This window comes from Pelophylax lessonae, assembly GCF_965119305.1.
Source record: "Pelophylax lessonae genome assembly, chromosome: 9".
Lineage (NCBI taxonomy): Eukaryota > Metazoa > Chordata > Amphibia > Anura > Ranidae > Pelophylax > Pelophylax lessonae.
Genome location: NC_138776.1, coordinates 232,807,937 through 233,096,294, shown reverse-complemented (window position 1 = coordinate 233,096,294; position 288,358 = coordinate 232,807,937). Strand labels below are relative to the sequence as shown.

General features: G+C 44.2%; 4 protein-coding genes across 7 annotated transcripts in view; 1 reads left to right on the top strand and 3 right to left on the bottom strand.

The window, feature by feature from the left end:
• TMEM134 (transmembrane protein 134) overlaps window positions 1-34,286 on the bottom strand; it is a 105,138-nt gene extending 70,852 nt beyond the window's left edge. For both annotated transcript variants that reach the window (XM_082268225.1, XM_082268226.1), the window contains exon 1: window positions 34,177-34,286. The gene's annotated coding sequence lies outside the window, so the exon portion shown is untranslated. The remainder of the gene's footprint in view (window positions 1-34,176) is intronic.
• A 439-nt stretch (window positions 34,287-34,725) lies between these two features.
• AIP (AHR interacting HSP90 co-chaperone) lies at window positions 34,726-90,552 on the top strand. Its single transcript, XM_082269556.1, has 6 exons — window positions 34,726-34,833; window positions 55,401-55,580; window positions 63,378-63,566; window positions 72,065-72,241; window positions 79,373-79,514; window positions 90,092-90,552. Exons 1-6 carry the CDS (start codon window positions 34,735-34,737, stop codon window positions 90,292-90,294), a joined length of 990 nt encoding a protein of 329 aa, XP_082125682.1. The 5' UTR covers window positions 34,726-34,734; the 3' UTR covers window positions 90,295-90,552.
• A 96-nt stretch (window positions 90,553-90,648) lies between these two features.
• Window positions 90,649-100,860, bottom strand: CDK2AP2 (cyclin dependent kinase 2 associated protein 2). The gene is made up of 4 exons (XM_082269557.1): window positions 100,753-100,860; window positions 92,232-92,323; window positions 90,890-91,025; window positions 90,649-90,806 (listed from the first exon to the last, which is right to left on the bottom strand). Exons 1-4 carry the CDS (start codon window positions 100,823-100,825, stop codon window positions 90,739-90,741), a joined length of 369 nt encoding a protein of 122 aa, XP_082125683.1. The 5' UTR covers window positions 100,826-100,860; the 3' UTR covers window positions 90,649-90,738.
• Window positions 100,861-150,641: 49,781 nt separating this feature from the next.
• Window positions 150,642-275,187, bottom strand: CABP2 (calcium binding protein 2; the record flags this gene model as incomplete). 3 transcript variants are annotated; one of them, XM_082268352.1, is made up of 7 exons in its annotated part: window positions 150,642-150,747; window positions 154,773-154,920; window positions 173,986-174,095; window positions 184,985-185,119; window positions 190,762-190,792; window positions 210,614-210,778; window positions 274,930-275,187. In XM_082268352.1, 7 exons carry the CDS (start codon window positions 275,185-275,187, stop codon window positions 150,722-150,724), a joined length of 873 nt encoding a protein of 290 aa, XP_082124478.1. In that variant the 3' UTR covers window positions 150,642-150,721. The 3 variants fall into 3 exon arrangements, with proteins under 3 accessions (XP_082124478.1, XP_082124479.1, XP_082124480.1); XM_082268353.1 differs by lacking the exon at window positions 274,930-275,187 and adding an exon at window positions 219,482-219,649; XM_082268354.1 differs by lacking the exon at window positions 274,930-275,187 and adding an exon at window positions 219,482-219,649 and having other exon boundaries at window positions 173,986-174,092.
• Between the last annotated feature and the right edge of the window lie 13,171 nt (window positions 275,188-288,358).

Genomic DNA, 288,358 nt, shown 5'->3' with positions numbered 1-288,358 from the left:
TTACCAGAGTTTAGGAGCAGCAGCATTTAGAGGTAGTAAAGGAGTTTTGGCAGAAAAACCCTTGATGCAGCAAAAACTAAAACACTTCTAAACGCACGTTTAGCACTTGAGCATTCATTTTAAATCACCAGAATAAATTATTATTCTGGCCAATTTAATTAATGAACACCGCTTAACATGGGTAAATGTGGTATACACGTGTACCAGTGTTCTGCTGCTGTCTAGGGAGCATCCAGTCTGCAAGAACCCCGATACTATATTGGGGTTAGCATTAGCCAAGATAAGCAAAAGATAATGCAGTCAAATACTTTCCTGTTGAATGGCTGGGCTGAGTTTGTGAAGAAAACCAAACTTATGGCAAGTCAAAAATTACAGTATGAGGAAGCAATTCCAATCTGTATTAATATTCATTCTTCTGAAGGTGAAGAGGGTAAGGTCTCCAATCTTCTCCTAGGGTTAAAGGTTAAGCACCTTTTTAGAACGTTACACCTGTATTTGCAACATGCTCCTAAGCACCCCCTCCCCCTTGACAGCATGCATGGGTTCCTTTCCCCTGCAGCCGCTGTCACATTTTAAAACTGGATTTTTGTCTTACCATAAAATCCTTTTCTCTGATGTTCATTGACGGACACAGCTTCAGATCTTCTTGACCGATGGGTTTATGCTGCCAACTACAGGAGTAGGACACTATGCAGAAAAAGATTTGAGTATGCCTATAGGGCAGTTCCAGGGGGTATATTCCCACTTCCTGCTATAGGACATCAATTTTGTAACAAGTAGTGTCAGAAGAACATAAAACCCAACTCAATTAGAGGGGCAGGGGCTGTGTCCGTCAATGAACATCACAGAAAAGGATTTCACAAAAATCCAGTTCTCTTTCATTCGTTGACTGACACAGCTCCAGATCTTCTTGACCGATGGGACGTCCCAAAGAGGTGTCAATATGAGGGGTGGGAAGAACACAGCAAGAAAAAACAAACGCTCTCCCCAAAGGCTAAACATAGCCAACCAGGCAAAACAGGAGCTCGATCAGGAACAACTGGAGCTCACCTGCAATACAACCTCAAAGAGGACTAACCTCTCCAACAGCGGCCTGCAAAACCTTGCAGCCAAAAGAAGCATCCGTAGATGCCAACACATCCACCTCATAAAATTTTGGGAAAGTATGTACGGACAACCAGGTGGCCGCCTTGCAAACCTGTACTACCGACGCCTGATGATGGAAGGCCCAGGAGGCACTAAGCGTCCTCATAGAATGCGCCTTAACAGTGAAAGGAGGATCCTGACCCTTAATGGAGTAGGCCTGCACCACGGCCTGCCTGATCCATCTGGAAATGGTCGCAGCAGACACGGCCATTTCCTTACGGGGTCCATCTGTAAGGATAGCGAACCCGATTTTCGCCAGGTACACCCTGATTGCCCAAACCACATCCAAAGAATGTAAGGCAATCTCTTTAGGATGCTTAGGCTTAGAACACAAAGAAGGCAACACAATGTCTTCATTTAAATGGAAACCAGAGATGACCTTAGGAAGGAACGACTGGCAGATACGAAGCACCCACTTTGTCTCTGTGAACCACCAGGTAGGGTGAGCGACAGCCTGCTCCGACACCCTGCACACAGAAGTAATAACACAAAATGTTTTCAAAAGGGGGTTTCTGAAGAACCGACAACACCAAATTGAGGTCCCACTGAGGCACAGGGGAGCCAGGACAAAGGTGGGAACCAAGGAATTTGTGACCAACAGGCAAAGAAAGAAAAATCGCCTGGGGCGGATATCTGGCAATTGATGGCAACCAACGCTAAAACACTCATCTACAATTCTTTGGAGAAACTCCAAGAGACACTGAGAAGGAGCGGGGAGAACCCCCCCCCCCGGGAGAACCCCCCCCTTCCTAGAAGTCCATTTTCTAGCTTTTAACAGTGTAGGAATCACTGATTCAGACACCCCTTTATCCTTCAGCAACTGGCTTTCAATAGCCAAGCTGCTCAAGCCAGCAACTAAAGCAGGATGGAAGAACGGTCCTTGAGTTTACAGATCTTCCCTGAGAGGGAGTCTACAAGGGACATCGGTGACCAGCCGTACAGGGTCTGCATACCAGGACCTGCAATGCCAGTCTGGGGCCACTAGGATGACCAGAATCCCTTCTGCCTCAATTCTGCGCAGAAGTTTTGGCTGAAGAGTTAGCGGAGGAAAAGCATACATCAGACGATACTGACCCCAAGGAGTCACCAGAGCATCTGTGGCTTCGGCCAGAGGATCCCGAGACCTTGCAACAAACCATCACCTTCCTGCTGAGATGAGAGGCCAACAGGTCCACATCAGGAGTCCCCCACCGGAGACACAATTGATAAAACACCTCATGGTGGAGAGACTATTCTCTCTGATCCAAGTAGTCCGCCTGCCAATTTTTCACCCCTGGAATATGTATGGCAGAGATGGCTGGAACAAAGAGTTCTGCCCACCTTAGAATGCCGGCTACTTCCCGGGCCACTAGAGCACTTTTGTTGCCCCCTTAATGATTGACACATGCCACAGCCGTGGCATTGCTGATTGAATCCTTACCGGGCACCCCTGCAGGGCGATCCGTCCAATGGGTTGGGCAAAGCCTGGATGCCCGAATTTCCAGGATATTGATTGACAGATTGGACTCCTTCAGAGTCCAAAACCCCTGAGCTTGATCCATGCCCAAGACACCTCTCCACCAGGCTGGCATCCGTGGTGACCACTGTCCAGTACAGGGGGGGGAAAAGGATTTTCTCTGTCGAAACGCCGGAGAGCGGAGCCACCAGACCAGAGACCCTCTCGTACCCCGGCTCAACAGGATCAGATTGTCCAGAGACTGTGGATTCTTGTTACATTTGACAAGAATCTCCTTTAGTAGAGACCTGGTATGTAACTGACCAAATGGAACTGCCTCGAAGGTGGAAACCATCAGGCCCAGCACTTGCATGCAATTGTCGGTCGGACAACAGGAGCCGCACCACATTCTGCAACTTCTGGAGGTGCACCACCAGAAGAAACATCCTGGCTGAGGTTGTGTCCAGGGTCAGGCCCAGACAGTCCAGTTTGGTGGATAGGACCAGAACAGATTTTTTGGAAATTCAGTTTCCATCCGAAATCTTGCAAGGTTCACACTGAAATGTCCAGAAATGTCCACAGATTCGGAAAGAAGCAAAGGACGTCCCCCAACCCCAGATTCGGGTGAGTGCGCTCCTGCAGGCAGAAGTCGGCTTGTCTGCGGTCCCTCCTCTGCCCTGCTCTTGACTTACCACCCCAGGGCCTCTTGGAACCCGCTGCAGGGCAAAAGGTGGATTTTGATCCCTGGTCCTTAGATCCAGAGGGACGAAAGTACGGCTTATGGGCCAAGAAGTAAGGGCACGATTGCGACGAGCCTCTTTACTCCTGGCAGTCTGTGGAAGCAGAGTACTCTTACCTCCAGTAAGACCATTAATGATCTCCTCCATGGAAGTCCTGAACGAGCGGTCTCCTAAAAAAAAACGGAGATCCGTCAATACCTTCTTAGAAGTCTGGTCTGCAGACCAGTATTTCAACCATATCATGGTTGAAAGAGTCACCGCTGTCAGACACCCTGCAGGCTAGGGGGGCCGCATCCAGAGGCATCACAGATGTACTGCAACCCCTGGACCAACTGGTCCTCCAGCGCCGCCAGGTCAGGAGAAGGTTGTCCCCCTCCAAATCATGGCGCAAGAGCTTAGTCTATTCCATCAAAGTCTGGGAAACCAAGGTTATGGCGAAAATCAGGCTCAAGAATGGAACCAGCCATGGTAAATAAAAAAAAAAAAAAAAAAAAAAGGTATCGGACCAGAGATTCCGCTCGCTTGTCAAAAGGGTCCTTAAAAGGACGGAGAGTCCTCCACCGGAAGAAGGGTGGCTTTATTTGACCTGAAAACCTGAAAGTCCACCACAGGTGGTACTGTCAGTTTCTTTAGCAGGGAGTCTGCAAAAGGATACCTTCTAGCAAAAAGCTTAGGGACCCCCGATTTTGTGTTTGGGGGAACTCCACTAACTTGCGACAATATTGTCGGGAAAAGGGAATACATTTGCCGCCTTGGAGGTTATGCGGGTACCGAATTGCACTGTCGCAGCTGAAACAGCAGTAGCTGCTTCCTCCAATTTTAACGTTTCCCGCACTGATACAATCAAAGCATCAACCAGCAATTTTTCATGTGTGACTGTAGTGGAAGAGGATTCAGCTAGGCATAGGTGAATCAGGGATGGTCCGAAGAGGGACCCCGATAGTGAGGGGGAGCGTATATGGGAAGAAAAAATAGGTATAAAAGAGATGGGATATCTGCGCTCAGACAATTGGACTCACAAATAAATCAAATTAGTCACATAAATATATAAATACATATATGTGAATAAAAAAGTGTAGGCAGCCAACTAAAAAGTAGATAAAAAACTTTGATAGGCATATAAAGAAATGTAGTAGCGCCAGACACTATATACAAATATAAACATCCATAAAAGTCCAAATAGAGTCCATGAAGGGAAAAAAGGCAAGATCCCAGATCCAGATAGTGCAGGTAAAGGAAAGCCAGCACCCAATTGTGATGTGCACTCTTATGCGCTTACCAGAGATCAATAAAAATCAGAGCGATGTATGAATCCAAGAGGAGCAAGATGGACCACCAAATTGTTTCAGGGATTCTGACTCAAATTGATCTGATATGCTGACACCAGTAGGGTATAGATAGCCTGATATGGGAAGTATCACCTGGGCTTGCTGCAAGTTGATCCCAACTCCAGTACCTCAACACAAAGGGGAGGACAATAGTGCAGACTGTACAGGAGAACATTTATTTACATAAAGAATGGTACTCACACATAACGAAATGTGAAGGAGCATGTAACATAACAAGATTCCGCGGTGTAGGGTGGCGTGCTAATCGTTCCCGGGTCGCCTGACGCGTGTCGTCAAAGAAAATGACATCATCAGAGGCAGTATATGGGAAGGAAGGGCACTCGGGGGCCCGACCAACCCAGGGAGGGGCCCACGCCCACCCTGAGAAACCACCAGAGGGGAGGGGGACACTACTCATCACACCTTGGGACCGGGCGGGCATCACTCCAAGCAGACCACCGCACCATCTTGGAACAGGGGGTTCTGTGGGCCAGAGGTACGCTGCAACTCAGGCTGTGACCAGGACTATGTGTCCTTGCGAGACTTCACTCTCGGGTCAGCCCCCATCCAGTGGGGCCATGTCGTGGCCAACCCCGCATGGAGCTAAGGTCGGGTTGCGCTCGCTGGCCGGACTGGGAAGACCGTAAGGATCTATAATATCAAGTCCGTTGCCCAGTCTGGCAGTTGAATGTAGTTCTCACGGGACCAGAAAATAATAAAAGAAAAGAAAAAAAGATTCAGTTTAAAAAGGAAAAAATACAAGGACCCAAGATCCCAGCAAGGAACTAGGTCCTTACTCCTGCCTAGGCAGAAAAAAACTGAAGTCATATAGCAGGCAGTGGGAGTATACCCCCTGGGACTGCCCTATAGGCGTAGTCAAATCTTTTTCCGCCTAGTGTCCTACTTCTGTAAGGGGCAGCATAAACCCATCGGCAAAATCTGGAGCTGTGTCTGTCAATAAACGAAAGAGAAATCAGCACAGTCGTGGGGGGCTCTGCCCCCACAGCTGAATCATTCATTCACAAAGGGCTGTGAAAGAATAAATAACAAGTCCTGTCTGCCACTGCGGCAGACAGCTTGGAGTTCTCAATGGACTACGAGTGTGCTGATCAGCTGATAATTCACTAAGGGCGTTCCTGCAGAAGCCTGACATTCCAACTGCGGGTCAATGCTTCACAGGCTCCTTTGGGAAAAAATAAAGAGCACATTTTATTTTCCTACAAAAATGTATTATTTTTTCCTTAAAGGCGAGTTTAGGCTTTAAAGTGGGAGTAAACTCCCTTGGTTGTTTCTTACCTGTATAATAAGGCTTACCTAAAAAGGTACAGTAAATATCCCTTAAATCTGCACGTCACTGGCCCATGTGCTCTGAAGGAACCTGCATACCCGTGCCATTCCTTCTGAGCCCTGTGCCTTAAACGGTAACTTGCACACGCATGTGGAGCATACTAGCACATTATGACTTAGACTGCACGGCACCCAATTTTTATCATCTGGTGCAGTTTACTACCGCTTTAGGAACTTTAAAGGCCAAGTTTAGCTAAACCTTAAAGAAGAAGTTCACTGTTTTTAGGGTGGACCATGCATTATGTTCCCAATGTTGCAGCCGATGCCCGCTACCCTCCCTCCCTATGGCAGCAGTACGGGAAGAAGCCACCCATACCATTCATTCACACAGCTTTGTGTGTGAATGAGCTACAAGCCCCAACATCCTTTGTGGCTGATGGCTTGTAGTTCTCAATGAACTACCACGACGCTGGTAGTTCATCAATTTCTTCCCGTTAGTGTATCTGCCCATAAGGGATATACGGGTACACAGATATGCTGACACATCTGAAGGAGACCTGCAATGCTTTACAGGTTTTAAAAGAAAAAATAAAAACGCACTTTTTTTTTATCTGCAAAACAATGTGTATTTATTTTTTCTAAAAAGTAAAAAAACTTATCCTTTAGGCCCCGTTCACACTGGGGCGACGCTACTTCCCGGGGCGACCTCACAGGTCGCGGCGCGCTGCTCGCACCGCGACCTCGGGGCGGCCAAAACATTGAAGTCTATGCAGGTCGCTCCGGGTCGCCCCAAAGAAGCTCCGGACCCTTTTTCTAAGTCGGAGCGACTTGTGTCGCTCCTATAAGAACGGGTCCACAGCTTCTCTATGGAAGGCGACCTACGGCGCCCTGTCAGGCGACCAGGTCGCCCCAGTGTGAACGGGAGCTTAGTGTCCATTCACACTAATACAACTTGTCAGGCGACTTGGTCAGCACCGTCGTGGTCCATTTTGTAGTACAGGAACGGTTCTAATAGGAGCGACACAAGTCGCTCCGACTTAGAAAAAGGGTCCTGTACTACTTTGGGGCGACCTGGAGCGACTTGCATAGACATTTATTTTATGAAGTGTGTGCAAGTCGTGCCGAAGTCGCGCTGCACGCGACTTCACAGGTCCCCCCCCGAAGTCGTGCCGCTTCAGTGTGAATGCGGTCTTAAAAAACAGAAAAATCAGCACAAGGGACATAATTTACAGTTAATACAGTTTACAGTTAATACAATATTTGCATATAAAACAAAAAAAAATGTAAAGGTGCAATAACCATCATAACTGGGAGTTTGTATATGATGGAGTAATGGAGAGTACAACTCTGGGAAAGGAACTGTACTTCAGTCTCCTTGTGCAAGTTTTGATAGCTATGCATCTTTTACTTGACAGAAGAGGAACATACTGTTATTCTGAAGAAGCTGGATATTTGCTGATGCCGTTACCCTTTTCTTTAATCTGCCAACATACACAGTGTCCAGGTTTGGAAATTCAGTATCTATAATCCGCTGTGCTGCTGGCACGACACGAGACCTATTTTTTCTGTCCTCTACTGTGCACTAAGATACCACACTGTAATAGAAAATGGTCTCTATGGTGCAGTGACAAACAAACATTCACAAACAACTCCAAGTCCCCATTCACACCAGTGCAATTTACCAGTTCCAATTTGCATGACAAGTCGCACCCTATTGCCAGTAATGGAACCATTCATACAGTCCGGTCCATAAATATTGGGACATCGAAACAATTCTAATATTTTGGCTCTATACACCACCACAATGGATTTGAAATGAAACAAACAAGATGTGCTTTAACTGCAGATTTTCAGCTTTAATTTGAGGGTATTTACATCCGAATAAGGTGAACGGTGTAGGAATTACAACAGTTTGTATATGTGCCTCCCACTTTTTAATGGACCAAAAGTAATGGGACAGATAAACAATCATAAATCAAACTTTCACTTTTTAATACTTGGTTGCAAATCCTTTGCAGTCAATTACAACCTCAAGTCTGGAATGCATAGACATCACCAGACGCTGGGTTTCATCCCTGGTGATGCTCTGCCAGGCCTCTACTGCAATTGTCTTCAGTTCCTGCTTGTTCTTGGGGTATTTTCCCTTCAGTTTTGTCTTCAGCAAGTGAAATGCATGCTCAACCGGATTCAGGTCAGGTGATTGACTTGGCCATTGCATAACATTCCACTTCTTTCCCTTAAAAAACTCTTTGGTTGCTTTTGCAGTATGCTTCGGGTCATTGTCCATCTGCACTGTGAAGCGCCGTCCAATAAGTCCTGAAGCATTTGGCTGAATATGAGCAGATAATATTGCCCGAAACACTTCAGAATTCATCCTGCTGCTTTTGTCAGCAGTCACATCATCAATAAATACAAGAGAACCAATTCCATTGGCAGCCATACATGCCCACGCCATGACACTGCCACCACCATGCTTCACTGATGAGGTGGTATGCTTTGGATCATGAGCAGTTCCTTTCCTTCTCCATACTCTTCTCTTCCCATCACTCTGGTACAAGTTGATCTTGGTCTCATCTGTCCATAGGATGTTCCAGAACTGTGAAGACTTTTTTAGATGTTGTTTGGCAAACTCTAATCTGGCCTTCCTGTTTTTGAGGCTCACCAATGGTTTACATCTTGTGGTGAACCCTCTGTATTCACTCTGGTGAAGTCTTCTCTTGATTGTTGACTTTGACACACATACACCTACCTCCTGGAGAGTGTTCTTGATCTGGCCAACTGTTGTGAAGGGTGTTTACTTCACCAGGGAAAGAATTCTTCGGTCATCCACCACAATTGTTTTCCGTGGTCTTCCGGGACTTTTGGTGTTGCTGAGCTCACCGGTGCGTTCTTTCTTTTTAAGGATGTTCCACACAGTTGATTTGGCCACACAATGTTTTTGCTATCTTTCTGATGGGTTTGTTTTGTTTTTTCAGCCGAATGATGGCTTGCTTCACTGATAGCGACAGCTCTTTGGATCTCATATTAGAGTTGACAGCAACAGATTCCAAATGGAAATAGCACACTTGAAATGAACTCTGGACCTTTTATCTGCTCCTTGCAAATGGGATAATGAGGGAATAACACACACCTGGCCATGGAACAGCTGAGCAGCCAATTGTCCCATTACTTTTGGTCCTTTAACCACTTTACCACCGGAGGATTTTGCTGTCTTACGTCCAGGCCACTTTTTGAGATTCGGCACTGTGCAACTTTAACGGACAATTGCGCGGTTGTGCAATGCCGTACCCAAACGAAATTTATGTCCTTTTTTTTCCCACAAACAGAGCTTTCTTTTGGTGGTATTTGATCACCTGTGCAATTTTTACTTTTTGCGCTATAAACAAAAAAAGAGCATAAATTTTGAAAAAATAACAATATTTTTCACATTTTTTTATATGAAATTCCCCCCCAAAAAAATGTAAAAATCAAAATTTTTTTTTAAATTTTTGGCCAATTTTTTTTCTGCTACCTATGTTTGGTAAAAAAAAAAAATCACAATAAGTGTATTTTGACTGGTTTGCACAAAAGTTATTGCGTTTACTAAGGGAAAGATTTCTGTCATTTTTGGTGTTTTTTTTTTAACGAGTAATGGCGGCGATCTGCGATTTTTTTTGCGGTACTGCGACATTGGGGCGGACCGATCGGACCCTTGACTGACATTTTTGACACTTTTGGGGGTATCAGTGACATTACTACAGTAATCAGTGCTATAAAAATGACACTGGCAGGGAAGGGGTTAATTTTATTGGAGTGGGAGGGGTTAATGTATGCCTTGTGCTTACTAACATGTGTGGGGGGAGGTGACTGAGTGACACAAGGACAGATCGCATGTTCAGCTATGCTGAACCCTGCAATCTGTCACTGTCTGTCACTTAGGAGATCCGCCCGCTTTGTTTACAGAAGCGGGCGGATCTCCACACTCGATCCCCCGACGATCGGGGAAGAGCAGCGGCGGTCGCCGCCGCTCCTCCCCTGGCCCGACTCCCGCTGTGAATGAATACAGCGGGAGCGAGCCTCCGGCGGCGCGCGAGCGCCGCCCATAAGGGGAGGAGTCCAGCGACGTAGGTCTATGTCCCTGGACGATAACGATCCACTTTGCCGCAGTAGAGCTCGAGTGAGCGGTCGGCAAGTGGTTAAAAAGTGTGAGGCACATTTAAAAACTGTTGTAATTCCTACACCTTTCACCTGATTTGGATGTAAATACCCTCAAATTAAAGCTGAAAGTCTGCAGTTAAAGCACATCATGTTTGTTTCATTTCAAATCCATTGTGGTGGTGTAGAGCAGGCCTCGACAAAACCCGGGCGCCAGGTCGCATTTGCGACTAGAATTAGCGACCTGGCGCCTGGGGTGCCCTGCAGAAGGTGTCCTGTCATTTTTGCACGGACTTCCGCGCACGGAATGCACGGACTTCCGGGCCGTCCGAAAATTGAGGCCCCGGCTTTTCGGCCTACTTGAGATGAGAGGATTCCAATGGGGAACTGGCGCCCTCTTGTGGTGGCCGGGAGTAATGACTGTTGTAATTACTGTTTCCACTGCCTGTTTGTTCACAATGCCATCTCCCTGTCCAGTTAGTTACCTTTGACAGGGAGTGTGGTTATTTATTAATTTAATTTATTTTTTTAAATGTAAAAAACTAAATAATATTTTTTTCTTTTTTATTAATTATTAAAAAAAATATATTTTTTTTCCAATTATTATTAAAAAATAATAATTATATATATATATATATATATATATATATAAATATATAAATAATCTTTTTTTTTCCTCATCGCCATGCCACAGCCGAAGGCCCCTTTCACACGGGCTGTCTGATCAGGTCCGCCTGTCAGTTTTTCCGGCAGACCTGATCGGACCCTTCATTCTCCTCTATGGAGCAGTAATCTGCCGCCATCTGATCCTGTCCGCCAAAAGCAGACTGATGGTGGTTCTATTTTCTATCCATCCCGTGGATCGGATCAGATGGCATCGGATGGAAAGAGACAGACAGTCTGTTTTCATTCAATTGCGCTATAGAGGAGAGTGGGGTTCTAGTCGTATTTATGTGTAAATTTAGTATCCGTTTTCTTAAATAAAGCTTGGTTGTTAGTTTAAAAAAAAAAAAAAACTGGCTCCTAACTTTTTTAACTGGCTCCTAGATTTCAGGAAAATTTGTCAAGCCCTGGTGTAGAGAGCCAAAAAGATTAGAATTGTGTCAATGTCCCAATATTTATCGACCTGACTGTATCCCTGCAACTCATGCCGCAGCGATTATAAAAAAAAAAAAAAAAAAAAAAAAAAGATTCCTTCGCCATTTTTGGCGATTTCATGTGCAACTTGCATTGACATCTCTGCATGAGAGCACACAGATGTCAGCAAGCCGAACATGAAATCGCTCTGCAGTAGTGCGATTTCAAAGCCGCATTCAGTGTGAATGGGGGGATAAAAGGGTCTATTCACACCAGCCGTTGTGTTTTAACAGTGGCTGGTGTGCGGTGTGATGCAGCGAGATGACAGAAGCGCCAATCATAGCACATCGCATGGTTTGTTTTATAATTTTTTAATGGAACTTAATGAAGTGTCACACAACAACATTTCATTAACTTCTATCGGTCACCGGGCAGTGTGAGGTGGTGGATCGCCTCGCAAAATACAAAAAAATTAATTTAAAAACATAAAAAAAAAAAAAAAACCCCACACAAAAACAAAAAAAACAAATACAGCCTGCTTTACTCGTTTTCAGCGCACACCACCGCAACATGGTGGTGTGAACCGGCCACACAGGAGACAAGACGTGTTTTTTTGTCTTGCAGTGGGACTGCGCTGGAATAGCCGACCAACGTAGTCCCACTGCACCTGGTGTGAATGGGTCCTAAAGGCAGTCTGGCCAATTTAAGTCTCCTAAGAAAGACAACGCTCTGTTGTGCATTCTTCATCAGAATAGAAAAAAGTGTTGAGGGACCATGGCAATTTCTCGGTTACATAAACTCTCTGGAATTTGATTGATTGCATCCAACTCCTCTCCATTTGTATGCAGAGGGGAATGCATGGACTTCCAGGATATCCTGTAGTCCATTATTTTCTTTTTTCTTTTTTTTTAAAGCCCGTAGCATGTGAAACACACTCAAAAGACTTCACCCGGTGCATAAAAAAGTGCACACACACACAAAACGTGAGGAACACAAAAAGTGCACAGGGTGTGCGAATACAAATGGTCTTCCCTCCAAAGAGGTAGGACCCGAACCTCGATCCCCCGGGGCGCAAGACTCCTGACAGGGATTTAAGGTACTCATGGTCTGTCTGGCCGAAACCAGACCGACCCCGTTCTTCAGGGGGACTGCCGAAACAGCCCCCACCGAGTACTAAGTGGGGCTCCCCCGAAGGGAGACCCCATGAGAGAGGGCGAACTAAGCCAAAAGGCCATATCCACCCCCTCCCAAGACTCAAGGCAGGGCCCGAGGACCCACACCCTACAAGTCGTGCAAGTGAAAAAAAGGTGATAGAAAGTGACAAACTACAAAGAAAAAGCACACACAAACAAAAAGGTGGGGGAGGGGAAGTGGAGAGGTGAATTAGTGCCCTTGTAAAAATACAAGGGCAGGCCTTCCGGCCGGAATAGAAATTCCTCTGGTCGAAGCCAAAAGGCCTTGCCCAAGAGGCAGGTGCTTAAAAAAGTGTGCGTAGGTGCAGTGACCATGGTGCCGAAAAACTCAAGGCGAGCTGCCCCTCACCAGTGAGAATTAAGGCACCCCTGGGCTGCCACCCCAGGGGCACATACACTACGGGCTTTTTCTACCCCGGCCCAAAGGCCAGACCATGTGTAGCCCTATCCTACCAGGAGGCATCAGAACTTTAGACAGCTTAGGGTGAGCCTGCCTTCAACTGGGGACAAGCCTTTTGCAAGGCCAGATTCAACCCAGGAGGAAAGGCCCTCCCACCGCCATCCGCCGTTCCTTACCAATCACATCCAGGAGCAGTACTAACCAGTCGGACAAGCTGGTTTTCTCGCTCCCTTCAAACTGGTAGGGGCGGACCCATTCAAATCAGGAAGGCATTGGAACCCTCCGGCTTTCTCTGGTTTGGCCTACTCCGGTCCTCCAGTTACGCCCAGAGCGCCCCGGTTAACTTCGGCCACCACCGATACTAACCTTCAGGTTCCATTCCAACACTGATAAGAACAGATACTACACTTGATCTTAGCCAAAAGGCCGAGAAGCGATTATTACCTCATTTCAACATCAGTGTTTGGGTGCTCAAAAACGGGTCAAGGATGCATGCTTGATTAATGTTGATCATCCTCGAGATAGATTTCACTTATGGCTGTAGTAAAAAGTGCCTGCTCTTCCACAAGTGCTTTAGTGAGGGTTACATCTCTGAAGTTCCAATCATTAAAATGGGCAACAAAAAATGTTTTAAAAGGTGAAAAATGTTGCGCTCAACATGTGATAAAGTGCTTGTGCAAATAAATTAGCATAGGTTAAAATTCATGACATAAAAAGTGGAGATTTTCAATCAAAACTCAATAAAAACAATGTAAAGTCCATATGCAGCAACAGAAACCAAAGTCCTTATAGCATTGGTAACACTATGTAAAGAGAAAGACTTGATAGTGGTGTAGAAAAGCCTTCACCTCCACAATTCCACCCAGTGCTCAAGCAAGGTACTCCTTACCGGAGATATATGACCCCTTGATTATAGGGGGTCACATAGACAATATTATCCGCTCAGTATATGATCCTCAACTCCTCAGCTCCAAGGTGTAATATTCCTAAGGTAAGCTCTCAGAATCAACCCGGATCTCGTAGTGTACATAGATAGAGCAAAAGGAAACTCTCATGGTGCAGTAAGTTTAAACATGACAATTTATTCTTACAGAGTTGCACTTACTAGAATTTCCATGAATCAATCGCTCGACACAGATGATAAACAGCGGGACGATGAGCACTGCCGAACGCCAGCGCTCCTCCAACCCGGAAGTCGCTACGGTCTCACGTTCCCGACGTACGTTTCGTCAGTACGAGCTGACGTCATCAGGGGATCAGAAAATGTTTAGGGTAAACAGGGTAGCCGACCTGTGAGCAATAGTTTTAAGACCCTGTTCACACTGGGGCGACTTGTCAGGCGACCTGGTCGCCTGACAAGTCACCGTGGGTCGCCTGCCATAGAGTAGCACAGGACCCGTTCTAATAGGAGCGACACAAGTCGCTCCGACTTAGAAAAAAGGTCCTGAGCTTCTTTGGGGCGACCCGGAGCGACCTGCATTGACTTCAATGATATGAAGTCCGTGCCGGCCGCTCCGAGGTCCCGGTGCGAGCTGCTCACCGCGATTTCACAGGTCGCCCCGGCAAGTCGGGTCGCGCCTGTGTGAACCGGCTGTAAAACCTAAATGAAAAATGAAAATGTTGTTAAGCTGGGTGTTGCTGACAGGGATAACCACAGAATAAATTCTTGCCAATTCAGTATAAAAATTGGATACAATTCAGTTTATGTACGGCCAGGATAACTGTTCCTTAAAGGAGAACATTTTTTAAAAAAAATAAATAACGAATGCACTTTTTTTTGCAGGGAAAAAAAAAAAAAAAAACCTGCATTCATTATTTTTTGTTGCAGGAGCCTGGAAAGCATTGCACCAGCGATCAACAGATTACTGTTGACATGCAGATTTCCTGCAAACTATCAGTGCATTGGCTTACCGGTACACCTCGCAGGGGAGGCAGTGGGCGACCGCTGCAGCACTGGGGGAAGTCACATGTTCCCAAAGCTGAACCTATCCTTTAAAGAATAAGTTCACCTTTGGGAACATGTTTGCTCTGTTTTTAGGGTGCAACATGTGACATGTTCCTGCAGCTGTGAGAGAGGTAAAGAAGAACCCAAAGATCACTGTCGCTGAGCTCCAGAGATGCAGTCAGGAGATGGGAGAAAGTTGTAGAAAGTCAACCATCACTGCAGCCCTCCACCAGTCGGGGCTTTATGGCAGAGTGGCCCGACGGAAGCCTCTCCTCAGTGTAAGACACATGAAAGCCCGCATGGAGTTTGCTAAAAAAACACCTGAATGACTCCAAGATGGTGAGAAATAAGATTCTCTGGTCTGATGAGACCAAAATAGAACTTTTTGGCCTTAATTCTAAGCGGTATGTGTGGAGAAAACCAGGCACTGCTCATCACCTGTCCAATACAGTCCCAACAGTGAAGCATGGTGGTGGCAGCATCATGCTGTGGGGGTGTTTTTCAGCTGCAGGGACAGGACGACTGGTTGCATTCGAGGGAAAGATGAATTCGGCCAAGTACAGGGATATCCTGGACAAAAACCTTCTCCAGAGTGCTCTGGACCTCAGACTGGGCCGAAGGTTTACCTTCCAACAAGACAATGACCCTAAGCAAACAGCTAAAATAACGGAGTGGCTTCACAACAACTCCGTGACTGTTCTTGAATGGCCCAGCCAGAGCCCTGACTTAAACCCAATTGAGCATCTCTGGAGAGACCTAAAAATGGCTGTCCACCAACGTTTACCATCCAACCTGACAGAACTGGAGAGGATCTGCAAGGAGGAATGGCAGAGGATCCCCAAATCCAGGTGTGAAAGACTTGTTGCATCTTTCCCAAAAAGACTCCTGGCTGTATTAGATCAAAAGGGGGCTTCTACTAAATACTGAGCAAAGGGTCTGAATATTTAGGACCATGTGATATTTCAGTTTTTCTTTTTTAATAAATCTGCAACAATGTCAACAATTCTGTGTTTTTCTGTCAGTATGGGGTGCTATGTGTACATTCATGAGGAAGAAGAATGAACTTAAATGTTTTTAGTAAATGGCTGCAATATAACAGAGTGAAAAATTTAAGGGGGTCTGAATACTTTCCGTACCCACTGTATGTGTATATATATATATATTTTTTTTTAATATTAATAAAAAAAATAAAAATTTAATTAAAAAAAAAAGAGCTGTATTTTAAATATGTAGTTCACATCAAATGCATTAAATTGGTACTCCAAAATCTGGGTCTGTGTATAGCACTCTGTTAGGACAGCCCTGCTTTAAAACAAAGTTAAACACAGAAACTTGGAAAGCACCCTATAATTAGGAATACTTTGGTTTTGTGACCTGGCATGTCACTAGGAGAATGCTTTGTAATGGCTGCAACTTTTCATACAGTTAAAACCGCACACAAGCATACATTTTCTTTGAAGAATTTAGCACAAGCCTACATGTACCTAATTATATGGTTTTCCTGCCTATTAAGTTAATAGTTGTATACGGATCAGCTCCTCTTCAGTCCCTTAAACAGAATCCATGTATGTGCAGCATCCTAGCTACATTATTGTGTTGCTTGTAGCAGAACCAGATAATAATGTGCGACCAGTTTAAATTTTGCAGATACAGTGCCTTGAAAAAGTATTCATACCCCTTGAAATTTTCCACAAGCACATATTTGTGAAGTGGAAGGAAAATGGTTTTCAATTTTTTTTACAAATATCTGAAAAACATGGCATCCACTTGTATTTAGCCCCCCTGAGTCAATACTTTGTAGAACCACCTGCAATTACAGATGCAACTATTTTTGGGTATGTCTCTCCCAGCTTTACACATCTAGGGAGTGAAATTTTTCCTCATTCTGCTTCGTAAAATAGCTCAAGCTCTGTCAGACTTGATGGCGAGAGTCTGGACAGCAATTTTCAAGTCTTGCTACAGATTCTCAATTGGATTTAGGTCTGGACTTTGGGCTATTCTAACACATGAATAAGCTTTGATCTAAACCATTCCATTGTATCTCTGGCTTTAGGTTTAGGGTCATTGTCCGGATGGCAGGTAAACCTCCGCCCCAGTCGCAAGTATTTTGCAGACTAACAGGTTTTCTTTTAAGATTGCCCTGTACAGTGGGGAAAATAACTATTTGATCCCCTCCAGATTGTGTCAGTTTGCTCACTTACAAAGAAATAAAGGGTCTAATCAGGTTTATCATAGGTGTATTTTAAATAAGAGACAGAATATCAACCAAAAATACAGAAAAAAAAAAACACATGATACAAATTAGAGCTGCACGATTCTGGATAAAATGAAAATCCCAATTTGTTTGCTTAGAGTCAAGATCTTGATTCTCTCACGATTCTTGGCATAACATCTTTCACACTATACAAAAAAATTGGGCTAACCTTACGGTTTAGTTTTTTGTTTTTTTAATTCATTAAAGTGTATTTTTCCCCAAAAAAGACAGATGTGCAAATACAGTGTGACTAAATATTGCAACAACCGCCATTTTATTCTCTAGGGCAGGGGTGTCCAACTAAATTTATCGCAGGCCACATCAGGAGTAGAGTTGCCCTCAAAGGGCCGGTTTTATCTGGGGTGTGCTATGTAAAGAGTGCTGGGTTCAGAAGTGCATTTTGTACAGAGTGCAGGACTCATTATTATGCTATGTACAGAGTTCATATCTCAGGAGTGCACTGTGTACAGAATGCAGGGTTCAGCAGTGCGCTGTGCACTAAGTGCAGGGTTCAGGAGTGTGCTGTGTACAGAGTGCAGGTTTAGGGGTGCTATGCATGGTGTGCAACCCAAACCCCCCCCCTGTGTAGGAAGCTCTGCCTCTCTTTGCAGGTAGCAGGAGCAGAGGGGTGAGAGCTGGATGTGGTGGAATGGAGTTCATAACTGGGTGCGAGGGCCACATGACAAGGCTTAGGGGGCTGGATTTGACATGTGTGCTCTAGAGTCTCTGCTAAAAATATATACATGATGTTTGGGGGTTCCAAGTAATTTTCTAGCAAAAAATACTGATTTTAACTTGTAAGCAACATATGTCCGAAAAAGACCTAGTTTTTAAGTGGTTAAACTGCCCTCATTTACAGACCGAAGTTCATCCCTAAAAGAACCAAATGATACTTTGCTTATAGTTATTAAACATTTGTGGAGGCGATTTTTTATTTATTTTTTGACAGCTGTGAGGGAGCAGAGAACGGCTCTGCACTGTATAAATTGTGTAAATGCCGGATGAAGATCGTGAGGGGGGGTTGAATCGTAATTTTTAAGCGATTAACTGCGCAGCTCTAATACAAATGTTAAAAAATTAGTTGCGGTTCAGTGAATACAAAAAGTATTTGATCCCCAAGCAAAATATGACTTCGTACTTGGTGGTGAAACCCTTGTTAGCAAGCACAGGGTTAAGGCTGCATTCACACTTGAGCATAGCGTTTTTTTACCGCGATTTTTACCGCGTTTTTCAGGCGTTTTTGGAGGCAGGCATTGAAATCTAACAAAAACGCTGGTAATCAGCCCAAAAAGAAGCTCCTGTACTTTTTTCAGCTATAGGCGTTTTGCTTCAGGCATTAAAACGCTCAGATGTGAACAGGGGCCATTTAAATTAATGGGGTTTTACTTGTTGGGCGTTTTGGAACGTTTTTTTTTAGCTTTTTTGTAGCTGAAAAACGCTCAAAAACGCCCAGGTGTGAATGGAGCCTAAGACGAGTCTTATAGTTAGTGACCAGGTTTGCACACATCTCAGGAGAGATTTTGGTCTACTCTTCTTTACAGATCCTCTCTAAATCCTTAAGGTTTTTTGGTCGTCGCTTGGCAACTCGAAATTTCAGCTCCCTCCATTAATTTTCTGTAGGATTAGGGTTTGTAGACTGACTAGGCCACTCCATGACCTTAATGTGCTGCTTCTCGGGCCACTCTTTTGTTACCTTGGCGGTATCTTTTGGGTTATTTTCATGCTGGAAGACCCCTCCATGACCCATTTTCAGTATTCTGGCTGAGGAAAAAAGGTCAAAGATTTTACAATACATGGCCCCATTCGACACACAACGTGGCAAAGTCGGCCTATACTTTTAGCGGAGCCAAAGCATAATGTTTCTACCTCCGTGCCTAACTGTAGGGATGGTGTTCTTAGGGTCATAGTCAGCATTTTTCTTCCTTCAAACATGGTGCATCCCCCTCCTCGAGAAGGCACATGTACCGTCATGCCTATGAACATCTAAATGAGTCAGAGAAGAATTGGGAGAAAGTGCTGTGGTCATAGGAGACCAAAATTTAGCTCTTTGGCATTAACTTGACTCACCGTGTTTGGAGAATAAAAAATGCTGACTATGACCCTGAGAACACCATCCCTACAGTTAAGCACGGAGGTGGAAACATTGCGCTTTGGGGTCGTTTCTCTGCTAAAAAGGTACAGGCCGACTTTGCTGCATTGAGGGGCCAATGGACAGGGCCATGTATTGTAAAATCTTGGATGAGAACCTTCTTCCCCCAGCCAGAACACTAAGGATGGGTCTTGGATGGGTCTTCTAGCATGACAATGACCCGAAACATACCACCAAAGCAACAAAGGAGTGGCTCAAGAAGCGCAGAAGGTCATGGAGTGGCCTAGTAAGTCCCCAGACCTTAATCCTATAGAAAATGAATGGAGGGAGCTGAAACTTCGAGTTGCCAAGCGACAGTCAAGAAACCTTAAGAAATTAGAGAAGATCTGTAAACAAGCATGAATTAAAATACCTCCTGAGAGGTGTGCAGACCTGGTCATCAACTACAAGAAACGTCCTACCTCTGTGCTTGCCAACAAGGGTTTCTCCACCAAGTACTAAGTCATGACAAAAAATGTGGGATATCCCACGCTACATTATAGGTAATGATAAAAGGCTTGTCTTGTGATGGATGGCTGCATACAACCTAATTATGTTCCCACAATGTGAATCAAATAATGAGAGCGTATGTTGTTGCGTCTAAAGCCCTTAATGGTGTCAGTAAAAGAATTGGGTTTAAATATAAAGTGCAATAGTCTAAAAAGTGCAAAAGTATAAAACCTTCATGTCCTTGGTAAATAGTATTGGTTAATACACAAATATAAGTGGATCATATATAAAAATCGATATCATAAAATCAAAAACTGGTTCCTAGAGACTCTAATAAGTAGGGATGCACCTAAATTTCGGCCACCGAAATTTTCGGCCGAAAATTGGTTAAAATGCCGAAATTAATGGCCGCTTGAGGAAGGAGGAGGGCGCAGCGCAGGTTTGAAAAGACGCGCCTCTGGCCGCCCGCCCGCCTCCCTGTGATGTCCCTACTACTGCGATCTCTGCATTAATGAACTAACAGACCGGGTGGGAGGGCGGGGGGAGCGGCCGCTAAAAGATATAACTATGTGAGCCTTCACTTCACTTCCCTGTCAGCAGCACAATGTCCATGAATGAACTGACACTCCGGGCGGGAGGGCGGGGGGAGCGGCCGCTAATAACTATGTGAGCCTTCACTTCCCTGTCAGAGGAGATACATGCCTGACAGGAAAGTGAAGGCTCACATAGTTATAGTTATTAGCGGCCGCTCCCCCCGCCCGGAGTGTCAGTTCATTCATGGACATAGTGCCGCTGACAGTGAAGTGAAGGCTCACATAGTTATATCTATTAGCGGCCGCTAGCCCGCCCTCCCGCCCGGTGTGTCACTTCATTCATGGACAGATCGTAGTAGTAGTGACATCACCGGGAGGCGGGCGGCCGGCCAGAGGCGCGTCTTTTGAATAATGGACACCGGTGGAGCTGAGTGAGTAGGAGAGGGATGCTGAGGATGATGCGGGGGGAGGGGGTGATAGCTGAGGCAGCTTACCATTGGTATTAGTATTATGCAGCATGAAGGGGTTAATATATTGTCACTGCTGCATTAGTGACTGACCAGTGGCAGTTAATTAACCCCTTTGTGCTGCATTAGTGCAACCAGTATCAGTGTTAATTAACACTGGTTGCACTGACACTGGTTGCACTAATGCAGCACAAAGGGGTTAATTAACTGCCACTGGTCGGTCACTAATGCATCAGTGACCAGCAGTGACAATACATTAACCCCCTCATGCTGCATAATACAAATACCAGCAGCGCTAATGCATAAACATAACATAAATCAATAATCATAAATCGATACACCCTGTATTCACAGAGCTGGTGTCAAACATGTGGCGTTTAAGAGTCCATAAAGTACAAACAGTCCATCACCAGGTGACCTTTCAGTGCAGATATGGAAAGGGAACAGCAAACACCAACATCAATGCAAAGCTGCTAGGGATATGCCTCCACCTCACCACGTGCAACCCCAATGGTAATGCTCTTACCAGGACTCGTTGTACATTGGGCATGTAGATAAATGGTAAATCTCCCAAAGATCTTCCACAGACTCTGTCTTTACTCAGACCGCTTCACAGTCAAAGTGCTCTCAGCCATCAAAGCGTATGGGGGAGTAAAAACAGATGCACAATAGGGCAGTATTGTTTGATAAAAATGCACCTTTATTCATAAAACCCTCTCCCATTACACTCACATCGGCAAAGAAATCAATCACATGTCATAATTCAGCATAAGGTTACCGTCCAACCGCTTGTCTCCCGCTCGCTAGATGGCGTCCCGGAAGCTCCTCGAGACTAGACGGCGTCCTGTTGCTTGGGTGACCGCGCAAGTCACCGCCCTGACGTACGTTTCGTCAGCAGACTTCAACGGAGGGCGTGATATGGACCTTATTTTTATTTTGTTTATTATGAGGCAGCAGCTTTTATAGTTTTAACCAGTTTTAACGATTTGTATCTTATGGTCTATGTGCGCATGAGATATATCCATCTACCAAAGCGCTGGGTGATTGGGTTGCCAGGTTTCTGAACACTCAGTCTCTTTTTACATAATAGAAATACCATTGGTAATTAAATTAACCTATTGCCAACCCGTTACAGTACATATACTGTGACAGGGTGGCAGCGACAGGTGTATGTCGCTGCCTGTTTTTGGTGTATGCCCCTCTTCTAGCTATTTTAAAATTATTTGGGGGGAAAGGTCATTTTCGGTTTCGGTTTTTGCCCAAGGGCATCCTGCATTTTCGGTGCATCCCTACTAATAAGTAATTCTAAAATGTACATGATATGCACTGTGGGAAAAAAAAAAAGAAAATTGCAACTGAATGGCGTAATCGCAAAATCACATAATAATCACATACACTGAAAAAGTATTGTTATTATCATCATTATTTGAAGTACCAAGTCTAGTTTTGCTGGGGGATCAAATACTTATTTTACTCACTGAACTACAACTTAATTTATAGCATTTGCTTTAGGTGTTTTTTCTGGATTTTTGTTGATATTCTGTCTCTATCATTTAAAATACACCCATGAAAAAAAATTATAAACCCTTCATTTCTTGTATGTGGCTAAACTTATAAAATCTGCAGGGGATCAAATAATTATTTCCCGCACTGTATTTGGCTCCATCCATCTCTGACCAGCTTCCCTGTCCCTGCTGAAGAAAAGCATCCCCACAACATGAGGTTGCCACCACCATGTTTTATGTGTTCAGGGTGGTGTGCAGGGTTAGTTTTCTGCCACACATAGTGTTTTGATTTCAGCCCATAAAATGGGATTTTTCTCTTACCATGAAATCCATTTCTCTGATGTTCATTGAAGGACGCAGCTCCTGATCTTCTTAACCATTTGGTTATACTGCCCTCTACAGGAGTAGGACAGCAGGACGAAAAAAAGACTACGCCTATGGGCAGTCCCAGTGGGTATAATCCCCCTCTCTGCTATAGGTACTCAGTTTTGTTACAAGCAGTATTAGAAGAATTACAATTCCACAGAGGTGTGGGTGCTGTGTCCGTCAATGAACATCAGAGAAATGGATTTTACTGTAAGACAAAAATCGCAATCTCTTTCATTCATTGACGGACACAGCTCCTCATCTTCTTAACCATTGGGATGTCCCAAAGCAGTGTCAAACATGAGGGGTGGGAAAAGCAAGAAAAAATTCCCAGGGCTAAACCGTAGCCAACCAGGTAACAGGAGCTCAACCAAAAAACAACTGGAGCCCACCTGAAACAAATTACACCCTCAAAGAGGACCAGGTCCTTTAAACAGCAGTCTGCAAAACCTTGCGGCCAAAAGATGCATCCGCAGATACCAACTCAAACACACTACCCAAAGGCTAAACAAAGCCAACCAGGCAAAATAGGAGCTCACCTGCAATACACACTCAAAGAGGACTAACCTCACCAACAGTGGCCTGCAAAACCTTGCAGCCAAAAGCATTGTGCACAGATGACCAGGTGGCTGCCTTGCAAATCTGTGTCATTGACACCTGATGACGAAGGCCCAAGAAGCACTGAGTGCCCATGTAGTGTGTGCCTTGACAGAGGAGGAACCGGACCCTTGATAGAATAGGCCTGAGTCCCCATCTGTCTGATCTATCTTGAAATGGTTGCAAAAGGAAGCAGCCAGTCCTTTTCGATGCCCATCCGTGAGCACAAATAGCAAGTCTGCCTTCCTAAAAAAGACTCCATAGCTGCCAGGTACACCCAAATTGCCCGAACCACATCCAGGGCACGCAAAGCAATTTCCTTAGGATGTTTTGGCCTGGGACACAATGTGTTCGTTCAAATGGAAATCAGAGACAACCTTTGGAAGAAACGATGGACACCACCTTATCTCTGTGAACCACAGAGTAAGGTGACTGACAGGATAACGCCACCCAATTCAGACAACCTGCATGCATAGGTGATCGCCACCAAAAAGGCCACCTTCTGGAACAACATAAGCAGAGGAATCTCCAGAAGGTTTTCAAAGGGAGGCTTCTGGAGAACTGAGAGCACCAAGTTGAGGTCCCAAAGGAGGTAACAGAGACCGCACTGGAGGAGCCAAGTGTCGAACCCCTTGAAGAAAGGTACGCACCAGAAGTGCGTGGCCAAAAGGTAGATAAAAGAAAAAAAAAAAAAAAAAGAAGGAAGAGCTCCAAGGCCGACACCTGACCCTTGATGGGACTCCAATTCCGGCTCAACCCTCCATTGAAGGAAGGTCAAGACCTGAGCTACCAAGAAAGAGCAAGTGTCAACCCCAAGAGACTCACACCAATAAATGTACACTTTCCACGTACAATGATAAATCTTCCTAGGAGGTAGACTTTCTGGCCTTCAGCAGCATTGAAATCACTGAGGCAGACAAACCCCCTATCCTTCAGCCCCTGGCTTTTAACAGCCAAGCCGTCAAAGCCAGCGACTGTAAAGCAGGATGGAAGATGGGACCTTGGGACAGCAGATCCTCCCTGAGAGGTAGTCGCCAAGGGACATCGGCAACCAGTCGCACCAGGTCGGCGTACCAAGACTGGCGAGGCCAGTGCAGTGCACTAAAATTACCGGAATCCCTTCTGCCTGGATCCTGCGCAGAATTAGGCGATACTGGCCCCACTGGGCCACCAGTGCATCTGTGGCGTCTGCCACAGGATTCCGTGACCGTGCCACAAACCTCTGCACCTTTCTGTTGAGCCGAGATGCCAACAGATCCACCTCGGGGGTGCCCCATCAGAGACACAGCTGATGAAACCCCTCCGGATGAAGAAACCATTCCCCTTGATCCAATGCCTGCAGACAGATAGTCGGCCTGCCATTTTTCTACTTTAGGAATGTGAACGGCAGAGAGGGCTGGAACGAAACATTCTGCCCACTGTAGAATGCCGGCTACCTCCAGGAGCCGTCAAGACACTTCTTGTGCCCCCCTGGTGATCGACATAAGCCACGGCCATGGCCTTGTCCAATTGAATTAGCACTGGACACCCCTAAAGACGATCCCTCCAATGATCCAGACACAGTCTGATTGCTCGGAGTTCTAAGACATTGACCGATAGTCTGAACTCTTTCAACGTCAAGAACCCCTGAGCAGAGTCCTGGCCTAGGACACCTCCCCACTGGCTGGCATTCGTGGTGACCACCGTCCAATACAAGGGGAGAAAAGATTTGCCCTGTCGAAGCACCGGAGAACGAAACCACCAGATCAGGGACCCTCTCGTTCCCCGGCTCAGCCGGATCCGATTGTCCAGAGACTGGACACTTGTCCCATTTGGCCAGAATCTCCCTTTGCAGGGACCTCGTATGCAACTGTGCAAACGGAACTGACTTGAAGGTAGAGACCATCAGGCCCAATACATGCAAGTCCCATGGGAAGACCACCAGGAGATAAAATTGCAGCATGAAATTTCTGGAGTTTGTCCAGAGGAAGGAACACTCTGGCTACAGCAGAGTCCAGAGTCAGACCCAGACAGTCCAACTTTGTAGAAGGAATCAGAGCAGACTTCTGATAATTCAGGAAAAGGAAACCCCTTAACCGCTCTGGACGGCTTGTAAGTGCCAAAGAGAACCGGTGCCTCCGTCACAGCCTCCATCTTTAAAGTCTCCCGCAGACACAAAATGAGCACCAGCACCTTTTCGTGTGCAGCTACAGGTGTAGAGGAATCATTCTCACTATCTGAGAAGTCACAGACCCAGCCAGGTAAGCCACGTCCGTGGTGGCTGAATCAGATTCAGGATTTGAGGTGACAGATGAGGCAGGGAAAGGTGGGGGGGGGGGGCACTTTTTGCTAGCCCGCCACATAAAAACCACCTCTACCCAGGACACAAAGGACTCTAGAATGTGGCGTACTTAGAATATGGGACACCCGGGGCTGCTTTACACAAAGTTATTTTCTTAAAACTGTCTTTTTATAAGAAAGAAAAAAGAAAGACAGAGAAGAAAGAGAAGAAAGACAGAGAAGAAAGAAAGAAAGAAAGACAGAGAAGAAAGAAAGAAAGAAAGACAGAGAAGAAAGAAAGAAAGAAAGACAGAGAAGAAAGAAAGAAAGAGAGAAGAAAGAAAGAAAGACAGAGAAGAAAGAAAGAAAGACAGAGAAGAAAGAAAGAAAGACAGAGAAGAAAGAAAGAAAGACAGAGAAGAAAGAAAGAAAGACAGAGAAGAAAGAAAGAAAGACGAGAAAGAGAAAGAAAGAAAGAGAAAGAAAGAAAGAGAAAGAAAGAAAGAGAAAGAAAGAAAGAAAGAAAGAAAGAGAAAGAAAGAAAGAGAAAGAAAGAAAGAGAAAGAAAGAAAGAAAGAGAAAGAAAGAAGAGAAAGAAAGAAGAGAAAGAAAGAAGAGAAAGAAAGATTGTATTACACTCAGGAACTAAATGGTTTTGCAATGCTTCCCAAACAAAGAGGAAAGAGCAGATTCCCAGGTGACTGTTAGGCCCCGTTCACATTGCAGCGACCCGACTTTGCCGGGCGACCTCATAGGTCGCGGCGCGCTGCTCGCCCCGCGACCTCGGAGTGGCCGGCACGGACTTCATAACATTGAAGTCTATGCAGGTCGCTCCGGGTTGCCCCAAAGAAGCTCCGGACCCTTTTTTTAAGTCGGAGCGACTTGTGTCGCTCCTATTAGAACGGGTCCGCAGCTTCTCTATGGAAGGCGACCTACGGTCCTAATGTCCAGAAAGTAAAAACAATGATACTTGTTCCCTCTCAGTAGCGTGGAGAAATGCCCAATACATTTAGGGTCAGTAGAAAAGTGCTCCCTTACATCAATAGTTATTCTAGCGTTTCCTTAAATTGGTGGTCAGAGGAGAAGGGTGCTTTAGACCGGGGGGGGGGGGGGGGGGGTCAGTGAGAAATTTCTTATTACATGGGTTGTCAGTGGAAATAATGACCCCGTACATTGTTGGTCAGGGGGCAGAATGCCCTTTAGGCTCCTTTCAGAAAATGGACAGCAATTCATTTCTATGGACAAACAGATGTAAACGGATGAGAATCCATTTACATCAGCATCTGTTCAATTCTGTTACATCAAAATTGATGAAGTCCATTCCGTTAAGATTCATTTTCCTAGCTAAAAGTTTTTTTCATATACTTTCATCCAGCATGAAAAACAGTATCTATGTGAACAGAATCAAACGGATGTAGACTGATGTATACTGAACTGAAGACACCGGATCCAAAAACGTTAAAAAAAAAAAAAAATTGTAGCTGAATGCATGACGCCAATGTAAAAGGGGCCTTACAATGGCGGTCAGTGATAATTGCTCAAGAACCCCCAGCAAGCTCTGGGGGAACCCTTGTTGAGAAAGGCTGCTCCATTTTTAGTTTTTGCCTGTAGAGCAGGGATCCTCAAACTACGGCCCATTAGCTGTTGCGGAACTACACAACCCATGAGGTATTGGAAAACTCTGAAATTCACAGACATGACTAGACATGATGGGAATTGTAGTTCCTGAACAACTGGAGGGCCACAGTTTGAAGACCCCTGCTGTAGAGGTTTAGAATTCTCAGCAAAACCAACAATTAACCCATTTATGCAACCTCCCTGAGTCTGAGCGGCTTCCCAATCATGTGATTGTTGTGATTGCCTTTCACAGTGGTCATGTGATCAGGAGGCTGTCTCTATTGCTCCCAATTAGAAGCCATAACTGAGGGCTGTTGAAAACAGCTTGGTCAACGTGCTGGGAGCACAAAACCTCAGACCACTGTGGATGCATACTTGTGGTGGCTGGGCATTAAAGTGATTGTAAAGTCTTTTTTTTTCTCACAAACATATTATACTTCCCTCCTCTGCAGTGGTTTTGCACAGGGCAGCCTGGACCCTACTCTTCTCGGTTCCCTGGCGGGAGCTCCCACCCCCCCCCCCCCCCCCCTCTGTTGAGTGCCCCCTTAGCAAGCAACTTACCATAGGGGCATCCAAGCTGAGCTGCAGCTCCGTGTATCCATTCAGACATGGAGCTGCCGATTGGCCCCACTCCTCTCTCTTCTGGTTGGTTAACGGAGTTTGATTTACAGGGGCCAATGGTGCCACTGCTGTGTCTCAGCCAATCAAGAGAGAGTCCTGGATGACTTTGACGCCCACTTTTCCTGCCGCCATGCAGTCAGGAAGAGGTTGAATATCTAGTCATTTTTTATGAAATCCCCCCCCCCCCCCCAAAAAAAAATGTAAAAATCAAAATGTTTTAACATTTTAGGCCAATTTGTTTTCTGCTACATATGTTTGGTAAAAAAAAAAAAAAAAAAAAATAGCAAAAAGCGTATTTTGATTGGTTTGCACAAAAGTTATTGCGTTTACTAACTAAGGGAAAGATTTATAATTTTTGTTGTTTTTTTTAACGAGTAATGGCGGCGATCTGCGATTTTTTTTGCGGGACTGCGACATTGCGGCGGACAGATCGGACCCTTGACTGACATTTTTGACACTTTTGGGGGTACCAGTGACATTACTGCAGTAATCCGTGCTATACATATGCACTGTTACTGTAAAAATGACACTGGCAGGGAAGGGGTTAACTTTATTAGAGATGCAGTGACTATGTGTGTCCCTAGGGGCGTGCTTCTAACTGTGCAGGGATGTGGCTGTGTGTGTAACAGCAGAGATCTACGATCCTACATAGCAGGACCGTATAATCTGTGCTGTTACACAAGGGAGAGTGACAGGCGGCTTTGTTTACACTAGCCGCCTGCCTTTCTCCCTCTGTAACTGACGATCGCGAGTGACCGGCGGACATCGAGTCCGCATGTCACATGCGAGGGGAGCAGAGTGAGCGAGCGGGTGCGGGAGCGCGCCTCCGGCGGCGTGCACTCGCCCCCTATTGGCTCGCAGGCGAGTGACGTACCCATACGCCACTTTGCCTGGCCGGGGCTGACCGCCGCAGTATATGTCCTTTGTTCAAATAATTATTTCCCGCACTGTATTTGGCTCCATCCATCTTCCATAAACTCTGACCAGCTTCCCTGTCCCTGCTGAAGAAAAGCATCCCCACAACATGAGGTTGCCACCACCATGTTTTATGTGTTCAGGGTGATGTGCAGTGTTCGTTTTCTGCCACACATACTGTTTTGCTTTCAGGCCATAAAATGGGATTTTTCTCTTACCATTAACCACTTAAGCCCCGGAAGATTTTACCCCCTTCCTGACCAGGGCCTATTTTGCGATTCGGCACTGCGTGACAATTGCGCGGTCGTGCGACGCTGTTCCCAAACAAAAATTGATGTCCTTTGTTTCCCACAAACAGAGCTTTCTTTTGGTGGTATTTGATCACCTGTGCGATTTTTATTTTTTGCGCTATAAACAAAAAATAGCGACAATTTTGAAAAAACAACAATATTTTTCACATTTTTTTATATGAAATTCTCAAAAAAAAAAAAAAATGTAAAAATCAACATTTAACATTTTAGGCCAATTTGTTTTCTGCTAAATATTTTTGGTAAAAAAAAAAAAAAAATTGCAATAAGCGTAATTTGATTGGTTTGCGCAAAAGTTATTGCGTTTACCAACTACGGAAAAGATTTAGGTAATTTTTATTGTTTTTTTTTTTTTTTACTAGTAATGGCGGCCATCTGTGATTTTTTTTTGCGGGACTGCGACATTGCGGCAGACAGATCGGACCCCTAACTGACATTTTAGACACTTTTGGGGGTACCAGTGACATTACTACAGTAATCAGTGCTAAAAATAGTGTAAATACTGTAAAAATGACACTGGCAGGGAAGGGGTTAACTGTACTGGTGATCAAGGGGTTAGAATCACGCCCCTAGGGATACATTTAATTGTGGAGGGGCGTGGCTTGTGAAGTAATCACAGAGACATGCAATCCTATATAGCAGGATCACATAGCCTCTGTGATTACTTCAGTGAGAATGACAGATGGCTGTGTTTACATCAGTCGTCTGTCCTTCTCTCTCAGCTGCGGGAGATTGTGAGTGGCCGGCGGCCATCAGAGCCGCCGGTCACATGCGCTGGCTCCCCAGGTAATGAGCGGGGGCGGGAGCGCGCTGCCGGCGGCACGCGCTCGCCCCCTACAGTCTCCTGAGTGAGCGACGTAGGGCTACGTTGCTTTGCCCAAAAACGGCAGAGTGCCGCAGTAAATGTACGGTGTGTGGGGCGGCGCAAGTGGCTAAGGGGGCAAATCCTTACGGTCCAGAAGTGGTTAAAAAGAGTGCTGTGCGTCTTTAGGCTCTGAATCCGGTGTGAATTCAGGCATAAATTTGGACCAGATTTGCACCTGATCGGTGTACAGGGAATGCACCGGACCCCCTGATGGGAGCTGCAGCTATCGTGTACCGAGCCTAAACTAGTAACCCGTAAAGGCTTTTAAAGTGTCGCCTATAGACAATGTTAAGGTACTGTTTGTCGCCGTTCCACAGATGTTTAAATCTTGACCTGCCTGGTATATTTACTGGACGCATCATCTTTCATATTTTACCAATAAAATTAGTATTCTAATTGCGTTTATGTGCAATAAAATTCATTTTACCGTATTTTTTTTTTCTTTAACGTTTGGGTTTCATAAACGGCTGCACAAACGTGTGATGTCAAAAAGATTGAACACCCAACGTTTTGTTCTCCAGGACCTCTGGTTGCAGAAAATATAGAATTTGTGGGGGGTTAAAAGTACTGGTGATCGACCGGTATCGTTTTTTTATTGCCTATACCGATATTTTGGTCATCGCATATCGGTATCAGCTGATATTTTCGTACATTAAAAAAAAAAAAAAAAAAATTATATATATATATACATACACAGTGGGTACGGAAAGTATTCAGACCCCCTTAAATTTTTCACTCTTTGCTATATTGCAGCCATTTGCTAAAATCATTTAAGTTCATTCTTCTTCCTCATGAATGTACACATAGCACCCCATACTGACAGAAAAACACAGAATTGTTGACATTGTTGCAGATTTATTAAAAAAGAAAAACTGAAATATCACATGGTCCTAAGTATTCAGACCCTTTGCTCAGTATTTAGTAGAAGCCCCCTTTTGATCTAATACAGCCAGGAGTCTTTTTGGGAAAGATGCAACAAGTCTTTCACACCTGGATTTGGGGATCCTCTGCCATTCCTCCTTGCAGATCCTCTCCAGTTCTGTCAGGTTGGATGGTAAACGTTGGTGGACAGCCATTTTTAGGTCTCTCCAGAGATGCTCAATTGGGTTTAAGTCAGGGCTCTGGCTGGGCCATTCAAGAACAGTCACGGAGTTATTGTGAAGCCACTCCTTCGTTATTTTAGCTGTGTGCTTAGGGTCATTGTCTTGTTGGAAGGTAAACCTTCGGCCCAGTCTGAGGTCCAGAGCACTCTGGAGAAGGTTTTTTTCCAGGATATCCCTGTACTTGGCCGCATTCATCTTTCCCTCGATTGCAACCAGTCGTCCTGTCCCTGCAGCTGAAAAACACCCCCACAGCATGATGCTGCCACCACCATGCTTCACTGTTGGGACTGTATTGGACAGGTGATGAGCAGTGCCTGGTTTTCTCCACACATACCGCTTAGAATTAAGGCCAAAAAGTTCTATTTTGGTCTCATCAGACCAGAGAATCTTATTTCTCACCATCTTGGAGTCCTTCAGGTGTTTTTTAGCAAACTCCATGCGGGCTTTCATGTGTCTTACACTGAGGAGAGGCTTCCGTCAGGCCACTCTGCCATAAAGCCCCGACTGGTGGAGGGCTGCAGTGATGGTTGACTTTCTACAACTATCTCCCATCTCCTGACTGCATCTCTGGAGCTCAGCCACAGTGATCTTTGGGTTCTTCTTTACCTCTCTCACCAAGGCTCTTCTCCCCCGATAGCTCAGTTTGGCCGGACGGCCAGCTCTAGGAAGGGTTCTGGTTGTCCCAAACGTCTTCCATTTGAGGATTATGGAGGCCACTGTGCTCTTAGGAACCTTAAGTGCAGCAGAAATCTTTTTGTAACCTTGGCCAGATCTGTGCCTTGCCACAATTCTGTCTCTGAGCTCTTCAGGCAGTTCCTTTGACCTCATGATTCTCATTTGCTCTGACATGCATTGTGATCTGGAAGGTCTTATATAGACAGGTGTGTGGCTTTCCTAATCAAGTCCAATCAGTATAATCAAACACAGCTGGACTCAAATGAAGGTGTAGAACCATCTCAAGGATGATCAGAAGAAATGGAAAGCACCTGAGTTAAATATATGAGTGTCACAGCAAAGGGTCTGAATACTTAGGACCATGTGATATTTCAGTTTTTCTTTTTTAATAAATCTGCAACAATGTCAACAATTCTGTGTTTTTCTGTCAGTATGCAGTGCTATGTGTACATTCATGAGGAAGAAGAATGAACCTAAATGATTTTAGCAAATGGCTGCAATATAACAAAGAGTGAAAAATTTAAGGGGGTCTGAATACTTTCCGTACCCACTATATATATATAGATAAGAGATAGAGATATATATATATATATCTCTATTGTTTTTTTTATATGCACTTAAAAGCATTCAAAACGCCAAGTTTGGCTGTCATTTTTTTGAATTTGGCGCCGAGTACCCAGAAGTGATGCCATGACATCACTTCCGGGTTTTTACATTGAGACCCGATTAGAGGTGAATGCGGCTTTGATCGGGTCCTCTCTTCGGCGGCCTGCAGGCTGGTTGCCCAGGAGACCCGGGCGAGCCGCGGGAGGCGACGCCCCCTTCCACTTCTTGTAATGACAGCCGACCGTCGGCTATGGACGCCGGTACCAGAGTGATGCCTCTAGCTGCAGGCATCATTCCGGTACAATCACTTTCCCGAAATATCGGCAATATCGGTGACCTCCAGTGGCCAATTCCGATATATATCGGGGAAAGTGCAGATCGGCTTTGCATCGATCCCTTGGTAGAAGTAATTTTCTAGTAAAAAAAAAATAAAAACTAAAAAATATCAAAGTTGCTACAGACAGCAAGTGGTTAACTAATCTCTATAGAGTTCAGGAAACTTGCAACATTGTTTGACTTGTCCTCCTTGGAAGTATCCACTGCAGTCCAGCCATCAGACAGTTCCAAATTAGTGGTCATGCTATCAGACAAGTTTTTTTTGTGTTGGAAATTGTAGATGGAAACATTATTTGACACAATACACCGCAGATTGTAACCTACAAAATATTTATTACACAAATGTGTCACCCCCCCCCCCCCCCTCTACCATATCTTACAATACGGGGGGATTTTACTGTGGAAATTTAAAGATACAGACACCCAAATATCACCCCTTAGGCTACAAACTCACATTTTCACAATATTTCAAAATGGATCAGACATGAAATCTCCCATTGGACCAATACGTTTACAATGCAGATGTGTCATACACACCCCCCTCTACCATATCTTACAATACGGGGGGATTTTACTGTGGAAATTTAAAGATACAGAGCCCCAAATATCACCCCTTAGGCTACAAATTGACATTTTTTCAAAAATGTTAAATGGGAGAAAAATAAAATCTCCCATTGGACCAATACGTTTACAATGCTGATGTGTCATACACACCCCCCCTCTACCATATCTTACAATACGGGGGTGTTTTACTGTGGAAATTTAAAGATACAGACACCCAAATATCACCCCTTAGTCTAAGTCTTAGTCTTTTTTTTTTGAAAAAAATGTAAATTTGTAGCCTAAGGGGTGATATTTGGGGCTCTGTATCTTTAAATATCCACAGTAAAATCCCACCGTATTGTAAGATATGGTAGAGGGGGGGGGGGTGTATGGAACATCTGCATTGTAAACGTATTGGTCCGATGGGAGATTTCATGTCTGATCCATTTTGAAATATTGCGAAAAAGTGAGTTTGTAGCCTAAGGGGTGATATTTGGGTGTCTGTATCTTTAAATTTCCACAGTAAAATCCCACCGTATTGTAAGATATGGTAGAGGGGGGGGGGGGGGGTGTATGGAACATCTGCATTGTAAACGTATTGGTCCGATGGGAGATTTCATGTCTGATCCATTTTGAAATATTGCGAAAAAGTGAGTTTGTAGCCTAAGGGGTGATATTTGGGGCTCTGTATCTTTAAATTTCCACAGTAAAATCCCCCCGTATTGTAAGATATGGTAGAGGGGGGGGGGGGGGTGTATGACACATCTGCATTGTAAACGTATTGGTCCGATGGGAGATTTCATGTCTGATCCATTTTGAAATATTGCGAAAAAGTGAGTTTGTAGCCTAAGGGGTGATATTTGGGGCTCTGTATCTTTAAATTTCCACAGTAAAATCCCCCCGTATTGTAAGATATGGTAGAGGGGGGGGGGGGGGGTGACACATTTGTGTAATAAATATTTTGTAGGTTACAATCTGCGGTGTATTGTGTCAAATAATGTTTCCGTCTACAATTTCCAACACAAAAAAAACTTGTCTGATAGCATGACCACTAATTTGGAACTGTCTGATGGCTGGACTGCAGTGAAGTATCCATAGCAATCCAATGATAGCAGGGTAGAGGATTATGTCTGGACACCCCCCCTTCCTCCATCACTGGTCACAGGAAAGTATTTGATGTCATCAGAGTAGTTTGATTAATGAAACAACCAACATGCAGTTATATAAACAAGCAGAGGAAATAACTGAACTGTCTGCACACAAACAATACAAGCCCCCCCCCCCCCGGATCCTACATAGATACATCCCCCCCTATGAAGCATAGGTAAGTACTGATCACCTACCTGTATAATCCCCTATAGTCAGGACATAAGCCCTGTGTTCTGCTTGTTCTCCCTCACTTCCAGCCTTCCATTACACAGTGATCCCAGCTCCTTCCTCTCATCTCCTCCCCCTCACTTCTCTCCTCCCCCCCAACAACAGCAAAACTTCACAAAAGAAACTTCTCTGCCTGTCACGTGACACACCCCCTCTCACTGCCCCGCCCCTCCAGTCTGGCCACCGCCCCGCCTCAGTCGCTCAGAGTGCACCTTTATATAATAACATGAGAGAGTTCTGCTTCCTTTATTACCGGCGGGGATATTTATTCCAGAGAAGTGTGATTTATTGGGTCCTGATAATAAGTGCGGAGAGGAAGCTCCCTGCAGTGCTCACATATCAGGTGTCCGAAATCTCCAACCCGCGTCACTTCCGGTCAGAGATCTCCCGCTACTGCGCATGCACCGGCGACCTGCGCTGTGTTCCGATGGGCAGATTGCGCATGCGCAGAGGCGCTGGGCACCGCTGGTGATTTGTACATGCGCAGTGGGGGTTGCTCGGGGTCTCGCTGTGACGTCAGTCGGATGAAGATGGCGGGGGTTGTGGCTCTGGGAGAGGGGATCAGAAAACGAATGATCACCCCGAGTAAGGCCGAGCTGTCACAGTATCGGGATGGCACTAAGGTGGGTGAGAGGCCGGTCTGTGCCAGTCTTCATCTCTGACTGCCGCAATCCTACCCTGACTGTTACATTGTTGTCATACGGTCCTGAGTGTCAGTGTTACATTGTTGTGATAACATCCTGAGAGGGTTGGGTTTGGGCGTTAGGTTGTTGTCATAGGAGCCTTAGTGTCAGTGTTACATTGTTGTCATAGGAGCCTTAATGTCAGTGTTACATTGTTGTCATAGGAGCCTTAGTGTCAGTGTTACATTGTTGTCATAGGAGCCTTAATGTCAGTGTTACATTGTTGTCATAGGAGCATTCGTGTCAGTGTTACATTGTTGTCATAGGAGCCTTAGTGTCAGTGTTACATTGTTGTCATAGGAGATTTTGTGTCGGTGTTACATTGTTGTCATAGGAGCCTTAGTGTCGGTGTTACATTGTTGTCATAGGAGCCTTAGTGTCAGTGTTACATTGTTGTCATAGGAGCCTTAGTGTCAGTGTTACATTGTTGTCATAGGAGATTTAGTGTCGGTGTTACATTGTTGTCATAGGAGCCTTAGTGTCAGTGTTACATTGTTGTCATAGGAGCATTAATGTCAGTGTTACATTGTTGTCATAGGAGCATTAATGTCAGTGTTACATTGTTGTCATAGGAGCCTTAATGTCAGTGTTACATTGTTGTCATAGGAGCCTTAGTGTCAGTGTTACATTGTTGTCATAGGAGCATTAGTGTCAGTGTTACATTGTTGTCATAGGAGCCTTAGTGTCAGTGTTACATTGTTGTCATAGGAGATTTTGTGTCAGTGTTACATTGTTGTCATAGGAGCCTTAGTGTCAGTGTTACATTGTTGTCATAGGAGCATTAATGTCAGTGTTACATTGTTGTCATAGGAGCCTTAATGTCAGTGTTACATTGTTGTCATAGGAGCCTTAGTGTCAGTGTTACATTGTTGTCATAGGAGCATTAGTGTCAGTGTTACATTGTTGTCATAGGAGCCTTAGTGTCAGTGTTACATTGTTGTCATAGGAGATTTTGTGTCGGTGTTACATTGTTGTCATAGGAGCCTTAGTGTCAGTGTTACATTGTTGTCATAGGAGCATTAATGTCAGTGTTACATTGTTGTCATAGGAGCATTAATGTCAGTGTTACATTGTTGTCATAGGAGCCTTAGTGTCAGTGTTACATTGTTGTCATAGGAGCCTTAGTGTCAGTGTTACATTGTTGTCATAGGAGATTTAGTGTCGGTGTTACATTGTTGTCATAGGAGCCTTAGTGTCGGTGTTACATTGTTGTCATAGGAGCATTAATGTCAGTGTTACATTGTTGTCATAGGAGCATTAATGTCAGTGTTACATTGTTGTCATAGGAGCCTTAATGTCAGTGTTACATTGTTGTCATAGGAGCCTTAGTGTCAGTGTTACATTGTTGTCATAGGAGCATTAGTGTCAGTGTTACATTGTTGTCATAGGAGCCTTAGTGTCAGTGTTACATTGTTGTCATAGGAGATTTTGTGTCGGTGTTACATTGTTGTCATAGGAGCCTTAGTGTCAGTGTTACATTGTTGTCATAGGAGCATTAATGTCAGTGTTACATTGTTGTCATAGGAGCCTTAATGTCAGTGTTACATTGTTGTCATAGGAGCCTTAGTGTCAGTGTTACATTGTTGTCATAGGAGCATTAGTGTCAGTGTTACATTGTTGTCATAGGAGCCTTAGTGTCAGTGTTACATTGTTGTCATAGGAGATTTTGTGTCGGTGTTACATTGTTGTCATAGGAGCCTTAGTGTCAGTGTTACATTGTTGTCATAGGAGCATTAATGTCAGTGTTACATTGTTGTCATAGGAGCATTAATGTCAGTGTTACATTGTTGTCATAGGAGCCTTAGTGTCAGTGTTACATTGTTGTCATAGGAGCCTAATGCCCCATACACACTATCAGATTATCTGAAGACTTACCAAAACCATATAATATGAGGTCATACCTATACACTTTCAATTTGTATGCAATCCGGCAGGCCCTTGCACTACATAGAAAAGGTGAATCTGCAGACAAAAGTCGGCAGATAATCTGCACGTGTGTATGGGGCATTAGTGTCGGTGTTACATTGTTGTCATAGGAGCCTTAGTGTCAGTGTTGCATTGTTGTCATAGGAGCCTTAGTGTCAGTGTTACATTGTTTAGGGATGCACCGAAATGAAATTCTTGGCCGAAGCCGAATAATGAAATGCTTGGCCGAAGGCCGAATACCGAACGCGGTGTTTCGCATTTTTTCCATTTATTTTGCCAATTTTTAGGGGGCACTCTGATGGGCAAAACAAAACATTTAAATCAGCGTTGCTCTTAACATAAAATATGCCCATCAGAGTGCCCCCTAACATAAAATATGCCCATCAGCATGTCCCTTAGCATAAAATAAGGGGCACGCTGATGGCCACATTTTATGTCAAGGGAGCACTCTGTTGGGCACATTTTTTTTCTTTTTTTTTTTTTAAGGGGCACTTTATAGGGCACTCTAATGTAATGAGCATGGCAAGTGGCAACAACATATGGCAGTCTGCACACTAATGCTTGTGCAGCTGCCAGCTACCGTATTCTCCCCCAAATGTGCTCAGCTCCACATCACATACCTGAACTGCAGCCAGAGCCAAAAGCCGCGAACAGGGGGGGCGGGGCGTGGACCTAGTGTGAAGGAGCCGCAGTCAGGAGCAGGGGGTGGGACACGCGCGTGACGTCACACTCCCTACTCGTGGCCGGACAGGACACCGGTGGCGTGTGAGAAGGGAGCCGCGAGCCGCAATGAGGAAGGTGAGCGGTCAGGGCGGAAGCTGACATTGTTCGGCTCCAAATTATTCGGCTTGACTTATTCGGCCGAACGCCGAAAGTGCTATTTTCTCTATTTTCGGCCGAATAATGTTCGGCCGCCGAATATTCGGTGCATCCCTAACATTGTTGTCATAGGAGCCTTAGTGTCAGTGTTACATTGTTGTCATAGGAGCCTTAGTGTCGGTGTTACATTGTTGTCATAGGAGCCTTAGTGTCGGTGTTACATTGTTGTCATAGGAGACAGTGTCTGTGTTACATTGTTGTCATAGGAGACAGTGTCCGTGTTACATTGTTGTCATACGGTCCTGAGTGTCAGTGTTACATTGTTGTTCTATGGTCCTGAGTGTCGGTGTTACATTGTTGTGATCAGATCCTGCGTGCCGGCGTTGGGTTATTGCCATACAGTCCTGAGTGTCAGTGTTACATTGTTGTGATGGGACCCTGAGTGTCAGCATCTTGTTGTCATATGGTCCTGAGTGTCGGCATTACATTGTTGTCATACGGCCCTGAGTGTCGGTGTTACATTGTGGTCATACGGTCCTGAGTGTCGGGGTTACATTGTTGTCATACGGCCCTGAGTGTCGGTGTTACATTGTGGTCATACGGCCCTGAGTGTCGGTGTTACATTGTGGTCATACGGTCCTGAGTGTCGGGGTTACATTGTGGTCATACGGCCCTGAGTGTCGGTGTTACATTGTGGTCATACGGTCCTGAGTGTCGGGGTTACATTGTTGTCATACGGCCCTGAGTGTCCGGGTTACATTGCTGTCATACAGTCCTGAGTGTCGGGGGTTACATTGTGGTCATACGGCCCTGAGTGTCGGTGTTACATTGTGGTCATACGGTCCTGAGTGTCGGGGTTACATTGTTGTCATACGGCCCTGAGTGTCGGTGTTACATTGTGGTCATACGGCCCTGAGTGTCGGTGTTACATTGTGGTCATACGGTCCTGAGTGTCGGGGTTACATTGTGGTCATACGGCCCTGAGTGTCGGTGTTACATTGTGGTCATACGGTCCTGAGTGTCGGGGTTACATTGTTGTCATACGGCCCTGAGTGTCCGGGTTACATTGCTGTCATACAGTCCTGAGTGTCGGGGGTTACATTGTGGTCATACGGCCCTAAGTGTCGGTGTTACATTGTGGTCATACGGCCCTGAGTGTCGGTGTTATATTGTGGTCATACGGCCCTGAGTGTCCGGGTTACATTGCTGTCATACGGCCCTGAGTGTCGGTGTTACATTGCTGTCATACAGTCCTGAGTGTCGGGGGTTACATTGTGGTCATACGGTCCTGAGTGTCGGAGTTACATTGTGGTCATATGGTCCTGAGTGTCGGTGTTACATTGTGGTCATACGGCCCTGAGTGTCGGTGTTACATTGTGGTCATACGGTCCTGAGTGTCGGGGTTACATTGTTGTCATACGGCCCTGAGTGTCCGGGTTACATTGCTGTCATACAGTCCTGAGTGTCGGGGGTTACATTGTGGTCATACGGTCCTGAGTGTCGGAGTTACATTGTGGTCATATGGTCCTGAGTGTCGGGGTTACATTGTGGTCATACGGTCCTGAGTGTCGGGGTTACATTGTGGTCATACGGTCCTGAGTGTCGGGGTTACATTGTGGTCATACGGTCCTGAGTGTCGGGGTTACATTGTGGTCATACAGTCCTGAGTGTCGGGGGTTACATTGTGGTCATACGGTCCTGAGTGTCGGAGTTACATTGTGGTCATACGGTCCTGAGTGTCGGGGTTACATTGTGGTCATACGGTCCTGAGTGTCGGGGTTACATTGTGGTCATACGGTCCTGAGTGTCGGGGTTACATTGTGGTCATACGGTCCTGAGTGTCGGGGTTACATTGTGGTCATACAGTCCTGAGTGTCGGGGGTTACATTGTGGTCATACGGTCCTGAGTGTCGGAGTTACATTGTGGTCATATGGTCCTGAGTGTCGGTGTTACATTGTGGTCATACGGCCCTGAGTGTCGGTGTTACATTGTGGTCATACGGTCCTGAGTGTCGGGGTTACATTGTGGTCATACGGTCCTGAGTGTCGGGGTTACATTGTGGTCATATGGTCCTGAGTGTCGGTGTTACATTGTGGTCATACGGCCCTGAGTGTCGGTGTTACATTGTGGTCATACGGTCCTGAGTGTCGGGGTTACATTGTGGTCATACGGTCCTGAGTGTCGGGGTTACATTGTGGTCATACGGTCCTGAGTGTCGGGGTTACATTGTGGTAAGATCCTGTGTGCTGGCGTTGGGTTGTTGTCATAGGAGCCCCATTACCTCTACAGCAGATCCCTCATAGATCCCTCACCAGTGTTGGGGGCCTCGTGGGCCACAGCCCAATGATGGCTACAGTGCGGTCGGCTTATACTGGGAGGGAGTTCAATGACCTCCTACCAGAATCGCACTTCCAGCACGCCCCCTGGGGTGCACACGAGGAAGTGTCTGTGGACCCGGCGCATCGCAGATCGTTCCGTCCAATGACAGCGTTCCTTTACCATGTGATCCTTCTGTCCAATGATGGAGCAATCAGTTGTCAACAAACCATCGCATGTCCAGTTCAGTTCTCTCCTCGGTACAATGTGCGAGGAGAGGAGGGAGACCCCAGCACTGCTCACCCCTCCTTATTCATACCTCAATCATGCCAATCTGTGCCACATCAATGCCACATCAGTGTTCATCCATGCCTCATTTGTGCCCACCCATGCCACATCAGTGTTCATCTGTGGCTCATCCATGCCTCATCTGTGCCCACCCATGCCACATCAGTGTTCATCCGTGGCTCATAAATGCCACAGTGCTCATCCATGCCTCATCTGTGCCCACCCATGCCACATCAGTGTTCATCTGTGGCTCATCCATGCCACGTCCGTGCTCATCCATGCCACGTCCGTGCTCATCCATGCCACATCAGTGCTCATCCATGCCACGTCCGTGCTCATCCATGCCACGTCCGTGCTCATCCATGCCACATCAGTGCTCATCCATGCCACATCAGTGCTCATCCATGCCACATCAGAGCTCATCCTTGCCACATCCATGCCACTACAGTGCTTATCAGTGCTCTACAGTGCCTCACAAAAGTGTAATGGGTAGTCATGAAATTTGATTTATAATTTTATGTCCCTGGAGCACCTGACGTGTTCCCTCAATGTTGGGCTTCTGTATGTGTAAAAGTGTCACACATGTGGTATCGCCAGACTCAGGAGGAGTAGCAGAATGTAGTTTGGGGTGTAGTTGCAAGTATGCCTATACAGTGTGTAAGAAATAACTTTGTAATATGACAATTTTGTGGAAAAAAAAAACTCCCCTCTTAATAAATACCTTAGAATGTCTACTTTCCAAAAAGGGGGTATTTGTACTTTCCTGGCTTGTTAGGGTCTCAAGAAATGAGATAGGCCTTCAGTACATGAGGTGCGATCAGGTGTGATCAGATTTCAATGATTGGCACCATAGCTTGTAGACTCTATAACCTTCACAAAGACCAAATAATATACACTTATTTGGGTTATTTTTACCAAAAATAAGTAGCAGTATAACTTTTGGCCAAAATTTATGAAGAAAAATTACTAAATTTGCAAAACCGAAACAAAGAAAAATGCATTTTTTTTTTAAACAACATTTTTGGTCTTTTTTCATTTATAGCTCAAAAAAATGTAAAAACCTAGTGAAGATTAAATACCACCAAAAGAAAGTTCTATTTGTGTGAAAAAAGCTGGACAAAAATTGTCATATCGTTACAGTGTTGCATTACTGTGTAGTTATTCAAAATGTGAGAGCCCTGAAATCTGAAAATTGGTCTGGTTAGGAAGGGAGTTTAACCACTTAAGCCCCGGAGGATTTGGCTGCTAAAGGACCAGGGGTTTTTTTGCGATTTTTTACTGCGTGACTTTAACGGACAATTGCGCGGTCGTGCGACGCTGTACCTAAACGAATTTGACGTCCTTTTTTTCCCACAAACAGAGCTTTCTTTTGGTGGTATTTGATCACCTGTGCGATTTTTTGATCACGCGCTATAAACAAAAAAAGAGCGTAAATTTTGCAAAAATAACAATATTTTTCACATTTTTTTATATGAAATTCCCCAAAAAAAAAAGTAAAAATCAAAATTTTTTAACATTTTTCGGCCAATTTGTTTTATGCTACCTATGTTTGGTAAAAAAAATCGCAAAAAGCGTATTTTGATTGGTTTGCGCAAAAGTTATCGCGTTTACTAACAAAGAGAAAGATTTTTGTCATTTTTGGTGTTTTTTTTTTTAACGCGTAATGGCGGCGATCTGCGATTTTTTTTTCGGTACTGCGACATTGCGGCGGACAGATCGGACCCTTGACTGACATTTTTGACACTTTTGGGGTTACCAGTGACATTACTGCAGTAATCAGTGCTATACATATGCACTGTTACTGCAAAAATGACACTGGCAGGGAAGGGGTTAACTTTATTGGGAAGGGAGGGGTTAAGTGTGTCCTAGGGGCGTGCTTTCTACTGTGTAGGGACATTGCTATTGGTGTAAAAGCAAAGATCAACCGTTCTACATAGTAGAACGGTCAGATCTTTACTTTTACACAGGGAGAACTGACAGGCAGCTTGTTTACACAAGCTGCTCTGTCTTTCTCCCTTCACAGGAGCGATCGTAGTGTGGCCGGCGGACATCGAGTCCGCCGGTCACACGCACTGACTTGCCTGTGAACGAGCCGCGGCGGGCGCGCGCCTCGGCGGGCGCGCGCCCGCTCGCTATAGGCTCGCAAGTCAGTGACAGGCGAGTGACGTACCGATACGTCACTCTGCCTGGCCGGGGCTGACCGCCGCAGTATATAGTCGTGCGGCGGTCGGCAACCGGTTAAAGTGGTTGTAAACCCACCTTTAGAACTTTTGCATATAGGTAAGTCTTTAACCACTTTACCACCGGAGGATTTTGCTGTCTTACGTCCAGGCCACTTTTTGCAATTCGGCACTGTGCGAATTTAACCGACAATTGCCCGGTCATGCAACGCCGTACCCAAACGAAATTTAAGCCCTTTTTTTTCCCACAAACAGAGCTTTCTTTTGGTGGTATTTGATCACCTGTGCGATTTTTACTTTTTGCGCTATAAACAAAAAAAGAGCGTAAATTTAGAAAAAATAACAATATTTTTCACATTTTTTTTTTATATGAAATCCCCCCCCCCCCCAAAAAAAAATGTAAAAATCAAAATTTGGCCAATTTGTTTTCTGCTACCTATGTTTGGTAAAAAAAAAAAAATCGTAATAAGCGTATTTTGATTGGTTTGCGCAAAAGTTATTGCGTTTACTAACTAAGGGAAAGATTTCTGTCATTTTTGGTGTTTTTTTTTAACGAGTAATGGCGGCGATCTGCAATTTTTTTTTTTTTTTTGCGGGACTGCGACATTGCGGCGGACAGATCGGACCCTTGACTGACATTTTTGACACTTTTGGGGGTACCAGTGACATTACTACAGTAATCAGTGCTATAACTATGCACTGTTACTGTAAAAATGACACTGGCAGGGAAGGGGTTAATTTTTATTGGTGATCAAGGGGTTAATGTATGCCTGGTGCTTACTAACGTGTGTGGGGGGAGGTGACTGAGTGACACAAGGACAGATCGCATGTTCAGCTATGATGAACCCTGCAATCTGACCCTGCCTGTCACTTAGGAGATCCGCCCGCTTTGTTTACATAAGCAGGCGGATCTCTACACTCGATTCCCAGACGATCGGGGAAGAGCAGCGGTGATCGCCGCCGCTCCTCCCCTGGCCTGACTCCCGCTGTGACTGAAAACAGCGGGAGCGAGAGAGGGGAATGTCTGGCGACGTAGGTCTACGTCGCCAGACGTTATCGAGCCACTTTTGCCGCAGTAGAGCTCTAGTGAGCAGTGCGGAAGTGGTTAATAAGGCTTACCTATAGGTACTGTAAATATCTCCTAAACTTGCAACGTTTAGGAGATATTTACATTGCATGCAGCCAAAGACGTCTGCGACGCATGCGTTCTGAGGAAACGGCTGCCCGTGCCATTCCTTTAGAGCCCTGTGCAGTGACCGGCAGCTCCTGCGCGCATGCATGGGAGTGACGTCAGGCGGCTCCAGCCAGTAATACAGCCGGAGACCGCAGACCCGCGAGGAAGCTGGGCGAAGATGGATGCGGCTGCCAGCGGGGACAACACGAGCTTCGTTTGCAGGTATGTATGGGGTGGGGGGGCGTCTTTGCTTCTTTCTAGATCAGTGGATCTCCTTGATTCAAGACGAATGTGTTCACGAGTTGATTCTGTCAGGTTACAAGATTGAGTTTCGGTCCTTGTCTCCGGCAAGGTTCTTCCCTGCCAACCTGCGCTTGTCCCCAGATCGCCTACGAGGTCTTCTTGGGGCGGTACAGGATCTGCTCTCACATGGGGTCATAGTACCGGTTCCAGAATCGAAACACTTTCAAGGGTTTTATTCAAACCTATTTACTGTTCCCAGGAATGAAGGCAAGGTCCGTCCAATCCTGGACCTCAAGGCCTTGAACTGCTTTGTGCGGGTTTAGAGGTTTCAGATTGATTCTATTCGCATGGTAGTGGCACCCCTTCATCAAGGGGATTTTCTGGCTTCTATGGACATTGATGCTTACCTTCATATCCCAATATATGTCAGGCATAAGCTTTCCTTCACTTTGCTCTGGGCAAGGAGCACTACCAATTAGTGGCGTTACCCTTTGGTCTCGCCTCGGCTCCTCAGGTGTTCACAAACATTTTTGCCCTGGTGTAAGCACTGGCAGAAAGGGATTGCAGTACTGGGGTACCTGGCTGACCTTCTGCGAGCAGAGTCTCCAAATGCCTTAAAGCGGAGTTCTGGCCACAGAATCTTTTTTTTTTTTTTTTTAATGTCCCCCAAACAGTGACCCTCCGACCTTTATACATCCGCTAATCCTGTTTTAGAGAGTGAAATTAATAGTTAGGCAAGCATAAAATCTTACTTTATAAAATTTCTCCTGAGCGCCGCCATCTTTGTCCGGGTTAGCCTAGTCTGCTGTGGGGAAATGTCTGCCCTGCTTCCTGATTCTGGTGGAAGAAGGCCGGTGAATCCAGCGTGAAATCTCGCGCATGCTCAGTACTATGCAATCGGCATAGTATTTGTTTCCATAGGGATGGACTGTGCTCTGCCTAACATCGCGTCATTTCCTGTTTGGAAATAACGCGATGAGAGGAGCGGCCGGCCGCCTACGTCACTGCCCATTGCATCCTGGGAGCGACGAGTAAGAGCTCCCAGGACGTATTGCGGGACAGGAAGTGACGGCGCAGGCCGCGGCCGAGGAAGGAGGAAGTGGATGTAAAGGTGAGTATATTATCCTCTGTAATAAGGTAAGTAAAAAAAAAAAAAAAAGCCGGGAATATCCAATTCTTGCTCAGGTAACGCTAAGGAAGCGGATGCCATAAAATCTAGAGGCATGATTTTGTGGACGGAACTCCGCTTTAAAAGACAATTTGGACATTTCAGTGCGAACTTTGCAGGAGTTGGTTGGATACTGAATTTCCAAAAATCAGCTCTGGTCCTGTCCACCAAGCTGGACTACCTGGGCCTGTCCCTGGACTCTGACTCAGCCTGGGTGTTTCTTCCAGAGGGGAAACGCCAGAAGCTGCAGGATGCGATTCGGCTCCTGTTGTCCAACCAGTGGTTCTCTCTCAGGACTTGCATGCAAGTGCTGGGCCTGATGGTCTCCACCTTCGAGGCGGTTCTGTTTGCTCAGTTCCATACCAGATCTCTGCAAAAGGAGATTTTCGCCAAATTGGACGGTGGTCGCCACGGATGCCAGGTGGGGAAGGTGTCTTTGGCACGGATTGTGCTCAGGGGGTTTGGACTCTGAAGGAGTCCAGCCTGCCGATCAATATCCTGGAAATTTGGGCGATCAGGCTTTGCCTGACCCAATGGACAGATTGTCTGCAGAGGCGCTCGGTGAGCATTCAATCAGGCAATGCCACGGCCGTGGCATAAGTCAATCATCAAGGGGGCACAAAAAGTGTCCTAGCGGCCCGGGAAGTAGCTGCCATTCTAAGGTGGGCAAAATGCTTTCTTCCAGACATCTCTGCTGTGCATATTCCAGGGGTGGGAAATTGGCAGGCGTACTACCTCAGTCGGCAGACGTTAGATCAGGGAGAATGGTCTCTCCACCAGGAGGTGTTTCATCAATTGTGTCTCCGGTGGGGGACTCCCGATGTGGACCTGTTGGCCTCCCGTCTCAACAGGAAGATGCAGAGTTTTGTAGCAAGGTCTTTGGATCCTTTGGCCGACGCCACAGACGCTCTGGTGGCGCCTTGGGGCTGGTATCGTCTGATATACACATTTCCTCTGATAACTCTTCTGCCGAGACTCCTGCGAAGAATCTTGGCAGAAGGGATTCTGGTCATCTGGTACGCAGACCTGGTACGGCTGGTCGCCATTGTCCCAATGACTCCCTCTCACAAAAGATCTTTTAGCTCAAGGGCTGATCTTCCATCCTGCTTTATGGTCGCTGGCTTTAACGGCTTGGCTATTGAAATCCAGGTGCTGAAGGATAGAGGGGTGTCTGAATCGGGGAATCCTACACTGTTAAAAGCTAGAAAATCTACTTCTAGGAAGATTTATCATTGAGTCTGGAGGGCGTACATTGCTTGGTGTGCGTCTTGGGTGGGGGTTTCCCCCTATTCCCTTTCACTGTCTTGTGTCTTGGAGTTTCTCCAAAGAGGTGTAGATCAGTGTTTGGCCTTGGGTACCATCAAAGGCCAGATTTCGGCCCTGGCAATTTTTCTTTCAGCGCTCGTTGGCCATGAATTCCTTGGTTCAGACCCTTGTTTTGCCACCTGGCTCCTCCGGTGGGGTCTCCGTTACCTTTGTGGGACCTCAATTTGGTGCTGTCGGTTCTGCAGAAACCGCCATTTGAAACCAATCGTGAGCTTCCTATGCTCACTTTGTCACAGAAGGTTGCTTTCTTGGTGGCTATTACTTCTGCGCGCAGGATGTCGGAGTTGGCTGCGTTGTCTTGTCGTTCACCTTACCTGGTGGTCCATGCCAGCCGTTCCTTCCAAAAGTCGTCTCTGGTTTCCATTTGGATGAATATATTGTGTTGCCTTCCTTGTGTCCTAAGCCTAAGCACCCTAAAGAGATTGCCCAAACCACTTCCAAAGAATGCAAGGCAATCAGGGTGTACCTGACGTTCTGAAAATCAAATTCCCTATTTGTCCTCGCGAATGGACCCCATAAGGGGATGGCCGCGTCTGCTGCGACCATTTCCAGATGGACCAGACAGACGGTGGTACAGGCCTACTCCATTAACCACTTGCCGACCGCCGCAAGTACATATACTGCGACGGTCAGCCCCTCACAGGCAAAGTGACGTATATATACGTCACTAGCCTGTGAGGCTCTGGGGAGTGAGCGTGCGTCCCCGCGCGGTCACGGACACCCCCCCCCCCGCGCGCGCGTGTGACCGGCGGACATCCGGCGATCACTGGCGATCGTCGGTGGAGAGGGAGAAAGGCAGGCTGATGTAAACAAGCCGCCTGTCATTCTCCCCTGTGTAGAAACAGTGATCATACGGTTCTACTATGTAGGACCGTTGATCGTTGTTCCTACAGCTCAAGCCACAGCCAATCACAATTAGAATCACGCCCCTAGGGACACACACAGCCCCTCCCTCTCAAATAAAGTTAACCCCTTCACTGCTGGTGTAATTTTACAGTAACAGTGCATATGTATAGCACTGATTACTGTAGAAATGTCACTGGTAACCCCAAAAGTGTCAAAAATGTCAGTCAAGGGTCCGATCTGTCCGCCGCAATGTCGCAGTACCGCAAAAAAATCGCAGATCGCCGCCATTACGCCTTAAAAAAAACAACAACAAAAATGACAAAAATCTTTCCCTTTGTTAGTAAATGCGATAACTTTTGCGCAAACCAATCAAAATACGCTTTTTGCGATTTTTTTTTTTTTTTTTTTACCAAACCTATGTAGCATAAAACAAATTGGCCGAAAAAAATTTGATTTTTACATTTTTTTGGGGGAATTTCATATAAAAAAATGTGAAAAATATTGTTATTTTTGCAAAATTGACGCTCTTTTTTTGTTTATAGCGCATGAACAAAAAATCGCACAGGTGATCAAATACCACCAAAAGAAAGCTCTGTTTGTGGGAAAAAAAGGACGTCGAATTCATTTAGGTACAGCGTTGCACGACCGCGCAATTGTCCGTTAAAGTCACGCAGTGCCGAATCGCAAAATAGGCCCTGGTCAGGAAGGGGGTAAAATCTTCCGGGGCTTAAGTGGTTAAGGGTCAGGATCCTCCTATCCCTGTTATGCCCTGTACACACTATCAGATTATCTGAAGACTTTTGTCTTCAGATTTACCTTTTCTATGTAGTGCAAGGGCCTGCCGCATTGCATACAAATTGAAAGTGTTTAGGTTTGACCTCATATTATATGGTTTTGGTAAGTCTACAGACAAAAGTCTTCAGATAATCTGATAGTGTGTACAGGGCATTAGGGCACATTCTATGAGGGCACTTAGTGCCTCATGGGCTTTCCGTCATCAGGCGTCAGTGGTGCAGGTTTCCAAGGAGGCCACCCGGTTGTCCGTGCACACTTTCACTAAATTTTATAAGGTGGATGTGTTGGCATCTCCAGATGCTGCTTTTAGCTGCAAGGTTTTGCAGGTAGGAGAGGTTTAGTCCTCTTTGAGGGTGAATGTTTTTGTCAGGTGAGCTCCAGTTGTTCCTGGTTGAGCTCCTGTTTTACCTGGTTGGCTACGTTTAGACTTTTGGGAAGTGTGTTTATTGCTGTTTTCTTCCCACCCCTCATGTTGACACTGCTTTGGGACGTCCCAAGGGTCAAGAAGATATGGAGCTGTGTCCGTCAATAAACGAAAGAGAAACTGGATTTTTGTCTTACCGTAAAATCATTTTCTCTGATGTTGGACAATGCACCCGCCCCGCTATTGAGTTGGGTTTTATGTTCTTCTGACACTGCTTGTTACAAAACTGAAGTCCTCTAGCGGGAAGTGGGAGTATACCTCCTGGGACTGCCCTATAGGTGTAGTCAAACATTTTTCCACCTAGTGTTCTACTACTGTAGGGGGCAGCATACACCCAAGGGTCAAGAAGATATGGAGCTGTGTCCGTGAAAGAACATCAAAGAAAAGGATTTTACAGTAAGACAAAAATCCATTTTTTTCATCAATTTAGGCCAATATGTATTCTGCCACATATTTTTGTTTAAAAAAAAATCCCAATAAGTGTATATTGATTGGTTTGCGCAAAAGTTATTGCGTCTACAAACTAGGGGGCGTTATATATAATATGGCGTTTTTTATTTATTTTTTACTAGTAATGGCGGCGATCAGCAATTTTTAGTGGGACTGCAACATTGCGGCGGACAGATCGGACACCTAACTGACACTTTTGAGGGGACCAGTGACATTACTACAGTAAGCACTGTTACTGTACTAATGACACAGGCAGGGAAGAGGCGATCAGAGGGTTAAATGTGTCCCTAAGGGATGCTTTCTAACTGTGTGGGGGATGGACTCACTAGATGAACATGGAGATGTGTGTCCCTAAATACCAGGAACACAAAATCCCTGTGTTTACATAGGCAGACCGCAGTTCTGTGTCTCTGGGGAGTGATTGCGGGTGGCCGGCGGACAGCGCGTCCGCCAGACCTGCTGATTGGCTCCCCCTCTGGCCAATCGGCATGCAACCCCACTGTCTATTGCATGAAATGACAAACAGTTACATAGTTTCACGCAATAGCTCCAACCTTCCGCAGTATATGTGCGGCGGCTGGTCGGCAAGTGGTTAAAGCGTTGTTTGTCGCTGTTGCATGGGCTTGCTCAGTTTTAAAGCATTATATGTTTGATATCTATTTTACTCAGCGTAACTTCATCTTTTATATTTTGCAAAAAAATTGGGTTATGCATTTAGTTTTTTTTTTTTTTTTTTTTTTTAAATAAAATTAAAAAAAATGTATTTTTCTCCCAAAAAAATTTGATTTTTTTTTTTCTAGGGCCTCTTGCTTAAAAAATATATATGTAATGTTTGGGGGTCCTAAATATATTTCTAGCAAAAAAAAAAACAACCTAATTGTTACATGTGAACAAAAAGTGACAGAAAAGGCCCGAACTGGAAAACAGGGGGGAGGGGGGAGGGGAGGGGGGGGCGGAGTTGTAGTGTGGTTAGGTCAAGAGGAGTATCTAGAAATAACACTGCAGTAGGAACTTGCCTTGCAGCTGGTTAGTTGGTAGTTTGATTAGGGATTAGTCATCTGTTTTGTGCTATGTGCTTCTTGAGTTATAGAACACTGTACACAAAAGGCTGTACAACAGACAGCTAAGGCCTCATATTGAAGCCGTTCTACTGGGATAATGATTTATACCAGGGCTTCCCAAACTTTTTTGGGCCGAGACCCACTTCTGAATACAGTTATTTTTTGGGACCCACTTGCTTGTAATTGAATATTGTAAAGCGGTACAGAATTTGTTGGTGCTATATAAATGCAAATAATAATAATGCATATTTTAAAGGGAAGGGGATGTTAAATTAAAAATATGAATTTACTACTTTTCAATTTATTATTGAATACATATGTCAGATGTTCTAAGTGAGGGGTCGGAAACCTGTGGCATGTGTGGCATTTAAGCAGAGTTGTAAGTAATCAGCACCCTCATAGACAGTATAAGGCAGGCAGAGGACAGAAATCAACACCCCAGGGCAGTGATCAGCAGCCTATATGGCACTCACCCTCCTTCCTCTCCCAGTGGTCCACAGTGAAGGTGAAGCCCCTGTTTGCCCTCTCCAGGGCCCAGCACACCTCACCCAGAGTCTCCATGATGAGGAGCTCTATGCTGGTCTTGGTGTCCTGACTCTTCTCCTTCAGATCCTCTACTGGGGTCACAGAAGCCGCCACAAACTCCCGACACTGCCGGACTACCTGGTCCTCTTATGACACAGAGGCTGCCGTCTCTGCCCGCTATAGCTGAGAGAATCCTGCCGCCAGTCTAGCCACCACTGCTGCCACCAGCAGGACCGAGGAGCTGGCTCTGCACCCCATGAACATATCCTACATACCAGCCCACATATGTACTCACTGATAAAAGTATCCTCCTCATGGGAAATGCAGATCATCCTCCGTAAACTGTGTGGGCGGGGTCCTGAGTCCATCGTGATTTGACTGCTCTGGCTCTCTGTAATTTGTGCGGGCTCGCACAGCACAATTTAAGCAGTGATTTCCGGCTCACCGCGACCCACTCAAACGCAGTTCGCGACCCACCAGTGGGTCCCGACCCACAGTTTGGGAACTCCTGATTTAGGCTACACTCATAATCCTGGTATCATTATTTTACAGTAAGTCCTTCTCTACACAGTAAAAGTAATTCTAGTAGCTATACAGCCGCTGGATTTTTTTTTTTACAGGCCTCGGAAGGGGGTCCCACCCCTCTCCCACTGCTTCCTTTACTGGGCTCTCGGCAGAAGGGAGTCCCACCCCTCTCCCACCACTGCCTTTACTGGATACCGGACTCTTGGCAGAAGAGGGTCCCTCCCCTCTCCCACCTCTGCCTTTACCGGACTCTTTGCAGAAGAGGATCCCATCCCCTCTCCCACCTCTTCCTTTACCAGACTCTTGGCAGAAGAGGGTCCCACCCCGCTCCCACTGCTGCCTTTACAGGACTCTTGGCAGAAGAGGGTCCCACCCCGCTCCCACTGCTGCCTTTACAGGACTCTTGGCAGAAGAGGGTCCCACCCCGCTCCCACTGCTGCCTTTATAGGACTCTTGGCAGAAGAGGGTCCCACTCCTCTCCCACCGCTGCCTTTACCGGACTCTTGGCAGAAGAGGGTCCCACCCCTCTCCCACCGCTGCCTTTTCTGGGCTCTTGGTGGAAGGAGGTCCCACCCCTCTCCCACTGCTGCCTTTTCTGGGCTCTTGGCGGAAGGGGGTCCCACCCCTCTCCCACTGTTGCCTTTTATGGGCTCTTGGTGGAAGGAGGTCCCACCCCTCTCCCACTGCTGCTTTTTCTGGGCTCTAGGCGGAAGGGGGTCCCACCCCTCTCCCACCGTTGCCTTTTATGGACTCTTGGTGGAAGGGGGTCCCACCCCTCTTCCACCGCTGCCTTTTCTGGGCTCTTGGCGGAAGGTGGTCCCACCCCCTCTCCCACCGCTGCCTTTACCAGACTCTTGGCAGAAGAGGGTCCCACCCCTCTCCCACCGCTGCCTTTACCGGACTCTTGGCAGAAGAGGGTCCCACCCCGCTCCCACTGCTGCCTTTACAGGACTCTTGGCAGAAGAGGGTCCCACCCCGCTCCCACTGCTGCCTTTACAGGACTTTTGGCAGAAGAGGGTCCCACCCCCCTCCCACCGCTGCCTTTACCGGACTCTTGGCAGAAGAGGGTCCCTCCCCTCTCCCACCGCTGCCTTTACCGGACTTTTGGCAGAAGAGGGTCCCACTCCTCTCCCACCGCTGCCTTTACTGGACTCTTGGCGGAAGGAGGTCCCACCCCTCTCCCACTGCTGCCTTTTCTGGGCTCTTGGCGGAAGGGGGTCCCACCCCTCTCCCACTGCTGCCTTTTCTGGGCTCTTGGCGGAAGGGGGTCCCACCCCTCTCCCACCGTTGCCTTTGATGGGCTTTTGGTGGAAGGAGGTCCCACCCCTCTCCCACTGCTGCTTTTTCTGGGCTCTTGGCGGAAGGGGGTCCCACCCCTCTCCCACCGTTGCCTTTTATGGGCTCTTGGTGGAAGGGGGTCCCACCCCTCTCCCACCGCTGCCTTTACTGGGCTCTTGGCGGAAGGTGGTCCCACCCCTCTCCCACCACTGCATTTACTGGGCTCTCTCGAGCAATCGAGGAGTCCGGTAAGGATGCGACTGGCGGCATTGGGTTCCCCTAACATAAAACTGATGCTGTTCCTCCCAGCAGGTGACGTCAGAAACCAGAAGCGATGAGGATTTCGGCACTTCTGGTTTCAGTTTGTTTAGAAGCTGTTGCTGACTTGTGAAGCGGCAGATCAGCCCAGACCTCTCCATAAAGAGGACGTGTCATGGCCTTAAAAGAGGGGAGGTTGTGTCAAGCTCTATGGAGGAGAGTGCCATGTACAGGTTTACATGGATAAAAAAAACAGTAAGTCAATAGTTGTGGGATCAATAGACATTAAATATAACAACAATAACAAGTGCATATAATTATAGGGGAAAGGCAGTTCAATGTATAGAGTCCATATGCACTAGATGGAGCAGTTTGGTAGGGTGGCAGCATGCTTTCAGATATAGAAGCGACTCTGTGGATAAGGAAGAGAGAGACAAGCGGCCCCACTCCCAAGTGCAGTATGCAGGTAGTCATACATGTATTTATTCGAATACACTCGCGTGTTAAAAGGAGAAAAAGGCTGTTGGTAACAAGTCCAGGCTGTCTGCCAGGGTCTTGGGGGTTCGGGACCCCTGCTTCAGCAGGCAAATCAGTTTCTATGCAGTGTATGTATTGCAGCTGTGCATTTAGCTGTGTGTTTGGAGTTACATAGTTACATAGTAGGTGAGGTTGAATAAAGACAATAGTCCATCTAGTTCAACCTGTGTAGGTATGTGTGGCTGTAATCATCTCACATACCCCTGAATGTTCTGATCCTTGAGATGTAAGTCTAAGAGTCTTTTGAAAGCCACCATACTACCCGCAGAAACCACCTCTTGTGGTAGAGAATTCCACAATCTTGTTGCCCTAACAGTAAAGAACCCCCCGCGTTGCCTGAGGTTAAAACGCTTCTCCTCTAATCGCATTGTATGTCCTCGAGTCCTCATGCAATCCCTTCGAATGAACAGCTTTTTTTCTAAGCTGGGATCCCCATTAAGATATTTATAAATTGCTATCATGTCCCCCCTCAGGCGTCTCTTCTCCAGGGAGAATAAATTGAGCGATTGTAGACGCTCTTCATAGTCAAGGTCCTCCAATCCCCTAATTAGTTTAGTTGCCCTTCTCTGGACTCTCTCCAGCTCCAACACATCCCTCCTGAGGACTGGCGACCAGAACTGGACGGAATACTCCAGATGCGGTCGGACCAGAGTTTTATAAAGTGGAAGGATTATAGTCTTATTTCTGGAATGCATCCCTTTCTTTATGCATGCTAATATTCTGTTGGCTTTGGAAGCTGCCGCTTGACATTGCATGCTGTTTCCTAATCTATCATCAACTAAGACTCCCAGATCTTTCTCCATTTTTGATTCCCCCAAGGGTTCCCCTCCTAACGTGTATTGTGCTTTTATGTTTTTAGTCCCCAAGTGCAAAACCTTACACTTCTCCACGTTAAACCTCATTTGCCATGTCGTTGCCCACTCTGTTATTTTGTCCAGGTCATTCTGTAGGATATCTGCTTCATGCTGTGCAGTTATTGCCCTGCCCAATTTTGTGTCATCTGCAAAAACTGATAACGAACTACTGATCCCGACCTCAATGTTGTTTATGAATAAATTGAACAAGGTTGGTCCCAAGACTGAGCCTTGGGGCACCCCGCTTACTACCTCAGACCAGTCTGAGTACGCGCTGTTTATTACTACCCTTTGGACACGCCTTTTTAGCCAGTTCCGTATCCAAGAGCAAACCCTGCTATCGATACCTGCAGACCTTATTTTATAAATGAAGCGCTTGTGGGGAACTGTATCAAACTCCTTAGCGAAATCCAAGTACACCACATCCACTGGTCTCCCCCTATCTAGCTCAATAGTTCTGCTATTAAAAGAAAAAAAATAAGACTAAAAGCCATTACATTTTCTTTTTAAAGTGTTCCTAAACCCACAACAGTAAAAGCAGCCTGTATTTGCAGTAAAGCATGCTTGCTATACTCACTGTGGAACCTAAGAGGTTAATCATGCGCATTGTGTAAGAAGGCTGTTTGATCCTGTCTTCCCTGATCCTCTCCTTGTCTTACTGTCCTCAATCCATCTGCTGATAGAACGGAGCCTTGGGGGCACTCTGCACATGCTCAGTTTGGTGTGTATTGCTAGAGTTTTTTTCTTTTTTGGGGCGGTCAGCACAGGGCCAATGAGCACTGTCCAGACAGGGGGTCAGGGGTCATGCTGTGGCAGTACTTGGAAAGCTTCTAAAACAGCAGATAAATAGCCTTTTAAGACAAAATGGTGGATTCTGTGGTACTACAGAGACAATGACAGTCAAGCTGCGCATTTGGGGACCCCACCTTCTCCCTCCAAATTTTCCTCGCTAGCCTCCCAAGAACTAGCGAGAATACAGATAAGAGTGAAGGCCAGGGATGTAATTGGTACACACAGATGTATGGGAATCATCGGTAGGGGGAGGATACGTATTGTATTGCTGCCAAGCTAGTTCGGGAAATATGTATTTGTGACGTAACTGCTGTTTCATCTATGTGATGCACACGCTTTTTTTGCTCACTTAGCAAGTGGGCATGAGCAGGGCTAAGCCATTTTCACTAGCGAATAAAAAGGGTTGATTCCGAAGCCTGAGTCCAAGAAACTCATTCTGGGTTTCAATTTATTTGCTGCAACAATGCCGCCTCATAGGACAGTCAGAGGAGAATGAAAACTCCTCCTACAAGCTTTAACCAATGCTTAGCCAGACACAAGACTGCTATATACTGCTGATGAGAAAAGGTATTTAGCAGTTTATACTTACTAAAATAATTGCAGTCGTGTTCTGTGTATTGTGGGAGACCAGATATAGTGAATGCAGGCTCCTGGGTTTAGTAACACTTTAAGGATGCATGAGATCTCCGCAATTTCCTGACACTTTTTTTTATGTTTACAGGCCACCTTCCACTATAAGACCTTGCTGTGTGATGAGCAGCGTACAGTGGTTGATGACAGCTCCAACAGAGACAAGCCAATGGAGCTGATTATAGGCAAGAAGTTCAAGCTGCCTGTGTGGGAAACCATCATTCAAAGCATGGGGGAAGGAGAAGTTTCTGAATTCCTGTGTGACATGACGGTATGGAGTAGATTAAATTCTAATAGTTAATGTCTAGAAAGAGTAGTGTTTGTCTGTGTGACCATAATCTTCCAGTGCTGTGGGGGTTAATACAAGTACTGTGCCTGTCAGAGGCACTTGTCAAGAAGCTATAGTACTATATGGATGGAGGAGTGGGGCGAAAAGGGCAGGTATAGTCTGCACCCTTGACGTGTACCTATGACATGTCCAGCACTTAGAATTCACCTGCACAGCACCAGAGGATTACAGCTGCAGGGGTATGGAGAGCAGAGGGCTTCAGGTTTCAACTAGCATTAATTAAACGAACATATTGCGCAAGCAATACAGCAGCAAAGTAAGGGCGCAACAGGGTAAGGGAACAATGTGCCACATCCTAATAGATATTGAACATTCGGAAAAAATTAAATGGACTTTATAGGCACAATTAGGAATGAAGTAAAAAACTTTTTTATTGATCGACATATAAAAACAAGGGAAAAAAAAATCCCTACCACAGGGTAATAATTAATAGACATACATGAAATACATAGAAAACACCAAAATGTACCTTAACAATAAGGCATAAAAATACAAATGGTATACAATTAATTGCATAACACATGAAATATGGTGGTGTAGGGAAACTATACATTACATCCTACATAACTCGAAGACGATGCCAGAAACAACGTTAACGTCCTCTAGAGTGTGGTTGGTATAGCCCTAAACGTGAGGGATGGTTCATGTAGCCAGATGCCCTACATGTTTCGCCTGAGAAATCAAGCTTCTTCTGGAGCTACTGGTGTACAGACTCCCTGTAAAGGCGAGTAGTTAAACACAATGGCCAGTATATTAGACAGTAAAGGGATAGACAAATCGTAAATCAACACGGGGGGGTAATCTGCTGAAGTGAGTCTGTCAACTGATGCCACTGTAGACAGGATAAGCAAGATGCATATCTTAGTTACATAGTTACATAGTAGGTGAGGTTGAATAAAGACAATAGTCCATCCAGTTCAACCTGTGTAGCTGTGTGTGGCTGTACTCATCTCACATACCCCTGAATGTTCTGATCCTTGAGATGTAAGTCTAAGAGTCTTTTGAAAGCCACCATACTACCCGCAGAAACCACCTCTTGTGGTAGAGAATTCCACAATCTTGTAGCCCTAACAGTAAAGAACCCCCCACATTGCCTGTGGTTAAAACGCTTCTCCTCTAATCGCATTGTATGCCCTCGAGTCCTCATGCAATCCCTTCGAATGAACAGCTTTTTTTCTAAGCTGGGATCCCCATTAAGATATTTATAAATTGCTATCATGTCCCCCCTCAGACGTCTCTTCTCCAGGGAGAATAAATCGAGCGATTGTAGACGCTCTTCATAGTCAAGGTCCTCCAATCCCCTAATTAGTTTAGTTGCCCTTCTCTGGACTCTCTCCAGCTCCAACACATCCCTCCTGAGGACTGGCGACCAGAACTGGACAGAATACTCCAGATGCGGTCGGACCAGAGTTTTATAAAGTGGAAGGATTATAGTCTTATCTCTGGAATACATCCCTTTCTTTATGCATGCTAATATTCTGCTGGCTTTGGCAGCTGCCGCTAGACATTGCATGCTGTTGCCTAATCTATCATCAACCAAGACTCCCAGATCCTTCTCCATTTTTGATTCCCCCAAGGGTTCCCCTCCTAACGTGTATTGTGTTTTTATGTTTTTAGTCCCCAAGTGCAAAACCTTACACTTCTCCACGTTAAACCTCATTTGCCATGTCGTTGCCCACTCTGTAATTTTGTCCAGGTCATTCTGTAGGATATCTGCTTCATGCTCTGCAGTTATTGCCCTGGCCAATTTTGTGTCATCTGCAAAAACTGATAACGCACTACTGATCCCGTCCTCAATGCTGTTTATGAATAAATTGAACAAGGTTGGTCCCAGGACTGAGCCCTGGGGCACCCCGCTTACAACCTCAGACCAGTCTGAGTATGCGCTGTTTATTACCACCCTTTGGACACGCCCTTTAAGCCAATTCCGTATCCAAGAGCAAACTCTGCTGTCGATACCTGCAGACCTTATTTTATAAATTAAGCGCTTGTGGGGAACTGTATCAAACGCCTTAGCGAAATCCAAGTACACCACATCCACTGGTCTCCCCCTATCTAGCTCACAGCTTACCTCCTCGTAGAATGCTAAGAGAATGGTTTGACAAGAACGCCCATTTGTAAACCCGTGCTGATTACTGCTGATGATGTTGTTGTCTTTAGCAAACTCTACGATATAGTCCCTTATCATCCCCTCCAGAAGTTTACATACTATTGATGTCAAACTGACAGGCCTATAATTTCCCGGGATATGCCTCTGGCCCTTTTTGAATATCGGAATCACGTTAGCTTTCTTCCAATCCCCTGGTACATCTCCTGTCCTAATACTGTCAGCAAAGATCAGGAACAGTGGTCTGGATATAACCTTACTGAGTTCCTTGAGTACTCTCGGATGTACGCCATCCGGGCCTGGTGAGACAGTTGAGACAGAAATCAGAGGCGATAACCAATTAAGGACAGAAAGCCACATAGATATGGCCCAAAGTATGTCCAAAATACAAAAGGTCCCTCATAAAGAAGGCATCAGGACAACAGGCTCAGAGGACAGCAGATCGATTCCCCCGGATGGGGATAAACCAACTAGCATTGCCGGCCTTAGCACAAAAACCCTTCCCATGAAATGTAAGTGCCACCCTTTGTGCTTTTTTTTTTTTTACCTACACTTAGGTTTTTAAAGCTACAACAGCTACAAAAGGTTTTGTTTGTGTTCAAACTAGTGATCGACCGATATCGTTTTTTAAATGCCGATACCGATATTTTGGTCATCAGATATCGGTATCGGCCAATGTTTCTGGACATGTAAAAAATGTATTTATTTTATTTTTTATTTTTATTTTCACAGGTACTCCTTGTGGAGGGATCTGGGGGTCTAAAAGACCTTAAACCCCTCCTCGGCACTGAAAAGCATTCAAGCATGTTTTGAATGCTGTCAGTTTTTTGAATTAGGCGCGAGTACCCTGAAGTGATGTCATGACATCACTTCCGGGTTTTTTACATGGCTTTGATCGGGTCTTCGGCGGCCGTGCAGGTAGGATGCCCGGGTCTCCCAGTGGGACGGGAGGCCCGGGTAAGCCGTGGAAGGTGGCAGGAGGAGGGGGGACGTCCCCTCCCGCACCTTGTAATGGCAGCCGAGTGGCTTCTCGGCCGCATCGGTTGTCATTACAAGACAGCCGACCGTCGGCTATGGACGCTGGTACTGGGGTAATGCCTCTAGCTGCAGGCATCGCTCCGGTACATCGCTTTCCCGAAATATCGGCAATATCGGTAACCTCAGGGGCCAATTCTGATTATATCGGGGAAAGTGCATATCGGCCCCCGATAATCGGTCGATCCCTAGTTCAAACATGAGGCATGGCACTGCACAGATTCTTGCATGACCTCTGTCTGCAGTCTAAGAACTGGCACTTCCTGTGAAGAAACCAAATATCTCACAATCCCTGGGTCTCTCAGTCTAGTGTTCTAGGTAAACTACGAATTAGATTTGAAACCGGCACAAACAAGAAGAGCAATGAAGGGAAGAGATGTGTTTTCATCACATTAGCACTCCTACATTTGTGATGCAACATAGAGGAAAAGCTTGCCTGTAGGTACAATGAATGTATCTTAAACGTGCACCGTTGAGGAGATAATTCTCATTGGCAATAACTGATGAAGGCAACCAAGAAGGAAGATTGGGTGAGGATGGAAGCACCTGCATTGGTGACAGCATGGCGCTGGAGGTTTTTGTTTGAAAGGCAAGTCTGTCTTTATGTGCTAGTATGCGGTACATACCAACACATTTATGGCATTAACCTGCAGGGGATCGGATTTTTTTTTTTTTAACCAAGACTTTACTACCAATTTTAGTGTAAAACATATATATATATATATATATATATATATATATATATATATATATATATATATATTTAGGTCCATATATATTTGAACACAGGCACAATTTTTTTTTACAAATACATTTTCCTTTTTATTAACATATAAACAAGACAAACCGTTACAAATAAGGTACATCACCCTACACAGAAGTTATCAGTACATACAAAAAAAAAAAAAAAAAAAAGGAGTACATTATATCTTGCTCCTGTCATCATGAGACAGGAGACATTGGCACACCTATTGCATCAATCCAGGCCGACCAAACTTTATCAAATTTCTTAGGACAGTTCCTACTATCGTACATGAAGCGATAGAATGGAAGCGTCTTAGTAACAGCGACTATCCAGGTTGTCCGGGTGGGAGGCTCAGTTAACTTTCACCGCAGAAGGATTTCTCTCCTAGCATAAAATAAAGCATAGGTGATACACAATTTAGCATGTTTATCCCCAAACACTTCTGTAAGATTGTTCAATAAAGTTACCCTTGGGTCCAATGGGACCGTGGTATCAAAAATTTCCCCTAGAGTGTCCGTCACCGCTTTCCAAAAGGATGCAAGCTCAGGACACGACCAAACAACGTGAAAAAAGGTGCCAATATCACGCCCACATCGGGTACAAGAGAGGTCAGTCATAGGGTATATTCTGGCAAGGCGTTGAGGCGTATAATATGCTCTATGTAAAAATTTAAGTTGTATAAATCTGTCCCTAGCCGATATCATTGAGGGGATGTAGTTACTAACCGAGTCCTCCCATTCCTCTACAGTCAAATCCGAAATATCCCCCTTCCATTTATTATAAATTTTCTCAAGAGACTGACTATAGTCCATCGATAACAGCAAGTATATAGAAGAAAGGGGCTTACCTATGACCTTAAAGGTCAGCATTCGACAGGCACAATGTTAGTTTTTTTTTTTTTTCTTCTCAGGTATTTGCCAAAATGTATTCAAGCTATAGTTCTATAATGGATATGGGCTGAAAGTGCACGCTCTCAAGTTTTTTTTTTTTTGAGGTTATGTTCATCCAAATTGGAGGAAGGGTTTAGGAATTACAGGTCTTAAGAAAAGCCAACCCCCCCTTTTCTTTAAGGGACCAAAAGTAATTGGACAATTGAATCAAAAGCTGTTTCATGGCTAGGTGTGGGCTACTCCTTCATTATTTCTTCATCAATTAAGCTGGTAAAAGATCTGGAGTTGATTCTAAGTGCAATTCTCTTTTGCTGTGAACCTACATTGTGCGTTCAAGGGAGCTGTCAATGCAAGTGTAACAGACCATTGTAAGGCTTCAAAAAGGAAACAAATCCATCAGAGATAGGGCAGCAACATTAGGCGTTGCCAAATCAACAGTTTGGTACATTCTGAGGAAATAAGAACGCACTGGTGAGCTAAGCAACATAAAAAGGCCTGGATGGCCATGGAAGACAACAGTGGTGGATGATCGCAGGATCCTCTCTATGGTAAAGAAAAACCCATTCACAACATCCAGACAAGTGAAGGACACTCTCCGGGAGGTGGGTGTATTATTTTCAAAGTCTACAATTGTGAAGACTTCACAAGAGCAAATCAGAGGGTTCACAACAAGATGCAAACCCCATCCATAAGCCTGAAGAATAGAAAAGCCAGCTAAGACTTTGCCAAAAAAAAAAACATCTAAAAAACCAGGCCAGTTCTGGAAAAGCATTCTTTGGATGGATAAAACTAAGATTAATCTGTACCAGAATGACAGGAAGAAAAAGTGTGGAGAAGGCTTGGAACAGCTCATGTACCAAAGCACACAACTTCATCTGTAAAACATGGTGGAGGCAGTCTAATGGCATGGGCATGCATGGCTTCCAGTGGTACTGGGTCATTGGTGTTTATTGATGATGTAACCTAAGCAGCTAAATGAATTCTGCAGTGTATAGAGATACTGTATATTGTCATCAAGGTTGATTGGATGGCGCTTCACAGTACAGATAAACAATGATCCAAAACACACTGCAAAAGCAACCCAGGAGCTTTTTAAGGAAAAGAAGTGTAATATTCTGCAATGGCACAAACACCTGGTTTCAACCCAATTGAGCATGCATTTAATTTGCTGAAGGCAAAACTAAAGGCAGAAAGACCACAAAAAAAAAAAACAACGACTGAAGACTGCTGCAGTAAGAGCCTGGCAAAGCATCAGAAAGAAGGAAACCCAGTCCTTGGTAATGTCCATGGGTTCCAGACTTCAGGCAGTCATTGCCAGTAAGGTCCCTTTCACACGGGCTTTCCGATCATGTCCGTCTGTCAGTTTTTCAGGCTGGTCTGATTGGACGCTCCATGCACCCCTATGGGGCAGCAGATGTCAGCGGTGACCTATGCGCTGATACCCGCTGCTATCCGATCCTGTCTGTGAAATCCAGACGGCTGGTAACCCTATTTTCCATCCGTCTGGAGGATCAGGTGGAAACGGACAGGAGAGGAGAGCGGGGCTCTGACAGGTCCGTCTCAGCACAGTTAACGGAGATGGACCTTTCATCCGCCTGCTCAGCAAGCATCAGCGGATCAAGCAAAGCTGAGTTCGCTGGATGGAAAGCCCGTGTGAAAGGACCCTAATGGATTCTCAACTAAATAATAAAAATGAACATTTTATTTATGATTTTTTTCATTTATCCAATTACATTTGAGCCCCTAAAAATGGGGGGCTGCGTGAAAAAATGGTTGCAATTCCTAAAATTTTACATGATATTTATGTTCAACCATTTGAATTAAAGCTGAAAGTCTTGCACTTCAAATTAATTTGGATTGTTTCATTTAAATTTTATTCTGGTGGCATACAGAGCCAAAAGTATGAAGATTGTGCCTAGGTCCCACTTATATGTGGACCTAATGCCTCGTTTCCACTGAGCAGAACGGTTCGGGTCGGTACAGTTTGGAAGGGTTAGAATGGTCCGGTCTATTCAGGTGAGCGTTTCCACTGCAAGTCGGACCGCCAGGGGCCATGCGGGGTTTACACCAAATGTGGTGTTTGTTTTGCGCTTTCGTTTGACGTGAGTATGGAAGTTTTCCTGTCCGCCAATTCGTGGAATTTATCGTGTGACGCCAGTAGCTCCGCCCTAACCATGCCGTACCATTTCCTATGGCCCTACATCTGAAGGAGGACCAGGAATGGTGCGGTTTGGTTCGGTTGTGGGCCACTTTCTTAATGGAAACACTCAAAATAGCGTACCGTACCGAAACCGACCCGAACCAATCTGCTCAGTGGAAACTAGGCATTACTGTATTTATATATGTGTTTGTGTTCAGCGATTTTAGATGTGTTCTGATCTAAAGAAGGGCGTGAGCTTGTAAGCCCGAAACTGTAATTATGGAATACTTTTGATATGTATGACATTTCGTTCAATAAATTTTATCTGCAGCAGTCATCCTTTTGATATATATATATCTATATATATATATATATATATATATATATATATATCTATATATATATATATATCTTAATAACTATATATGAGTGTGTATATGTGTATTTGGTGGGCTGTTAATTTTTTTTTATTAGAGCAATAATTTGTCAGGTGGGTAGGTACATAAAGAGCATCACACACCCAGTTCGCTACTAGAAAATCATTAGCTGAAGAGCTAACTACTAAATATCAAATACTGAATCCCTTGAAAGAAAGCTTAGGTTGGTTGCTATAATTGAATGCCAGAATTTCAACTCTTGGTCTATGTTGGATCCTTTAATTCATCACCAATCTTTTACAGCTTTCTGTAAGCAGGTGCTTGTTATTGTATTTATGCTGTAGTAGTTAATAAGTAGCACATACAAATGAGTTAGGATGGTTTTAATGCTTTCATACATCTGATAAATGTCTTTTGTCGTTCAGCTTGTACTAGATTACCCACAAGTGTCCCGTAGTCTGCGTCGAATCGCAGAAGGACAGGATCCTCGTGAAGGTCAGAGACATTGCTGCGGAGGGATAGCGCAACTTCATGACCATTCCCTTGGATACATGGATTTGGACACATTGCAGAAAGAGCCTCAGCCCTTAATATTTGTCATCACAATGTTAAAGGTAGGACAGTTTCCTTAACTTCAAGAAATCTTTTAGTAATCGTATACAAAAGTTACCACATGGTCATGTACCACATAAGAATGTACACTTACATAAATATAGTAAAACCTTGGATTGCAAGTGACTTGTCCTGCAAGTGTTTTACAAGAGGTCTTGCTATATGAGTAGCGTCACGTCACAAGAGGTCTTGCAATACGAGTATAAAACAGAAGAGAAATTTCCTTTGAGCTCCGTTAAGCATAAGCATTTTTTTTTCACTAACCCTCCTTAAAGTCGATGGGCACAAGTTGGATAGAAGTCCCCTTGAAGTGGTACAGTAAAATTTTCTAAAGTCGGAGCGACTTCAGTAGTGTGAATTATGTTTAGCACCCTCCTAGATAGGTGCTAGAGAGTGAGTATAGGTTTTGGCTCTGTCTGCCTATCAGAGGAGCAGCGGGTAAATTCTATATTGCACTCTGCTTAACAGGGAGCAGGATCTGTGAGTTAGGTCTGCTCAATGTGCACAGTGTGCGATTCATGTGGTCTGAGGGAGTATCCCCACTGATCCAATAGGGAGGCACACTGACCAGTGAAGGAAACCTGACCAATGGACAAACAGGCTTTGATACAGCCCCAGTGATTGGCACAGACTGCGGTCTCTGTGCATTGTGGGGTGTAGTATAAAAAGTGTGCTCAAGGTCTTTGGCTGGTGTGCAGATCACGTGACCTTCCAACTTCTCCCACACTCCAGAAAAATAGGACACCTTAACAAGTGTATCAAATATGTTTAACCGGTTCCTGACCAGCCGCCGCAGTATATACTGCGGCAGGCTGGCTTCTACAGGCAAATTGCCGTACGTGTACGGCGCTCGCCTGAAGGCCACTAGGCCTTCATTTAGCAGAATGTGAAAAATATTGTGTTTTTTTTTCAAAATTGTCGCTTTTTTTTGTTTATCGCACAGGTGATCAAATACCACCAAAAGAAAGCTCTATTTGTGGGGAAAAAAGGACGTAAATTTTGTTTAGGTACAGCGTTGCACGACCGCGCAATCGTCAGTTAAAGTAACACAGTGCGGAATCACAAAATAGGGCCTGGTCAGGAAGGGGGCAAAGTGGTTAAAAGCCCCCAGAGCTGAATGTGCTCACTGCTCAAAATGTATTTCAGTGCTGGTCCAAAAGTAGCTCAAATTACTCATAACTCAAACAGAGGGTAATATTGGAGAGGCAAACAAAGAGAAAGGAAACTTTCCATAGTGAAATACCATTTCACTATTACCAGCTGCTCCCTCTCTGTTCCCTTTCCTATTTTAGCAATTAACCGTAATTAGCTAACCTCACCATTTTTTTTTTGGACCAGGTACATAATTTTTACAGATGTAATAAAAAGTACTAAATTCGGGATAAAATGTGTACGTTGTGTCCACAGCAACAGTGGTTGTAAAAAAAAAAGTTAATTGACGGACACAGCTTCTTATCTTCTTGACCATTGGGTCATACTGCCCCCTACAAGAGTAGGACACTAGGCAGGAAAAAGCTTGACTATTCCTATGGAGCAGTCCCAGGGGGTATACTCCCACTCTCAGCTATAGGCATTCATTTTTATTACAAGCAATATCAGAAGAAAACCAACTTCACAGAGGGGTGGATGCTTTGTCCATCAACGAAAAAATGGATTTTACGGTAAGTAAAAAAAAAATATATATATTTTAGTCAATGAGAGCTTTCTTATGTAGCCCTGCCCCCTTGAGGGTGGCTGGATTTCCCACCTTTTCGAGTCCCCTGGGTTACCGATAGCAACTGCAGGCAGAATCTTAACACTTTACTTTCTGGCTCAGTCAATGAACAGTCTAGGGGTTGTTGTTTTATTTTATATGGGGATGGGAGAAGGGAAGAGTGGGATACTCCCAACACTTGAACTATTCACAATGCTGAGGACTTCTATCTGAGTATGCTGCAAGGCCGCAGCTTCATCCTGCCACTAGATGAATCCGAGGTAATATTCTTTAGCACTTATCTTCAGGGCATTCGCCTAGTACCCCTTTTCTACTCACCAGCTGACATCCGTCCTCTGACTACTCTACTCCGGAGTGGCCCCCTTCCTGGTCAGGCCCTTAGACACGATCCCCGGTACTCACGATACTGCTTTCCAGGTTCTCCAGTGCCTCAACTCCTCTTAGTCAGCTCTCCTGGACCTCTGGGTTCAGCTCCACACTTCTGGCTCACCAGGCTGACTGCCTGTGACCATACACCAACCACTGCAGAGGAGGAGGCAGCCGCCACCCTTCTTCCGGGACTCTGCTCACCAGTCAAAGACCTTAAGCACATGTGCTCCTGGCTTTTTATACTACACCCCACAATGCACCGAGACAGCAGTCTGTGCCAATTACTGGGGCTGTATCAAAGCCTGTTTGGTCAGGTTTCCTTCACTGTTCAATGTGCCTCCCTATTGGATCAGTGGGGACACTCCCTCACACACGGAGCACATTGAGCAGACCTAACTCGCAAATCCTGCTCCCTGTTAAGCAGAGTGCAATATAGAATTTACCCGCGGCTCCTCTGATAGGCAGACAGAGCCAAAACCATTACTCACTCTCTAGCACCTATCTAGGAGGGTGCTACACATAATTCACACTACTGAAGTCGCTCCAACTTTAGAAAAGTTTACTGTACCACTTCAAGGGGACTTCTATCCAACTTGTGCCCATAGACTTTAAGGAGGGTTTGTGAAAAAAAAAATGCTTATGCTCAACTGAGCTCAAAGAAGCTCAATAAAAATGTGCACAAGAGCACAATAAAGAAAAAGCTTCTTAAAGCTGAGATAAACATTACAGGAAGATTACCCAGGCATTCCCTGAAGTTGTCTCGAATTTACATTGCTATAATCTTTTGGACTGAAGGACTTATAATGGTTGTGGAACTAATTATCCGAGTTTTCATTATTTCTTATGGGAAAATTTGCTTTGATATACGAGTGCTTTGTATTACAAGCATGTTTCCGGAACAAATTATACTTGCAATCCAAGGTTTTACTGTACTATGATTGTCTTACCTGTTTTGTTGTAACTGTTAAAGCAGTTGCCTGCGTCCCACCCAGCACGTCTTCTGTATATCTATTTTGAAAATTTCAATAAAATATTTCTCTTTCGTTCATTGATGGACACAGCTCCTGGTCTTCTTAACCATTGGGTTATACTGCCCCCTACAGGAGTAGGAGACTAGGCAGAAAAAAAATTCTGGCTATGCCTATGGGCTGTCCCATGGGGTATACTCCCTCTCTCTGCTATAGATACTCAGTGTTTTTCTGCCTAGTCAGGAGTAAGGACCTACTTCCTTGCCAGGATCTCTGGTCCCTGCAATTTTTTTCTTTTTAGATAGATTTTTTTCCTGTGAGATCTACAATCAACTGCCGGACTGGGCGACAGGCTGGATAATCTAGATCCAGTGTTCACCCCCAGTCTGTCCAGCCAGTGCGTGCAGACCTCAGCTCCGCGATAGGTCATCTGCAACTTAGCCCCACCAGACAGGGGCTGGTCTGCAAGTTAAAAGCGTTGTGAGGTAGCATACATCCGGGTCTCGGCCCGAGTCACAGCATTCCTCCTGGCTGACAGCCTCCCCATTTCGATGGAGAGGAGGTTTTGTCTGGAGCAGTGGCCGTCTGGTTCCTGGTATGGTAAGTAACTGTACCCCCTTTTCCCCATGGAGGGTTTTGGGGTGGTCATGGTTCCCCTCCTTGGGACGGTTGGACCCAACCCCAGGGTTCCCCTCGATCCCATTAGGCACCCCCCTCATTGGCCTGGTGGTCCCTGTGGGCCATCTCACCCCCCTCCCCCCATCCTTCACTTGTGCTGGGGCTGTGGGGTGGCCTGGTCTACCTCCTGGGGTGGGTGCAGGGTGCTGTGCTGGCTATGGGGGCGAGTGGTGCCGTCAGCGACCGGGTGTGGGGGGTTGTACTTGGTGGGGGCTCCTGCCAGAGGCCCCCCTCCCAGCCTGTCCCATTTTCTGAGGCCTGGGGCTCTGGGAGCCGCGTGGTGCCGCCATTTTGCTGTAGTCTGTGCTCAATGTATAGCGGCCATGTTTGTGTAGTCCGGTGGCCATTTTGCAGTGGTTTGCCATTGAAAAGTGGAGCCCCAATGGGTGGCAATTTCGGTGATGGGAGTCCCTCCTCATCCCCCGGTGCTGACTTCTGGATATTTTCACTTCCTGATCACAGCACATGGAGTGCAGATTATCCTGGTGGCTGCAGGTGCCTGTTTCTGCTGGCTGGGGAGTCTGGTGGGGTCCTCTCCCTCTCTACTTACTGAGGATCGATTAGGCGCTCTGTTACTGGCAACCGTGTGGTGCTGCCAGAGCGGTGGGAGTGTCCCTTTAGCAGTGTTTTTTACACCTTTTTTGTGGTGTCCCCCCCCCCCCCCATTGACTCATGGAGTCTTTTGAGCACATTTCCCACCTGATCCCCTCTGAGGCTGCGGGGTCCTCCGGGTCCAAACAATCCATTGATGCGCTGTAGGTGGTCCTGGAGTTCTTTGTGTCTCCGGTGGAGGTGATTTTTGGGCGACAGGCTAGCAAAAAGCACCACATCCCCCCCCCCCCCCGCCTTCCCCTGCCTCATCTGTCTCCTCAGATCCTGAATCTGATTCGGCCACCGCAGGTGTGGATCACTCTGCTGGGTCTGCAACCAGGCGCTCTAAGTTCTCAGATAGTGAGGATGATTCCTCCACTCCTGTAGCCGCTGGTGGATGCACTGATTGAATCTGTGCCAGAGCAGCAAAGGTGTTTCCTTTCCCCACCTATTTTGACAGAATTGTCGCTAAAGAGTGGGAACAGCTAAAACATCCCCTTGTGGTCCCTAAGCGATTTTGCTATGTGGTACCCCTATGAGGTGTCCCTTCTTAAAAAGTGGACTATTCCACCGGTGGTGGACCCTCCAGTCTCTAGGTTGAACAAGACAACCATGATTCCGGTTAAAGAGTCCCCGGCTTTTAAGAACCTGGCTCACAGGAAGGAGGAGACTGTGGCCCGCAATATATACACTGTGCCTGGTTCGGGACTGAGGCCGGTATTTACCATTGCACTGGTGTCGCAAACTCTGACCGAGTGGACTAAACTTTTACGCAGTGACCTGAAGGGGGAGCAGCTCCCCCCTGCCTTTGCTGAGCTGGCAGCCCAGTTGGTCCATAGGGCTGCAGTTTATCTGTGATGCCTCTTTGGACGCGGCTCCCCTAGTCGCTAGGCTGTCTATTTCAGCAGTTTTTTGGCTTAAATGCTGGTCTGTGGACCAGACTTCTAAAAAGGCCTTGACTGATCTTCCTTTTCAAGGAGATTACCTGTTTGGAGCTACCCTGGATGACATCATTAAGAGTCTCACAGGGGGGAAAAGTACCTTTCTCCTGCATGCTAGTAAGGGCAGGGACCCTTGTCGTAGACGTGGGCGATCCTTCTTTGCTCATAAGAAGTTTTTTTGTCCCTCAGAGGCGACTGACAAGGGATCAAAGCCTTTCTGGGCCTCCTCTTGTGGATCAAAGCAAACGTGGTCTGGCAAGTCGAGAGCAGGCTTCTCCAGACCTGCCGAAAATGCTCCTTTGAAGGTGCACCCCTTACCCGTATCAGGGGTGGGGGGACGTCTTCACTGGTAAGAAGATAAGGAGCTGTGTCCGTCAATGAACGAAAGTGAAAATGCGATTTTTTTTTTTTTTTTTTTTTTTTTTTTCTTACCGTAAAATCCATTTCTCATTGATGGACAAAGCATCCACCCCTCTGTGGAGTTGGTTTTCTTCTGATACTGCTTGTAATAAAAATGAATGCCTATAGCTGAGAGTGGGAGTATACCCCCTGGGACTGCTCCATAGGAATAGTCAAGCTTTTTCCTGCCTAGTGTCCTACTCTTGTAGGGGGCAGTATGACCCAATGGTCAAGAAGATAAGAAGCTGTGTCCGTCAATGAACTTTTTTTTTTTACAACCACTGTTGCTGTGGACACAACGTACACATTTTATCCCTAATTTAGTACTTTTTATTACATCTGTTAACCGGTTGCCGACCGCCGCACGACTATATACTGCGGCGGTCAGCCCCGGCCAGGCAGAGTGACGTATCGGTACGTCACTCGCCTGTCACTGACTTGCGAGCCTATCGCGGGCGGGCGCGCGCCCGCCGCGGCTCGTTCACAGACAAGTCAGTGCGTGTGACCGGCGGACTCGATGTCCGCCAGTCACACTGCGATCGCTCCTGTGAAGGGAGAAAGACAGAGCGGCTTGTGTAAACAAGCTGCCTGTCAGTTCTCCCTGTGTAAAAGTGAAGATCTGTTCGTTCTACTATGTAGAACGGTTGATCTTTGCTTTTACACCAATAGGAATGTCCCTGCACAGTTAGAATCACGCCCCTAGGACACACTTAACCCCTCCCTGTCCAATAAAGTTAACCCCTTCCCTGCCAGTGTCATTTTTGCAGTAACAGTGCATATGTATAGCACTGATTACTGCAGTAATGTCACTGGTACCCCCAAAAGTGTCAAAAATGTCAGTCAAGGGTCCGATCTGTCTGCCGCAATGTCGCAGTACCGAAAAAAAAATCGCAGATCGCCGCCATTACGCGTTAAAAAAAAAAACACCAAAAATGACAAAAATCTTTCCCTTTGTTAGTAAACGCGATAACTTTTGCGCAAACCAATCAAAATACGCTTTTTGCGATTTTTTTTTTTTTTTTTTACCAAACATATGTAGCATAAAACAAATTGGCCGAAAAATGTTAAAAAATTTTGATTTTTACTTTTTTTTTTTTGGGGAATTTCATATAAAAAAATGTGAAAAATATTGTTATTTTTTCAAAATTTACGCTCTTTTTTTGTTTATAGCGCGTGATCAAAAAATCGCACAGGTGATCAAATACCACCAAAAGAAAGCTCTGTTTGTGGGAAAAAAAGGACGTCAAATTCGTTTGGGTACAGCGTCGCACGACCGCGCAATTGTCCGTTAAAGTCACACAGTAAAAAATCGCAAAAAAAACCCTGGTCCTTTAGCAGCCAAATCCTCTGGGGCTTAAGTGGTTAAAATTATGTACCTGGTCCAAAAAAAAAATGGTGAGGGTAGCTAATTACGGTTAATTGCTAAAATAGGAAAGGGAACAGAGAGGGAGCAGCTGGTAATAGTGAAATGGTATTTCACTATGGAAAGTTTCCTTTCTCTTTGTTTGCCTCTCCAATATTACCCTCTGTTTGAGTTATGAGTAATTTGAGCTACTTTTGGACCAGCACTGAAATACATTCTGAGCAGTGAGCACATTCAGCTCTGGGGGCTTTTAACCACTTTGCCCCCTTCCTGACCAGGCCCTATTTTGTGATTCCGTACTGTGTTACTTCAACGGACGATTGCGCGGTCGTGCGACGCTGTACCTAAACAAAATTTACGTCCTTTTTTCCCCACAAATAGAGCTTTCTTTTGGTGGTATTTGATCACCTGTGCGATTTTTTTATTTTTTGTGCTATAAACAAAAAAAAAGCGACAATTTTGAAAAAAAACACAATATTTTTCACATTCTGCTAAATGAAGGCCTAGTGGCCTTCAGGCGAGCGCCGTACACGTACGCCAATTTGCCTGTAGAAGCCAGCCTGCCGCAGTATACACTGTGGCGGCTGGTCAGGAACCGGTTAAACATATTTGATACACTTGTTAAGGTGTCCTATTTTTCTGGAGTGTGGGAGAAGTTGGAAGGTCACGTGATCTGCACACTTTGAAGCACGAATATAGAATATATTACACAGAATTTTAATTCGTAGTAGGGACACAATTGGAACAGCACTGAGCACTCATTGTTGGACTTTTATGAGCAATCAGAATGCCTCATATTTTTCTCCATTAATGCAATGTGTTCTGTGATTGGAAGTCCTGTAGATCATGGAATTACCACCTACCTATCCACCTCATCAATCAAATAACGACTTGTAATGAATGCAAGGCGTTCTGTGTTTGGACAGGGTGCTTATGTTACCGGCCCAATTCACTACCTCACCCAATCAGAGAATGTTTTGCAATTATTTAGAAAATGCAAAGTGTTCTGTTAAATGGTGCCTACACCAAATAAGTGACCCCCCTGTGTTTACTATGCAGCAGGGCAGCCATTCAGGACAGGCTACAGAAGATAGTAAGGATCACTGTGGTAGTGGAGGCTACTACAGTGATTCTCCACTTCCATGGGTATTAGGCAAGTATGTAGGATGGATACTTGCATTGGTCCAGCTTGGACCAACGTAAGTATGCATCTTCCAAACCTGACTAAATATAATAATAAAAAAAAACATACCTGGAATTCAGCATTAAAAATTAGTTTGCTGTGTGTGCATTTTTTTTCTTCTGCAGTGGATAACACAGATTGACCTTAGACTTTTAGACTTTTCAGAGGAAGGGACTGATGTGAATAATATGGGGCTGTGTTCTGTAACAAGCACTGTAGCAAAGTGTCAGTGCTCTGTAAATTAGTGAAATAAATAACTCTTCATTTTTTGTTTGAAATGTTTTTGTCTTCCAGGTCGAGGAGCCAGGTACCTACAGGCAGGATGCTTGGGCTATGTCGGACGATGAAAAACTGCAAGTGGTACCCATCCTTCACCAAGAAGGCAACCAGCTGTACAAAGAGGGGAAAACAGCTGAAGCAGCTGCCAAATATTATGAAGCTATTGCATGCCTTAAATCCTTACAGATGAAGGTACATTGCACACTATTTTCTAATTTGCTATATTTAGCTGCATGTTCTTATGAAAGAAGGTAACATACAATGAACAACGTGCTGTATACTGTATGTAGCCTCAGCTCAGTTTATACAGGGTGCCCAGTGGGCACACATGGTAGTGTAGGAAATAGAAACTATTTAAAGTGAAAGTAACTGGAGATCAGCTTTAATGCGGAGTTCCGCCCCCCCCCCCCCCCCCTCCAAAAATTAAAATTCAGCGGCGGGGGCCAAACTTCCGAGGGAGGGCGCCATCTCCCAGAAGTGGGAAAGGGTACCTGTCAAAAACAGGTACCTGTCCCCCCCCCCCCCCCTCCCTCCTGAAAGGTGCCAAATGTGGCACCATAGGGGAAAGGAAGCAAATGAGCGGAAGTTCCACTTTTGGGTGGAACTCCGCTTTAAGCATAGATGATGTTTCTCTGTGTTTATTCGGAGACACAGCAAACCACTGGATATGCCACTACCTGCCTCTAGCAGTAGGACACTGAGTAAGCAGTAGCTACCGTCTCTCTGTGGGCTATACATTCCTGCACAGCCAACATGCATAAGTATAGCTTAGTATCCTGAAGAAGTAGGACTCCTCTCCCAGGTTTGCTGCTAGTTCAAGATTGAAGATTTAATTGCAGTGCTGTTGGTAGTGCCATACCAGGCTAACAAGTCTTGGAGAATACTGCCTTGGCCACCTTGTACAGTGCTTGCGAAAGTATTCAGCCCCCTTGAACTTTGCGACCTTTTGCCACATTTCAGGCAAACATAAAGATATAAAACTGTAATTGTTTGTGAAGAATCAACAACAAGTGGGACACAATCATGAAGTGGAACGAAATTTATTGGATATTTCAAACTTTTTTAACAAATAAAAAAACTGAAAAATTGGGCATGCAAAATTATTCAGCCCCTTTACTTTCAGTGCAGCAAACTCTCTCCAGAAGTTCAGTGAGAATCTCTGAATGATCCAATGTTGACCTAAATGACTAATGATGATAAATAGAATCCACCTGTGTGTAATCAAGTCTCCATATAAATGCACCTGCACTGTGATAGTCTCAGAGGTCCGTTTAAAGAGCAGAGGGCATCATGAAGAACAAGGAACACACCAGGCAGGTCCGAGATACTGTTGTGGAGAAGTTTAAATCCGGATTTGGATACAAAAAGATTTCCCAAGCTTTAAACATCCCAAGGAGCACTGTGCAAGCGATAATATTGAAATGGAAGGAGTATCAGACCACTGCAAATCTACGAAGACCTGGCCGTCCCTCTAAACTTTCAGCTCATACAAGGAGAAGATTGATCAGAGATGCAGCCAAGAGGCCCATGATCACTCTGGATGAACTGCAGAGATCTAGAGCTGAGGTGGGAGACTCTGTCCATAGGACAACAATTAGTCGTATACTGCACAAATCTGGCCTTTATGGAAGAGTGGCAAGAAGAAAGCCATTTGATGTCCATAAAAAGTGTCGTTTAAAGTTTGCCACAAGTCACCTGGGAGACACACCAAACACGTGGAAGAAGGTGCTCTGGTCACATGAAACCAAAATCGAACTTTTTGGCAACAATGCAAAACATTATGTTTGGCGTAAAAGCAACACAGCTCATCACCCTGAACACACCATCCCCACTGTCAAACATGGTGGTGGCAGCATCATGGTTTGGGCCTGCTTTTCTTCAGCAGGGACAGGGAAGATGGTTAAAATTGATGGGAAGATGGATGGAGCCAAATACAGGACCATTCTGGAAGAAAACCTGATGGAGTCTGCAAAAGACCTGAGACTGGGACGGAGATTTGTCTTCCAACAAGACAATGATCCAAAACATAAAGCAAAATCTACAATGGAATGGTTCACAAATAAACATATCCAGGTGTTAGAATGGCCAAGTCAAAGTCCAGACCTGAATCCAATCGAGAATCTGTGGAAATAACTGAAAACTGCTGTTCACAAACGCTCTCCGTCCAACCTCACTGAGCTCGAGCTGTTTTGCAAGGAGGAATGGGCAAAAATTTCAGTCTCTCGATGTGCAAAACTGATAGAGACATACCCCAAGCGACGTAATCGCAGAAAAAGGTGGCGCTACAAAGTATTAACTTAAGGGGGCTGAATAATTTTGCACGCCCAATTTTTCAGTTTTTTATTTGTTAAAAATGTTTGAAATATCCAATAAATTTCGTTCCACTTCATGATTGTGTCCCACTTGTTATTGATTCTTCAAAAAAAATTACAGTTTTTATATCTTTGTTTGAAGCCTGAAATGTGGCAAAAGGTCGAAAAGTTCAAGGGGGCCAAATACTTCGCAATGCACTGTATATGTATGTGTATTTACAATGGATATAAAAAGTCTACACACCCCTTTAAAACACTTTAAAACACACTGTTAAAATGTCAGGTTTCTGTGATGTAAATAAAATTGACAAAGATAAATCATTTCAGAACTTTTTATACCTTTAATGTGACCTACAAACTGTACAACTTAATTAAAAAAAAAAAAATAATTTTTTGGGGGGTGGGGTTTAAAAATAAAAAAATAAAATAATGTGGTTGCATAAGTGTGCACACCATCTTATAACTGGGAATGTAGCTGCGTTCAGATTTAAGCAATCACATTCAAACCGATGTAAAATAGGAGTCAGTACACACCTGCCATCATTTAAAACTGCCTCTGATTAACCCATAAAAAAGTTCAGCTGTTCTAGTAGGTCTTTCCTGACATTTTCTTAGTCGCATCCTACAGCAAAAGCCATGGTCTGCAGAGAGCTTTCAGAGCATCAGAGGGATCTCATTGTTAAAAGGTATCAGTCAGAAGAAGGGTACAAAAGAATTTCCAAGGCATTAGATATACCATGGAACACAGTGAAGACAGTCATCAAGTGGAGAAAATATGGCACAAAAGTGACAATACAGAACTGGACGTCACCCCAAAATTGATGAAAAGTCGAGAAGAAAACTGGTCAGGGAGGCTGTCATGAGGTCTACAGCAACATTAAAGGAGCTGCAGGAATATCTGGCGAGTACTGGTTGTGTGGTACATGTGACAACAATCTCCCGTATTCTTCATACATCTGGGCTATGGGGTAGAGTGGCAAGATGGAAGCCTTTTCTTACCAAGAAAAAAATCCAAGCCAGGCTAAATTTTGGAAAAAGATATCTGAAGTCTCCCAAAAGCATGTGGGGAAAAAGTGTTATAGTCTGATGAAACCAAGGTTGAACTTTTTGGCCATAATTCAAAAAGATATGTTTGGCGCAAAAACAACACTGCACATCACCAAAACACCATACCCACAGTGAAGCATGGTGGTGGAAGTATCATGCTTTGGGGCTGTTTTTCTTCAGCTGGAACAGGGGTCTTTAGTCAAGGTAGAGGGAATTATGAACAGTTCCAAATACCAGTCAATATCGGCACAAAACCTTCAGGCTTCTGCTAGAAAACTGAACATTAAACGGAACTTCATCTTTCAGCATGCCAACGACCCAAAGCATACATCCAAATTAACAAAGGAATGGCTTCACCAGAAGATTACTTTTTTGGAATTGCCCAGACCTGAATCCGAGTTTGAAAATCTGTGGGGTAATCTGAAGAGGGCTGTACACAGGAAATGCCCTCGCAATCTGACAGATTTGGAGTGTTTTTTCAAAAAAGAGTGGGCAAATCTTGCCAAGCCAAGATGCGCCATGCTGATAGACTCATACCCAAAAAGACTGAGCGCTGTAATAAAATCAAAAGGTGCTTCAACAAAGTATTAGTTTAAGGGTGTGCACATTTATGCAACCATATTTTAGTTTATTATTTTTACTTCCCTCCACCTAAAAGATTTCAGTTTGTTGTTCAACTGAGCTGCACAGTTTAGGAAACATTAGGTGGAAAAAGTTCTGAAATGATTTAGCTTTGTCTCACATTTTACATCACAGAAACCTAACATTTTAACAGGGGTGTGTAGACTTTTTATATCCACTGTGTGTGTGTTTATATATGTATGTGATCGACCCGTTTATCGTTTCCGATACCGATGTTTGGGCCAATGCATATCGGTATCGGCCGATATTTTCGTACATTTATTCTTGACAGGTACTTTTGTGGAGGGATCTTGGGGTCTAAAAGACCCCAAACTCCTCCTCTGCACTTAAAAGCATTCAAAACGCCAAGTTTGGCTGTTTTGAATGCTGTCATTTTTTTAAATCTGGGGACGAGTACCCGGAAGTGATGTCACTTGTCAAAGCCGAATGCGGCTTTGATCGGGTCTTCGGCTGCTGTGCAGGCTGGTTGCCCGGGTCTCCCGGTGGGACAGGAGCCGTGGAGGGGGGAACATCCCCTCCCGCTCCTTGTAATGACAGCCGAGCGGCTTCTCAGCCACATCGGTTGTCATTACAAGACAGCCGAGCCTCAGCTATGGACGCTTGTACCGGGGTGATGCCTCTAGCTGTAGGCATCACTCCGGTACAAGCACTTTCCCAAAATATCGGCAACCTCAGGGACCGATTCCGATATATCAGGGAGCGTGCATATTGGCCCTCTATATATCGGCTTTGCTGATAATCGGTCAATCCCTAATATATATATATATACACACAATGTGTTTCAAGCCTGTATTCTTATCTCAAAAAGTACCTTATGTTGCTGTCGGCCTCCTCCAAATCTCCATATTCATTTTTTTTTTTTGCTGGCTTCCTGTTAGCATGCACCTAAATTTTGTTTTCCATGGTTCCACCCTCTCTTGCTCGATCCTGGGGTGTACTAGGGACTATGGGAAATCATAGTATGGTTTTAGAGAATAGGGATATTGTTTAGTGTCACTTTAAACCCCCCTCCCTCCACGCCCACGTAACGTGCGCGCGCGCGCCCGGCCGTTCTTCCAATTCCGGGTCACTGGATTGCTGTGATAGCCTGATTGGCTGTCACTGTGAAGCCGGCCCCTGTGGGTTTTTTTTTTTTTTTTTTCTATGAAGTAAAGATACAATGTATGGGTAAAAAAAAAAAAAAAACACAAATACCATACACATATGTGGTATCATTGCGATTGCCAGGAACAGGATACTTTATTTTGGGGGGTTCTTTGGTGGTAGGTTATGGTAGTAACAAGAAATATACAGCTAAGTTTTTTAAAAAAAATAATCTTTTTTTTTTTTTTTTTTTCTTATACTATTTTGGGCCAGCTTTCCTTTGATGATAAAAAAAAATCAGGAGATACCATAACAATTTACTACCAAATGAAAGCCCACTTTGCCCTGGATAAAAAAAAACAAGGTATAATCCACATGGATGGACAAAGTATTGTGATGATATATACAGTTTTACTAACACGTGAAAATTGTGCTTAGGCATTTAGATTTGAATTACCCTTAGGCGTGAAGGGGTTAAAGCCCCTCTGACTTTTGTTTGGAGTTGTTTGTAAGGCCCCTTTCACACTGTCTTTCTGATCCAGTCCACCTGTCAGTTTTTCAGGCGGACCTGATCGGATGCTCCATGCATCTCTGCTGATACCCGCTGCTATACCCTATTTTCCATCCGTCTGGAGGATTGGATGAAAACGGACAGGCGGTCCGTTGTCATCCGATCTCCCATTGAGCAGTGGTCCTCAGGGCCCACTAACATGCCAGGTTTGCAAGATAACTGAAATAATCCCAGGTGATATAATTTGCTGCTCAGTGATTGCAGTACTCTAGTCTACATCTCCCCAAGGTAATACTTAAAACCTGGCCTGTTAGTGGGCCCTGAGCAGTGGCGGCTGGTGCTCAAAATTTTTGGGGGGGGGCGCAAAAAGAAAAATGTAATAGATATTGCTTCGCGGCAAAAAACGCGGTAAAAAAATTGCGTGACTTTGAGGTCATGGTACAGGCATGGCACAGGTGATGGTATAGGCGGCATGGTACAGGTGATGGTATAGGCGGCATGGTACAGGTGAGGGCACAGGTCGGCTTCAATCACTTACCTGCTCTCCTCCTGGGCTGCCTGCGAGACGTCCACAGCGCTGCTCGTCTCGTCCTCTTCAGTCTTCTGGTCTTCCGATCGGTCCGGGCGGCGGGAAGGAGATCGGGCGGTGACGGTGCTTGACTGACACACGCACCGGCACCGCCCCCATTGCGACGTCAGCGGGGTCAGCAATCGGATGTCCTGGATGATGATTGGTCCAGATTGGAGACTGGACCAATCACAGCCAGGATATCACGAAAGTGGGGGTGTCCTAGCGCTATGACCTGCGCCCAGGTTACGCCCCCAGAAGGCAGCCAATTGGCGCCTCTTCTGGGTCGTACCCCCCCCCCCCCCCCCCATAGCCACCACATAGGCCGGCGAAGGCGATTTTTTTTTTTTTTTTTTACTTTATTGTTCTTTTTGTAATTTTTTTTTCCTTTTTTTTTAGGGGGGGGGGGGCGGCGCCCTGGTGCCCCCTATGCACAGGCCGCCACTGGCCCTGGGGACCGGAGTTGAGGACCACTGCCATAGAGGAGAGCAGGGATCTGACAGCTCCGTCTCTGCAAAGTAAGGGGAGACAGAGCTGTCATCCGCCTGCTCAGCGGGGATCGGTGGATCGATCCCCGCTGAGCAAAACTGAGTCTGTCGGGCGCACCGCCCGCACTAAAGGAGGCTTATAAAGGCCAAGTCCTTTACATGTAGATATTGCTGTAGGATAAGCATCAAATGTATTTTTTTATTTACTAAAAGGCAGCAGTCACTTTCTCTAGGGGTGCACCGATCCAGCTTTTCTAGTCCCGATACCGATGCCTGGCTTTGCGTATCTGTCGATACAGATACCGATCCGGTACTATTGTTTTGTTATAACAATTGTGAATTCAAAATCTAAAATATTATGTAATCAAAGTCAAACTCCAAATTAAAAAGAATAAAATGTAGCCACAAGAAAAAAGTTTTTTGCTTGAACATACAATAGTAATTAAACAGTAAAGTGTAAAAAATATGCAAAATCCTACAAACAGGAATTAAAAATACAACATACAACTGAACATAGCAGCACCGGATCAGCCCGTGGATCTGTTCATTTTACCGATCCCAGATCCAGCTATTTTGCCGGTATCGAAGCCGATATCCGATCCCAATATTGGATCGGTGCATCCCTAATTTTCTCTGTAATAATTATGATTTTTTTTTTCTTTGTCTGATTAGGAGCAGCCTGGATCTCCTGACTGGATTAGTCTGGATTTGAAGATCACTCCATTGCTTCTGAATTTTTGTCAGTGTAAGCTTTTGGAGGGAGAATATTACCAAGTTTTAGAGCATTGCTCGTCCATCTTAAACAAGTATTCAGGTGTGTAAAGAATCTTTTCCTATATACTTTATTCATGTCTGCTTCTGCTCACCTACTGCGCTTCACTTTTTTTCCACATTTTGTTATGTTACAGCTTTATTCCAAAATGGATTAAATTCATTATATTCCTCAAAATTCTACAAACAATACCCCATAATGACAAACGTGAAAGAAGTTTGTTTGAAATCTTTGCAAATTTATTAAAAAAATAAAAAATCACATGTACATAAGGATTCACAGCTTTTGCCCTGACACTCAAAATTGAGTTTAGGTACATCCTGTCTCCACTGATCATCCTTGAGATATTTCTTCAACTTGATTGGAGTCCACCTGTGGAAATTCAGTTGATTGGACATGATTTGGAAAGGAACACACTTGTCCATATAAGGCCCCACAGTAACCCGGGCATGTCAGAGCACAAACCAAGCCATAAATTCCAAGGAATTGTCTGTAGACCTCACGACAGGATTGTATGGAGGCACAGATCTGGGGCAGGGCACAGAAAAATGTCTGCAGCATTAAAGGTCCCAATGTGCACAGTGGCTTCCATCATCTGTAAATAGAAGAAGTTTGCAACCACCAGGATTCTTCCTAGAGTGGGCTGCCTGGCCAAACTGAGCGATCAGAAGGGCCTTAGTCAGGGAGGTGACCAAGAACCCGTTGGTCACTCTGACAGAGCTACAGCTTTTGTGGCGAGCCTTCCAGAAGAACAACCATCTCTGCAACCTTCCAGAAGAACAACCATCTCTGCAACCTTCCAGAAGAACAACCATCTCTGCAACCTTCCAGAAGAACAACCATCTCTGCAACACTCCACCAGTCAGACCTGCATGGTAGAGTGGCCAGACAGAAGCCACAATACAAGTTTATTGTTGATATTTCGCTTTTAAAGGTAAAGAAGAGATTTTCCCGTCCAACCTCCGCATATCTAAAGATCGGTTAACGGACTTGCAAGAGGTGGTGCAAGATCTGCTGTCACAGGGAGTGATTGTGTCGGTTCTTCTCAGGAACGTTTTCAGGGGTTTTATTCAAATCTGTTCACTGTGCCCAGGAAGGGTGGCAAGGTGTGTCCAATTCTGGATCTTAAAGCTCTAAACAATTTTGTGCGGGTACAGAATTTTCGAAAGGAGTATGTTCGCACAGTGGTGGTGTCCCTACATCAGGGAGACCTGTTGGCCTCTATCAAGGACGCATATTTACACATCCCTATCAACGCTGGACAACAGCTTATTCTTCGCTTTGCTGTGGTAGAGGAGCACTTTCAATTTGTGGAGTTACCCTTTGGTCTCGCCTCTGCTCCCAGGGTCTTCACAAATGTGTTGGCTCAGATATTGGCACTTTTACGTCAAAGGGGTATTGCGGTCCTGGGGTACCTGGAAGATCTCCTGTTAAGAGCAGATTCTCATTCAGCTCTGTCAGAGGATTTGGCAATCACTGTAAGGACTTTGCAAGAGTTCGGCTGGACCATGAATTTCGCAAAATCGGTCCTGGTACTATCCTCAAGACTGGTCTACCTGGGTCTGACTCTGGATTTTGCTTTGGCAAAGGTTTTTCTTCCCCTAGACAAGCTGCAGAAGTTGCAGGGGGCGATTCGTTTGTTGTTGTCCAGCAATCTGTCCTCTCTGCAGACTTGCATGAGAGTGCTAGGCCTGATAGTGTCGACCTTCGAGGCGGTCCCATTGTCTCAGTTCCACACCAGGTCATTACAGAGGGAAATTCTGGTCAAACGAAACAAAGCTACAAAGTCGTTGGATTCTATGATTCGATTGAGTCACAACACAAAGACTGCTCTTCTATGGTGGCTTCGCTCGTTGGCATTGGGCCAGGGCAAGTCTTTCCTTCCATTGTATTGGACCGTGGCCACCACGGACGCCAGCCTGTATGGCTGGAGATGTGTGCCCAGGGGGTCTTGGATAGTGGAAGAGTCCAGACTACAGATCAACGTTCTGGAACTCAGGGCAATAAAGCTTTGCCTTTGTCACTGGACAAATCGTCTACAAGGTTGTCTAGTCTGGGTTCAATCAGACAATGCCACTGCCGTGGCTTACATCAATCACCAATGCGGAACCAAGAGTGTCTTAGCGGCCCGGGAGGTGGCTGAGATTTTGAAATTTTGTTCCGGCTCTCTCCGCGGTACACATTTCAGGTGTGGAAAACTGGCAGGCAGACAACCTGAGCCATCAGGTGTTGGATCAGGGGGAATGGTCACTACACCCGATGGGGGACACCTGATTTCGCCCTGTTGGCCTTTCGGCTCAACAAGAAGGTTCAAAGGTTTGTAGCCAGGTCACGGGATCCCCTAGCCGACGCCATAGATGCACTGGTGGCTTCTTGGGGTCATTATCGGCTGATCTATGCGTTTCCACAGCTGAAACTCCCGCCGAGACTTCTGCGCAGAATAGAGGCGGAGGGGATTTCAGTCACTCTGGTGGCTCCAGACTGGCCTAACCGGTCTTGGTACGCAGATCTAGTAAGACCTTGTCTCAGAAGGTTGTCTTTTTTGGTGGCTATTACCTCTGCTCGCAGAGTATCAGAATTGGCGTCGCTTTCCTGCCGTTCGCCTTATTTGGTGGTCCACAAAGATAAAGTGGTACTTCGACCTAGTCAGTGGTTTCTGATTTCCATCCGAAATTCTAAATGAAGACATTTGTGCTGCCTTCTTTATGTCCTAATGCCCCGTACACACGTGCAGATTATCTGAAGACTTTTGTCTTCAGATTTACCTTTTCTATGTAGTGCAAGGGCCTGCCGGATTGCATACAAATTGAAAGTGTTTAGGTTTGACCTCATTATATGGTTTTGGTAAGTCTACAGACAAAAGTCTTCAGATAATCTGCACGTGTGTACGGGGCATAAGCCCAAGCATCCTTAGGAAATTGCTTTGCATTCTTTGGATGTGGTTTCCTGCAATTAGGGTTTACCTGGTGGCTACTGAATCTTTCAGGAAATCAGATTCTTTTTGTCCTTACGGAAGGACCTAGAAAGGGATTGGCTGCGTCTGCTTCAACCATTTCTAGGTGAATCAGGCAGACAGTGGTTCAGGCTTATTCCCTGAAGGGTCAGGTTCCACCTTTCCCCGTGAAGGCGCATTCTACTAGGGCGCTGTGTGCTTCTTGGGCTTTTTGCCATCAGTCTTCAGTGATACAAGTTTGCAAGGAGGCAACTCAGTCGTCTGTGCACACATTCAAAAAAATTGTATAAAGTAGATGTGTTTGCATCGACGGAAGGTTTTGCAAGCTGCTGTTTGAAAAAGACTTTGACTCTTTGAAGGTGTTTGTCTAGGCGAGCTCCTGTTCCTGGTTGAGCTCTATATTCTGTGGTTGGCTTAAGTTTTAACCTTGTTGGGAATTACATTTTTCTGCATTGTTTTCCCACCCCTCATGCAAATACTGCTTTGGGACTTCCCAATGGTCAAGAATTATATGGAGCTGCGTTTGTCAATGAACGATAAAGAAAACTGGATTTTTATCTTACCGTGAAATACTTTTCTCTGAAGTTCATTGACAGTTACAGCACCCGCCCCGTGAGTGGGTCGGGGTTTTTCCTTGCTTGCAACGAAACTGAAGCCTATAGCAGTGTGAGTGGGTGTATGCCTGCAGGGACAGCCCCATAGGCGTGGTAAAGCTTTTTCCTGCCTAGTGTTCTACTCCTGTAGAGGGCAGCAAAACCCAATGGTCAAGAATTATATGGAGCCGTGTCTGTCAATGAACTTCAGAGAAAAGGATTTTACGGTAAGACAAAAATCCAGTTTGAAAAACCACTGTACAAATAACATAGTGTCATAAAAAATTTGCAACGATCGCCATTTTATTCCCTCGGGGGCTCTGCTAACAATAAAAATTATAATGTTTGGGGGTTCTAAATTTTCTAGCAAAAAATTACTGATGTAAACAAAAAGTGCCACAAAAAGCTTGGTCGGCAAATGGTTAAAGCATGTTATTAGTTTTTTTTTTTTACAACTGTCCATGACTAGGGATACTTGTTCCTTATTTTATCATCAGGTATAAAAAAAAATTGGCAATGTCTGGAACTTAGCACCACTTTTGTGTTTATATGAAAAGAAAATTAAGTAGGCAAAGATGACAAAATGAGGCATCTACTAGCAAAATTGATTCATTCTTTGGTTAAAAAAAAAAAAAAAAAAACAGATGATGTTCCTCAGGAAGATGCTTCCTGTTGAGATCAGTGATGAATCAGTGACAGAAGATGTAGATCTTGAAACTGAGTCAGATGTTGAAATTGAGCTACCAACTGGAGAAAATACATGGGAACCTCTGCCTGCCAAAATGACAGTGTGGAAAAATCACCTTTAAAAAGAAGACTACTTTCTCTTTTCCCAAGACTTGCATAAAGCAGGAATTACCTTTTGAAACTTCCATCCTCACCAGCCCACAGAAAACATACCATTTAATGGTAATGTTGTTTATTACTGAAAAGGCATACAAGGGTCCAGCGTTCAAAGAAAATGGGTCACTCTTAATGAGGAAAAAAAGTGTGCATTGTTCCATCTGCTTATATTATGGGCAGGAAAAGTACAAGCAGACTTCGGTAATACAAGGTTGCAACGACTGGAGACATCACAACAAGATTAATGTAACATGAAAACTCTCAATGCCATAAATTTGTGATGCCTATTTTGTTAATGTGAGTGGCAAATCTTTTAAGCACAAATTAAGTAGTCCGATGTCTCTAAGAAATTCTATTTATTGTAAGCCACAAAATCTATATTGTTTTTTTTCATTGGTGTTCAAGCACTGCCATTCAGAAGCAGTTATTTAGAGTCTGTGGCAGATGTGTTTGACGAGGACCATCTCGAAAATCTAGGTCATTTTTTGGAGATTGTGAAACTTCTTACTGACTACAGTCCAGTCTTAAAATAAAAAGAACCTAATGTTGTTGTAGGGAAAGCAAAGAGCTGTGATCCATAGGAGAGGGAAGTTTGTAACTTTCCTAAGAATCTACTATAACAAAGTTATTTGTGATTATTGGTAACATGATAAAGGAGGAAATAGTAAAAGAAGAGAATTCTGGCCTATTTTCAGTTCAGATGAACTCCACCCAAGATCAGTATGCTATTGTTCGGTATGCTAGTGGTGATAAAGTTAAGGAAAGATTATTACGTCTTGTTACTATTGAAGATTCCAGCAGTAAAAACCTACATTGCCTTACTGAATTCACTCTCTACTTTAGGACTTAATCTGAAAAGTGCATAGGTGATTCTTTTGATGGAGCAGCTAATATGAGTGGAACTTACTCAGGCTTGCAAGCGTTAATGAAGGAAATTACACATGGGATTACGCATATGTACTTAAAGTGGAGTTCCACCCATTTTCGTAACTTTAGATGTATGTAATCCCCTTTAAAATGACTTTTACCAATGGAAACTTTTTTTTTTTTGCTAGTAAATACCTTATTTTCTTGTTTATTCCTCCCCTCCTCACTTCTGGGTCCGATTGGCGATGATGTCATTTGGCGATTCGCAGTGTGTGCTGGGATGTATTCCATGCCAGAAATCTCGCAGTATTACCCAGGAGCTGAACTGTGTGTATTCAGGCAGTGACCTGCCCCGCCTCCTCTCAGTGAGTTGTACTGTATGCATTGTATTCAGGACGTGCTCTGTCCCGCCTCCTCTCAGTGAGGATATAATGCTTTCAGTCCTCGCTCACAGAGGAGGCGGGGCAGAGAACAGCCTGAATACAATGCATACAGTACAACTCACTGAGAGGAGGCAGGGCATGGAATGGCCTCAATACACACAGTACAGCTAAGCTCCTGGGTAATACTGTGAGATTTCTGGCATGGAATACATCCCAGCACACACTGCGAATCGCCGATCGGACCCGGAAGTGAGGAGAGGAGGAATAAACAAGAAAATAAGGTATTTACTCGCAAAAAAAAAAAAGTTTCCATTGGTAAAAGTCATTTTAAAGGGGATTACATACATCTATGTAATCCAACGTATTAAAAAAATGGGTGGAACTCCGCTTTAACTTGGTTATTGGTGATGCAAGTACTGTGTGTTTTCCAGCAATCAGTCTATTTGGGCTCCTTAGCAACCTATCAACATTTTTTACCGATTCCTACAAAAGGATGAAACTAATGAGAAAAAAAAAAAAAGACTGACAGTTCTAAATTTCAAATGCTGGAACATATTGGCAGAACAAGGTCGTCAAGCAGAGCTAAAGCACTTCAAAGGGTTATTTGATCTAATAATTATCTTAAAAAAAGTAAGCGAATCTCCTGATTTTCAAAACTCTGAAATTATTAGAGCATCTCTGTAAATTTGAAACCATCCTGGTAGATTTTACCTTTGTTTGTGTTTTTGACATTACTACCCCCTGTATCAGATTATCTCCAATCAACAGGCCTTGATTTTATCCAAGCATGGAGAATGGTGGATGATGCTGTAAAGCGTTTAAATAAAATATGCAGACTTTGCTGGAGTTTTGCAGTCAGCAACTGAATTTATCAGTTTTATAAATGAGAATTTGCAAGTGAAAACATCTTTCTGAAATCAGATCCACAAGAACTGCAGAAAGTACTAATAAGAAACTTCTTATTACAATGTCATCCTTGATGCTGTTCTGTAAAGTCAAGATTTTCTGCTCATGGATAACTTTATAAGCAAATTTCTTGCTTGGATCCAAATAGGTTTGAAGAAATACTGGCCTCTTCAGACAAAATTCAGTTGACTGTTCTATCCAAAGCAATACCAGAAATGGACCCAGTTGCGCTACAGGAGGAATTAATCTCTTTTGCCTCCAACTGCAAACGTATCCGTAAAGGCCTGTTGTTGAATGACAGTGAAGAATTGGAGTCTGATTTGGAAGAGCAACACACCAGTTCTAGCAATAAAGAAAAGAAATAGCTGCACGCAGATGTGGTCAAAATCCAGGTTTATTGGACATCCCAATGTGGCAAGGTAGACGCGTTTCACACACTAATACGTGTGCTTAATCATTACTGTAATGAAATGATTAAGCACACGTATTAGTGTGTGAAACGCGTCTACCTTGCCACTTTGGGATGTCCAATAAACCTGGATTTTGACCACATCTGCATGCAGCCATTTCTTTTCTTTGACTGTCTTACGGAGGCGAGCCCCGCTGTTGGTCATCAAGCTTCCCATTACCTTGAGCAGTGTATCTCTTTCCTTTGTATGCAACACCAGTTCTAGCGCTGAGCCATCCACTTTTACAGCTGCTGTAAAGAAGGACTCCTGCGAGAACTGTGACCTGTGCTTTCTCTAGCAGTACCAACTGTGTTCAGTGGCCTTTATGAGAATATCTTCTTGGAATATAAATATAGAATTACACAGTGCACATGTGCAAGATGCTTTTCCAAATTAAAATTCTTAGCCTAGAAAAAGATCATCATTGCCAACAAAACATGGAGGAATTGCAGTAGAAAAGCAAGTTGCGCTAAACAAAGAGTGACAAAGAAAATCATTGACAGATTTGCAAAGACATCGCATGCACTCAGCTCTTTACTGCTTTTGTAACATGCTAGTCAGAGCTTTTTGTTTAGTTTTGATTCAACTGTTGCACCTGTTAGATTGTGTTAATTTATGAAAACCATAACTTTGTAAATGTACCATTTTTGCACTCTTTACTGTAAATTTATTTTCTAGAATACATTTTTTTTTTTAAACATAATGTCAAGAAATTCTGTGTCAATTGCATGTAATGTGTGCAGTGCAACAGGTAGGTGGGGCCCTATGATCTCCTATTGTGCTTCTTCCCGAGCCACTCCTTTGTTGCCTTGGCTGTATTCAGGCTCTGAAGAAGAGGTGCTGCCTCGAAACGCATAAGCCTGCACAGCTTCAGGGGACAATTCAAACCCGATCTTGTTTCTGAGGATTTTATATATATATATATATATTTGATGTGCTTTTTATCAAGAAACTCGTTTGTGAGTATTTTTAATCAATTATTTTAATAAACCTGTCTAAGATAATGCACTAGGCCGGTGCACCCTTGTGTTTGTTATCGTTTATAGCCTTGGCGGTATGCTTTGGGTCATTGTCATGCAGGAAGTCCCCTCTTCAGTGTTCTGGCTGAGGGAAGGAGGTTCTCATCCAAGATATTACAATACATAGCCCCCCTCTATTGGTCACTCAATGCAGCAAAGTCAGCCTCTACCTTTAGCAGAGAAAGAGCCCCAAAGGCATCATGTTTCCACCACCATGCTTGACTGTAGGGATGGTTTTCTTAGGATCATAGTCAGCGTTTTTCTCCCTCCAAACAGCAAGTTGAGTTAATGTCAAAGAGCTTAATTTTGGTCTCATCTGACCACAGCACTTTCTGCCAATTCTACTCTGAATTGTTTAGATGTTCACTGTAAAACTTCAGACGGGCCTGTACATGTGCCATTAATGTGGAGAGAGACTCGCCATGTTTGGAGGAAGAAAAATGCTGACTATGACCCTAAGAACACCATCCCTACATTCAAGCACAGAGGTGGAAACATTAGGATTTGTAGCTGTTTCTCTACTAAGGGTCCATTCACACTAGCGCGACTTGTCAAGCGTCTTGGTCACCTGACAAGTCGTGGGGTCGATCGCCTGCCATTGATTACGACACAGGACCCGTTCTAATAGGAGCGAGACAAGTCGCTCCGACTTAGAAAAAGGGTCCTTTACTCCTTTGGGGCGACCTGGAGGCCACTTGCATTGACTTCAATTATATGAAGTCCGTGCATGTCGTGCCAAGGTCGCCCCAGTCTGAATGGGCTCTAAGGGTACAGGCTTACCTTTTGCCACATTGCGGGGCATTGTATTGTAAAATCTTAGGGAAGAACCTTCTTCCTTCAGCCAGAACACTGAATATGGTTTATGGATGGGTATTCCAACATAATGACCTAAAACAAAAACACCAAGGCAACAAAAGAGTGGCTCAAGAAGCAGCACATTAAGGCCATGGAGTGGCTTAGCCAGCCTCAGACAATAATCCTATAGAAAATTTATGGAGGGAGCTGTAACTTTGAGTTGCTAAATGACAGCCTTGAGAAACCCTAACCAATTCAGCCCCGGAAGTTTTTACCCCCTTAATAACCAGGCCATTTTTTTTGCAATACAGCCCTGCATTAGTTTGACTATTGCACGGTTGTGTGACACTGTACCCAAACAACATTTTTTACTTTATACTATAAAACATGTCCAATACTAAAAAAAAAAAAAAAAATCAAATTCATCAAAATTTTGGCCAATGGTGGATTCTGCTACATATTTCGGGTAAAAAAAAAAAACCCAATAAGCGTATTGTTTTTTCATTGGTTGAGCCAGATGGACTTTTTTTTTTTCAAACTATGTATATTGATTGGTTTGCGCAAAAGCTGTAACACCTACAAACTATAGGATTTTTTTTTTTTTTTTTTTTTTACTAATAATGGGGGTGGACAAAAACAGACACCTGACAGTTTTTTTGGGACCAGTGACACTAATACAGTGATCAATGCTAAAAATATACACTGTTACTGTACCAATGGCACTGTCAGGGAAAGGGTTATTAGGGGCGATTATAGGGTTAAGGTACGGGGGCGATTGCTAACTGTGTGGGGGGGGGGGGGGGATGGGGTGGTCTGACTGGATGAAGACAGATCGGTGTTGTTGCTCTCCTTTCAGAACAGCAATCTGCCTTGTGTACATAGGCAGATTGCCATTCTGGCTCTCTGGAAAAAGATTGCGTTTGGCAGGCGGACATCGGGTCTGCTGATTGGCATACCCAGTGGCTATTGCACAAAATGATATACAGGTACATGATTTTGTGCAATAGAGCTGGCCTGCCACAGTAAATATGCGGTCGGCAAGTGGTTAAGGATTTAGAGAAGATCTGTAAAGAGTGGACCAAAATCCCTCCTTAAGCTGGATACACACTATACAACTTTTGTTGTCAGATTTCCTTTAGAATTACCTTTTCTATGTAGTACAAGGGCCTGCCTGATTGCATAAAAATTTAAAGTGTTCAGGTTTAACCTCATATTATATGGTTTTGGTAAGTCTGAAGGGAAAAAATCTAAAGAAAATTGTATAGTGTGTATGGCCCATAAGATGCGAGCAAACCTGGTGACCAACTAAAAGAAGAAACGTTTTACCTCTTGCTTGGGGATCAAAAACTTATTTTACTCCTCGAACTGCAACTCAATTTATAACATTTTACCATGTTTTTTTTTTCTAGATTTTTGTTTGACATTCTATCGTTTAAAATACTCCTATAACAATTATAGACCCTTCATTTCCTGTAAGTGAGGAAAAATCTGCAGGAGATCAAATATTTCCCCACTTTGTTTCGCCTATCGACAAATATAGTCAAGTCTTTAGTTCTCACCTTAGATTAGTAATGGCTGCTATTTTTTGCAGCTGCTGATGAAACGCCTCTAATTCACACCTTTACTTTTTCTGTTGAAAAGGGGTGAATCCACATTTGTCAAACTAGTCCTGATGGGTGAAAATGCTTCTTAACACATCTTTAAGTGAAGACCTACATTACCTAGTTCTGGCAAGGGATGTTTGCAAAGTTTGGAACATGTCTGACCAACTTCAAGCTACTACAGCTATTGTTTTTCTTCATCTCTTTCAGATAATGTAAAGGCATTGTTTAAGCGGGGTCGTGCCCATGCCGCAGTTTGGAATGCATCAGAAGCAGAGCAGGACTTCTCACGGGCGGCTGAGCTGGACCCTTCACTTGCTCCCCTTGTTGCAAAGGAATTGAAGCAGCTTGAGGTGCGGATACATGAGAAGGAATGTGAAGACAAAGCAAGATTTCGAGGCATTTTCAAATGACTTTCAGTAGCAGCAAATTCATAGGTCAATGCCCCATTTCATGTGGCAGTAACTTGTTATGGACATGTGACTGGCACAATATATCAAATTTTGGCCATAAGTGTACATCAGCAACCATCTTCCTAGCCAATATTTAAGTTGAAGAAAAGGTCAATGGTAGTGTTTGAGACAGAATGATTGAATAGAATACACCACTGAGCAAAGATCAGAGGACTGCCATCTCAAACAAAAAGAAAAAGCTATATAATGGCCCTGTAATATGCCAACATTACAGTATCTGTGTCATGTTAAAACCATGTCATCGTAACAAAACCGCTGTATAGGCAAGACAAAAACACCCTCACAGCACATCTATAACATAATTAAGAGTAACTTTATTTCTTTTTTATAGATTAAAAAAAAGGAGGGAAAAAAAAAATTAGAAAGTGCAGAGCTGGAATGAGGTCACGTACGAGCATTGCGTTCTGTTTCAGCGAGACACTCTCTTACGAGAGCCCTAGCGTGGATTATACCTAGAAAGTATAAAAAGAAATATTTAGCTAAAGAATAACGAGAGAAAATAAATATCTTGCAGCTAATGACTCTTCATCCCCACCTCTTTTTAATCTTTCCATGGCACTTTTGCTTCCAGCATAGGTGGGTCTGATCTCTCTGCCCATCTCCTCAATCACAGACAGCAGGTCACTGTAGGTCCCCTGAGACACCGCTTGTGACACAGCTGGCTTCACTCCCTGGATAAGAAGGAAAAAGACTGAAAACTTTCTTTTGGCTCAACAAGATCATAATATTCCAGTATTTTGTATGGTTTGTATATTTATAGCACTGCATGCAAGTCTGTGTACTCAAATAAACAAGAAGTCAAAGCAGTCTCTGTTGCATGTTATAGCACCGATACTCTATGCAAGTAATGGCGCTTTTCCACCAACTGGTATGGTGTAGGAACGGTTCGGTACAGTGGCGCTTTTCCACTGCATGGAACCGAACAGTACGGCTCTCAAAAACAGTACCTACTCGACGATTGTGGTTCCAAGAGGTACCATAACCGGTACCATATCCCACAATCCTTTGCATGCAGTCACTATTAGCCACTGATTGGTCAGAGAATCCCACCCACCCACTAAGCAAACCGTACCGTACCAAACCGTTCCAACACCATAGCATGTGGTACCAGCAGTGGAAAAGCAAACTTAAACAGCTACTCAAATGTATTTTGGGTGTTAGCCATTACTGTGGACAATAGATAAATGCACATGTTCCTGAGACACTTCAAGTAAGCAGGAATCCCACACTTTAGCCTCGTACACACGCAACGATTATCGGCCGACCGATCGTCCGTCTTTTGTCAAGAGTGGCGTTTTGTTGGTTGGAATGTGCCTAGACTGCACACAAATTTTCTCGCCCGACAGAATTATACTTCAGAAGTGATGTCAGGTGTTGGTTTGCTTTGTGTTCTTTCTTCTCTGAGCATGCCCAGTCTTGCTCATTAGATTTTTCCCTGTCAAAATCTGTACTGACTGCACGAAAATCGGGCGTGTTTTGACGGCGGACAAAAATTTTATAGCCTGCATACCAGATTTTTTTCAGCCGAAAAGTCAGAGTCGGTTGTCGGAAGCATCATACTAATAAGCCGAAAATCGGCAAATCGGTCGTCGGACGAAAATTCCCTGTCGATTTTCAACGCGTGTGTACGAGGCTTAAGTTACATAGGTTGTGAGGTGGAAAAAAGACATCAGTCCATCCAGTTCCAACCTATGATGTGTGTGTGTGTGTTAGTACATTGTATACCCCTGTATGTTGTGGTCTTTCAGGTGACCATCTAATAGTTTTTTTAAACTATCAATGCTCCCTTGCTGATACGACTGAATTCTCATATTCACACACAACCCAACAGATTGAGTTATAGCTGATTGGGAGAAAAAATAAAATAAAAATCTTACCGGTATGAAGCCCATAGAAGGGGGTCCAAAGTCACTGAAGTTGAGTCGGAAGGAGGAGACGGGCACAGCTCCTGATGGTGATGAAACCGCAGCTCCAGGCACTGCAAACCACATCAGATGAGGGGATGAGATGCTTAATGACCGCACACAACAGCTAGCCATTCACAATAATAACATTGCAAGCCCACAATATGCACATAACAGGCGGGAAATGTGGATGAAGAGATTTGTGACAAAAAGGTGAAATTGATTACTCTTAACAGCATTAATAATGCACAAGTATAAAAAGCACGGAGATTGAATAAAAGATAGGCCAGGCTATCTATAAACAAGATGCGGTCTTTCCTCCTGTTAAACCTTACAGATAGAGTACACCACTAGGGAGGCATTCCACATTACAGCTAGTGCTACATGACACCAAAGCAGATGGAACAAAGCACTATATGTACTTCGTCCCAAGATGGGGAACTTCAGTTATGAGAAAACTGGGTTATATTGCTGCCTTCAGGAAGAAGTGGGCACTGGCAAACAAAACTAATGGCAAGCCATGTCTAGCCCCTTACGTCATGTTTCAGTTTCTTGGTAGTGGCCTAGGAGAATGGACAACTCTCGACTGGAAAAAAAAGTTTAGCCATCTTATCAAACCATTATCTGTTTTTTTTCATGATTTTTCTACCTTCATCTACATGCTGCTGAGCTGGGCTCTTTAAGTAGGCTATCTGGATGATCATATCTTTAGCAATAGCTTTGGAGATTAAGAGGCCTGAGCGGAATGTGAACTTTGGCCACTGGACTCTGCTCAGTACACTGTTAGCCACAGACCCCGCGGTGACCTACTTTATGGGCTAGACTTCAAACTATTACGTTTTATCACAATTGGAACCATCACTACATCTCTTTTAAAATGTTTAAAACATTTAACAATTGAGTCCCCCTGAATCTGTGTCTGACATACCTGCAGAGGTACACACCTCTGAGCCTTGTTTCAGAGGTTTTGTCTAATGAAAAGTCCAACAAGTCCTTGCTGGATGACTTTGTTCCCAAGGAACTGCAGGCAGTGGCTATAGCTCCCAGGCTTAAAGACACCATACTGGATTTGACAGTGTGCACCACCTTAAAATTAAGAGGAGCAGCCTGTAGCTCCTACTACTGTGGGATGAAAGGCCCCAATACTTTTCCAGTACACACCTTACTTGAACCCGTTCTTACAGTTTTTGGAAAACGTTTAACAACTTGGTTCTCCCAAACTTTTTACAGACTAGTACTCATTTGAAGAGGCATTTATAAAGAAAGTGGGCTCTTTTCACAATGCATCTGGCCATACCTGTTGAAGTTGCGCCTACATTTAAGGATCCCACTGACAAACGTTTGGGGAAAGTTTTACAACCTCTGTTTATGGTAGCAAGCATGTCATAGCCATAATGTCAGTCTGTCAAACCCTTGGCCGGCTATACATGGTTTTAATCTTGGCCAGTTGGGTACACCCAGCCTGCCGTATTCCCTTGCGATTGTCACAAACCGCTGCTATAGACACTAGTGATAACAGTCTTCTCCCAGCGGGGGCAGTTTCCCCTGCGGGGAGAATACAATGGCCTGGCAGGAGGGATTCCCACATCAACACCATCTGTTAATGGGGGAATTAAGCAAATTTCTTTCCTGCAACACATGGTTGCAGGAAAGAAATTTGCTCGGTGCATGGCTGGCCTTAGGGAAATGGGCTAAAGTGATATTGAAAGGATCCAAATACTATCCTGATCATATATTTGTAAAGCCCTTAGGCTCCGAGCAGGGGTGTCCAAACTATAGCCCTCCAGCTGTTCAGGAACTACAATTCCCATGAGGCATTGTAAATCTCTGACATTCACAGACATAACTAGACATGATGGGAATTGTAGTTCCTGAACAGCTGGAGGGCCATAGTTTGCAAGGCTTAGAGCTTAGTCCATCAGCTCTATATATTATTGGGTAGACATTTTAGTTTAGATTGTTTATCTTGTTTACTGAATATGTGGAGAACTCTGTCCGAAGGTTGGTCTGTGGAAGAGCAATGTAAATGCTTGCTTCACATCTTTTGTTAGTGAATGGCTCTTTGGACACCCTCAAAGAATGTCACAACCTAGGAAGCTGCTTTCCTCCTCTCAGTCCAATAAGATTTCCCTTTGTTACTTCAAGGCTGAATCTAAAACAGAAAGCCCAGTTTATTCATAAGCCATGGCCCTAAGGGCTCATTCACACTAATGCGTTTTTTCTAGGGATGCACCGAAATGCAAATTCTGGGCCGAAACCAAAAATGCAGGATGCCCTTGGCCGAAAACCGAAAAGGACTTTTCCCCCCCCAATTTTTTTTTTAAAATAGATAGAATAGAAGAGGGGCATACACCAAAAACAGGCAGCGACGTACACCTGTCGCTGCCACCCTGTAACAGTATATGTACTGTGATGGGTTGACAAGAGGTTAATTTAATTACCAATGGTATTTGTATTATGCAGCATGAGGGGGTTAATGTATTGTCACTGATGCATTAGTGACCGACAAGTGGCAGTTAATTAACCCCTTTGTGCTGCATTAGTGCAACCAGTATCAGTGTTAACTAACACTGGTTGCACTGATACTGGTTGCACTAATGCAGCACAAAGGGGTTAATTAACTGCCACTTGTCGGTCACTAATGCATCAGTGACAATACATTAACCCCCTCATGCTGCATAATACAAATACCATTGGTAAGCTGCCTCAGCGTCCCCCTCGGCAGTACACCTTCCCCCCCCCTCTGCCTCAGCGTCCCTCCCCATCCCAACGATTCAATCTCCTTACTGTCACTCTGCTGAGTGCTCCTTCGGTGTCCTTCATTCAAAAGACGCGCCTCTGGCCGGCGGCCCGCCTCCCGGTGATGTCACTACTACTGCGATCTGTCCATGAATGAACCGACACACCGGGCGGAAGGGCGGGGGAGCGGCCGCTAATAGCTGTAACTATGTGAGCGCTTCACTTCCCTGTCAGAGGAGATACCCGCATGAGAGAACGGCAGTCTGCCTACGTAAATAAGGCAGACCGCTGTTCTGTCACAGAGGAACACAGGAATCCTGAGTTCCTGCTAGTCAGGAAAACAGATCTCCATGTTCATCCAGTGAATCCATCCCCCACACAGTTAACAAGCACCCACTAGGGACACACTTAACCCTTTGATTGCTCCTGGTGTGCCAGAGTCATTAGTATAGTAACAGTGCATATTTTTACCACTGATTACTGTAGTAATGTCACTGGTCCCCTCAAAAGTGTCAGTTAGGTGTCTGAGCTGTCCGCCGCAATGTCGCAGTCCCAAAAAAAAAATCGCTGATCGCCATTACTAGTAAATATAAAAATGCCATAAATCTATCCCCTAGTTTGTAGACGTGATAACTTTTGAGCAAACCAATTAACACACAAACTTATTGGGATTTTTTTTTTCCTTCTACATGTAAAAAAAAAAAAAAGTGGTCTAAAATTTTTTTGTTTATAGCACAAAAAATAAAAACTGCAGGGGCGATCAAATACCACCAAAAGAAAGCTCTATTTGTGGGGAAAAAAAGGACATCAATTTTATTTGGGTACAGCGTCGAATGTCAATGCAATGGTCAGGTAAAGTAATGCAGTGCCATATCGTAAAAAGTGGCCTGGTCATTAAGGGGGTAAAACCTTCCGGTCTAGAAGTGGTTAAACAACTCCTGTTGAACACAGAAGACCACAGACTGATCTAAGTTGGCCAGCTGCTGCTAGACTGACCGAATTTCAATCTGTGTATAGCTAGCTTCTGGTGGTATCAGCCCTTTACCTCGATTTAGGACATTAGGATTTCTTCTTTCTGGCACCGATACATGAAAAGGATATTTTCCTTCATTACCTGGATGTCATTCGTGATGCATAGGTTTATCGCTCAGCCACTGATTACATGAAAAAGACTGTCAACCCTGATGGTGCCTACGAAGGGAAAATAGCTTCATGCTCCGCCATTTTTCACTAGGTTAGACACAACCATTTAAGCGTATGGTTTATAGGACAAGGTTCCACCTTTTCCTGTTAATGAAAATCTTAGTCTGAGAGCTTCCTGTGTGTTTTGTGGGCAGGAAAAAAGCTTGACTACCCCATGGGCAGTTCCAGGGGGTATACTCCCACTCTCTGCTATAGGGAAAGTTTTTTCTACCTAGTCAGGAGTAAGGACCCTGTTCCTTGTTGGAAACTCTGGTCCTGGCAATTTTTTCCTATCTGTTATTTTATTCCTGTTAAAATCTACGGACTGGTCGATGGACTGGATAATCTAGATCAGAGGGTCCCCCTAGTCTGGCCAGCGAGCGCGAGAAGACCACAGCTCCGCGCTTGGTTGGCGGCGACGTAGCCCCATTGGACAGGGGGCTGGCCTGTGAGTTAAACATCTTGAGAGGATACATATGACCTGGCCTCAGCCCGAGTCGCAGCGCTTCTCCTGGCCGACAGCACCCACATTACGATGGAGCAGTGGTATGTCCGGAGCGGTGCCCACCCTGTTCCTGGTACGGCAAGTAGCTGTCCCCTCTACTCCTAGAGGGTTTTGGGGCGGACGTAGGGCTACCCCCAGGTTCCCCTCCAGCCCCTCTAAAATTTCAGTGGACACTGTGGGTCTTTCTGTACCCCTCCCTGGGTGATGTCAGGTTTTCCTGGTGCGCAACAGGGGGTTGAGCAGGGTTCCTTGCTACCCTGGAGGTTGACGACTAGGGTAGGGATGTCCTCTGGGCTCCCTGCGGCGGTTGTTGGGCTGGGGGAGCAGATGTTTCTACCATCCGCGGGTACACGCCTCACGCGGCCGGATCTGACCAAAAATTAGGCTGCAGTTTTGTGGCCTACTAGTCGGAAACTATGTGAGGCGTCCCATGTGAGGTTGGCTGAAACTACTGCTTTCCGTTTGGGCCTCAGTTGCCCCTGGGTGGTCAGCTCTGCTGGGGCTCGCGTCCAAGCTGCTGGGCGCTCACATAAATTTAGGCTGCTGCTGCCGATTCAGGTGCCTCCGTTGGGGTGCAGCCCCAGTGCATTTAGCTGAAGCCCCCACTCTTCTTTTGGACATCTGCCGGGCTGGGATCCTTGGGCCTCCACAAAACTTTAGGCCGCGGCCTGCTAGGCCATATGGTCAGCTTGGTGCCTCCCTTGGAAGGGGCGGCGCTTCATTTTTTTTTTTTTTTTTAATGACAGCCTTGCCGCCATTATTCAGGACTCAAAGGACTTATTCCTTTTACATTACATTACAGCTCTTACATTACCCTTCATCTTGCGAGTAATTTAATTATTATGGCTATTAAAGTTTCATACTGCTACTCTTAGTCTAGATGGCGCTGCCTCTCTTATTGTCTTCCCTGCAGAGTCACTTCTAGCTCCTCAACAGCAGCTGCCACTAAGCTAGCACAATGGACTCTCCTTCTACATGACTGTTTGTTGTTTTTATTTATCCAGTTATTGGAACTGATAGCTTTTAGGGCTCTTTCACACGGACGTTCCGTATGTCCGTATATCACCCCATCCGTTTGCGGGTGATATACGGACATAATGCATGTCAATGGGATTGCGGATGACCTCCGCTGACATCCGATTTGTGTCCTTTCAGTTCTGTTCCATTTTCAGTTCTGTTCCGGAACAGAACCCTTTTTTTTCCCTCCGTTAAAAAAAACGGAAAGGAAGCAAAATCGGATGTCAGCGGTGTCATCCGCAATCCCTATAGACTAACATTATGTCCGTATATCATCCGCAAACGGATGGGATGATATGCGGACATACGGACCGGATGACACAAAATGTCATCCGTGTCCGTAAAAAAAAAAAAAAAAAAAAGTGCCGTAGCGGACAAAAAAAACGGAGCGGCAGTGTGAAAGAGGCCTAAGTGTGCTGGACATCCTACCTTTGCTTAGAGATTTTTGTGCATCTTTGTTGCAGGCTATATTTCGTTAACAGACTTTCTGCTTGTGTCTCCAGGACAGAAAGTGAAACGAAGGCACCTTTCAAACTCGTTCTGCAACTTGGGACTGCAAAGTCGCATGACAAGTCGTACTCCATGATTTCCAATGAGTACCGTTCATATCTTTGCAACTTCAAGTGGCAATGACTTCAAAGTAGTCCCTGCACTACTTTAGTCCGACATTGATGCGTTTTGAGGGCCATAGACATAAGCATTGCTTCAAGTCCAGTCAAAATCATGTAACCAAATTGCAGTAAAATCGCAGCAACATTGCGAGACTTTTAGGTCGCACAAGTGTGAAAGGGGCCTAAATCTCTCCAGCAGGACAACAAAAAACAACATGATGGGTTTTAACCACTCCCTGCTCCATCCTCAACCAAAAGAAACACAACGCTGCCCTTTAAAAATAAAAGCTATAATTTACAAAAAAAGAAAACACCACTTTGAAAGAGGAATTCCAGATATGAATATTTTATACATAGTTACACTGGTCCAGCTTGGTGGTGATGTCAGGGGTCGGCATTTAAAGCGGAGTTCCACCCAAATGTGGAAACTTCCGCTTTAAGCGCACACACCCCCCCCCCCCTTTACATGCCACTTTTGGCATGTCTTTTTTTTTTTTTTTTTTGGTGGGGGGTACCTACTATATTCCATATCCAGATGCCTCTTGGGGGGATCAGGAAGGAATCTTTTTCCCCTGCTGTAGTAAATTGGATCATGTTTTGCTGGGGGGTTTTTTTTCGCCTTCCTCTGGATCAACAACGGGTATAGGATTGTGTATATGGGATTGTATGGTTGGGTTTTCAATACTGTTTTTTTTTTTGGTTGAACCAGATTGATTCGAGTCTTTTTTTCAACCTGACTAACTATGTAACTATATGTAACTATATTCACTCGAGCAGAAGTTCCCCTCTCTCCCTCCCCGCAATCTTCTGGGACACATCACAGGTCCCAGAAGATTGTCCGGCCACTGAGAAGACGAAGAGCGACTTGCGCATGCGCACCCAGCAGTGAAGCCGCAAGCTGTCACACCCTGGTGCCCACACTTGTGATGCCAGGGAGAGGTGACAGGCTTCGGGTGGCTGCACTGCTGGATCCTGGGACAGGCGAGTGTGTTTATTAAAAGCCAGCAACTACACTTTTTGTAGCTGCGGACATTTAATAAACCTAAAAAGGAGGCTTTAAAGTCCCTTTTAGCTCATAAGTTGACAACCACTGATTTAAACTGTTCACCTTTTCAAGAAAAAAAAAAAAAAAATTTAAAAAAGGTAAAAACTAATCCCCCAACCCCCTCCCTGTACTTACCTCCGTGGGTGCCAGGCTGTTAGCAGTGCCACAGCAGCCAATCCAGGAAATTTGAAATCCTCACTTCTTCCTCTTTTTTGTGCAGGGCTTCTGGGACAGATCAGTCTGATGCTCTGTGCCAGCGCTGACCAATCACAATCACTCCGATCCATCCCGGAAGCCCTACACAGAGAGGAGGAAGAAAAGCGGGGATTTCAAATGCCTGGACTGACTGCATACCCAGAGGTACGGGCAGCAGGGGTGGAGGTTGTGTTTAAAGTGTTAGTTTAGCTTTTTTCCCTTATGAAAAGGTGAATGCTTTAACCTCCCTGGCGGTATTCCCGAGTGCGGCTCGGGGTTCATTTTCAGTACCAAAAGCGGTAACCCCCGAGCCACACTCGTGATTACCCCAGAATCACACTCACCTTCCCTGCAATCCCCACCGTCCTCACACTCTCTCCCTGCTCGGTCGATGCCGGCACCTGCCTTCCGGTTCCCTTCCCTGCAAGCGGTGCAACGCAGGGGGGTGGAACCAGCAGCAAATTAAAAAATGTAAATACACCAAATGAGATGATACAAAGCTGTGATCCTAACATATTACACTGTATCATGTCATTTCACCACAGGATTTCACCTGGTGACTTTTCCAGTGCCCTGCCTGTGCTTTTCCAGTGCTTTGTGCCTGTGCCAGCAAGGGGGGGGGGACAACGGGAGGACAGCAAGGGGGGGGGGGGGGACAACGGGAGGACAGCAAGGGGGGGGGGGGACAACGGGAGGACAGCAAGGGGGGGGGGGGGACAACGGGAGGACAGCAAGGGGGGGGGGGGACAACGGGAGGACAGCAAGGGGGGGGGGGGACAACGGGAGGACAGCAGGGGGGGGGGGGACAGCAGGGGGAGGGAAGGGGAGTTTTAAAATATAAAACAGATTTCCGTGCAAAACAATGTACTGCTTTTAGCACAGAAATCCTGATATAATCAGACTGACAGAGAGGTTAAAGCAGCACCACATGGGTACAGGGTGAATCTCTTATAAAACCCCAAACATTCAGCAGACAGTGAGATCTGTGACAGCCTTTCACTACTCACACACAATCAGATCTGATGACCAGGACAAAGTTCACCAACAACCATGGCTGGTCAGGAGATGTCTGACATACAATTGGCTTCTGTTACAGCTGATCTACAAAGACACAATAATGTGTGCCCTCCATGTGTGCTCCCCCCGGCCTGAGCTCAGTCCCCAATCCCCCCCCCCCCCGTACAGAGATCAGATAATTACCGGGGGTGACGGGGGTGCCCGGAGCGCTGCTGCTCCCCGCTGCCGGGGCCGGAGCGATCGGCTTGTAGGACATGTCTCCTGTCCGGTGAGGAGGATGAAGATTGGCGGCGAATCTCGCGCTCCCTCCTCCAGTCTGATTGGCTGTTCGTCAGCGGGGGTGTCGCGCGCCGCTCTGCAGTGTCGTCTATGGCCGGACTCTTCTTCACTGACCTCTCCGGGCTGATTCCTAACCCACACACCTCTCCCGGCCGCCTCCGCCGACCTTCCCTCCAGTCAAAGCGTGTCCGCCGCTCTTCGGTCTCACCCGGTCCTGATGGTAATGGCGCCGGTCCGCTCACCCCCCTCACCTCAGCTCACCCGGCTCCAGCTGCCCCTTACGCACCCCTAACGTCATGACGTCACGAACCGGCTCCGACCCGGAGCCCCCGCCCCAAAACAGATGAGAGTAGTCATGTAGCCCCACCCAGTCAGTGAGAAGGGGGCGGAGTGAAAACAGAGCGGGCAAGCCAGGCATGTGCATAGCTGAGACTGTGAGGAGTGTATTAAAGAGGAAGTAACCCTCCTCTGTAACTTGTATCTATAGGTAATCCTATGATAATAAGCCTATGATAAGGCTTACCTATAGGTACTGTAAATATCTCCTATACATGTACCGTTTAGGACAGTGATGGTGAACCTTGGCACCCCAGATGTTTTGGAACTACTTTTCCCATGATACTCATGCACTCTGCAGTGTAGTTGAGCATCATGGGAAATGTAGTTCCAAAACATCTGGGGTGCCATCACTGGTTTAGGAGATATTTACCTTACATGCAGCCAGTGACGTCACTGGCGCATGCGCTCTGAAGGAACGGCCGCTGGTGCCGTTCCTTCAGAGCCCCGTGCCGTGACCGTCAGCTCCTGTGCGCGGGAGCGACGTCACCGCGGCTCCGGCCAATCAGATGCCGCGATCCCGGAAGGCGGGCGACTGAACAAGCCGCCCGTCATAGAGGTAAGCGGGCGGCACGGCGGGGGCTCGTTCTAAGGTAAGCATTTCATGATGAGCTAGTATGCGATGCATACTAGCTCATTATGGGTTTCTCTTTCAGGGTGAAAAAAAAAAAAATTTGGTTTACAACCTCTTTAACCACTTCTGGACCAGAAGGGCTTTCCCCCTTAACCACTTAAGCCCCAGAGGATTTGGCTGCTCAAAGACCAGGGCCTATTCTGCGATTCGGCACTGCGTGAATTTAACGGACAATTGCGCGGTCGTGCGACGCTGTACCCAAATGAAATTGACGTCCTTTCTTTCCCACAAACAGAGCTTTCTTTTGGTGGTATTTGATCACCTGTGCGATTTTTTGATCATGCGCTATAAACAAAAAAATAGCGTCAATTTTGCAAAAATAATATTTTTCACATTTGTTTATATGAAATTCTCAAGAATAAAAATGTAAAAATCAAAATTATTTAACATTTTAGGCCAATTTGTTTTCTGCTACATATTTTTGGTAAAAAAAAATCGCAATAAGCGTATTTTGATTGGTTTGCGCAAAAGTTATTGGGTTTACTAACTAAGGGAAACATGTATGTAATTTTTATTGTTTTTTTTTTTTTTAACGAGTAATGGCGGCGATCTGTGATTCTTTTTTTGTGGGACTGCGACATTGCGGCGGACAGATCGGACCCTTGACTGACATTTTTGACACTTTTGGGGTTATCAGTGACATTACTACAGTAATCAGTGCTATACATATGCACTGTTACTGTAAACATGACATTGGCAGGGAAGGGGTTAACTTCATTGGAGAGGCAGGGGTTAAATATGTCCCTAGGGGCGTGCTTCTTACTGTAAAGGGGCGTGGCTTGTGATGTAACCACAGAGACATACGATCCTACATAGCAGGATTGCATGATCTCTGCAGTTAGATCAGGGAGAATGACAGGCGGCTTTGTTTACATTAGCCGCCTGCCTTTCTCCCTCTGCAGCGGGAGATCACGAGTGACCGGCGGACATCCGAGCCGCCGGTCACTCGTGCAGGGTTCCCTGTGAACGATCAGGGGTGGGAGTGCGCCTCCGGTGGTGCGCGCTCGCCCCTTATTGGCTAGCTAACGTAAATATACGTCACTTTGCCCAGGAGGGGCTGACCGCCGCAATAAATAGTCGTGCGGTGGTCAGCAAGTGGTTAACGGACAATTGTGCGGTTGTGCGACGCTGTACCCAAATAAAATTGATGTCCTTTTTATCCCACAAACAGAGCTTTCTTTTGGTGGTATTTGATCACCTGTGCGATTTTTATTTTTTGCGCTATAAACAAAAAAAGCAAATTCTGAAAAAATAATATTTTTCACATTTTTTTACATGAAATTCTCAAGAAAAAAAAATGTAAAAATCAAAATGTTTTAAAATTTTAGGCCAATTTATTTTCTGCTACATATTTTTGGTAAAAAAAAATCGCAATAAGCGTATTTTGATTGGTTTGCACAAAAGTTATTGCGTCTACTAACTACGGGAAAGATTTATGTCATTTTTATTTATTTATTTTTTTTACTAGTAATGGCGGTGATCAGCGATTTTTAGCGGGACTGCGACATGGCGGCGGACAGATCGGACCCCTAACTGACATTTCTGACACTTTTGGGGGGACCAATGACATTACTACAGTAATCAGTGCTAAAAATATGCACTGTTACTGTAATAATGACACTGGCAGGGAAGGGGTTAACACAGTAAGTGATCAAGGGGTTAAATGTGTACCTAGGGGCGTGTTTCTAACTATGGGGGCGGGGCTTATGAAATTATCACAGAGACCTGTGATCCTATATCATAGGTGTGCGCAGCCTATTGCATTAGGGTGTGCACCCCAAAGCCCAAACATATATCCCTGTGTATATACTGATGGTGTCAGTAGGGTAGAGATCGGTGTCTGTAGTTCTATTGTTATTTTTTATTCTTTTTTACAATTTTTTTTTTTTTAGCACAGTTAGGGAGCTTTGGTGAAATATCAGGGGTCTTCTAAACAGGGGGAATCTGCACCACAAGGGGTGATTAGGGTGTGCCCAGGCACACCTGGCACACCCTGTGTGCACGCCTATGTCCTATTGTGACAGGAGTCACTTTGGGCATGGGGGTTGTGGACCCCAAATTCCTTTAGAGAGGTTGGGGGGCACCATGCCCAGCCTTATGGGGCTCTCTTATGTTTAAGTCACCCTTCATCTGTTATGGATTCAGGGTGACCAGGAGGGTGGTGAACACTGAGAATATGGTTTGGACTACTACAAATGGGACAGTCATATTCAGGAATAATGTCTCCCTTGTAAAATTAGATTTTATTCCCTGTACAGTATGAGGTCTCTGACCAGGAAGTACAACTCCTAATATGGTCATTCCAGGAAGTTCAATGACTGTCTAACAATGTTGCTTTTGTCTGAGGTGGCTTTCCATTCACCTATTATCGGGTGTGCTAATGAACTCACATGCTGTCTGCTAAGGGATGTATTGACACTCAGAGTAATGTGTATTGAGGGCTCGTTAGGGAACCATTGTTCTGTGTCTGACTATAGTTTACATTGATTGCCCCCTGGGGCTTCTGTCTCCTTGCATTGGTCAAAGCTATCTGACCAATCCCTGTTGACTAATTTTCAAGTCCTCATTTGCATAGCAGCCCTCCTGGTCAAGCTATCTGACCAATCACTACTGACTCATTTTCGAGCCCTCATTTGCATTGTTCTGTGTCAACCATTGTTCTGTGTCTGGCTATTGTGTACATTGATTGCCCCCTGGGGCTTCTGTCTCATTACACATAACTGTCCTTCTGGACAAGCTATCCAAGCTGGACCAATCCCTGCTGACTCATTTTCAAGTCCTCATTTGCATGGATAAAGAGGACCTGAAGTGGAACTGCAGGTACTTTGCAATTGACCAATAGGAGGGCGGTTGTTGGGGGCAGGATGTTCCAAATTCTGTATAAAAGTGTGCTATGTCCTTCCAATAAATGGTCTTCCTGTTTGAACTTACATACAGCCTGCTTGGTGTTTGTTCTAATGGATTCCGGACAGCACATAGTTGTAGTTCGGATCCCGGATCCTTGGTTGACCGAACCATCAGACGTTGCGATCTTCAAGCTGGCTCACTAGAAACAGAGGAGTGTCGGTAGAGCGGAAGCGAGCGAGCAAGGGTCTCGTTACACCTATATAGAAGGATCACAGGGGCTCTGTGATCATTGCAGAGAGAAGAATGGTCAGCTGTGTTTACAACAGCTGACCGTCCTTCTCTCTCAGCAGGGAGCGATCACGGGTGGCAGGCGGCAATCGGAGTCCCCACTGCCAAGTGGTGCCGGGAGCGCGCCACCGGCGGCACGCACTCACCCCCTAGCTGCAGGCGCGCAACCGACGTATACCTACGTCAGTTCGTGCAGGAGGGTCTGCCTGCTCAGGTATAACTGTGGCGGGCGGTCCTGAAGCGGTTAACTAGAGGACTGTATGGTATACCACCATGAGAGGTGCAGCCATGTACAGTGCCTTGAAAAAGTATTCACACCCCTATGAAATGTTTCACATTTTTTCATATTACAACCAAAAACCTAAAATTATTTTTTGGGCTTTTATGTGACAGAGCAACACAAAGTGGTGCATAATTGTGAAGTGGAAGGAAAATGATAAATTGATTTCCAAAATTTTTTACAAACTTGAAAAGTGTGGTGTGCATTTGTATTCAGCCCCCTTTACTCTGATACTCCTAACTAAAATCTAGTGGAACCAATTTTCTTTCAGAAGTCATCTAATTAGTAAATAGAGTCCACTTGTGTGTAACTTAATCTCAGTATAAATACAACTGTTCTGTGAAGCCCTCAGAGGTTTGTTAGAGAACCTTAGTGAACAAACAGCATTATGAAGGCCAAGGAACACACCAGACAGGTCAGGGATAAAGTTGTTGAGAAGTTTAAAGCAGGCGTAGGTTATAGAATTTAGGCTTTATTGTATAAACCATGTGCGCCAACTGTGTGCATTGCTTACCCGTAGAAGAGATGGCACCATGAGGCAGTATGGGAAGAAGGCAAAATGATGGAGGTTGGTGTGATGCTTTGGCCAATGTTCTACTAGGAAACCTCGGTCCTGCCATTCATGTGGCTTGTACTTGACACGTACCATCTACCTAAACATTGTTGCTTACCAAGTACACCCCTTCATGAAAATGGTATTTGCTGATGGCAGTGACCTCTTTCAGAAGGCCCCTTTGCCACACTGCATGTCTAGTGATGTCCATGACTCGATGAGTCAGGGCTGTTTTGGCTGCAAAACTTGAATCTTCTCAGTATTGTGTTAGGGATCATGAAGTAAGTGTCGGTTCACACTAGGGTGACACGACTTTGGGCGAGTTATGCCGTCACCCGTGCACCGCGACTTCGGCGTGGCTTGCAACAACTTCACATAATGGAAGTCAATGCAAGTCGCTCCGATGTCGCCCAGAAGTAGTGCAGGAACTTTTTTCTAAGTCGGAGCGACTTGAGTCGCTCCTATTAGAACGGTTCCAATTGCACAGCATGGTCCGCTACTTGTCAGACGACCAAGTCGCCTGACAAGTCGGAACAGTGTGAACCGGCACTTAGAGCGGAAGTGGGAGCGGGTACCTGTCAAAACTAGGTACCCGCTCCTTCCCCGAAAAAATGACATGCCAAATGTGGCATGTCGGGGGGTCAGGACTCCCTAAAGCGGAAGTTCCACTTTTGGGTGGAACTCCGCTTTAAGGTTGACATGGGCGAAACCAATCTTCAAATTGATACATGTTCATGAGAAGATCTACCAGGTCGTTTGTTTTACTTTGTAACTATTGTGTCAGCATAGGATTGAGATGATTGGTGAATGTAAACCACAGAAGTGTGCTTTTCCTCAGTGTTCACTGCAATCAGATAAATCCTTGGTATTAGGTAGTTCAATCACCAATATTTGCTTATGGGTATGTGTATATATGTGGATGTGTGTATATACAATATATACTATATTGCCAAAAGTATTGGGATGCCTGCCTTTACACGCACATGACCTTTAATGGCATCCCAGTCTTAGTCCATAGGGCCCATTATTGACTTGGCCACCCTTTGCAGCTATAACATTTTCAACTCTTCTGGGAAGGCTGTCCACAAGGTTTAGGAGTGTGTCTATGGGAATGTTTGACCATTCTTCCAGAAGTGCATTTGTGAGGTCAGACACTGATGTAAGACGAGAGGGCCTGGCTTTCAGTCTCCACTCTAATTCACCCCAAAGGTGTTCTGTCGGATTGAGGTCAGGACTCTGAAGGCAAGTTGAATTCCTAAACCCCAAACTTGCTTATTCATTTCTTTTTGGACCTTGCTTTGTGCACTGGTGCACAGTCATGTTGGAACAGGAAGGGGCAATCCCCAAACTGTTCTCACAAAGTTGGGAGCATGAAATTGTCCAAAATGTCTTGGTATGCTGATGCTTTAAGAGTTCCCTTCACTGGAACTAAGGGGCCAAGCCCAACCCCTGAAAAACAACCCCACACCATAATCCCCCCTCCACCAAATGATTTGGATCAGTGCACAAAGCAAGGTCCATAAAGACATAGATGAGTGAGTTTGGAATGGAGAAACTTGACTGGCCTTCACAGAGTCCTGACCTCAACTCGATAGAACACCTTTTGGATGAATTAGTGCAGGGACTGCGAGCCAGGCCTTCTCGTCCAAAATCAGTGCTTGACCCCACAAATGCGCTTCTGGTCGAATGGTCAAACATTCTCATAGATACACTCCTAAACTTTGTGGACAGCCTTCACAGAAGAGTTGAAGCTGTTATACAGTGCCTTGAAAAAGTATTTATACCCATTGAAATTGTCCACATTTTTTTATACAGCCAAAAACGTAACTTTATTTTATTGGGATTTTATGTGATAGACCAACACAAAGTGGCACATAATTGTGAAGTGGAAGAAAAATGATAAATGGTTTTCAAAATGTTTTACAAATAAATATCTGAAAAGCGTGGCCTGCATTTGTATTCAGCCCTCCTGAGTGAAGAACTGTGAAGAACCACCTTTTGCTGCAATTACAGCTGCAGTTATTTTTGGGTGTCACTACCAGCGTTGCACATCTAGAGAGTAACATTTTTGCCCATTCTTCTATGCAAAATAGCTCAAGCTCTGTCAGATTGGATGGAGAGCGTCTGTGAACAGCAATTTTCAAGTCTTGCCACAGATTCTCAATTGGATTTAGGTCTGGACTTTGAGTGGGCTATTCTAAGACGTGAATATGCTTTGGTCTAAACCATTCCATCGTAGCTCTGGCTGTATGTTTACGGTCGTTGTCCTGCTGGAAGGTGAACCTCCGCCCCAATTTCAAGTCTTTTGCAGACTCTAACAGGTTTCCTTCTAAGATCGCCCTGTATTTAGCTACATCTATCTTCCCATCAACTCTGATCAGCTTCTCTGTCCCTACTAAAGAAAAGCATCTCCACAACATGATGCTGCCACCAACATGTTTCATGGTGGGAATGGTGTGTTCAGGGTGATGTGCAGTGTTAGTTTTCCGCCACACATAGTATTTTGCTTTTAGGCCAAAAACTTCAATTTTGGTCTCATCTGACCAGAGAACCTTCTTCCACATGTTTGCTGTGTCCCCCACATGGCTTCTCGCAAACTGCAAACAGGACTTCTTAAGGCTTTCTTTCAACAATGGCTTTCTTCTTGCCACTCTTCCATAAAGGCCAGATTTGTGGAGTGCACAACTAATAGTTGTCCTGTGGACAGATTCTCCCACCTGAGCTGTGAATCTCTGCAGCTCCTCCAGAGTTTCCATGGGCCTCTTGGCTGCTTCTCTGATTAATGCTCTCCTTGCCTGGCCTGTCAGTTTAGGTGGACGGCTATGTCTTGGTAGGTTTGCAGTTGTGCTATATTCTTTCCATTTTCAGGTGATGGATTGAACAGTGCTCCATGAAATGTTCAAAGCTTGGGATATTTTTTTTTATAACCTAACCCTGCTTTAAACTGTTTCACAACTTTATCTCTGACCTGTCTGGTGTGTTCCTTGGCCTTAAAGCGGTTGTAAACCCTATAAAAAAAAAATTAAAAAAAAAAAACCTGCAAGACAAAGGCATAATGAGCTAGTATGCATCGCATACTAGCCCATTATGTGTAACTTACCTTAAATGAAGCCCCGACACGGATCCCCGGACATCGCTGCGGGCGCTGCCATGATCCCTCGCAGTCTCTTCCGGGTTCGGCGGCACCGGTGCACTGATTGGCCGGAAGAGACGGCTCCGGCGCGATGATTGGCCGGAGCCGCGATGACGTCATTTGTGATTTTTCCGGCAAGCTCCGGCAAACTAATTGAAGGTCCCCCCCGGACCTTCAGAGCGCATGCGCCGCTCGCGCGAGCGGCTGCATGCACTGTAAATATCTCCAAAACCGTGCCGGTTTAGGAGATATTATTTGTACCTACAGGTAAGCCTTATTATAGGCTTACCTGTAGGTAAAAGTGTCAAAAAGCGGGATACTACCGCTTTAATTGGTTCACTAAGGTTCTCTAACAAACCTCTGAGGGCTTCACAGAACAGCTGTATTCATACTGAGATTAAATTACACACAGGTGGACTCTATTTACTAATTAGGTGACTTCTAAAGGCAATTGTTTCGACTAGATTTTAGTTAGGGGTATCAGAGTAAAGGGGGGCTGAATACTAATGCACGCCACACTTTTCAGATATTTTTTATTTGTAGAAAAATTTGAAAACCATTTATCATGTTCCTTCTACTTGCCACTTTGTGTTGGTCTATCACATAAAATCCCAATAAATTACATTTACATTTTAGTTTGTAGCAAGACAAAATGTGGAAGATTTTAAGGGGTATGAATACTTTTTCAAGGCAATGTAGCTGCAAAGGGTGGGCCAACTCAATATTGAACCCTAAGACTGGGATGGAATTAAAGTTCATGTGTGTGTAAAGGCAGGCGTCCCAATACGTTTGGTAATATAGTATATATATATATATATATATATATATATATATATATATATATTTATATATATATATATATATATACAGTATCTCACAAAAGTGAGTACACCCCTCATATTTTCGTAAATATTTAAATATATCTTTTCATGAAAGATACATTTTGCTACAATGTAAAGTAGTGAGTGTACAGCTTGTTTAACAGTGTAAACTTACTGTCCCCTCCTAGTTACTCAACACACAGCCATTAATGTCCAAAATGCTGGCAACAAAAGTGAGTAAACCCCTAAGTTAAAATTTCCAAATTGGGTCCCAAATGTCAATATTTTGTGTGGCCACCATTATTTTCCAGCACTGCCTTAACCCTCTTGGGCATGCAGTTCACCAGAGCTTCACAGGTTGCCACTGGAGTCCTCTTCCACTCCTCCATGAGGACATCACGGAGCTGGTGGATGTTAGAGACCTTTGCGCTCCTCCCCCTTCTGTTTGAGGATGCCCCACGGATGCTCAATAGGGTTTAGGTCTAGAGACATGTTTGGCCAGCCCATCACCTTTACCCTCAGCTTCTTTAGCAAGGCAGTGATCATCTTGGCGGTATGTTTAGAGTCGTTATCATGTTGGAATACTGCCCTGCGGCCCAGAGGAGATCATGCTCTGCTTCAGTATGTCACAGTACATATTGGCATTCATGGTTCCCTCAATGAACTGTACCTCCCCAGTGCTGGCAGCACTCATGCAGCCCCAGACCATGACACTCCCACCACCATGCTTGACTGTAGGCACGACAAACTTGTCTTTGTACTCCTCACCTGGTTGCCGCCGCCACACAAGCCTGACACCATCTGAACCAAATAAGTTTATCTTGGTATCATCAGACCACAGGACATGGTTCCAGTAATCCATGTCTTTAGTCTGCTTGTCTTCAGCAAATTGTTTGAGGGCTTTCTTGTGCATCATCTTTAGAAGAGGCTTCCTTCTAGGATGACAGCCATACAGACCACTTTGATGCAGTGTGCGGTGTATGGTCTAAACACTGACAGGCTGACCCCCCACTCCTTCAACCTCTGCAGCAATGCTGGCAGCACTCATACATCTATTTCCCAAAGACAACCTCTGGATATGATGCTGAGCACATGCACTCAACTTCTTTGGTCGACCATGGCGAGGCCTGTTCTGATTGGAACCTGTCCTGTTAAACCGCTGTATGGTCTTGGCCACTGTGCTGTAGCTCAGTTTCATGGTCTTGGCAATATTCTTATAGCCTAGGCCATCTTTATGTAGATCAACGATTCTTTTTTTCAAATCCTCAGAGAGCTCTTTGCCATGAGGTGCCATGTTGAACTTCCAGTGACCAGTATGAGAGAGTGAGAGCGATAACACCAAATTTAACACACCTGCTCCCCATTCACACATGAAACATTTTAACACTAACGAGTCACATGAGGGAGGGAAAATGGCTAATTGGGCCCAATTTGGACATTTTCACTTAGGGGTGTACTCACTTTTGTTGCCAGTGGTGTAGAAATGAATGGCTGTGTGTTGAGTTATTTGGAGGAGACAGCAAATGTACACTGTTATACAAGCTGTACATTCACTACTTTACATTGTAGCAAAGTGTAATTTCTTCAGTGTTGTCACATGAAAAGATATAATAAAATATTTACAAAAATGTGAGGGGTGTACTCACTTTTGTGAGATACTGTACATTCATATAATCCCTGTTGACCCACTTCGCCATAAGCCCAGGGGGTTTATACCTGTGGGTTAGTGCACACCCTGGTGCGGATCTGCACGTTTGGTCTTGCAGTGATTGCACAAGCATGGAACACTTTAGCTGTTGATTAACTTTTATGTAGCATTTTAATGTTGTTTCATGCACTACTTTCACTGCAACATGCTTTCCTTTGAATTCATGGATTGTATTTAGTTCTTTAACTCTATGTTTTATGCACTAATGAGTTTTGCATTTGTTATATGTATTGATGCACATGTTGATAGGTGTATAATTGATTAACCACTTTACCACCGGAGGATTTTCCTGCTTTACGTCCAGGCCACTTTTTGCAACTAGGCACTGTGCGACTTTAACTGACAATTGCGCGGCCATGCAACGCCGTACCCAAACGAAATTTACGTCCTTTTTTTCCCATAAACAGAGCTTTCTTTTGGTGGTATTTGATCACCTCTGCACTTTTCATTTTTTGCGATAATAATAAAAAAAGAGCAAAAATTTTGCAAAAAAAATTGACATTTTCTACTTTGACAGTTAAAAAATATCCAATATATTCAACTTTTGTCATATATTTAGGCCAAAATGTATTTAGCTACATGTTTTGGACAAAAAAATTCTCAATGAGTGTATTTTTAACCGCTTTAAGACCGGAAGATTTTACCTCATTCCTGACCAGGCCATATTTTGCGATTCGGCACTGCGTTACTTTAATGGACAATTGCGCGGTTGTGCGACGCTGTACCCAAAGTAAATTTATGTCATTTTTTCCCCACAAATAGAGCTTTCTTTTGGTGGTATTTGATCACTTGTGCGATTTTTAATTTTTGTGCTATAAACAAAAAAAGAGCGACAATTTTGAAAAAATAACAATATTTTCTCAAATTTTTTTATATGATATTCCCCCCAAAAAATGTAAAAATCTAATTTTTTTAACATTTTAGGCCAATTTGTTTTCTGCTACAAATTCTGGTAAAAAAAAATCGCAATATGCGTATTTTCATTGGTTTGCGCAAAAGTTATCGCAGCTTTTAACTAGTAATGGTGGCGATCTGGAGGCGATCTGCGATTTTTTTTTGCGAGACTGCGACATTGCGGCGGACAGATTGGACCCCTAATTGACATTTTTGACACTTTTGGGGGTACCAGTGACATTACTACAGTAATCAGTGCTATAAATATGCACTGTTACTGTAACAATGACACTAGCAGGGAAGGGGTTAACTTTATTGGTGATCAAGGGGTTAAATGTATGCCTGGTGCTTACTGACGTGTGTAGGGGGAGGGGATTGTGTGACACAGGCACAGATCGTAGGTTCAGCCATGCTGAATCTTGTAATCTGTCCCTGCCTGTCACTTAGGAGTTCCGCCCGCTTTGTTTACACAAGCGGGCGGATCTCCACACTCGATTCCCCGGCGATCGGGGAAGAACGGCGGTGATCACCGCCTCTCCTCCCCTGGCCCAACTCCCGCTGTGTCTGAATACAGCGGGAGCGAGCCTCCGGGGGCGCGCACGCGCCGCCGAGAAGGGGAGGAGTCCAGCGACGTAGGTCTACGTCGCTGGACAATAACGAGCCACTTTGCCGCAGTACCAGCTCAGTGAGCGGTCAGCAAGTGGTTAATATGGCATACTAGCACTTTATTGTTTAATATAGGAAATTTTCTAGGAAGCCCAGCAAACACCAGTAGAGCTTGGCACTAGGGTGTCATTTACCATTCATGCTGCAGCATCCTAGTAGTGGGTAATAATTAGTATCTTTCTCCCCACACGCACATTTTGGATTTTTTTTTTTTACATTTTTATTTCTATTTGCGTTTTGACACTTTGCGCGAGTGACACTTACTATATATTTTATTTAATGACTACCTGAACTATGTAACACCTGGTTTAAAATTTAACATTGTAAAAAACTAGACACAAATCTAGTTTTTGGATACTCTATGGTAAGTTAAAGTGGAGTTCCACCCATTTTTAATAACTTGGATTACATAGATATATGTAATCCCCTTTAAAACGACTTTTACCAATGGAAACTTTTTTTTTTTTGCTAGGAAATACCTTATTTTCTTCTTTATTCATCCTCTCCTCACTTCCGGGTCTGGACGCCGATCAGCGATTATGTCATTCGGCGATTCGCAGGGGGTGCTGGGATGTATCTCATGGGATGAAATCTCGCATTATTACACAGGTGTCCTGAGCTGTACTGTATGTATTGGATTGAGGCCATGCTCTGCCCCGCCTCTGCCCTGCCTCCGCCCCGCCTCCTCTCAGTGAGCTCAGTGAGGATATAATGCTTTCAGTCCTCGCTCACTGAGAGGAGGCGGGGCTGAGCACGGCCTCAATCCAATACATACAGTACAGCTCAGGACACCTGTGTAATAATGCGAGATTTCATCCCATGAGATACATCCCAGCACCCCCTGCGAATCGCCGAATGACATAATCGCCGTTCGGCGGCCGGACCCGGAAGTGAGGAGAGGATGAATAGAGAAGAAAATAAGGTATTTCCTAGCAAAAAAAAAAAAAAAAGTTTCCATTGGTAAAAGTAGTTTTAAAGGGGATTACATACATCTAAAGTTACTAAAATGGGTGGAATTCCACTTTAAAGATGATAGTATTGAGAGTGATCTACAGTATATATAAAATATACCTATTACAACCAATTACTGCACTTTAAAAGCTTTCACCCTTCTGGGATTTTCAAATTGTTCCCTAAAAGCCAGTTATCCCCTGTAACAAGGATAGTAAGTAACCCAGTAGAGTGTGAAAAACGTTTAAATGAGATGGTGGGGAGACTGACACAAAGGGGCTATTCAGCAGGATTGATTAGAAAGGAACAAAGTAATTTGACTAATACAAATATTTCACTTGCTGGTAATTAGAGAAAACCCACTAATACTGGCTCATATCCTTGCTTGAGTTGCACACAATGTAACTCTATGATTAAAAGAAAATGTTTATCACATCCACATAGGGGACATAATATTACCATTAAAGGCCATTCTACACATGTCATCATATGTCAAATCATCATGTGCCCTTGTGACTTGCTTAATGTGGGGAAATGAACGGAAAAGTTAAAGGTCAAATTGCCTGACACAAGTATTTAATTAGGGATGAGTTGGTACAATTACCCCTTGCTAGACATTTTGTAGAAAAAGACATTTTGTAGAAAAAGACATTCAGTGTCCCAACTCAAATTTATGGTTATTGATAAGATATATAAAAAAAGCAGGGGTGGTCATTTTTGTTGAGAAAACAAGAGGTGCAGTGGATCCATTCTTTGGACACTCTGCACCCTAAGTGGTTAGACTCAGAACTGGACATATATCTCTTTATATAATTGCGCTACCTTCTATATAATTGTGCTATATTCTGTGTAAGATTTTAATATTTTATATAGAATGACATCAAGTGGACTCTTGATCTTCTAAATCTTGATCCCATAACAATTCCACCCGATTCGAAAAAAGTTGGGACACTATACAAATTGTGAATAAAAACAGAATGCAATGATGTGGAAGTTTCAAATTTCAATATTTTATTCAGAATACAACATAGATGACATATCACATGTTTAAACTGAGAAAATGTATCATTTTAAGGGAAAAATAAGTTGATTTTAAATTTCATGGCATCAACACATCTCAAAAAAGTTGGGACAAGGCCATGTTTACCACTGTGTGGCATCCCCTCTTCTTTTTATAACAGTCTGCAAATGTCTGGGGACTGAGGAGACAAGTTGCTCAAGTTTAGGAATAGGAATGTTGTCCCATTCTTGTCTAATACAGACTTCTAGTTGCTCAACTGTCTTAGGTCTTCTTTGTCGCATCTTCCTCTTTATGATGTGCCAATGTTTTCTATGGGTGAAAGATCTGGACTGCAGGCTGGCCATTTTAGTACCTGGATCCTTCTTCTACGCAGCCATGATGTTGTAATTGATGCAGTATGTGGTCTGGCATTGTCATGTTGGAAAATGCAAGGTCTTCCCTGCAAGAGACAACGTCTGGATGGGAGCATATGTTGTTCTAGAACTTAAATATACCTTTCAGCATTGATGGTGCGCTCCAGCAGACGTCCTCCGACGAAACGCGTAGGGCGGAGTCCATTGCGTCATAGCGTCACTTCCGGTTTCGGACTTTGCAGCCGTGGAACGCGATCGCTCAACACTGATCCGAGGCAGCTTCACCGTGAGTGTATACTATTTTTTGCCAGCACTCTTCACAATATACTGCTTTATGGGGCTCCCCTCTTTCTTTCCTATGTGAAACCGCCAGCCTGTGACTTGCTGGACCGTGGAGAGGAACCCCGGGACATACATCAGCCTGTCCAATACATCTACAGGTTGTATATGCGGTGCGACACCTAGTGGCCACAAAGGTGATTGCAGCACCCAATAACCTTTTTTTTGGGAATTACCTCCTCACCTTCACTACTTTATCACCAGGAATTCCCAGTTTTTGGGCACAAATGGGTCACAACAACTAAATATTATATATTATTTATTATCAGTTATCAACCCTTTGCACTGTATTATTTAACATTGGAATAAATTCACCACTTTATGAAATTTTGTTTATTTATTGCACCTCAGCACTTTCATATAACCTTATCATACACAAAGAGATCCAACTGATTTGATTGGATTGACACATGTATTATGTTTTACTTTCTCCTTTGGTATTATAATTTATGGGTGTCACCCCTTTCTGTATAGGATTTAATTTATGAGGTTTTTGCACATTATTGCACTTTAAACACCTGATCACCTATAGGTAGCGACGTCTCAACCTCCTTTCTGATATTGCTCCACTATTTTTCACTGCAGGATTGGGGGAATTGGTGATCCTCTGCCCATCTTGACTTCTGAGAGACACTGCCAATCTGAGAGGCTCTTTTTATACCCAATCATGTTGCCAATTGACCGAATAAGTTGCAAACTGGTCCTCCAGCTGTTCCTTATATGTACATTTTACTTTTCCGGCCTCTTATTGCTACCTGTCCCAACTTTTTTGGAATGTGTAGCTCTCATGAAATCCAAAACGAGCCAATATTTGGCATGACATTTCAAAATGTCTCACTTTCAACATTTGATATGTTATCTATATTATATTGTGAATAAAATCTAAGTTTATGAGATTTGTAAATTAGTCCATTCCTTTTTTACTCACAATTTGTACAGTGTCCCAACTTTTTTGTAATCGGGTTTGTATATAAATATATATTAATTATATAATTGTTTAATAATAATATAAAATTATTTATAATTTTTTTTTTTTGTATTTTAACAATAGGATAATACTTGGATGCTTCCGACAACGTGTGGGGAAATAGATCTGTCACGCTAAACCACTTGGACCACTTGCACTCGGTACTAATATTTATAGGTAAAGTTGATCTAGGGAAAATCTGATTGCCTTTCAGGGAATCAGGAAGGAATTTCTCCCCTGCTGTAGAAATTTGGATCATGCTTTGCTGGGGTTTTTCGCCTTCCTCTGGATGAACTGTGGGTATAGGATTATGCATATGGGATTGTATGTGTGTGTTTTCTTTTTTGTTTTTATTGGTTGAGCTGGATGGACTTGAGTCTTTTTTCAACCTGACTAACTATGTAACTTGTCTTGTGAATAATGATTTCAACATATGGATACTTGTATTATTAATTTATTGATTGAATAATTGATTCTAAACTTTGATTAAATGTATTTAAATGTGCATACGTGCAGTAATCTCTAGATGTGTTTTAGTCTGAAGAAGGGTGTAATCATGTTTGCCCAAAACTGTTATTTGGAATACCTCTGACATGTTTTTATAACATTATGCATCAAACCTTTTGGACTTTTCCTCTATATACGGTCCATGGGACGGCCTGACTGCTTTGCCATCAAAGAAGACCGTAGTGCTGTTCACCACACCTGACTTGGTGGGGACCTTACACCTGACTTGATCACGGAGTCTTCGGCATTGCGTGAGGACACTGTGGGGGTCCCGCTCTATCTGGTAAGATGGCAAAGTTCCAAATCCAGGGAAAGAACAGGAGTGGGATCCGGAGGGTCTCATAGACAGAGGAGGGAGACCGCATGGCGCGTGTCTTGGTCGTAACACACAAGCAGGTGCTGGACCTCGCGTCACTTCCGGGATCCTCCTACCGCACAGCGTCACAGGAAACAGAGAGCAGAGGACAGGATGGAAACGGTCCTCACGCGATGCCGAAGACTCCGTGACCGGTTTGTGGTTTTTATTGTACTTTATAAATAAACTTTCCCACTATTATCGTCTACTATTTGTCCTTCACCCAGGAGTATTAAGCTTCATGTCACACTGCTATGCGCCATCCCTCCTTCCAGCCCGTCCTGAAATAAGGGGAATGCCGATGGAGACCCTAATGTATAGGGGAGTTTGATTTATTGCGAGATTCTGATGGGGACCCTAATGTAAAGGGGAGCTCTGGTTGGAACACAGATGTAAGGGGGATCCTGATGGGGATTTCTTTTTACCTGCAGTCATTTGTAAAATATAAAATGTGGTCCTTGTACTTAAATGTTTGGAGATTGTAAGAATATTTAATAATAATATCTCGCGCTCGTACTTCATTATGTCAGAAATTTATCCTGCTCTGAATATAACAGTGTCTATTTATGGTTAATAAGCAAAGATCTGGGCGGAAGGAGAATCTTCACTTATTCCATAAATCAATATGTAGTGAATTATTTTTAATTGATTAATTTCTTTTTAAAAGCATATACCAATCTTAGTGAGTACAGTCTACAGTATGGAATATATATAAAATATTTATTCTCAAGACATGTAATCACAATATATGATCAAACAAGAAGTGACACAAAAAGATAACTACATAAAATACTAACTTCAAACAATCAATGCAATGTGATGTTTAGCTCAATAATGAAAGTGAAACAAAGTGAAAGTGAAAGCAAAACGAAAGCAAGATTACCATTTCTCCAGGTATAGCATAAACCGTAAGTGTTCTATATAAACAGACCACAATTGTCTGCGAATTGCATAGCCGAAGTCATTCCACTGCAGATGGCGTGAGAATAAGCCATGCAAAACGGAAGACTTAAAATTGCAAATAATGCACTAAATCTGATATTAATAAAAATGTATAAAAACAAAAATCAGTTTTTTAGAGAAAAATCTACCATGGTTTATATGGCTGGGATTGTAATCTTATTTCCCTTAAATATGCAATATAAAACATATAAGGAAGGAAATAAACAATATTGAATAAAATCAAATAACACAGCAAGGCATACTTACCACACTTAAGATGGCCGCTAGCTTCAAATGGTCGTTACCAGAGTCTTAAGATGGATGCCAGTGAGGGAGGAGTTTCGTTTGGCGTCCCTCAAAGTTTCAGATGAATGATGGAGCAAGATGGAGTATGTCTGGATGAGTCTATAGATGGATGTAGTAGTGTGTGTGTGATGTAAGTGTAAGGTGTGTTGTCAGTAGTGATGTTGTGTCCTCTCTCATCTGGATTGTTCTTTTATATGGTATGAACAAAGGGCTATAAAAATTACCATAAGTTAAACCCAGAGGGATGAAACATTATCCCCATTGGTTGGGATATTCTATACCTTAACTGGTGATGTCAGAGCCACACCCAGCTAGTGTTACCTAAATATCAGGGGAGAGTACAGAGGGTGGTGATTAATGGGGAGTACTCGGACTGGGCGGGTGTGGAAAGTGGGGTCCCCCAGGGTTCTGTCCTGGGACCAATCCTGTTTAATTTATTCATAAATGATCTAGAGGAGGGGATATCTAGCACAATCTCAGTATTTGCAGATGATACTAAATTAGGCTTGCCAATATCTTCTATGCAGGATGTGGAAACCTTGCAAGCGGACCTGAACAAAATAACGGGGTGGGCAACTACATGGCAGATGAGGTTTAATGTTGAAAAATGTAAAGTAATGCACTTGGGGGCCAAAAACCAGAAAGCAAGCTACTCACTAGGGGGGGAACCTCTGGGTGAGTCTAGGATGGAAAGGGACCTGGGGGTACTGGTAGACAACAGGCTTGGCAGTGGCATGCAATGCCAAGCCGCCGCAAGCAAAGCCAACAGAATACTGGGTTGTATAAAAAAGGGGATTCACTCCAGAAATAAAGAGATTATTCTTCCACTCTACAAGACTCTGGTCCGGCCACATCTGGAGTATGCTGTCCAGTTCTGGGCACCGGTCCTCAGGAAGGATGTGCTGGAACTGGAGAAAGTCCAGAGAAGGGCAACAAAAATAATTAGGGGAATGGAGGACATCAGCTATGAGGAAAGACTACAAGCACTGAACCTATTCTCTCTGGAGAAGAGACGATTGAGGGGGGATATGATATCAATGTACAAATACTGTACTGGCGACCCTAGCATAAGGAACAAACTATTCAGAGAGAGGAGATACAATAAGACACGTGGCCACTCACTAAAACTTGAGGAAAGGCGGTTTAACCTTAAAGTGCGTAAGGGGTTCTTCACTGTAAGAGCGGTAAGGATGTGGAATTCTCTTCCACAAGCAGTCGTATCAGCAGGGAGCATTGATAGTTTCAAAAAACTATTAGATGGACACCTTAAAGACCACAACATACAGGGGTATACAATGTACGGTTAAAAGCAAACACACACACACATCATAGGTTGAACTGGATGGACTGATGTCTTTTTTCAACCTCACTAACTATGTAACTATGTAACACCTCTCCTGATAATTAACCCAATGTATGATAATAAAATTAAATGATAATTTCTCTATATTTAATAGTAATTTTAAAACACGACATAAAACTTTGTCCTACTCCCAGTACATACATAAATGTCCATCTGTATCTCCATCATTCACCTTGGAAAGTAATGCCATTTCAATAATTATATTTTTAATACAATATAATATTTCTATATGGGAAATATCTAAAATACCCCAAGACTGCATTTGGTATTTCGTCTACAGAGGGCAGTATCGTACCGTTCATTAGATTTTGTATGTAACAATAATTACCACTATTCTTATCTGATGATCTTTGACCTGTTGGCTAGTGAAAGTCCATTAATTATTTGACCATGCCATAGGCTGTCAGACATTTTGTCTGAGATTGGAAGATCTATGATACTTCAAACACTTAAACACAAACTTCTCTGAAATGAGGTAATTAGTGACGAGATACACATGTTCTTACACTTATTAGAAAAATAATTCTAAGTAAGATTACTACTGTAAGAATATAAATAGTGTTGAGCGAACACGGACTGTATTATTCGTGTTCGTACCGAATAATTGGATTTTTTGTACCCGAACACGGACACGGACACTTTACTGTATGTTCGGGTAAAAATCCGTGTTCGGTCGTTTTATTTCCGGGTTTTGCATGCTTTGGCGCTCTTTTCATGGCGGGCTTTCAACAGCCAATCAACAATCGTTTAACTGGTGTGCCTTAAGCCATCCCAGCCATGCCTGCAAATGTCTCAGTAGCTGTGATTGGCCGTCTGAAGCATGTGACCAAGTCTTTATAAGTTCGAGGCAGCCGCAGCGGCGTCATTATGCTGCTTAGATTCAGGGACAGAGCACACATCAACGTGCTGGCTGCTGATTAGGGAAAGATAGGCAGGAAAAAACCATTTGTGTCCGGATAGAATTGAGGGACAGGTCGGAGTGTTTAGGCAGGGCGAGTTGTAGGCATTTTAGGGATAGAGTCTGCTGAATTATAGGGTCAGTGTCTTCTACAAACTACAATCGATATTGCTGTGTGGGGGGTGGGGTGAATCTGCACTCAATCCTGATCTACGATCTCTTCTCAATCCTGTTAGGGACAGAGTCTGCTGAATTTTAGGGAAACTGTGTTCTACAAACTACAATCGATATTGCTGTGTGGTGTGGGATTGGAGATAGGCAGGTGTCAGTGATCCACATCCATTTTTCTGTGTGTGAGCTGCAGTGAACACAATCTTTTTGGGCTGCAGTGAACACAATCTTTTTGGGCTGCAGTGAACACAATCTTTTTGGGCTGCAGTGAACACAATCTTTTTGGGCTGCAGTGAACACAATCTTTTTGGGCTGCAGTGAACACAATCTTTTTGGGGTGCAGTGAACAAAATCTTTTTGGGGTGCAGTGAACACAATCCTTTTTGGTGTGCAGTGAACACAATCTTTGTGGGGTGCAGTGAACAAAATCCTTTGTGGGGTGCAGTGAACACAATCTTTTTGGGGTGCAGTGAACAAAATCCTTTTTGGGGTGCAGTGAACAACATCCTTTTTGGGGTGCAGTGAACACAATCTTTTTGGGGTGCAGTGAACAAAATCCTTTGTGGGGTGCAGTGAACACAATCTTTTTGGGGTGGAGTGAACAACATCCTTTTTGGGGTGCAGTGAACAAAATCCTTTTTGGGGTGCAGTGAACAAAATCATTTTTGGGGTGCAGTGAACACAATCTTTTTGGGGTGCAGTGAACACAATCTTTGTGGGGTGCAGTGAACACAATCTTTTTGGGGTGGAGTGAACAACATCCTTTTTGGGGTGCAGTGAACAACATCCTTTTTGGGGTGCAGTGAACACAATCTTTTTGGGGTGCAGTGAACACAATCTTTGTGGGGTACAGTGAACAGAATCTTTGTGGGGTGCAGTGAACACAATCTTTGGGGGGTACAGTGAACACAATCTTTGTGAGGTGCAGTGAACACAATCTTTGTGGGGTGCAGTGAACACAATCATTGTGGGGTGCAGTGAACTCAATCTTTGTGGGGTACAGTGAACACAATCTCATACTTCTGAAGGTTTGAGGGTGCTGCCTGTTCCATACTCCCCCTACTCCTCATCTAGCCTTTTAGGGGTACAAACAATAGTAATTGGGGCCTAGTGTGGTTGTGTACGTGTGATATACATACACTTTTTTGGGATCATATTTTCTATTCCGCTATTTAATCAAAAACCTTTGGGGATCAGTTAAATTGGGGGATAGTCTGTGTTGGTACGTGTGAGAGAGATCCACCTTTCCAAGTTGTTGGGGTTCATCTCATACTTCTGAAGGTTTGAGGGTGCTGCCTGTTCCATACTCCCCCTACTCCTAGCCTTTTAGGGGTACAAACAATAGTAATTGGGGCCTAGTGTGGTTGTGTACGTGTGATATACATACACTTTTTTGGGATCATATTTTCTATTCCGCTATTTAATCAAAAACCTTTGGGGATCAGTTAAATTGGGGGATAGTCTGTGTTGGTACGTGTGAGAGAGATCCACCTTTCCAAGTTGTTGGGGTTCATCTCATACTTCTGAAGGTTTGAGGGTGCTGCCTGTTCCATACTCCCCCTACTCCTAGCCTTTTAGGGGTACAAACAATAGTAATTGGGGCCTAGTGTGGTTGTGTACGTGTGATATACATACACTTTTTTGGGATCATATTTTCTATTCCGCTATTTAATCAAAAACCTTTGGGGATCAGTTAAATTGGGGGATAGTCTGTGTTGGTACGTGTGAGAGAGATCCACCTTTCCAAGTTGTTGGGGTTCATCTCATACTTCTGAAGGTTTGAGGGTGCTGCCTGTTCCATACTCCCCCTACTCCTAGCCTTTTAGGGGTACAAACAATAGTAATTGGGGCCTAGTGTGGTTGTGTACGTGTGATATACATACACTTTTTTGGGATCATATTTTCTATTCCGCTATTTAATCAAAAACCTTTGGGGATCAGTTAAATTGGGGGATAGTCTGTGTTGGTACGTGTGAGAGAGATCCACCTTTCCAAGTTGTTGGGGTTCATCTCATACTTCTGAAGGTTTGAGGGTGCTGCCTGTTCCATACTCCCCCTACTCCTCATCTAGCCTTTTAGGGGTACAAACAATAGTAATTGGGGCCTAGTGTGGTTGTGTACGTGTGATATACATACACTTTTTTGGGATCATATTTTCTATTCCGCTATTTAATCAAAAACCTTTGGGGATCAGTTAAATTGGGGGATAGTCTGTGTTGGTACGTGTGAGAGAGATCCACCTTTCCAAGTTGTTGGGGTTCATCTCATACTTCTGAAGGTTTGAGGGTGCTGCCTGTTCCATACTCCCCCTACTCCTAGCCTTTTAGGGGTACAAACAATAGTAATTGGGGCCTAGTGTGGTTGTGTACGTGTGATATACATACACTTTTTTGGGATCATATTTTCTATTCCGCTATTTAATCAAAAACCTTTGGGGATCAGTTAAATTGGGGGATAGTCTGTGTTGGTACGTGTGAGAGAGATCCACCTTTCCAAGTTGTTGGGGTTCATCTCATACTTCTGAAGGTTTGAGGGTGCTGCCTGTTCCATACTCCCCCTACTCCTAGCCTTTTAGGGGTACAAACAATAGTAATTGGGGCCTAGTGTGGTTGTGTACGTGTGATATACATACACTTTTTTTGGATCATATTTTCTATTCCGCTATTTAATCAAAAACCTTTGGGGATCAGTTAAATTGGGGGATAGTCTGTGTCGGTACGTGTGAGAGAGATCCACCTTTCCAAGTTGTTGGGGTTCATCTCATACTTCTGAAGGTTTGAGGGTGCTGCCTGTTCCATACCCCCCCTACTCCTCATCTAGCCTTTTAGGGGTACAAACAATAGTAATTGGGGCCTAGTGTGGTTGTGTACGTGCGAGATACATACACTTTTTTTGATCATATTTCCTATTCCGCTATTCAATAAAAACCTTTGAGGATCAATTGAATTGCGGGATAGTCTGTGTCGGTACGTGTGAGAGAGATCCACCTTTCCAAGTTGTTGGGGTTCATCTCATACTTCTGAAGGTTTGAGGGTGCTGCCTGTTCCATACTCCCCCTACTCCTCATCTAGCCTTTTAGGGGTACAAACAATAGTAATTGGGGCCTAGTGTGGTTGTGTACGTGTGATATACATACACTTTTTTTGGATCATATTTTCTATTCCGCTATTTAATCAAAAACCTTTGGGGATCAGTTAAATTGGGGGATAGTCTGTGTTGGTACATGTGAGAGAGATCCACCTTTCCAAGTTGTTGGGGTTCATCTCATACTTCTGAAGGTTTGAGGGTGCTGCCTGTTCCATACTCCCCCTACTCCTCATCTAGCCTTTTAGGGGTACAAACAATAGTAATTGGGGCCCAGTGTGGTTGTGTACGTGTGATATACATACACTTTTTTGGGATCATATTTTCTATTCCGCTATTTAATCAAAAACCTTTGGGGATCAGTTAAATTGGGGGATAGTCTGTGTCGGTACGTGTGAGAGAGATCCACCTTTCCAAGTTGTTGGGGTTCATCTCATACTTCTGAAGGTTTGAGGGTGCTGCCTGTTCCATACCCCCCCTACTCCTCATCTAGCCTTTTAGGGGTACAAACAATAGTAATTGGGGCCTAGTGTGGTTGTGTACGTGCGAGATACATACACTTTTTTTGATCATATTTCCTATTCCGCTATTCAATAAAAACCTTTGAGGATCAATTGAATTGCGGGATAGTCTGTGTCGGTACGTGTGAGAGAGATCCACCTTTCCAAGTTGTTGGGGTTCATCTCATACTTCTGAAGGTTTGAGGGTGCTGCCTGTTCCATACTCCCCCTACTCCTCATCTAGCCTTTTAGGGGTACAAACAATAGTAATTGGGGCCCAGTGTGGTTGTGTACGTGTGATATACATACACTTTTTTTGGATCATATTTTCTATTCCGCTATTTAATCAAAAACCTTTGGGGATCAGTTAAATTGGGGGATAGTCTGTGTCGGTACGTGTGAGAGAGATCCACCTTTCCAAGTTGTTGGGGTTCATCTCATACTTCTGAAGGTTTGAGGGTGCTGCCTGTTCCATACCCCCCCTACTCCTCATCTAGCCTTTTAGGGGTACAAACAATAGTAATTGGGGCCTAGTGTGGTTGTGTACGTGCGAGATACATACACTTTTTTTGATCATATTTCCTATTCCGCTATTCAATAAAAACCTTTGAGGATCAATTGAATTGCGGGATAGTCTGTGTCGGTACGTGTGAGAGAGATCCACCTTTCCAAGTTGTTGGGGTTCATCTCATACTTCTGAAGGTTTGAGGGTGCTGCCTGTTCCATACTCCCCCTACTCCTCATCTAGCCTTTTAGGGGTACAAACAATAGTAATTGGGGCCTAGTGTGGTTGTGTACGTGTGATATACATACACTTTTTTTGGATCATATTTTCTATTCCGCTATTTAATCAAAAACCTTTGGGGATCAGTTAAATTGGGGGATAGTCTGTGTCGGTACGTGTGAGAGAGATCCACCTTTCCAAGTTGTTGGGGTTCATCTCATACTTCTGAAGGTTTGAGGGTGCTGCCTGTTCCATACTCCCCCTACTCCTCATCTAGCCTTTTAGGGGTACAAACAATAGTAATTGGGGCCTAGTGTGGTTGTGTACGTGCGAGATACATACACTTTTTTTGATCATATTTCCTATTCCGCTATTCAATAAAAACCTTTGAGGATCAATTGAATTGCGGGATAGTCTGTGTCGGTACGTGTGAGAGAGATCCACCTTTCCAAGTTGTTGGGGTTCATCTCATACTTCTGAAGGTTTGAGGGTGCTGCCTGTTCCATACTCCCCCTACTCCTCATCTAGCCTTTTAGGGGTACAAACAATAGTAATTGGGGCCCAGTGTGGTTGTGTACGTGTGATATACATACACTTTTTTTGGATCATATTTTCTATTCTGCTATTTAATTTAACTGGGCCTCCATGCGAGACCTGTGTGCCTTGTTGCGCTGTTTTGAGTACTCCACCAACATGGCCAGTGGCAATGACGCCGTTCTCAGCTTAACTATCCCACTTCTATGCCTCCTTGAAAAAACAATTCGGGCGATGATGGAAGAGGATGTGGCACAGGATGAGGAGGAGGAGGAGGATGAAGAGGTAACATTTCCAAGGCTTTCAGGGCAGTCATTCGCAAGGGGCTCCGAGGGTGGGTTCCTGCACACGCAAACGCCAGGGACGCAATTGTCCAGCAGGGGCACAGTTCTGGAGGATGAGGAGGATGAGGAGGAGGAGGAGCTGGAGGAGGAGATGGAACCATGTTCACAGCAGGGTGGCACCCAGGCCAGCTCATGGCCATCACTGGTGCGTGGCTGGGGGGATACAGAGGACACGGACGATACACCTCCCACAGAGGACAGCCTTTCGTTGCCTCTGGGCAGCCTGGCACACATGAGCGATTACATGCTGCAGTGTCTCCACAACGACCGCCGAGTTGCCCACATTCTAACTTGTGCTGATTACTGGGTGGCCACGCTGCTGGATCCCCGTTACAAGGACAACGTACCGTCCTTAATTCACTCACTGGAGCGCGATCGCAAGATGCGCGAGTACAAGCGCACGCTGGTAGACGCCATGCTGCTGGCATTCCCATCTGACAGCGGGGCCACAGTGGAAGCACAAGGCAGAGGAGGAGGAGGAGGAGGTCGCCAACGCAACCAGGGCACCGCCAGCACCTCAGAAGGCAGGGTTAGCATGGCCGAAATGTGGAAAAGCTTTGTCAGCACGCCACAACAAACAGCAGCACCAGCAGCTCAGATGGAACGTCTTAGCAGGAGGCAGCATTTTACCAACATGGTGGAGCAGTATGTGTGCACACGCCTACATGTAGTGAATGACGGGTCTGCCCCCTTCAACTTCTGGGTCTCCAAATTGGGCACATGGCTTGAGCTTGCCCTTTACGCCTTGGAGGTGCTGGCGTGCCCTGCAGCCAGTGTATTATCTGAACGGGTATTTAGCACGGCTGGGGGCGTTATAACAGACAAGCGCAGCCGCCTGTCCAGAGACAATGTGGACAAGCTCACGTTCATTAAAATGAACCAGGCATGGATCCCACGGGACTTTTCCGTACCTTATGCAGAATAGCAATGGATACCGACCTTACCCACCCATTGTTCCATTTTTGCTCTTTCTCACTCTTTTGGGGTGTACCCTCATTTAAAATTTTTGAAAAGAAGCAGTGTTGGCTACCTCGTCCTCCTCCTCAGGGCCAGATTAATGTAGGGGCTATTGGAGCTGCAGCTCCAGGCCCCTACCTTTTATATAGGCCCCGGGTTGGCCATATTCACTGTTACCGCTCTTCTGTCACTTGTAAACACAGAAGTCTGGCTTCTATGCTCGCTTCCCCAGGCAGCACCCTCAGAACCTCCCCACACAGCGTGAAGGCCGGACAAGGAGGGACAGTTGGCGATGCATGGATGTGTTTATGGGCTTCAGAGACAGCATCCCATGTTGAATTAGGCATGCATGGCTGCACCCTTCCTCCTCTGGGTGCATGGCAAGGCACGGCCCTTAAGGCCCTTCAAAATCCTCAGCACCAAGCCCATGATGCTGTTAATCCGGCCCTGGTCCTCCTCCACCGCCGCTTCCACCTACACCGCCCATAGGTGTGCGCAGCCTATTGCATTAAGGTGTGCACCCCAAAGTTGAAATACACATGCATGTGTTTGCCAGCAGGGAGAGTAATGTATCGGGGCCATGTACCTGTAGGCAAGGAGAAATAGAGCAGAGCAGGTCCCAGGGAGATCTTTCCCATCTCCTCACTGGCAATGCTATGTGCCCTAGGTGATTAGGGTGTGCCCAGGCACACCCAGCACACCCTGTGCGCACGCCTATGTCACCGCCACATCCACCACCACCTCAACCTCCCTCCTACTCCATATGGGCCTCGTCCTTCAGAGATGAAGAAGAACATTGTTTTATTTTTCTGTTTTTTTTTTGTTGTTTTAAGTTATTTCCCTATCCACATTTGTTTGCAGAGCACTTGCCATGCTCTTAATTACGTTTTGCTGCCATTTGCAGCACTCTAGCCCTTTCCTTTGGTGTTTTAGAGCCATTTTAGTGCCTTAAAGTTCGGGTCCCCATTGACTTCAATGGGGTTCGGTGTCCGGGAAAAGTTCGGTAAAAGTCCGGGACACGGACCCGGACTTTTTTTTAAAGTTCGGCCGAACCCGTCGAACACGGACATCTAGGTGTTCGCTCAACCCTAAATATAAACCCAAAATGTGATATAACATTCCTAAATATATATGTATATGCCTTACATAATATAATGACATAATTATGGCTAATATCTTCTCACACATAAGAATGTATCTTTAACATTTATATTTCAAATGAACTTAATGAATACACTATTGTTAAATACAGACAGACTAATGTCTGGCTAAAATCAGTGACTAGTATGGTGTCTCACTAATTGTCCCTTATCTGATGAGATGTCAATGTATTACCTTATTTATGATAAAAGGAATACAAGACCTCTGTTGAAATTCTACTCTCTCTTGTAAGAGACATTTTGTTTAACAAGTACATATGAACTTTCTTTCACCTTAAACAAAATGGACGCTGCACCATTCAGAATCGTATATGCATAATATGGAATATACATGGCTTTTTAAATCCATTTTTTTCCTATTATTATATTAATCACCCCCAATAATCCCGACAAGATCCTTGGCATAGAGAATGGAAAAGGTGGCCTCTTGGGGCTAAAGCCCATCCTCAGGCAGATATAAAATGATTACTGCTCTGTATTATTCAATTCATACATTTTTTTTTTGTATATCAACAGTGCAAGTTTCTGCATTTGTCCTGGAATTACCCTTTTCCAGTCTATTGTACTGCAGAGCGCAGAGAGGAGGAGGAATAACTGCACAAGGAGTCAGCTGTGCCGCAGTACATGGAGCATGCTGATTGGAGGAAACAGGTGAGAGACAGAGAGATGAGCTGATCAGTCTGTTTCTTCTTTTCACCGGCTGGGGAAAAGAAAAGACCAGCTAGTGTTACCTAAATAATTAAAAATCAGGTCCCTTGCCTTGCTAGACAGGGCTGTGCTGTGTGGCAGAATTGTGTAAAACCTAAAATTGGATGAATAGTTTTATAAATCCTTTGCCAGGTAAAACAACCCTCATATGTATTTCATTTCACCTGTGTATTTAGCTATTTGCTTGGAGTTTAGTTTTAACCACCTCTGTTGCCATATTGTAAAAAAAACGTGGTGAGATGGACATCTATTTCTGGAGTGCCATTTTTAAGCATCACTTTAGAAAACATGCACGAGCCATCAATCTCTCAAAATTGGCTGTGATCTGTAAATAAGCTGTCATTTGACAGTTCAGATCACAGACCCAGGCTCTGCTCTAATGCCCTGTGCAGAATTACTGTACCACATCACTAGTAGTAGTAACTAGTAGTAGATTTAGTATCCCATAGGCCAGAAGTCTCCAAGCTGGTGGCCCGGGGGCCAAATCCAGCCCGCTGAAAGATTTTATGCGGCCCTTTGATGTAAGAGGGGACTCTCATGTAAGTGGAATTGCGAGGTAGGGGGCACCTTGATGGGGACTCTGATGTAAGTGGGGGTCTCTGATGGGCTCAAGTTTATTATTTAGAATTTTTTCCTTTTTTTTTACTGAAGTTTTTGTTTAAGTTGAAGTTTAACCACTTTACCACCGGAGGATTTTGCTGTCTTACGTCTGGGCCACTTTTTGCGATTCGGCACTGTGCGAATTTAACTGACAATTGCGCGGTCATGCAACGCCGTACCCAAACGAAATTTACGTCCTTTTTTTCTCAGAAACAGAGCTTTCTTTTGGTGGTATTTAATCACCTGTGCGATTTTCGCTTTTTGCGCTATAAACAAAAAAAGAGCGACAATTTTGAAAAAATAACAATATTTTTCACATTTTTTTATATGAAATTCCCCCCCAAAAAAATTTAAAAATCAAAATTTTTTATCATTTTAGGCCAATTTGTTTTCTGCTACATATTTTTGGTAAAAAAAATCGCAATAAGCGTATTTTGATTGGTTTGGGCAAAAGTTATTGCGTTTACTAACTAAGGGAAAGATTTCTGTCGTTTTTGGTGTTTTTTTTTTTAACGAGTAATGGCGGCAATCTGCATTTTTTTTTTGGCAGGACTGCGACATTGCGGCTGACAGATCGGACCCTTGACTGACATTTTTGACACTTTTGGGGGTACCAGTGACATTATTACAGTAATCAGTGCTATAAATATGCACGGTTACTGTAAAAATGACACTGGCAGGGAAGGGGTTAATTTTTATTGGTGATCAAGGGGTTCATGTATGCCTGGTGCTTACTGACGTGTGTGGGGGGAGGGGACTATGTGACACAAGGACAGATCGCAGGTTCAGCTATGCTGAACCCTGCAATCTGACCCTGCCTGTCACTTAGGAGATCCGCCCGCTTGTGTTTACACAAGCAGGCGGATCTCCACACTCGATTCCCCGGCGATCGGGGAAGAGCAGCGGCGATCGCCGCCGCTTCTCACCTGGCCCGACTCCCGCTGTGACTGAATACAGCAGGAGCGAGCCTCCGGCGGCGCGCGTGCGCCGCCGAGAGAGGGGAATGTCTGGCGACATAGGTCTACGTCACCAGACCTTTTTGAGCCACTTTGCCGCAGTAGAGCTCTAGTGAGCAGCGGTAAAGTGGTTAATACTGAATACAGAACACTTCAAATAAAATCATCTTCATTTAAATGTGATTAGTTCATTTAATAAACTCATTTTTTAATGAATATTTGTAAAATATTTAATTTAGCTCTGATACTGAAACGTTTGGAGACCTCTGCTATGGGCAATGACATTATCAGTCTTTTATAAGGCTACAAGTAGGTGGTAGGGACATGGAGGAAAATTAATAAAAAGTATCTGAGACTAAAGTTGCTCATACACTAGAAAAAAAAAATAGTTTGAAAATCTGTCATTTGGACAGTTTGTTTATTTTTCGTCCACTTTTTGGGCCCCAAATTGGTAATAGGTTGTGATGTTTTTAGCCAAGAAATCGAAGGAAAAGTTTTGAAAACTTCTGCCGAACGAATGATAAATTGAAAGGGTAATGTGTTTCTCGTCCATTAAAAAGGAACTGTTGTTACTGCGCATGTGTGAAAAGAATTTAAACTCAGAACATAAATGTGCGTATCAAGGAATGGTTACGTCTTGAATAAAGAGCATAGCAAAAGTAAACACAAGAAACAAACAACCATCAAGATCAGGGGCGTAACTACAGGGGTTGCAATTTGCAACCGGGGCCCCATGCCCCAGGGGGCCTGTGTGGCTCCCCTGTACACCTGAATAGGAGGGGCAGCGGGGACAGCATGTAGAGGAATCACTGTCCTCCTTTTTCCTCCTGTAGCTGCAGAAGGAAAATGGAGGAGATTGGTTCCTTTGTATGGTGCCCCCACCACTCCTCCTATCCAGTTCACTTGATTTCTGCCGTCTCTGGGCCCCTGTGTGCTCCCCTGATCCCCCCCCCCCCCCACTGTGCTCCCTTCCCTCTCCTGCCGACTGCTGCAGGGGATGTGTCACAGTAGAGATCCAGGAAGGGGTCGGTAAAACTGTTATTTACCAGCTCCTTCTTTTTCTGAATGGACAGAGTCATAGTCAGTGACATTGTAAAAAAAATAAAATAAAATGATAAAAAATAATACAATTAAAATACCAAAAAATAAAAACTACTGACACCAGTGGGTGAACTTCCAGGATCGCAAAGGTCACACTTGCGACAGGGCCCTGGCATTCCACCACCGTGTGTCCCCAAGATGGCAGGAAGGGGGCCCACTGCAGAACTTGTGAAAGGGTCCCTCTGCAGGACCGTAATAAAGGGCCTGGCAATGAGAGTAAAGGGCCCCAGAATCAGTGGGAAGAGCCCCAGGCTTGAAGGGAAGGGCCCCGGCCAGTCATGGTTTCTTGCACCAGGGCCCTGAAGGTTCTGGTTACGCCTCTGATCAAGATAGGCAATTTTTATATACCTTTTTGCTTCTTTAAATGTTCCTTGAAAATAATAAATAAAGAAAAATAGAGACCAAAATAATGCAATAATAAGCACTTTATTGCAATGTTTTTTTTTTTATTGTTCTAAAATCGGTCATTACATGATGGTATCATCGTTTGCTCTAACGACCATGTATTTGTTTTTCGAAAACGTGTTTGAGCGATTTTTCCACTGGGGTGGGGCCAAGCATAACCTTTTCTTAACTGGAGCACAGTCAGTCAGATTTTAAATCTAAATTTTCTAAGCTGCATGGTAAAAATGAAAGATAGAAGCTGAATGGTTGCTATGGGCAATGTCACAAGTTGAGCTAGAATTTGTCTCAGACACTTTTTATTAATCCCCCCAAGATGTTCATCAAATGGTAAATAGGAGTTGTCAGAAGCAGCACACAAATTAAATGGAAATGTCACATTTGGCTAAACAAATAGGGCAGCAATTTCTACAAGACTGTCATTACTTTTTGTATTCATAACTGGTATTTCCTGTCCAGAGCCAGCATGCAATATGCATTGATTGCATAAGACAACCAATATCATCAGAACTACTCTATGCTTATGGTTTAACTCTTTCACCCCTCTTCTCTCCTGTACATCTGATTTTCTTGTCCATGGACATCCTCCCAGAACCCTGCCTCATACGTGCCCACTGGGGTGTGCATCCAGCGCACTCTGTGACTGCTGTGTCCCTTGAATAATTACATATTACAGTAAAGGGTCGATCACAGCAGCCCTTTACCATGTGATCAGGTGATCACATGTAAACAGACTTGCTGTTTATCAGCAGCCCATTCCTTCCACGCTGTGTCTGTCTGAGGAAAGGTGAGCCATTAAACGGCAAGAATGTCAGTGCATTGTTTACACTGATAATCAGTGCCCTGATAATCAGTGCCCATCAGTGCAGCCTATCATTGCTCATCAATGCCGCTTATTAGTGCTTATAAATGCCCCCTATTTGTGCTCATCAATGCCACCTGTCAGTGCTCATTAAGGCCGCCTAAAAGTGCCCATCAGTGCCACTTATCAGTGCTTGTCAATGCTGCCTATCAGTGTCCATTAGATCTGCCTATCAGTGCTCAATGCCCATCAGTGCCACCTATCAGTGCTCATCATTTTCGTCTATCAGTGCTCAATGGTTATTATTGCCACCTATCAGTGCTCATTAATGCCACCTATCAGTGCTCATCAATGCCCATCAGTGCCCATCAGAGCAGCCCATCAATGCTGCCTATCAGCATTGAGTGGCTGCCGGCTACGATAGCTTATTGCGGCCATTTGCATATAATCGCTCATATATAGTGATCACCTATTAGTATTCGACCCTAGACACAGACAGTCTGCATCCAAGGCCAATCACTCACAGGTGATCTCTGCAGGAGCGATTACTTGCAAACGACCACGATTAGCTGTGGGAGCTAGCCTTCCTCTGCTTTTAGTGGGGCTGCCTCCAGGGCCATCTTACCGAATGGGAATGGGCACGCTGGGCAGTTGCCTGGGAGCCCCACTTGCCCAGTGACCTAGCCCCAGCCAAGCATTAGTCCTGATTCCGACGCCGAACTTAGCAGGTAGCAAGAGCCTGTTGGCCCTGCGCTGCTGTCAGGCCACTTGAGCCATGGAGGGGGAGCCCACAACTGCAGGAATGCCTGTCCGTTTTCACTTGAACAGGCACACACAGGACAGTTGAGTCTGACTCCCATCCGTGTGGTGTTCAAGGACCCAGCCACCGAACTTGGAAGCTGTCATTAGCCTGGCACTGCAGTACCAATGAATATCGCCTTATCGATAATTTGCATTTTGTTTCTCGTGGGTGATTGTGTAGGTAGGGCCCCAGTGCACTGCATTGCCCAGGGTCCTTTAGTTCTCTTAAAGCAGAGTTCCAGCCATTTCACTCACCTGTCCAACGGTCCAGCGATGCGGCCGCCCGAAGCCTCGATCCTCTCCCTCGGCGCCGGCATCACTGCTGTGGGCACCCGGCTGTGACAGTTTGTGGCTTCACAGCCGGGTACCCACTGCGCATGCGCGAGTCGCGCTGCGCGCCGTGATTGGCCGGCAATCTTCTGGGACCTCTGACATGTCCCAGAAGATTGGAGGGAGGGGGAGAGGAGAACTTCCGCTAGGGGCGCCGCGGCGCTCCGAGCGGAAGTGGGAGCGGGTACCTGTCAAAACTAGGTACCCGCTCCCCCCCCCAAAAAAAATTACATGCCAAATGTGGCATGTCAGGGGGGTAGGACCGCCTAAAGCAGAAGTTCCACTTTTGGGTGGAACTCCGCTTTAAGATGACACTGGCTGTCTCCCACAGTTAACCGCTTGCCGACCTCCGCACGACTATTTACTGCGGCGGTCAGCCCCTCACAGGCAAAGCGACGTAGGACTACGTCGCTAGCCTGTGAGGCTCTAGGGAGTGAGCACGCGCCCCCGAAGGCGCGCTCCCACTCGGTCACGGACCCCCCCGCGCATGTGCCCGGCGGACCCGATGTCCGCCGGGCACTCTCGATCGTCCGTTACACCGAGAGAATGTAAACAAAGCCGCCTGTCATTCTTCCCTGTGTAAGAATGGAGATCAAACGGTTCTGTTATGTAGGACCATTGATCTCTGTTCTTACACATCAAGCCACATCCAATCACAGTCGCCCCTAGGGACACACTTAACCCCTCCCTCTCAAAAAAGTTAACCCCTTCACTGCCAGTGTCATTTTTACAGTAACAGTGCATATGTATAGCACTGATTACTGTAGTAATGTCACTGGTAACCCCAAAAGTGTCAAAAATGTCAGTCAAGGGTCCAATCTGTCTTCCGCAATGTCGCAGTCCCGCAAAAAAAAAAAAAATCGCAGATCGCCGCCATTACTCGTTAAAAACCCCCAAAAAAATGCCAAAAATCTTTCCCTTAGTTAGTAAACGCAATAACTTTTGCGCAAACCAATCAAAATACGCTTTTTGCGATTTTTTTTTACCAAACATATGTAGCATAAAACAAATTGGCCTGAAAAGTTAAACAATTTTGATTTTTACATTTTTTTGGGGGGGAATTTTATATAAAAAAATGTGAAAAATATTGTTATTTTTGCAAAATTGTCGCTCTTTTTTTGTTTATAGCGCATGATCAAAAAATCGCACAGGTGATCAAATACCACCAAAAGAAAGCTCTGTTTGTGGGAAAAAAAGGACGTCAAATTAGTTTAGATAGCATTGCACGACCACGCAATTGTCCGTTAAAGTCATGCAGAGCCGAATCGCAAAATAAGCCCTGGTCAGGAAGGGGGTAAAATCTTCCGGGGCTTAAGTGGTTAATCACCAGGAACCCCCGCTAGGGTTCTCGCATGTAATCGGCGTTGGATGCATTCACAAGTCTGAATGTGGCCTAATTGTCAGTCAAACTATCGCAGCACCTAAAACTGAAAACTAGCCGGCAAGGGGTATATACAGGCTGGTACTCAAGTGGTTAACAATGGACACTACTCTACAAGGGGAATTAAATGGTGGAAAACAAATGCATTTGTACCAGGGATTTATGAATTAGTTCCATCAGAACCCGTGCCTTACTTGAAGCAGAATTAATCTGATAAGATTAGCCAACTAAATCTTGTCAAGCACTGAACATCCATGCTTCCTAAAGCGTTGGATCATTGTTTGTCTAGTAAATAGTTATAAAATAAAGTTTCTCAAAAGATAAAGTATTGGATGCTTGTGTACACAGAGACAGAGAGGGAAAATGGTTATGTTTAGATTAAAATATAAGTGAATAAATCTATGTTAGGTTTTGTTTAATAATGCATTTTTTTTTATTCTAGCCTGAAATGAAAGATCAAAAAAATCTAAACCAATATTATAATTTTTTTTAGAAGTATAGAGGGTCAGAGTGTAGTAAATTAGACCTTGGAAGCGTAAAAGAGAAACCTCATGGTTGATTTTTTTTTTCTGGTTTGTTGTTGAAATTGCCACTTTCCCTGTGATTCAGGGTCACTTTCGTGTACTCTATGTTTGTTATACCGCATTTTGCTCCAATTAATACCGTTTTCGAGGTTGTTGCAATGTAAGAAAACTTTTGAGTGATTTTATACTGTCTCCCTTGTGTATAGCAGCATGTTCTTGAACTGAACAATGTCTGTACACCATTTTATTAATTTAATTTAATAAAAAATTTTGAACTAAACAAAAGCAGAAGCAGAAACAGAAACCACATCAGTAACATAAAATGAATACATATTCAAGGCTGAGACCCTGGTGTATCTTCTGGGAATAAGTAGTGTCACAATCTTAGAATAATACACAGAAAGCCCTGATGTCAGCAAGAACAATGCACATGTTTGGAGTCCAGAGAAAATGTCTGCGAGCCAACAGTAAAAAAAACAAATGTGTGTGGGGAGGGGGGTAGAGAGAGAAGGGTAAAGTAAGAAGCTAAAGCCTCGTACACACGCAACGAATTTCCACCGACCGGTTGTCCGTCTTTTGTCCAGAGTGGTGTCTGTTGGTTGGAATGTGCTCTAGACTGCACACGAATTTTCCCGCACGACAGAATTCTACTTCAGAAGTGATGTCATGTGTTGGATTGCTTTCTTTGTGTTCTTTCATCTCTGAGCATGCCCAGTCTTGCTCATAAGATTTTTCCCCATCGAAATCTGTACTAATGAGACGAAAATCGGACGTGTTTTGACGGTCGACAAAAATTATATAGCCTGCACACCAGGATTTTTTCGGCCGAAAAGTCGGATTAGGTTGTCAGAAGCATCATACTAACAAGCTGAAAATCGGCAGATCGGTCGTCGGACAAAAATTATCGGCCGAAATTCCACTCGTGTGTACGGGCCTTAAAACTAGGAAAGGAAGATGAGTAAAAGAGGCTTTTGTGTTCAGCTAGGCCACAGCGCACATCAGAGGATGAACTTCCCTTCTGCCAGGCCCATCCATCAATAGCACTTCAATCCATGAATTGTGTGCGAAGATGGAGCTATGATGACTTGTGTGCAAATAACCTAGTATCGAGATCACAGGCAACCCCAGTCAGAACCTCAGCTCCATAAACTTCTTCAGGGACATAATTTGTTTGTATGTGTCCATGGTTTTATAAGGTATCCAACATGTCCAAGTTGTGGTAAATGATGAGATTCTATCTTAGGTTATCAGAATCAGCTCCTCCATCTTTTCAGTCCACTCCATAAACCATTCCTTCCCTCTAAGAGTCAAAGTGTTCATCCAATGTGACAGAACGCACAAGCGTGTAGAGTTGATTGTGTGCTTCAGCAAGGATTTCTTGTATGTTTGCATCAAAAGGGCCAAATGGTGGAGCAGGAATTGGCTCACATGAAGTCTATTGCCAATCTCGTCACTTCGTTCGTAATGTCATGCAACGTAATGTCAACGTAATGTCATGGTCCAAAAAGGGACCAGTCTAAGACAGGTCCACCAAATCTGGAGAAATGTGCCTTCGGCCATGATACATTGCCAACAATGGTCTTTAACCGTTGGGGAGATTTTATGTAGTAGGTGCTGTACCTTGTACCAGCCGGTACGAATTTTGTAGACATTTTCCTTTGTATCGATATTGAGTGAGCCCTTGTGTACTAATGTGTTAACATGCTTCCAATCCTCTGCTTGAAGCCGACAGTCAAGGTTCTTTTCCTAAGCCTTACACACACCTCCACTATTTGGAGGAAGCGTGGTAGGAAACAGGGCATACAGTAAATATCGGATACTAAATTTTGTTGGGGGACTACTGCATACAGATGGATTCAAAGGGTGTGCGGTCCCTAGAAAAGCTTTGTCTGTGTCCCGGGCCATTGAGGTAATGCCAGACTTGTAGATAAGTCCAATGAGAAACATTTGAATCTGTAACTTGGCTGCCAAGGGCCGCGTGTCAATCAAATGACTCCTGCAAAAAAACTGATAGGCTCTAGGTTGAGTGTGAGGCCAAGAGTTACATAAACTGCCGGCACAAACTCTGTCCTAACCTAAGAAAGTGCAGTACGTAGCCACGCAGCCACTGTTAAAGGAACATCCAGGAAGGCCTGTTCCAGACCCATGTCACCTATCCAGTCTTTAAGAGAACGGTTTTGGATCCAGTCAACAATCCTAATAAGGTTTCCGGCCCAGTAATATTTCTGAAAGTCCAGCAGCCCAATTCCTCCCTTTAGATTTCGGGAGAGACAAAGTAGCCAGGCTGATCCACGCTCTCTGCTTATTCCAGTGGAAGGACTGAAATTTATTATTTTGGTTTTGTTTTGTAACAACTTGTATGCACTTTGGCTTGGACCCTGCATTTATAGTTGGTCTTAATAGGCCGATGAAGGCCCTTTGATTGTCTTGAGGACTCTCCTGCTTTGGTATTATGTTAAGTTTTTCTTTTTGTACTTACTTACTAATTAAAAATTAACAAAAAGAAAAGAAAGAAAATAAAGTTTTTGAATATGAAAATTCTGTTTTATTAATTTTATAAAAGGTATGACAGGTTACATCACTATAACAATAAGATCAATAAAAACATCCAAAGAAACAAAAAGCAACAAGAAACAAAACTTGCATAAAACAAAGAAACTTTGAATGCTGGTTTGTTAATGCCTAATTTAAAGTGGAATTTAAAGATTTAAAGAACTCATCTCTACCTATACAACTGCTTTTCTCCCCTTACTCAGCCTGGAAGTCAAACTTCTGAAGTTTATACATGTGCAAAGACCAAACTCTTCAAAATCCCCAGCAATATGCTCTGCTCATGTGTGAATGCAGGCTGAACATTAATGTGTAATGAAATTTATAGAGATAGGTTTATTTACTTAAGTAGTATAGGCTGTTAAGCTAAAGTTGGTTACACGCCGCTGGACTCTCGCCGTTCAGCTCTGCAGCCAGCAGCAGACTGGGCAGGGGGCAGTTGCCCCCCAGGCCGCTCTGATGCCCTGTAAAAGGGCCACCCCACTTCCGCCTCAGACATGCCTAAAGGTACCCCTGGGCACTGCCAAAGGGCCCCAGGTGGACATGGGGCCCCATCAGGACTGGTTCCGATCTAGGGGCAGTGCTTAGGGCAGGTAGCATGATAATTGCACTGCACACAAGTAACTTTAGTCTTGCTAGCAGTGGGGTTCAAGCTGAGTGGGGACCGGTCTGGTGGCATCTTCTGCCTGCCATCTCCAAGCTGTTACCTGAGCCCTTGATCATTGCTGAATGCTGGTCCCGGCGGCTCTGACTCCCCCAGCCGAGATTCTGTGGCTGGGAGCGGGTGCAGAGTACACTGTGCTGTCTGTGGCTGCCTGTGCTGATCCTGTGAGTGAGAAATTGAGAGACAGGATTTGGGGTGAACAGCGCAGGGTGTTGAAGAGGCCCCCCCACTCCCTAATGTGGACACACACAGCTCTCTGCTAGAAGTATGGAAGGTGTGTGTGAAGCAGGCGACAATTTGAAGGAAACACACTCAAGGCTGCAATATTGGTGGGTAAGTCTACTGTTCAAACCCCCCATTGATAATTGCATATGTTCCTCCCTCACCTTTGCTGCTCTGAGTCTCTGATTGCAAAAGACTGCCACTCCTCTAAAAAGCAATCGCTTATGGATTGCTTTTTACAGGAATTTGCCAGGCGGTGAGGAGTGGATATGTCACCTCCTCACCACCTGTTTTAACCCTCTAAATGCTGCATCACCCCCACCACAACCACATGCATTGCATGCGGTTGTAAGGAAGTTGCAGCACCATCTCTCTGGTAGGGGCCCCAGTGCATTACTTTGCACAGGGGTCCATAATGCTGTTAAGGTGGCACTGCCTAAAGCATGGGTGTCCAACCTTTTGGCTTCTCTGGGCCACATTAAGTGTAGAGAAATTTTCTCGGGCCGCATATAAAATAAATACTATAGTTAAGATATTTAATAAAATGTCGCTGCGCCCTTCCCGCGCCGCCACGCCCGCCGCACTAATTTAACACAACTAGAGGATGATCAAATGAAATGGAATCAGTATACGGAGGTTTACTTCTTCTGAGAGATATTAAAGGAACACTTCAGTGATTTGAAGTGGTCATGGTGGTAGGAGTCAGAAACACTGCACATGCTTGCCTCCCCCCCCCCCCCTCCGAGGCAGCCTCTGCCTACCATTAGTTGGAAGCTGCTGTGGCCGTGCTCTGACCCAACTTCTTTCCTCCCCAGCAAAATAAAATTGTCAGGGGGCCCTCGGGCCGCAGGTTGGACATGCCTGGCCTAAAGGCTTCCTGGTGAAGAGGAATAAAAAGTCCTTGCTGGCGGTGTCCTACCGAGTGGGGGATGAGGACGAGGGACAGAGCGCGTGCCACTTCCCCCCTCCCCCCGCCATGGATGGTGTATGCCATGTCTGAGCAGAGGTTGGCTCTCTGACCCGACCTCCCCTGGCCAGCCCCCGGCTGCCTCCTTCCAGCCAGTTCAGGTACCTGCTGGAGTTGGTACAATTGTTGCTGTCCAGCCCGCCTCGGCACGGTAAGCAGAGCCTGGGATGGGGGTTGGTAGGAGGCAGATAAGAGGGAGAGTGGGAGGGGTGGAGCTGCTCTACCATGGGCATCTGGGTTGCACTTGCGCCCTAGGCCAAAAGATGGCAATCGTTCCCTGTCTATAGCTGTTGTATTGTGGCAGCCAGCACTTATGACTGTCAGAAAACCTGAACAATGACTGCGTCTGTTTGAATATATCCTCTGATTAGCCAACAGTTTTCTGCCCAGTACAAAGACAAGGAAAACTCACTGCTGCAGGTGAACTGGGAAGCCTGATGATGAAACAGGTGCCCGCCTCGGCTCGCCTCTGCAGGTAATCAATGTAGAAGAAATGGCTGCACTCCAGATATCATCAAAATTCAGGTTTTTTTAACCGAACATCCCCGTGTGGCAAACAATGCAGGTAGACACGTTTCACACACTAACAGGTGTCATTCTGCCCAGCTCCTTCTATTTTAAGGTCGAAGGATGTCAGGCAGAAGGGTGCCGATAGCTGTACCTGGGAACTTATTGGAATTGACCTAGCAGCATTGCCAGAATTTTGGTCTGATTGCCAGGTCATTACCGAAATAATTACTCCTGATTTCCTTTTCCAGGGATGTAAACAAAGTGCAGTGTGCGTGATGGCATTTTCTGAGACATTTTCTGTGGCAACGGTGGGGTGGGGAGGAGGTATGGGTTCAGAAGCCACCACTGATCCCAACCCCTCACCACCACCGCTGCCACTGATCCCACCCCCCCCTCACAACCACCGCTGCCACTGATCCCCTCCCCCCCTCACCACCACCACCGCTGCCACTAATCCCACCCCCACCTCACCACCACTGCCACTGATCCCACTCCCCTCCCCACCACTGCCACCGATCCCACCCCCCTCACCACCACTGCCACTGATTCCCCCCCCCTCACCACCACAGGTCTCATTCATATCCCCCCATCACCTCTGTTGTAGAGAGAATTGGGGGGGATAGGGATGAGATCTATGGTGGTGGCGGGGGGAGTGGGATCAGTAAGAGGCACAGCTGGTGGGGGTGTGGGGGGCGGGTGGAGGATGGGGACAGTTGCACTGACATCTGGAAGTTTATCCCTTACTTGGTCAGTCAGTCGATTCTCCCTCAGTATTCACGTGCCTCCAGGGATGCTTCATTGTCATAGGGTTTCCTCGCAGAGGGGATAGCTCCTCCCCTTCACTATATTGGTGTCAACTTACTTTCTTCTTCAGTGTCCATCTCCGCCTCCCTATGGATTCTCTCTATGTAGAGGATAGACGGGCCGGTCCAGCCTCCCCTTAGTCGCACCCCCCCGCGGCATAACGGACAGATAGGCGGGCAGGAAGTCAGGCTCCTCGGTAGCACAGCACAGCCCCCCCCCCCCACAGTAGCGGAACTCCAGGGCCCAGTCGCTGCATCCCTGGTTGTTCCGCCACTGGTTATTATGCCCTATGGAGGGGGAACTGGAGGAGAATTTAAACAAGGCCAAGCTGTGGGCAGGTTGGAGCAACAAATGCAGAAAACTGTATCTGATGATGGGGAGAGGGGGGTAATATACAATGTTTAGTAACAAAGTGTAGTCATCTTTAAAGGAATGACTGTAGTCTGACTTAAAATCAGGAAATTGTTTTAAATAAACATGTCACAAACTTGGACAAATAAAACTGAACCTATAGTGAAAAAAAATGCATATTAAAAAGAAAAATGTCAAAAGTTCCATGATAGGTAGTTCTCCATGATTGTCTATACAAGTTCATCTGTGTGTATATATAGCACCAATGGATCTTGATACTTTCCTATCTGCACAAGGAATGTGTAGGAGGTGCGATGGTAACATAGGAGCAAAGCACTGCTCCTCAGGTTCCATTAGCAAGCTTCAAGCCCAATTGACGCTAATATGGATGCACACTCCCAGAAAGCGTCATTGTACCCCGAGTCCATGTACCACTCAAATACTAAAGTAAAACCACATACATCTTCCGCCCCTTCTCTGGATGATCCAGAGGCCTACTGGTGATGGGAATAAGGATGGATGAGTCCAAAGTTCTTTTCTGCTTTTCTTTTTACCAAAGTGCAAACTACAACAAAATTAACATTCTCAGTCACGATGATGCAGTGATGTCACCCCCCCCCCCCACCAGGGGTATCCTAAATGTCCTTTTCATTCCTGAGAAAAGCCCATTAGGGTAAGTCTCTATGGTGTTCCCCAGCCAGGGAAAACCTTTTACAAATAAACTACATCTTTACAAGTGGACCTGAAGATTTCCCATGAAGGCCAACCCTACATCATTCCTCTGGCACCCATACCTATGCACACTGTTCCCCGCCATGCCAGTTATACACTCTAACTAAGGGGAAAGTGTAACCTCTTGTGGCCACACAGGGAACTACACAGTTTGCCACCTAACACACTCTTACGCTTGCTTTAAAAATACTGAAATGATAAAACACAAAGAGGGAGTGTGCCAAGCTTAAACGTTAACTTGAATTTAATGGTAAAATCACATGAAATACACTCACATAGGGTAGAAGTAGGATGGGCATACATACCAACTGTCTGAGATTTGGAGGGACATCCTGGCTTTTTTTATTCCTTTGTCCCTCAACAGTTATGTCCTGGGATCAGGGGCTTGGGTTCTGCTTGGACTGGCAGTTTGCATTGTTTCAGAGAGTGTCTGGGACTGGCAGAACCGAGACAACCCCAGCCAGATATGTGAGCATGGCTTCCTGTCAAGTAGGCTGTATGGAGCCCCATCATTTCTAATGGCAGCCTTGTGGGAACGTGCTGTTCTGGATGACCCTTCCTCTATATAATTGTTACTATTTTTTAGGCCCAAGCAAGCACTAATAGGGATAGTATATACATGGACAGCTTTATTACTTAATTTTCATGTATGGAATGTTTTTCCACTGTTTCTTTACTGTGCAAAAGGAAAGTTCATGTAGCTAAAGTGTTACTAAGCAAATGGTGTGTATCAGGTGCGCTGATCTGTAGGTAGGTATCTAATATATAATGATATAGTGATATATCAATAATAAAATTACTGATAGAAAATGAGTGAAATATAAATTGGGGGACAACTTCCTCCACCTCAATTAAAACAAAAACCAAAAGATGAATGACATGTGCTCAACAATGTTTGAACAATGATACAAATTAATACAATATGGAATCCAGAAATTAAGTCCATAAGCAAAATATGAAAGTCCATATGAATCCAACATGCATGTGATGTATCTCCAAGGTGCAAAACTCAACACAATAGATAGGTGCAGCGAAGACCTCCACCGTGAATGAATAAGCCCCTTACCAGATGGGATAATACAAGGGCGTGTGTATTATCAGATCCAATGATATTGTATGCCCCGGGAAAGTGAGAAAAAAAGCCCAAAATACTACTCTCCAATCAGGAGAGGACAGGTCAACCTCTTACCAGAAGAGTCATGTATCTGAGCAAGAAATTTCACCTATATGGGATGCCTTTTCTGTTTTCCTGGGATCCTTGGGTCTGCTCTGGTTGGTGTATAGGATCTCCCCCGGTATGGAATGAAAGAAACCGCTAATAGTGTAAAATCTTCAAATAATTTATTGAAAAAAAGTATCACACTTACAATATGTAGGCTGGCAATAGTCCAGGAAGCAGTGGGATACCGGAGATATCAGCTAGAAAGCCGCGGCCACCTGCAGCACGGTCAGCGGCGATGGGTCGTGACGTTGCGGCGCTCCGCCCTGACGTGTTTCCTCCTACGACGGACGTCAACTCAGTTCCCAGGATCTTTCTTACTTTTGCTTTTATTTAACCCCAAGGCTACAGTTCTTCTATACAGTGGGGAAATTAAATTATTTGATCCCCTGCAGATTTTGTAAGTTTGCCCACTTTCAAAGAAATTAAGGGTCTATAATTTTGTATCATGTGTGTGTAGCACCCTCCTAGGTAGGTTTCTAGGATGTACATAGTTAAAATAGTTTGGTCTCCTGCTTAACAGGAGACTAAGGTAAAATATAGTCATTTTCCTGCCTAACAGGGAGACTAAATTTGTGTGTTTAACAAATGTTACTGTATCTGCATTGACTCATCTGTATCTGGGCAGTTTTGGAAATTGCTGGGTAGACAGGAGTGACTCATGCAGATCAGTAGCATGAATATGGATGCCATCCCAGCCAATTACAGGCATTGAGGCCCCTATACATGCTGGGAAGGGGTACTTATATTCAGTGAGACACACAGAAAGTGGTCTTTTCCTGGAGAGGAGAGTCCAGCTGAGGAGGGGGTGCTTTGCCCTCCTTGGCATCTGCTGCAATGCGGCCTTATGTTGGAGGCCTGGAGGAAGGAGAGCTGGCCTGTGTTTTCTGAAGAGCAAACTAACAGGAGCCATGCCTGAGAGGATCTGTTTGTGACTTCTGTGAGTACAGACCAAAGATCTAGGGGCCTGTTATTTTTAGGCTACCCTTCTCTGTTAGGAAGGTCAGCTATTAGGAAGAGCAGAAAGGGGATACTGGCTAAGGTCCTGAAGAGCAACAGTCTATCCTTCTCACAGAGGACTTGCTCAAGAGTGCATGTTGCTGCAAGTGGGAATTCCACAATCAAGTTGGAGAAGTTGTCTTCCATGTAATAAGTTGAATCTGGAGTACCCCATCACATTCCCTTCCCTATTCAAGTACTCAATAAAACATAAAAAACAACCAAAACCCCCCTAGACTAAATATTTAAGAAACAAATCTAAATGCATGCCTGGCTGTGGAAAATACTGTGTGCCAGACTAAAGAGTTGAAGCAAGAGAGAATTCTTGATGCTCCTATTGGGGGGGGGGGGGGGCACTACAGGTGATTTTTAAATGATAGAGACAGAATATCAACCAAAAATCCAGAGAAAACACATGATACAGATGTTATAAATTGAGTTGCAGTTCAGTGAGTAAAATAAGTATTTGATCCCAAAGCAAAACATGACTTACAGTAGTACTTGGTGGCGAAACCCTTGTTGGAAAGCACAGTGGTAAAACGTTTCTTGTAGTTGGTTACCAGGTTTGCACACATCTCAGGAGAGATTTTGGTCCATTCTTTTTTACAGATCTTCTCTAAATCTTTAAGATTTATTGGCTGTCGCTTCGAAACTCTCTATAAATGTTCTATAGGATTTAGGTCTGGAGACTGGCTAGGCCACACCATGACTTTAATGTGCTTCTTCTTGAGCCACTTCTTGTTTTGGGTCATTGTCATGCTGGAAGATCCATCCACGACCCATCTTCAGTGTTCTGGCTAAGAAAATAAGGTTCTCTTCCAAGATTTTACAATACATGGCCCTGTTAATTGGCCCCTCAATGCGGCAAATTCAGCCTGTACCTTTAGCAAAGAAACCGCCCCAAAACATCCACATCCACAATATTTCCACCTCCTTGCTTGACTGTAGGGATGGTGTTCTTTGGGTCATAGTCAACATATTTTTTCCTTCAAACACGGCGAGCAGAGTTAATGCCAAAGAACTCAATTTTGATCTCATCTGACCACAGCTCTTTTTCCCAATTCTTCTGAACCATTCCGATTGCTGCAGGATTTCAAACCATGGCGACGTATTGTGTTACCAATGGGTTGTTTGGTGACTGTGATCCCAACTGTCTTGAGAAGATTCACAAGCTCCTCCCATGTAGTTCTGTGCTGATCTCTCACTTTTCTAATGTTCATCCTTACCCCATGAGGCAAAATCTTGCATGGAGCTCCAGACTGAGGGCGATTGATGTTTTTTTTGTATTTCTTCCATTTGTGAATACCGTATTTATCGGCGTATAACACGCGCCGGCGTATAACACGCACCTAAGGGCAGAAATTTCAGGAAAAAAGCTGAAATTTAAAATAAACAGCTTTAAACTAAATGTAGTCTTACCAGTGCCCACAAATGCAGCCTCATCAGCGCAGTGTCCTTAAATGCAGCCTCGCCAGTGCAGTGCCCATACATGCAGCCTCATCACTGCAGTGCCCATAATTGCAGCCTCGCTAGTGCCCATAATTGCAGCATCGCCATCGCCAGTGCCCATACATGCAGCCTTCGCCAGTGCCCATAATTGCAGCCTTCGCTAGTGCCCATACATGCAGCCTTCGCCAGTGCCCATACATGCAGCCTTCGCCATTGCCCATACATGCAGCCTTCGCCAGTGCCCATACATGCAGCCTTCACCAGTGTCCATAATTGCAGCCTCGCCAGCGCCCATAATTGTCACCACTATACACATCACAAATCCAGAGGGCAGCGCCGAGAGGTAGAAGGGGGCGGGCGGCGCCGAGGAGAAGGAAGGATGCACTCTCATCGGAAGTTCCGGCGCCTATGATTGACGTCGGCATAGGAGGCGGGACTTCCGATGACAGCGCGTCCTTCCTTCTCCTCGGCGCTGCCCGCCCCCTTCTACCTCTCGGCGCCGCCCGCCCCCTTCTACCTCTCGGCGCTGCTTTCTGGACATTTTTTTTTTTTTATATCGGCGTATAACACGCACGGCCACTTTTTCCTACATTTTTAGGAGGAAAAAGTGCGTGTTATACGCCGATAAATACGGTAATTGCTCCAAGAGTTGTCTCCTTCTCACCAAGCTTTTTGCTGATAGTCTTGTAGCCCATACTAGCCTTTTGCAGGCCTACAGTCTTGTCACTAAAGTCCTTTGACAGCTCTTTGGTCTTGCCCATGATGAGGTTTGAATGGAAGTAATAGATTCTGTGGACAGGTGTCTACGGGTTGTGGTTTGGAGCACCTTATTAAATTGACAGGACAAATCTATGTACCACATGAGCACATACTGTAGCTAGTCTGTGGGAGCCAGAATTATTGTTGGTTGGTAGGGGATCAAATATTTATTTTACTCACACCAATGATCTGCATTGGTCTGTGCTGATAAAAAATAGGATACTTAGTAATTTTGTGTGACACAAGCAGGGCCGATGCTAGACTATTATACGCCCTAGGCAAGACCAGCTACTTGCGCCCCCCCAAAAAAAAAAAAAAAAAAGGGAAGGGGTTAAAGACTTCTCTATGTCGTACCCAGTGACCCTGATCAGATGGTTCCTTCATATACCTCTATGTCACACCTGGGGACCCTGATGTTTTTCCATGTCACATTCTGGGACCCCAATATTCCTCCATGTTTTGCTGTCATTCCCACTGACCCCGATGTTCCTCCATGTGGCACCCAAGGACCCCCGTGTTCCTCCATGTCATGCTGTCATACCCAGTGACCCCAATGTTCCTATATGTCACCCCAGGGGCCCCTGATTATCCTCCATGTCATACCCGGAGAGACCCTGATGTTTTTCCATGTCACGCCTGGGGACCCTGATGTTCCTTCATGTCACACCTGGGGACCTCAATCCCCCATGGCACACCCAGGGACCCCAATTCCTCATGGCACACCTGGTGACCCCGAACCCCTGTTACACCCGGTGACCCCTATCCCCCATGTCACACCTGGGGACTCTGATTCCCCATGGCACACCTGGTGACCCCAATTCCCTTTCACACCAGGGATCCTCCATGTCACACCCAGGGACACGGATCCCCTGTTCTGGGGACACTTACTGGGCAGAATGAAGAGAGTGGGCTGCACTCTCCCCTTCTTCACTGTGATTCCTTTTCCCAGGACACTCCTCTTCTGGACCACAGTGCTCACCACAGCTCCAACAGGCTCCTGGTGGAGGAAGAAGCAGCAGTCAGAGAGCTCCACACATCCTTCATCACCAACCTCCTCAGACCATTCCGGTCCCTCGTCGGCTGTCGCTTCTGCTCCAGTAAAGGTTCTGCCCTCCAGTGCCGAGCTCCGGCTCAGGTTCAGCTCTCCTCCGCTCCCTGCTTAGTACCGACCCAGGGAAATGATGGCTGCCCACCAGCTCAGTGCAGAGAATCGCTTCCTGCCCGGGGTTTAGGCCGCTCAGCTCCAGCTGAAGAAGATCATCATGCAGGCAGCACTCTGGTGGGCTCCCTTCCTGCCTTCTGGGGCCCCCCCAAAGCCAAGGCTTGGTATTTCCGCCACTGCCCCAGACACCTGGCATCTTCCTCTGTCCCTTCTTCCTCCCCCACTGCCGAACCTCCCCTCAGCTCACAAGGATCATTAATAAAGGAGAGAGAGTACCGACTCCTGGCTGCGCCCCTAGGTGGCAATGCGCCCTAGGCGGCTGCCTAATTTGCCTAGTGGAAGCACCGGCCCTGGACACAAGAGCATAGTTGTCAACATTTGGAAATATTTAGGAGGGACGCCTTGAAGGGTTTGGGTAGATAAATGTGTCACACAGCATGCAATCCACCAGACACATGAGGGGCATAGCCAAAAGTTTTGCACCTTACTCCCCTATGCTTTACTATCTTTTTTATAAAATAGGGCCTGTGGAACACTGAAGAGAAGTGGGAGTAAAATAGATTCTATTTTTTCACTCCAAAGACATGCTGATATTAATTGGCTCTTTTCCAAATTGGCCCTAGTGTGTGCATGTATGAATGGGAGTTAGGGATCTTATATTGTAAGTTCCTTGAGGGCAGGGACTGATGTCAATGTACAATATATGTAAAGCACTGTGTATAGTTGATGGCGTTATATAAGTACTTGTAATAATATTTTTTGATCAGTGAAAATGAAACTCCGTATTGTCAGAGGGAGTAAGATAAAATAGACCTCATGGTTGTGTTAGTGGGACCAAGTGAACCTTATAGTTTGCTTTAGTGCAATAACACCATATTGTGTTGCTGCTCTGCCTCTGCTTACCAGGAGTATGCTGTAACTGCCAAATAGTGGAAAATGATCAGTGCCGGGATAACTACAATACCAGGTGCTGGAAAGCAGAGCATTCCAGTACTAGGCACCCCTCTGCCACTCTGTCTTGGATCCAAAAGGGACATTCTGAGGGATGTGGGACGGTGTCCAAAATCTCAAGACATTCTTGCAGGATCTGGGATACTTGCTGTAACGGATCTTAGTACCCCAGGTGGGCACATCCGCCGGACCTGTGTCTCCTGTCCTCCAAATGCGCCCACAGCCTGCGGAGAAGCCATACCCAGCCCCAGCTTAAACTGTTTAAATAAATTCCAAGACATACAGTTTTACACATAGTTAGGGACATTCCCCTTAGCCTTGCCAAAGAGGGGAAGGGGACAAGGAACAACCAATGGGAACTGAACATTTGTACATTAAAACAGGCTACAGATAACCTAATGAGCTTATGGTAAACAGGCAGCCTCACAATACACACCCCCTGCGGAGAGATGTCTCCAGTCCAGACCATTGTCTATGTGTCATGAATCCACACAATTAGACACAGAAACAGGAGGGGGGGGGAGAAGGGCTGTAGCATTACATTACATTAACTCAATGCCAGCATGTCCCCAGGTCTCCAGTATATTCTGGCCCAAAGTCTGTCGGTAGGAGGCTTGCGCACAGTCCCCTCCAAAACACACAGTGACAGTGGGTTCTGTCACACTTGCCAACTATATCACCAGATGATCATAGCAGGTTTTCTTGTGCAGGGGAGCATCCTGTTAAACAAAAGGTAGGAGTATAATTTTTCCAGCCTCCTGGCTAACTAGATGAGTCTATTATTATTCACAGGCAGACCTGCATGTCACCAACTCAATTATAAAACAAGAACAGAAGATCATGTGGATTTACCAGTCATGTGCAGGCCCCAGCATAGAGTAGTGACTTGGAGCCCAACCTAATTTTCTTTTATCAGGATCCAGAATCCAAAACAGACAGTATCAGTTTCTTGTCAAAGCCACCATCTTTCACTGGAACCTTCTTTTTTTCTGTGATATTCTATTATTTGGTCTCACAGCATTACTCTGATAACATGTTATCATTGGTATTATGGCATTGGTTTGGTAAAGATACCAGATAGGTCTTACTGCATTACTTTGGTACCATATCATTATGCTGGCTCTAGTAAAATTGCACTTCTTTGTTTCCCATGCATATTAAAAAAAATAATACAAACAACTGTAGAATAATATACATTTATTTTTAATTGTGTATTGCTTTGAAGTAAAACAGGAATGAAAGATTCAGGCTTCTAATAAACTCTTCACACCATCCTTTAATGTCTTCACTTCTTTAGCGAGACATCATTCGTACAAACTCTGCAAGGCAAAACATCACATGAGTGTCAGATATGGAGCTGAAAGGTCATTCCAGGAAAGAAAATTAGGTTATATCTCAATTGAGGAAAACTAAATATCTTTTTTTTTTTTTTAAACATTTTTATTGGGTTTTAAGTAAATAGAACAAACAATGCTTGCAAGCAAAATAGAAAACATAAATGCACAATGTTCACAGCGAAAGAGATACAATAGTATAGAGTGCAAATAACTCGTCAGTGCAAAAGAACATGTACCATGAAACATGAAACAACCAAACCACAGAGAATTATATGAATGTAAAGACTACCCATAGAGGAACAGGTGATAACAGATACGCGATAAATGCGACATATAAGTGCGCGCGTCTCCCGAGGCACCCAAATGGGAACACTAAATATCTTTTTTAATGCAAACAAACTAAAAGTGCAAGTTAAAGCCCAACACTAGGCAAATAAGAAATATTCCTTGCAGTGGGGCTGCACCTGGACTGGAGATATTACTTACTCGTTTTGTCTAGGGGAGAGGGGAAAAAACAGTGTTACTTACCTAATCTTCTGCTCTCCTGGCTAGTGACACTCCAACATGATCCGGCAGTGGACTGTCCCTCGGCATCTTCACATTCAGTGCAGGACTAAGGTCCTTGCTCTCATCTTGATGAGATCAGGCCCCTAAACCGGTGAAGTGTGGGGTGCAGATGCTGTGGGGACAACTCTAACTGCAGGGAGCAGTGGAGGATCAGAAAAGTGGCACAGCCCCAGTGCAAAGGATAATTTTTTATTTGTCCAGAGTTGGGTTTTAATATTCATGCATTCATGGGCACTTGCAAATCTGTTATCTTTTGGTTTATCCATATTTCCAAACAATATTTATGCCTTAATGAAAATCTGCCATTGCTGACTTGTTGTTAAGGTCATATGTACAAAGACATCCTGGCGCTGGAAACTGGATGATCAGAGAACCTAAAACTTGTGGTGTCAAGCTAAATGGGATGGACGGCCATATGTGAAGTGCCAGTTAGTCAGTTAGTCCATGTCAGGGGCATGTGCAGCTATCCCCTGCTCAGCTGAGAAAAGTACGGAAACACAACAAATGGGTGGGATTGTGAGCGGTCACATCCAGGGAATAGGGAGATGGTGGTGGGATGAAGATTGAACGCCACAAGGGGGGGTAAGGATGATGGAGATGATCATCTTTACCCCCCCTTGTGGTGTTCAATCTTCATCCCACCACCATCTCCCTATTCCCTGGATGTGACCGCTGTTGGTGTGTGATACGTCCAGCACAGTGAGGTTGCCTTTACCATCTGCCTTGCAGCCAGGAATAGACTCTCGGGAGCTGACCGTCACCTGCCGATGATGTCATCCGCCGGCGCCGCTCGGGACAGCTGACGTGAGGAGACGCTGGCTTGTTGCGGACCTGCGGCAGGTTCGTTCTACAGGGTATTGTGTCTCTCCACCCCCCCCACCACCCCCGGGCCACGGATCTCCCTTTTTTTTCTGCTACTCCTCTTGTGCGGTCGCCCCCTAGGCTCCTCCACCATCTGAGAGGCTTGAGAGATGTTTCCATCCACCTCCCTGACTTCCATTACAGGTACTGCCTCACTCCTTGGATGTATCCTGCTTTACAGTATGGTCATCAGTTTTTAATAAATGTGACACTCATCATTTGTGACTATTCATCGTGATATTTCATCGGTGACTCCTTTGCCCACCTGCAATTGTTTTGGGGAGCGCTCACAATCCCACCCATTTGTTGTGTTTTTGTTAAGGTCATAGGCTCTGGGGCTGTGTCTCTTATTTTTGTTTAATCATTTAATATACTTTAACCCAGAATGAGATTAGTGAAGTCAGAATTCTCAACCTTCATAGGTGTCGCAGGTAGTGACTCACTAAGTAGTGGCGTAATGAAGAGTACGATAGCAGAATGCATCTTCCATATTCCTCCCTCACAGATTTACTTTAAATGACTAAAGTAACTAAACTTATTTTAAACCGGATGTATTATTTGCAACAATATTCGTTAAACTGAATGAGAATTATCTCCCTGGAACACACATATGTTTAGCCGAGGAACTGTTACAACCTGTAAGCTACCCCACAACGTATAAATCAGGTTTTGGTAGAATGGTTCCTTAATGTTTATATCCAGCTAAACCCTCTTTGGAGAGGGGGGCAGATAGAAGGGGATGGGATATGAAACCCGGGTCAGGTTTTTACTATTAGAGAGAATTCACCTTACTGTCATAGGGACAGCGATTTCACCAAAAATTACGCAAGGACAGATCTGCAGCAGGTGCACAGGCAGCAATGAAAAGCTGACAGAAGTTTTCCCCTTCGCTTACTATATTGTATAAAAAATCTTTGTTTATGTTGCTATTGGATATTTCCCTTTTAGTTCCTGTCTGGTGAAATCATTGCCAATGGGGCAGTAAGTGGGGGAAAATCTCTCAAGCAGAGCCCTGCAAAGCCATAAAAGCCTAAAGCCTCGTACACGCGCAACGATTATCGGCCAACCGATCGGCCGTCTTTTGTCCAGTGTTGTTGTGTTGGTTGAAATGTGCTCTAGACTGCACACGAATTTTATCGGCCAACAAAAACCAACTTCAGAAGTGATGTCATGTTCTGGTCTACTTTTCGTGTGTTTTTTCTTCTTTGAGCATGCCCAGTCTTGCTCATCAGATTTTTGTCTGCCGAAATCTGTACTGACTGACAGAAAATTGGCCGTTCTGTTGACGGCCAACAAAAATTTTATAGCATGCACACCAGATTTTGTTTGGCCGAAAAGTCGCAGTCGGTTGTCGGAAGCATCATACTAACAAGCCGAAAATCAGTCGATAGGACGTTGGCCGAAAATTCACGGCCAACAATCGTTGCGTGTGTACGAGGCTTAACTCTTCCGCACTCTTCCAAAAACTAAAAAAAAAAATGTTCTGTATGGATTTAAAACGTAAAAATGTATGAACGCACCGTGTGTCCATAGTGAGTTTGTAGCCACATCGCCAGTTCATTGGGATAGGTAAGCCTGGTTTCTTCACCCAGCCTCACTCGCTCTTCCACTGCAACCCCAGGAAATATTTCCAGGTGTGGAACACGTGATACCTGTTCAGTTTTCCCGCAGTTAAAATTTTGGCGCCAGTCCTGAAAACTGCTTACGTTAAGTAATTTAACGTTGTCATATCTGAAATTTGAACAGTAGTTTTGCGGACTAGGGCGACGTAGTGAAATAGAACAGAATAGGTATGTGATGGGACTTTTTGATGCCTATATTTCGGACTCAACCTTATCTGTTTTCTTTTTTTTTTTTTCCTTCAGTACAGAACAATTTACAGCCCTTGTTGTATTACATGCAGTTATTGACCCATGGGATCTTGATTTATTAGAGCAGTGGTTCCCAACCTTACATGCCAGGACATTTAGGGGTACAAGAGAAAAATTCAGTGATGGTGACAGGCTACGCATCGGGGATGCACAGCATAATGTGTTTCCATGGTGCGGGTAGCCTGGCCTCACAGCATCATTGGTTGTTATGATGCTGTTGGCCGACCCACCTGCACCATGGAAATTTATGATGCTATGTGGCCTGACTACCCGCATCCTAGCTACCAATAGACACAGAATGGCCAGGCTGCCTGCACAATGGAAACCATGACATTGTGCAAGCCTACCTGCCTAGCCTACCATCACTACTTAGCTACCAGTCAGGACAGAATGCCCTGCCTGCTGATAATAAGGAGAAAATGATGGCAGTATATGTTTTGCCTCCTAGCCTTAGACCTGGCAGTGCCATACTGCCTGCAGTGGTGGTTGGAGGCCTGAGCTTAGACAGCACACAAATCAGGACAAAGTTCAGATGTCTCAGGTGGCAGAAATCAAGATCTTAAAAGAATAGCCTTCAGCAACGAATCATCTCCTTTTCATTTTCTATTCGACACTGGAAACACAACTGATTGGATGCTGAGGACAACACAGACACTATTTATTTCAGACACTTTGATAAATAAAGCCCAAAGTTCTTGGGACCCGTACCTTCAAAATCTACGAGTCCATCTCCATTCACGTCCACATCTCTCAGGATTTCATCGACTTCACGAGGAGCAAGTTGCTGACCCAAGAGTTTTCTCATGGCCTCTCGCAGTTCTCGCGTGCTGATTCGACCGTCACCATTTGAGTCAAACTGAAAGTGGTGAAAACAAGGGATGAAAAAGAATATGATGAGATAGGACTGCACAGTGGTTAAAGTAGCTATAAACTACAGTAAATATTTGTTGGTAAGATTATGACTATTCTTGTTTGTGGAAACTAGCAGTTACCTCCTGCTGTTCATTCTTGGGGGATTTGTGCTGTTTTGTTTTTTAGGCAACCAGTATTGCTTACCTGAAAAAGTGACTGAGACTGAATAAAGGCAAATAGCTTAACCTATTTCTTTAACTGTTTCACAAAGCCGTTACATTCAAGGCATGCTGTGAATGATAACTGTCACAGTGGCTTGTGACAGAACTGTCAAGACATAAGTTCCTAGTTACATAGTTTGCAAGGTTGGAAAATAGACACCAGCCCATCCAGTTCAACCTATGATGAGTGTGTGTATAATAAGTGTTTGTCAATAGTACATTGTATACCCCTGTATATTGTGGTCATTAAGATGCCCATCGAATAGTTTTTTTAAACTGCTCCCCACCGACACCACTGCTTGTGGAAGAGAATTCCACATCCTTACCGCTCTGACGGTATAGAACCCTTTACACAGTTTAGGGTTAAACTGCTTTTCTTCTAATTTAGGCAAAGGGCCGCAAGTCCTTTTATATTCCCTTTCACTGAATAGTTTGTTCCCTATGCTAGGGTCACCAGTACGTTATTAGTACATTGATATCATATCCCCTCTCAAGCGTCTCTTCTCCAGAGAGAATAAGTTCAATGCTTGTAGTCTTTCCTCATAGCTGAGATCCTCCAGTCCCTTTATTAGCTTTGTTGCCCTTCTCTGGACTCTCTCCAGTTCTAGTACATCCTTCCTGAGGACCAGTGCCCAGAACTGGATGGCATACTCGAGATGTGGCCGGACCAGAGTCTTGTAGAGTGGAAGAATTATTGTTTTATCTCTGGAGTGAATCCCCTTTTTAATACATGCCAATATCCTGTTGGCTTTGCTTGCAGCAGCTTGACATTACATACCATTGCTGAGCTTGTCGTCTGCTAGGACCCCCGGGTCCCTTTCCATCTTATGGACCATACCCACTATAAGATTTTCTGAAGACTTTTTCCTTTAGATTTACCAAAACCATATAATATGAGGTCATACCTATACACTTTCAATTTGTATGCAATCTGGCAGGCCCTTGCACTACATAGAAAAGGTAAATCTGAAGGAAATCTACCAACAAAAGTTGGATAGTGTGTATACAGCTTTAGATTGCTCCAAAGTCTCTCCCCCTAGTGAGTAACTTGCGTCCGTATTTCTGGCACCCAAATGCATTACCTTACATTTTTCAACATTAAATCTCATCTCTGCGCTATGGATACACAAAACCTAAAGTGCCGCTGCTCAAAAATATTGTGATTTTAAAATGACAAAAAAGTGATACACAGTGCAAAATAGGTGTACTAAATAAAGTGTAAAAATGTTTTTATATAAAGTGCAAACTGTGCAAAGGTGCAAGACTTGTATCCACTTTGCTATGCAACAACACCCTTAGATCTCTCTAAAGTGCCACAGCAGTGCAAATCAATCATATAGTATGGTGCAAATTAAATTCTAAATTCAATAATTGCATGTACATAAAACAATCCTGTAATAAATCAATATGAAGGTATAAATAAAATAAAAAATATGTAATATATATAAAGAGTCCCAGAAAAGTTCAATTTAAGCAAGTGGCCAGTGAAAGTGCAATGTGCTTAGGTGCTCCTTATTATGCAAATCAGTGCCATTATGTGCCAAAATAAAGTGCGATGTTGTAAGGGTCCACTCCCTATGTATACTTCCACTTACCAGACTGCCAGGACCCCCAGCAATACTGCATGTGGGTCAAACATGCTTAGTCCTGTGTGGAAATGGAATCATTTATTTTTCCTTGGGACTGGCTAATTTCCAATATTCAGTCTCCCCCAGATGGACCAATAGTGTAGGACCGTAAGGAAGGAAGACTCATATAGTGTAATTCCGTTTAAAATGTATACTATTTATTAAAACAAAGAATAACACTCACATTTCTTCCATAGTAAAAAAGCCTTAGAGTAGACACAATCTCATGTGGCTGTAAGGACTTCCTGGTTGTCGGTGCTCGCTCGGGCAGCGCTGGTCCCGGCTTGCATTCAACCGCGACCGGAAGTGACGTGTGCTCTATCGTAAACTGGAAATTGTGTTGACGCGTTTCGCCCGCCTCCAGAGCGTTATCACAGACGTATTTCTGGTTACGGCGAGGGAGGTATCTTATATACCTCCTCCAGCAATAAACTTCATCTTTACTTCCTGTTCCTGTTGGGTGTACTAAGCTTCACCCAACAGGAAGCAGCAACGTGCCATTTTGAAAAAATAAATGGAAGCAACAGAAACAAATAAGGGACTTAATTGATAAATTCATTTCCTGTGAGACAACGCATGTGACTTATTTACTGGAATGTCCATGCAAACTCCAGTACGTAGGCAGAACCACTAGGAAACTAGGTGTCCGTCTACGAGACCACATAGCCAATATTAAAAAGGGGTTCAAGAACCATAGTTCATCTAATCATTTCAGACTAGTACACAATAGGGATCCAACAGGACTCAAATTTTGTGGTATAGACAGAATAATGCCCAAAACAAAGTGAAGTGGATATACCTTTTAAACACTATGCACCCTAAGGGGTTAAATGTCGATTTCGACCTCAACTGTTTTTTATCCAACTGGTAATCCTATAATGCTCCTTTTATTTCATTTCCTTTTTGTATTTTTAACACAAAAATCTTTTTTAGAATTTTTTTAGAATATCTGTAATAACAATTTTTACGTCCATAATATACGATTCCCACAATTCACTAGGTAACAGGAACTTAAAGATTTATACCCAAGTAATTTGCACAATATTTATATGCATATACAATTTCTTGTAGGATAATTTGCACGATATAGGTAATTTGCACAATATTTATGTATACAGTAATTTTGCACAATATAAGTAATTTGTATAATATTTATATGCATATACATTTTTTTGTAGGACAATATATAAGTTATAATGACTACATGTAGAGACCTAGACTGTTTCTCTGGTATCTCTTGGTATTTGTGGTGTAATTATGTTAGGTTAGTGGGATGGAGAGATGCTCCCCCTGGCGGGTGGGGACAGGTATACCCATCAGATAGCCCACATATAGATTATATATATATATATATATAACCCCAGAGATCAATAACCATATTTAAATTATCACCACAAATGCCATATATCGTTTTTGAATTATGTAAAAATAAAAATACTCTAAAGTTTTGTAAATCAGTACGATCTTTTTATGTCCCTTATTTGTTTCTGATGCTTCCATTTATTTTTTCAAAATGGCAATTTGCTGCTTCCTGTTGGGTGTTGATGAAGCTTATTACACCTAACAGGAACAGGAAGTAAAGACAATGATTATTGCTGGAGGAGGTATATAACCGGAAATACGTCTGTGATAACGCCCTGGAGGCGGGCGAAACGCGTCAACGCAATTTCCGGTTTATGATAGAGCACACGTCACTTCTGTCAGAACACCATACCCTATCAGAAAACCATACCTCCGTAATTTCCGGTTTGCGGATCAGCTGTGGCTTCGTCATGTACCAGCTGTAGCCGCGTCATACATCCTAGTGTGCATGCGCGGACCAGGTAGGGAACATCGCAACGAGTCAGGCAGAAGTCCTAGTGCGCATGCGCACCAAAGGGACGGCCCGCGGCATCTCTTATAACAAACATGCATACAATCTCCATGCCCCACACTGCACCGGCCTGACACTGCACCGACCCGACAATGGGACAATCCTATTCCATACCCCCACGCGCACGCCCACTGTCCATTTGATAGCTACGTGCCATTGGTCGGTGCAGTGTGGGGCATTGAGATCGGATTGTCGGGTCGGTGCTGTGTCGGGTCGGTGCAGTGTGGGGCATGGAGATCGGATGGATGTCTGTTATAAGAGATGCCACTGCCCGACCCGTTGGTGCGCATGCGCACTAGGACTTTTGCATGATCCGTTACGATATATATCTAAATTCCCTACCTATTCTGCGCATGCGCAGTAGGACTTGTGACGCGGATACAGCTGATTCATGACGAAGCCACAGCTAATCCACAACCGGAAATGACAGAGGTATGGAATTCTGGTTATGGTATTCTGACAGAACACCGGAACCAGCACTGCCCAAGCGAGCACCGACAACCAGGAAGTCCTTACAGCCACATGAGATTGTGTCTACTCTAAGGCTTTTTTACTATGGAAGAAATGTGAATGTTATTCTTTGTTTTAATAAATAGTATACATTTTAAAAAGAATTACACTATGTGAGTCTTCCTTCCTTACAGTCCTACACTATTGGTCCATCTGGGGGAGACTGAATATTGGAAACTAGCCAGTCCCAAGGAAAAAGAAAGGATTCCATTTCCACACCGGAATGAGCGTGTTTGTCCCACATACAGTAATTGCTAGGGGGTCCTGGCAGTCTGGTAAGTGGAAGTATCCATAAGGAGTGGACCCTCACGACATCACACTTTATTTTGGCATGGAATGCACTGATTTGCATAATAAGGAGCACCTAAGCACATTGCACTTTCACTTGCCACTTGCTTAAATTGGACTTTTCTGGGACTCTTTATATATACAGTGGGTACGGAAAGTATTCAGACCCCCTTAAATTTTTCACTCTTTGTTATATTGCAGCCATTTGCTAAAATCATTTAAGTTCATTCTTCTTCCTCATGAATGTACACATAGCATCCCATACTGACAGAAAAACACAGAATTGTTGACATTGTTGCAGATTTATTAAAAAAGAAAAACTGAAATATCACATGGTCCTAAGTATTCAGACCCTTTGCTGTGACACTCATATATTTAACTCAGGTGCTTTCCATTTCTTCTGATCATCCTTGAGATGGTTCTACACCTTCATTTGAGTCCAGCTGTGTTTGATTATACTGATTGGACTTTATTAGGAAAGCCACACACCTGTCTATATAAGACCTTCCAGATCACAATGCATGTCAGAGCAAATGAGAATCATGAGGTCAAAGGAACTGCCTGAAGAGCTCAGAGACAGAATTGTGGCAAGGCACAGATCTGGCCAAGGTTACAAAAAGATTTCTGCTGCACTTAAGGTTCCTAAGAGCACAGTGGCCTCCATAATCCTCAAATGGAAGACGTTTGGGACGACCAGAACCCTTCCTAGAGCTGGCCGTCCGGCCAAACTGAGCTATCGGGGGAGAAGAGCCTTGGTGAGAGAGGTAAAGAAGAACCCAAAGATCACTGTGGCTGAGCTCCAGAGATGCAGTCAGGAGATGGGAGAAGGTTGTAGAAAGTCAACCATCACTGCAGCCCTCCACCAGTCGGGGCTTTATGGCAGAGTGGCCCGACGGAAGCCTCTCCTCAGTGTAAGACACATGAAAGCCCGCATGGAGTTTGCTAAAAAACACCTGAAGGACTCCAAGATGGTGAGAAATAAGATTCTCTGGTCTGATGAGACCAAAATATAACTTTTTGGCCTTAATTCTAAGCGGTATGTGTGGAGAAAACCAGGCACTGCTCATCACCTGTCCAATACAGTCCCAACAGTGAAGCATGATGGTGGCAGCATCATGCTGTGGGGGTGTTTTTCAGCTGCAGGGACAGGACGACTGGTTGCAATCGAGGGAAAGATGAATGCGGCCAAGTACAGGGATATCCTGTCCAGGGATAAATCTGCAACAATGTCAACAATTCTGTGTTTTTCTGTCAGTATGGGGTGCTATGTGTACATTCATGAGGAAGAAGAATGAACCTAAATGATTTTAGCAAATGGCTGCAATATAACAAAGAGTGAAACATTTAAGGGGGTCTGAATACTTTCCGTACCCACTGTATTATATATTTTTTATTTTATTTATACCTTCATATTGATTTATTCCAGGAATGTTTTATGTACATGCAATTATTGAATTTTGAATTTAATTTGCACCATACTATATATTTGTTTGCACTGTTGTGGCACTTTAGAGAGATCTAAGGGTGTTGTTGCATAGCAAAGTGGATACAAGTCTTGCACCTTTGCACAGTTTGCACTTTATATAAAAAAACATTTTTTTACACTTTTTTTAGTACACCTATTTTGCGCTGTGTATCACTTTTTTGTCATTAAATCTCATTTGCCATGTAGATGCCCACCCCATTATTTTGTTCAGGTTTTCGTCTAAGGTTTCAACATCCTGTGTAGAAGTTATTGCCCTGCTTAATTTAGTATCTTCCGCAAATATGGAGATTGAGCTGTTTATCCCATCCTCTAGGTCGTTTATGAATAAATTAAATAGGATTGGTCCCGGGACAGATCCTTTGGGGACCCCACTTTCCACGCCAGACCATTCCGAGTACTTCCCATTTATTACCACCCTTTGGACTCGCCCCTGAAGCCAGCTTTTAATCCATGTACTCACTCTATGGTTCATACCTAGGTACCTTAGTTTGTACAGTAAACGTTTGTGGTGAACTGTATCAAATGCCTTTGCAAAATCCAGATACACCACATCCACAGGCTTACCTTTATCTAGATGGCAGCTCACTTCTTCATAGAAGGTTAATAAATTGGTCTGGCAAGAGCGATTTTTCATGAATCCATGCTGATTTCTACTAATGGTACAGTTTTCATTACTAAATTCCTGTATATAGTCCAGAGGCGTAACTAGAACCTTCCGGGCCCGGGTGAAAGACACCATAAAGGGCCCCCCTGACCCCCAGCCATTGGCAAAATGCTAGGGCCCGGTCACAAGTGCAATTTTGGGACCCTGGTAGTTCAGCCACTGGTGTCATTATTTTTTTTATTTTATTTTTTACCAGTTTATTTATTTTTTCACAATTTTATTTTTTTACCTTTTTGTTTTGTTTTTTTTGCGGGCACAAGAGCTTGGGGCAGCAGGCGGTGGATAGGAGGGGTGGCATATAGAGGAATAGACCCCCTTTATTTTCCTCCTGCAGCAGCTAAAAGGCTGCAGGAGGAAAATTAAGAAAAATGGTTCCTTTATATGTCGCCCCTCCTAGTCAGGTGTGCAGGTGGCTGTATGGGAATCCTGGAGCATGCAATTGTGGCAGTGCTGGGGGGGGGATGAGTGTCGGGGCAAGGGATGGATGGGATGAGTGTCAGGGCTAGGGAAGGGGGGTGAGTGTCAGGGCTGGGGGGGATGGATGCGATGGGTGTCAGGGCTAGGGGGGAGAGTGTCAGGGCTGGGGGGGATGGATGGGATGGGTGTCAGGGCTAGGGAGGGGGGGTGAGTGTCAGGGCTGGGGGGATGGATGGGATGGGTGTCAGGGGTAGGGAGGGGGGGTGAGTGTCAGGGCTGGGGGGATGGATGGGATGGGTGTCAGGGCTAGGGAGGGGGGGGGGGTGAGAGTCAGGGCTGGAGGGGATGGATGGGATGGGTGTCAGGGCTAGGGAGGGGGGGTGAGTGTCAGGGCTGGAGGGGATGGATGGGATGGGTGTCAGGGCTAGGGAGGGGGGGGATGAGTGTCAGGGCTGGGGGGATGGATGGGATGGGTGTCAGGGCTAGGGAGGGGGGGTGAGTGTCAGGGCTGGGGGGGATGGATGGGATGAGTGTCAGGGCTAGGGAGGGGGGGGATGAGTGTCAGGGCTGGGGGGGATGGATGAGATGGGTGTCAGGGCTAGGGAGGGGGGGGATGAGTGTCAGGGCTGGGGGGATGGATGAGATGGGTGTCAGGGCTAGGAAGGGGGGGGGATGAGTGTCAGGGCTGGGGGGGATGGATGGGATGGTTGTCAGGGCTAGGGAGGGGGGGATGAGTGTCAGGGCTGGGGGGGATGGATGAGATGGGTGTCAGGGCTAGGGAGGGGGGGGATGAGTGTCAGGGCTGGGGGGGATGGATGGGATGGGTGTCAGGGCTAGGGAGGGGGGGATGAGTGTCAGGGCTGGGGGGATGGATGGGATGGGTGTCAGGGCTAGGGAGGGGGGGATGAGTGTCAGGGCTGGATGGGATGGGTGTCAGGGCTAGGGAGGGGGGGGGATGAGTGTCAGGGCTGGGGGGGATGGATGAGATGGGTGTCAGGACTAGGGAGGGGGGGTGAGTGTCAGGGCTGGGGGGGATGGATGAGATGGGTGTCAGGGCTAGGGAGGGGGGTGAGTGTCAGGGCTGGGGGGGGGGGGGGTGGATGGGATGGGTGTCAGGGCTAGGGAGGGGGGGATGAGTGTCAGGGCTGGGGGGGATGGATGGGATGGGTGTCAGGGCTAGGGAGGGGGGGTGAGTGTCAGGGCTGGAGGGGATGGATGGGATGGGTGTCAGGGCTAGGGAGGGGGGGGGTGAGTGTCAGGGCTGGGGGGAGGGATGGGATGGGTGTCAGGGCTAGGGAGGGGGGGATGAGTGTCAGGGCTGGGGGGGATGGATGGGATGAGTGTCAGGGCTAGGGAGGGGGGGGATGAGTGTCAGGGCTGGGGGGAGGGATGAGATGGGTGTCAGGGCTAGGGAGGGGGGGGATTAGTGTCAGGGCTGGGGGGGATGGATGAGATGGGTGTCAGGGCTAGGGAGGGGGGGGATGAGTGTCAGGGCTGGGGGGGATGGATGGGATGGTTGTCAGGGCTAGGGGGGGATGAGTGTCAGGGCTGGGGGGGATGGATGGGATGGGTGTCAGGGCTAGGGAGGGGGGGATGAGTGTCAGGGCTGGGGGGGATTGATGGGATGGGTGTCAGGGCTAGGGAGGGGGGGATGAGTGTCAGGGCTGGGGGGGATTGATGGGATGGGTGTCAGGGCTAGGGAGGGGGGGATAAGTGTCAGGGCTGGGGGGGGGGATGGATGGGATGGGTGTCAGGGCTAGGGAGGGGGGGATGAGTGTCAGGGCTGGGGGATGGATGAGATGGGTGTCAGGCCTAGGGAGGGGGGGTGAGTGTCAGGGCTGGGGGGGATGGATGAGATGGGTGTCAGGGCTAGGGAGGGGGGGGATGAGTGTCAGGGCTGGGGGGGATGGATGAGATGGGTGTCAGGGCTAGAGAGGGGGGGTGAGTTTCAGGGCTGGGGGGGATGGATGAGATGGGTGTCAGGGCTAGGAAGGGGGGGGGGTGAGTGTCAGGGCTGGGGGGGATGGATGAGATGGGTGTCAGGGCTAAGGAGGGGGGGGTGAGTGTCAGGGCTGGGGGGGGTGGGTGTCAGGGCTAGGGATGGATTAATTCGGCAGCGGTGGTGGGGAATGCATTCAGTGACACTTACTTCCTGTCACTGTGCACTCGGTTCCCCCTGCATTGCTGTCTCTCTCGGCTCCCTCTCTGCTCCACGTGTCTCCTGTGACATCCCATCACAACCAATCAGAATTGCAGCTCCTCCCCCATCACTGTACTGGGTCAGCAGATCGGCTCTCAGACAGAATGTCCATTCATCATCAGCCTAGAGCTGCACGGACCGACGGAGACTGTGTGGGCGGTCCGCTGCGCTGTGCAGCAAGTGTCCCTGTTTCGTCTAGTATAACCTAACCAGAGAAGTCAGCGGGGCCCCCCCCACAGTGGCGGGACACCAGGGCCCGGTCGCAAGTGCGACCGCTGCACTCCTGGTAGTTCCGCCACTGATATAGTCCCTTATCATCCCCTCCAATATCTTACAGACTATTATTGTTATACTTTTAAATATTGGCACCTCGTTGGCTTTTTACCAATCAACTGGTATCATTCCCGTCAGTAGACTATCCATAAAAATTAGGAACAATGGTCTGACTATCACCTGGCTAAGTTCTTTAAGGACCCACGGGTTTAAGCCTTTTGGTCCGGGTGACTTATTTATGTTAATGGTTGGTGTCAAATCAAATGGTTGGTGTCATAACTGATCACATGTGCAGCATAGTGATAACTGCAGATCAAACAGAGGCTAAGATTACAGCTTCCTTGGCCGTAAAACATAGGAGAGTTTAGTTCAGCTTTTAACTGAAAATTATTGAGTGCAGTAATTTGCAGAAGCTAGCAGAGATAAAGAATAAGGAGTCACAGAAAAGTGCAGCGCTCTCCTTCAATAAAGTGCTTTTAAACTATAGTGCATTAATAAATATCTGAAAACAGTGTAAAGATCATCTATATATAATACATGTGCATGTGTCTTTTCTTTTAAATATATTCACAGTCCATAAATAAATGATTCAAAGTCCGTGAAAAAAAAGTGTAGCCCCCATACACCAAAAACTCTTCAGTAATTGCCTCTGATCACCACTGTGTCCTTCACACCACCTATGTGTGTCTTCTCATCTGCTTGAATAGACCTCACTAATTAACCACTTAAGCCCCGGAGGATTTTCCTGCTAAAAGACCAGGGGGTATTTTGCGATTCGGCACTGCGTGACTTTAACGGACAATTGCGCGGTCGTGCGACGCTGTACCTAAACGAATTTGACGTCCTTTTTTTCCCACAAACAGAGCTTTCTTTTGGTGGTATTTGATCACCTGTGCGATTTTTTGATCACGCGCTATAAACAAAAAAAGAGCGACAATTTTGCAAAAATAGCAATATTTTTCACATTTTTTTATATGAAATTCCCCCCAAAAAAAATGTAAAAATCAAAATTTTTTAACATTTTTGGCCAATTTGTTTTATGCTACCTATGTTTGGTAAAAAAAATCGCAAAAAGCGTATTTTGATTGGTTTGCGCAAAAGTTATCGCGTTTACTAACAAAGGGAAAGATTTTTGTCATTTTTGTTGTTTTTTTTTTTTAACGCGTAATGGAGGCGATCTGCGATTTTTTTTGCGGTACTGCGACATTGCGGCGGACAGATCGGACCCTTGACTGACATTTTTGACACTTTTGGGGTTACCAGTGACATTTCTACAGTAATCAGTGCTATACATATGCACTGTTACTGTAAAAATACACTGGCAGTGAAGGGGTTAACTTTATTTGGGAGGGAGGGGCTGTGTGTGTCCCTAGGGGCGTGATTCCTACTGTGATTGGCTGTGGCTCTAACTGTAAGGACACTGATCAACGGGTCTACATACTAGATCCATGTAATCAGTGTCTTTACAGCGAGGAGATGACAGGCAGCTTGTTTACACAAGCTGCCTGACATTCTCCCTCTTCCCCCGACGATCGCCGAGTGGCCGGCGGACATCGGGTCCGCTGGTCACACGCGCGGGGGGGTGCGTGACCGCGCGGGAGCGGGAGCGCGCCTCCGCGGGCGCGCGCTCGCTCCCCAGACCCTCCCAGGCTAGTGACGTTAATTAACGTCACTCTGCCTGGCAGGGGCTGACCGCCGCAGTAAATCTACTTGCGGCGGTCGGCAAGCAGTTAAAGGAGGTCTAAATGCGCTTTGCAGTGTTATAAGTGACACCGCTCCCACTGGCTGTACACTCCAAATATGTAGGCAAGAGGAAAGAACCATAGTGCAAGTCGCTAATAAAAAGTATTTATTTCTATATAAAAATCCACTCACATTTCAGAAGTAAAAAAGGGGCATTTCACAATACAATCCTTGGCATACACAGCTCCACCTAGTCCCAGAGTGATTACGTCACCGCCCACTTCACGCGTAAGGGGCAATGGGCTTTCTCAAAGGTCAAGGCACTTTAATTTGAATTCCCTTTATTGAAGAAGAGTGTTGCACTCTTTTGTGACTATATGTATTTATAGCATTTTATAATGGTGGTTGGATGCATAGTGGTGCTAGCTGCTTCTTATAGTTTATAGAGTTGAGTAATAGGTGGTTTTCACACAGGGATAGCATGGAAAGTTTTTTCACATTTAGAGAATAAGGAGGGCCAAATTTTTTTTGGCCCTACTTCACCTGGGGATCACAGGAGGGCACTTTGTTCTGCACTCCTCTGACCTGTATTTAGCTGGTCCAGACTCTTGAGAGATCGTTACTGTCAAGATCCTCCCAGATGCCTGGATCGCACCTTTGCTTAGCCTCTGAGGGCACCGTTGAGAACCTGAACCAGCCACTCCAACCTCCTCCACACCCCAGCGCTCCAGTGAGCACTGGAGGGGCAGAGAGCACAGGGCCGGTGACCAACAGTCACTGCTGTGTGCTCAAAGCAGATCTGAGAACTGAGCAATCAGTGGTTTTTGATTGTTTAATTCTAGAGGCAGGTGTAGAGGCAGTGTGGAACAGATGCAGCATTGATCCGATGCTCCACCTAGGTGTGTATGAATGTTTGCTTTTTTCTATACCCTGCACTTCTCTTTTAATTTTGATTGGCTGCTATGGGTTCCTGCTCTTAGTGAGTAATTAGGAATAAAACCTCTTGGTTGAATATGGTTCATAGTAGATGCTGGGCTCTCAACTACTAAAACGCCTCTCATGCACACATCCAAGGATGTCAGATACTCAATCAGAATGTTCAGACACAGGTGAATCACGATCACTGAACACATCTCACAGTTCAGTTGGATCGGTCTTCTCAAGACAGGATTCCCCTGTTAAATCTTCAAAAAACTCAAAGGGCAGCAAACAGCACCAAAAAGGAAGACAAAAAGAACAAGACGTGGAAGGAAAAACAGAAAAACAAAGCTCCAGGAAGTATCCCAAAAGACAGGGGAAATAAGGAATACAGCAGATGCTGTTATCTTCTGAATTGATAGACTATGGCCCAAATTTGATTTGTGAACTAAATTTATGCCGGATTGCCTGGTGATTTGGCTGGTGTGTGGTATAGACCCCTACTGAGGAAGTCGTGTCGCGAAAGCGTAAGACACCACGCGTATAGGGGGAGGAGACCTGGACGGACGAGCAGCGACCCACCAGCACGGCTCCCGACAGCTACTGTTTTTGGCATGTACGGTCCGCACAAGCCCATTGTGCCGATTCATGTGAGTGCAATTCTACTTTGAATGTGAATCAATTAAAGGATAATAGCAGCGTACACTTAGATGCCTCATTATCTTTATTCACATATCATGTCCATGGGATGGTGAGAGATCGATTCAGGAAGTGGCATTCCCTATACTGGTCTTATTGAGGATTCAATGCTGGTTTAATGCTTCAGTGAGATCGATTCAGGAAGTGGTATTCCCTTTACTGGTCTTATTGAGGATTCAATGCTGGTTTAATGCTTCAGTGAGGTGAGAGGCCATCTGGTGGCTAAAAGGTGGTGGTGTCACTTGCACTTTTATATGAAACATCTATCAAGCACCTTATTGAATTTTAATCCACGGTTATATTTATATTTAGTGGACTCTTATGCACTTTACTTTGAATGCACTTTATGGACATTATATATTGCACTTAAGAGGAATATATATTGCACTTTAAGTGAGTTTATTGATTTATATGATGCACATTGTCACTTTATTTTATATAGCGCTGTATACATATTTGTTTATAGTTCATTTCTCCCGTTAGTGAAGGAGGTTTTATATAGCTGCTGTATTTTCTTTTTGTGTCCCAAATTATTGGGTCTTAACACTACACCACTTTATATTTAATTGCACTGATTTACCTTTTTGCACAATTTTTGGTGTATGGTATACACTGGCGGTTTGGTGACCAAGGAAATGCCAGAAGGGGTTATTATCTATGGCTCTTGAACGCACTGGGAATGTGGATGTATTGAGGGATAGCTCCCTATATGCTGCCCTGCCACGAGAGTGATACTACACGCCTGTTTTGACCGCTCATTAATTTAAGGGTCCATTTATTCTGGTAAGAGTATATTTATATCGAGCACAGTGGTGGATCATTATCCTGTTTTGGGAGCGGCTTCCTTTATTCACTTCTTCTGGTCACATTATATTATTGAGAGGCTGTGTTTTGCCACATTAGGGAGGGAGGGGGGGATGAGTGTCAGGGCTGGGGGATGGATGAGATGGGTGTCAGGCCTAGGGAGGGGGGGTGAGTGTCAGGGCTGGGGGGGATGGATGAGATGGGTGTCAGGGCTAGGGAGGGGGGGGATGAGTGTCAGGGCTGGGGGGGATGGATGAGATGGGTGTCAGGGCTAGAGAGGGGGGGTGAGTTTCAGGGCTGGGGGGGATGGATGAGATGGGTGTCAGGGCTAGGAAGGGGGGGGGGGGTGAGTGTCAGGGCTGGGGGGGATGGATGAGATGGGTGTCAGGGCTAAGGAGGGGGGGGTGAGTGTCAGGGCTGGGGGGGTGGGTGTCAGGGCTAGGGATGGATTAATTCGGCAGCGGTGGTGGGGAATGCATTCAGTGACACTTACTTCCTGTCACTGTGCACTCGGTTCCCCCTGCATTGCTGTCTCTCTCGGCTCCCTCTCTGCTCCACGTGTCTCCTGTGACATCCCATCACAACCAATCAGAATTGCAGCTCCTCCCCCATCACTGTACTGGGTCAGCAGATCGGCTCTCAGACAGAATGTCCATTCATCATCAGCCTAGAGCTGCACGGACCGACGGAGACTGTGTGGGCGGTCCGCTGCGCCATGCAGCAAGTGTCCCTGTTTCGTCTAGTATAACCTAACCAGAGAAGTCAGCGGGGCCCCCCCCACAGTGGCGGGACACCAGGGCCCGGTCGCAAGTGCGACCGCTGCACTCCTGGTAGTTCCGCCACTGATATAGTCCCTTATCATCCCCTCCAATATCTTACAGACTATTATTGTTATACTTTTAAATATTGGCACCTCGTTGGCTTTTTACCAATCAACTGGTACCATTCCCGTCAGTAGACTATCCATAAAAATTAGGAACAATGGTCTGGCTATCACCTGGCTAAGTTCTTTAAGGACCCACGGGTTTAAGCCTTTTGGTCCGGGTGACTTATTTATGTTAATGGTTGGTGTCAAATCAAATGGTTAGTGTCATAACTGATCACATGTGCAGCATAGTGATAACTGCAGATCAAACAGAGGCTAAGATTACAGCTTCCTTGGCCGTAAAACATAGGAGAGTTTAGTTCAGCTTTTAACTGAAAATTATTGAGTGCAGTAATTTGCAGAAGCTAGCAGAGATAAAGAATAAGGAGTCACCAAAAAGTGCAGCGCTCTCCTTCAATAAAGTGCTTTTAAACTATAGTGCATTAATAAATATCTGAAAACAGTGTAAAGATCATCTATATATAATACATGTGCATGTGTCTTTTCTTTTAAATATATTCACAGTCCATAAATAAATGATTCAAAGTCCGTGAACGGAAAGTGTAGCCCCCATACACCAAAAACTCTTCAGTAATTGCCTCTGATCACCACTGTGTCCTTCACACCACCTATGTGTGTCTTCTCATCTGCTTGAATAGACCTCACTAATTAAAGGAGGTCTAAATGCGCTTTGCAGTGTTATAAGTGACACCGCTCCCACTGGCTGTACACTCCAAATATGTAGGCAAGAGGAAAGAACCATAGTGCAAGTCGCTAATAAAAAGTATTTATTTCTATATAAAAATCCACTCACATTTCAGAAGTAAAAAAGGGGCATTTCACAATACAATCCTTGGCATACACAGCTCCACCTAGTCCCAGAGTGATTACGTCACCGCCCACTTCACGCGTAAGGGGCAATGGGCTTTCTCAAAGGTCAAGGCACTTTAATTTGAATTCCCTTTATTGAAGAAGAGTGTTGCACTCTTTTGTGACTATATGTATTTATAGCATTTTATAATGGTGGTTGGATGCATAGTGGTGCTAGCTGCTTCTTATAGTTTATAGAGTTGAGTAATAGGTGGTTTTCACACAGGGATAGCATGGAAAGTTTTTTCACATTTAGAGAATAAGGAGGGCCAAATTTTTTTTGGCCCTACTTCACCTGGGGATCACAGGAGGGCACTTTGTTCTGCACTCCTCTGACCTGTATTTAGCTGGTCCAGACTCTTGAGAGATCGTTACTGTCAAGATCCTCCCAGATGCCTGGATCGCACCTTTGCTTAGCCTCTGAGTGCACCGTTGAGAACCTGAACCAGCCACTCCAACCTCCTCCACACCCCAGCGCTCCAGTGAGCACTGGAGGGGCAGAGAGCACAGGGCCGGTGACCAACAGTCACTGCTGTGTGCTCAGAGCAGATCTGAGAACTGAGCAATCAGTGGTTTTTGATTGTTTAATTCTAGAGGCAGGTGTAGAGGCAGTGTGGAACAGATGCAGCATTGATCCGATGCTCCACCTAGGTGTGTATGAATGTTTGCTTTTTTCTATACCCTGCACTTCTCTTTTAATTTTGATTGGCTGCTATGGGTTCCTGCTCTTAGTGAGTAATTAGGAATAAAACCTCTTGGTTGAATATGGTTCATAGTAGATGCTGGGCTCTCAACTACTAAAACGCCTCTCATGCACACATCCAAGGATGTCAGATACTCAATCAGAATGTTCAGACACAGGTGAATCACGATCACTGAACACATCTCACAGTTCAGTTGGATCGGTCTTCTCAAGACAGGATTCCCCTGTTAAATCTTCAAAAAACTCAAAGGGCAGCAAACAGCACCAAAAAGGAAGACAAAAAGAACAAGACGTGGAAGGAAAAACAGAAAAACAAAGCTCCAGGAAGTATCCCAAAAGACAGGGGAAATAAGGAATACAGCAGATGCTGTTATCTTCTGAATTGATAGACTATGGCCCAAATTTGATTTGTGAACTAAATTTATGCCGGATTGCCTGGTGATTTGGCTGGTGTATGGTATAGACCCCTACTGAGGAAGTCGTGTCGCGAAAGCGTAAGACACCACGCGTATAGGGGGAGGAGACCTGGACGGACGAGCAGCGACCCACCAGCACGGCTCCCGACAGCTACTGTTTTTGGCATGTACGGTCCGCACAAGCCCATTGTGCCAATTCATGTGAGTGCAATTCTACTTTGAATGTGAATCAATTAAAGGATAATAGCAGTGTACACTTAGATGCCTCATTATCTTTATTCACATATCATGTCCATGGGATGGTGAGAGATCGATTCAGGAAGTGGCATTCCCTATACTGGTCTTATTGAGGATTCAATGCTGGTTTAATGCTTCAGTGAGATCGATTCAGGAAGTGGTATTCCCTTTACTGGTCTTATTGAGGATTCAATGCTGGTTTAATGCTTCAGTGAGGTGAGAGGCCATCTGGTGGCTAAAAGGTGGTGGTGTCACTTGCACTTTTATATGAAACATCTATCAAGCACCTTATTGAATTTTAATCCACGGTTATATTTATATTTAGTGGACTCTTATGCACTTTACTTTGAATGCACTTTATGGACATTATATATTGCACTTAAGAGGAATATATATTGCACTTTAAGTGAGTTTATTGATTTATATGATGCACATTGTCACTTTATTTGATTTTATATAGCGCTGTATACATATTTGTTTATAGTTCATTTCTCCCGTTAGTGAAGGAGGTTTTATATAGCTGCTGTATTTTCTTTTTGTGTCCCAAATTATTGGGTCTTAACACTACACCACTTTATATTTAATTGCACTGATTTACCTTTTTGCACAATTTTTGGTGTATGGTATACACTGGCTGTTTGGTGACCAAGGAAATGCCAAAAGGAGGTTATTATCTATGGCTCTTGAACGCACTGGGAATGTGGATGTATTGAGGGATAGCTCCCTATATGCTGCCCTGCCACGAGAGTGATACTACACGCCTGTTTTGACCGCTCATTAATTTAAGGGTCAATTTATTCTGGTAAGAGTATATTTATATCGAGCACAGTGGTGGATCATTATCCTGTTTTGGGAGCGGCTTCCTTTATTCACTTCTTCTGGTCACATTATATTATTGAGAGGCTGTGTTTTGCCACATTAGTGGCACTTTTTCTTTGTGTCTCCATCCAAAGGACTCCTTCATGAGGATTGTGCTATATGCTCATTATTTATTTACTGTGATGCTTTAGTAATGTGTTCTATTTGTTCACCTATGTAGCACATCTTTATCAACCTTTAGGCGCTGCACTTTTATAGGGGACATGATAGCAATTTATAAATATCTTAATGGGGATCTCAGCTTAGAAAAAAGCTGTTCATTCGAAGGAATTGCATGAGGACTCGAGGACATACAATGCGATTAGAGGAGAAGCGTTTTAACCTCAGGCAACGAGGAGGATTCTTTACTGTTAGGGCTACAAGATTGTGGAATTCTCTACCACAAGAGGTGGTTTCTGCGGGTAGTATGGTGGCTTTCAAAAGACTCTTAGATTTACATCTCAAGGATCAGGACATTAAGGGCTATGTTAGTTGATTACAGCCACACACACCTACACAGGTTGAACTGGATGGACTATTGTCTTTATTCAACCTCACCTACTATGTAACTATATGTAACTATGTAACTATATTATTGTGTACACATCCAAGGATGAAATTAACATTAGGGGGAGTCCTAGCCCTGTGTTGCTTGGGAAAATTAAAAAAAGGTACACATACACATCTCTCAGTGCCTTCTAATAACCTTTTATGTCAAGTGCCCAACCTTTCAGTTGTTCCATTTGGTTCAAAAGCATTAATTAACGAATAATTATAATAATTTTTAAGAAAGTATCAAAACTAAAAAAATGTCTTAAAAGGTAGATGACAAATCCTGCTTGTTTAGTAAGTATTCATGCTCTAAGATATTTAATAAAAACTGATAATTTGAACCTGCATTTTGAGATCAATAATAATATATTACTGAATACTGTACAACTCCCTATAGATTCATGTATGAGAGCGATCGCCTGGCTTTATCAGTATAAACATTTGCTTCAAATCACAATTATGCTATTTAGATGTGTATGAAGTTTCTTAGTCATTAGTCATTATTTTAATATACACTGTATATACATTTCTTAAAAAGTTCTTTCACCTTTTACAGACTTTTTGCATCTAAACTTTTACAGTCATATACACATATACATACACACACATATATATATATATATATATATATATATATATATATATATGTGTGTGTGTGTGTGTGTGTGTGTGTGTGTGTGTGTGTATGTATGTATATGTGTATATATACCCATATATTTAGAGGTTCTTTGTTTAATGGCTGCCTTATGTATCACAGTGTAGTTGGAATCCTTACCAAGTAGCTACTTAGCGAAAATTGGTTCAGTTTCTATGATTGTCATGCACAGAGGTTGAAGGAAGAAGACGCAGTCATTGCCATGTGATAGTAAGCAGAACACGCAGCATGTATATGTAATGAGCATACCTCTCGAAAAGCATCTCTTAGCTCCTTTACCCCAATCATGTCCGCTGTCTCTGCTAGAAGTTTAGGTCCCATTAGCTCTACAAAGTCTTCAAAGTCAACTTTACCCCCTGCTGAGAGCAGAAGAACAATTAGTGAAAAGCAGCAGCATTGACAAGGTAAAAGCATACGTAAACCCTAAGAAATTAATTTTCCTCCTCTTTGGTCTGCTAAATACATACATCTGTACATAACATGCAAAGGGGCTAATTTACCAAAGGCAAGTAGGATGTTCACTTCGCAAAGGAAATTATCCCTGAGCTTAGTAAACGGGGTGAAGTTTTACTTTGCAAAGTATACCTGATCACATGCAAAGGAAATAGAATAGAGCAGAACTTCACTTGATTCACTATGCTTTTAGGAAAATTCACTTACGAAGTACAACTTCTCTTGCAAAGTAAACAGTCTGTTTGTATTTAGTAAATCAACCCCAAAGGGCTTTGTTATATCTGTTTGATAATACAAATAAACCAGTTGGTTTTGCCAAAAATCTTGTGAGCTGAAAATTCCCTGTGCTCTCTGCTTTTGTACAAGGAGGGGTTATGGAGATGAGGAGGAGGAGATAAGGGGAGGTCTATGTTCTTTGTAATTCATAGGAAATGAAATAGGCAGGGCTGACACCGTGTGCTTAAGAATTTAGAGCTGTGTTATCATGTAGGAAAGTTGGAACATATTATATTTCTACATATATTGCCAAGAAAATATTGTCTGTTGAAACGCCAACTGAATACATGGTGAACTTTATGGGCACATCATAAGATAGATTAGGACACAACTAATTTAAAAGAGAAACGTTTTATTAAATGTACAGTTAAAATTGATTCACAGGAGGTGATGAACCTCAACCAAACAAAGGGGGTTCAATTCATCCTACATATGTATAAAAGTAGACATGACTGAATAATCACAACAATACGTTTTAAAAAATTTTTGGCTTTGAGAATATGTCTGCTTAAAGGTCTAAATGTAGGATGAATTGAACCCCCTTTTGTTTGGTTGAGGTTCATCACCTCCTGTGAATCAATTTTAACTGTACATTTAATGAAATGTTGCTCTTTTAAATTAGTTGTGTCCTAATCTATCTTATGATGTGCCCATAAAGTCCACCATGTATTCAGTTGGCGTTTCAACTGACAATTTTTCTTGTCTGCTTTTCCGGATTATGGCACGCTCTTGGTAGCTCGCTTTGTTTTACATACATTGCCAGTTATTTTTCTGCACTTGCAGTGTGTTTAATGCGTTAAAACTTGGGGAAATTACATGTATTATAGGGAAATTCCCTTTAAAGGTTTCTTTCAACCAAACTAACACTGACAACCTAAAACTGACAAACGATCTACTAACGGCCAAAACCAATGGACACTATTCTGTACTCCTACTTCTGGACCTTTCTGCTGCCTTTGATACGGTTTACCATCCCCTCCTCCTCAAAAAACTCCATGCCTTTGGTCTCCGTAACTGTACTCTTTACTGGTTATCTTCCTACTTATCCAACCGCACCTTTAGCGTTATGTACAATTCTACTTCCTCCTGTCCTCTTCCTTTCTCTGTTGGGGTCCCCCAAGGCTCTGTTCTTGGACCCCTCCTATTTTCAATCTACACCTCCTCTCTGGGTCAGTTGATAGCCTCCCACAGCTTCCAATACCATCTCTACGCTGACGATGCCCAAATCTATCTATCCACCCCTCAACTCTCTCCCTCAGTCGCCTCACGTATCACTAATTTACTATCAGATATATCTGTCTGGATGTCTCACCACTTCCTCAAACTCAATCCATCCAAAACCGAGCTTATAATTTTTCCTTCCCCTGATTACTCCTTCAATATCGATGGCATTACTATCAGCCCATCCCCTCATGCCAAGGTCTTAGGTGTTGTCCTGGACTCTGAACTTTCCTTCAAACCCCACATCCAATCACTGTCCAAATCTTGCCGCCTTAGCCTCCGCAACATCTCCAAAATACGCCCCTTTCTAACCGAAGACACAACAAAACTCCTAGTTCACTCCCTGGTCATCTCGCGCCTCGACTACTGCAATTCCCTTCTCGTTGGCATACCTCTACACAGGCTATCCCCCCTTCAATCCATCATGAATGCTGCCGCCAGACTCATCCACCTCACCAATCGCTCAGTGTCCGCTGCTCCTCTCTGTCAAGCCCTCCACTGGCTTCCGCTCACCCAACAAATTAAAACCAAAATACTTACAACATCTTACAAAGCAATCCACAGCTTAGCCCCTAGCTACATCACCAGCCTCGTCTCAAAATACCAACCTAATCGCTCTCCTCATTCCTCTCAAAACCTCCTGCTCTCTAGCCCCCTCGTCACCTCCTCCCATGCTCGCCTCCAGGACTTTTGCAGAGCCACTCCAATCCTATGGAACTCCTTACCCTTATCTGTCCGATTATCTCCCACTCTATTAGCTTTTAGGAGATCTCTGAAAACCCTCCTTTTCAGAGAAGCCTATCCTACCAACCCCTAACAAATGTACCTCCTTTTTCTCCATCAACCCATCCCCCACGGTTATTGCCTTTTGTTTCACTTGACCCTCCCTTCTAGATTGTAAGCTCTAACGAGCAGGGCCCTCTAGTTCCTCCTGTTTTGAACTGTATTGTAACTGTATTGTCTTCCCTCACATTGTAAAGCGCTGCGCAAACTGTTGGCGCTATATAAATCCTGTATAATAATAATAATAATAACTGATATGTCAGGTTGAATCATCTTTTAGGTTTTAGATACACCAGTAGACGATCTCTGAGTTTCTAGTTTCATCACCTACCATTACGGGGCTTGCACTATTTAGCAGAAAGCTTTAACTTGCATATGTGATGTGCAAAGATGTCTGTTTCCATGTACATATCTATTTCCAAATGATACATAGAAACACGAATTTCCAAACATTAATGTTTAACCACTTCCGGACTGCTCACATTGCTGCTACTGCAGCACAGTGGCAGCCCTGTGTCCATTGACGTAGACCTACGTCGCTGGATTCCTCCCTGTCTCGGTGGCACGTGCACGCCGCCAGAGGCTCACTCCTGCTGTGTTTAGACACAGTGGGAGACGGGCCGGAGGAGGAGAGACGGCGATCACCATCTCTCTTCCCCGATCGTCAGAGAAAGTGTGAGAAAATCCGCACGCTTGTGTAAACAAAGCAGGCGGATCTTCTCTGTGACAGACAGGGACAGATCACAGGATTCAGCATAGCTGAACCTGCGATCTTCGTCTCTGTCACAGAACCCCCTCCCCCCACACACGTCAGTAAGCAGGAGGCATACATTTAACCCCTTGATCACCAACAGTGTTAACCCCTTCCCTGCCAGTGTCATTAGTACAGTGACAGTGCATATTTTTAGCACTGATTTCTGTAGTAATGTCACTAGTCCCCCCAAAAGTGTAAAAAATGTCAGTTAGGAGTCCAATCTGTCTGCCGCAATGTCACAGTCCTGCAAAAAATCGCAGATCGCCGCCATTACTAGTAAAAAAAAATAAAAAAAAATAAAAATATTTAAGCTTTGTCTGGATAGCATTGAGAAGGTTTAAACACTAAGGGCTCTTTCACACGGGCGATCCGATCAGATCCGCCTGTCAGTTTTTTAGGCGGATCTGATCGGATCCTCCATGCAGCTCTATGGGGCAGCGGATGTCAGCGGAGACACCTCCGCTGACACCCGCTGCCATCCGCATCCGATCCTGTGCGTGAAATCTGGACGGATGGAAACCCTATTTTTCCATCCATTCAGTAATCGGATCGGATCGGATCTGATGAGAGCGGACAAGCGGTCCGCTCTCATCCGATCCCCCATAGAGGGCAGCGGGGGCTGAGACACCTCCCTCTCCGCTCTGCAAGCAGAGATGGAGCTGTCATCCGCCGGCTCAGCGGGGATCGCGGATCGATCCCCGCTGAGCAACACGGATCCGCCTACGGAGGCGGACCGTGTGAAAGAGCCCTAAAAATGACAAATCTTTCCCATAGTTAGTAACTTTTGCGCAAATCAATCAAAATACGCTTATTGCGATTTTCTTTACCAAAAATATGTAGCAGAAAACAAATTGGCCTAAAATGTTAAAAAATTTTGATTTGTAAATTTTTTTGGGGGGAATGTTATATATCAGAATGTGAAAAATATTGTTTGTTTTTTTCAAAATTGTCGCTCTTTTTTTCCAAAAATTAAAAATCGCACAGGTGATCAAATACCACCAAAAGAAAGCTCTATTTATGGGGAAAAAAAAGGATGTAAATGTATTTTGGGTACAGCGTCACACGACCGCGCAATTGTCCGTTAAAATAACGCAGTGCCGAATCGCAAAATATGGCCTGGTCAGGAAGGGGGTAAAATCTTCCGGTCTTAAAGTGCTTAAAAATACGCTGATTGAGAATTTTTTTGTCAAAGACATGTAGCTAAATACATTTTGGCCTAAATATATGACAAAAATTGAATATATTGTATATTTTTTAACTGTCAAAGTAGAAAATGTAAATTTTTCACAAAATTTTTGCTATTTTTATATTAATATCGCAAAAAATAAAAATCGCAGAGGTGATCAAATACCACCAAAAGAAAGCTCTGTTTGTGGCAAAAAAGAACTTAAATTTTGTTTGGGTATAGCATTGCATGACCGCGCAATTGTCAGTTAAAGACGCGCAGTGCCAAGTTGAAAAAAGTGGCCTGGACGTTAAGCAGGAAAATCCTCCGGTCTTAAAGTGGTTAATGGTAATATTATTTCCATTAATGTATTCATTCTTAAATGTATATCTTAAAACCACTAACCGCTTGGCATGCTTGATACTTCCTGCAGGACTAGTAAGTCATCGGGGAAACCTAGAAAGTGCTACATGAACACAGTCAATTTCTCAGTTTGAGTCAGTAACAAGAAAAAGCAGGGAAACAAGCCATAGCAAAAAAAGTAACAATAAAGCACCCACAGCAAATTCATCGCAGACAGCGCGGTGAATAAAGTCAATGCAACATGAAGCTATGCATTCTGCCATTGCTGACCTTATTTAGAAAGTGCCAGCTGCCTAGCTGCCTAGCTGTTTCTGATTTTATTGCATTATGAGTCACTGACCTTAAATCCTCAGTCAGAATTTCAGACCTCGGATTTCGCAACTGCATACTTGTTACAGGCCAGAAACTCAGAATTGAAGCTACTGGATCAGCTGGAAAGCCAGGCAAGTAGCATTTTCTAGGTTTTCCTTAAAAATACCCTTATCTATTAAAATACAATATAGTAATATTAATCTATGGCAACATTCATATTTTGCCACAGATTACTATTTTAGAATGACCCCATTCCTTAGAAGCAATAAACCTGATTTCATCTAAAAGTCTGACCTATGGTGTCCATCTTTGGATAACACTACCAGATGACATTTCCTTTTCCTTTAAATCTGTAATGCAAATAAACAAAGGGATGTCAGGTACGGGGAAGAGTCTTAAGCTGATCAGTGGCTTAAAGGATAAATGCAATTTAGATTGAAAAATTAGTTTTACATCCTCCTCCTCCTCCTCCCCTCTTCATCTCTGCATCAATAAAGTCAAATAATGTAAGAAAAAATGAACACCGCATCGTTCTAGGGCAGTGCTCCCAAATGTGTCTCCTGAGTTAAAATTTTAAATTTACTTTAAATTGACTTAATTAATTAATTTAAATTGACTTTAATAATTCATGGACCAATGGGTGTGTGATACAATTGAAAAAACAAAAACAAGATTGCACTTATTTTTTAGGGCTCATTTACCTGGCCGACACTCTCTACCACTCCTCTGAAAAAAAGATCTGCAGTGGATCGTTTTATAGAGAGTGGCAGAGCGGTGGCTCCATGGCATCCAGGAGGCAAAACTGCCACGTCCTGAATGCCAGCTTTATTTGTCCAATTTTAATTTTTGAAACGCCACCCTGCCCTTAACCACTTAAGCCCCGGAAGATTTTACCCCCTTCCTGACCAGGGCCTATTTTGCGATTCGGCACTGTGTGACTTTAACGGATAATTGCGCGGTCGTGCGACGCTGTACCCAAATGAAATTGACGTCCTTTTTTTCCCACAAATTACATAGTTACATAGTTAGTGAGGTTGAAAAAAGACATCAGTCCATCCAGTTCAACCTATGATGAGCTTTCTTTTGGTGGTATTTGATCACCTGTGAGATATTTTGATCATGCGCTATAAACAAAAAAAGAGTGACAATTTTGCAAAAATAACAATATTTTTCACATTTTTTTATATGAAATTCCCCCCCAAAAAATTTAAAAATCAAAATTTTTTAACATTTTAGGCCAATTTGTTTTCTGCTACATATGTTTGGTAAAAAAAAATCGCAAAAAGCATATTTTGATTGGTTTGCGCAAAAGTTATACTAACTAAGGGAAAGATTTTTGTCATTTTTATTGTTTTTTTTTTTAACAAGTAATGGCGGCGATCTGCGATTTTTTTTTGCGACATTGTGGCGGACAGATCGGACCCTGATATTTTGACACTTTTGGGGGTACCAGTGACATTACTACAGTAATCAGTGCTATACATATGCACTGTTACTGTAAAAATGACACTGGGAGGGAAGGGGTTAACTTTATTGAAGAGGGAGGGGTTAAGTGTGTCCCTAGGGGCGTGATTCTAACTGTGATTGGATGTGGCTTTGTGTGTCACAGCACAGATCAATGGTCCTACATAGCAGGACCGAGTGATCTGTGCTTTTACACAGGGAAGAATGACAGGCGGCTTTGTTTACATTAGCCAAATGCCTTTCTCCCTCTCCACCCGACGATCGCGAGTGACCGGCGGACATCGGGTCCGCTGGTCACACGCACTGGCTTCTTCGGGCACGAGCGGGGGCGGGAGCATGCCTCCGGCGGCGCGCTCGACCCCTATTCGCTCCCAGGCTAGTGACGTACCGGTACGTCACTTTGCCTGGGAGGGGCTGACCGCCACCGTATATAGTCGGGCGGCAGTCGGCAAGTGGTTAAATTTACTTTATTAATTAATTTATTAATTAATTTAAATTGACTTTAATAATTCATGGACCAATGGGTGTGTGATACAATTTGAAAAAAAAACAAAAACAAAATTTCACTAATTTGTTAGGGCTCATTTACCTGGCCAACACTCTCTACCACTCCTCTGAAAAAAAGATCTGCGGTGAATCGCTTTTCAGAGAGTGGCAGAGCGGTGGCTCCATGGCATCCAGGAGGCAAAACTGCCACATCCTGAATGCCAGCTTTATTTTTCCAATTTTAATTTTTGAAACGCCACCGTGCCCTTAAATAAGTCGCGGTTGGCGGTGGAACTGCTTACCAAACAAACTTGACCTGCATGTGGCAGTGGGGGAGATTTACTAAAACTGGAGCAATCGGAATCTGGAAGCTGATTGGTTTCTTTGCAGAGCTGCACCAGATTTTTTACTCTCCAGTTTTAGTAAATCAACCCTAGTCTGTACTAGCATGGCTGCCTATTTTTACCTCCCTGGCTGCCTGCGTAAATGAAGCAGAATGAAAGTGCCCTAAAAAAGAAAGGCTATACTGAAAGAGAAAACCCCAATTACCCACTTCAGCTCTCACAGCTGTATGTTCCTAGCGGCCAGAACAAATGTTATATTTCTGCTAAAGACCCGGTAGTTGGGCAATAACTTAGTGAAAGGACTTTCCTTATTCTTTAAGTCATGACTGAGTAAGCTTTAAATGTTCTAAAAAACAACAACAAGAGAGGGTCGCACCAACCTTGTGCATTACCACTAAAAGGTTTCTAAAATCCAAAATAATATACATTATACTCACAAACAATTGTAGATAGCACACATGATCAGACAAAAGATCTCCAAGGTAGCCAAGGCACTCCACGGTGCTGGATAGCGTGCTAGTGTTGGCACGAATCTGCTATGGCTGACACGTTTCGAGGGCAAACCCTCCTCCTCAGAGCCAAAGAGTTAATAAATCTTTTAAGTGGTAATGCACAAGGTCGGTGCGCCCCTCTCTTGTTGTTGTTTTTTAGTGCTTTTTGGATACCCTTGGTCCTGAGGGGGCAGAAAGACCATAAGTGATGCCAACAAAGACCATTGAACATTAATCCTTCCCTCAGGGTCATTATATACCACTTGAGCGCAGAAGAGTTTTTTAGCTTTGGAAGCTTTAAATGTTGTCTGCCCCCTGCCCTTACTAAGGCTGCACACAGTTTGTGATAATAAGCAACAAATGTAATGACATTTTTTATGTTTCTTAGCGGTCACATGACCACACAGCTCCAGGTCTTGGGCAACTGCTGTGAGAGCTGACAACAGCGAGGATTTTCGGGTGAAGTAATGTCACCCCAGTGACACCAATGCTCTGGGTTTTGTTGTAGTCACCTCCCACCAGCTGTCACAGCTCCCCCCCCCCCCAGGACCTGGAGCCGTGCTGTCAATGTGACCACTAGATTAAAAAAATGTATTTTTCACTGTGTATTATTACAGTGTGCAGCATTGGTAGGGGCAGAGGTAAGCCAAAATGTAAAGCTTATTTAGTAGAAAGCCTTTCCTTCATCTTTAAGATAACAAATTAATACATATATAGGTTTTTTCAGGACAAACAAGACATTCTTTAAGTAATATTGTCTTGCAAAAAGTGTTTTTTTTTTTTAACTCAATCAGTACCCATAAAGGGAGGCCCGGAGAAAAGGAGAGAAGAGACATGGACGGAGGGCCGGCATGACAGGGGTTAAAGGGGTTTGGGACAAGGAGGGGTTTTCAGCCCAGTACGATAGAAAATATAAGTGGTGGGACTTTTAATTGGTGTTTTGGCCAGGAATGGGTGGAGCTACAGGGAGAGGTCAAGCTAGGGGCCTTAGTAGGTCTTCAGTCGAAGGAAAGCTGCATTTCCCACCCTCCCTCGCCTTTCTTGTTTTTCTGAATTTCGGGTCCACCGCCCTTGTTTTGGTTTTGTTTTTTGTTTTTAAAGAGGCTTTCTTCTTTTGAGGTGGTTCTTTGTCATGGCAGCAAGCTGGGTACAAGGTCCTGGTAGGTTAGTATTGTGCAAACTTATACTTGGTAGGGACTGTCTGAGGTACGGCTCCCAGATGGTGCAAACTTATACTTGGTAGGGACCTGTCTGAGATATGGATCCAAGTAGTTGGTATGTTGGTATCTGTCAGAGAAACAGCCATGCTGCAACTGGCAACTCTGCCAGTACTTCCAATGGCCGCAATGGACTCAGGCCATAGACTCATTGTCAGTGAAATGGCTGTGCTGCAAACTGGCCACTTTGCCAGTACTTCCCATGGCCGCAATGGACTCAGGCCATAGGCGAATTCATTGGCCTATAAAAGGGCTCTGCTCAGCCCATCAGATTGCTGGATTGTCTTTAGCTCTTCCTGTTTTCTGAGCATTGCTACTTCCTGGATTCCAGTTTGACCCGGCTTGTTTCTGACCTGTCTGCTCTCTCTCCTGGCTTTGACCCTCGGCTTCGTCTGACCATCCCTGCTCCAGTTTGGCTCTCCCGTTATCTGATCTCGGCTTGGCTCACGGACTTGCTTCCTGTCTACCTGCCCTCCAGTACCTGATCTTGGCTTTCCTACGGACTTGTCTGCCTCTGGCTTTCCTGCTATACCTTTGGTTTGCACCTGTTGCAGCTTCCTGTGTTTGACCCCCAGCCGGTCTTACAACTACTGCCTGGTTGTTCCTGGTTCCTCCTTGGACTGTCCGGTGTATTCCTGCCCAGCACTCTGCTAGAGACCGCCTGTCTACCATCAGGACCCTGCCGGCAACCAGTGCTTCTGTGGGCGCTACACCCTCTGTCTCAACCCCAGGGGTGTGCCACACTCAGCTGCAAGGGGAGCCCTCTCTGCATCTCGGCCTCAGATCAGGTACTTGACAGTATCTGAGACTGGTTGTCTCAGAGTCGGTGCTGTGGTGGCTGGAGGCCTAATTAAGTCGGATGCAGGTACTTCCTTCTTTGATGCCTATCGGGACCTTGAGACTCCAGTAAAAACTGGGTTTAACGTGTTATTTACCTGTTATGTATACAGTTTGTAAATAAAAGGCTGCTATGGCCATTTAACTCCAACCTGTGGTCATATGGTTATTTATAAGGAAGGATGAAAGTGATGGTCAGAGCAGAATGGAGACAAATCCTCTTTAATACCCTAGTCAAGATGTAAAAGAGCACATTTTTATACTTACATTTTATTTTATAATTTGTTTATAATGATATTGAATTTTCAGTTTTGCACAAAAGTTAAAATATTAAAAGTTTAAAAAGTTTTAAAGCAGAAAAACATAGCTAATTGGAGAAGGGGAGAGTTAGTTAGGGCTGATAAGGGTTAGCTAAGCATTAAAGCCTTTTAATAGGAATTTATAAAAAAAAAAAATAACTTTTCGTAAGGTTGCTTTTAACTGATCTATGCAGATCAAAGCTCAACCCTTTTGTTCTGCAGATGAATGAAAAGAGTAAACACAAAGTAACAATAATATGTCAAAATGGGCCTCATGATCAGACTCTTAGACTCGATTCACACTGGTGCGACCTGTCAGGCGACTTGTCAGCCTGACAAGTCGCACTCCCTCGCGGTCCATTGACTGCTACAGGACCCGTTCTAATAGGAGCGACAAAGGTCGCTCCGACTTAGAAAAAGGGTCCTGTACTACTTCGGGGCAACCTCGGAGCGACTTGCATAGACTTCCATTATGTGAAGTCCATGCAAGTCGCTCTGAAGTCGTGGTGCATGGGAATGCACAAGTCGCCCCCGAAGTAGTACAGAGTCGTGCCGCCCCAGTGTGAACCGAGCCTTAGCTGAAAGTCAAACCATTTTTAAAACGAAAATGTAGCTCAGGAAAAATCAGTTTTTGGCAAATACAATTTGGTTGCATTGGACTGACAAATATATCACATAGTCTTTTTCACATAATACCAATAATATTAATGTAGAATGCTCTTATTTGTTAGAGTTACACACACACACACACACACACACACACACACACACATGAACACTAACTGATTTTTTGTGAGAGTTCAATAAGTTCCATTTCAGTAGGCATGTAACCCATGGTCCTCATACACTCTCCCAGCTCCTTGTAGCCAATGAATCCATCCTTATCGCGATCAAATTCTTTAAATGCTTCTCTCAGCTCTGCAGGGAGAATAACACCAGGTCACAACAGAACCATGCAAATACATATACATAAATGTATGGTAGGTCAATATTTCTTAAAGTTGCTATGCTTTTTTAACGCCCCAAATGGTTTTGGTTTAGAACTTCAACAGTGTTTCATTTTTGGAAAACCCTCTTCACATTTCAAAATTTCCCCATTTCCTGTCTATTTTACAGTAGTGAGAAAAGTTTAGAAGCTCTATCAATGTTTTACTGCTGTCTATGTCTACGTGAAGGAGATTTCCCCTCACTTGACAAAGAATTTGCCTGATGTTGAGTTTAAAATGTGTTTATTTATTCCTTTACATATACTTATATACTGATATCTATTATCATACCATTGACATATACAGCATCCCTCAAAAGTGAGTACACCCCTCACATTTTTGCAAATATTTTATTATATCTTTTCATGTGACACCACTGAAGAAATGACACTTTGCTACAATGTAAAGTAGTGAGTGTACAGCTTGTATAACAGTGTACATTTTCTGTCCCCTCAAAATAACTCAACACACAGCCAATAATGTCTAAACCGCTGGCAACAAAAGTGTGTACACCCCTAAGTGAATATGTCCAAATTGGACCCAAAGTGTCAATATTTTGTGTGGCCACCATTATTTTCCAGCACTGCCTTAACCCTCTTGAGTTCCCCCGGAGCTTCACAGGTTGCCACTGGAGTCCGTTTATACTCCTTCATGAAGACATTACAGAGCTGGTGGATTTTAGAGACCTTGCACTCCTCCAGCTTCCATTTGACGATGCCCCACAGATGCTCAATAGGGTTTAGGTCTGTAGACATGCTTGGCCAATCCACCACCTTTACCCTCAGCTTCTTTAGCAAGGCAGTGGTCATCTTGGAGGTGTGTTTGGGGTTGTTATGTTGAAATACTGCGCTGTGGCCCAGTCTCCAAAGGGAGGGGATCATGCTCTGCTTCAGTATGTCACAGTACATGTTGGCATTCAAGGTTCCCTCAATGACCTGTAGCCTCCCAGTTTCGGCAGCACTCATGCAGCCCCAGACCATGACACTCCCACCACCATGCTTGACTGTAGGCAAGACACACTTGTCTTTGTACTCCTCACCTGGTTGCCGCCGCACACGCTTGAAACCATCTGAACCAAATAGGTTTATCTTGGTCTCATCAGACCACAGGACATGGTTCCATTAATCCATGTCCTTAGTCTGCTGGTCTTCAGTAAACAGTTTTTGGGCTTTCTTGTGCATCATGTTTAGAGGAGGCTTTCTTCTGGCAAGGCAGCCATGCAAACCAATTTGATACAGTGTGCCGCATATGGTCTGAGCACTGACAGGCTGACCCTCCACCCCTTCACCCTCTGCAGTAATGCTGGCAGCGCTCATATGTCTATTTCCCAAAGACAAGCCCTGCATATGACGTTGAGCACGTGCACTCAACTGCTTAGGTCAACCATGGCAAGTCCTGTTCTGAGTGGAAACTGTCCTGTTAAACCACTGTATGGTCTTGGCCACATTGCTGCAGCTCAGTTTCAGGGTCTTGACAATCTTCTTATAGCTCAGGCCATCTTTATGTAATGCAACAATTCTTTTTTTCAGATCCTCAGAGGGTTCTTTGCCATGAGGTGCCATGTTGAACTTGCAGTGACCAGTATGAGAGAGTGAGAGGGATAACCCCCAATTTAACACACCTGCTCCCCATTCACACCTGAGACCTTGTAACACTAACGCAGAGGAAGGAAACTGGCTAATTGGGCCCAATTTGGACATTTTTCACTTAGGGGTGTACTCACTTTTGTTGCCAGAGGTTTAGACATTAATGGCTGTGTGTTGAGTTATTTTGAGGGGACAGAAAATTGGCAGTTATACAAGCTGTACACTCACTACTTTACATTGTAACAAAGTGCCATTTCTTCAGTGTTGTCTCATGAAAACATATAATAAAATATTTCCAAAAAATGTGAGGGGTATACTCACTTCTGTGAGATACTGTATAACAGTTTTTTGTGTGCCTGGAACAGGAACATTACAATATGTATGACTTTTTCCAAAATAAAAACAAAATTCACAGAATTTTGTAAGTCTGAGAAAAAAAGAAATTCTGCTTCTTTAAATGTTCTTATTACTATCCTTGAAAACAATCAAATTAAAATTCTACTTGTGTACGACCAGCTTTACAGTGCACAAAGTTGGTCTGACTAACCCCCTCCAGTTTTCTGCAATACAAGTCTGTGAGGGGAACCTGCAGCCATGATTGTGATATATTTTTAGAGAAGGTAAAGAGCTTTCATGTAAAAGTGATCCGCCGCCCACTGCCTTTACTGACCTCTCCTGTCCCACCAGGGAGCCATGGACCAATGCGATTAGTTTCATCAGATGCATTACACAGAGTGAGAGGAACTTTTGTTGTTCCTCCCCGTCTCTGTGACATCAGAAACTGAAAGTGAAAAACATTTTATCACTACCAGTTTAAGTTTGTTTGTTTACAAGCTGTTACCAGCTTGTAGAGCATCTGATCAAACCGGTCTTGGTTTGATTAGATGCTTTGGAGGCAAGAGGAGAGATAAGGGGTCTTATAGACCCCAGATCTCTCCACAAAAAAGGACTTGTCACAGCACATGCTATCACAAGGGATGTTGTTCAATGCTGCTGTCCAAAGATATCTCTCTGTTGCTTCTCAATCCAGAGTGGAGACACCCTAAGACAAAGTGTGTTACTGGCCAGATCACCAGATGAAAATAGAGGAAAAAAATCTAAAAAAAATATTTCATTTTTGTTTTGGGATTTAATATCACTTTTAGGCCTCATGCGCACTGGACACTTAGCAGACTGCTTGCACTCTAAGCATTTGTCCCTGAGCACATACTACCCTAAATGTTTGTGTAGCAAAGTTTCCAGGCCTGTGGCCTGATGTGGGTCTGCCATTGTTACCGGTTACCTCTCCAGCCCATGTGAGCTGCGACCCTGGGTGTGAGAACTGAGCAGAGATGTATAGTAACTAAGTAGAACTACTTCACTACTGTACTTAAGTACCGAAAGGCCGTATCTGTACTTTCCTAGAGTATAATTTTTTTCTCCTACTTCCACTTTTACTTCACTACATTTTTTCAATGATTTCAATACTTCTACTCCGATATTTTTTTTTTGTGCTGCATAGTTACTCGTTACTATTATAAAAATGACCACTGCCAGAACAGTAGTTGGCAGGTTTCATGAAGCTCAAAACATGTGTATTATCAGCGTATCCGAAAATAAATGCTACTGTATGTATAAATAAAATCTGCATTTGAAATAATAAAAAACAACATGATGTTCAAACTTTTGACTTCTTTCTTTAATAACTACATAACATTGTACTTTTACTTTCAGTACTTGAGTAGCAATTTTTTTTTCAAAACTACTGGTACTTTTACTTTCAGTACTTGAGTAGCAAAATTTTTAAAAAAACTACTTGCAATACTTAAGTACAAAAAATGTTGAATACTTTAGTACTTCTACTCAAGTCAGTTTTTGATCGAGCGCTTCCACTTCTACTCAAGTCACTTTTTGATCGAGCACTTGTACTTTTACTCAAGTATGGGTTTCGAGTACTTTATACAACTCTGGAACTGAGACATTGAAAACTTCGGCATCTTGGTTTTGTGGTTTTATTGTAGATAAGGGGATGGGAGAAGGGAATGAGTGGGATACTCCTTAGGCTCAACTACATACACTTGGGACTTTATCCAAGAAAATGTCTGTTAACGCTGCCTTGACGCCAGCCAACGCTAGCCAGCGCTCACTGACTCTCCGAACACACTGTAACTTGATAGAAGTGCTGAATCCTCGACTTTAAGTCCAGAAAAATCCAGGACTGTGGATTATAGAACTAATGACACTGCGGTACTGCATAGTCACTGACTACTTTCCCCCCAGCCTTGCACTGGCTTGAGGTAGTCTGTTGTGGGTTCCTGTATGGCTGCAACTCTCAATTGACACTCTGTACAATTCAGGGCCCAAACTGCAGATCCCCCCTTTAACCTTGAACTTTTTGGGGTTCACTGACTCTGTACCCCCTCAGCTAGCTGGCACTGGATCCTAGAACCTCTTCTGAAGTGGTCCCCTCTGACTCTAGGCAGACCCCCAGGGGCAATCCTCAGTACTCACGACCTGTGTAGGCTTTCCTGGGACTGGACCCCTCTCTCTCTCCACAGGCTCTCGGCACATCGGATCCCCTCAGCTCAACTCAGCACTCTCTGGATTCCCAGGTGACACCTCAAGACATCCGCTTCCTCAGACAGGAGGAGAGACAGCCATTTTCTCCCTCCTGGGACTCTGCTCCCACCAAAGACACCGTGTCACGCACTTTCCCCAAACTTATATCTACTCCCAGAATCCTTTGCGGCATAATCTGCCTCCTGGGGTAGCTACAAGCTTGAATGTGTCCCTTGATTGGGCTTCCTCCACTACCCTATGAGAAGCCTCTCATAGGAGTCAGTGGGGAGACACTTCCCCCTCAGCAAACACATCTGGAACCCATGACACCCTAACTAACAGAAATCATGGCCCTGCTGTTAGGCAGACAAGGCCCATTATACATTTACCTAGCAGCTATCTGTAGGGGGCTACATTTGTAATGCTCGGTTCACCACCCAGATCTGTTCAGCTGCAGCAGCTATCGACCTCATAGAGTTTAACAGGCTGCCAGCAGCAGGACTGGACATTGCACCTGTGCCTTTCGCACGCGCCTTAAAGCGGAGTTCCAACCAAATTTTTTTTTTTAAACCCCAGAGATATTCTTTTTAATTCATGAAATCTATTTCATATTAGCTAAATATATTAATGTGTGCTATGTTATACATATTTTTTTTTAACAAACTAACTTTATATTTCTTCTGCAGCGGGTTTCCATCTTAGATGTGGGCATGTGAAGCCCACATGTACCTTCTTCCGGGACTAGGTACTGCTGCTTTACCAGAGTCAGAAGACATACTCGAGGGTCGAGGAAAATTTTAATACAGAGCGGACAGCTGACAGAGGAGGCGGGGTTGAGGTGGGACGGAGGTGCGGCTGTGTCAGTAATGCACGGCTTCTAGTTTTTTAATGCTAGAAGCCCCGCATTACTGACACGGCCGCACCTCCGTCCCACCTATACTCTCAGTCAGCTCTCCGCTCTTACAATTTTCCTCCACCTCCGTCTGCCTCCTCTCAGCTCTCCCATTCGCCCAGCCCCGCCCCCTGTAAGGACCCGAAGACGCGCCTCCTCTCAGCTGTCTGCTCTGTATTAAAATTTTCCTCCACCTCCGTCCCACCTCCTTTCAGCTCTCCTATTCGCCCCGTCTCCTGTAAGAACCCGATGACGCGGCGGGAACTCCGTCCTGCCTCGGCCCTGCCTCCCGTCAGTAAGCTGTCCGGCGTCCGCTCTGTATTAAACTTGATGACGCACATCTCCCAGCAGCCTGTGCGCCGTAGGAAGTGACATAGCTCGCTGCGGCGCTGAAGGAGGAAGAAAATTGCTTACCCCCTAGCAACAAGGTAAGCCAATCAAGAAAAAAATAAAAAGTCGGTAATGTTGTTTTTAATTCCAGCAATTTCTAAAAAGTTTAAAACATGGGTGGAACTCCACTTTAATATAAACCAGACCATATACTGCAAGACTTCTTACCTTCTATCTCCTCTGGTCTCAGCTCTCTGTCCTAAAAATGAAACAGAACAACGTTTAGGGGAAGGCATCCAGACACAATGGAAACACTTTTGTTACACGTCACTAAGAATTAAAAAAAAAACAAGCAGTTTTTTTTTTTCATACGAATGCTACAAAATACCAAGAAATAATTTTTGTTTTTTGATACAGGTTCTATGATCAGTCGTTGTTGTTTTTGCAATGGACAGTGATCATTTAATATCTTTACTTTCTGTAATCGAATCTACCTCAACACTAAGTATTTAAAGAAATTAAAGTGGACCGTACATCAAAATACAAGGTACAACTATTATGCAGAGTCCAATCGTGAAAATGCTTGGAAAACATAAAAAGTAAAAGAAAAATGTACCTACCTTGCATCTGGTTTCTGGCACCCTTGTAGACACCAGTGGCATTACTTAGTATTCCAAAAGGATCCTGAGAAAGCTGATTACCCCAAATCCTCTAGGTTTAAAGTAAACCCTACCAATAAACTTCTCTTATTTGCTCTTTTTTGGTCTTTAAAATATACTATTGATATTGTTTTGTTATATATGTTCAAAAAATGACCTGTTGATCTTGTAAACAATCTTGTGATTTTCGTCCTGTCCTCTCTGATTGATCTAACTGTTGTTAAAGCGGAACTATGCTGCATCTGAGCACCACAAACCAAAAATGCCATTTAATAATTAAGTTTTTAATGACTTCAATACTGGGCACTTTGACCCCCTTCCTGGCCAGGCCAATTTTCAGCTTTCAGCGCTGTCACACTTTGAATGCTACACTGTACCCATATGAAATTTTTATCATTTTTTTTTCACACAAAATAGAGCTTTTTTCTGATGGTATTTAATCACCGCTGGGTTTTTTATTTCTTACAAAAAAAAAAAAAAAAAGAAAATTTTGAGAATTTTTTTAAAAATTTACTCACAGAAAATAAGAAAAACAAGAAATTTTTCTCCTTCACTGATGTGTACTGATAAGGCGGCACTGATAGGCTGCACTGATGGGCACTGATAAGGTGGCACTTATGGGCACTGATGAGGTGGCACTGATGAGGAGGTACTATGTGCCGCACTGATGGGCACTGATAGGTGGCACTGAGAAGCACTGATAGGCAGCACTGATGGGCACTGAGAGGAGGCACTGATGGGCACTGGTAGGCGGCACTGACAGGTGGTACTGATGGGCAGCACAGATGAGCAGGCACTGACTGGCAACACTATGGGCACTGATTGTGGGCACTGATGATGGGCACTGGGGACACTGATGGTGGGCACTGTGGGCACTGTTTTTGAGCTTTTCTGTAATCAGGGCACTGATGATCAGTGGAATTTTGAACGCTCTTTATTGGACATGGTTAAAAATGGTTAAAAGTTACCTGTACATCCCAACGCTAAGCATTATTCAAAGAGCAATTGGTGGTTAGTTTGGCATTTCTCCTCATAGATGGTTGAGGCTCCGGTGATTTCACTCTGCTAGTTTGGCCCACTTTACATTCTAGGACTCAAGATCCTTTTTGCAGAATGGAAAACTTCAAGAGCAGATGGAAGGGTGTGCAAAGGCACATTTCTGAAAGACGCACAGCGATGATCCTTTTTAATCCCTTCATCCCTTACAGCAGTGGTCCTCAACCCTGGTCCTCAAGGCCCACTAACAAGCCAGGTTTGCAAGATAACTGAAATACATCCCAGGTGATATCATTTGCTGCTCAGTGATTGCAGTATTCTAGTCTGCATCTCCCCAAGGTAATACTTAAAATCTGGCCTGTTAGTGGGCCCTAAGGACCGGAATTGAGGATCACTGCCTTACAGGAGACTTGTTGATGGGAGACTTCCCCCAGGCTTGTGTGGTAGGGTCCAGGGTGGCCGATTGTGCACACAGATGGTAAAGCCCATTTTTTGGGATCCATTGGTGCCTTCTACAGTCAATCTCGGTTACTTTTGATGGTTCAGACATCACCCTCCAGAACATTTCTTCATCTGGACTACAATAACACATTCCACTCAGGAAGTGGATGTCCTCACTCAGTAAATTAATATTATACAACTGCAATGGGTAATGATTCTAAGTCCTCCCTCAGAGAGATTTACAGGCTTCCATTCTCCTCAGTGTCTAATACGAAGAAAATCAGAGACTGGAGACAGGCGTTGAATTTAAAGGAGTCTTGGTGGGAGATGGCCATTTCCAGTTCGTGTGCTGTCCTCTTAGGGCTTTCCACCTCACCAATGACTTTTATGGAGGTCCTAATCTCTGTGTAGCCCCTCTGAGGAAACAGAAAAGCTTTGAATCTAGGATGTCCAGGATGTCGAAAGGGACTGTCGCACCAGGTGTTTTTGGTTCCCAATGAATGGGTCTTTAACCACTTAAGCCCCGGAGGATTTGGCTGCTAAAGGACCAGGGTTTTTTTTGCGATTTTTTACTGCGTGACTTTAACGGACAATTGCGCGGTCGTGCGACGCTGTACCTAAACGAATTTGACGTCCTTTTTTTCCCACAAACAGAGCTTTCTTTTGGTGGTATTTGATCACCTGTGCGATTTTTTGATCACGCGCTATAAACAAAAAAAGAGCGTAAATTTTGCAAAAATAACAATATTTTTCACATTTTTTTATATGAAATTCCCCAAAAAAAAAAGTAAAAATCAAAATTTTTTATGCTACCTATGTTTGGTAAAAAAAATCGCAAAAAGCGTATTTTGATTGGTTTGCGCAAAAGTTATCGCGTTTACTAACAAAGAGAAAGATTTTTGTCATTTTTGGTGTTTTTTTTTTTAACGCATAATGGCGGCGATCTGCGATTTTTTTTTCGGTACTGCGACATTGCGGCGGACAGATCGGACCCTTGACTGACATTTTTGACACTTTTGGGGTTACCAGTGACATTACTGCAGTAATCAGTGCTATACATATGCACTGTTACTGCAAAAATGACACTGGCAGGGAAGGGGTTAACTTTATTGGACAGGGAGGGGTTAAGTGTGTCCTAGGGGCGTGCTTTCTACTGTGTAGGGACATGGCTATTGGTGTAAAAGCAAAGATCAACCGTTCTACATAGTAGAACGGTCAGATCTTCACTTTTACACAGGGAGAACTGACAGGCAGCTTGTTTACACAAGCTGCTCTGTCTTTCTCCCTTCACAGGAGCGATCGTAGTGTGGCCGGCGGACATCGAGTCCGCCGGTCACACGCACTGACTTGCCTGTGAACGAGCCGCGGCGGGCGCGCGCCCGCCCGCGATAGGCTCGCAAGTCAGTGACAGGCGAGTGACGTACCGATACGTCACTCTGCCTGGCCGGGGCTGACCGCCGCAGTATATAGTCGTGCGGCGGTCGGCAACCGGTTAATCGGAAAATCTTGCCCATGCCACTCAATTATGGGACCTCACTCAGCTGAACCTATTTGCATCACCATTCATTCACAAGGTGCCTCTCTTGCTACTCACCCAGTGAAGTCACCTAGCAGATGCGTTTCCTCTACTGCCTTTGCTCATGAAGTTTCAGGGTAGACTTTTGTCTGACAGTCTCACTATGATAGCAAGCATGCCGATTGGCCCACAGGCCTTGGGTTTATCCTAGCCATCAAACAAAGTCTAGACCAAGCACTTCAGCCACCAATATTTCCACAACACCTGTCCCAGATATTGAGAGGGAAGGATTGGAAGACTTTTGGCCATCCTCTGGAAGTGGTTAAATCCTGCAAACAATATTTACTTGGTAGTCTTGAACAGGTTCACAGTCTTCGCAGCTGAGCAGAATTTTGATCCTCGCAACTCCGGGGTTGTCCAGCTGCTATAATTTTTTCACATGATGCGGAATTAAGGCTCACCTTAGTTCCGTAAGGGTTTACATTTGAACCATTTCAGCTTTCACCAGGGAAAATCAGCATGTGAGCTGCCAGGGGATTGCTTCAGGAGGTTGGTGTGACAGAATCCACTGTCACTGTGTGTTTTGGAGGGGACTGTGCGCAAGCCTCCTACCGACAGACTATGGGCCAGAAGATACTGGAGTTTGGCGCTGCAGCCTTTTGACTTTACCATCCACTACTGGCCTGGTAAGCAGAATGGCAACGCTGATGGGTTGTCCCTGCAAATGGAACTCAGCCCCTAACCTAAATCCGGACATCCCCAAGTTGACCTGAAAAGGGTCAAGCCGGGTCTGCCGGAGTGTTCCACAAGGGGGGAGCACTGTGATGGATCACCCTGTCCCTGGATTGTAAACCCCTTTGTTTCATTTTCCTATGAGTTTGGGACATTGGCCTTTTATTGCATTTTATTTTCTCTTCATTCATCCTCAGAACAAAGGAAGATGGCAGGACTCATGGCATTGTGTTAATGTAATGTAATGTTACAGCCCATCCCCCCCCCCCCCCTCCTGTTCCTGTGTCTAAGGGTGTGTATTCATGACACAGACACTTGTCTGAGCTGGAGACATCTCTCCGCAGGGGGTGTGTACTAAGACTGCTTGGTTCAAATGTACAAATGTTCAGTTCTCATTGGTTGGTCTTTGTCTCATCCCCCCCCCCCCTTGCAGGGCTAAGGGGAGTGCCCCTTAGCTGTTTGTAACTGTATGGTTTGGAATGTAATAAACAGTTTAAGCTCTGCATGGTTAACTCTCAACACCTGTGTGGATTGTCTCGTGATTGAGGGGTTACGGGCTGGGTATGGCTTCTCCGCAGGCTGTGGGTGCGTTTGGAGGACAGGAGACACAGTTTTGATGGATGTGCCCAGCTGGGGTACAAAGATCCGTTACATTGGTTGGCAGCGGTGGGATGTCTCCTGCAGTCCAGGACATCCAAACCACCACCAGGATTCAAGATCTGGGCAGCTGCCGAGGAGTGATACGGGGACCAGCCAGCATGAGAGCGGAGTTCGGGAGGAGGCTGCAAGGCATGCGGAAGCACCATCGGGGACCAGCGACAGAGCACACCAGGCTCGGTTGGGAGGATGTGATCCGCCGGCAACTCTGGCATGAGGCACTAAGCCACGAGCGGCACCATCAGGGGAAGATCCTTCCCTCCTCCACAGAGATGTACCGGACGCAGTACCGCGCGCGAGAGGTGTTCCTGAGGGAACGACCGCGAGATGAAGGGAAGACGGAGCTCAGAAGATTGGTCCAGGAGGAAATGAGGCTGGACGCCAGCTACAGAGCCCTCCGGTGGTTCGCAGCTCAACTGTGGCCAGGTACAGCAGATGGCAGCCCGACAGAAGGCGTTGGCTATGGCGCGTGGGGCTGCTCCATCAAAAAATGTACGGAGACCCAGACTTTGGGAGCGATGAGGAGTGGCGGCTGGAACACATTCTGGATTTCCGAGATGAGGTGCTGGACCTCCCCGACGAGGTGTGTGACCTGGAGGAATTGGAGTTCCTGGTTGAGCAGGAATGGGAGCTCGAGATTGCCTACAAGCGGCTGTTTGACGGTGATCAGCAGCCTGGCATGGCTCCCGTTGCCTGGGACTGTGCGAGAGAAATATCAGACAGTCACGAAGATGAGAAGCAAATGGGGCCAGGGGTGACCCTGCGTTTTCCCGTACTAACTGCAATGGAAGAAGCAGCGATGATACAGAGGGCACTGCGAGCGCTAGAATGCCGGAACGCACTGGAGGTCCCCCAGGCAGCGAGACAAGCTAATAGCATGAAGGTCTCAGAAGGGGGAGTTGAGACAGGCGCTGGAAGGTTGGAAAATGGTGATCAGCAGCAAGTCCAGAGTATCTCATCTGGTGCCCCAGCAGAAGCGCTGGCTACAGGGAAGAGTGCCCCTGGCATCTGCCCAGCAGCAGGAAAAGAGTTGGATCCGGAGAGTCTGAGAGAGGATCTGCGTGAGCTGTTTTCCCAACAGCAGATATCCCCACCGGGAGCAGAGGAAGCAATTCTCCCTCCCCAACAATTGGACACTACCCCAATGTTCATCCCCCCAGCAGAAGCGCTGGCTACGGGGCAGAGTGCCGCTGGCCTCTGCCCACCCTCAGAGGTAGATCCAGGGAGTCCGAGGGATGACCTCAGTGAGCCGTTTCCCCAGCACTTGGACACTACCCCAGTGGTTATCCCCCCAGCAGAAGCACTGGCTACAGAAGAGAGCGCTGATGGTCTCTGCCCAGCATCAGAACAAGAGATGAAGAATCTGGGAGACAGTCCCTGCAAGATACCTTCTCAGCGGCTGGTAACTACACCAGGAGAAAAGCAAGTACCTTTTTCTCCCCAAATGCATAGCCCTACCAGCCTACATTCCCTACCAGCGGAAGCGCTGGCATCAGGGCAGAGGATTATTCAGCTCCCCCAATATCTGCAACCCAGCCCCGGATCAGAGGAGTGCAGACAGCTGTTCCCACTCTGCAGCGGCTGTTTTTATTCATGGGAGACCCTATGTGCAGTTTTGCTCCCCAGCGCCAGAGTCGTACTTTTACTTTTCCTGGTTGCCTGGGGTGGAAGTTTGTGACTAACGCAGGTCCAGACCAGTTGAGGGTCAGAATCCTCGTTAGTCTGTTTTTAAAAGGGGAGAAATGTGACAGAACCCACTGTCACTGTGTGTTTTGGAAGTGGACTGTGCACAAGCCTCCTACCGACAGACTATGGGCCAGAAGATACTGGAGTTTGGCGCTGCAGCCTTTTGACTTTACCATCCACTACTGGCCTGGTAAGCAGAATGGCAACGCTGATGGGTTGTCACGGCAAATGGAACTCAGCCCCTTACCTAAATCCGGACATCCCCAAGTTGACCTGAAAAGGGTCAAGCCTGGTCTGCCGGAGTGTTCCACAAGGGGGGAGCACTGTGACGGATCACCCTGTCCCTGGATTGTAAACCCCTTCGTTTCATTTTCCTATGAGTTTGGGACATTGGCCTTTTTATTGCATTTTATTTTCTCTTCATTCATCCTCAGAACAAAGGAAGATGGCAGGACTCATGGCATTGTGTTAATGTAATGTAATGTTACAGCCCATCCCCCCCCCCCCTCCTGTTCCTGTGTCTAAGGGTGTGTATTCATGACACAGACACTTGTCTGAGCTGGAGACATCTCTCCGCAGGGGGTGTGTACTAAGACTGCTTGGTTCAAATGTACAAATGTTCAGTTCTCATTGGTTGGTCTTTGTCTCATCCCCCCCCCCCCCCCCTTGCAGGGCTAAGGGGAGTGCCCCTTAGCTGTTTGTAACTGTATGGTTTGGAATGTAATAAACAGTTTAAGCTCTGCATGGTTAACCCTCAACACCTGTGTGGATTGTCTCGTGATTGAGGGGTTACGGGCTGGGTATGGCTTCTCCGCAGGCTGTGGGTGCGTTTGGAGGACAGGAGACACAGTTTCGACGGATGTGCCCAGCTGGGGTACAAAGATCCGTTACAGTTGGTCCCGAAACTTTGCCCTGAGTAGGACTAACATTACAACAGTGGGTTTTTTATTATGGTCCCGGATTTCCCTGCAGGGACTCCATTTGCACCTACAAGAGCAGTTCTCAGTGGGACATCAATCAATCGATATCTTCTGGGGGCATCAGATCTGCAAGCATTTGGGGCTGCAGAGTCCTACATCGTATTCTTTATGGACAAGTTGGGGCCTTTACCCCTCGAGCACCTTTGTTCCCAAGGTGGCTTTTGTGTTCATCTTACAAAGTGGCGGTTCCATCCTTTCTGGCAGAGACAGTACCTAAAATACACATCTCCCGCGAAACATGTAGAGTAAGTTTGGAGGAATATAGGTGGTCCCCCTATATGGGGAGTCACACCAATAATCAATTTATGCTGGAGGAATTTTTCATTGTATAAATTGTTTTGTATAGTCCTTATGAAATGGCCTTGATGCCAAGATTGGATCAATATACTAATATGTGTAGTGTCCATTTCCCTCCCTATATGGGTGGTTGACTCTTTTAATAATTGCATAAATAAAATTTGTATTTTCATGGTGTTGTAAATCCTTGCAGTACCATGAAAGTCCTTAGCGCCTTAATCCCATTTTTCAATGATAGTTCAAAAGATATGTCAGCAAAATACTTGTCTATATCTTCCCACCATAGTATTATAAATCATCTCAGTATTGAGGTACATACAGATTTTACCAAAAAAAATCACTTGAAGATAATAAAAATGTTTGAGAGAAAATGCATCCACAATAAAAATGTTGCATGAAGTGACCCAATTATTCCCGTGGATGATTCCACACACAATGTTAGTTCTTAAAGAGGTTGTAAAGTCACATAACACAGTTACTTGTATCATCTCTGTTTTTGCAGGATATAAAGTGCAGTGTGTGTGTTTCTTTTAAATTATAATCCTAAATACCTTTTTTTCACAGCTTCTCTGTGCAGTCACATGATTTCCCTCTGCTCTGCTTCCTCGATCTAAGAACAGCATTGGAAGGGGCTGGGATTTTCCAGTGATGTCAGCCAGCCAGCCAGCAGAAGAATATCATGTGACCACACAGAGGAGTTGTGCAAAAAGGTATTTAGGAATATAATTAAAAGAAAACTGACATACTGCACTGAATATCTTGCTAAAACAGAGAAGATATAAGGCATTGTGTTATGTAATGCATTGAAATAGTGGCAGGAGGAGAGAGGATGGGCTCGGAGGAGATACTCTGCAGACACAGACTGGAGCAGACAGGAGAGGGGGAGAGAAGAAAGGAAGAGAGGCTCAGAACACTATGGATGACGGAGGCACACAGGCTGACCATAGTAGTCATGGATCAGCAGCCATGATTACCGTGGTCCACACACAGAGGGGGACACAGGAAGTGGCAGGATCAACCAGGTATTTTAGATAAAACAAAGGGACAAATGACAATGTAACAGCACTATACTACTGATCATGCATTAAAGAAACAGGAGCATTTTTTGGGGGTGGTTCTCCCTCCTATTGTTGCATTCCTCGTAATATAAAATAAATAATCCTTGCAGAGTGGAAAGTGTTTTCCCATTTATAATGGGTGCAACAGGTCTGTAACCTACTGGAAAGCCTGCTCCCCCTTGTGTTTTGGATAGGAGACACCACCTTGGTAGTCACAGGGTACTTGACTAGGACAAATCTCTGCAGTCAGTAAGCTGGTCTCTGGTTCTCTCTACACAATTCACATTTAATTACCCTGGCAGAGCCTTTGAGTGTAGCCTTCAGCAATAACTTTACCTTTACCTAGGACAGAGCAGGCAACAGGCATAACAACCCTTGCTGCATGAACACTGATGCTAAGCAACCCTCTCTATCTTCATCTTTCCAGCACACAACAACATGTCACAAACATGTCCAATCGTGTTTGGTTAAATACATTTCAACTTTACCTTTTAGAGGTTGACACACAATCATTCCAATGAGAAACAATAAGTAGCTAGCATTTCCAGCAATTTGGCAATATATTTAAGTTTTAGGTAGCAGAGATAATTTTTCTTCAAATATCCCAGTTCATTGTAATGTTCATGGAACAATTTTGCAATTGTTTTTTTAAGAATGTACAGTATGGTTCATGGTTGTATTTCCATACCACTTTGGCTAAGTAATGGGTTAATTTGCCTTGTTTTCTTCATGAGCAAACCTCTCAACATTATCAGTGTTTGACACTTTAATGCCTAGTGTCACCTTTCTTGGAAGAATTCGAAAAAGGGTCACTATTTTGTTGGTATTTTAATTATGTATCTTCTGTGGACTGCCATAACAAACATGGTAAAGTGGTCACCCATAACTAGAAAGTGATGGTATCCATCTTATGGCATGTCAAATGTAACAAATACGATGGTCAGCACTTTCATTTGGGCTGATGTGTGCCAAGTCAAAGGTAGGATTTGGGCTTCAGCACTCTTTGACTCTAGACAGACCTCACAGTGTCTGTAGACTTGTTCAACCAACTGGAACCGACCCATACACATGCCATGTCTCTTGAACCAGGTCAACATTTTGTGGACACCCCAGTGTCCCGCTTCCACGTGGATTCTCTCTGCCACAGAGAGGGTCCAGTCGCTTGACAGCATGGCCTGCCAGGTAATTGGCGAGTCATGAGGAACATTATTCTGCAATACAGATTATTATCACTCTAGAAGAGCTGGGACTACTCTCACAGCAGTTTGTTGGTTTCTGGTAGTAGCTTTGAACTTTCCCCAGGACTGACCTACTGCCATAACCATATCACCTCTATTATAGAGTAACTACTTAAAGTGATTGTAAGGTCTAATTTAAAAAACAAAAAACAAACATGTTATACTTACCTCCTCTGTGCAGTGGTTTTGCACAGAGCGGCCTGGATCTTCCTCTTCTTAGGTCTCTCTTCTGTGCTCCTGGCCCCTCCCTCTTGTTGAGTGCCCTCACAGCAAGCACCTTGCTATGGGAGCACCCAAGCTGAGTCACAGCTCCCTGTGTCCATTCAGACACAGAGCTGCACCTGGCCCCATCCCCTCTCACTCCTGATTGGCTGACTGACTTTCATTGACAGCAGCGGGAGCCAATCGTGCCACACTGCTGTCTCAGCCAATGAGGAGTCCCGGGCAGCTGAGACACTTCTGCAACGTGGCTGGATAAAGATGGGCTCAGGTGAGTATTAGGGGGCCTGAGTTTTTTTTTTATCTTAATCATAGAATGCATTAAGATTAAGAAAAAAACCTTCTGCCTTTACAGACCAAAGGAGAACTTGGTACAACACATTGATGTCCCAAAAAGATTACGGACTTTAGAGGCACATTATGGACAGGCAGAACAATTTTGTTAAAACATTAACATTTTATTGAGAGTATTTTAAAAAAAGAGAATCAAAAAATCATATATATGTAAAACAGTACATTAAAAACAGAGCCAATAGTGAAAAGAGAGACCCCATGTGATTTATAGTGGGTATAAAAACATTGCACACTAGAGGTAGATATATTTAACTGGTCTGGAAGGTCGACGCGTTTCGCGTTTCTCATATAGATATAGGAGATATAAACCCCTTTCCTCCCCCAGATTCCTCACTTCTCAAAACATGTCCGTTTCAATACCATCAGATTCCCATCACCACCAACAACATATGTGTCGGTATCACCTTTCTTTTTCTTTTTCTCCTTTTTCCTTTCACAAATATCTACATCAATTCCACTTCTAAGATGTCCGCTTTAAATGTACTCCTAATCTGGGGTAACTTTTGACTACATAGATACAGGCTGTATGATGACCGGTATACTCAATGGCTCAGGCAGATTTATTCAATAATGTATTTTGCAATGGCTTATTGGAACTATTGGGCATGGACCTCCTTCAGTGGCTGCACACTTTGTGTATTGTACGTTGGGCCAATTCATAGGTTCTCCGCCAGTGGGGACGCCTCCAGCGGGAGTGTATTTGGCGGCGATGATCCACCCCTTTTGGGTCCTTGGTGAGCGCTCGTCACTTCCGCCCTGCTTCCCTACTTCCGGTGAAGATGCGTTCCAACGAACGTCATTTCTGGTGGCGGTGATGTGACACACTTCCGGGTGCGCCTCAATCACCGGACAACACCTGCGCCGATTAGCGGCCGGTGTTTTGGGGCTATTTAGGCCACTACACCACCAGGGAATACCAACGGTACGGCAGGATGTGAACGGCAGGATACAAACGGCTACACACGCGCAAGTAAACGAGTTTGATTTCATACTCAGCTCAAAAACACTTTGATATATCCCTCTGCTTCCAATTTGAACCTTACAAGGTCGTATTTGTCTCTCTAGTTTCTTGGGTCTGCATACTTGGGTTACTTACCTGGGATATAGGATTGTTCCCCCTCTCCCAAAATCAAACTTTACCACCTCTTCAGCTTTGCTCTCTGGGCTTTAAGCACACTTATGATCCTGAAACATCTGATCTGTATGCAAGTACTCATAACATAGATAAGCACCCTAGAGATAAAACAACATAAGATTTATATCTTGATTGATCTATTACAGATCACTCATTGAAGGCAATACGGTATCTCCATTCTCAGGAGAGTAGAACCCCTTGTTCCTACGTGCATCAGAGGATATAAAATCTCTTTTTCCCTGTTTGGGGCCGTGACTCTTTATATTATAACTCACAAGGTAAATGCAGCCTGAAATTAACACACAATCTGTGTCAAATCTGATGTTCCATGATGTGACATATCTATATATATTTTTCAGTGTAACTGCAATTGTCAACCTTGTGGTGTGTATGCTACCTGCCGCTCACCTGCTTTCTCACCTGAGATCAATTAGATTGATTGGTAACTATGATATAATATCTATCTTTAACATTATTCGTAGCCAGAGCATTCCTTCAAAAGCTTATATACCTTTCACCACTTATAATGTAGGTGGATCTCTTTTGCACCTCACCAGTTGCTAAAACTGACGTGGATGATACAATTGTTTGCGCTATAGGAGGTTGGTCTATTCGTTAATCTTTCAATACTCTTTGGCTAATAAAATGAATGATGTACAAATGCAAATGCCCCATATCATGTATTGTCAACTAATGTTATATTTTGCTTAATTTGTTAAGAGAATATTTAATCGTCTGTGGTCCTGAAGAAGCGCAATGCGAAACGCGTCGACCTTCCAGACCAGTTAAATATATCTACCTCTTCACACAGTGTGCAATGTTTGTATACCCACTATAAATCACATGGAGTCTCTTTTCACTATTGGCTCCGTTTTTTAAGTACTGTTTTACATATATATGATTTTTTGATTCTCTTTTTTTTAAATACTCTCAATAAAATGTTAATGTTTTAACAAAATTGTTCTGCCTGTCCATAATGTGCCTCTAAAGTCCGTAATCTTTTTGGGACAACAATGTGTTGTACCAAGTTCTCCTTTGGTCTATATATTTAGGATTATGGCACACCGGGGCCAGCTCACTTCCTTTTTTAGCTTCTGCCTTTACAATCCCTTTAACCACTTGAAGACCAGGCCTTTTCTGGCACTTTGTTTACAAGTTTAAATCATTTTTTTTGCTAGAAAGTTGCTTATAACCCCCCCAAACATTATATATATATATATATATTTATATCACACGGTATTTATGCAGCTGTTTTTCAAATGCTATATTTTTGGAATAAATACATTTTAACCACTTGCCGACTGCTCACAGTAATATTACTGCGGCGCTGTGGCTCCCCTGGGTCCAGTCACGTAATACTACGTGACTGGGGGGGAAGGGGTTTTGGCAGCGCGCTCCCACTGTGTTTAGACGATCGTCCAGCTAAACAGAGAGAAGATCCACCTGCTTAGCAGGCGGATCTTCTGTGAGACAGTCGGGAACAGATCTGAAGTTTCAGCTAAGCTGAAACTGCGATCTGTCTGTGCCTGTCACAGAACACCCCCCCCCCCCACACAGTTAGTAAGCATGCAGACATACATTAACCCCTTTGATCAACAACAGGGTTAACCCCTTTACTGCCAATGGCATTATTACAGTAACAGTGCATATTTTTAGCACTGATTACTGTAGTAATGTCACTCGTACTCCCAAAAGTGTCAAAAATGTAAGTTAGGGTTCTGATCTGTCCGCCGCAATGTCGCAGTCCCGCTAAAAATGGCAGATCGCCGCCATTACTAGTAAAAAAAACAAAAACAATAATAAAAATGACATAAATCTTTCCCGTAGTTAGTAAACGCGATAACTTTTGCGCAAACCAATTTAAAATACGTGAAACAGTGATTGCAGCGCTGCTTATAATTATGTAAATAAATATATAAATCAAATCACAAACTTCAAAGAAAATTCATGAAGTGCACTAGATGATAAATAATAAATGTCCATTAATACATCATTGCGATGTGGTGAATCCTTTCATTTGTAATCATACAAGTGCTTGAATGTGAAATCCGTGCTCTATTCGGAGTTTCCCCCTTTGGTTATCTACTCACCGCCAAGTAGCTAATTTCAGGCATGTAGGAGCTGCTATGCTATAACTTCTCCACTTGCAATACGGTCTCTTGCTGTAAAATGAAGATCCATCCCCGATTTCCTCATAAGAAAAAGCCGATCATAGTGAAGCTCGTTTTTATACAGCATTTATTCAAGAAAATCATAGGGGTATATACTCACAAACATCTTAAAAACACATGCAGAAAATGTACAGAGCGGCACGGCGGCTAGCTGCTCCCGCAGCAAACAGTTCCCCGGCCGGAGGTCACGTGGTACTCGTCTTTATGACGCTGTGTCTTACAGCGAAACGCGTCTAGCGATTGGTCGAGCGAATACCACGTGACCTCCGGCCGGGGAACTGTTTGCTGCGGGAGCAGCTAGCCGCCGTGCCGCTCTGTACATTTTCTGCATGTGTTTTTAAGATGTTTGTGAGTATATACCCCTATGATTTTCTTGAATAAATGCTGTATAAAAACGAGCTTCACTATGATCGGCTTTTTCTTATGAGGAAATCGGGGATGGATCTTCATTTTACAGCAAGAGACCGTATTGCAAGTGGAGAAGTTATAGCATAGCAGCTCCTACATGCCTGAAATTAGCTACTTGGCGGTGAGTAGATAACCAAAGGGGGAAACCCCGAATAGAGCACGGATTTCACATTCAAGCACTTGTATGATTACAAATGAAAGGATTCACCACATCGCAATGATGTATTAATGGACATTTATTATTTATCATCTAGTGCACTTCATGAATTTTCTTTGAAGTTTGTGATTTGATTTATATATTTATTTACATAATTATAAGCAGCGCTGCAATCACTGTTTCACATATTAAAAGAGCACTAGCACTTTTTCACTGCAGCTAGCAGCTTTATAAAATCAGCACACTGATTAGCACACATTTAGCACAATAGCACTTTATCCACAAGCGCAGGGTACCCACAGTTTTATACAATTTAAAAAACGCTTATTGCGATTTTTTTTACCAAAAATATGTAGCAGAAAACAAATTGGCCTAAAATGTTAAATAAATTTAGATTTTTACATTTTTTTTTTGGGAATGTTATATAGCAGAATGTGAAAAATATTGTTTTTTTTTTCAGAATTGTCGCTCTTTTTTTGTTTATAGAGCAAAAAATAAAACATTGCAGAGGTGATCAAATACCGCCAAAAGAAAGCTCTATTTGTGGAAAAAAAAAAAAGGACATCAATTTCGTTTGGGTACTGCGTCGCACGACCGTGCAATTGTCCGTTAAAGTAACACAGTGCCGAATTGCAAAATAGGGCCTGGTCATTAAGGGGGCAAATCCTTCCGGGGCTGAAGTGGTTAGAGAACTAAAAAAAAAAACAAAAAAGCAATATAAACCGTGCACAAATTTTTGTGTATAATATGAAAGATGGTTTCATGCTGAGTATATAGATATCTAGCATGTCACATGTCTTCAGAGCTCAAATCATAGCTCTGAAGAATAGGGGACACCCTCAAAATACGTCAGCTACATTTGGAGGTTTACATTCCACTACTGTTTGTACTAGCGGACTATGCTGAGTGGAGATTTCTGGTGGACCCACACTTTTATTTCGCCTGTTATTTCATCTCCTTTGTGAGTATGATGTATATACTTTTTAAAAATAAATTGTTGCAAAAAGGTAATGCGCTAGGCTGGTGTGTCCTCTGTATTATTTTCCTTTTAGAATTTTATCTGGGTTCCCCTGACCTGTTGGGAGTGGCAGAACAGCCAAAATGGCGGGATAACCCAGCGAAGTCGCGTTTCTAAAAGATCAAGTCACACAGCAACCCCTCAAGCGCAGGAGCATATATTTTATTTTTCTGCTTTCAAGAGAAACCCAGTCACCGGCTGAAAAAAAACAATACTGAGGTTATGGCTGATATCTTCAGCCATAGTCCCGGTAAACCACTTGCAAACCACAATGTACATATACATATTGCGGTTGGCAAGTGGTTACATAGTTACAGAGTTTGTGAGGTTGAAAAAAGACATCAGTCCATCCAGTTCAACCTATGATGTGTGCGTGTGTTTATTGTTAACCGTGCATTGTATACCCCTGTATGTTGTGGTCATTATGGTGCCCATCTAATAGTTTTTTTTAAACTATCGATGCTCCCTGCTTATATGACTGTTTGCGGAAGAGAATTCCACATCCTTACTGCTCTTACAGTGAAGAACCCCCTATGTATTTTAAGGTTAAACCGCCTTTCCTCTAGTTTTAGTGAGTGGCCATGTATCTTATTGTAATACCTTTCCGATTCCCTTAATCGTCTTGCCCAGTTACACTCTTCCAGTAAACAGATGAGGTTAATCCGAGTCATGCATTTCTATCTATTCAGCCTCCTACCCCACATATTTGGTTCATAGATGAGAAGTCGATCCACTTTTCTGCCCCACTGCTTGGCTCCTGGCAGAGAGGCATTCTAGTTTAAAGGCTTTCACTGTGTATGGTTGGGGCAGTCTTTCTGAAGATGCCCCAACTTTTCCGCTCTTTGCCCCACCTCTGCCACTTCCCAGGTAATATTCTCCTACTCCACATGGGGGCATCCTCTCCTTATCCTTGTAGGAGTATCCCAGTCTGCATTTACTCTGCCTTGAGGTGAGTTATCCCGTCTATAAATGGCCACCTCTCATGGAGCTGTCTGTTCGGTTGCAGGCAGGCTCATTGGTTTTCAATCTACAACAGCCATAGGTGCATCCGAACTTGTACATCTCTTCACCTGACACATTTCTCATTCTGAGACATTTGTATCTGCTGTTGGACAGCAGCCTATCTACAAGTTGTTCCTTCAGCTATCTGTCTGCATCACCACAGATCACCCCTATCCTACTCTTCCCCTTTCCATATAATATCTCTGCCGCTATGTCTTGCAGTTCCAGTGCACATTACAGAATGGATTCTCCCCCCCCCCGCTTTCTGACAATGAAGTCAGTCACAAGGTCCCCTAATGTTGCATGATTGGATCAGACCACACAATTTCTTGGCCCAGTCACCCAAGTCCTGACTTGACCCTGTGTATATAGGTATTTATTATGGCCAATCCTGTTTGTTGACAACAAGCTTAATGGAATGGGTAACCAGCCAAATGATCAGACAGAGATAACTGTAACAAAGTTAGAAGCAACACTAAAACACTGCAGAATATTAAAAGCTGTATAAATAAAATGATAGTTGCACAAACATGGATTTTTCACCGCAATGTCTTGTGAGCCAATTAAGGTCACATGTAGCTGCAAAGCAAAGTCTCTATAAGACGCTATTCAAACAGAGTCAAACTGAGAATCGCTATTTCAGTAAAACAGTATAGAGTACCGCTCCTGTGATTATCTTCATGGGCAACATTCTTCACAGTGAAATGATGTAGTTTTGGTAACATGGGGGAGCAGCTGGAGGGATTTAGGACTGAAGGACAAAGCGCCACCCCAATGGAACTGGAGTACTCCAATTTTCCCCGCAGTGACTGGGTCTTTTGGAGAAGCTGCACGCTATTAGGCTCTGACCCGCCTGTCTGTACACCAGTTTTGACAGTGGAGGGCCTCTATCTTGGCTGCAGATTACTTGCCCAGCCATCTCTGCCTCATCAGATGTGGCCTCTATGCAGGGGCAGACTGGCAACTTTCAGCCCAAGGGGCAAGTACAAACCAGAGGCCCATGGTGCAGCGACTAAGCCCCACTCCCACTCTCCCTTTTCCTGTCCTCCTCCTGACTCTCATTCCAGGCAGAAGCTCCACTCCCAGTACTTTCTACTCACCGGCTGAATCCTGGTTCCCAACCTGGCCAGCAGGGGGCAGCTGGGGGGAGCTGGGGCAGCTTGGTTAGGACTGGCAGGGAGAGGAGTGTCTCCAGTGGGGCATTAAACCGGCCTCTGCTCAGACACAGTTTAACCACTTTACCACCGGAGGATTTTGCTGTCTTCCGTCCAGGCCACTTTTTGCGATTCGGCGCTGTGCGACTTCAACTGACAATTGCGCGGTCGTGGGACGCCGTACACAAACGAAATCTACGTCCTTTTTTTCCCACAAACAGAGCTTTCTTTTGGTGGTATTTGATCACCTGTGCGATTTTTACTTTTTGCGCTATAAACAAAAAAAGAGCGTTTATTTTGAAAAAATAACAATATTTTTAACATTTTTTTTATATGAAATTCCCCCCCAAAAAGATGTGAAAACCAATTTTTTTAAAAAATTTTGGCCAATTTGTTTTCTGCTACCTATGTTTGGTAAAAAAAATCGCAATAAGCGTATTTTGATTGGTTTGCGCAAAAGTTATTGCGTTTACTAACAAAGGGAAAGATTTCTGTCATTTTTGGTGGTTTTTTTTTTAACGCGTAATGGCGGCGATCAGCGATTTTTTTTGCGGGACTGCGACATTGCGGCGGACAGATCGGACCCTTGACTGACATTTTTGACACTTTTGGGGGTACCAGTGACATTACTGCAGTAATCAGTGCTATATATATGCACTGTTACTGTAAAAATGACACTGGCAGGGAAGGGGTTAATTTTATTGGAGAGGGAGGGGTTAATGTATGCCTGGTGCTTACTGACGTGTAGGGGGGGAGGTGACCGAGTGAGTCATGGACAGATCGGATGTCCAGCTATGCTGAACACTCCGATCTGTCACTCCCTGTCACTATGGAGATCCGCCCGCTTGTGTTTACACAGGCGGGCGGATCTCCACACTAGATCCCCGGCGATCGGGGCAGAGCAGCGGGGATCGCCGCTGCTCCTCCCCTGGCCCGACTCCCGCTGTGAATGAAAACAGCGGGAGCGAGCCTCCGGCGGCGCGCAAGCGCCGCCCAGAAGGGGGAGTGTCTGACGACGTAGTACTACGTCGTCAGACGATAACGAGCCACTCTGCCGCAGTAATATTACTGTGGGCGGTGGTAAAGCGGTTAAACTATCCACCAGGATTCCTTTAGGCATATCTGTAGCAGAAGCGGTGCAGCCTTTTTACGGGACATCAGAGAGGCCCAGGGGACATTTGCCCCCCTTCCCCCTGGCCCAGTCCTCCTCTGCCTCTATTAGCTGCTGAGGGCGGGAAGCTGAGAAACCTATCTTGTGTCCAAGAACCCAGGGAGTTGTGTGAAAAGAAGTTAAATTGGTCTGTGCCTGCATCTGACCATGGTGATTAAATAGTAAATCTGCTACAGTATCAGTGCTGGGAGGACCACTATTATAAGCCAACAAAAAAAATAAGCTTTAAATTGCACCTGTCATTAGTAAAGCAGGGTGGTGGTCATTGCTGGCCTCCTGAAAATTTTAGTTGCCTGGCTACTGCCTAAATCACAGAAAATGCATGCTATAAATGAGGGTATTCATTTCTTATCTCTGCACTTGTTCCAGGTAGCAATTGAAAAAGCACTAAAGCCAATGCATGAGCATGACATACAGGGAACATATATTTTCAAAGGCAGAAGTCCATAGTGACAGCCTAGATCAGTGATGGCGAACCTTGGCACCCCAGATGTTTTGGAACTACATTTCCCGTGATGCTCATGCACTCTGCAGTTTATTTGAGCATCATAGGAAATTTAGTTCCAAAAGATCTGGGGTGCCAAGGTTTGCCATCACTGGCCTAGATAATTCACTGGTGGACCAGTGTTTTTGAAAGCTTACATTACAGGAATTCATTTAGTCAGGGTAGCCATTGACTTCCAACATGTTTTGTGAATGGAGTGAGAAACACAGGGGAGGGAGAAATGGCCATATGCTCCCAGTGCCACTTATCTGGGGTAAGGGAAATGGTAAACAAAAAATGTACAAAAATATGTGCAAATCATCTGATCAAACCATGAGAGTGATAGTCCTATCTGTTTTTGGCATAGACATGGAGTCTATGGTATATACCAATGTATGGTCGTTCCTTCATGACACATTATTATACTTTTTTGACCAATAATGTAATATTTTATTTGAAATCATTTATTTTTTAAACCCATGTAAATGTCAAGACTGCTTACTATATTCTGCCCCTAAACCCCCGGTACACAATTCCGTATACATACGATCTGTGTGATTGCGATGCTGTGTCGAAGGAAGATGCAGGCCGTTCCTGCAAGACTCTGCAGTGCAGCGAAGCTCTGCAGCGGCCGTGGCCAGCTGTCCACAATCTCAGCACCCAGGTCAGAGGGTGAAAGGGGGGCAAGCTGTAAGTGGGAGTGCTTCCCATCCTGATAGGAGAAAAAAGATCACACTCACTATATGCCTTTGTACCAAAGGAGCAATATTTCTCATGTAAACGGCTAACTAAAAACCTCATTAGGACAGTGGGCTCAATTCACTAAAGAATATCGCAAGAGATAATTGGATCACATGACACACTGTTTCCAATTATCTCATTCTATATTCAAAATGTCAATTCACTGTCAGTTTATATGGTATTTACCATACTAGTAAAAAAAAGCATGATAAATACCACATAAACCTACTGTGCTAACACGAAAACCTGGCCTTAGTACATAATAATAATCTTTGATTCATTTTTAACTTTGTACTCCAGAAATAACAGTTGGAGGTTGATTAGTTGCTGGCAAATTACAGATTATTGTTAGAAACACTCTTCATACACTCCTCAGTCTCAAAATATCAACTTGTAAAGCAAAACTTCAAAATTGGTGCGTAATGTAATGTGATTATATTCAAGTAGCAGATCTGGATGCAATTTTAAGAGCTTTTAAGGAAAATTAGTTGACTCACTGCTGTGCGACCTGTTTTGATGCCAGAGTCTAAAGAATGTAATGCAAATTCCAAGCACAGGGCTAAAAGCTTGGAAGCTAATGGGTAAATTAGGATTTTTGGGACTTTAAATGAGGCCCATGACATAATATAGTCATGCGCCTCCATCCCTAAATCTGAAATTTAAAGGGAAGGGTTTTGGACTTTAAATGAGGCATGTGACACATATCTGGTAGAGTGGTCAAATACTTGATGGCACATTTATTCTTTTATATATATACAGTGCCTTGCGAAAGTATTCGGTCCCCTTGAACTTTGCGATCTTTTGCCACATTTTAGGCTTTAAACATAAAGATATAAAACTGTAATTTTTTGTGAAGAATCTACAACAAGTGGGACACAATCATGAAGTGGAACGAAATTTATTGGATATTTCAAACTTTGTTAACAAATAAAAAATTGGGCGTGCAAAATTATTCAGCCCCTTTACTTTCAGTGCAGCAAACTCTCTCCAGAAGTTCAGTGAGGATCTCTGAATGATCCAATGTTGACCTAAATGATTAATGATTATAAATAGAATCCACCTGTGTGTAATCAAGTCTCCGTATAAATGCACCTGCACTGTGATAGACTCAGAGGTCCGTTTAAAGCGCAGAGAGCATCATGAAGAACAAGGAACACACCAGGCAGGTCTGAGATACTGTTGTGGAGAAGTTTAAAGCCGGATTTGGATACAAAAAGATTTCCCAAGCTTTAAACATCCCAAGGAGCACTGTGCAAGCGATAATATTGAAAGGGAAGGAGTATCAGACCACTGAAAATCTACGAAGACCTGGCCGTCCGTTTAAACTTTCAGCTCATACAAGGAGAAGACTGATCAGAGATGCAGCCAAGAGGCCCATTAACACTCTGGATGAACTGCAGAGATCTAGAGCTGAGGTGGGAGACTCTGTCCATAGGACAACAATCAGTCGTTTACTGCACAAATCTGGCCTTTATGGAAGAGTGGCAAGAAGAAAGCCATTTCTTAAAGATATCCATAAAAAGTGTCATTTAAAGTTTGCCACAAGCCACCTGGGAGACACACCAAACATGTGGAAGAAGGTGCTCTGGTCAGATGAAACCAAAATCGAACTTTTTGGCAACAATGCAAAACGTTATGTTTGGCGTAAAAGCAACACAGCTCATCACCCTGAACACACCATCCCCACTGTCAAACATGGTGGTGGCAGCATCATGGTTTGGGCCTGCTTTTCTTCAGCAGGGACAGGGAAGATGGTTAAAATTGATGGGAAGATGGATAGAGCCAAATACAGGACCATTCTGGAAGAAAACTTGATTGAGTCTGCAAAAGACCTGAGATTGGGAAGGAGATTTGTCTTCCAACAAGACAATGATCCAAAACATAAAGCAAAATCTACAATGGAACGGTTCACAAATAAACATATCCAGGTGTTAGAATGGCCAAGTCAAAGTCCAGACCTGAATCCAATCGAGAATCTGTGGAAAGAACTGAAAACTGCTGTTCACAAACGCTCTCCATCCAACCTCACTGAGCTCGAGCTGTTTTTCAAGGAGGAATGGGCAAAAATTTCAGTCTCTCAATGTGCAAAACTGATAGAGACATACCCCAAGCGACTTACAGCTGTAATCGCAGAAAAAGGTGGCGCTACAAAGTATTAACTTAAGGGGGCTGAATAATTTTGCACGCCCAATTTTTCAGTTTTTTATTTGTTAAAAAAGTTTGAAATATCCAATAAATTTTGTTCCACTTCATGATTGTGTCCCACTTGTTGTTGATTCTTCACAAAAAAATACAGTTTTATATCTTTATGTTTGAAGATTGAAATGTGGCAAAAGGTCACAAAGTTCAAGGGGGCCGAATACTTTCGCAAGGCACTATCAGAGTTGGGGTAGTTACTCAAAAAATGTAATTAGTAACAAGTTACTAGTTACTTCTGTAAATTGTAACGAGATTACTTTACTAGTTACTGCATTTGAAAAGTAACTTCACTACTTAATACTTTACTCTCCTCTTTCTTAATTGACCGTGTAGAAGAAGATACATGACACTCTTTCTGCATAGAGTTTATTGTATAAACACAGGCTTTGGGAAACATGAGAACAAAACCTGAAAAAACAGAATAAAACATAAAGTGCAACAAAAAGTCATAAATTCATCCCTCTCTATTCTTCGAAATAACGATTGTATCGCACGGCTTGGGTAACGCAGGAAAGCGCGTTCCTATAGCCTAGTAAAGTAGTGTAGTTACTTCCTATAGCCTAGTAAAGTAGTGTAGTTACCAATATTAGTATTGTAACTAGTTACTTTACTTAGTTACCAAAAAAGGTAATGTAGTTACTGTAATCAGTTACTTTGTAACTCGTTACCCCCAACACTGGGCACTATATATATATATATATATATATATCCCATGATGGCATATTATCATAATTCATATATATATATATAAAAGAATAATTGTGCCATCAAGTATTTGACCACTCTACCAGCTATGTGTCACATGCTTAATTTAAAGTCCAAGACCCTTCCCTTTAAATTTTAGATTTAGGGATGGTGGCGTATGACTAGTTAAAATTGCAAGTTGGCTTGTAATCCATATCATAAAATATATAATAAAATCTTCATATTGATTGCAGAAAGTTCATAAGCTGTAAACACATATTTATAATGCATCTAAAAAAGCTTGACGCGTGTGTTTCGTGGAATTCAATCTACTTCTCCTGCAGCGGATGCAAGGTGCATAGCTGCAAAAAAACATAGATACTAATGTAGTTTTGATGGTTAACTCAAAAAAGAAAAAGGGGGAAGAAAGTATCCATCCCTGAGTTACTTACAAGTCAGCTCCAGATTTAGCATTTTGTATTTATATATGAATTATAATAATGTGCCATTATGATATCTGTATATATATGAAAGAATAAATGTGCCATCATGTATTTGACCACTCTACCAGCTATGTGTCACATGCTTCATTTAAAGTCCCAAACCCAAAAAAAAATGCTTGGAAGCCTGATCTCTCAATTTTAACCACTTTCGACCAGTTTTAGGTGCAAAAATAGTGGTATGGATCAAGATATTCTATCATCATCAGTTTTGATCAGTTCATAGTATTAGTTGGACTTGGTGGTAGGTTGTGTTGATCCATGCCAACCCTACATTTCTGGTTAAAGTCTGTGCAAAAGCTCATCACAGGCTTCAAAGCTTTCCAAGAAAACATACAAGCACCTTGAGCTTTAGTTGCATATTAGGTTTTTATCATTTCGATTTGTAATTTTCATTTTAAATGCCAAAATATCAGCCTTTTTTAACCTATTTTGCACCAGGAATCCTTTTAGGAGCAGGGATAGTCTCAAGCTTTCATAAATCCACCCACGCATTCACAGATATCTTACTATCAGTATAACAATTCTCCACTTTCGTTTTACTGTCACCTGCTCTTTTGGGTTTTTTTTTTTCTGTGCAATACTTTTTGTAATCCTCCTAACATCTGGTCGTGTAGCAGGTTTGGGTAATCCTATTTCCAAACTTGCCACTTTATCTGTGAAAGACTATCTTCCCCTTTTTGATTTATTGAATAAACCCACTGATCTCTTTGAAGCTCAGTGCGTTTACACAACGGGCAGAGTTATGACGTCTGGAGCAAAGAGAAGAGAAAATGGGTTATGCTCATGGCAGCCAATCCTATTCCATCTTTTTTATATAAAAAGGTATAAAATGCATTAGTTGCATTTGTAACAACTTATTATTAAGTCCTATGTTATAGTAGGTTGTGCATTGGTTATTTTAAAGTGTAAGTTTACACCTAAACATTTACCATGGGCAACAGCATTTTTTCCTTTGAGGTTACAAAATGAGCCCCAGCATTCCTGGGGTAAGAAATAAACCCCAGATTACATTAATAAATACACCTAGCATCCCAGGGGGGTAAGAAATAAGCCCCAGCTTATGATCACATAGTTCCTGGCACTGCTGCTGGGGAATAGCAGCTTTCCCAGGGGGAAACCCTACCTGCACTCCTTTTTATTATGATGGTAACCTACCCAACACTCCTATTAATAACAAAGCAGTAGTGTGAAGTAGTTAACCACTTGCCGACCACTGCAAGTACATATACTGCGGCGGTCAGCCCCGTGCAGGCAAAGTGACGTACCGGTACTACCTGTGAGCCAATAGGGGGCGAGCGCATGCCGCCGGAGGCGCGCTCCCGCCCCCGCTCGTTCATGGACACCTCAACGTGAGTGACCGGCGGACCCGATGTCCGCCGGGCACACGCGATCGTCAGTTACAGAGGGAGAAAGGCAGGCGGCTAATGTAAACAAAGCCGCCTGTCATTCTTCCCTGTGTAACAGCAGAGATCATAAGGTCCTGCTATGTAGGATCATAGATCTCTGCTGTTACATAAAAAGCCACATCCCTGCACAGTTAGAAGCACGCCCCTAAGGACACACTTAACCCCTCCTTCCCCAATAAAGTTAACCCCTTCCCTGCCAGTGTAATTTTTACAGTAACAGTGCATATGTATAGCACTGATTACTGTAGTAATGTCACTGGTACCCCCAAAAGTGTAAAAAATGTCAGTCAAGGGTCCGATCTGTCCGCCGCAATGCACTTATTGCGATTTTTTTTACCAAACATATGTAGCAGAAAACAAATTGGCCAAAAGGGTTAAAAAATTTAGATTTTTAAATTTTTTTGGGGAATTTCATATAAAAAAATGTGAAAAATATTGTTATTTTTGCAAAATTGACGCTCTTTTTTTGTTTATAGTGCATGATCAAAAAATCGCAGAGGTGATCAAATAACACCAAAAGAAAGCTCTGTTTGTGGGAAAAAAAGGAAGTCAAATTTGCTTAAGTATAGCGTCGCACGACCGCGCAATTGTCCGTTAAAGTCTCGCAGTGCCGAATCGCAAAATAGGGCCTGGTCAGGAAGGGGGTAAAATCTTCCGAGGCTTAAGTGGTTAATACCAAACACGCAGAAGTTAATACCAAACACGCAGAAACACACTACCTGCAATGTTTCTATACATTTTGGCCCTTTTTTTTTAGATTATTTAGACTATTAGGGCGATTGGTTTTAACATCCACGCACCAAACGCTAGCAGATTATAATTTAGCAGTACAATTGTCAGTATTAATACATTTGTAGAAAATTATCATCTACTAAGAATGACTTTTAACAAAAAGAAAAATGAATTTAACTGCTATGTCCCATGCGACTCATAGTTCGAAGTTGATTTTGAACATTGTAATTGTCATTGTTGTCCATTGTATCTTAAACAAAAATGCTATCCTCATTATGGCTATCCTTATGATGACCAAATTCATGGCAATTCTAAGATAATTTGATCCACTGTCAACAGGCTTTTGATCACCAATTAAAACAATTGAAACTGTGGATGGTATGTTGGCTTTATATCTTTGATCATTTGGTCAAAGTTAGTTTATATATGCATGGTCAGCATTAGACTTGCCTTTTGTGGCATATTGTACATCAACCCAATAATTACAATAAGTTGGTTGGCTAGTTATCCTTAAATGAGCCCCTGGAGTTCCAGATCCTGCTACGATCTTTACCCAACACTATGGGTGGTGCACATGAATTTGGTTTGATGTTCTCCTGAGGAATACATCAAATTTGAAGCATCACTGTTAAGGCTAAAACGTAGGGCTGTAAGATTTTACACTAAAAGTAATAAAACAAGCCTTCTTTGAGCTTTGTCTAAGCTCAAACAACATTGTAAATTGATGCTCATATATAAGCCCTCAGAGTTTGTGTAAATGGAGAGCTAATCAAGATTTCTTTTGGCCACTACGAAATATTAGATGGTTAAAATCCTGTTTTTTTTTTTAATTTGAAACATAACTATGATATCAAATGTAATAAAACTAATTTAAAACAGCGCTAGCAATCCATGTGAAAATTATTAAATAGTGATTAGTGAAAAAAATTAAAAAATATTTTACAAATAAATATTCCAAATGTAATAAAACAGTCCTTAGTAGTGATAAATCCAATAAAGTGCTCAGGTGCAGAAATGGTTATCCAAACGGTGCTCAGGTGATTGTCAAACCCTCTAGGTTCCCTACTCCCCACAATGATGAGTCTCAAAAGCTTGTAAAATCCGTTGGACTATTAGTCTCTGGCTCTTGCTGGGGTGATCCAAGATCGGGATGTCTTGCAGGGGATCGCCCCAAGAAAGACGTCCGTGAGCCCCAAATGTAAAACAAAAGGACCGCAGATAGTATAGTATGTTTGCATAATTTATTGGCCCCAAAGCAATAAAAACATACTTACAAAACAGAGATATAAAAACCACAGAGTAATGTGATAAGTGATGGTGGACGCCCACTGACTATCCAGGAAGTATGCCGGATGTGACGATGTGTTCCAGCCGTGCCGGAAGTGCGTCAACGCGTTTCGTCCGCCTATTGGGCGTTTTCAAAGACTTTGAAAGACTTTGGGTCTTTGAAAACGCCCAATAGGCGGGGGCGAAACGCGTTGACGCACTTCCGGTACGGCTGGAACGCATCGTCACATCCGGCATACTTCCTGGATAGTCAGTGGAGCGCACGCTAATAGCGGCGTCCACCATCACTTGTCACATTTCTCTGCGGTTTTTATATCTCTGTTTTGTAAGTTTGTATGTTTTTATTGCTTTGGGGCCAATAAATTATCCAAACATACTATACTATCTGCGGTCCTTTTGTTTTACATTTGGGGCTCACGGAGGTCTTTCTTGGAGCGATCCCCTGCAAGACATCCCGATCTTGGATCACCCCCAGCAAGAGCCAGAGTGTAATAGTCCAACAGATTTTACAAGCTTTTGAGACTCATCATTGTGGGGAGTAGGGAACCTAGAGGGTTTGAAAATCACCTGAGCACTGTTTGGATAACCATTTCTGCACCTGAGCACTTTATTGGATTTATCACTACTAAGGACTGTTTTATTACATTTGGAATATTTATTTGTAAAATATTTATTAATTTTTTTCACTAATCACTATTTAATAATTTTCACATGGATTGCTAGCGCTGTTCTAAATTCGTTTTATTACATTCTTATCTAAGATTAACTTAGAGATACAGCAGCTGCACCTAATTTATTTCTGATTTTTATATTGTCATTTATAATCATAGCACTAATACTTTTACCATAAGCTCGGGTTTAAATTTAATATACACATATGATATCAAATGCCATTGCTAATATAATGCATTTCGGATCCCAGGTTGACTTCACATGGATCAGATGGCAGAGTATCACCTGGTGATGTCTCGGCTTAGTGCAATTTGACAACCGCAGGCCACATCTCATTCTTTAAATATAGGTTCATTACATCAGTACACAACATGAGACAACATCATCAAATGACAAGATTCTCTAGTGCATTTTAGAGAATTCACTGTGTGGAGCTGCTTACCCCCAGGAACAAAGCCATGTGGCCTTAATAATTTGTGTTGCTTCCGAAATGGGATCATCCTGCAGATCCAGGTGTCAGCAAGCACAAGGGATCTGGACTGGATCTTGATCTGTGAAATTCAGACTACTCATTTCTAATTTGCATTGGGTTACTAAACATTGCTAATTTTAGCAAATTTAATTTACATTTATCAAAATGTCTAAATAACTTGTCTGCATTGTCCGTAATACTGTGATAGGCATATTTTGAGGCAACACAGACAATTGTTTTTTCAGACCCTTTGATACAAAAGACTGTTGATAACATTCAGCTACCCATAAAAAAAAAAAAAGAATGGTCTTACATGAAATAAATAGCTTAATGGAAGTCGTTCCCGCAATTAGCATGCATCAGAGGTGAACAATAATTCCTAGCAACCAATCACAAATTAGCTTTCATTACCCTTCCAATCTAAGCTTGTAGAAAGCTGCCATCTAAATCTAAAGATCTTATGGAAGTTGGGTCTAAAATTGTTGTTCAATAAAATTTGGCTATGGGATATTTCATTGCTGATGCCCCTTTTTTAATTATAGAAGGTTAAGAGGTATGTGTTTGCTATGGGTTACTGCATATCATTGTTCTGTACAAAATTGTATATATACAGTAAATTATTATTATTATTATTATACAGGATTTATATAGCGCCAACAGTTTGTGCAGCGCTTTAATCCAAATATATGTTTACACCCACCCCCCCTTGCATGTCATACCTTATTTGTCTTCTTTCGCTGCGATTTAGTGCAATTTCCCATCGCTCGTCTGTGAGCTGGTTGGTTGCATTGCCTGTTCTAAGTGTTCTGACTGTGTTTCAAGCCATGAATGCATGTATGTAGTGTGAAAAAGTTGCCTCTAAGGAGTACAGAAATGCCTGTTGATGCTTTGTGCGGATGCTTCTGAGTGTGATGATAAATGTATGTGTATGTATCAGGCTGTGTATTTCTAGCTCTCTGCAGAGTTATGGAGAGGGGGGGTAAACCTGCTGCTAGGGATTAAAGATTTCAATGAGAGCACAAGCCCTGCGAGAGGACAGTTGGATAGATAGAGTGAAAGAGAGGGATATTAAGATGGAATCACATAAACGAATGTGGGAACACAGTTCTAACATACGCAAGGGCAAGGGGAGGTGGGTAAAAATTTAGGCTTGGTATTTGGAAGTCCCCAATGGATAAGCTTCAAATACTGAGTATACAAGGCCAAGGTATATTAACCACTTTACCACCGGAGGATTTTGCTGTCTTACGTCTGGGCCACTTTTTGCGATTCGGCACTGTGCGACTTTAACTGACAATTGCCCGGTCGTGCGACGCTGTACCTAAACAAATTTGGCGTCCTTTTTTTCCCACAAACAGAGCTTTCTTTTGGTGGTATTTGATCACCTGTGCGATTTTTTGATCATGCGCTATAAACAAAAAAAGAGCGACAATTTTGCAAAAATAACAATATTTTTCACATTTTTTTATAGGAAATTCCCCCTCCAAAAAAATGTAAAAATCAAAATTTCTTAACATTTTTGGCCAATTCGTTTTCTGCTACATATGCTTGGTAAAAAAAAATCACAATAAGCGTATTTTGATTGGTTTGCGCAAAAATTATTGCGTTTACTAACTACGGGAAAGATTTTTGTCATTTTTGTTGTTTTTTTTTTAACGAGTAATGGCGGCGATCTGCGATTTTTTTTGCGGGACTGCGACATTGCGGCGGACAGATCGGACCCTTGACTGACATTTTTGACACTTTTGGGGGTACCAGTGACATTACTACAGTAATCAGTGCTAGAAATATGCACTGTTACTGTAAAAATGACACTGGCAGGGAAGGGGTTAATTTTTATTGGTGATCAAGGGGGTTAATGTATGCCTGGTGCTTACTGACGTGTGTGGGGGGAGGGGACTATGTGACACAAGGACAGATCGCAGGTTCAGCTATGCTGAACCCTGCAATCTGACCCTGCCTGTCACTTAGGAGATCCGCCCCATTGCAATGACCTTAATACCAGTTCTCTTCTGCAACATATCTTCCAAGGTTTCAGAAGATTCTACCCATTTAAAGCAAATATTTGTTAATTTTTGGGGGTATCCTCTAGCTTTTTCAGGTCATCTTATTGTGGCAGGTTTTCCAGGCATTGGGCCTGATGTGGGTCTGCCATGGTTACCGGTGAAACCTTCAGCCCATTTAAGCTGAATACCTAATACCTATATATAATATAAGTGTGAGATTGGAGACAATGACCATTCCGGCATCTTTGGTTTGTTTTGTTTATTTGATATTGGGGATGAGAGAAGGGAATGAGTGGGATACTCCTCTGGCTCAACTAGGTACAAATGGGACACTTTTTAGAAAAATGCCTTTCAGCGCTGTCTTGACGCCGGCTGGATGCCGACCAACGCTTGCTGGCGCTTGAAAAGTACTGACTTGCTGTACTGTACTTGAACTTGACTTCTGACACTATGGTCAGCTCAAAAGTCCTGGACTTCACTGAGACTTAACTCCTGATGCTCTGGTTAGCTCAAAAGTCCTGGATACAGCTCCCTCCAGTCCTTCCTGACTAAGGTAGCTTTCTGTAACTGCTTCTGCTGCTGCAACTCTCAACACTGTACACTGCAAACTGTACACTTTAACACTTCAGGGCCCAACCACTGGTGCCCCCTTTTGCACTTCAGGGTCCTCTCACTAGGCACCCCCTTTACACTTCAGGGTCCTCTCACTAGGCACCCCCTCTACACTTCAGGGTCCTCTCACTAGGCACCCCCTCTACACTTCAGGGTCCTCTCACTAGGCACCCCCTCTACACTTGCTCCTGCACCGGCTAGGTAGCTCCTGGATCCCTTGGACCTTCACCGAGTGGTCCCCTCTCACTAGGCAGACCCCCAGGGGCAGTTTGCAGTACTCACAAACTGGGAATGCTTCCCTGAAGCAGGACCCCTCTCAGTTCCGCTGGTCCTCGGCACACCGGATCTTCTCTGCAGCTCAGCTCAGCCCTCTGTCACCTCAGGCAAGCTGCCTGGGACACCCGATCCTGACAGCAGGAGAGACAGCCGTACTCTCCCTCCTTGGACTCTGCCTTTCGCCAAAGACCTGTGTCATGTGCTCCCCTCAAACTTATGCCCACTCTCAGAATGCTGTGTGGCAGAATATGCCTTTCTGGGGTAGATATAGGCCTGAGTGTGCCATTGGCTGGGGTTCCTCCACTGCCCAATGAGAACCCTCTCATGGAGCATGGTTGGGAGACTCCCCAGTCTCAACAGCCACACCTGGGAGACATGACAGCCCAGCTGAAAAATCATGGCCCTGCTGTTAGGCGGCCAAGGCCCACTATACTTTAACTAGCACCTACCCTGTAGGGTGCTACATTATATAAAGAATCATCAGCATCAATCAATTTTTTCCAGGCCCCTATACTAAAAGTGTCAGTACCAGTGGTGACTGGTGCTCCATGGGCCAGGAGGGGGGGCAGCAGACGGATCACACCATACCCCCCCGGAGCACACCAGCCCGCACTCTCACTCATCCTGAACATGTGGAGGGCAGGCAGGCAGGCAGGCAGCGGCTTCTCAGTCTCCTGCCTTTTCTCCCTCCTCCTCCTCCTTAGCCAATAGCATGGCTTCTCCTTTCGACCAATCGTGAAACGGGTCTCAGGATCCGCTTCCTGATTGGCCAGGAGGAGGATCCATGTGACAATAGCGAATATTCCTTCGATATTGTCACACAACTGGGTGGGCTCAGGGCGCAGTGCTGTGCGCCCCGAGGCCACCCTTTTTTGAAGCCTATTAGAGCCTCTGGCTCTAATCATGTGCTTCCAAACAAAAACCCCATTGGAATCCATGCGTCCAGCACCCTGCATGTAGATTAGGGGGGCGGACGCATGGATAGGGGGGGCGACGCCCCTGCGCCCCCAATGGACGGACCGCCACTGGTCAGTACAGATTCATTGTAGCGCTATTAATTTCCTGACATAAAAAAGCAAAAAATTCTCATACATTTCTTAGTGACCTTGTTTATTGTTCCATCCTCAAAGACTCCAAGAAAACATAATAAGGGATTACATATTGTATATTTAGAATGTCAAAATTGTCAGCTATGCACTTAGTTATTTGTGACCTAACTCTCACACCCTATGTATAAAAGGTACTCTTAGTTCTTTTCACAGTTTTACTTAACCTGTATCAGAACTCCCCTTTAACCGTTTGCCGACCGCTCCCTCCACAGATATACAGCGGCAGGCTGGCTCGGCTGCGCCAATCGCTGTACCTGTACAGCAGGCATGCGCGAGGCTGTGGAAGGGCGTGGGTGCCCCTGCTGTCCCCATAATGTTTTGATTTGGTTCAGAATCTATCAGTTATTAGGTCCAGGCAAATTTTTTTGGCCTGGACCTGTTGATCGGTTCTGACCAATGGCAGAACATCCTGTGCCCGTGTAATGTAAACGTGGCACAGGATATGATGTATTCTCCTCTCCTGGAGTCCTTTTCGGTCCCAGCGTGAGAGGAGAGAACATCTACTGTGAGCACAGAAGCAGCACACAGTATACACCATATACAGTACAGATAAAACTTACTGATCACTGTATTGGTGTCACTTGTGACTTCAGATAGTGTAAGAGGCAGTTAGTGGTAGTCCCACATTGGTTTGGGGCCCCGCCATATATCCCCCAATAAAGATTTAACCCCCTGATCACCCCCCCATTAACCCTTTAACTCCCTGTCACAGTGTACACTAATCACAGTATACAGACAATTTACTGATCGCTGTATTAGTGTCACTTGTGACTTCAGTTTGAGAGGCAGTTAGTGGTGAGTTAGAGGCAGTCCCAGATAGGGTTAGGGTCCCCGCCATACAGTATCTCACAAAAGTGAGTACACCCCTCACATTTTTGTAAATATTTAACTATAGCTTTTCATGTGACAACACTGAAAAAATGACACTTTGCTACAATGTAAAGTAGTGAGTGTACAGCTTGTATAACAGTGTAAATTTGCTGTCCCCTCAAAATAACTCAACACACAGCCATTAATGTCTACACAGCTGGCAACAAAAGTGAGTACACCCCTAAGTGGAAATGTCCAAATTGGGCCCAAAGTGTAAATATTATGTGTGGCCACCATTATTTTCCAGCACTGCCTTAACCCTCTTGGGCATTGAGTTCACCAGAGCTTCACAGGTTGCCACTGGAGTCCTCTTCCACTCCTCCATGATGACATCACGGAGCTGGTGGATGTTAGAGACCTTGTGTTCCTCCAATAAGGGACTTTTGAGAACTTCCATTGCCAGAGTTAAATCCCACAAAGGAAAGAACCTTTTCAACAGTGGTCTTACTTTAATGGCTGCTTGGAGAAATTGCCACACTAAGGTTTCATCAGCCCACTTCCTTCCAGTCAGGGTCGACAAGGCCGAGATTTGAACTTTCAAGCTAACGTACTGGGTTGGTGATGGTGATGGGTTGGAGGAGATTTCAGTGGCTTGTTTTGTTTGTGATTTTTTTTTGTTTTTTGATTCATGTGTTATATGACATGTTAGTATGGGAAGGCAAGGAGCATAGGCTCTCAGTAGTGTAGTGGGAGTGCATCTTTAATTGATTTATTGGTTATTGTTCAATTGCTTAATTGCCATACCATGCTTACTTGTATCATACATATATATATTTCATGCAATGTATGTGTATATGAGGATTGAGCAAGCGCTGACTTTAGCGCGAAATGCGTTGCCTTTTATGTTCCTGTTATACTTGTGATGTGATTTTAATGCTTAAATAAAGTTACTAAGCAGTGCAACAATATTCCGGATTTTTGCATGTTTCTGAATCTCACAGACAAGCTGTGCAGCACCCTGGGTTCCTGTTTGCAACGCGAGTCGGACTCTCACCTAGCCATTTCTTTGGCTTTACTGAGGAGCTATCATCATTTGGGTTGAAAGTTGAAACCACGGCCTCCATGGCCAGAAGGGTGCCACAAAGTTCGCACTCTCCGTCTCCCTGCTGATTTTAAGAAGGGTCCTCGGAATCAAGGCTGTTGGTGGGAATACATATAACAGGCTGATTGAAAAGGCATCCTGAGCCATTGCCTGGTGACTGAAGAATCAGGAGTATAAGTAAGGAAGGCGGGAATTCTCGGGAGTCGACATCAGGTCCACTTGTGGAATATCTCAATTGCTTAAGACTAGTCTGATATATCTGGGATTTAAGGACCACTCCTTGTCCAGAAACTGCTAGCTTAGCCCGTCCACTAGGGTGTTCTCCTTTTCTCCTAGGGTGTTCATGCAGATTTTTGCCTCTGTCTTCAAAAGGGGAAGGCTCCTTTTGCCGGCCTGATTTGCTATAAAAGCTATAGCTATCCTGTTGTTCATCAGTAATTTGACACAGGCTCTGTCCAGAAGACTTGAAAATACCTTCAGCGCATGTGATGCTGCCTGAGTTCCAGAATATTGTATTGAGGAGGGGTCTCCGCTGACATCCGCTGCCCCATAGAGCTGCATGGAGGATCCGATCAGATCCGCCCAAAAAACTGACAGGCGGATCTGATCGGATCTCCCGTGTGAAAGAGCCCTAAAGGTACCACAGTTGTTGATCATTTTTAATTTTTTTTTGAAAAAACAAATATTTGTTTAGTTCTGTGCAAAACAACAATACAGACAGAGCAATCAACCAGAATATCATAACAGTGTCATATAGAAGAGAAAGGAAACAAGTGTGCGTGGGCACCAGGACAAAAAAGGCGGGATGCATAGTAAAATAAGCCATTAAGTATATGTGGAGACGGCATACATAAAATAAAATAAAATAGAGTAAAGTTAATTAAATAAAAATAAATAAATACCCCAAGGCATGGCGGTCGAAATCAGCATCAGCCAAGGGCGATTAGGAGGAGCAAGTAGCCGAGGCCTGAAGCCACCTATCCCAGATCTTGTGATAACATTGCGGGCAACCCCTGTTAATGTAAATAACCTTCTTGTAGGGTAAAAGTATTATTAATATCTGCAATCCAAGCTGCCAACGTGGGATATACGAGCTGGATCCACGTGCGGGCAATCAATTTCCTGGCACTAAATAGTGTTTTGTGTAAAAATCTGATGGTGTGTTTGTCCATGTCCCCATCTGGGAATATTCCCAGGAGGCAAATCTTGGGATCTAGCAAAACAGGAGTACCCATACGGTCATGCAGGAATTGCACCACTTGCGCCCAAGAACCCCGAATGCGAGGACAGTGCCAAAGTAGATGACCAAAGGTGCCAGGAGTTAACAGGCACTTAGGGCAAGTGGGATCTCGGGAAGGGTCAAATATGGCCATTCTTTCAAGGCAAAGATAGGACCTGTGAGCAATATACACCTGGGTTAGTCTGTCAGAAACCTTTGGGGAGACTGGTGTACAAGCTTCCAGAGCGTCACTCCATTCATCAGCATCGAGTTCCCCAGTATCCCCTACCCTGGAAGGTCGAACACTGTATGCTGGATCAGTAACCGTCTTAGTAGTCAGCAAATCGTATAGAATAGAGATGAGTTTGCGGGAATCTTGGCCCGTGACAACTTCAAGGAGGTCAATGGCAGGTAGTGTGGGATACTGGCCGTTAAACTGTGCTTGTAGGGCATGTCTGATCTGAAAGTAGTGGAAAGGCATATGAGTGGGTAGATGGAAATCCTCCCTCAATTGGGTGAAGGTTTTAACAGTACCTACCCGTAGGACGTGGGAGAGGAAATATATGCATTAGCCATCCACAGGCCAGGGTCAGGTAAATGGAGGAGTTCCGGCAGGTGTCCGCTATGCCAAAGGGGGGGTCATAGTCATGCCAGTTCTAGAGAGGGCTAAATCCCAAATTCTCCTATAATGAGCTGAGAGACCACCACGGATAGAGGGGCCAGGAGATCCCCCGAACCCTGCAGAATGTCGCAGAACGGGTGCGGACCCATAGCAACCGAGGGGTGACACACCAGCAACATGTATCTATGATGATCTAGCTTGTCAATGTGAAACAGGTGTGAAAGCTGTGCTGCAATATAGTATGCTCTAAAGTCAGGTACAGCCAAACCCCCCAGCTTAGTAGGCTTCTGGGTATGATGCCATGCCAGTTTGTGCCTACTCGTACCCCACATAAAAGTTTTTAATAGGCGGTCAAGGATCCCAAAGTATTTGTAGGGGATATAGGTAGGAGAATGCCATAGGGCATATAGAATTTTGGGCAGTAAAATCATTTTAGATAGGCCCACCCGTCCCATAACACCCAGTGGGAGTCTCGCCCAAGCTTGGGTTTTACTTTTAATAAGGTTATACAGGGGTTCAATATTGAGAGATATGTAGTCAGTCAAGGAGCGAGTGACATGTACCCCAAGGTGCTTAAAGGTCGCAACACGGGCCAGAGGCAGCATGGCTTGATCTGCTGACGGGGGGAACACATCTAGGGGAAGTATATGGGACTTGTCCCAATTAATCGTGAGGCCCGAAAACTTACCAAAAGCAGTGATAACTTCCAGTGCGGTCATGAGAGATAGAGCAGCAGAGAGGGCGGGAAAGGTCACAGAGTCAAGCAACTGCGACAGTTCCGACGAGGTAAACTGTACTCTGGATGTGTAAACTTCACCGAAAAAGAGGCACATTCACCCGCCACAGCCGCCGGATCCGTAGGATGCCCTGACGCGACTTGGTGGAGTGATAAAACCACCGGGGGCCTGTTATCTAGGTAAGCTAGATACACCAGGAGCTTGTCCGCCCTCTCTCCATGCTCAAAGGCCCATTGTCTGCAGAAAAACAGCTTCTTTCAGTTAGCCCGTTCCCGGCTCATTTGCTCCACCGCCCCGGACCGAAGCTTCAGGGGGATTAGCAAATCGGGAGAAGGTGACTGCACATACTGTCGCTCCAGCTCAGCCAGTTGAGTTTCTGCCAGGGAGTATTCCAACCGGGAAGCTCTTTTGAACCTGGAAATAAACTCAGGATCAGTCATGCATGAAAAAAAGAAAAAAGCAAACTCCTTGTACCTCTGCCACTTTTTGGGTGCTTCCAAAGTGGATCCAAGATAGCTCATAATGTTAAGAAAATAAAAGAATTAGTAACAGGAAAAAATGCGCCTAAAATATATCCTATCATTTTGTTGTATAATGCAGTAACAAAAGTGACCACCAGATCACTGACATACCTGGATGAAAAAAGAATATTCCCACATGGAGACATGGGAGGCAAGGCAGCCAGCTAAGCATCCATCTCCCCTGGGTCTAAGGAGATTTTAAACTCTCCTGAGAGACGTGCGGGCGTGATGACGTCACATGCCGGTCCTGTCCCGATCCGGGAACACCCGACTGAGGAAAAGAGTCACAGGCCGCACCCTGCATGCTCCATGCGATCTCCACTTCCCCAGCCACAAAAGCAGAAGGGAGAAAAAGCAGGTAAAGTGTGCCCTAAGAAGGCTGAGACAGGAGGCAGACATGCGAGCCAATGTTGCCAACCTACCATAAATTTTCTGACAAAAAACGCAAACTTTACTGGCACATTTCCAAAAATTACAAAATTACAGTTTTAAGTGCAAATGTCAGTATTTAGGCTACAAACAAGTAGAATAAGCAATAGACATTTGCACTAATGAAAAATGTATTTTGTTTCATTAGTTTTATTTTTTTTTCATTTTTCCAATTATTCGTTATGACTGGCATTCGTTACTTCGGATGCATTCATATTCGTTCTGTTCTATTCATTTAGATGCGGCATTCGTTACTTCGGATGCATTCGTAACTTTGGATGCATCCGTATTCATTTTGTTACATTCATTTAGATGTGACATTCGTTACTTTGGATAATTTGTAACTTCGGATGCATTCATAATAATTTATCTCTCACTCTCTGCGTTACAAGAAACTCACAAATCCAACAAAACAGTGCCACTGGCCCACCACACCCTGTCTGGCCTCTGGATGGATTGTGGTCTGGCACAAAAATAAAAACACACAAGGGAATAAGGGACAAGCTGATTGGCCAGAGAGAACACACTAACACTACCCATCTGAATGCATTCATTAATTATTTCTTTATGTTCAGTGATAATGAATAGTTGGAAAGAACGAAAATACAAAAAAACTAAATTATCCAAATGTAATTGATTTATTAAACTCATTGGTTGAATTGTTTTTCGTTCTTTTGGATTTTTGTATTTTCGTTCTTTCGGGTTTTCGTTCTTTGGGATTTTGATTCTTTCCGATTTTTGTTCTGACAATTCTTTTTTGTACGCATTCGTCAAGAGTCTTTCGTTCATTCAGATGCTCCCAAATGAACGAATAGGACGAATTTAGTCAGAAAACGAATTTGTAACAAAATTAAATGCACATGTCTATTAAGCAATTAGCAAAGTGATTTAGAGCCGGTTCACACTGGGGTGACTTGTCAGGCGACATGGTCGCCTGACAAGTCGCGGTGGGTCGCCTGCCATAGATTAGCACAGGACCCGTTCTAATAGGAGCGACACAAGTCGCTCCGACTTAGAAAAAGGGTCCTGTACTACTTTGGGGCGACCTGCATTGACTTCAATGATATGAAGTCCGTGCATGTCGCTCCGAGGTCGCGGTGCGAGCTGTGCACCGCGACTTCACAAGTCGCCCTGGCAAGTCGGGTCGCCTGTATGTGAACCGGCTCTAAGGGTAGATATTACGCCAAAAAAATATTTTTTATTTTACCTTAAATCTAGTAAGTAAGTAGCTCTGGGACAGGACTCAGGAGGGCAAAAAAATAGAATGGGCAGGCACACACATAAAATGTACTCTCACATAGACAGAGAGCAGTGTGCAGCAGCACAGATGATAATGACACCTCACCGACACGACACTCCCCCTCCTGAGCCACAGTGACAGTCCACTTCAGTCCAAACAGCACTGACAGTCCCGCTCCCGTCCTACAGACCTGCACACTCAGCTCTGGCTGCTCCACTCATCTTCATTGCACTATGACTTCACACAACATGCTCATGCACCACCTACGCCAAACCCCCCCCCCCCTCCACCTGCGCCGCCTGAATGCACTGTAACAGGCACTTGGATTGTCTCGGCCGACTTCTGCCCGGAACTGCACATGTGCAGTTCCGAGCCGAGCATTACAGCCATATTTTTTACTGCCATCCTTTTCGTGCCTCTGGCATATACTAGCAGGGAAAAGTGCCCGTTTTGTACTGGCTGCCAGGTAAGGTACAATTACTATTTTTTATGTGCTACTAATGTGGTCCTTCTGGGGTCAAAAGGGGCCAAACTGACCCGAGGTATGCTGTTATGAGGAGACCCAGAAAAAAGGCAATAGGATAATAAGGTGTGCAATAATAGAATATTGTCTATTTTGCCCGCAGCAACCTGTGCAGCGCAGCAAGCCGTGTCTATTATATATTAGGACAACATTTTTGTTTCCCATAAAAGGAAAACAAAATTATGGCTTCTATCCGATTGCCAGTAAAGCAGACATTCTCCTTAAGATCACCAAGAGGGACACCTGAAAAATTAGAAGACTGGGGTTGCTTGATGTATGCTTAATGCCAGTCTTTTAATGCATATCACAAAAGGCAGTAGGAATGAGATGGTAGCACAAACCTCAGTGATTTCTGCAGGAATTAAAGAAATATTTCTATTTTCTAATCTACTAATCCTTTGCAATCTAATCCGATCTAAAGCACTGTTTGCGGAGAGAAATTGGGGAGGGGGGAGTAGACGGCGCAGGAAGAGATCCCTGCTTGTGTATATTTATGGATCAAGGCAACGCATGATCAAGGTTTGCATGTGTGCTTGTGTGATGCTTTGGCTTTGATAAATTATAGTGATTGTATATCGGCACTGTGCAGGAAATCCCTCTGTCCCCGTTTCCTCATAAGGTGTCCCTGATTTTGGTTTTATGTATAGGTCTCTATGAATAAGGTACTATTTATTTATTAGAGATCTTTTACTATGCTAGGGCTCTTGCACACATTAGGCATACAGTCATACAAAGTGAAATATGGCTATACGCTTATAACTGTCAGCAAATCCTACATTTTGGAAATAATGCCCATTTGTGTGCAAATGCCAGAAGTTGTGCACATATAGCCATGCATGTGTCGTGCACTTATTTCAGAAAGCAAAAATACTCTGCAGCCGTGGTTCCAGGGCGCCACAACAAGAAGACTATTTAACCACTTGCCCAGCAGCCAACAAGTAGTTTTCCTTGTGGCTGGCGGGTTGAGCAGGCACTACGATGTACCCGTATGTCTACCCACTCATGTGCACTGGCACACCCCCGGCAGTAGCATGATCTGTGGTGGTGGACACAGCAGATTGCGGTACTCGGTATTGGAACGCTGTGCGATCTCATGATACCTAGTAAACTATATTTATGAATAAAAGTTAAAATTATTGCTGTTACAGTGATCATCATAAGGAAGGGGATGTATTCCAGAGATAAGACTATAATCCTTCCACTTTATAAAACTCTGGTCCGACCACATCTGGAGTATTCTGTCCAATTCTGGTCGCCAGTCCTCAGGAGGGATGAGTTGGAGCTGGAGAGGATCCAGAGAAGGGCAACTAAACTAATTAGGGGATTGGAGGACCTTAATTATGAAGACCATCTGCAATCGCTTGATTTATGCTCCCTGGAGAAGAGACGCCTGAGAGGGGACATGATAGCAATTTATAAATATCTCAATGGGGATCTCGGCATAGAAAAAAAGCTATTCAGTCGTAGGGAGTGCATGAGGACTCGAGGGCATACATTGCGATTAGAGGAGAAGCGTTTTAACCTCAGGCAACGAGGGGGGTTCTTTACTGTTAGAGCTACAAGATTGTGGAATTCTCTACCACAAGAGGTGGTTTCTGCGGGTAGTATGGTGGCTTTCAAAAGACTCTTAGACATACATCTCAAGGATCAGAACATTCAGGGGTATGTGAGATGATTACGGCCACACACACCTACACAGGTTGAACTGGATGGACTATTGTCTTTATTCAACCTCACCTACTATGTAACTATGTATGTAACAAGCATTCACAGTGTAAAACAAAGTCTCTAATCACCCATGCAGAGTAGTAGAGTGTCACCATGATGGCACTAAACTACTCTGATGAGAGTATTTAAAAAAAAAAGAAATGCAAAACGACTTGAATAAATGCTGGTTAACGCTGGTTAACCCTGGTTAATGCTGAGTAACGCTTAATACACTGAAATTAAGCTAGTCCCAGCAAGGGCCGCTGCTTCACTTTGCCCTTGGCTGTTAAAGGTTCTCTTTAAGCTTCCTGAGGTAATTCTGTCCTAAGGCAACCTATTACTTGAGGTAGACTGTACTGCTGAACAACTTCAGGGCCCTTCCTGGCACCCCATTTATCCCTAATCTCCAGGGCTTAACAACTTGGTACTTCCTTTACTGTAACACTCTGGGTTAGTTGGCTCCTTGATCCCCTTGACCTCTCATGAGTGGTCCCCTTTCTTATGCAGACCCCTGGGCAGATCCTTGAATACTCACGACACTGTTTTTCCTGAAGTCTTCTGCCCAGCAGCTCCACTGGTCAGCACACTGGATCCTTTGCAGCTCAACCCCTGGTCCCTAGGCTGACCGCCTGGACCACCTTCCTCACTCTGCAGGAGGAGAGACAGCTGTTCACCTACTCCTGGGACTTTTCTCCTGCCAAAAGACACCCTGTCACATGCCCCCTCCGGATTTATTCCCAATCCCAGGATGCATTGCAGCAATGCCCACCCATTGGGACAGTCATAACCCCTGGTGTGCTATTGGCTAGGTTTCCTCCACTGTCCAACAAGGCCCCTCATTGGATACAGTGGGGAGAATCCCTAGACTCAACAGGTCACACCTGGAAGCATGTGACAGGCTAACTAACAGATCAGACCATCCTGATAAGCAGACAGGGCCACTATGCTTTACCTAGCACCTACCTAGGATCATGCTAAAGTTAAAAAATTGAATAAAAGCTATCAGTATCCATGATCACCGCCACACCAGTCATATGATGATATTGGGTATTCATATGCGGGCTGGAAGTAGTAGAAGGAACAATCAATCACTAGCTTCAACACTGGAACCAAGGAGAGTGATTCAAACTGCTTACCAGATGGAAAGGAATGATAAACCTGTGATGACACTTTACACCTTTTTTACATATTGTCAATTTTTGTATTTTGCTGGCATCTTTTTCCAGGACTGATTCATTTTCAAGCGTGGATTTACCTCACTTTATTTCTATATGATGGTATTGTTCTGCACTGGTGACAGTATTAGTATCAGAAAATGGACAGCACTATCCCCGTTGTACTGTAATATGTGTCCACACTATCTAAACATATACAGTATCTCACAAAAGCAAGTAAACCCCTCACATTTTTGTAAATATTTTATTATATCTTTTCATGTGACAACACTGAAGAAATTACACTTTGCTACAATGTAAAATAGTGAGTGTACAGCTTGTATAACAGTGTCAATTTTCTGTCCCCTCAAAATAACTCAACACACAGCCATTAATGTCTAAACCGCTGTCAACAAAAGTGAGTACACCCCTCAAAAGTGAAAATGTCCAAACTGGGCCCAATTAGCCATTTCCCCTCTCCGGCGTCATGTGACTCTTTCGTGTTACAAGGTCTTAGGTGTGAATGGGGAGAGGGTGTGTTAAATTTGGTGTTATCGCTCTCACTCTCTCATACTGGTCACTGGAAGTTCAGCGTGGCACCTCATGGCAAAGAACTCTCTTAAGGATTTAAAAAAAAAAAACAATTGTTGCTCTACATAAAGATGACCTAGGCTATAAGAAGTTCGCCAAGACCCTGAAACTGAGTTGCAGCATGGTTCCCAAGACCATACTATTGGGAAATAGACATATAAGTGCTGCCAGCATTGCTGTAGAGGTTGAAGGGGGGGTCAGCCTGTCAGTGCTCAGACCATACGCCGCACACTGCATCAAATTGGTTTGCATCGCTTTCATCCCAGAAGGAAGCCTCCTCTAAAGATAATGCACAAGAAAGCCTGCAAACAGATTGCTGAAGACAAGCAGACTAAAGGAGATGGATTACTGGAAGCATGTCCTGTGGTCTGATTAGACCAAGATAAACTTAGTTGGTTTAGATGGTGTCAAGCGTGTGATGATGGCAACCAGGTGAGGAGGACAAAGACAAGTGTATCTTGCCTACAGTCAAGGGAGGAGCACAAGGTCTCTAACATTCAACAGCTCCATGATGTCATCATGGAGGAGTAGAAGAGGACTCCAGTGGCAACCTGTGAAGCTCTGGTGAAAGGATAGTTCAGGATCCAGGATAACACTTCGCACCTTATCATACAAGGATGGGTTGATAGTTGTGCCATCAATCTTAACAGAGAAGTCAAGGAGGCATGTCGAGCAGAAAATATTATGAGCTCAGTTTTAGATAAATTGTGTTCAAGAAAGTGATGTGACATCCAGGCTATTAAAAAAATTAGAAACAAGTCTTGCAAAAGCGTCACCATGCCCATAATTCTATCCCAATCTAACAAGACAATATATAGATCTGTAATAGCTGCACTAATGGTGTATCCACATATGTAATATATAAACCATAAAAACAAAAATTGTGTTGCACTATCATTAGAAAGTGTATAAGATCATTGCAATAATCATACAAATCAAGTGAAAAAGAAAAAATATGTGATTTAAAACATATGTGCAAGTAATAAAAAAAATCCATAAAAAAATCCATGAAGTCCAGGAAAAAAAGAGCTTCAGTGCAAAAAAAAAGTTAATATAAACATTAACGTGTTAACAAAATCCAGTGCTCCAAAAGTGAATGAAGAAGAATTTTTCACACCCAGACAGACACCCCATTCACTAGCCACTTACCATCTATTAAGACTCCAGGATGGAGGTCAGGTTGCCCCTTATCCCAATATCCCTATGGAATGGATGGTTGCCAGGAGGATTCCACAACGGACAAAACCAAGCAAAGAGGAGGACCCACAATCAACCGCTGGGACCCAAGGTGGAAGTATAAAATCTATAAAATTGTGTTGCGCAGATTAAAAATCTATATGGTAAATATTCTTAATAAATTATTACATAGGCTAATCCAACCAATGCTATCCTTCCTCTATAAAAGTCTGGTGTGCAAATAATAATCAATATCAAATGTAAAAAATAGTGGTGAATAAAATTAATATTATAAAAAATATAATAAATGGGATACTATCAATAAATCCTCTAAAAACTTTCATAAACGTGAAAAGTGCATGCACTGTGCAATTTCATAAAATGACAGTGATAAACCAATGCTAATAAAAGCCTTTAAAAGTGAAAATTCCTAAAATAACTTGCAAAAATTCATAAATACAATCACTCTTACTTATAGTGTCCAATGAAAAATAAATAAATATATATGGTATTATACTGTAGTGTCCAAAAGATAGAAATAAAAATCAAGTCCAAAGTGATTCTGTGCAAATAACAAAAACTTTTGCTGTGCTCAAAACCACCAGTAGGTGGCAGGTGCTCCCCAGACTTGTGAGTGACTGGGATGTCACAGATCCTGCAAACGCTGTGAACCCCCCTTGTGAGTGGGCGTTCACCTCAGGAAAGATAAGACCAGGCACATCAATTGGGGCTCCTAAACAGGGATAGCCCTTCCCAGTGATATAATGGTCCGTAGCTCAGAAGTCCACCCTTAGACTGAAGATCAGATAAACTACTCCATCCACTTCCTCTTACTCCAGCATAGGGTGTCACCACCTGGCTGATGGTGTCCTGTTCTGGAGGTTGATGTGGAGCTCCTCTGATGACTCTTCTATGCTTGGGTGACTTCTGACTCTTTCCAGCACGGTGACCGGACATGAAGGGGGAAATCTCTCCCAACTCTTGGCTTCTCTTCCTCCTGTGTGAGGATCTTCTCTGTCTCTCCTCCGTGTCCCCGATGGAAGATGGAGGCTTCTTGTCCTGGCTGAGAGGTCCTCCATCTTCCATCGGGGACAAGAAGCCTCCATCTTCCATCGGGACACGGAGGAGAGACAGAGAAGAGTCATCAGAGGAGCTCCACATCAACCTCCAGAACAGGACACCATCAGCCAGGTGGTGACACCCTATGCTGGAGTAAGAGGAAGTGGATGGAGTAGTTTATCTGATCTTCAGTCTAAGGGTGGACTTCTGAGCTACGGACCATTATATCACTGGGAAGGGCTATCCCTGTTTAGGAGCCCCAATTGATGTGCCTGGTCTTATCTTTCCTGAGGTGAGCGCCCACTCACAAGGGGGGTTCACAGCGTTTGCAGGATCTGTGACATCCCAGTCACTCACAAGTCTGGGGAGCACCTGCCACCTACTGGTGGTTTTGAGCACAGCAAAAGTTTTTGTTATTTGCACAGAATCACTTTGGACTTGATTTTTATTTCTATCTTTTGGACACTATAATACCATATATATTTATTTATTTTTCATTGGACACTATAAGTAAGAGTAATTGTATTTATGAATTTTTGCACGTTATTTTAGGAATTATCACTTTTAAAGGCTTTTATTAGCATTGGTTTATCACTGTGATTTTATGAAATTGCAGAGGATTTATTGATAGTATCCCGTTTATTATATTTTTTATAATATTAATTTTATTCACCACTATTTTTTACATTTGATATTGATTATTATTTGCACACCACACTTTTATAGAGGAAGGATAGCATTGGTTGGATTAGCCTATGTAATAATTTATTAAGAATATTTACCATATAGATTTTTAATCTGCGCAACACAATTTTATAGATTTTAGATTTTTACACTTTTTATGAGAAGTGAAGTGTTTGCGGCATTTTAAGAATCTAACAAAGACAGGTAGCTCGCAGGAACCCTTTGTCTTTCAAGGTGGAAGTATAACTGTGCCCAGGGCAGTATACTGTATCTGTACATGCGTGGCTGCTTTTGTGCACATTTGCGCTTGTGGCTTAGACCCCACACAAGGCAACCTGATGAAATCACCAGGCATGATCGCACATGTGCAGGAACCCCTGCACATGTACAGGTATACTGAAGGTCCCTGTTGGGTCCTAAAGACCTGGCAAAACCCTTCAGCCATGTTCACATGGGCGAGACACTCAAAGATGGCGACACAGAGGAGGGGCAGGGCAACAATTTCAGGGTATTGAAGCTCCTCTTAAAGTTCCAGGGCACCACATGCTGGTATCCTGCAGAGCTAGTGTGAGCAGATACTACATGGAATATACCAGATTTCTGTCTCCTAATTGAACATTGCAAGCTATCCTGAACAATTTCAAGTAGCCTAAATAGCTTTATGCATAAACTTGCTCTAAAGAAACAACCAGAAAGGAAAGATTTAAAAAAAAAAAAAATATTTTAGGCATGCTGAGTGAATAAAAACACAATTAAACAATCTCGAATCTGACTGAAAAATACAATTTAAAGATGTATTGCACCAATAAAATGCATCCTTGTATCTCTCCTAAAAAAACTTCACAACTTTTTAAATGTAATTACATAATCACTAGATGTGTAGAAATTTAAGTTTACAGTATCATAAATGTTCACTTATCTGTTAAAGTGTAAGTGTACTTTCAGATAAAATAATGAATCCTGCCTGCATAGCCCACCTAATCGAAAATTTTCAACCATACCCTGACCATGGGTATTTATGGGGACCTAAAGTATGGCCAGTGACAAGAAGTGAGGCTGGGTTAGACAATTTTCAAGGGAACAGGGGAGCTAAGCAGACAGGGTAAGTTTAGGTTACCTGAAGGAAAAGTTAAGAAGATTTCTTTTACAGTTCTGTCCCCTATACGGCAAAGTACATGTAGTGCTTTGACCCATACTCAAACCTCCCAACTTTTTGAAATGAAAATGAGGGACACCCATTAGCAAACGTATGTAGGATATAGGACACACCCTCTGTCACGCCCCCCTAAAGGAGAATTTTTTTTACCACTGTTATTTCTTTATATTGGCTTTTGAATTTGACAAATGCAGCAATTTAGAATTTTGATGAAAAATTTAGCACTGTGAAACAGTTTTTGAAGGATAAGTAGTGCAATTTATATACAACTATATAGATCAGACCAAAGTGAGGGACAAATGAAGAGGAAAGAGGGACAGAGGGACTTCTTCCAAATCAGGGACAGTCCCTCGAAATCAAGGACAGTTGTTAGCTATGCATACTTTTAGGTGCTTTCTAACCCTAATTTTGAGGTCTGACCTGCTTTTGTCCCTTCCTGCTGCAGCCAACCTGACAACAGCTTCAAAGTAGATGGCTGATTCACAGCTGCAGCACCCTTTCTGTGAGCACTTTTCCAAGATGAGCAATGGCAGGAGGAATGCAGAGGATGGGCGATGTGTGAGCCTCTGCATTCCTCTTGCCATTGCTTGTCTTGTGAAAATGTTCACAGCCAAGGCAAGCTGTAGCTGTGAATCAGCCGTCATAGCTGTTATCACTTTAAGACTTGGCTCAGACATTGAACAGTCCAGGGGATTTGGTTTTGGTTTTCTGTGTTTTATTTTAGAACTTGGATGGGAGAAGGGACGAATGGTATACTCCAACTTGAACTATGCACAATCTCTGAGGACACTAACTGCGATGTGTGCGGCAAGGCCGCTGCTTCACCTTGCCACTGAAGTGAAGTAGAAGATATGTTCCTGAATGAATTCCTCTTCAGAGTCCTGACTTGGCACCCCCTTTCTCACTTCCCGTGCATGCTAGCCCCTTGTCCACTGACTCTCCACTGGAGTGGTCCCCTTCCTGGGCAGGCCCCTGGCAAGTTTCCCGGTACTCACGGACACTGTTTTTCCCTGGGTTGCTCTGCCTTCAGTTCCACTCGTCAGTATCCTGGACCTCCTAGCTCAGCATCACACACTCGGTCCCCTAGGCCAACTGCCTGTGACCGCCTTCCTTGCTGACAGGAGGAGAGACAGCCACCACCCTCCTCCTGGGACCTGGCTTCTCGTCCAAAGACCCCCTGTCACATATGCCCCTGGCTTTTATGACCTATCCCAGGATGCACCATTGTTGTACCCTCCCACTGGGACAGCTACAAAAGCCTGTGTGTCACTGACTGGGTTTCCTCCACTGTCCAAAAGGCTCCCCTATTGGATACAGTGGGGACACTCCCTCAGACCAAGTGAATCACACATGGACACATGCAACAGGCATAACTACTGATCAGGCTTCCCTGATAAGCAGATGGAGCAAACAATGCTTTTACCTAGCACCTACCTAGGAGGGTGCTACATGGACTACTGAAGTGATAGGTATCCTGGGTTTGTAAGAAACAGCCTTTCATTATATTGACTTGGCTGCATGCAGTCAATACCTGAATTAGTGTCACTATGTCCTTGCTAAAAAGGGGTAGCAGTTATTGGCCTTGACATCTAACAACCCCAATGTCTGCAGCATCCAAATAGCCACGATCCCCTCCCCTTCATACCTGCCATTAGATTTTGCTATAAGTGTCAAGTGCTATAATTTATGCATGCTGTAAGTTTGAAGTGTAAAAAAAAAGTGTCCTTTCCTGTAAACTACAAGCGGTTCTAAAGAGAATAAAGCCCTGGGGGGCTTTGTTATGCGACCAGCCCTGGAGGAAACTCTACTATTGCCCTCTATTTACCCACGTAAGCAAAACAATTACAAATTTTAAAGCAGACCTACTCAGTGGTCTATTTAGGTTTTGTGCTGCCCTAGGCCTGACTATACTTGGGCACCTCCTAATTTAAATATGACCCACCCCTTCATTTAAAGGCCACACCCCTTCCTGTTACCCGCCCTGTCATCTGTAAACCACAGACCACAACCACAGTCTATCAGTGCCCTTCAGTGCAGCCTCATCAGTGCTCATCAGTGCAGCCTCATTAGTTACCATCAGTTGCCCATCAGTGCAGCCTCATCAGTTGCCCATCAGTGCAGCCTCATCAGTTGCCCATCAGTGCAGCCTATCAGTTGCCCATCAGTGCAGAATATCAGTGCCACCTTATCAGTGCAGCCTTATCAGTGCCCATTAGTACAGCCTTATGTCACGGGATTAGTAAGATTACTCCTTTCTTTTAAGATATTTGGACTTGTGTTTGCTGCCACTGATTGAAATCATAGGATTATTTCACTTATTTGTATAATGACTAGGAAGTCCATAGATATTTTATAAATAAGTGAAATAATCAGTGGCAGCAAACACAAGTCCAAATATCTTACAAGATAGGAGTAATCTTACTAATCCAGTGACATATTGCGATAGTACATATGGGGTGAGCAGGTCCAAAATATTATTGCCATCATATAAAATAAAAAGTCCCAATTGTATATGATGCAATTCAATATGCTCGCTCAAGGACAAGAATGTTTAAAGAAATTAAATTATATTATTGACATGATGCCTGCCATACCTGGGGGCAGAGGAGTGTAGGCGGAGCATTAGGCTGCAGTGCCAAACTTATTAGCATTGGCGGCTGTTGGGCCAGTTGTATTAAGTGTGTTCTGCGGCCTGCGGTCTGTCCCGAATGTCTTCACCCGCCGGTATTATCACACCAGCAGGTAGCAGTGTGACCACTTTATGGGGGTGCCTGATTTGCCTCCTGGACTCTTCCCTTTTGGCCCAATTTGCCCCATAAGGCTGGCACTATAATAAAAGTGTAGCGCGAGTCAGCGGGGACCCTTTTCGTGCAGGAGCTGGGAGGAGACTGCTTTTTTGTGTGCGGGGTGCAGCTTTTTTGCTGCCCCCCTGCAAAGTGCTGCCCTAGGCCTGGGCCTTGTTGGCCTAGGCCAAGATACAGCACTGGACCTACTATATACTCAAAAATCAATTCAAAGTAAACCTTTCCTAAGAAAAATATGGGGGCTGTCATTTTTTACCTCCTTCTAAAGTGGATTATGCTATTTTCTTACCAACAAAGCAGCATTCAGCAACATCGGTAAGCAAGTGTATTCAGTCTTTCCTTCACATGTACCTGTATGTGCTTTAAACATTTTACTTACGTGAAAGGGTATCTTTAATTTAGGCAGATTGGTGTTGGATAAAAAAAAAAAAAAAACACTGCACTGGCCTTCTGAAACTACATTTCTACATGTTGAAAGAAGCTTTAAAATGTAAGAACATATTGTAGGTTGATATGGTCAACATCAACATACTTCCTTAATGCCAACACTTGAAGATAAAGCAATTTACAGTATAAAATCTGATAAAAAAACCTAGGCACTTGCGGTTGCAAAATCAATGTATTCATGCAAATCTATGCAAGATGAAAAACCAATTTCACCACTAGAGGTCACCGGTGTCTTACTATTGTAAATACAAATATAAATATTTAATAATAATAAATACAATATCATTCACCAAATAGAATTCACTAAAGTCTGTGGAGTCAAATCACAAAGATAATCACACAATCCATGGTTTCAATATTTTAAAATGTACGTCTTTCATAGTAATGCAGATTGTAGGTTATGATCTTAGAAGGTGGAAACACTTCGTATGGATCCTTTAAAAATGGCCTTAGATCAGGGGTGTCAAACTCCATTTCATGGCGGACCGCATCAACAGTAAGGTTGCCCTCAAAGTGCCGGTTATATCTGAGGTGCGCTATGTACAGTGTGCAGGGTTCAGGAGTGCGCTATGTACAGTGTGCAGGGTTCAGGGGTGCGCTATGTACAGAGTGCAGGGTTCAGGGGTGCGCTACGTACAGAGTGCAGGGTTCAGGGGTGCGCTACGTACAGAGTGCAGGATTGAGGAGTGCGCTTCGTACAGAGTGCAGAGTTCAGGGGTGCGCTGCGTACAGAGTTAAGGGGTGCGCTACGTACAGAGTGCATAGTTCAGGATTGCGCTACATACCGAGTGAAGGGTTCAGGACTCAGGAGTATGCTACGTACAGAGTGCAGGGTTGAGGAGTGCGCTTCGTACAGAGTTCAGGGGTGCGCTGTGTACAGAGTTCAGGGGTGCGCTACGTACAGTGTGAATATTTCAGGGGTGCGCTACATACATAGTGCAGGATTCGGGTGTTACGCTACGTACAGAGTGCAGGGTTCAGGGGTGCGCTATGTACAAAGTGCATGGTTCAGGGGTGCGCTACGTACAGAGTGCAGGGTTCAGGGGTGCGCTATGTACAAATTGCATGGTTCAGGGGTGCGCTACGTACAGAGTGCAGGGTTCAGGGGTGTGCTATGCACAGAGAGCAGGGTTCAAACCTGTGTACAAGGGCCACTACAAAAAAAATAAAAAATGAGGGTTGCAAACCTGGATGCAAGGGCCACATGAAAAGGCCTGGAGGGCTGGATTTGGCCCACGGGCCTTGCATTTGACACATGTGCCTTAGAGAATGCTATTTATTTCAGTGTGTTAAAATAATGCTGTGAAATAACTTTTTGAAAAATTTCTGTAGGGTTTGTAATTATGGGTGAATAATAATAATTTTCTTCATTATGTTTACCAACTTAAATACTAGCCTGTATACCTGTGCTCCAGTCTATTTTTTAGCACTGTGAATAGCTTGACTGACAATTGCTTGGTCATGCAAAACTGTACCTAAAGAGTTTGTTCTAGAAATATTTAATAACCATTAATAAATATTTAATAATACATTTAATAATGTAAAAAAAAAGACAAAACATTTGAAAAAAACAGTTTTCCTTACTTTATGTTATAAAATGTATAAAATGAGGATGCCAGGACAAAATGACCCATTTTTGGAAATTAGGAAAATGCATTTTCCTGTCATTTTTCCCCAATTATTAAAATTTTGTGCATACCCGTATATTCACCCCCAAACAGTGGCGGCCGGCCCATAGTGGGCGCAGGGGCCGCCCCCCCCCCCCCCCCCCAAAAAAAAGAAAAAAAAAGATAAAAAAAAAAAAAAATTTTGCCCACAAGGGGCTCCCGCCTCATTGGTGCCTATGGGGGGTGGGGTTTTCCACCCACAGAGGCGCCAAGAGGCGGCCTTCTGAGGCGTAACTGTAGCGCAGTGACCCACCCCCCTTTTGGAGCCCGCTCCATTGGTGCCTATGGGGGGGTGGGGTTTTCCACCCGCAGAGGCGCCAAATGGCAGCCTTCTGGGGCGTAACTGTAGCGCAGAGCACGGCGCTACACCACCCCCCTTTTGTGATGTCTTGGATCATGATTGGTCCAGACTCCAGCCTGGACCAATCATGATTAAGGACATCCATGCTGACCTCGTTGGGGGCGGTGCCGGTGCGTGCATCAGTCACTCACCGTCACCGCCCGGTCAGCTTCCCGCCGCCGCAGAAGAGGAGTCGCGAGGAGGGGAGAAGTCGCCGCCGGGAGCCGAGCAGAAGAGGACGGACGTCGGAGTCGCGAGGAGGGGGAGAAGCCGCCGCCGGGAGCCGAGCCGTCGCCAGGTAAGTGTCTCAGCCAGGGAAGTGCTGACTCGTCACCTGTGCCATACCTATTCCATCACCTGTGCCATGCCTGTACCATCTGTGCCATGCCTATTCCATCACCTGTGCCATGCATATACCATCATCTGTGCCATGCCTATTCTATCACCTGTGCCATGTCTGTACCATCTGTGCCATGCCTATTCCATCACCTGTGCCATGCATATACCATCATCTGTGCCATGCCTATTCTATCACCTGTGCCATGCCTGTACCGGGACGGAGATCTGTCTTCCAACAAGACAATGATCCAAAACATAAAGCAAAATCTACAATGGAATGGTTCACAAATAAACATATCCAGGTGTTAGAATGGCCAAGTCAAAGTCCAGACCTGAATCCAATCGAGAATCTGTGGAAAGAACGGAAAACTGCTGTTCGGCAAAAATTTCAGTCTCTCGATATGCAAAACTGATAGAGACATACCCCAAGCGACTTACAGCTGTAATCGCAGCAAAAGGTGGCGCTACAAAGTATTAACTTAAGGGGGCTGAATAATTTTGCACGCCCAATTTTTCAGTTTTTTTATTTTTTTAAAAAGTTTGAAATATCCAATAAATTTCGTTCCACTTCATGATTGTGTCCCACGTGTTGTTGATTCTTCAAAAAAAAATTACAGTTTTAAATCTTTATCTTTGAAGCCTGAAATGTGGCAAAAGGTCGCAAAGTTCAAGGGGGCCGAATACTTTCGCAATGCACTGTAGATATTATATGTATTGCCCTCACAGATATTGTTTGAGCGCACGTTTGCGTGAGTGTAAGTTTGCACAGTACCTAGTGGTAGGCTGAGTTAATTTCTTAAGGATGCCAACTTGAGAACTGCAAGGCCTGGGGTTTTAGAACAGACATAGGTAGCCTGCATGTCCTTTTTCAATTGTCATTCCCTTCAAACTAGTCTGCTACAAAGCAAACACAAATGGCCTGTCACTCTTGAGATGCTACAAGGTTAAATAGACAAAGCTCATTAACCGGTTGCTGACCACACACTGCATTTTTACTGCGGCAGTGTAGCTCTCCCAGGCAAACGGACGTAGGTCTACGTCGGTCGCGCGCCTGCAGCTAGGGGGCGAGCATGCACGCGCCAGCAGCTCTCTCCCGCCCCCGCTCTTTAGCGGGGAAGCTGATGCACGGGGTAGGTAGCTCTGATTGCCGGCTGACACCCGCGATTGCTCCCCGCTGAGAGAGAAAAACGGTCAGCTGTTGTAAACACAGCTGACCGTTCTTCTCCCTGGAACGATCACAGAGCCCCTGTGATCCTTCTATATAGGATCACAGGTCTCTATGGTCATTCCACAAGCCACGCCCCCCCCCCCAGTTAGAAACATGCCCCTAAGTACATATTTAACCCCTTGATCACCCACACTGTTACCCCTTCCCTGCCATTGTCATTATTACAGTAACAGTGCATATTTTTAGCACTGATTGCTGTAGTAATGTCACTGGTCCCCCCAAAAGTGTAAAAAATGTCAGTCAGGAGTCCGATCTGTCTGCTGCAATGTCACAGTCCCACAAAAAATTGCAGATCGCCGCCATTACTAGTAAAGAAATAAATAAATAATAAAAAAAAGGGCATAAATCTTTCCCGTAGTTAGTAGCCACGATAACTTTTGCGCAAACGAATCAAAATACGGTTATTGTGATTTTTTTTACCAAAAATATGTAGCAGTAAACAAATTGGCCTAAAATGTTAAAACATTTTGATTTTAAATTTTGTTTTTGGGAATGTTATAAAGCAAAATGTGAAAAACATTGTTTTTTTTTTCAGAATTGTCGCTCTTTTTTTGTTTATAGCGCAAAAAATAAAAATCGCAGAGGTGATCAAATACCACCAAAAGAAAACTATTTGTGGGAAAAAAAGGACTTCAATTTTATTTAGGTACAGTTTTGCATGACCGCGCAATTGTCCGTTAAAATAACGCAGTGCCAAATCCTAAAATATAGCCTGGTCATTAAGGAGGCAAATCCTTCCGGTCCAGAAGTGGTTAAGGAACAGAGTTGATCCCTTCACAGGTTGCCATTCACAATTTATATAACTGAAGCAACGTTAGGCCATCTAAAATATACATACTATATGAATGGATTTTTCTTTAACCGCTTGACGACCGCCGCACGACTATTTACTGTGGCGGTCAGTCCCTCACAGGCAAAGCGACGTAGGGCTACGTCGCTAGCCTGTGAGGGTCTGGGGAGCGAGCGCGCGTGTGTGCCTGGCACGGACCCCTTCGCGCGTGTGCCTGGCAGACCCGATGTCCGCCAGGCACTCGCGATCGTCCGTTACACCGGGAGAATGGCAGGCGGCTGATGTAAACAAAGCCGCCTGTCATTCTCCCCTGTGAAGATCAAACGGTTCTGCTATGTAGGACCGTTGATCTCTGTTCTTACACATCAAGCCACATCCAATCACAGTTAGAATCACGCCCCTAGGGACACACTTAACCCCTCCCTCTCAAAAAAGTTAACCCCTTCACTGCCAGTGTCATTTTTACAGTAACAGTGCATATGTATTGCACTGATCACTGTAGTAATGTCACTGGTAACCCCAAAAGTGTCAAAAATGTCAGTCAAGGGTCCGATCTGTCCGCCGCAATGTCTCAGTCCCCCAAAAAAAAAAATCGCAGATCCCCGCCATTACTCGTTAAAAAAACAACAAAAATGACAAAAATCTTTCACTTGGTTGGTAAACGCAATAACTTTTGCGCAAATCAATCAAAATACGATTTTTGCGTTTTTCTTTACCAAACATATGTAGCATAAAACAAATTGGCCTACAATGTTAAAAAATTTTGATTTTTACATTTTTTTTGGGGGAATTTCATATATAAGTGGTTAAAGCCAAGACTGTAATTATTACCGTACATCACTTTGTAAAATGTTCCTTAATTTGGATGGTGATTGAGTTTCTGGCAGGACTGCATCCCCTTGTCAAGTGATTCTGTGCTGAGAACTACAAAAGATTGCGTTCTGAAAAGAGAGAAGTGACCTGTATTTTCCAGTGAAAATTCAGGGTCGCTCAGAAAATGATACCGGGAACTAATGGAATTCAATTAGTATAAGTGAGTAAAAGAGCCAGGTGGATATGAATGAATGCCAAGGTGAAAATTGCAGACAGTCAGCAGGTAACCTATGTGTCACTTGAGCCAGGAAAACACTTTTATGTTTGAGCGGAATGTTCCTTTTAAAAGGAACATGTGACACCGAAAAAACACAAGAGGTGTTTCACATAATCATGACTATTGTACTCCGAATACAACTGTTTTATATCAAATAACAACTGACATTGAAAACATAAGACAAGCATGAATGGGTGTGAATACACCTGGGCAACCTGAGAATGTATTCTATTTCAGACTAATGACATCAATCAATTGATTGGAAAATGCGAAAAGGAAAAAAAAAATTGAAATGTTATAAGATAAAGAGATTTACCAAAGAAAATGTAAAAAATAGCCCCTTCTGTACTAAGGATCAAGGCATTAAAAAGTAGTGCCTAGGTTTATACTCACTTTTTTTAGTTATTTAACATGCACATGTGTTCACCTGTGGATGTGCTTGTGTAACTGGCCATAGCTCCCAATTGTCCCTCATTTTTGGGAAAATGCCCCTCTTTTGGAAAAAAAATCCTTCTGTCCCTCTTTCCTCCTCAGATGTCCCTCTTTTCATATTACAGCTGTGTGCCCATTGTCTCATTTGTGGAGAAACATGTCCCCATTTATCAGCTAAGAATGCAGGGAGGTATGACTGCTCGTAGGAGTGTGCACATACAGTATCTCACAAAAGTGAGTACACCCCTCACATTTTTGTAAATATATTATATCTTTTCATGTGACAACACTGAAGAAATGACACTTTGCTACAATGTAAAGTAGTGAGTGTACAGCTTATAGTACAGTGTCAATTTGATGTCCCCTCAAAATAACTCAACACACAGAGAATAATGTCTAAACCACTGGCAACAAATGTGAACATGGCCAAATTGGGCCCAATTAGCCATTTTCCCTCCCCGGTGTCATGTGACTCGTTAGTGTTACAAGGTCTCAGGTGTGAATGGGGAGCAGGTGTGTTAAATTTGGGGTTATCACTCTCACTCTCTCATACTGGTCACTGGAATTTCAACATGGCACCTCATGGCAAAAAACTCTCTGAGGATCTGAAAAAAATAATTGTTGCTCTACATAAAGATGACCTAGGCTATAAGAAGATTGCCAAGACCCTGAAACTGAGCTGCAGCGACCTAGACCATCCATCGGTTTAGCAGGACAGGTTCCACTCAGAACAGGCCTCGCCATGGTCGACCAAAGAAGTTGAGTGCACGTGCTCAGCGTCATATCCAGAGGATGTCTATGGGAAATAGGGAAATAGAAGTATGAGTGCTTCCAGCATTGCTACAGAGGTTGGAGGGGTGGGGGGTCAGCCTGTCAGTGCTCAGACCATACGCTGCACACTGCATCAAATTGGTCTGCATGGCTGTTGTCCCAGAAAGAAGCCTCTTCTAAAGATGATGCACAAGAAAGCCCACAAACAGTTTGCTGAAGACAAGCAGAGTAAGGACATGGAATACTGGAACCATGCCCTGTGGTCTGATAAGATCAAGATAAACCCTTTTGGTTCAGATGGTGTCAAGCGTGTGTGGTGGCAACCAGGTGAGGAGTACAAAGACAAGTGTGTCTTGCCTACAGTCAAGCATGGTGGTGGGAGTGTCATGGTCTGGGGCTGCATGAGTGCTGCCGGCACTGGGGAGCTACAGTTCATTGAGGGAACCATGAATGCAAACATGTACTGTGACATACTGAAGCAGAGCATGATCCCCCTCCCTTCAGAGACTGGGCCTCAGGGCAGTATTCCAACATGATAATGACCCCAAACACACCTCCAAGATGACCACTGCCTTGCTAAAGAAACTGAGTGTAAAGGTGATGGACTGGCCAAGCATGGCTCCAGACCTAAACCCTATTGAGCATCTGTAGGGCATCCTGAAACGGAAGGTGTAGGAGCGCAAGGTATCTAACATCCATCAGCTCTGTGATGTCATCATGGAGGAGTGGAAGAGGACTCCAGTGGCCACCTGTGAAACTCTGGTGAACTTAATGTCCAAGAGAGCTAAGGCAGAACTGGAAAAAAATGGTGGCCACACAAAATATTGACACTTTGGGCCCAATTTGGGCATTTTCACTTAGGGGTGTATTAACTTTTGTTGCCAGCGATTTAGACATTAATGGCTGTGTGTTTGAGTTATTTTGAGGGGACAGAAAATTTACACTGTTATACAAGCTGTACACTCACTACTTTACATTGTAGTAAAGTGTCATTTCTTCAGTGTTGTCACATGAAAAGATATAATAAAATATTTACAAAAATGTAAGGGGTGTACTCACTTTTGTGAGGTACTGTATGTGAGCACATCTTTATGGGTATGTGCAGAAGTGTGCATTCATTGTCACAATAAAATAAACCTTCCATTCTCAAAATATGTAACATAGTGGTAACTTCATAATCTGCTCCATTAGCTTTTTCATATGTACTTCATCTTTCTCCAACACATACAGCCAAAGCAGAGTAAACAATGTTGTTTCATGGCAGGCACATGTGCTAAGTATTACTACTACAACCTGGAGCTGGAGCTTGTAAACATTGTCTTGTTGTGTGTTGGCAGGGTAGTGTGCCTGCAATGAGAGTATGTTTATTTATGTGTAGCTTTGATGAGTATTGTGTAGGAGGGGCGGATTAGTGGCAAAGTGTACCTTAAAAAATATATAATGGTTTGGGGTTGTTATCATTTACTTATACAAGTGAAGGTGTTTTTCAGTTGATGTTTTAATATCTCTTTTACTCTCTCTTACCGATCATTTATATAGTTTTTACTATTTACTGTATATCAAATCTTTACAGAGCATTATTGAAAATGAAGCAGAAGCTGTTTGCCTTCAGATTCGTTCTCTAATCACAACCCTTTAAGGATTATTTAAATAAGTAAGAAGAGAAGGGAGGGTAAAGACTGTGTTGCTACATTGGCTCATGGGGCAGTGTTGGTACATTTCAGCTTGAGCTATTGAGTTCTGTAAACAACAAAGTAAATATATGAAAGTGATGCAGTTCTCAATTAGGGGAAAGGTCCTATTCTAATCCCAAATTTAAAGGTACATTTTCTCCATTAATCAAGTAATTCACTTATAAAATTATAAAGCCCCAATTTACAAATAGAAAAGATAGCTACAGTAGATACAAAATAGAAATATATTTTGTTTAAATTTTATAAAAATAAAAAATACACAAGTGTGACGGTGGCCTTTTAAAAACCTACTGGTGACAATTGTGGTCTCAACCAGAGATTTTTTAGCTCATGAACAAAAATCTAAGCACCAGCAGACTGATTGTCAGGATCTGTGTCATTACTTGGGTCACCTGCTGATGGCACTTTTGTTTCTGGAATCAAAGGAAGTAACTCCAGTGGCCACCAGCAGGTGTCTTCCAGCAACTGGACTGGACACCTAATTATGTTGCACCTGATGTGGACTGCTGGGGGAATATAAGCCCTCCCTTCACTGATGATCCAGTGCCTGCTGCCCAGTCTGCTGATCCAGTGCTTGCTGCCCAGCCTGCTGATCCAGTGCTTGCTGCCCAGCCTGCTTATCCAGTGCCTGCTTCCCAGTCTGATGCTTCCCTGCCTGATGCCCAGCTTGCCGCTGGTGCTTCCCTACCTGATACCCAGTTGCATCAAGGGCATGTACATTTCCGATATTACGCCTCTTGAAGAATTTGACCTGTGATGTACCAAGACAGCTTCCAGACCCTGGTGGTGGGTTGCTTGACCAACTACTGGACCCTGGTGGCACGCCTTCCAGCAGAGTAAAAGACGCCGGCCTGAAGAGTGCAAGAAAGTTCACAGACATGAAGGAGATACCTTTTTGGACTTTCAGGTTAAAGGCAGAGTGGAGCATCTGGAAGCTGCTCCTCAAGGAGGAGGAAATTGTCAGAATCTGTGTCATTACTCTGGTCACCTGCTGGTGGCACTGTTGTTCCTGGAATCCCATGACGTACAGTATATCTGGTGGCCACCAGCGGGTGTCTCCCAGCACCTGGATTGGACACCTAATTAGGCTACACCTGATGTGGACTGCTGGGGTAATATAAGCCCATCCTTCACTGAGGTTAAGGGGTTCAGTATTTTATCTGCAAGCTGCATCCCTGTTTGAGCCTGAAACTGATCTTTGTAACCTGTATCCTGATCCCTATTCCCTGTACCCTGTTTCCTGTACCTGACATTCTGTTCCCCTTGTGTCCTGTCTTTCTTATGTGTGCTCCCTCAATTTGTATATAGTAAGTTAGGTTATTATTTGGGTTTGCACTGTCACATTTATTTTCATTTACTTTGTTTATTGTGTACTAGTGCTGGTATTGGAGTGTGTTATTTGGGTTAGTAACCACTTGCCGACCGCCAGCAGTACATATACTGCGGCAGGTCAGCTCTGTTCTGCGGAATTACATAACTGTACGTGGTTTTGCAGGACTGCTAGTGGGGGCCACAGGGGGAGCCAATCAGCGGGTCCAGTGGCCGCGATGTCTGCCAATCATCCTCGATCGCCCCCCGTGGAGACAGAATGGCGGTCTGCCTTTGTAAACACGGCAGCCCACTGTTCTGTCAGTAATGAACACAGTGATCCTGTGTTCCTCTTATTTAGGAACACAGGTCTCTGTGCTAATTCAGCAATCCCATCGACTACACAGTTAGAAAGCACTACCTAGGGACACATTAAACCCTTTGTTCACCCCCTGTGGTTAACCCCTACCCTGCCAGTGTCATTAGTACAATAACAATTGTGACAGGAAGTCAGGTAAATCTGGGAATGTAGTCACAGGCAGGAGATACATTTCCACCTGATTTAGAAAGTTCACTAATTACTATAGGGTGTTGGCTACAGAGCTAGCCAGCAGGAAGGTGTAAAGAAGTTGAAAGGCCTTCAGCTGTTCAGAATGAGGAAATGAAGGCCTCTATAATTTGTCCAAAGGAAGTCCTATTGATTGCTGCCTCCTGTCGCCGTGTGGGCTGGGAGAGGAAGGCAGACAAACGTGTGCCTCCTGACGCCGTGTGGGCATGGGAGAAGGACTGCTGCCTCCTGACGCCGTGTGGGCATGGGAGAAGGACTGCTGCCTCCTGTTGCCGTGTGGGCTGGGAGAAGGAGGACAGTCAGATGTGTGCCTCCCGACAAGCTGGTGAGCATGGGAGAAGACCCCCTGAAGTGATGTGTGCTAAGGAGGGTAACCAAGTGTGAAGACGTCTCAAAGGTGAGAAGATGAACTGTGTTCAATGTGAAAGAAATAAAGGAATGTTTGCCATGTGAAGAGGCAAGCCAAGAGACATTCTCATTGTGATGAGTTAAGGACATGTTCAATGGACATTTGTGCTGTGTGAAGAGATTATAAATGGACTATTGAGAGTCCGCTGTAGGACAAGAAAGTCTGTCCAACAGTAGGTTGGAGACAGACTCTTAGGTAGGTTCCAGAGTGAGAAGGTAGCCGCCCACAGAGGCAAGGATTTATTTTTTGTTTTATTTTATTTTGGATGTTTTTGCTGCATGCAGTCTGGTGAAGAAAACACCATTAATAAACCAAACTGTTGTTTGCAAGCACTTGTCGGCTATCTCTCTGGGAAAACGCACCCCCCAAGGGGTCATCTACGCCTACCACCGAGCTAATCCCTCACACAGTGCATATGTTTAATGTCACTGGTTCCCCCAAAAGTGTCAAAAATGTCAGTTAGGTATCAGATCTGTCCACCGCAATGTTGCAGTCCCGCTAAAAATCGCTGATCTCAGCCACTACCAGTAAAAAAAATAAATAAATAAAAATTACATAAATCTTTCCCCTAGTTTGTAGACGTGATCACTTTTGCGCAAACCAATCAATATACACTTATTGGGATTTTCTTTTACCAAAAATATGTAGCAGAATACATATCGACCTAAAATGATGAAAAAAATTCGATTTTTTGGAAATCTTTTATAGCGGAAAGTTAATTTTTTTTTTTTTCATAATTGTCGCTCTTTTTTTGTTTATAGTGCAAAAAACAAAAATTGCAGAGGTGATCAAACACCAAGTATTTGGGTACAGCGTCCCATGACCGCACAATTGTCAGTTAAAGTGACGCAGTGGCGAATTGCAAAAAATGGCCTGGTCATTAAGGTGTTAAAGCCTTCCGGGCCAGAAGTTGTTAAACTCATTTCAAACTTATTCAGTCTGGGTCCTGATTCCTTAAGTGCAGTGAACTGATCTGTTCACCCTTGCTGGATGCCTGCATGTGGTATCCCTGACACTGATGGTGATCACCTCTGGTGTGGTTAACTCTACAGTTTACCCTTTCCACAAACAAGCATTAGCTGCCACCATATATTTCAACAGAAACATGCACCATTCACAACATCTGCTGTAACAATCCTGACCTTTGACACTCATCTGCTATTTCAGACAAGAAAGTATCAGAGCTTAAAAATGGGAGTGTTCTTCAAAGTAATCTATAATTTATTTTGATTATTAAATATAATTTGAATGAATATAAAGAAACACTGTGCAAGGAAATATATACAGAAAAGAGTTTACAAAATAGATAACAGTAAGTGTCCATTCACATTGATCCGACTTGTCAGGCGAATTGTCAGCCTGACAAGTCGCGGTCCTCACGCTCCCACTGTGTAGTACAGGAGCCATTCTAATAGGAGCGACACAAGTCGCTCCGACTTCGAAAAAGGGTCATGTACTACTTCGGGGCGACCTGGAGGCGACTTGCATAGACATTCATGTTATGAAGTCCGTGCAAGTCGCGCCGAAGTCGCGCTGCACGCAACTTCACAGGTCGCCCCCTGAGTCGGAGTGACTGAATGTGAACGGGGGCTTAAATAAACAAGATTTCGTTTATAAATAAAGATAAATGTGAAAAGTGCTTGCAAAGTTCACCTGGTCCTCTTTTCCTGTGCAGAGTCCAATTTGCTCAGAGTACATCTGACCTAATAATGCCACCGTCTCTCCCATAAATTACTCTTCTTATATCCTAAACAATTTCAATGACAAACAAGAGCTTTTGAGTTGCAGATGCAGCCATTTTTTTTCTGGTCTCTGGGGAGGGGTTTTACAGAAATGGCATGACCAGTCAAAGGGTCTTGGGGCGTGCTAAAGGGGTGTTGAAGTGTATTATAATAGCCCATTGACCACTCCCTTGATGCCAGTTTTTCGCACTGTTGCAATATTTCCAGATGATCGGGTTTTTACAGTCTAGCAACCAACATATTGATGCACAGAATAAAAATTACTATTTGACAGAGACCAAACGTGATATAAAACAGATGCCTACCTAGGCATGTTCGCAATAAAAACAATTGGGTTTTACTTATACGCTCAGGTAGATGCTTGTTCTGAGTGTAGTTTCATTATAACTAGTGATGTCGCGAACATAAAATTCGCCGTTCGCGAACGGCGAACGCGAACATCGGCGAATGTTCGCGAACCGGCGAACATTGCGAACCGCCATAGACTTTAATAGGCAGGCGAATTTTAAAACCCACAGGGACTCTTTCTGGCCACAATAGTAATGGAAAAGTTGTTTCAAGGGGACAAACACCTGGACTGTGGCATGCCGGAGGGGGATCCATGGCAAAACTCCCATGGAAAATTACGTAGTTGACGCAGAGTCGGGTTTTATTCCATAAAGGGCATAAATCACCTAACATTCCTAAATTGTTTGGAATAATGTGCTTTAAAACATCCAGTGTGTGTATACGATCAGGTATGATGTTGTATCGATCAGGTAGTGTAAGGGTTACGCCCGCTTCACAGTGACAGACCAAATTCCCCGTTTAACGCACCGCAAACAACCGCAAACAGACCAGAACCGACCAAAATGGGACAGGAACTGGGCTTTAAGGGTTAGGGTTAGGGTTAGGTTTAGTGTTAGGGGCTAGGGTTAGGGTTACGGTGAGATACTTAGGGTTAGAGTTAGTAACCCTACCCCTACGCCTCTAACCCTAACCGTCTAACCCTAAGCACTAAAAATAACCCTAACCCTAGCCCTAACCCTAATTCTAATTTTTTTCTGGTTCTGGACATGCTACAGAGCTGAAACTTCACAGGTACACTTTTTAGACCCCCAGACACTGAATTACACAAAAAAAGTTCTTAAAAATTGTAATTTTTTGATAAAGAGCCAATTATTGGAAAAATTAAAAAAAATAAAAAATAAAAAAAAAAAAAAGATTTCTTTGGATTTAGTGTCTGGTGGGTCTAAAAAGTGTACCTGTGAAGTTTCAGCTCTGTAGCGTGTCCGGAACCAGAAAAAAATACGAATTAGGGTTAGGGCTAGGGTTAGGCTTAGGGCTAGGGTTAGGGTTAAGGCTAGGGTTAGGGTTAGGGTTAGGGCTAGGGTTAGGTTTAGGGTTAGGGTTATTTTTATGGCTAGGCTTAGAGGGTTAGGGTTAAGGTTAGAGGGTTAGGGTTATGGTTAGAGGGTTAGGGTTAGGTTTAGTGTTAGGGGCTAGGGTTAGGGTTACGGTGAGATACTTAGGGTTAGAGTTAGTAGCCCTACCCCTACCCCTCTAACTCTAACCCTCTAACCCTAAGCACTAAAAAAAACCCTAACCTTAGCCCTGACCCTAGCCCTAGCCCTAACCCTAACCCTAGCCCTAACCCTAATTCTATTTTTTTTCTGGTTCTGGACATACTACAGAGCTGAAACTTCACAGGTACACTTTTTAGACCCCCCAGACACTAAATCACACAAAAAAAGTTATTAAAAATTGTCCTTTTTGATAGAGAGCCAATAATTGGAAAAAAAAAAAAAAAATCTTTGGATTTAGCATCTGGGGGGTCTAAAAAGTGTACCTGTGAAGTTTCAGCTCTGTAGCATGTCCGGAACCAGAAAAAAATACGAATTAGGGTTAGGGCTAGGGTTAGGGTTAGGGCTAGGGTTAGGTTTAGGGTTAGGGTTATTTTTATGGCTAGGCTTAGAGAGTTAGGGTTAAGGTTAGAGGGTTAGGGTTATGGTTAGAGGGTTAGGTTTAGTTTTAGGGGCTAGGGTTAAGGTTACAGTGAGATACTTAGGGTTAGAGTTAGTAGCCCTACCCCTACCCCTCTAACTCTAACCCTCTAACCCTAAGCACTAAAAATAACCCTAACCTTAGCCCTGACCCTGACCCTAACCCTAGCCCTAACCCTAACCCTAACCCTAGCCCTAACCCTAATTCTATTTTTTTTTTCTGGTTCTGGACATGCTACAGAGCTGAAACTTCACACGTACACTTTTTAGACCCCCCAGACAATAAATCCAAAGAAATTATAATTTTTTTTTTATTTTTTTTTTAATTTTTCCAATAATTGGCTCTCTATCAAAAATGACAATTTTTAAGAACTTTTTTTGTGTGATTTAGTGTCTAGGGGGGTCTAAAAAGTGTACCTGTGAAGTTTCAGCTCTGTAGCATGTCCAGAACCAGAAAAAAAGATCATTTTTCAGTAGAGCAGGGATGGTGGGAACCCCTTTTACACCTATATGATCTTTTTTTTCTGGTTCTGGACATGCTACAGAGCTGAAACTTCACAGGTACACTTTTTAGACCCCCCCAGACACTAATCCAAAAAAAGTCAAGCCTGCCACCGTATATATCAGTGGTGGGTGGGCAGTGGCACTGCAGTGGGCACAGTACACTCTGTGGACCTGACAGTCACTGGCAGCCTAGGCATCTGCAATAATAAAAAATATATTTTTTTTTTCAATTTGCAACAAGATGCTGTGCCACCGTATATATATCAGTGGTGGGCAGTGCACTGCAGTGGGTACAGTACACTCTGTGGACCTGACACAGCACTCACTGCAATTATGACAGAGGAAAAGAAAAAATATTTTTTAAAATGCCAGGTACTGTGCCTGTGCCATCCGAAATGAGTGTGGTGTGCACACAGTACAGTCTGTGGTGGGTCTGTGGCCTCTCACACACAGCGGGCAGGTAACTGCAGTGCACAATAGATATATATATATATATATATATATATATATATAAAAGGGCTTTTGGGGACAATATATATATATATATATATATATATATATATATATATATATATATATATATATATCACAGAACAAAAAAAAATACACAAATACCAGCCCTCAAAAGGGCTTTTGGGGACAATAGATATATATATATATATATATATATATATATATATATATATCACAGAACAAAAAAAATTACACAAATACCAGCCCTCAAAAGGGCTTTTTGGGGACAATAGATATATATATATATCCAAAAAAAACCTCAAATACCAGCCCTAGGAAGGGCTTTTTGGGGTGCTGTCCTTACAGCAGGAGTGTACCAAGAACACTGGCTAACAAGACCGGGAACACTGACTAACTGTCCCTAGCTATAACAGCAGCAGCAGCAGCACTTTCCCTGCTCTCAGTAACACAGAAATGATCTAAGATGGATGCTGCCCTTGCTTATTTATAGGAGGTGGGAGGGTGTGGGAGGGAGGTATGCTGATTGGCCTGGAATGTGTCTGCTGACTGTGAGATTCAGGGTCAAAGTTTGCCTCAATGATGCTGTATAGGAGGCGGACCGAACATCGCATATGTTCGCCCGCAGCGGCGAACGCGAACATGCAAAGTTCGCCGGGAACTGTTCGCCGGCGAACAGTTTGGGACATCTCTAATTATAACCACATTTATGGATTTTGTCGAGCGTTTAAAAAGGCAGGTTTAATGAAAATGGCCTTTTTAAGGTCAAGTAGAGCCAGACAGAGAATTATGACCTGAATACAGCCTGTACAGAGCTCTGCCAAGGGTTTTATGTTATTGCAATTTTATGTTAACTATTAGCAGGCTTGACTCAACAGATATCCTGCCAATAGGTTTAATGACCTGGGACTGTGTCCGGTTAAAGATGCTATGACTGGAATGTTCTAATATAATTTATGATGGCCTGCTTTGGGTCTGAAGCTGACTGTTCAGTCTGATGATTTTGTCATAAACGTACGTTTTGGAGAAATTAGTTGGTGGTGTGTTCAGTACAACTCCCCATTCACTTTACTCAGTTTGTGATTCCAAAACACTAAGGTGTGGATGGGGTCCTAATGTTGAGTGTGTCCTATTCACATTGAAATGCAGCCTGGATGAATCTGAGAAGAGGCCAGTTCCATGCCCCACTGGAGACTCCCCTCCTCCTCCGGCCAGCCCCGACCGAGCTGTCCCAGGTCCCCTCAACCGCTCCTGCTGTCCAGGTCAGGAAACCAGATTCGGCCGGTGAGTAGAGAGTACCTGGAGCGGAGCTTCAGCTTGGAATGGGGGTCAGGAGGAGGCCGGGAAAAGAGCGAGTGGGAGGGGGGACGAGTCGCTGCACCATGAGCTTCTGGTTCGTACTTGCCTTCTGGGCTGAAAGTTGCCAGTCAGCCCCTGATCACATGTCACTGTACAGCAGTGCAAGATGCTCTATGCCAGGGGTCTCCAAACTATGGCCCTCCAGCTGTTTAGGAACTACAATTCCCATCATGCCTAGTCATGTCTGTGAATGTCAAAGTTTTACAATGCCTCATGGGACAGGTAGTTCCGCAACAGCTGGAGGGCTGTAGTTTGGAGATCCCTGCTCTATGCTCTCTTTTTACATCTTGTGCACCTGCCACTTGTAAGCAAGATCCACTTGCTCTGCCCTTCATGCCCATTGTGAAAACCACCTTGGAAAGATTGTAGCTGCCGCTATTTAAGGCTTAGCAATGCTTATGGTTCCTCTGCTTCATCCCTCTAGGCAGTAGATGGGGCTTTCCACTGCTGCCAGTTAGAAAAAGAATTGTTGAAGCTCCAGTGGGATCGTTAAATAAGTGCCTATCTATTACAATTATTTACATATAAACCTAAGACCGGATCCCTAAGACCCTTTAGCTAATAGGTGGTTAGGCCGACTGCCGATGTTGTCTCCCAATAATACTATGCACAAGTACACAATTGACAGTTTTCTACATTGAGATGACCATCAATTTAGGTTATGTTATGTTTTACAAACTGCGTGTGATAAAAAAGCATTTGGTACACTTAATGTTACACATACATGGAGATGCAGTACTAACAGATACTAGACAAATAGCATGTGAAAAATAAAAAATCAAGCGCCCAGCATGTCAGAGGTTAATATACAAACTATTGATCGACCGATATAGTTTTTTTACCGCCGATACCGATATTTTGGTCATCGGATATCGATATCGGTATCGGCTGATATTGGCTGATATTTATTTATTTTTTTTTCAATATCTACAGGTACTGTGGTGGAGGGATCTGGGGGTCTAAAAAAACCCCAAACCCCTGCTCTGCACTTAAAAGCATTCAAAAAGCCAAGTTTGGCTGTTTTGAATGCTATACGTTTTTGAATTCGGCGCTGCCAGTACCCGGAAGGGGTACTAGGCGGCGCCGAATTCAAAGAAATGGAGACTCGGTCAGACGGCGGTGGTGCAGATGTAGGCCCGGTCAGATGGCGGCGGTGAAGGTAGGATGCCTGGGTCTCCCGGTGGGGGGGGGGGGGACTTTGCCGATAATCGGTCGATCACTAATACAAACCAATCTGAGAGTAAGTGATTGCTTCTAATTCGCTGCAAAACTGCATGAGAATGAATAAAGGTAATGATCAGGCATGCCGCTCCGAGAAGACGTTGAATGACGAAACTAGTAGGGCGGGGCCAAGGATACCGAAAGAGGACACCGCAAGACCACACACATGCTCGCGGCTTGTAACCCTGCAGCTGGAGAGGTGTTTTACTTATCTGCACAGCATCCCAGTGTCGGGTAGACACTGTTTATGTGAGTTTGATGATTGTCTTTAATCTTTTAATAAATATTGAAATACGGAATTACAATATTTTTTGATTCATTCTTCCTCCCCTCCTATATAACATCGGGCATTCCTCCATCCTGAGAAACATCAGAGGATATTGGGGAACATGTGAGAAACACAGCGATAGAGCGTGATTGCTGGTTGTAACCAGCTCATCATCTGGTGAGTTAATTTTGGGAGACTAGGGACACAGATGGTGTGACCCCTACGATTGGACACTGAAGACACTTTTATATTATTTTTTCTTTATATGTTATTTGCACTTCCTTTTGCACTTGCACTTTCTTCACTTGGGACTTGTGTAAGAGATTTTTTTTTTTTAATTATTGCTCATAAATCAATTTTTGCATACGTATATTTATTGCACATATTTTATATAGCATTTTTGTTATGTTATCTGAAGTCTGTTCACTTGCACTTTATTGAATTTTTGGATCAATTACATGGATTAGCATTATATAGAGTATTTCCAGCATGCTGGTCATTTTTTTCAAATTGTACCTTATATTTTTAATTGCACCTTAATTTTTGCACAATTTATTCACCATATATACCTCACCAATATTTCTCATGAATTATTTAGATTGATGTACACTTTATAGATATTTCCCAGGAGACTGGTCATTTTTCTTATCTATATGCAATTAGCAAATATTTTGCAAAACCTTCCTTCACATAGATGGTGTTTTTATATGCTTTTTATGCTATTTGAGCTTACACTTTTTATTCAAAGACACATTGGAATCTTGATTTTTAGCGTACAAGAGTAGATTATCACCTATAGCTGATACCATCTGGAAACACTGATGCCCCGTACACACGTGCAGATTATCTGAAGACTTTTGTCTGCAGACTTACCAAAACCATATAATATGAGGTCAAACCTAAACACTTTCAATTTGTATGCAATCCGGCAGGCCCTTGCACTACATAGAAAAGGTAAATCTGAAGACAAAAGTCTTCAGATAATCTGCACGTGTGTACGGGGCATAAGTATTGAGCTGATCATTACCTTTAGACAAATAGCATAGCTGTTCTAGCTTGCCATCTATATTGTCTGGCCTCAATTTGTGCTGGAAAAAAGTAGGCTGTTAAAACTACAGAATTAAGGCTAAGGAAATTATGCAAAATATACTATATAGTAGATAAAGTGATTGTAAAAGATCTCTTTTTTTTTTGTTAAATACCAAATATGTTATATATAAGTGCTGTATGCAATGGTTTTGCACAGAGCAGCCCTGTTCCGCTTCTTCTGGGGTCCTCTGCCAGTGCTCCTGGCTCCTTCTGCCTTCAAGTACCCGCCAGCAAGCCGCTTGCTAAGGGGGGTACTCGTGCAGGCCCAATCCCAAGCTGCACAGTGTGCGTCTATTGACACACACAGTGCATCTCGTCCCTGCCCCGCATCACTGGATTTGATTGACAGCAGCAGAAGCCAATGACTTCCACTGCTCTCACTAAGTCCAGCGAGAAGGGATTGAGAGAGCAGGCACCGCTGCTCTTGGCAACAGTGCTTGACCGAGTTCGTGCTCAGGTGAGTATTTAGGGGGGCCGGGGCTGTACCTAAAAGGTTTTTTGCTTTAATGCACAGGATGCATTTAAGTAAAAAGTCTTTAACCTTTACAACAACAAGAATCACTGGGGCAAATCATTCAATCTGTGATCACACATGCAGTGATCTCTCCTAGAGTCCCCTTGAGGTATAAGAAACTGAAATCCCTTTTTGGTTTACTGACCTACTTACAACAAAATGTAAAAAAGGACTGGTCTGCAGCTTGTCATAACCAGGGCCGATGCTAGACTATTTTACGCCCTAGGCAAGACCAGCTACTTGCGCCCCCCCCCAAAATAAAAAATAAAAAGGGAAGGGGTTAAAAACTTCTCTATGTCGTACCCAGTGACCCTGATCTGATGGTTCCTCCATATACCTCCATGTCACACCTGGGGACCCTGATGTTTTTCCATGTCACATTCTGGGACCCCAATATTCCTCCATGTCTTGCTGTCATACCCACTGACCCCGATGTTCCTCCATGTGGCACCCAGGGACCCCCGTGTTCCTCCATGTCATGCTGTCATACCCAGTGACCCCAATGTTCCTATATGTCACCCCAGGGGCCCCTGATGTTCCTCCATGTCATACCCAGAGAGACCCTGATGTTTTTCCATGTCACGTTTGGGGACCCTGATGTTCCTCCATGTCACACCTGGGGACCTCAATCCCCCATGGCACACCCAGGGACCCCAATTCCTCATGGCACACCTGGTGACCCCGAACCCCTGTTACACCCGGTGACCCCTTTCCCCCATGTCACACTTGGGGACTCTGATTCCCCATGGCACACCTGGTGACTCCAATTCCCTTTCACACCAGGGATCCTCCATGTCACACCCAGGGACACGGATCCCCTGTTCTGGGGACACTCCCTGGGCAGAATGAAGAGAGTGGCCTGCACTCTCCCCTTCTTCACTGTGATTCCTTTTCCCAGGACACTCCTCTTCTGGACCACAGTGCTCAGCACAGCTCCAACAGGCTCCTGGTGGAGGAAGAAGCAGCAGTCAGAGAGCTCCGCACATCCTTCATCACCAACCTCCTCAGACCATTCAGGTGCTTTGTTGGCTGTCGCTTCTGCTCCAGTAAAGGTGTCGCCCTCCAGTGCCGAGCTCCGGCTCAGGTTCAGCTCTCCTCCGCTCCCTGCTTAGTACCGACCCAGGGAAATTATGGCTGCCCACCAGCTCAGTGCAGAGAATCACTTCCTGCCCGGGGTTTAGGTCGCTCAGCTGCAGCTGAAGAAGATCATCATTCAGGCAGCACTCTGGTGGGCTCCCTTCCTGCCTTCTGGGGCCCCCCCAAAGCCAAGGCTTGGTAGTTCCGCCACTGCCCCAGACACCTGGCATCTTCCTCTGTCCCTTCTTCCTCCCCCACTGCCGCCCTTCCCCTCAGCTCACAAGGATCATTAATAAAGGAGAGAGAGTGCCGACTCCTGCTGCGCCCCTAGGTGGCAATGCGCCCTAGGCGGCTGCCTAATTTTCCTAGTGGAAGCACAGGCCCTGGTCATAACAAGCATAACAAGAGAAGCAATCTGAAATCAGATTTTAGTAGCTGGGTGTAGACATCAATGGAAGCAGATTTCCTACTGGTTGCTGAGAGTTACTGGCCAATGATATTGGTCTCTGCTCTTGTTACTAGTATATCTGCATGTAGGGTAATTGTGAGGCTTTCCAATCAAACAGGTTTCTGGGGTGAGGCATGGTCATTGGGTTTTGGGGAGTGTGTGTGGACATGGGAGTGGGTGTCTGGAAGAACCACGAGGTGGTCAGCCAGTATTCAGCATATCTTTTGCTATGACCTATCAGGAAGTGCTTGGAATAGGCAAAGAGGTAGAGACATTCTGTAGGTGCCCTAAACTGCTGGGGACTAGAGCTGTATTTGCCATATTGTACTTGTGGGGTTAGAGGATGTGACAAACTCACTCAGGACAGGGGCTTTTGGAGGGAACTGCAGACTAGCCTCTTGCCTAGTGACTATGGGCTCTGGCTTGTGAGGGAACACTGTTCTTTGCGGGATGTATGCTGGGGGACCCTTGGAGTAATGTTGCTTTGGATTAAAGTCCACATCTCCCCAAGACACACAGACTCTGGGACTCTAGGCCTAGGATCCATGTTAAAGCCCTAGCTGCCTATTGCCAATGCTAATGTCATCAGCTCAACCACCTGTTTTCCACATATTGTTGATTGTTGTGATTAACTCACCTATTGTCTACTGTGAGGATGTGTTTACACTGATGTGTATTGTACTTAACCTCCCTGGCGGTATTCCCGAGTGTGGCTCAGGGTGGAATTTCAGTACCATTAGCGGTAACCCTGAGCCACACTTGGGGTACCGCCAGGGAGAAAAATTGCTGGATCCTGGAAGAGGTTGCTTACCTTGTCCCCGGGATCCTGCGATGTATTCGGGCAGTGTACGGAGGCCAGATCTTCTGCCCGATGTTGTGTGCCCCGGCTTCCGTTCCCTGCGAGCGTCGCATCGCAGGGGGGTGGAATCGGCGGCAAATTCAAAAAGTAAAACACACAAACACACTGATAAATTACTAAATAAAATAAATTGACCTTAGTTTGCCCCCAGTGCTTTCTCCAGTGCCCTTGCCTGCAGTTTTACTGTAATATATATATATATATATATATATATATATATATATATATATATATATACTTTAACTTAGTTATAGTTATTTATTATATTATAATTCCTGATTTTGTGTTTCAAACTTTCTCATGCCCGAGATGTTATAAAGAAAAATGCACAGTAAAAAAAATCATATGTAAATAGTTGCTTTGGGCTGCTCGTCCTTTAACCACTTGCCGACCGCCGCACGACTATCTACGTCGGCGGTCAGCCCCTCACAGGCAAACTAACGTAGGGCTACGTTGCTTGCTTGTGAGGGTCTAGGGAGCGAGCGCGCGCCCCCGGAGGCGCGCTCCCGCTCCCGCGTGGTCACGGACCCCCCCGCGCGTGTGACCAGCGGACCCGATGTCCGCCGGCCACTCGGCGATCGGCGGGGGAGAGGGAGAATGTCAGGCAGCTTGTGTAAACAAGCTGCCTGTCATTCTCCTCGCTGCAAAGACACTGATCACATGGATCTACTATGTAGATCCGTTGATCAGTGTCCTTACAGCTGAAGCCACAGCCAATCACGGTAGAAAGCACGCCCCTAGGGACACACACAGCCCCTCCCTCCCAATAAAGTTAACCCCTTCACTACCAGTGTATTTTTACAGTAACAGTGCATATATATAGCACTGATTACTGTAGAAATGTCACTGGTAACCCCAAAAGTGTCAAAAATGTCAGTCAAGGGTCCGATCTGTCCGCCGCAATGTCGCAGTACCGCAAAAAAAATCGCAGATCGCCGCCATTACGCGTTAAAAAAAAAAAACAACAAAAACGACAAAAATCTTTCCCTTTGTTAGTAAACGCGATAACTTTTGCGCAAACCAATCAAAATACGCTTTTTGCGATTTTTTTTACCAAACATAGGTAGCATAAAACAAATTGGCCGAAAATGTTAAAAAATTTTGATTTTTACATTTTTTTTTGGGGGAATTTCATATAAAAAAATGTGAAAAATATTGTTATTTTTGCAAAATTGACGCTCTTTTTTTGTTTATAGCGCGTGATCAAAAAATCGCACAGGTGATCAAATACCACCAAAAGAAAGCTCTGTTTGTGGGAAAAAAAGGACGCCAAATTCGTTTAGGTACAGCGTCGCACGACCGCGCAATTGTCCGTTAAAGTCACGCAGTGCCGAATCGCAAAATACCCCCTGGTCGGAATGGGGGTAAAATCTTCCGGGGCTTAAGTGGTTAAGAATTACATGCAAAATAATGATACCGCTTTCAGCACCTAAAATCTGAAATAATCATACCGCCAGGGAGGTTAATGAGCTTGATGATGACAAGTCTGCTTGATAATTAGCTCAAGTTAATTAAATCACTGTCATCTAATAGTTTGGTAATGGGAAAGTAGAATACTGTTTGTGTTGGTTGTTCCTTAGATATGTTAACCACTTTACCACCAGAGCATTTTGCTGTCTTACGTCTGGGACACTTTTTGCGATTCGGCGCTGTGCGACTTTAACTGACAATTGCGCAGTCATGCGACGCCATACCCAAACGAAATTTACGTCCTTTTTTTCCCACAAACAGAGCTTTCTTTTGGTAGTATTTTATCACCTGTGCGATTTTTACTTTTTGCGCTATAAACAAAAAAAGAGCATTTATTTTGAAAAAATAACAATGTTTTTAACATTTTTTTATATGAAATTCCCCCCAAAAAAGATGTAAAAACCAATTTTTTTTTTACATTTTTGGCCAATTTTTTTTCTGCTACCCATGTTTGGTAAAAAAAATCACAATAAGCGTATTTTGATTGGTTTGCGCAAAAGTTATTGCGTTTACTAACTAAGGGAAAGATTTATGTCATTTTTGGTGTTTTTTTTTTTTAACGAGTAATGGCGGCGATCTGTGATTTTTTTTTTTGCGGGACTGCGACATTGCGGCGGACAGATCGGACCCTTGACTGACACTTTTGACACTTTTGGGGGTACCAGTGACATTACTGCAGTAATCAGTGCTATAAATATGCACTGTTACTGCAAAATGACACTGGCAGGGAAGGGGTTCATTTTATTGGAGAGGGAGGGGTTAATGTATGCCTGGTGTTTACTGACGTGTGGGGGGGGGGGGAGGTGACTGTGTGAGACAGGGACAGATCGGATGTCCAGCTATGCTGAACACTCCGATCTGTCACTCCCTGTCACTGAGGAGATCCGCCCGCTCTGTTTACACAGGCGGGCGGATCTCCAAACTGGATTCCCCGACGATCGGGGCAGAGCAGCGGCGATCGCCGCTGCTCCTCCCCTGGCCCGACTCCCGCTGTGAATGAAAACAGCGGGAGCGCGCCTACGGCGGCGCGCGAACGCCGCCTACAGGGGGAGGAGTCTGGCGACGTAGGTCTACGTCGTCAGACCTACAAGAGCCACTTTACCGCAGTAGTACTACGGTACTCAGCGGTAAAGTGGTTAATTATATTTCTGTACACAATTTCATCTGCATATGATAATGTAATCAGGCACCTGACCTGGTGGGGTATATATTTGGTGTTAGTCTGTTCAATAAATGTTCCAGATCTTATACAAGCTATTCTCGACTAGTTTTGTATGGGGGCGGCTAGAATATCTTATATCTATGTTCAAGACTGAAGGAAGTGGTATTCTTATGGAAGCCCACAAGCACATTGTGGGGTAGCGATTCCATTACAGAGGGGCAGTACCAAGACTTCACATTTGCAAACTGTAACTCTTTCCCTATTTTCCCATCTTTGGTCCACCTCTGGATATGTGTGTCTTAATTCAGCAAGAGAACTATAAATGTAGGAGGATGCAGTGATTTTGAGAGTTATAACTCGTTTTATGTAATAACACATGAGAACATTTTTTTTCTTTCTTCTGTCTGACTACTGAAGCCTTTAAAAGAGAGCCAGTGTGTGCATACTTGGGCAGCATGATGTCTAAATACGGCCCTGTGTGGGACTGTTATAAACTGCAAGATCAAGATGATGAGTTCTTCTGCTACTTCAAGTTTCTTTGATAAATACTTTCTACTTGATTGTGTATAGTGAGCATGACTGTTTTTCTACAATGGATTACAAGGTTTAGTAGTGTGGGAAACTTATCTAGAGTCTGGACTCTCAGGGCCAATGTACAAAGAGCCTTTTGTTTGACCATATGAGATGACATTGTTAAATGTTTATTGAAGTTCTGAATGTCATGCCTTGCTAACCCAAGGATGTATTCAACACATCATGGCCACTAGGCAGCCAGTCAGGTATCTAACTATGTCATGGCAATCAAAGGGTTAAAAACAAACCCAGGGCTACCCTGCCCATCAAAGTGAGCTGGGCAACTGCAAGGCCACCCCTATTGCCTTAACAAATTCAAATTAATCACTGCTGCCTCACCTCTGCCCCTGGGTCACATCTATGTTCTTGAAGTCATTATGACACCTGGGGAGATCAGTAAATATAACTGGCATACCCACTGATTTCCATTTGGCTGTAAAAAAAGTGCTCAGTTCTGAGTTCTGAGGTGTAGGCAAGTGTTGTACTGGAGTATATTCACCGACCTGAAGGTGGCACTGTGACTTTTCCCCAGGCTGGCAGGAGACCGTTGAGGATTAATTTGTCCCCTGTTTTGGGCTCAAGGTGGCCATTTTGGGGAGGAAGGCATGTCCTATTACCGAAGTCCTGTGAGATTTAAAACAGAAGTCCTTAAAAATAGGAAATTGTGAGTCATTTAACACACTCCCAATGTGAGAGTGGATTAGGGACAGAGATCCACTGCCGAGGGTGAAAGTAGGAGTAGTAGTGATAGAGAGAATTAAATTACATGGAGGGAAAGACCAGGTTTTCCCTTACAAGGTGTCTTTTCCAGTCTATTCCTGGATCTATACTGCACTCTCTCTCTAGATACACTTTCTGCTCTCATCACTCACCCCCCACATCCTGTCAAATCACTCTCTTACCTACCTATGCCTACTCCCCTCTCAAGCATATTTAGTCCTCCAAGCACACATTGCCCACACATTGCTATCAGTCCTTTATTGGTTGACTCAGACCCTTCAAGCCTCCATTAATGCCAATCCTCTGGGTCCAGATTTATAAGAATGGCACCTTGGCTCACATGGTTGCTGCCAAACTGGCTGCTGACAAGGCAGTACAATAATAACTTTACCTAGCACTTACCCCCCTTTCATTCCTACAGGTAACATTAAGGGCTGGTTCATACCAGAATGCACGCAGTTGAGTGTGCACGCATTTTTGTGCACCTTGCAAGGGCAATGCATTTCTGATCGGTGCAGAAATCTGTGTTCTGGTGTGAACTGGCTCTTAAAGTCCAGTTCACTTCTATTCACATTGTTTTCAATCCAAGTAAATAAAGGATAGGTTTAACCGTTTCATATCCATCTTTGCTGTGTATATCACTCAAATTAGTCACTTTGAGGTTGATTTACTAAAACTGGAGAGTGCAAGATCTGGTGCAGCTCTACATAGAAACCAATTGTTTGAAATTGTACATAGACATGTTAATTGCAGTTTTTTGGACCACATATATTAGCAGTTTTTGGTTAATATCCCCACAGGTACTGTAGTGGTGTTTTGAGTAGTCTGTGGTTATACAATTAATTGACCTTCTGTTAGGCTGCACATACTGTACAATCTGACTGTGCAGTCTGCTTTAGATCTACCAGTATTGGATTGATGGGTTTATCCTTATAATGCATTGTGTTGGTGAGGCTAGGAGGGATTGTACAATCGGATTGTATAGTGTGAGGCATGAGTTATACTGTAGATATATTAATTTTTGGATATATTGTACTTTATTTATTTTATTAGGCCCATATTATAATCAGGATTTGTTATCAATATTTTTATTATTTTATTATTTTTCTTACCCAAATGATGAACTTGTTTGGCATGTTTTATTATTCAGATGCTCACATTTGTCTGGGGTTCTTGTATATTAATTATCTATTCAATGTTACCTGATGTATTCATTTTTATACCTCCAATACTATTGGCTATTGGGTATTTGGTTTTAGCTATGACCCTGAGGAGGGAATATTGTGTTCATATGAAGAAGTCCTCGTATTTTTTTTTATCACTGATGAAGATGGTGTATTTGCACCCCTGAAACGCGTTGCTGTTTGGAATAAAATCCTATCTGGACCTTTTAGCAGTGGTAAGGCACTTTAATTTACATCTTTGTTAGATTACATCTTCATAGAATTGCCTTACACTGATGGCCAGATATCTGCAAAAAAATGAGGATTGCAGTGTGACCTAATACCACCATAGTTCTCCAAGGGAATAGCTCTGTATTATATCACAGTATTCTGTGTTCTGTAGGCGCATGTTATATTACTAGTAAAGTGCCTTGTTGATAAACATTATCCTCTTCTGCAGGTTTAGGACCTGCAAATGAGTCGTATTAATGCTGTTAAAGCGGAGTTCCCCCTAAAACAAAAAAAAAATACATAAAAATACCCACAATGCATTCCACAATGGATAGCCTCTGAACTGTCCCGGGTCGCACTTACCTTTTAGAAGAAATACTTACCTTGAAAATGTATTGTCCAGCGCTGCCATCTCAGGTGTGGGCAGCTGAAGCCAGCGCGATCCTCTTCTGCGTCCTTTTCCGTCCTCTTCGGTCCCATGATGCACTGCACCAGCCCCGCCGTCACTTCCGGGGCTGCAGCCTCATCACTGCACAGCTTCTGGGCATGCCCAGAAGCTGTTTAGCAAGGTATGACGCGCCTGCACCGGAACTGACGTCGGGACCGGTGCAGGCGCATTGATTCCTGGGAGTGATGACGTTCAGCTCCCAGGAATCATTGCAAGCCAGGAAGTGACGACGGGCCGTGGCCGCAGAGGGAGGAAGAGGAAGTAAAGTGAGTATATTTCTCAGAAGGCTGAGGAACCACTCACAAAATGCAGTGGGGAGCTGGCTGGGAAGCAGTAAGAAGTCACAGCCAGCTGCCCACAGTAAACATGCAAAGGGACTCCAAGACCAGTAAAGAAGCGATTCAGGTTAGCACGGCACTTGTCCCCTGGACAAGTGAGTGTCCTTTTATTAGAAGTGAGCAACTTTGTAGCTGCTGACTTTATTAAAGGCTAAACAATCACTTTAAGTATTTTTCACTTTTAATTCAATTTATTTTACTGTTGTTTATGTGTGTTTTGTAATATCTTTTTCTGTAAATATTTTTTGTATTCTTTTTCTCAGGGCTTTTTTTCTCAGAGAATAGGTGTGGGAACTCCCCCCTTCTGAGTCACCCCCTTGTCTCCGCCCCCTACCCACCTCTGAGCATCGTCCCTTGGTTCCACCCCCTACCCAACTCCCAGTTCCACCCCTTTTAGAGAATACAGAACCAAGTATGATTTTGTGATAATTTGTATGGAATTTGTTAATGAGAACAAGAAAAACAGCAAAATAGATCCCCTGCACCAAGCAACAATAGTTCCCTCACACAACAATGCCCCCCCGCAACAAAAAAACACCCCAGCAACCACAGAACCACCCCAGCAGCAACAGATCTCCTAGCAGCCAGCAACAATAGACCTCTCTCTCAGCAGTAGATCTCTCCCAGCAACAACTGACCCCTCACGAATATAAGGCTCCCCCCAACAACAATAGATCCTCCACCACACAAAAATAGAACCCCACCAGGGACTAGGTCCCCCAGCAGCAATCATGAATACACCCTCCAGCACACCCCAGCACCCCTTGCCATTACAAACATTTAGTGCTGGAGGTGCTGGGACTGCGTTCCACCTCGTTTCCCCTAAAAAAAAGCCCTGCTTCTTCTTTCTTGTCATTGAAACAATATGCTGAATGTACTGTAATCTAATTATAAATTAAATAACTTTGCCTCTGTAAAGAGCTACCTTCTAAATATGGCAGAAAGGTCATCATTGCAGCAGCAGAGGAAATTTAAAATGTATACGCTCTTAAAAAGAAAGAAAAAAAAAATATAAATAAAAAAAAAAAATATATATATATATATATATAAAAAAAATATATATATATATATATATATATATACTGTATATATGCATATACACAATAAACAATTGGTTAAATATAGGGATCAGACATTAACCACTTAAGCCCCGGAAGATTTTACCCCCTTCCTGACCAGGGTTTTTTTTTTGCGATTTTTTACTGCGTGATTTTAACGGACTATTGCGCGGTCGTGCGACGCTGTACCTAAACCAATTTCACGTCCTTTTTTTCCCACAAACAGAGCTTTCTTTTGGCGGTATTTGATCACCTGTGCGATTTTTTGATCATGCGCTATAAACAAAAAAACAGCGTAAATTTTGCAAAAATAACAATATTTTTCACCTTTTTTTATATGAAATTCCCCCCGCCAAAAAAATGTAAAAATCGAAATTTTTTTTACATTTTTGGCCAATTTGTTTTATGCTACATATGTTTGATAAAAAAAAATCGCAAAAAGCGTATTTTGATTGGTTTGCACAAAAGTTATCGCGTTTACTAACAAAGGGAAAGATTTTTGTCATTTTTGGTGTTTTTTTTTTAACGAGTAATGGCGGCGATCTGCGATTTTTTTTGCGGGACTGCGACATTGCGGCGGACAGATCGGACCCTTGACTGACATTTTTGACACTTTTGGGGGTACCAGTGACATTACTACAGTAATCAGTGCTATACATATGCACTGTTACTGTAAAAATGACACTGGCAGGGAAGGGGTTAACTGTATTGGACAGGGAGGGGTTAAGTATGTCCTAGGGGTGTGATTCTAACTGTAGTGGGACATGGCTACTAGTGTAAAAACAGAGATCAACGGTTCTACATAGTAGAACCGTCTGATCTCCATTTTTACACAGGGGAGAACGACAGGCGGCTTGTTTACATAAGCCGCTCCGCCTTTCTCCCGCTCTACCGACGATCGTAGTGTGACCGGCGGACATCGGGTCCGCCGGTCACACGCCCGCACTCCTCCGTGAACGAGCCGAGGCGGGCGCGCGCCTGCTATTGGCTCAAAACCCGGTGACAGGCTAGCGACGTAGATCTACGTCACTCTGCCTGGCCGGGGCTGACTGCCGCAGTAAATATACTGTGCGCAGTCGGCAAGTGTTAAATATCTACATACACAAAATTCATTTTTAGTTTTTGTTTTTACGACTAACATGTTAGGGTCATCATGATTAACTACAATCCTGGGAAGAATGAACCTTAAATACAGCACTGGTTAAAGTTATATATGTTCAATGCAGGAGAATTTGCGTGACCATACCCAGTGCTCAGTGTGCAAAACTGTTGTACTAATTGCTTTTGCATGCTTAAAAGAACGGTTTGGGGTGCATAAAACAAATCAGTCTTACATCAGCTCTAAGACCTAGAGCTGACAATTATGTGGCCAGTAATCGGTGAGTTCTTGGTTTCTGCTCCCAGTGGAGAAGAGGGACTAGAGTATCAACCACAAGGCTTTCTCCCTCCTCTTTCTGCTCTTCCAGTGCTAGCTGGAGCTACAGGCCTAGGAGAGGCAGGCATGGCAGGATCTGGCAGAGCAGGTGGTCAATTAGCTACCTGGGATGAATCCCAACAATATTCTTAGGATTCTTCTCGATCACTGCGCAGCTCTACCCCCTCAGCAGATAGGGAGCATGACTTTGGGTGACAGGGGTATCAGCTTACTTTGGGTGACAGCAGGGCAGCCATGTGAAGTTTTGGGGCCCCTTACACAACTTTAGACCTGGGCCCCTCCGGGCCTGACCCCCAACATTCTGCAGGGCCCGCCCTCTGGCCATCCCACCAAATCCACCCACTGGCCATCCCACCGAGTCCTTCAGTGCCCCCGTTCTATTTTAACACTCTTACAACTTAATATATGAAATAAAATCCAATCCATCAAAGAGACATCCCCATATATTCAGCAAAGAGACATCCCAATCCAGTAAAGAGACTGCCTCATATATTCAGCAAAGAGACATCCTAATCCAACAAAGAGACATCCCAATCCGGTAAAGAGACGGCCTCATATATTCAGCAAAGACACATCCCAATCCAGTAAAGAGACTGCCTCATATATTCAGCAAAGAGACATTCCAATCTAGTAAAATGACAGCCTCATATATTCAGCAAACCTATATCCCAATACAGCAAAGAGACAGCCTCATATATTCAGCAAAGAGACATCCCTTCAGCTGCATTGGCTTATTCTGCAGCCGCTCTGCTTTAGCAATTGCTAGTTACTACAGCAGCAACAACTCGGTCTCGTTGGTTGGGGCCTGGGCGATGGGGCCCCTCGGAATGCCCGGGCCCCTTACATGCGTATGGGCTGTCCCCCCCTGATGGCTGCCCTGGGTGACAGGAGTAAAGGAGTATATGTATTCCTGTGACCCTGTAGAGCAGTATAGCCAAAAAACTATTGGCTTTACATCTCTTTCAAAATAATGTTGCTCAGGTATTACATTTTTGATTTTTACTGCATATCTGTACTCTCCTCTTTTATTATGCTTTTTACAGTCAGTTCTAAAACAAATCTATCGAGCAAGTGAACAGAAAACAAATGCTAAAGCTATTTTTAAACTCTGCTATGTGCGATCATCTGTAATCCTTCTTGGGATTTAATTCCCATCATCCCCTGTGAATCAGCTGAAATTTTAAATCAAGTGCACAATGTAAGAGACAGCAATGGCTTCTTTAATACCAGAATTAAGGATGAGTGATCATATCTACAGTCTCTTCCATCTGCAAATGTAATATTGTGATATTTCATAAAAGGGAACTTTGAGTATCCAGAGCCAAGCCTGAAAGCCCCTCCTAATGGTCATGGCAGGTGGCCAATTCTGAGAACTGAGAGATTTAATCCCTAGAGTTCTTAATATTTAAGAAAACAGTGAGTGATTTGATCTGTTTGTTCCTTTTACACATTTTTTCATTATTTGACACCAATCTATGCAGTGGAAAAACGTCCTTACAGGATGTCTCCAACTTACGAGCCAAGCTCAATGCACTGTTTCATTGGGCAAATATGTGGCAAATGAGGTTTATTGTTGATAAATGTAACGTTATGCACATGGGGGCTAAGAATATGCATGCATCGTACATACTAGGGGGAGTACAACTTGGGGAATCAACTGGGTGTTTTAGTAGATCATAAGCATAATAATAGCATGTAATGCCAAGCTGTGGTTTCCAAAGTGAGCAAAACCCTTTCTTGTATTAAGAGAGGTATAGACTCCAGAGAGAGAGAAATATAATTTTGCTCCTGTACAAATCATTAGTAAGACCTCATCTGGAATATGCAGTTCAGTTTTAGGCACCAGTTCATAAAAAGGATATCGGGGATCTGGAGAAAGTGCAGAGAAGGGCAACCAAACTGATAAGAGGCATGGAGGAGCTCAGCTATGAGGAAAGATTAGAGGAACTGAATGTATTCTCTCTTAACCTTCTTAGCGGTATTCCCGAGCGTGGTTCGGGGTTAAATTTCAGAGCCAAAAGCGGTAGCTCTGAGCCACACTCGGGGTACCGCCAGAAGCATCGCTGGATCCTGAAAGCGGGGTTACTTACCTTGTCACCGGGATCCAGCGATGTGTCCCGGCGGTGTCTAGTGGCGGATCTTCCTCCCGATCCTCTCCGTGCCCTGGCTTCCGTCTCCTGCGACGTGACGTTCGCAGGGGGGGGTGGAACCGGCGGCAAATTCAAATATAAAACACACAAAACACACTGATACAGTGCAAAATAAAAAAAATCACATTAGTTTGCCCCCCCCCCCCAGTGCCCTTTCCTGCAGTTTTACTGTACTTTATATATGTATATATATATATATATATATATATAAAGTACAGTAAAAATATACAGTATATATATATATATATATATATATATATATATGTATACATACATACATACTTTAACTTTTTTATAGTTTTTTACTATATTATAATTTATGATTTTGTGTTTCAAACTTTATCATACCCGAGATGTTATAAAGAAGAACGCACAGTAAAAAAAAATCATATGTAAATAGTTGGTTTGGGCTGCTCATTCTTAAGAATTACATGCAAAATAATGGTACCGCTTTCAGCACCTAAAATCCGAAAGAATCATACCGCCAGGGAGGTTAAGAAAAGGAGATTAGGGGGGATATGATCAACATTTATAAATACATTAGGGCTCCATATAGTGAACTTGCTGTTGAGTTATTCACTTTAAGATCATCACAGAAGACAAGACAGCAGTCTTTGCATCTAGAGGAAAAGAGAAGTAATCTCCAAATGCAGAAAGGTTTCTTCATAGTAAGAGCTGTAAAAATGTGGAATAGACTCCTTCAAGAACTGGTGCTGGCCAGCTCAGTAGATTGCTTTAAAAAAGGCCTGGATTCTTTCCTAAATGTATATAATATAACTGGACACTAACATTTATAGGAAAAGTTGATCCAGGGAATATCTGATTGCCTCTCGGGGGATCAGGAAGGAATTTCTTTCCCTGCTGGAGCAAAGTGGATCATGCTTTGCTGTTTTTTTTTGCCTTCATCTGGATCAACTGTGGGTATAAGGTTGTGTATGTGGGATTGTGTATGTGTGTGTATATATATATATATATATATATATTCCCTTTTATAGGTTGAACTAGATGGACTTGTGTCTTTTTTTTCAATGAAGGACAACTAGGGGTAACAAGTACTCCAGCCTTAGGCAACTAAGTATTAAAAATGATAATCCAAACAAATATGACAAAGTTAACAGTTATAAAGTGAGATGCTGGACAAGCACATGGGTCAAGAGATCCCAAGGGAATCCCTAGATTCACAATGGCTGAACTATAACTTGTTTCTAATTAGAACCTAAACATCAGATTTGAATTGCCTGATCCTCTAAATATTTCTCACCTACCTTTAAGGTAGTGTTACATTTTAGCCGCTCTCTTAGAGATCGCAAGATAGGCGTCTCTATAATAGGAACTCTCTCTTCTCTCGCAGCAACTGTCTCTTCTTTCTCCATTTGACTCTCTGCTCCTTCATCACTTAATCGTCCTCTGGACCTTGATTTCAAAAGCTTTTTTTTGCCTCCTTTATTCGTGCTTTTGCTTGTTGTCCCATTATCATTGCTCTCATTCAGAGTGCGCTGTGTTTCTCGGAGAAAGAAAAACATGATGCCTCTTTCTCCTTGTAGTAGTGTCTCCTCTCTCACACTTTCATGTAGCGGAGATCAACAAGAGACTTCTGATGGACCTTCTGCTACATCATGGTAACATGTTCAAGTATTACATATCAGAAGATGAAACCTCTCTATCTATTATGTATGACACAGAGTAATTACCAACCAGTCAATCTTAGAGATATCAGGAATTTTAAAAGCCTGCTTGTCTGGGTTTATCAAAAGAAGGTTGTTTTCCGAGCTTTGGAAGTTATTTTTTCATGCTGGTTTTTGGGGCTCAGAATTTGTTGACTATGGCTGTTTAGAATTTATTTTCCTCCACTTTCTGAGAACCTGGACAACTGCAAGGATACAGAAGCATGTGACTTTAATGGTATTTTTTATGTATTCTTTCATGAAGCATTAATCAAGCAAAATTTAAGCCAGAAAATTTAAAAATAAATAATATTCGAACTACCGTATTTATCGGCGTATAACACGTTTTAGGGCAGAAATTTCAGGAAAAAAGCTGTAATTTAAAATAAACAGCTTTGAACTCAGAATATTTTTTTTTAAATTAAATGTAGTTTTACCAGTGCCCACGAATGCAGCCTCATCAGCGCAGTGTCCATAAATGCAGCCTCGCCAGTGCCCATACATGCAGCCTCGCCAGCGCCCATAATTGCAGCCTCGCCAGCGCCCATAATTGCAGCCTCGCTAGCGCCAGTGCCCATACATGCAGCCTCGCCAGTGCCCATACATGCAGCCTCGCCAGTGCCCATAATTGCAGGCTCGCCAGCGCCCATTATTGCAGCCTCGCCAGCGCCAGTGCCACTATACAAATCACTTGTCCAGAAAGCAGACAGCGCCGAAAGGTAGAAGGGGGCAGGCGGCGCCGAGGAGAAGGAAGGACGCGCTGTTATCGAAAGTCCTGGCGCCTATGATTGACGTCAGCATAGGAGGCGGGACTTCCGACGACAGCACGTCCTCAATTCTCCTTGGTGCCGCCCGCCCCCTTCTACCTCTCGGCGCTGCTAGTGCTTTCTGGACTTTTTTTTTTTCTTATATCGGCGTATAACACGCACTGCTACTTTTTCCTCCATACAATAAATATGGTAGGTCTCAAGATTGTAAAGAAAAAGCAGCCACAAAAACATGTGAAACAAAAATGAGCAAATAAATGAAAAAGGAAATCTGTCCATAGAAAGAGGATCTTTACAGAGAGTGACCAAACAATCCTCCTTATACATATGTAGCACCCTCTAGCTTTGTGCACAAGTGTAAATAGGTTTTTGGTAGTGTAGGTGAATTGTTTGGCTTGACTGACAGCCAAGCCTGTGTGCTTTGAATCTGAGTCAGGGTGAGTGACACAGGTAGGCTGGAATGACTCATCAGGCAGCACCTCTGTTATCTCCCCCTACTTGATGGAATATTGGAGAAGTTTCCAGAAGAATGGTAGAAAAGTTAGGAGAAGCTACCTTGAGTATTCATGAGGGCCCCAGCCAAACCCCAGAAGGACTGGAAAGGGGCAGGCACTTTATTAATTCTCAGGGTCAGCCCAGCAGGGGTAGTGTGTAGTTTGGGTGAAAGCTGGAGATAGAGTGCTGAGGAAGCTGTTTGAGGCGCTTGAGGGTGGGGTAACCTTGGGCCTGGGGCTCTGATGCAGGAGGTAGACTCTAACAACACAAGGAGGAGTCCTTTCCAGTGGCATGGGAGCAGGTGTGAGGACAGCAGGAGCCAGCGAGCACATCCAGGAGATCTCCAGGTAGTAGACAGCCAGGTGATGGTGAGTGAGACAATCAGGGAGGTCTGACAGACAGCCTAAGAGGACTGAGAAATGGTGATCTTGGATGGCTGTAGAGTCAGTCTTGGAGGACTGTAGAAGATCTGCCATGAGGGGTAGAGAAAGGGGCAGCTGCAGCCAGGTGGGATGGCAGTGCCTGAAGAGGTGGTGCTGGGATCAGTAGCCACAGGAGGGTAGCTGGACACTGAGAATTTTTCTACACACCTGAGGGGCCTGTGGCACCTGCCTGCAAAGGGCTCTTACTGGATCTGGCTGAGTGCCTTGTAAGATCCCCAAACCGTGTTCCAGCTGGGTTTGAGGGTTTCTGAAAGCAATATATGTGCAGGAGGCAGAAGAGGAGTGTTTATATATATATATATATATTGTAAGGGATTAGCTCGGTGGTAGGCGTGGATGACCCCTTTGGGGGTGCGTTTTCACAGAGAGATAGCCGAGCAGAGGTTGAAAACAAGACTGATTTATTCATGCAATTTACTTCATACAATTGCAAGCGTCAAAACAGCCAAAATAAAATAAAAGACAAAATAAATCCTTGCCTCTGTGGGCGGCTACCTTCTCACAGCTGGAACCTACCTAAGAAGTCTTTCCAACCTACTGTTGGGCCGACACTGCTGATCCTACAGCAGACACTCAAATGTCCATTTGTTTGCTTTTCACACAGCACAAACATTGTCCATTGAACATGTCCCTTTGTTTTCTTTCACACAGCACATGTTCATTTATAACAGGATCCTTTACTCTTCAGATTCTTCACATTGAACATAGTTCATTTAACAGGTCCCTTTACTCTTCACACTCTTCACATGGAACACTTCTCTTCACACTCTTCACATGGAACACTTTGTCTTCTCACCTTTGAGACGTCTTCACTCGTGGTTACCCTCCTTAGCTTCACATCGCTTTAGGGGGTCTTCTCCCATGCTCACCAGCTTGTCGGGAGGCACACATCCGACTGTCCCCCTCTCCCAGCCCACACGGCGACAGGCGGCAGCAGTCCTTCTCCCATGCCCACACGGCGTCGGGAGGTACACGTATGTCTGTCCTCCTCTCCCAGCCTACACGGCGACAGGAGGCAGCACTCAATAGATTTTCTCTGGACAAATTATAGAGTCCTTGATCTCCTCATTCTGAACAGCTGAATGGTTTTCAACTTCCTGCTGGCTCTCTCTGCAGCCAACACCCTATAGTATCAGTGAACTTTCAAAGCAGGTGGGAATGTGTCTCCTCTCAGTGACTACATTCCCAGATTTACCTGACTTCCTGTCACATACCCCCCCCTCTTGTTTCAACCCTAGGGTTGGGACACATATTTCCAGGCACGCATGTGTCAGGCACTGCTGACTCACTGATAAGCCTCCTATTATCCTCAAGCTTCCGGATGAAACTGTTTTGTCATCTTCATTGACAGATTTCTCATAAATGCCACACAGTTTGTCTCTCATCTCATATACACATTCTTCAACTGCATTTTTGGCATCATTTTGCTCCTTCTCGTTTCTGTCATCTTCATTGACAGCTTTCTCATAAATGTCAGACAGCTTGTCCCTCATAACCGTCTGTCCAATCCACCATGGAGGACCGTGATCCATAGGCAACTCAATTGGGCTAGTCTTAATGTCTTCAACATTCTTAAGACGCCTCTCTCTGCAATCCATAAATGTTTTCCACAAAACTTTGAGAACCTTTGCTTCACTAAGCTTTGTTCCAAGTAGGGACTCTTGACATCCCTCTGTGACTTGAGTTGCCTCTCCATACATCTGTACACAATCATTGACTTTTTGTTGTAAAAGGGAATGATCTTCCTTCTTGAGCTTTGCTTGCTCTAAGATGCTGTGCAGAGGATTTTCCAATTGAGACAACAGGCTGTCACACATTTCTTCAAAGTGACCCCTGTTCCTTTTCCCAGAGATATCAATATCATTCACCAAACATTTCATATTCATAGGCAGATCGGAAGCATTTGCACTCATCAACTTCTTAAACTTTTCGCCCTCCTGAGCGAGTCGCAGTAAAGGCCTACTATTTGATTTGATATTCAGTTTATATTTCTTGCCAAACTCTTCACAGAAGTAGTCAACCAGAACATCATCAACTTTCCTTACACCAACATAGGGGTTAAAGGCAACAACACAGTTGAACCCAGCGATCTGGGTGGTATCCATTATAGACCTCCTCTCTGCATCAGTGAAGAAGCATGGAACTGCAACACATTCTTTTACAGGTTTCTTCAATGCACTTTCTGCTGAACTATTTGACCGCTCAAGGTCACCTAGTTCTTTTTCTCTATCTGAATTCCACATGGAATGCATCTCAAGATCACGATCAAACTTCTGCCACCCGTCTTTCACCAGTTCCATTTTGGAAACACTCCCTGAAAGGCACTTATTCATTTGCTTCACGTTTTCACCAACAGCCTTAGTTTTCCCCACTAGGTTTTCAGCCTGAACTGAGAAATCATCACATTTCTTACTCAGCTCCTTTGTTTGCTGAAGCTCTAATGATACATTTTCCAATGCTTGAAGTTTTTGAAGGAACGGTTTATTCCAAAGGGGTGATTCAAGCCACATGTCATCACATTTCTGAGGCTCACTCAGGACAGACCCCAAAACACTGATCCTTTTAAAAACTGCATCAGGCACACTATCCCCTCTTTGGGACAGATCCTCTGTTGCCTGGAATTCCTCTTCCAGTTCCTGCAACGGAATCTTCATCTCTTCTACTTGCTGTTCTAAGGCTCGCTTAGACTTTTCTAGCTCCTGAACTCTTTTCACAACATCATCCTTGGAGCTGACCAATTCTTCCATTTCTGTACGCAGCTGTTTGTTAACACTTTCTAGTTCAGCCTTACACTCTAGAGCTTCCTCCAAAGAGCGAGCCAAGAACAGGGCTTTGCTCTCGTTATCACGCACCTCCGTTTCTGCACGGGCGCGTTCTTCTGCATATTTTGCAGACACAGTCTTCTCTTCACCAAGCATCTGATCAAACTTCTTTTTCACATCTTCAACACACTGTAATGAACCAACGCTTTCTTCCATGCGTTTTTTCATATCCGCTATCTGAGCTTGCAATGTTGCGACTTGCTCTGATAGGTTTTTCTTTGCTTCCGCCTCCTCTTTTAATTGTTCCAGGAAGCCATTTTTCTCATCTTCCATTTGTTTGAGCTTTGTGCTAAAACTCAGCCTTTGACACCTCTCTTCCTGTAAGAGTTCCTGCGTGTCTTGCAGCTGCGATTCCAAGATAGAAAAATCTTCCGCAATTTCTCTAGATTTGCTGTCTGCTTGAGAAAGCTGATTTGTAACATTGTCCAACTCAACCTGCAGTCGGTTTGCCTTCTCTGACAGCTTAGCACACAATCGGTCACCTTCTGACACCTTGACTTGCGATTCCAGAAGCTGTGCCTCTACTTTTTCCCTCTTATGTTCACAATCTTCTTTTCCCTGCATAAGAGCCTTCACCTCATTGGCTAGCATCTGGGAATAAGAATGTAATTCTGCCACACAGGCTTCTTTCTCCTTTAACTGCTGCTGGACACGTTGGGCTTCCCCTTTCCAACTTTCACAGTCCGCACGCCATTCATTTACCACATTGCTTAAAGTAGTGAGCTCATACACAGTACTCAGTAATTTAGCCTCTCTTTCACTTTTCTCTTTGTCGCTGAGAGACAATGTCGCTTTCAGAGCAACATTCTGTTCCTGCGACTCCTGCAGGTCTATTTTTGTAACTTCCAAACACTGAAGACTTTTTTCCAGCTGATTACGCAACTCCAACATATCAGCCATACTTTGCTTCTGCAAAGTCTGAATTTCACTTTCCTTTTCCATGAGGATGGTATCTTTCTCCATTATAGTCTCTCTGCGTTTTTGCAACTCGACCAAAAGAAGAGCAGTGGATTCTTCCCACTGTAACACATGAGACTTGAGTAGTTCATTCATTTCCTGCAAGTTTCTATGCTCCATTTTAAGCAATTCCAAGGCTTGTTCCTTTTCTTCCATTTTCCGTTGCAAGGCATCCAATTCAGCCCTGCACACATACTCGGTTTCTTCCAAACCGATGGCCTCCATTGGCTGCTGGCGTCTCTGTTTCCAGCCTGCCATGCTCTCTTGGTGAGCCTTTTGCTGAGCTGCAAAGCTCCGCTGAAAATCCGCATTTGCCTGCTGTTGAGCTGCATTTGCTTGCTGTTGAGCTGCATTTGATATAATCAGATGTTTCAACATCTCCTCCATTTTGAGTTTACTTTTCATCTGAGCACACTGCGTCTCCATAGCAGTTTCATCAGTGTTGCTAGGGACAACAACCTTCCTCTTTAGTAGACTCTCTTTAGGCATGGATGGGGCTGGTTCAGACGGCAACATCCCCTCCATCCAAAGAATCCGGTCTCTCATTTCATCTATCTTTGCATTTTTCAGGCGTTTGGACCGCCCCATCTTCAATAACTCCACAAACAAATTTTTCACAGTCCAGCAAACAATTTTCAGACCACTGTCTCTTCAACACATGTAGTTTTTCTCTCTCTTGCAGGATCTCTTTTCCTGCGCACACAGTTTGTGCAGTCACTTGCACCAGACACAACAAAGTTCATCAAAAAATTTTGAGACCGCTGTCTCTTTAAAACACTTTTTTTTTTTTTTCTGTCAGGATCTTCTCTCCTGCACACATAGATTGTGCAATCTCATGCACCAGACAAAGTTCATCAAACATTTGCACTTCCTTGCAGGGATCTTGCTGCTTCTGCCCACTGCATACCTCCACCATATGTAAGGGATTAGCTCGGTGGTAGGCGTGGATGACCCCTTTGGGGGTGCGTTTTCACAGAGAGATAGCCGAGCAGAGGTTGAAAACAAGACTGATTTATTCATGCAATTTACTTCATACAATTGCAAGCGTCAAAACAGCCAAAATAAAATAAAAGACAAAATAAATCCTTGCCTCTGTGGGCGGCTACCTTCTCACAGCTGGAACCTACCTAAGAAGTCTTTCCAACCTACTGTTGGGCCGACACTGCTGATCCTACAGCAGACACTCAAATGTCCATTTGTTTGCTTTTCACACAGCACAAACATTGTCCATTGAACATGTCCCTTTGTTTTCTTTCACACAGCACATGTTCATTTATAACAGGATCCTTTACTCTTCAGATTCTTCACATTGAACATAGTTCATTTAACAGGTCCCTTTACTCTTCACACTCTTCACATGGAACACTTCTCTTCACACTCTTCACATGGAACACTTTGTCTTCTCACCTTTGAGACGTCTTCACTCGTGGTTACCCTCCTTAGCTTCACATCGCTTTAGGGGGTCTTCTCCCATGCTCACCAGCTTGTCGGGAGGCACACATCCGACTGTCCCCCTCTCCCAGCCCACACGGCGACAGGCGGCAGCAGTCCTTCTCCCATGCCCACACGGCGTCGGGAGGTACACGTATGTCTGTCCTCCTCTCCCAGCCTACACGGCGACAGGAGGCAGCACTCAATAGATTTTCTCTGGACAAATTATAGAGTCCTTGATCTCCTCATTCTGAACAGCTGAATGGTTTTCAACTTCCTGCTGGCTCTCTCTGCAGCCAACACCCTATAGTATCAGTGAACTTTCAAAGCAGGTGGGAATGTGTCTCCTCTCAGTGACTACATTCCCAGATTTACCTGACTTCCTGTCACAATATATATATATGGACTGTGTATAGCTGTGTCCCTGAAAAGTTTATTTTGCTGAAAAGTCAAGTGGGCATCCCATAATACCCCTATCCCCATCCAAGTTTAATACCCCTGATAATAAAATCAAAGTTGCTGGACTGTTTGATGACTCAAGTGTGCTGTGGAAATTCGGTGTGCCTGGCTGTGTGGGGGATCCCTATTCACCAATGGCTCTTCCGGGGGTACTGCTACATTTGGTGGCGTCGTCTGGGATATCCAATGAGCCAGCAACTGCACTTTGTTCCAGGACCACTGCAGGGGTAAAAATGGGGAAAAGGACTTGTGTGACTGTGTTTCTGTAACTAAGTTTTGTTGCCCATAGCAAACAGTGGGAGCTGCTGTCAGGACTATTGTAGCCCTGTTTACCTGGTTGCCCCGACCATGGCTGGGGCGGACACTTGTTGAACCTGCTACTCAGTGAACTGTACCATGTGATGTCACCTGTGACAACCACAGTGGGCGATCGCACGTATGGATTACAAATACACCCAGTAAACTGCTTATGGCTGGGAAAAGTGACTGTATGCTTCAATTTCCTGCAAAAAAAAGTAACGTGTGCATAGAGATGTCTGCTGTTGCCCATTGTGATTGGGGTAAGCCAGCAGGTGCCTGCAGGAGGGGGTCTGTCAGCTGTCCAACCACGACTGATGCCAAATACTGTCCTAAATATGCTAACTACAGTGAGGTATGTGTCACAGACTTTGCTGTTACTCATGGCAACCACAGTAAATGCTTGCTGCCACCTTCTCCCAGTTGCTCAGGCACAATCTGTGCCAATTTACATGTCTGCACAAGTTCTGCAAGTGCCAGTGTATGTGTCATCATCATCATCATTGTGCCTGCAAACTTTAGTACAGCTAGTAAGGCGCTGCAGAGCTGCAGGCGCCAGCCATTCTGAAAGTTGGGGGTGGAGCCATGCCCCAGAGGAGACCCGGCGTGCCCTGCTAGCAGCAGTGAAAGAGAGTGGAGCAAGATTGCGAAAGGTGCACGTGTGTACCCAGCTTTTAACTGGTTGCCTGATCTGCAGGAGTGGACACTGGTGAACACCAGTGTCTGCTCCTGTGTGGACACTGGTGTCCAGTTGGAGCATCGCGGGGGATTCGTCCTCGGCATGAACGAAGGGACCGAGCGACTGTGCCTGTTGTGTCCTGACTGCGCCTGTTAGGTCCTGGCTGCAGGATACCAACCACCAGAGTTGTATAAAGTACTCAAAACCCATACTTGAGTAAAAGTACAAGTGCTCGATCAAAAAGTGACTTGAGTAGAAGTGGAAGTGCTCGATCAAAAAGTGACTTGAGTAGAAGTACTAAAGTATTCAACATTTTTTGTACTTAAGTATTGCAAGTAGTTTTTTTTTTTATTTTGCTACTCAAGTACTGAAAGTAAAAGTACCAGTAGTTTTTAAAAAAAATTGCTACTCAAGTATTGAAAGTAAAAGTACAAGTACTGTGTTATGTAGTTATTAAAGAAAGAAGTCAAAAGTTTGAACATCATATTGTTTTTTATTATTTCAAATGATTAACCTAAAGGACAATCAAAATTAGTTTGTTTCATATTTTCTTTTTAGTGGAAAGATTTGGTATAGCAGCTTTTATTTATACATACAGTAGCATTTATTTTCGTATGCGCTGATTTACATATGACATTAAACACATTTTTCTGAGCTTCATGAAACCTGCCATCTACTGTTCTGCCAGTGGTAATTTTTATAATTGTAACGAGTAACTATGCAGCACAAAAAAAAATATCGGTGTAGAAGTATTGAAATCATCGAAAAAATGTAGTGAAGTAAAAGTGGAAGTAGAAGAAAAAAATTCTACTCCAGGAAAGTACAGATACCGCCTTTCGGTACTTAAGTACAGTAGTGAAGTAGTTCTACTTAGTTACTATACATCTCTGCCAACCACAGTGGTCAGTGCCTGGATCCGCTGCGGGCAAAGTGACGAGGCGCTCACCAGGCTGACATCCAGCGAGCAGAAGCCACTGAACTACAATATGTGGATCTCCACTTACAGCCACTGGTGACGTCCTTGCTGGCCTACATTAGGGATTCTTCCCAAGTATTGGACGTCTTACAGCAGTACAGGTGGGAGCCTGAAGAAGGAGGCTCTGCCTCTAAAAACGCATTGTCATTGCAACCCAAGAGCGTCACTTTCTGTTCCTATTCGTACCCTCTTTCCATCCCGAGGCTTCCAGCAGTGCCGTGGCGCCCATGTGCAGTTGCAAATAGCCGGCTGGTCTGTGTGCAGGCACACCGGGCTGTGTACGCCGGGACCTGGCGGGGAGGCTTCGGATTACCGGGCACCTCAGTAGCCGTGTCTGAGTCCCGCACATATCCTAAGGGGCCATCTGAGGGAGAGGGGAAGAAGGAGAACTTTGATGTGCCTGTCACCTACAGAGCAAATGTGAGTGTATATGTAAGTCATGTTGTTCCATGTTGAATAAACAGTATTATGCGAGGATGGCCGTGCGCTGGTGTCTCCTTTTGCAACTTTTAGATACTTGTAAATGAGCAGAAGCCAGAAGACATCCCTGATGTGCCCGCTGTGCCCGTTAACCCTGCAAGAAGACAGTGTGTCTTCAGGTGAGCCTGTGGGGAGTGGTAGTGGAGGGTACATAGACTGGGGGTTGCCCAGACTGCATGTTGAATTCGGGCCCTTGGATGCAGAGTTTTCAGGATTGGTGATTGTACAGCAGCTTGGAGGAAGAGTGGGAATGGGGACCCTCTCAGGAGAAGATGAAAGTCCTGCCCGAGGTGGTAGTCATGCCACATCAAGCTGAAGGGACCAGAGGAGCTGCACAGCCCTTAGTCAGTGTCAGAACCTTCTTAAAAAGACCCTCCATTACCCAGACCAGAGCAGCTAAATACAGACAGTGGGTAGTGAGGTCACCCAAGGCCTGTGTTTTCCCAGGAAGAGGAAAGCCCAGAGAGCTGCCCAGGATTTCCAGATTCCAGAGGGAGATACAGTGTAAAACAGCTCTGGGATCTGGGCTACCCCTATGTCCCTCCTGAAATCATGGATATCATTGAGAACTCCCGGGGAGAGTGGGAGGATGACATGGTGTGGGAGTACCTACGTGTCCCCAAGCCTCTGCGGGTGCCAGATTGTAAGGAGACCTGGGCCCAGTTGCAGGACATTCAATAGGAATGGAGGCTGGGGAGGGAAATCTATAAAGACATGTCACGATTCGACCACGCCCACGGCGACTAGCTAACCGAGACGCGGTGAATCATGACTTGGGGAGTATAAGGGGATAACAGATTAAAGAAAATTCCTACTAAGTAATTAGATTGGCTGCAATACTTTCACAGCCTGCACTGCCTTCGGTCACCACTAGAGGGAGACTCCACTCCAATCCAGATGGCTGACCACACACAGGCAGATACAAACCTTACATACAATCTGGTGCACTCAAATGGTTGGGGAGCAGTCTAGCAATTATCACGCTCTACTAGGATTCCTCCAGCTATCCTACAAGCCAGAACCCCTGTGCTAATCACTCTTCCCACTGTCCCCACACCCACACACCACAAACGATAGCCTGCCACCACCCAACAGTTTGTCCGCAGACTGGTCTGCTGGGACACCACACACACACAGATCTCCATCTGGTGTACAATTTGCATGCAATCTGCCAACACACAGTGCAATTGCATACAGATTGGCATGTAGCGTATATATCAAGCGATTTAGGCACTAAAATGCAAATAAAATCTCTCTAGAGGTATGAGTCCTAGCCTAGTACACAGAAGTCACTTATTAATTTTATAATTTAATATCCCAAAAGTGGGCAGTGCACAAAAAATATATACAAAGCAAAAACAGTTCCAAAAATACAAAAGATAAAAAGACACACAATTGGCAATTTGCTATGAAAATAAAAGGGAATAACACAGAAATAAACTTTACCTAAGGTTATCTCTTTGGCAGAAGCATACCGGAAATCGTGCGGGAACTCCCCAGTTCAGAACTGGCTTCAAGGAAGAACCATGTGCAAATCTTAGATTCCCCAATTTATTGGAATATTGATGTGGGCTGGACTTTAGCCCTTAACGAATCAGCCACAAGGAGTTGCCCCCAGCTCAGCCCACCCGAAGTCCTGTGTTCTGAACTGACCAGAGTTGAATTGGCCCAGAATGGCGCTGACCGCTGGGCCAGGGATAGGAGTTCTGACACCAACGCATCAGTCTGATTGCGACAGTATCAAACACTGCTTGCCTGCCCCAATCAGGCGCCATACCACGGTTTTGTGCAATTCTCCAGGACCCCACCCATGCCACAGACACAAATTTATATGTACTCGAAGCCCCATACGTGAGCCACAAGAAGGAATTATTTTCATCTCTCTGCCAATAATATTTTAACTTTTATGAGAGATAAAATACATTCCTTTGATCTGATAAAAGCAGCAACCGCTCACAGACGGTTCGGAACCTAGTGTCACCCTCCTGCGGATTTCTGGAGCCAAAATGACTGGCAGTCTTCTTTGAAGCCTCCGGAAGGTGACAATTCTCTTGTTCAATTGCATGGTGGGGCCTTATTGGCATGTAGGTATCAACTCTGTCTTTTCAGATGCTAATAACAGGACATGTGTGTGTGTGACTGATACTAAATGAATTAACTCAAAATGACACTACATCCACAGATCACTCACTTCATATTTCATATTTCGCTAACGCAAAGCTATTCCATATCCGACATTTATGTTACAACAGGGTGGTGGTTGTAAAAGCAGAACAGCCCACTAAGAACCACTCTGTTGCTGTCAGAGGAGCTGACGGTAATTTAACCACTTTACCACCGGAGGATTTTGTTGTCTTACGTTTGGGCCATTTTTTGCGATTCGGCACTGTGCGACTTTAACTGATAATTGCGCGGTCATGCAACGGCGTACCCAAACAAAATTTATGTCCTTTTTTTTCCCACAAACAGAGTTTTCTTTTGGTGTATTTGATCATCTCTGCAATTTTTATTTTTTGCGATATTAATAAAAAAAAATGCGACAATTGTGAAAAAATAACAATATTTTTCTACTTTGACAGTTAAAAAATATCCAATATATTCAATTTTTGTCATATAGGCCAAAATATATTTAGCTACATGTCTTTTACAAAAAAATTCTCAATGAGCGTATTTTTAACCGCTTTAAGACCGGAAGATTTTACCCCATTCCTGACCAGGCCATATTTTGTGATTCGGCACTGCGTTAATTTAACAGACCATTGCACGGTCTTGCGACACTGTATCCAAATTAAATTGACGTTCTTTTTTTACCCACAAATAGAGTTTTCTTTTGGTGGTATTTGATCACCTGTGCGATTTTTACTTTTTGCGCTATAAACAAAAAAAGAGTGACAATTTTGAAAAAATAACAATATTTTTCAAAATTTTTTAAATGAAATTAACCCCCCCCCCCAAAAAAAATGTAGAAATCAAAAATGTTTAACATTTTAGGCCAATTTGTTTTCTACTACATATTTTTGGTAAAAAAAATTGCAATAAGCGTATTTTGATTGGTTTGCGCAAAAGTTATTGCGTTTACTAACTAAGGGAAAGATTTCTGTCATTTTTGGTGTTTTTTTTTAAACGAGTAATGGCAGCGATCTGCAATTTTTTTTTGCGGGACTGCGGACTGCGACATTGCGGCGGACAGATCGGACCCTTGACTGACATTTTTGACACTTTTG

Excerpts from the sequence above, each read along its gene's own strand:
- CDK2AP2 (XM_082269557.1), bottom strand. The coding sequence starts at position 100,825 with ATGTCCTACAAGCCGATCGCTCCGGCCCCGGCAGCGGGGAGCAGCAGC. Across the intron at positions 92,324-100,752 it reads GGGCACCCCCGTCACCCCCG|CTGCGGTTTCATCACCATCA; the intron begins GTAATTATCTGA and ends CAGTGCCTGGAG. Across the intron at positions 90,807-90,889 it reads CATGGAAAGATTAAAAAGAG|GTATAATCCACGCTAGGGCT; the intron begins GTGGGGATGAAG and ends TATACTTTCTAG.
- AIP (XM_082269556.1), top strand. The coding sequence starts at position 34,735 with ATGAAGATGGCGGGGGTTGTGGCTCTGGGAGAGGGGATCAGAAAACGA. Across the intron at positions 55,581-63,377 it reads AATTCCTGTGTGACATGACG|CTTGTACTAGATTACCCACA; the intron begins GTATGGAGTAGA and ends TTTGTCGTTCAG. Across the intron at positions 63,567-72,064 it reads TTGTCATCACAATGTTAAAG|GTCGAGGAGCCAGGTACCTA; the intron begins GTAGGACAGTTT and ends TTTGTCTTCCAG.